The sequence below is a fragment of the Myiozetetes cayanensis genome, unplaced genomic scaffold (assembly GCF_022539395.1).
Source record: "Myiozetetes cayanensis isolate MyiCay16 unplaced genomic scaffold, myiCay2020 scf4, whole genome shotgun sequence".
Classification (NCBI taxonomy): domain Eukaryota; kingdom Metazoa; phylum Chordata; class Aves; order Passeriformes; family Tyrannidae; genus Myiozetetes; species Myiozetetes cayanensis.
The window spans coordinates 71148584-71377812 of NW_026087631.1; the positions used below are offsets into that span (position 1 = coordinate 71148584).

The window sequence follows — 229229 nt, forward strand, 5'->3', positions numbered from 1 at the left end:
TGAGAGCCACGAATAATAGTATGCAAAGCATGAAAACATTCTTGATAGCTGTTAGTCCTTGACCCAAAATGTGGAAGGGAAGATGACGAGGTGCTGAGCTTTGTCTCCAAAAGTCTCTCCTTCAGCACTTGATCTTTCATGAGAATAAAACCATTTTCTGTCTCTCAGAGTGCCCTCACTTTGGGGTGAACTGCTCCGTTGAGTTTGCTCTACTGTGGTCTGCTGGTGAGGACAAATTTTGCTGCGTTGACTCTCCTCTGCTTTATCATTTTGTGTGCATCTCTCCCATTTCTCCTTGCAGCCATCCTTGCTGCTGCTTGGCAGCAACGGAGTGAGATTGTGGCAGTTATCACTGGCTGAGTTTTTGCCTGCAGGTCTGTGCAAAGCAGCAAGAAAACCCTCCTGGACAGTATTTAATTTCGTGTTCCTGCTGCTCGAGTGAGTCTTTGGGGTCCTGTGTATTTGTGAGGAGCTATAGCTGAAAGTATAGCAAGACCTTGTGGTTTCTATGGAAGCTGGGGCAGCAGATGAGCTTTTTCAGGAGCTGTTTGGGACACATTTAACATTCTTCCTGCCTATTTTGATGGAGCCATAAAATATTGTTAGTGATTTCATTGTTCTTCAGTTTGGCAGAAGTGTTAGAAGACATTTATGTTACACTGTTGTTAAGTTTCAGAGTTAACAGTTTGATGCCCTGTTTGGGGTAGCTCCTGGTCTCCATCAGTCTGGGGAAAGGACAGGGAAAATCTTGGAAGTGTTGAGGCTTCTGGACAAATAATTTCCATAAATGCCTTGGGATGTTGTTGTGAAACTCCTCAAAGAAGGGGCAGTTCTGCTACCTGAGTATAATTAAAAGATTACTGAGTCATCTGAAATGAAGGGCTACTGTAGCTAGCCAATCATTTTCTGTTTGTTTGAGACCCTGGCAATTTTATTTTCATTTATTTGTATACATATGTATGCGCGTATTTATGTACACCCATTTACAACACAGACTTCTTGCTGGTGATCCTAAGAGAAATAAGTCTTCTGCTCAGTTCAGAATGAAATGGGAACAGCAATGCATGTTCTTAAAACTTTTGTGTGTTGGAACGTCAACTTCGGTGCTGAAACGAGAGGTTTTGTTTCTCTCACGTCTTCCTTGGGGAGTGCCAAGGTGGCTCTTGGCCTGCTGGATTCTGCATTGTCATTGTCTGTCTTCTGCAATGTAGAAGCACCTCAACAGTGACCAGAAATTGGGCTGATGTCTCTAGCATGGATGGATTAAGGAAAAGTTGTTATGGAAAATAGTGGATTTGAGATCTTTGCGGTTTTGAGTTAGCTTTTGGAGACTCCTCTGAGGCAGTCCATGGACCTCTGAGGCTTTAGGCACCACAGGTTGGCTAGGAGTAGTCTTGTGCTTACTTCAGGAAGGCCACTGCTCCTACCTCCTCTCCTACAGAGACAACCCTTGGCCTCCCCGTCCCCCAGGCACGTAGCAGTTGTGGTCCAGGAGGAGAAGAACCTGGTTTCTTGGGTGGTGGGAGGACCTGTGGTGACAGCCTGTGGTGGCACAACAAAATTTCTGCCTCAGCTATCTCTGCAGGACCAAATCCTGCCACACCTGTTGGCCTGGAAGCTGCTGTGTGTGTATTTCATAACGTGCAGACACTTACTGAGGGCGTCTCCTCCGTGGCAAACCAGCACCGGCTCAGCTTCATCTTCTTCCCCGGAATGGCTGCATCCATTTGGGGTGGTGGAAGCCATCTGTGTTTCCAGCAGGATGGAAAGGGTTAGGGGTGGGGTAATATGAGCGTGGTGGGATGGGGATCAGGGCTGGGGATCAGGGATGGGCAGCTCTGTGTGTGTGTGTGTGTGGTGTGCCCCATCCCCTCGTGTCACATCGTGCCTTGGTGACATGAGGATGCACTGGGGTGCCCACAAGCTTCTTATTTCTTCACCAGTGGTTTTAGTTGGTGTGTTGGGTTTGCATGGCCAGGTTTTGGTAGCAGTGGGGCTACAGGGGTGGCTTCTTTGAGAAGCTACAAGAACCTTCCCCTGTGTCCAGCAGAATCGATTCCAACCGGCTCCAGGACAGACCAGCCGCTGGCCAGAGCCGAGCCCATCAGAGATGGCAGTGATGCCTCGGGGATAACTTACTGAAGTGGGGAAAAAAGTTGTAGTGCAGGTATAATTGTGGTCAGAGAAGAGCAGAGTGAGAACACGGGAGAGGAACAGCTCTGCAGTGCAGAAGGAGGGGCGGGGGGTGCTCCAGGCTCTGGAGCTGAGGTTCCCCTGCAGCCTGTGGTGAGGCAGCTGTGCCCCTGCAGCACGTGGAGAGCCACAGGGATGCAGAGTTCCACCTGGAGGAGCCCACACTGGAGCAGGGGGATGCCTGAGAGAAGGTTGTGACCCTGTGGGAAACCCGTGCTGGAGCAGGGCCCTGGCAGGACCTGTGGGTCCCTGGAGAGAGGAGCAGGTTTCCTGGAAGGACCTGTGAGCCAGTGGGGGAGCCACCCTGGAGCTGTGCTTGAAGGATTGACCCCCCTGGAAGAGTTATCCACATTGTAACAGTTCGTGGATAACTGTTGCCTGTGGGAAGGAATCACATTAGAGAAGTTCATGGAGAACTGTCTCCCGCAGGAACGACCCCAGGCTGGAGCAGGGGGAGGAGTCCAACTCCTCTCCCTGGCAGTCAGGAACAACGTGTGAGGAACTGCCTGTATCCCCCATTCCTGCCTCCCTGTGCTGCTTGTGAGGCTTGCCTCGCTGGGACTGGTTTGTACAGCCTGTGCCACCCTGGGAAGGCTTCACCACCACTGGAGCCTGCCCTGCACCGGAGCAGAAGCTACCGGGAGGCACGTGGCTGCCACCAGCTTCCCCAGGCACCAACGATGGGGAACCATTAACAGGGTTCATAATTAATTCTGAAAAAAAATGCTTTTGAACTCCTGAAATCCTGGAGGAGCTGTGTTGCTTGGCTGGCATTCCCTGGGATCGTGGGAGAAGCCTGGGAGGAGCTGACTGTTCGCAACCAAGGTGCTGCGGGTTGCGTTGGGTGGGGGCTGGCACAGGGCACAAGGTGGCTGGGCTGGCATGAGAAGGGTGGCTTGGGAGGCTGTGGCACAGGAGCGTGGCACAGTGCAGCAGTCTGTGTCCCTGTGATCAGCTGTGTCAGGGATGGCACCCAGTCCACCCCCAAAACACCGCTGGGAGGGTCTGCTGCGAGGGCAAACAGGAGCAGGACAAGGGGGAATGGATTTAAGCTGAAAGATGGTAGATTAAGGTTGGATGTGAGGAAGAAGTTCTTGTCTGTGAGGGTGGTGAGGCCCTGGCATGGGTTGCCCAAAGTAGCTGTGGCTGCCCCTGGAAGTGTTGAAGGCCAGGACTGGATGGGGCTTCGAACAAACCTGGTATATTGGAAGGCGTCCCTGCCCGTGGCAGGGGAATTGGAACTGAATGATCTTAAAGTCACCTCCAGTCCAAACCATTCTGTGTTTCCGTGAAATAATCAGGTGTTATCCCAAGTGTGTTATGTCGTTTGATTAAATCTCACAGGTCTGTCTTTGCTGGCACAGCTCTTTCAAGCTAGAACAGAAATGCAGTGCAGGTGTTTCAGGGGTCTGTCTTGGTTGTCACCAGCGTTGAGCATCTCCTTCATGAAGCCAAAGCTTTGCACCAACATGGAGCAAAACTCCCCTGGACTGGAGGACTCCTGGGCGCCGTGTCCAACTGCAGTGAAGCCAGAGGGGATTTTAATAACCTGTCATCAAAAAAATACCGTGTTGGATGTCTGGGCAGGAGAAGAAAAGAAAGCAGGAGAGGCTGTGGTTGTGCTGTGATTGTCAGCTGGAGGTTAATAACAGCGTTCTGTGTTTGAGGTGGTGTTTGCTTTGCACGGTGAGAGGAGAGAGGGGTGTATGCCTGCACCCATGGGAATTGTATTCCCTTAAATCAGGGCATATTGTTGATCCAAGTAATGTCTCTTCCCAGCCAGACGATCTCCTTGGAGGCATCTTTGATTGCATTTTTTTCTCTGGCTTGGGAAGCCGGGCTGGTGACCCTAAAACCTGCAGCAATAATTTCTGCATCTGGAGGCTTTGCAGCAGGACATGGAGGCTCGGGGTGGGGGGTGCTTTTGGAAGTTATTTTTTTTTTATTTATTTTATTCCTTTTGTCTTTTCTTGCCGCGTGCGCATTTCATCGTTGCGAGCGAGGAGATGAATTAGGTGGGGCTTTCAGGGTCCCTGGGGTCTCACCACGAGGGCTGCAGAGGCCCCTAAAGGAAAAGAAGGCCACGGATGTAGATGAAGAGCTGCAGGGGACCAGCTGTGATGAGGTGATGGGTGGCTTTCTCTGGCAGCTTCTCCCCCTTCTTTTGAGATCAGCAGTTTCTCGCATCCTGACGGCAGCTCTGCAATGAAACACACACACTTCTGGAAAGCTCTTCTGGTGAATGCTGAGTTTTCCATCCCTCCCTGCATCCCGGCTCTGTCCATCCCCGTGCTGGCCTGGCGCAGGGAGAGGGGTGTTTTTTCCTGCCTTTGCAGATGCCTGGAACAGCATCGGTGGTGAGCAGGACATCATAGCCCTCTGGAGTGCTTGGTTCTCGGCAGAGCTGCAGCATCCCTCCTTGCCAGGATGCTTTCAGTGCCAAGATTCACCCCAGGGTGCTGGTCCCTCCTCCCTCCCTCCTGGATTTCGGAGCATCCGCAGAGCACACATTGTTTTTTCTCAGAATTGATTCCAAGAAAGAACATTTGCCTGGCTTTTTTTTTTTTTTTTTTTAAATATATATATAAATTTTTTCATTGCATGGGGTGAGAGATTTATTTATCAACTGCAAACAGCTGCTTTGAAGCTTCTCCCTCGTTTCTGTGCCTTTTTTTTTTTTTAATTAACAGAAATGAGGCTTATGCACTCAGACTGGCTGTCACTCGCTATTCCTCTGGAAGCTTTCTTAACCCGGGGACTAATTTCAGCCAAGTTTGACAGGGGAGGGCACATCTGAGAGATAAGAACTTACAGGCTGTAAGAAAAAGGGTGGAAAAGGGAAATGCAAATTTCTTCTTGCCTCCGAGGAGAGGCTGCATCAATCGCGAGCTTAAATATTACCTGTCTGGGTGCAAGCAGGCTGGTTAACTCGTAACTACCTTTAGCAATTCACTGCATTTTCTTTAAGGAAATGAGCCAAATCATCTTGAGCATGGGGAAGGAGGAGCTGGCTGTAGGGATGCTGCCAGGGAGGGCACGTTGGGATGGCGCTAGGTGACTTTTAAAGGCCCCTTCCTACCCAAACTGTTCTGTTCTGTGCTGCCGCTCTGCTGTCCCCAGGTTTTGTGCTTGTTCATGACCACTGAGCTTGCAGTGAAAAGCTGGTGGCTGATTTCCCTCCAGGGGCTCCCGCCTGTGCAGGTATCCTGCAGTTCAAAAGGTTTTTCCAGCCCTGGTCTGGTTCTCATGGTGTACATGCTGGGATGGATAATCACGTATTACACTGTTCCTGCTTGTGATACAGATGTTTCTCGTGTAACCACAGAGAAGCTCACGCAGGATGTTTCCACGCAGAGGGGTGGGTAAAATCTGTCCCCAAAAGCTTGCCCGAGCTTTTCCCACTCTTGCTGGAGTTTCCCATCAAGACTGGGGTCACGGCTGGCACCATCACCTGGAGAAGATGAGGCAGCAGTGGTGGCTTTTCAGCATCATTCGTGGTCCGTGAACTTGCCTTGGAGCTGGACCTGCTGTTAAATGTGATTAGTGAGCCTCCAGTCCCCAAAGGAGCCAGGGATGATGCTCTGCCCCTCTCTGCTCCTGTCCCAGTGGCAGCTGCAGCATGAGGCTGCCTTTTCTGTCCCTTCCCCTGCTTGCTGTCACTACATGCACTTTGATTTATTTATTTTTATTTTTTTTTAAACTGGGGATTCTCTTCCTTTTTTGTCAGCTCGGAGAATGATTTTCCTTACGCTCTTCGCTATTTAGGGCTGTGGGGGAGGCAGTGACTCAGCCTTTCCCTTGCTCTGATTTGCACAGTCATCCCTTTGCTGGCTTTGCCGAGGTTTTCCTTGAGCACCTCCAGTTACGCTGGCTCCATTCAGCAGGAGCTGCCTCCCTCCCCGCCGCCTGTTTTGGGAGGGGAGGGCACGGTGGGGAAGGATGAGCCGCCAGCAGGAGCTTTCCCCGTGCCAGGAGGAGAGTAGAGCAGCGAGGAGAACACGCTGCCAGACCCGTGGCAGCTCCAGGTCTCCTGTCTGCTCCTCCTCCGTGCGGACATCTGTGGGGGAAGGTCCGGCCAAGTGAGAAATTGAGGGCCAGCCTGGTCATAATATAAAGAAATGATGGTGTTTGATGTCATGGACTCTCCCAGGGGAAGGGGGTGACCCTGGCCGTGCTGCTGGCACTGCTGAAGGATGCCCAGGCACTGCTGGGAGAGGTGGGTGTGGGTGATGGATGGAGGGTGATGCCGGCTCTGTGCAGGACTGCTGCCAGCTCGCCTTTCACGGCAGAGCTGAACAGGCTGCTAAATACCAGGGAGGACACACTGCTTGCTCTCCACAGGGCTTTCAGACACTGCTGCTCAGCAAGGGAGTCACTAAATCGCCTACCACTCTGATACCAGGCATTTGGTGTGCCGTGTTCTGTAATAAAAAACAAGCGCATTAGTTTTCGGGTTAATTATTCTCCTACCCTGGAAGCCAGCACAGCTGCCTGCGAGCTCTGCTTCTCCCTAAAGGGCAGAATGGAAAATAAGAAGAAGATGAAACCAGCAAGTGCCCCACAGCCTTCCATCTCCCCTCCACAATCCAGATACCCAAGCCCTGAATGCAATTTTGATCTGCTCGGGGAATTCCAGCATGTGCCACTTATCCCTTCATTTTACAAAGCTGTTGGAGTAGGAATTATCTTTTTCTCAAATTATTCTTCTCTCAAATTCTATCTTCTCTCAAGTTATCACTTTCAGGAGTAATAATTTGTATGTGATGGGGTCCCTGGTGGAAATGGATGGGATCCAATAGCACTGAGGGTTGGCACTAAGGACATGAACCTTCATCATGACCCTGCTGGGCCACAGAAGAAGAGCTGGAAAACAGGGCCTTTTTGGCATTTTGGGTAGTGGTCTCACGTCATGGAATCAGTGCCAGCAGAGGCTTTAATAGGTTGCTAGGGCTAGACCAAACTTCTGCTTGGCTGAAGCATCTCTAAGGTACCTCCAAGTGCATAGGGGCTAGCTGGGAGTCCTCATATTGAACAGCCTAATGCTGATAGCGAAGGTATCATGGTGAGTGCTCCAAAACAGGGCCTTGACTAGCCCAGAATCTTGGGGCAAGGAGCATAGAGCCCAGGAACTGGTTCTGTCTGATCTTTTTCAGGATCCCTGTTGAATCAGCCCTGTCTTCTTCAGCCAGATGTTTCTGAGAAGGTTTAGTAGTCTTGCAGGAGGGAGGTTTCACCTGCCCCTTGCATTATGTACTTTCTCAAGGAGCTGTTTGCCATGGAAAGTGCATGGAGGAGGCTTTTTCCTGGTGGTGAGAGCTATAAATACACACCAAAAAACGCTAGTTGGAAGGATGGAGGAGGCACTTTGGAAAGAAGCCACTTCCTTGGTCTGGTGTCCAACAGATACCGTGGTACACTGATGGGTATGCTGGGGTTTGAACTGTCTCTGGTAAACAAATATAAACTGAGAATTTCCAGGTATTTTTACAAGAAAACCCAACAAGCTTAGGCAATTGTTTCTTGTAATGCCCATGTCACATCACACACTCCTCTGTCCATTGGTCCTTGCCCTGGGCCAGCCCACTGTAGCAGGTGGAGTGCAGGTGCCTGGGAGCATCACTTTGTCTCTTCTGTCCAGTTCTGGCTCTTATGAGATGATACAGCCATTAAAATCAAATTTTATGCTTCAAGCTTGGGTCGTGATAGGGTGGTGGCTGATGTTAAAAAACCCCGTGTAACTGAGGAGTTGTGGAAGTTGAGCAGCCAAGATGAATATTTGTGTGGAGGTGTTGAGTGGTGCTGGGAAAACTGAAATCCATCATCACCTGGAAATACTTCAGTATCCCAACTTGGGTTTGACTTGCATGTGTTCATCTTTTTTTTCCCTCCCTTTTAAGAAATCTAAGCACATCATGAACCCTTTGAGGCCTTTAGTTAGGCAGTGTGGTGGTTGTAAAGCATCCAGTGGTGTGACTCTTGGAGCTGTCAAGAGGTGGATCTGTTGGCAAGCCCTTCCCTCCGTTCCTTAATGCTTCTGACGCTTTCCATGTGCCTGCAAGTGTTGCACTGAGACTGGCTGGGAGTGTCAGCCAGCAAAGCCTTCCTCTGCTTCTCTCCATTGGCTAACAAGCCTCAAGCTGTGTTTTGCCACTTATTTCCCTGATTCTGTCTGTTTATCCAGCAGACACATCCATTGTGTGCTTCCAGGTTCCCTCTTCTCAGGTTTCTTCCACATCATCCAGTGATGTGACTGAAAACCCATAACCTTGTCAACCCTGCAGCACCTGCGCTCGGCTCAGGCTGTGTTAGCTCTCCTCTGAGCACCTCTGTCTATTGATTAAAGCATTAGGAGGAACGTCAGCTTGGAAGCAATGGGTTTGATTAGCCGATTATTTTAACAAAAAAAGCAGTGGACTTTGATTAAAAGTACATGAGGAGCTGTAGCCTCTGTTTTCTGATGTGCTGGAGGTGGGTCAGAGTGCACCACCAAATGAGAGCATTGGTCAGGAAGCTAATGAGGGGATTTTGGAGGCTGAATGGGCACATTGTGCATCAGGTGTTCTGCATGACCTAGGACTATGCAAAAATATCTATATATTTAAGGGGGGGGGCATGGTTTTTGGCTAGTGAACTGTACAGAGTGCAGGGACTTCATGGCTACATGAAAGATGTAGAAGACAGTTGAGTCTGGAGGATGCTCTTCTTGTGTGAAAATTGAGTTCAACTTGGATCAGTCAGTCAGTAAAGTTCTTGTGTCCTGAAAGACTTCATGTATTCTTAGAATCCTGGAACAGTTTGGACTGGAAGGGACCTTAAAGACCATGTAGTTCCAATGCCCCTGGGCAGGGGCACCTTCCACTAGACCAGGTTGCTCCAGCCCGATCCAACCTAACCTTCAACACTTCCAGGGATCCAGGAGCAGCCACAGCTCCTTTGGGCAACCAGGAACTCACCACCCTCACAGGCAACACTTCCTTCCCAATATTCCATCTAACAGTGGGAAGCTGTTCCCCCTTTTCCTGTCCCTCCATCCCTTGTCCCCAGTCCCTCTCCAGCTCTCCTGGAGCCCCTTTAGGCCCTGCAAGGGGCTCTCAGGTCTCCCTGGAGCCTTCTCTTCTCCAGGTGAACCCCCCCAGTCTCCCAGCCTGGCTCCAGAGCAGAGGGGCTTCAGCCCTGGCAGCATCTCCATGGCCTCCTCTGGACTCTCTCCAGCAGCTCCACGTCCCTGTGCTGTTGTTCCCAGGGCTGGAGGCAGCTCTGCAGGGGGGTCTCACCTGAGCAGGGCAGAGTTTGGAACACTCAGCAGCTGACTGGTGGGAAAAGCTTGCTGGTATCGACACAGCTGTGTGGTCTGGAAGCACTGAGGCTTCACAAGAGCATCTCATGCTGTTTGTTGTTGTTTGGATTGCTCTGAGGATCTGTTGTGGGTTGTAGGGCAGGTGGGAGTGTTGGTGTGCTGTTCAGAAAGAAGCAGCTTACAAAAAAAATGTGGAGACTCCGGTGAGGGAGTGTCTGCCTCCTCTGTTAGGAAAAGCGTGTGTCTTTTGGAAGGTGGGGGTTTGATTCAAATCAGTGCCTGCAGGGAGACCCTAAAGCCCAAGCAGTAGGTGACTGGTTTCTATGTTTTGGGTGTATGAGGTGGAGGTCAGTATTTGATGGCCAAATCAAAGACAGGGAGATGATGGTACAGAGGTGGGGAGGAAGAGCAAGGAGGGGGGTCAGGGCATTGAGCACATCCTCCTCTTTGGTCTGCCTTTCCTGTTTGCTAATTTTGGTGTCAAACATCTGGATGTGAGCTCAGTTTGACCCCTGCTCTGGGTCTGTAGCTGAGGCTCTTTCATGTCCTTGAGCCCTGGGGGTGCCAGGATGGGCAGAACTGATGGCAAACCAGCCAGGAAGGAAGCAATGGGTAATAAAAAAGCTTCTGGCTCCCTTTATACAGGGGAAAGTGCATCCATACCCTGTCAGCACTCCCTATATAGGGACCATCCTCTTTGCCTCCTAGACAGAAGGCTTTGCCCACTGTGATTGTCATGTACTTGAGCTCACAGCATCCTATTTCCTCTCCCAAAGGTCAGCCTGGACTTCCAGGCCACTTGCTGCTGTGAAGAAGTTTCTTTTGCTTTTGATTAAGCTGGACATAAGACTTTGTAGCTTTGTCCTTTAAGGCTGGGCCAAAGGAAGATCTGCCTAGGTAAGATCCTGGAATCACTCTGGACTGAAGACCTCCCTAGAGGTCTTCTCATCCAGTCCTCTGCTCAACACAGAGCCAGGTTCTACACAGACTCTTGGGAATGGTCCTGTGCAGGGGCCAGGAGCTGGGCTCCGTGATCTTTGTGGGTCCCTTCCAACTCAACATATTCTGTGATTCTGCGAAGCCTGCCTGCTCAGGACCTCATCCAGCTGAGTCTTGATGCTGTTTCCAAGGACAGAGACTACACAAACCCTTTGGGTCACTTGCTGGGTGCTGAGCCACGGCTCAAAGTGCAGGAATTCTCTCATATTCCATCGGAGCTGCCCAAGCTGCACCCACCGACCCTCAGACCCGGGGCTGAGCAGCTGCCGCGGTTTGCTGCAGGCTTCCTGCTCCCAGTCTTTTCCATGCCCCTGGCATTTTGCTGTAGGGTTCCTCAGCTCCTCGGGGCCATCACCACTTTCTAGCAATGCAGCAGGGTGTGTGTGTGTGTGTGTGCCTGTGTGTGCTGAGAAGGCTTATCGCCAGCTGACCTAATTATTGTAATCTCGAGCTTCCCTAGATAGTGCAGGTTTCCCTGGCTCTCCGGAGGCTTCCCGGGTTTTTCCAAGCTGCTGTTTGATTTATTGTCTGTCTCTTAATAATATCATTCATTCACTCAGGGTGGGTAAAACCTGAGAATGAGTTTTGTAGCCAGACAGGGGGTAATACTTGTGAACTGACCGTCCTGCTCAGGTGGCCATCCTGCTGGGTTTGGTGGTCCCAGCCTGCTAGATTTTCCAGGCAGCACAGATTTCCTTCATCCCAACTCCTTGCTCTTCCCTCTGCCCTGATTGTCCACATGCATCCTCTTTACTGCTGAAACCCTCTGGCTGCCAAAGTTAATGGATGAAAATTGTGCAGTGACACTTTATGCCCCTGCTCATGGATGCAGTTGTTGCCTAGCCTGGTTGTTTTTTATTGCCTATCTCATTTCTTTTGTTGCCTATCCCAATTTTTTGTTGCCTATCCCATTTTTTTGTCCCCTGTTCCATTTTATTGGCATCGATCCCCATCCTATTTTTGTTGTTGTTCTCTATGCCGTTTTTTGTCTCCCTGTCCCATCTTTTTTTTGGTTCCCTATCATGCTTTTTTATTCCCTATCCCATTTTTTCCTCCTTTTGCCCTCCCTGCTGCAGATTCCCCCTTCCCTACCTGCCCCCTCTTCCTGTTCAAAATGGGTTTATTTTGCTACAGATATAGGACAGATGCCTTTCAGAGGTGCCACATTCTCTTTTTTCAGCAAGGCAGGGATTTGCAGCATGTTAGCAAGATGTAACAGGTCCTTCAACGCTGAAAAAAATAAAGCCTGGGAGAGTGAAAAAACCTGAAATCCAACACAACAACAAAACAACGCAACTCGGGGTGAGTTCCCTCCATTCTGATTTTCTCCCTGAAAATTGTAGTTGGGGTTTATCCCTGTGCTGTCTGCATGGTCCCTGTTTGGGCAGAGAATAATCTGATGTAACGTGGTGTCTCCTTGCAGGAACAGGGCTTACTGCTAAGCTTCCCAGTTAAACCACCTGATGGGATCAGCAGAGGTTATCAGCACCACGGGGGCTTGGTGGCAGAGGGCTTGGAAAACAACCAGTCAGCAGCAGCATCCAGAAAACCTGTTTTGTTTGGGGTTTTTTTGTCCCCTTGTCCTGTGCGAGATCCAGTTCGACCTGAAAGGGAGTGGAAGGCATCACTGGAGGAGCAGCTTTGCCTCAGCTGGGGTTTCTGCAGCCCTGGGTGTTATCTTGTGCAGGGCCTGATAGTCTCTGGAAAGTGAATATTTTCTCCTGGGGCAGAGCAGCCCATGGGGGTGTTGGGAACAAGCCAAAGCAGAGGTAGTGCTGGGGGGATAAAGCCAGAAAGGGCTGGCACTGGGGTTATGCCTCGTGCAGAATTGAGGCTGCAGCAGTGCCCCTTCTGTCTGGGGGAATGGGGTGTCCCATTTTCCTTATTTCCTTCTTTTGTTTTTCTTTTTTTTTTTTTTTTAATTACATATATATAATCTCCTGAGGTTCCTATAACTTTCTAACATGGAAGTGAATTACAGTAAGACTTTAAATTACATTTTTTTCCTGAAGCACTGCTGCATCCTTTGGGTGGGCACCCCAAGTTATCCTTAGATATTCTAAATACTCCTCAACGTCAAGCCATGAACCATAAAACAAATAATTAATGCTAAATAGATTGGGTTTGGTTTGGGTGGGGTTTTTTTTACTTAATTAGCCTGTAGAAAAATCATGGTGCTAAGGACAGCTGTGGAGGATAAGACGAGTTTTAGCTGAGTTGAATGAGAATAGACATTTTTATTCTGTTAAAACGGGAAACAAATGAATGTAAAGTCCCATTTGAATCCAAAATGAAATCTGTCTTTAATTATTTTGCACCATAATGAAGAGCTGTGGAAATGTAGTGTACGTCACCATGACATAAAAGTAAAAATCCTTTGTTCAAAAATACCAAACCCCCCCCACACAAAAAAAAAGGTGAAAGCTTTTTTTCAGTGTTTTCGTCCCAGTGTTTTGGCTGCACTGACTTGACCAAAACTATTCAAAATTCAGTGAGCCAAAGCTGGACTGCTGGCAAACAAGTGGTTCTTAAAAATATTGTTGTTATTATGTGGTGGGTTCAGCCTTTTGCTTCTGCAGGAGTGAATTCTGTTCCTCTGGTGACTATAACAGAGGAGAAATATGTCCCTTGCCCCACACTGGAGGAGGGAACTTGTGGGGCTTGAGTGCCAGTTGTCACCTCTGGTTCCTGGAAGCTGGAAGACCTCGAGCTGCCTCTGGATGCTGTGAACATGTGGGAATGCTCACCAGCAACAGGGTGTCCCCATAGGCTGTGAATCCTGAGCAAACACAAAAGTAAAACATTGGCACAGGTTGCCCAGAGAAGCTGTGGCTGCCCCTGGATCCCTGGAAGTGTCCAAGGCCAGCTTGGATGGGGCTTGGAACAACTTGGGATAGTGGAAGGTGTCCCTGCCCTTGGCAGGGGATGGAAATGGATGATCTTTAAAGGTCCCACCCTACCCAAACCGTTCCATGGTTCTATGAAAGCTCCATCAGGAGTGGGGAAAACCTGCTGAAGCCTCAGAATTCTGTGTTTGCCTTGCCATTCTTTACATTTTCCTCTGAAGTCTCCAAGTCCTACATTAACTCAGCACTAGACTCAAAGTTTTATTTTCTTTATCCTTCCTGTTGCGTAATTTATTGCAAAACTGCTTTTTCCAGTCCCTTTTTAACCTCTGCTCCTGAACTGATGGATCATAAATACACCTCAGATGGGCATCCCTGCACGGTGCAGATATCCAAGAGCTGGGAATGATGGGCTTCCACCTGCAAGGCCCTTGATGTCAGATACCAGCCGAGTATGTAGAGCTACACAGTCTTTTGATTAATCAAATCATCCCCTACCTCTTTCCTTTACTCTTTTTTTCTGTAGTTTGGGCTCTCTATTTGCAACTCTGAGGTCAAAGGTACGTGAGTAGCAGGCGTCCTGCTGTGATGTTTCGGCTGAAACTGCTGATGCTGCTCCCCTGTGCTGCAATTACAGCCCTCCCCCCACAACCTCTCTGTGATTAACTTGGGGGCTGTTAATCCCCTGGGTGTGAGCAGAGGTTGGCCAGTGCAGGGAGGTGCTGGAGGGGGCTTTCTGAGGTGCTGGTGTGGCCTTTGGTCCCTGCAGCCACGTTTGGTGGGGTTGCAGCATGGTAGAGGTCAATGTGGGAAGACCTTTGTGGTGAACACGAAGGACCCTTTAACAAAAGAGCAAAAAATAGTGTAAAACTCATTTGTGGCTGTGTTTCTGTGTTGCCCCCATGCCTACAGGTCACCCAGTCGCTGCAGGGGGATCAGTCCTAGGTGTCCCCCTGCCCATGGCAGAGGGGTTGGAGGAAAATGACCTTTAAGGTCCCTTCCCACCCAAACCATTCTGTGATTCTGTGATCCAAGACCTGGGGTTGGCAGAAGGGACTGTTGCCAAGGATGTGGACAGCAGGGTGTGTTAGGACATAGGGTTGGTGAGTCCCAAGGCTTTCTTCATCAAGGCCAGTTGTCTCTGCTGTCATTGCTTCTGGTGGAGGTAAATAGACACTCCCAAAGCTCATGTTCCTCTCCAAACAGATACTTGTCGTGCCCTGGAAGTACCTGCCTTTCTGTTTGCTTTGTGTTAAGGAACACCTCCCTGTCCTGCCCCTGCCTGCTGGGGCTCAGCTGAGCCAAGCTGCTTCATCTACCTCTTGCTGAACAGACCCTGAGGCCCCCCTGGGTGATGAACGTACCTCTGCAAGTGCCTGCGACGTCTTTACACCCTGGGGTTTGTCAGGGTGCTCTTCCCATCCCCACTGCTGGCTTCTTGTCACCCCTGCCTCACTGTGATTTAGAGGGGAATAACCCAAGGGGGAATGGGGCTGCCAGGGAACGGCTTTCTGGGAGGTGTGTGGCAACACTGCTGGTGCAGAGCACCAGACAGAGTGATAGTCTGGATGCGATTGCGAAAAAATGCACTCCAAGCCTCAAAAAGGAGGCTGTTGGCTGACCAGTAACTCTGAAAATTCCTGTCTGGGGAGGTGCTTTCCCTGGTATTTTTGGGCTGGTTCCCTTAAGGCAGGCGTTTTCCCGGTGAACTGGTTCAAGCTGTCCCATCAGCTGCTGGAAGGAGCCAAAAGCTGGGGTTGGATTTGAGGGGAGGGTTAAGCCTGTGGGCTTGGTTCGTGATGGCTGGGCAGATCACAGCTTGGGGAGGGCCTGATCCCCACCCCTCCAGGGCAGGGGTCCTGCTAGTGGGACTTTGGTCTGTGTGGTGGGGCTGGAGGCCATCCCTGACACGCAGAAACATCCCCAGGCTCGTGGGACCCCTGATGGGTGCTGTGGTGCCTGTGCTGTGTCACATCCCTTCCTGGGGCAGCTGTTGGGAGCCCAGTGCAAGACCTGGGTACATCTGGGTATCACATTTGCTCTCCTCAAGGCAGTGGAAAGCTATGTGGGAGAACGTGGCAGGAGATCCCCGGAGATTGCAAAATGGATTTAGGTCCTGCCAGGGCATCCAAGGAGAAATTCTTTTATGAAGAAGTCCTTCCCTATGAGGGTGGGGAGGCCCTGGCACAGGTTGCCCAGAGAAGCTGTGGCTGCCCCTGGATCCCTGGAAGTGTCCAAGGCCAGGTTGGAGGGGGCTTGGAGCAACCTGGGATAGTGGAAGGTGTCCCTGCCCAGGGCAGGGCAATGGATTGGGATGATCTTCAAGGTTCTCTTCCAACCCAAACCATTCCAGGATTCTATGGCCTTCCTGAGCTGTGAGAGCTGTCTTTGCTGTGGGCAAAGAGCATCATCTGTCTCAGAGAGCTAGATTCAGTGTGGTCCCTCTAGTTGAAGTTAGAGTGACTCTTCCATAATGCAGTCACTTTGCTGGATTAAAAGTGACTTTCTGGACCACATCCAGCACATGTCACTGGGAGCAGGAGCTAAAGAGAACACTGTCCAGCCCCAGGTGAAGGGAAAACTTTGATGACCAGCACAGTCTGTGGTCAAAAGTATGAGAGTCAGGTGCCCTGCTAGGGTATGTGTTGGACTCTGTCCTCTCCCAACCCTGAGGTTTAAATGAGTATATAGGACGTGGGGTGTGCTGCCTGTGGCTTTTTTCCCTGTCTTTGCAAGCAACTGTAGCTCTTATATTAAAATGTGGAGGGAGGCAGAAGCAGGGACAGCAGTCCTGGAACGTTCAGCTCTCGTGACACTGATGTCCCTTTCCTTGGCTGCCTCTGTCACAGCGGACCTGCTCATGTGGTGTTGGACACTGACCCCCACAGAATTCCCTGTCCCCCACGTGCTTCACCAGTCTTTTTTTTGCTTCACTGCCTTTTAATTTATTATTATTAGATTAGAAGTTTTATGAGGAAACATCTGCTTTTCCTTCTGCAGAAGGAAACTCTGTTCAGAATTAGCAATTTCCCTGATTCTTGTTCTTTTCCACTAGAATATTCAGAGGATCTCATCTCATGGCTGCCACCAGTATGGGAACAGTATGATAAGGTCAATGACTGATGGTCCCAGGGTGGCCATGATGTAAAAGCCAATCTGCAGCTTTTTTTGTAACTTAAACATTTGGATGCAGTGGAGTAGGGGGGATCTGGTGTCCAGAGGCAGGTTTGGGAAATCTTGTTTGTTTGTGGGTGTTGTTGAGTGGGATTTTTTAGGGTGGTGGGTTGTTTGTTTGTTTTTTTTTTAAGAACTGAAGGTAATTAAAGATTCAGCTAAAAATCTCTGAATATACTCATCTGTGCATGGAGTCTTTCAGATGAGTTTAACTAGCTCAGAGAGGACATGGTAAGTTGTTTTCCACTTCCCCCTGCAACATGGCAGAGATTTGCTGGACGATTTTTTCTTTCCAGTTCTAGTTGAGAATCTCATGCTAGGCAGAGGTACCCTGTGAGTGCTGGAGAGAGTCCAGAGGAGGCCACAGAGATGCTGTGTAGCCAGGCTGGGAGAGCTGGGGGGGTTCACCTGGAGAAGAGAAGGCTCCGGGGAGACCTTGTTGTGGTCTTTGAATATTTCAACGGGGCTTATGAGAAAGATGGGAATAGACTTTTGGCCCTGTACCAGTAGATGAAGGGGTGCTGGTTTCAAACTAAAAGAGTGAAGATTCAGTCTAGATAATGAGGATGTATTTCGCAATAAGGGTGGTGAGGCCCCAGCACAGGTTGCCCAGAGAAGCTATGGCTGCCCCATCCCTGGAAGTGTCCAAGGCCAGACTGGACGAGACTTGGAGCAACCTGGGGTAGTGGAAGGTGTCCCTGCGCATGGCAGGAGGTTGGACTAGATGGCCTTTAAGGGTTTGTTTCAACCCAAACCATTTTGTGATCGTACGAGTCCCAGGAGGAGAGGACCAGCTGGCTCCTGCTGGCATAAAATCCCATCCCGCCCCCCCCACCCTCAATCCATCCAGAGTGGCAGCTCCGGCATTTTGGCTGGTGGCCAAGGTATGTCCTCTGAATTGCTGCTGCACGCTGGTGTATGGGCACAAAAATGCTTTTTGCCAGTGAACTGTGGGCAAGATTAAATAGGGATTAAAGAACCTCCACGCCTGCCCTGCTGCTGACCGGGCTGTGCTGCTCCTGCCCCATTCCCTCCCCGGCGGGGATGGATTACTTCAGCAGGTTGACATCTCAACTTGGGAGCTGGATGTGTCTTTTAGGATTACGGAGCTTTTCACAGCCCAAGTGCCCATTATATTGCCTGGGTGCCTGGGAAGAAAAGATCTCCTTCCTGATAATGGTTTCCCTCCAGTTATTTACAAAGGACGGTGCGCGGCGCCTGGCGAAAACGAGCGCTCCCAAAGCGTGTGGATCAGCCCGTTATGGTGATGCTTTTATTTGGGATGTGGGCTGTGCTCTCTGCCTGCACAGTGCTGCCTGCACGGGGAGTTCTGCGCCGTGGCTGCTGCTCCCCTGGGATCAGGGCTCATCCCCCCGGGATTCTGGAATAGCCGGGCAAAAATCAGGTGCCGGTTGCCCGAGGATTGCTGCCTGCAGAGGTGCACTCACACCTGCGTGGTGTACATGTGTGGCAGGAGAACATCCTTGTTTCGTGTCTCCCAGCACAGTCCCTGCAGCCATCACATCCTACCCAGCGCTGCCTCCGAGGAGAGACAGAGCAGCTCCGCAGAGGAGACCCGTGGAGCGTGTGTGTGAAATCCACGTTTTTATTATCTTTTTTTTTTTTTTTCTCTTTTCTTGAAATATTAATAATAATTGTTCGGCATTTTTTGTCTGGCAACATTTTCTTTGTGAAGGTGAAAGATAGCAAGGATGAGATGTGGTATGGGCTCTTGTTCCATTAGCTTTTAGTAGAAGCAGGGGAATGTGGAAATGGATTATGTCTAACTTAAGTCACAGTTTGTAGCATCAGCCGATGTCAAATAGGTTATAAAACTCAGGCTGTTAAAACCCCTGTGATTCAGGGCTTGGTGGTTGGAGGCTTTTTATGACCTGCTTCAGATTTTATATCTAGAAAGACTGATGTATTTGCATGTATTGAATTTGTATAAAAATCTGGGAACAAGAGCGTGTCTTGCCGTTGTGCTGCAGCCAGAGTGATGCTCCAGCAGTCTCCTTGCCCTGACGTCCCGTGTAGTGGAGTGTCCCACCACAGGGAGGGCCCATAAACCCACCTCCACTTACCTCCTGCAGTTCAGGCAGTGGTTTTCTTAGTTTTATGCTGTATTTTCTTTCCTTTTACTTAATAATATCCACCACAAGCCAAAGGTAAAGTCTTTCCCCCCAGGCAGGAAAGTCCATCTGGTGGAAAACCACTCCAACCTCATGCACAGTTTTGACACACTAAAAGACTTTGTGTTTCTAAAGGTGATGTGGCTTTGCTTTTGTTTAAAAAGAAGAAAGAAAAAGATCCACTTCCCAACCACAAAGAATTGATTATTGCAGGGAAACAAGCTACATAATAAATTACTGTGGGTGAAAATGAAGGATTTCTGGCTCTCTGGTTATTCCTCTCCCTTCCTTGCTGGATCACTGTGTCAAAGGGGCTGTTTTGGATTGGTTTCTGCGGCACTTGTTTTTTCTCCTGGCTCTCTCTGGTTTTGTTTTTCCCCCATTTATTTCCATGTTTGTTTTGATGGCTCTGTTTCAATGCTCCGTGGCGTTTGCCTGCTGTGTTCCATGCCAGGCTCATGAGTGGCACTGCAACGTGGCAGCTGTTGGGCTCTTGTCCTGTCACTTGGGCTTTTCTGCATCACCAGGTACCAGAAATCAGACCTGAGACTGGAAGGATGATGAAATATATCAGATGCTCAGCCAGCCGTGGATGCATCAGTATCTGAAAAGCGCCAGCAGCAGACGCTGGACGTGGATTTCAAGGGGTGTTTACATTTTAATTGGAAAAAGGTCAGATCCGGGATATAATAATTCACATTTTCGCACTCGATGTTTTGTCGGCGTCTGGAAAGGCACCGGCTTTTGCAGCAGCAAATCCAAACCGGGCGCGTGATGCGTCGTGGAGATGCAGCAATACCTGGATGCAGGGAGTCATGGTTCATCTCCACCGCTCTCATTTTCCATAGTAACTGCTCCTGCGGGCTGCTGGATGCGGGAGCTGGCTGCCAGCAGCGAAGATAAAACGGCTCGCCTCGCTCTCAGAGATGCTCTTGCCGCTTCAGAGAGGCGCTCTGCTAATTGCTTGTTGTTGGAAACGGGCTGGGTCAGGAGGGAGAAAATGCTGGTGCGGGAGGAGCTCACTGAAAGGAGGTGCTGGGAACGGAGCAGGCTGTGGCCGTGCTGGTAGCCAGGAGTTCAAACTCCCCCACAAACACAGACGGTCAAAGGTCCTGCTGGCTGCACTGCTGCCAGAGTGTGAGCTGGTGGTTCTTTCAGGGCTTCACCTGACCTGAGGGTGCTGATAAGAAGCAGATAAGAAGCAGGAGGGTTTTCCTACACGAGCTGCTCAGCCCTGGTCGAAGTGTGGTCGAGGCATCCTTCACCTCCCAGACCTGGGGCTGAAGGGACCTCCTTGCCCTGCACGGTGTGCACTTCAGCGGTGGCTTTGGGAAGCCTGGCTTGGAGTCTTGGTGGGCAGGCAGTGTGAGGGAGGTGGTGGTGGAGGGTTTGGCCATGTGCTGTTCGTCTCAGAGAGGCACTGAGCAGAAGAGGGTGTCATCTCACCCTGGATGTCCATCACCACCTGGACAAGGTGATGTCCAACGTCACTCTAGGGAGCAGAGAACAATGGATTGGGTTTTGGAGCCTGGACAAGAGACTTGGCAGTCGGTGTTGGTTGCTCACGAGGCAGGGTGTGGTGTTTGGGGCTGGGCTGGAGCCTTTTCTGTGTCTCACTGGGGGTCTCTTCAGTTTGGTTTTACTGTCATGCCATGCAGGCGTGGACAAGTAAATCTGGGCTGCTGAGGTACTGCTTGGTTCATGTCCCACATGTCTCAGAGCAGAAGGGACCTGTCACAGCAAGATTTAAAGTTTGTTTATTATAAACTCCTGAGGGAGAACAAACACAAGAGGGATGATGGAAGTCCTGTCGCAGAACACTTTGGAAGGAGGTGTCTGCATTGGTACGTGAAGAATTTTGCACCACAACTGCCTTTTTTAGGAAGCATCTCTTGTTCCTAGAAAAACCTGGGATGGTAAATCCCATGTGGCAGGGCAAAGGCTTTCAGGGATCTGTCAGGACAGCTCTGTAGCTCCTCACAGCCTGTGTTTCCAGCAGCTGGCCTGTGATGGCATATCTGAGGGATAAATCTTCTGCAGAGAAAAGCTGTTCTGCATTCCTTCTGCCTTACTGTGGAGTCATGGAGGAACACAGGATTGGCCTGGGATTTTTTCAGTGTTTAACTGGAGGATAAGTAAGGAAGAGACATGGGTTTTCCAATTAAAGGCCTTAAGCGAGTCATTTTAGCCCATATCTAAACAGCTGAGGCCAGGTTGTTGGAAAGATGAGCTGTCACTTGCCCTGCACTGGAATTTGGTGGTGCTTAGACCTTTAGAAAATTGAAATAATAATGTAGTATTAATTGTGAAAAAGCCTGATGCATGAAGTAGTTCTGTCTGAACTCTGTATTTTAGAGATCTTTCCCAGTCACCTTGTGTGTTAGCACCAAGTATTAGCTCCTGGCAGTGTAGTTGTCAGATAAACCTGCTTCCAGCATTCACTGTTTGGGTGTGTGAGACTGTGGTACTGCTTTTTCTCGTCTTTGGAGGCCACAGCCTTCAAAGAAAACTGTCACAGGTGCAAAAGCGTTTTAGGCTTTCAGCATCCATCCAAGGGAAGAAAAGCACAGGCAAAAGCAATCCCTTTATTTAGTTTCCTCTGCTGATGATCAACCACGTTGGACCCTGGGTAGGAGCAAGGTGCCCACTTGTTGTCCAGATAGCAGGTCCTAACGTTGGTTTGTCCTGCTGAATTGGAGCAAGAGCTGGCTTGTACTTGGGTCACACCAACCCTCTGCAGCTCCAGGCTGGGAAAGAGGGGCTGGAAAACTGGGAAGGGCCCTGTGGGTGCTGGTGGCAGTGGCTGGACACAATCCAGGTGTGCCCAGGGGGGCAGGAGGGCAATGTCCCCGGGGCTGTCCCAGCCGTGGTGTGGCAGCAGGGCCAGGGCAGTGCCCGTCCCTGTGCTGGCCCTGCTGAGGCACCTCCAGTGCTGGGGCAGTTCTGGGCCCTCAGACAGGAGAGACACTGAGGGGCTGGAGCGTGTGCAGGGAAGGGAATGGAGCTGGGGAAGGGGCTGGAGCAGCAGGAGTGGCTGAGGGAGCTGGGGGGGCTCATCCTGGAGAGAAGGAGGCTCAGGGGGGACCTTCTGGCTCTGCAACTCCCTGAGAGGAGGGAGGAGCTGGAGCAGGGTCAGGCTCTGCTCCCAGGGAACAAGGGACAGGAGGAGATGAAATGGCCTCAAGTTGTGCCAGGGCAGGTTTAGATTGGATATTGGGAAAACTTCTTGACCAAAAGGATGGTCAGGCACTGGAAGGGGCTGCCCAGGGCAGTGGTGGAGTCCCCATCCCTGGAGGGATTTAAAAGCCATGTGCATGTGGCACTTGGGGACATGGGTGAGTGGTGGCCTTGGCGGTGCTGGGGAATGGTTGGACTTGATGGTCTTGGAAGGCTTTTCCAGACTAAACATTTCTGTGATTCTGTGAGAATGCCCTAAATGGGTTCCTTCTCCGTTGCTTCTCTTCACCTATCAGACTCACCACTTGGTTCCACAAGTGCAACAGGCCTGAAGCAACCTTTGGGAGAAAGGAGATGGACCTAAAATGTCATAAAAAAGTGCTTGTTCTTATTGTTTGCTGATTAAGGGTAAAGCTGTATAGTTGCCATAAAAACTGTATAATCCTTCTGGAGCAAGAACCCCATTTAGATCACTCTTAATAACAGCTATTAATAATAATCATACATTACAGTAATGCTGATAATTACTAAGTTATAATAAGCAGTTTGCACATCTATTGACTTTTTCTGCTGATGATTCCTCCTTTAATGGTCATAGTAATGAGCAGAGCATAGGCCCTGTGGAATCATAGGATCCTAGAATGGTTTGAATTGGAAGGGACCTTCAAGGTCATCTAGTTCTAACCCTCTGCCATGGGCAGGGGCGCTTTCCACTAGACCAGGTTGCTCCAAGCCCCATCCAATGGAAATTTGATGTTGATCTCTATTAATTATCTTTGAGGAATGTATATCTGGGATGTGGGAATTCTTAGCGCCGAGCCAACACAGATCCGAGGGGTCACCACTCTGTGAAGAGCTCTCAAGAACATTTATTTGTTGGTGTGGGAAGATACCAACTGCCTTGATGCTCAAACGTGGGTTTGGGTTTTTCTTTAGAAACCTCTTTTTTTTTTGTACATGTTTTGAGGATGAGGCGAGATGGGAAACCTGCTTTGGGCACAGAGGTTTCCTGACTCGTGGCACCAGAACAGGAGACCATACAGCCTTCATGTCAGGAAACTGTGGTGGAGAGGGTTGATTTTTGAAATAGGAGAGAAGGTTTAGTGTTAAATGGGAGAGTAAACCTTTGCAGGTGGACTTGAATTGGTTTGGATCTCAGTGGATGCTCCACTTCCCAAGGTACTTCCTACCAAGGAGGAAGGGCTTCCAAAGCTGTTCCTTTGGAAGGGTCAGGCTGCTCCAAAGAGGAATCATCTTGCAGGACCCAGAAAATGGGCCTCTGTAAACCTTTGATCACCTTGGTTTGGTTTTCTCAGAAGGGTTTTATAGACACACATCTCACACTTGGTAGATTTAGGCAGAGCCCAGAATTCAGTGGGTTACACCTTAAAAAGCCCTGCCTTGAGAAAGCCTCCAGAGGGTGGTGGCCAAAACAGTGCTTGTCTGAGCTCTGGGGCATCCCTGGGCAGGCTGGTGGCATTGGAGAGGGCAGTTGCATGCAAACTGGGACAAACCTACGTCTGAAATGGGTGAGTGCATATTGGCAGTGGCACGGGCACACCGGGATGTCGATCTCTGTGTCATTGAAGGATTCACAACAACTTGGTGGTGCAGACTAAACATGTAAAAATGATTATAGGCTGTGACTTATGTTTTTCTTATTATAAGGGTTAGGTGACAACCAACCTCACTGTCCATGCCTGGACAGCTGCACCAGGGATCTTTGTGTACAGTGATGATCCTGTTTCAGGTGTAGGTGGTAACTCATGACCCTTAGGCACAGGGGAGTTTTCTTCCTGATAAGTGATGGTTTTCTTTAGAGAGATGTGATGGTGTTGCAAGATGGCTTGGTTTCAGAGTTTCCTACCAGAGATCCATAAATATCTCAAATATGTGGTTTGTGCTGTTTTGTTTTACCTGGTGACTTCTGACAAACCCACTCCCTTCCAGTTCCCTGTCTCTCCTGTTGCTAGTCACAAAATGTTGGTTGGGCACAGCAGTGAGCACCCCAAAAGTGGAGGCATGTGTTAGCCCTTCCTCTGCTTTGTGGGTAGTTCAAGGGGGAGCATCCCCAGGGCTGGATTTCCTCCATTGCCACCTTCAAAAAACCATCAAAATAGGCAAAACAACTTTGGCTTTGTAATGTGTGGCCCCAGGGATAACCTCTGACCCTTCTTGGACCATCCCAAGTGATGCCACCTGTCCTCTACCTCACGTGGTCATTTCTCATGCCATCACTCATGGGAGCCTCCTGTTCTCCTCTTGCTTTAACACTTCCTATTTCATAATTAATTCTTTCCATTTGGTAATTGGCACTAATGAGCAAAAAGGGTAGAAGCATGCCCTCCTCCAGGGCTCCACACTCTCTGGGGCTCCTCCTTCTTTATTTCTTGACTTATTTCTTTTTTCTTTCTCCTTTCTAATGCGCCACATGATTTTTGTTCAGGACCTAATGTGTGATATTGATCTACATAATGAGCCTTTTTGACAGTCTGGGCACATTTGGGAATAATTCCTTGAGAAGAAGAAATCCTTAGGCCAGAACTGCTCGTTCTTGGCAGTTTCCAAATGAAGCCACAATTGTTCAGAAGTGACAGATGAGAAAATAGTTCAGGAGCTGGAAATTACATGAGCTGGGAGCAGATTTACTTTTTTTCCCCCCTTCCCTTCTGGATGGCATGTGGCTCACTCTGAATTTCTTTAGTAATATTACACTTGTCTCAAAGTAGACTGTAAATACCAGCTCCTGGTGAGGGAGAGGGTGAGGGATGAAGTTGCTGTGTCCTGCAATGTGATGGGAGCTCTGTGTCTTCTCCTTCCCCGCTGCAGGGAAGAAGGAATTTGAGTCTCACCACCAGACATTCATCCAAAGCTTAGTTCTTTCCAAACGTAGAATCACAGAATATCCTGAGTTGGAAAGGATCATCCAGTCCAACTCCTAGCCCTGCACAGACACCCCAACAATCCCACCCTGTCCTTGAGAACGTTGTCCAAACACTCCTGGAACTCTGGCAGCCTTGGGGCCATGCCCTGGGGAGCCTGTTCAGTGCCAACCACCCTCTGGGGGAAGAACCTTTTCCTAATATCCAACCTAAACCTGCCCTGACACAACTTCAGGCCATTCCCTCAGGTCCTGTCACTGGTTACAGAGAGGAGAGATCAGCACCATGCCCGGCACAGGTCCAGGAGCTGGTGGTTTCTTTTTTTTACTGTGTGATTGGCATGGAGCCCTGGAGAAATGGGAAGAGGAGAAGAGCATGATGAAGGTCCTACGTCTTCTACAGAGCCATTCTCCTGCAGTGAGAGGTTTTAAAAATAAATTCTGTTGTGCTCTCTGTTTCACCTCCCTGCTGGACCATTTATAGCCACACCACTGAGCTGGCATAATTTACTGCCACTGTCCTAGAGAAGCTTTTCAGTTATCTTCTTCTTCCTACCCCTTTTCCATCATTCCTGGCTTCTCACACTTACCCAGGATATTAAATGTGGACTTATTAAATTAAGCATTTTAGTTTTGTTTTTCTTTTGTGCGTGCGTCTGGAGGTTTTTTTTTTTTTGAGAAGGAGGGCAGGAAATAATGTCTGTCGTCCTTAAATGTGGGAATATTACAGAAATGGAACTTTTTTTTTTTTTTTTTTTCTACACCTGGAAACTCTAAACGTGACCACCTAGGATTATTATAAATGCAGATGTGCAACAAATGAAATATCCTGCCTGTGGTAACCAACAGGCTTTGGCTACTGGGGTGTTTTTAGGTGTTTTTGGTTTTTTTTTTTTAACTTGTAGTTACCGGGAAATATTTTCCTTACCCTTTTTTTTTTGTTTCGCTCTTCCAGGCCCGCTCCGTTCTTGGCGCGTCTCCTGAAGGGATGGAGAACTCGTCGGTGGCGTCGGCCTCCTCGGAGGCGGGGAGCAGCCGCTCCCAGGAGATCGAGGAGCTGGAGCGCTTCATCGACAGCTACGTCCTGGAGTACCAGGTCCAGGGGCTGCTGACGGACAAGACGGAGGGGGACGGCGAGAGCGAGAAGGCACAGTCCCATGTCTCACAGGTGGGAGAAGGACACGGGGCTGGGAGAGGGGCTGTGGGGCTGGTGGCCTGGCGTGGGGATGTGTGCCCAGCTGAAGCGGCTCTTCCGGGTTTTGCACGTGAAGGAGAACGGGATAAAACGCTGGATTTGGGGCAGCTTGCTTGTTTGGTGATATAGCTATATAGATATATAGATATATAGATATATAGATATATAGATATATAGATATATAGATACACAGATATACAGATATACAGATATAGATATACATATAGATTTGTGTGTGTATAAATATTCATACATACACATACATACTTGTGTCTATATATATATACACATATAGATAGATTTAGATATATGAATCTATATATAAATACACATATATATGTGTCTGTGTGTATATCGTTATATATATGTATATATGAGGTCTCCATCCAGTTGGTAGCGGTCTCCTGATAACTGGGTTTTGGGTTTTCAAGATCTCAAGGTGCATCATTGGAAGTTTCCAAGCCAAGGCTGTATGGGGTTGGAGCAACCTGGTCTAGTGGAAGGTGTCCCTGCCTGTGGCAGAGGGGGTGGGATGATGGTCTTCAGTGTCCCTTCCAAACCAAACCATTCCATGATTCCCATATGAAGGATCCCATCTTTATCTGGTATCAGCAGCATTTCTCTGATTTATCTGGACTGTGCAGGTTTGCTGGAGCTGAGGGTCTGACCCACAGCTCTGGGCCTGGTTTGCATCACCTCAGTGTAAAGAAACTGCCAATCAAAGGAACCTTTTCAAGAATAGATTTTGCTGAAGAGGTCTTTTACAGTTTGAGGATTGAAGCTGCTGAAAGTGTGAGAAAATAAATTTAAGAATCTAGTGATCTGAAGAACTTCATGGTGGGGGTTTTTTAACCCAAGGCTGGAAAATTTCTGTATTTGAAGTAATATTTTGGAGGGGCTTCATGTCAAACAGACAAGTGCTGCTTATTAGCATGTCAAGATTAGAAATAGTATTGAATTAGAACTAATTTAATAGAGTTTTACAATCTCTTCCAGCCTGTCCACAGCTCTGCCAATAAGCCTGGTCTCCCTCTGCATCTTGAGGACAAAAATTGCTAATTCTTGTGGCAGCCCATGTGCAATTTTTGCATTAAGATCCTCGATTGCAACAACCAAATCCATCTTCCAGTTGTGGAAATGGGATTTTAGCTTTCCTTCCTGACCTGCACTGAAAAAAAGGAGGTGCTACGCTTCTGATGTCAGTTCTGAGAGTGTTCCCTTTCAAGATGGCTAGGTTTTACTTTAAAAGAAAAAAAACTTAATCATGAAAGATCTGAACATGGAACCTTTTAATTAAACCACTTTTAGAGGCACTCAAATGAAGCAGCTAAATTTGGTTGTACCCCAGACCATTGGTGTAGAAGTTTAATTAAGATTTACGTGTGAAACTTCATCAGAACGTGGTATTTCATATTTCTGGGGCTGTATATGGGACAGGAAGTGAGGATGGACTTTTACATAGGTCACCTGCATTTATCAACCCGTGTCTTAATGGATGCATTAAGAAGGAATTATCTCTTGTCTCTCAAAGATTTTCATTTTTTTACCACCTTGTATCCCAAGTTTGTGTAGGAAATAATCAGGTATTTTTATTTCTGATTTTCTCTCCCTGATCACTACTTAGCAAAGCAAGGGATAAACCCACACATATCCTGCAGCTGCATGGAGCAATCCTAGTGGAAGCTGTCCTGATAGAAGGTGGCATGTTCCCTCTTAATGAGAGCTAGAGGAAGAAGGATGGGTTTAGGGGAAAGGCACTGGACTGAGACCAAGAAATTTGGTTTTAACTGCAAGGATCTGCCAGCAACTAAATCTTTAATGGTGGGCAAGTTATTTAATCTCTCTGTTGTTTGTTTCCTTATGGCTGCAATAACGTTTTCCCTGCCTGAGAGAGGATAAATCCACTCACCCGTGCGTGTGAGTTGCTAGGATGGTACCACGTCCATGGACAACTGCTCTCTGTGCTGGGGGAGGGAAGGAGAGGCACATTGTGCTCTGCTTCATCCTTCACACCACTCCCAGGGGAGCTGAACCCATCACCAGTTTAGAGAATCACAAAGTGTGGGTGTCTTCAATCTCGCTCCCACTGGGGAAGAGAGGAGAGTCGGAGAGAAAATACAAGTTTATTTTGTTTGTGGACATAATAATGAGCGAGCAGTGCCTAGAGAGAGCTTTGCAGGCATGTGGTGGCACGCAAAATTGTTGAAGGAGATGGGCAGGAGGTTCTCATGAGCCTCTCCAGCAGAGGTGGCAGCAGACTGATCGGCACCTCTATAGTAAGGGGAGACTGAGGTCCCCCCATCTGTGAGCTAGAACAGACCCTCTGATAAGGGCAGGAATCATGGGCAGATCTGGTGGTGATTTATTTTGTGACCTCATCCATAGCTGTCAAGGAGCTCTCAGGTTGTTGCTGTTTGTGTGGAATTGACTTCCATTTTCTTGGAGCGTTGTCCTTGGTGATGGTGCCAAGCACTGAGTGTCTTATGGAGCAGCCAAGTGGTTCCAAGAAGAAGGACCTCAGAAATGGGGCTGGCCAGTTTCAATTTTGTTGGGGTAGTGACAAAATGTCTTTAGGATTAAGCAGCATCTCTCTTGTTTGTCCAGTGAAAGTTTCTTTTTTTTTTTTAAATTTTTTTTCCCCAGTATGAAATGCTGCCTTTCATTTCTTTAGGGGGAAAAAAAAATAACCAAAACCTAACAAATGACCCCAAATTTGATTATTTTGTTGGAGGCACCTTGCTGTCAAACTGTGGGGGAAGCTGGCCTAAGCAGCTGGCGATCCTCTATGGCCACTCATGGCAACAGCCAAACCTACAACTTTGATCCTCATTTTCTGTTCTATTTAAAACAAAAACACAGGGGTTTGACAGCTCAGCACTCGTGTCTGCCCCTGAAGCAAACAGAGTTAGGAAAAGCAGAAATTTCCCAACTTCCCATGGAAGAACTCCATGGGAAAGAGCGATTAAGTCAAGCCTCCCTGAGATTCCCAAACACCGTCAGAATCCACAAGGAAGTGTCAGGGAGGGGTTTTATTGCAGAGCGCCATTCCAGGTGCCTTCCCTACAATTTTTTCCTGTATCTTCCCTCTGTTTTGCTGGTGGCAGGTGAAGCGTTTCCAAGCCAAAGCCTTTGGGATCATCCTCGGAGAGGAGGGGGTGCCACACGCGCGCAGCGGTGCCCGCGGCTGCACCGTGTTTTCTGTGCGCTCCGGACTGACGCAGCAGTTTTTCCCCAGCCCGGGCTATTATTTTACACAATCCCCTTTTTTATCCCTCTTGCAGTGGACGGCGGATTGCAGCGAGCAGCTCGATGGCAGCTGTTCCCCATCCCGAGGGAAGGGCTCGTCGTCTCACGAACACAACCAGGTAGGGCTTGTCTTTAGTTCTTCCCTCCCCAGACCTTTGCTTTCGTTCCTGCGCTGCCTCGTCGCGCAGCACGGAGCCTGCCCGTGCTGCCAGCTTTCCCTCTCCCTTGGAAGGGGAGACGTGTCCCTCTGCTTGGCATCCAAAAGCTCATTCCTGCCAAAACCGTGGGAAGTGGGCGACATCCTGATGTGTGGATGGATGCTTTGGCCAGGAGCTTATTGCTCTGCCGTAAAGAGGAAAAAATACGGGGCGTCCCATTTATTCCTGAGGAGCTTCTTATTGCCGCCTGTGTGAGGGACGGATTTGGAGCATCAGAGCTGACTTGGAATTACGAGATGTAGCTGGAAGGAGGGATCCTCTGTGTAGCTGGGCATCTTGGTTATGTGCTGCAGCACAAGGGTGGTGTTACAGGGAAGAGGATTAAATAGCTGAGAGGGTGAACTGGGAGAAGAAACAGAACTGCATGTGCTGAGAGGCTGTGTTGGGTGTGCAGTAGCAGAAGTCAGGCACGAGTCGGTTTTGGTGGTTGGACGTGATGTAAACACCAGTGAAGAGTATCTACCAAGCACAGCTGGAGGTGACTGTCCCTCCTCTACATGAGCACCCATGTGGGAAAGGGTTGGGAGGGGTAGAGGCTTGGGTTTGACCACTGTCACCTGGCCGAGGAGCTGCTGTGTCACCACGAGACCCTCAGCTCTGTGAGAGCAGCCTTTGCCCAAGGAGATATGAGACCCAGATATCTGAGGAAGGGCAAAATAGCATTTCCACTTGCCCTGGTTGGTGGATGTCCCACCCGGAGAAGGGGCTTCAAGCTGGTGGGTTTTGTGTTCTTGCCCTGCTTGATGGTCCTCCAGGTTCGTCCCCATAGGTGGGATCCGTGAGAAGGAACCTGGGAGCCCCTTGCAGGGTGTACAAGAGGCTGTGCCTGTCTGAGCAGTGAGAGTCACAACTCTCAGTTTGGGCACAATTTCTTCCCATGTTGAGCCATGCTGGAAATCCCTGGATTTGGGATGGGGGCTCATGCATCCCCTCCCTGCCACAGGCCTGGATGCAGGGATGCTGGGAGCACCTATACCAACACCTGCACCCAACAAAGACAGGATCTAGTGTAGGAAGGTTGTACTTAATGGGGACACTGCTTCAGATGAGCCTCTGAAGGTGCCAGACGGAACTGTGGATTTAATTCACTATAGCTTTGATCTGCTCCGAAATGTTCAGCAGCAAAACCTCATCCAGGCTCCCTCCCAGCATTGCAGACAGATGCCTGGTACTCAGCTGGGAGGCTGGCCTTGTCCATCGAGCCTCATTGTGTGGCTCAGGGTGTTGGCAGGAGCAGGTGCTTTCCCTGGGGAAGAATCCAGTCCTGGTTCTTCACCCATGGGTTCTGTTAGTGTGGGTACCACAGGAGGATGCAGGAGTCGTGCACAAGTGATACTTCTCTGGCATTCTTCCATCTGCCTGGTGCTATGGGCTCTTTTGTTTCAACTTAGTGGGTTTTGGGGGGTTTTCGTGCTAGATTTCAATTTTTTTTTTTTTCCCCTGGGAATTAAACCTATTTGATCTGCTCCAACACGGAGCTTCTTTTCCACACGCAAATACCATTTGCTGATGCCGAAGCTGCTTACCCGGTGTTTGGGCTGCCTCCCAGCCTGCAGCAGAGCTGGTAATTATCTCTCTCTGTGTTTGGCTTCCTTTAACTGTGAGTAACAAATTTTCCTTGGCACCAAAGAGGAGCTGGAAGCTATTGTTCCTCTGTCCAGGCAAGCATTTCTCTTGGTGTTACTGATATATGAGTGAAACGCTGCTGGTGAGGACCAGGTGCAGTTTATTACCATTTCTGGCTGTTGAGTTTTTACTATTAGCTTTCAACATTAAAAAAAAAAAATCATTAATAAGATGCTTGTCTTGGATGAAAATTATCAATCACTCTTCAAACCTCCTAAGGAAGAAGCTGACTAATTATTTCCCAATGGATGTAGGGGGTGGGGGGTTTTTTTTGTTACCTTTTTTTATGGATTTCGAGGGGTTTGGGCAGAAAATTGAATTCCTAATTTTCCTATTGTGTTTCCAGCTGATATTTCTGCATTGCTGGTCTTAGTTGAAAAATACTTGGATGTGAGATTTCTGCTGGCTTCAGCTGCTGTGGAAATGTGGGTTATGTGTCGGTGACCGTGATATGCCTCACGTGGTTCTAACCTGGCCATCAGAAAGGGCATTTATATGGAAATCTGGGTTAGTCCTGGAAATATATTCAGCATCTGGTTCATTTTCTGTGAAGGCAGAGTAGTCCAGGGCTGCATTTTCTAAAGTAATTGGCTTCCTAAAGGTTATAGGGGAGCCTAAAGAGAAGCAGACTTTCCCGTGCCTGAAAATCCTCCTATACATGCCTAAGTACCTGAGGCCTTTGAAATTCTCTTCTGTAGGATCCAGCAAGGTTATGACAAATAAAAGAAGATTTTTTTTTTTTTTAGTGTGTGTAGTTGTGTTATGTGCTTGTATAGACATTTATATTTAGAATGTGTGTGTATATAAGCATCTACTGGTTATTGTACAAATGTGGGGCTGAGAGCAATTTATGAATAACATTCAATTTAGGGATAAAAATTAGGTGTCTTGATTCAACCTGCAGTCCAGGATATTCCTAAATTGCTGGTTTTCTGATGTCATTGGGTATCTCTGGGAAAGAGCATCCCAGACTTATCCTGCTCTTGCACTACTTGGTGAGGCATCTATTAGCAGCTGTGGGAGACTATATGCATGTCAGTTCCCATAGTCTGGCAACGAAGCAGTGGCTTAAAAATGGGGAAAATCCACCCCAGGGAAACCTTTTACTCTGGTCTTTCCAGTCCTCTGGGTGGGTGGCTGCGAGAAGATGGTCTGCTCGTGGGGGAATGCCCTGAGATTTATTTTGTGGACTCCTGGTGTGCTGAGAACATCCTGGTCTCACAATGTGAAATACCCCCCCTGAAGCTCTGCTGGGTCTCACTCTGTGTGAGCCTGTGGGGTGGAGACCACTCCATCAAGCTACTTCAGATGTTATCTGAGCACCTCTAAAAATGAGGAAAGTTTAGGTAATGGAACCATTTTAAATCCTTTTATGTTTGGATTCTTTTTTTTTTTTTCTTTTCCCCCAAAAAGACCCAGTGGGAAGATTTTATATAATACTTTATTTGCATTCCCCTTGTGAGGCTGTGGCAAGTAGGAAGCTCTTTGATATATTTCTGAGAGCAATTCATTAAGTAAAAGACTTCTGGTATGGTACGTATTTAGGGAGCCAGCAGAGCTCTTGGTACATGAAAGGCCTGGCAGCAGCTCCATCCCAGGCTCCCCTTGTGTAAAGGTCATTAACAAAAAACAGGACAACTCTGCGGGTTTGTCCCATTTCTCCAGGCGGCGGGAGAGGGAGGGCTGCAAATCCTCCTTCCTGGCCAAGTCCATCCCTTCCCCCACGGTGGCTGTCACCCACCATCACCGAGAAAAAAACCTTTTTCATTGGCAGTAAAGGGGACTGGCTTTTATTCTGCTGCTTGCTTGCCTTTGTGTCCGTGTCCCACCAAGGGCAGCAGGGATTTAGTGCATGAGTGGGGACCTCAGAGGCTTCTCCAGTTGGTGGTCGTGTTGCCAAGCCCGCTGAGCAGTGGAGGAGCAGGCTGGGTGTGTGGATCACATCTGGATTGTCCTACACCTCGCTTGTAGCGCACTTCTCCTGTCCTCTCTGAGGAGATGGTGGCGGAGGAGATGACTTGGTTTGCCATTTAGTAGGAATATTAAACCAGTAGAAACAGAAGCATTCTGGTGGCAGGGTGAGGTTGTGGGTTTCTGCTCTTGGGCCTTGGTTGGAGTTGATTAGCTGGCTGGAGTCAAGAGCATCCCAAGGGCTGTGCTGTCATAAGACTTCTGACAAGGGCCTGGAGTAACAGGACAAGGGGGCTTGGCTTCACACTGAGAGAAGGAGGGGTTAGGTTGGGTATTAGGAAGAAAATCTTGGCTGTGAGGGTGGTGAGGCCCTGGCACAGGTTGCCCAGAGAAGCTGTGGCTGCCCCTGGATCCCTGGAAGTGTCCAAGGCCAGGTTGGATGAGGGTTGGAGCAACCTGGGGTAGTGGAAGGTGTCGCTGCCTGTGGAAGGGATTGCAATGAGATATCTTGAAGGTCCTGTCTCTCCATGCCCTAGCCATGTAGTCATGGCTACATGAAAAAGCTGCTCTGTTGCCAAAGCAAAGGCACTAGGAGGTGTGGGGGGGGAGATGTGTGAAGGTTGTCTCTTGGGAAACAGCAGTTTTCAATGCACAGTGGAACTTAGTTTTATGGAGAGTGAAAAAACCAAATTATCAGTGCAGATTTCTCTCACAATTCCAGAGAATTTTTTTTTTTTTTTTTTCTTGCAGGCATTAGTGCTGCTTAGCTTCCTGGATTCAAACACCAGGAAATCCTCCCTGATGGATGCTGCAGAGGCAGGTGGCAAGGAATCATGGTCTTGGATAGGTGCCACGTTGCTAGGTCCAGAGTTGGACTGAGGCTCCTGTGATGAGCTCTGCTGTCACATAAACTTCTGAAGTCAGCAGGGAAGTTGTCTTGCTGGCTTAAATCCACTGACATCAGCAGGCAGGACGTAATGCCCCACATCCTTGCCTAACCTAGACCAGCCCTGGAAAGTGAGTAGGTTGGCAGGACCTCTATGAACAAAGATGTAATTCATTTCGCCCTGCTGGTAGACAACCTGTGTCTGACTTGAGTTGCCCATCCTTGGGCCTAGATCAGAAACAAAAATCGAGGTGGGATGATCCTGGGGGCAGTTTGGGGTTCTCCATCACATTGACATGCTCATATCACAGCCCAGAGCCAGTTTGTACAATGAATTTGCTTGAGGTTGGCCACCACACTGAAGACCTGTTGGGACAGGCGGGTGCTGGGAGATGCTGCAGCTGCTGTTGACTTGTTTTCAAAAGAAAAAGAGAAAGCAAAAGACATACACTGGCTTTGTCAGACAATGCATGTTGGTGTATCCCTGCCTGAAGGAGGAAGAAATTAAAGCCCTGAGTGGGGTGACCTGCTCATGATCAAAGGGCAGCTCTGAGAAAACCAGTTGCTTAATGGTTTTCTGCCTGTAATTGCTGGGTGGTGTTCCCTCCCTGTACTGAATGGAGCCCTGCTCAATTACAGTTGGAGAGGACTCCTGAGAAAGAAACCAAGTCCTTCAGCTGATGTGTAGGTTTAACTTTCTCTGGGACTTCTGTTCGGGATACACCTCATGAAGCAGCACCACCCCACAGGCAGCTCCCACCTGCTTGGGTGTCTGAAGGTCTGGGAGAGGAGAGCATCCCTGCTTTGCTGACTGGGTTAGGAGATGTGCTGCTGCTTTCTGAGGATGGAGGAAGGTGTCTTCTGGGCCTGGTGTCACCAGATTTGGATGAGGTCAGGAAGTGCTGAAGCTCTTGGCAGGGAAGGGGTGATGTGAGCCGTTTCCTTTGAGGCTCAGGCAGATGGGTTTCCATAGGACAGCTGGAGTTCTCAGTGCCATTCTGAGTGCCTTGGTGTTCCTCATCTTTTTGCTTGTGTGTAAATGAGCTACCTAGCACATCCTTGGCTAGCCCAACATCTCTGATGTTGTCTGACAAGAACACAACCACACTTGGCTTGGCACTTCCCTGATCTTGCAGGCTTAACCTCCCACTTCCAAACCTATCAGGTCCTTTGGTCCTGTATAGTGCAACAGTTATAGATAAAACCTTATTTCAGTAAAAAGGTGAGCTTCAAGTGATGTTTGCTGTCCCTTCTGATGTGTCTTGACCAAAGCAGTGATCAGGAACTGTACCAGACTGGAGAGAGCTGGGGAAGGTGAGCACAGACTTGGGGAGGGAAGGAGCAGAGCCAAAATTTTCTGCGTATTTTTATAAGAGTAAGCTTTCTAGTGTTCTTATAGCTTTATGCAATGCACTGCGAAGAAAGAAGCCGGAATTTTTTTCCCTGCTAAAATGTTTAAAGTAACCTTAGTGGTTTTTTTTCTTAAAAGGTGCATTTTAAATTATTTAAATAATTAAATAATTGATTTCCTGTAGAAAAATTAAAGTGGTTCTTCTTGAGTAAGTCTAGAAGAGCAGGGAGGTGCTTGGAGTCTGGTGTAAAAATTCTGCATAACTGGAAGATTTGGCGGAAGCACAAAGTGGGTGTGTGAAAACCTCTGCTGCAGAAAAGCCCCAAAAAAGAACCTTTTACATGATAGCTGTCTTCTACTCTGACCAGGGTTCAGACCAAAGTTTAAGAGTCATTTGAAGGACACCCCACAACTTGATCTGGGGAGATCCTTGTAGGTGCAGTGGTGAGGCTGTTGTTAGGCTGGGTCCTGAGAAGTCCTTTAGCTTTCTGTTGTTTTTTCTCTTTCCCACCTTCAGCTGTGAATGCTGTACATTGAATATCGAATTTTTTACATGCGATTGAACTTGAATCCCATCCAGAATCCGCTGATATCTTTGGGACACTTAAAGCTTGTGATATTGCCAGGATTGATCTACATCTCTACCAGCACAGCCCACTTCACCCATACTTATCATCACTGAGAGCAACCACGTAGGTGATCGCTGTGTTTCCATTTATTGCTTGTGCACTGGGGAAAGTTATCTTCTTTTTTCTGCAAATAGGATTTTCGAACTTGCACTGAAGCAGTAGCAAGTATTAACTCTTGAGCTGGCGAAGGCAGAGGGATTAATTAGTTCATGCCTCAAAGAGCTCGCTGCGAAGGTGAAAATTGCAGTGTAAGTGAAACATATGATTATGGCTAATTAAAATGCAAATGTTAGGTTTGACAGCTAGTTTCCAAAGGAGAGTGGCTGGCAGTGTTTATGTGCATGAGCCTCCCTGTTCCCAAGAAGATGCAGAGCTTGGCCAGAAGGACTGGCATGGATGAGAGCAGCTGCTGGGAATCCATCTCTGGAGAGGGTGATGTTTTCCCTCCAGGTACCAAAGTGTGGCTGGGAGGTCCCATCTCCTGATGGTGAGTGTAGAACACGAATGGCAGGTAAAGGAGCCCAAATGAAAGCTGAGAGCAAGACTTCAAGGGTTGTTTGGGGTCTTGGAAGAGACTGGGAGAGTCTTAGTCTTTTGAGGGCAGGGCAGAGAGTGAAAGGGCCAGGTGATGGGGGATTGGGTTGGCAAAAGGCAAGGGATGGAGAGCTTTGTGACATTACAGCTGTTTCTTCAGCTTCTGTCAGCTTTGGCAAACAATCCTGTTCCTGCAACATGTTGGATTTATTTAGCAAGAGCACTGTGTGGGAGACACATCCCATTCTTTGGGATGGTGGAAGAGCAGTGCCACGTCTCACCGTTGCCCAGCACTGGCTTTCTACTGAAGTCCAGCTGCCCGTATGGGTTTGGGAATGAGTTTTTATGGGCTTTGCAATGGTGCTGGTGAAGGGGTTTTTGTTGCTTGGTTGTGTTTTTTAAGGAATGATTGTTACTTGAATACTCTCACCTACTCCTTGAGCATCACCCATGAGGTTGGTGTGAGCTTCCATCTCCAGAGATGGCCCACTGTAGTGTGAAATGGCTTTATTAAAGTACACAAAGCCACCAGAAATGTCTGGCAGAGTTTCTGGTGGACATTTTTTTTTTTTCCTGGAGTTTTGAATCCCTGTCAGTATGGTATCAGTGAAATGTAGTTCATCTATAGCATGTAGTCAGAAATTCAGGGGAAATATTGAGTGCAGCTGTGCTGGTGAGTTTGAACGTGAGTGTATCTAGGCCATACTCATTTGGACTTGAACAGAAATGTCAACAACTTTTAGCTTAAAAATTTTTATTTGAAAAATCATTTTTCAACATAGATATTAATAGTGCATGATAAAAATAAGAAGCATGAACAGGAAAAAAAGCCCCAGGCCAGGAGTTAGAGCGAGGAAACAAACTGATTTAGTAAAAGGATACCTGTGATTGTGATCTCACTGGTTTGTGCTGTATCCACTGGCTTTCTTGGTGGATGTTGATGCAGGGGGGTACCAATCTCCCCGTTTCTCACACGGGTTTTGTCACAGTAAAGTGCCAGCCGCGTTTCTGGAATTTGCAAAACCTCAGGCTGCCTGCAGAAAGCCATGACTGAAAGTTGGGTAAACTGAATATAACCGGTATAAGTGTTGATTTTCAGTGTGACCTGGTCCCACTGCAGCATTTGGCACCGAAATTTTGTACATGTGGATGAACGGGGTGTTACAGAGCGTAGGATACACAGTAGTGGTAACTATTCCTTCAGACATCTAGGCAGTGAAGGTGCCTTTCTCTCTCGACCACCTTTTAGGTTGGTGCATCTCTTTTTCCCTCATCAGATGAGATATTTCTCACTTCTCAGGAAGTCTGCAAGCTTGGCTCTTCCCCAGGCCTTCCCAAAGTGGCCTCCTGCCCGTGTCTCACAAGCAACATTGGTCCAGTGGTTTTTCCCTCCGTGCCAATTTAACAAAACTCTCTCAGCTTTATGCCATTTGGTATTTCTCAGCCATTGGGAGGTTCGGGTCAGGGTGTGCTCAGAAGGGAAGAAGGTGCTTTCAGCTGTTGTAACATCTGGTGGGAATGGCCACAACCTTTCAGATCGCATTTATATGCAACTTGAAAACCAGTTGGTGTCCTCTTTTGAAGTCAGTACTGATTTTAGGCTGTGGCAACCACAATGTGGTATTTGGGTGTGCTTGAAACTTAATAGGTTTGAGGATGAAGAAGGTGCAGCTGGAACAAAGCAGAAACCAGCACTAGTGTGTTTTGCTTCCAATGCCCTGTGTTGGGTAAATACTTACATGTTTCCTGTGCATGAAAGTCCTTGTTGGACCACTGGGTAGCATCACCCTGGGTAGTTTAGGGTCTGTTGTGCAGCTGTCTCCATGCTCCATCCAACCCAGGTGGCACTGGTGGAGCTGGGACCTGATCTGTGCCTTTAGTGGCCTGGACTTGGCTGTTGTGTTCAACAGGAGTTGAATTGTGAATCCTTTTGGCTTTTGAAGGCCAAGGTGGCCCTGCCCTTGCCTTAGCCCATGGCAGTGTCTGCAGGATCTCATGTAGCCCCACGAGGATGTCTGAGACATGAGAAACCCTCTTTAAAGTGTCAGTTCTCACACCAGTCCTAAAACATATGCTTCCCTTTGTATTTCCCAGATTTTCAGAGAACTTGAAAGAGTTTAATATTCTGCACTCTGTGGTTTCATGGGTTTCTGATCATTTTAGGTCACTTCAAAAGTCTTTCCCAAGCCTCTGAGCAAAGCTTTTGGAGCAATTACCCTGACAATATCCACCTTTCTCCCCAAGCACCTTGTGGGATGTTTGTATAGGGCTGATCAGGTGAGTTATTCTGGTTTTCAGATGAGTCATTATGCCCTCAGGGCTGAACAAGAAACCTGCAGGTTGCTTGACAGCCCAGCAAGTAAGAGAATAAAGGAGATCATTAGGCACGGCTCCCTAACAGGCAAAAGTAGTTATTTTTGTAGTGTGTCTTCTGGTGAACTACAAGTGTTTTCAGGTATGTGAGCAACTGGATTCCAACACCGGGCTAAGCAGTGGGAAAAATTATTGAAGTGTTGATTTGGGCCTGTGAGGGGAATTAAGGAAGTAGGATGGAATGGAATGGAATGGAATGGAATGGAATAGAATAGAGTAGAGTAGAGTAGAAAATAGAATAGAATAGAATAGAATAGAATAGAATAGAATAGAATAGAATAGAATAGAATAGAATAGAATAGAATAGAATAGAATAGAATAGAATAGAATAGAATAGAATAGAATAGAATAATATTAGTTGGGAAGGACCTACAACCATCATCCACTCCAACTGCCTGTTCAATTCAGGGCTGACCCAAAGTTAAGGCCTGTTGTTAGGGAGACTGTCCAAATGCCTTAAGCAGCTTCAGAGGATGTGGGGTTGCTGAACAAGCATAATTAATTCTCCTGAAGATAGAGAAGGTAAGTATTATTTTTCCCCAGGCGTGCACTGGAGCCAAGTCTTATCTTCATCGAAGCCTCCCACAGTGTCACCCCTTTGCAATGTGTAAACAGAACATGCTAAAGGATTCATGAGAAAGCCCCAAAATCAGGGTGTTGGGCATGGGGCATAGTTTTGTAGGTGCTGGCAGGTGTGGTCTGGGAGCTGGAGCTCCCCTGTCGGGCCAGGCCGGTGGTTTTTGAGTGTGCAGGATGGAGCTGCCCTTGACTAAAGCAACCTGTTTGTTGTTTCCAGGAAGAGTGGGATCACAGCAGCAGTGGGAGCACAGGATCCCAGCCGGGGTCGGGCTCCAGGCAGGGGTCTGGATCCAGGTCTGGCAGCCACAGGAGAAGCAGCCAGTTCAGGCAATCGACCAAGGTATATCTGGTAGTGCTGTGCTGAAGCTGTGTCCTTTGCTTGCTGCTTGTTGGAGGCATCCTCCCCACGACATGTTTGCTGTGTGTGTCACACCTAGGTGTGGGTGCATGTCACTTCTGAAGGGCACTACAAAGACCTAATTAATTCAGTCATCATGTGTGACCTGCTGAGGTGTGCTGAGTGCCTCAGTATTGGGAAGGAAGTTTCTTGGTCAGCTGGTTTAGTGCAAAGGAAGGCAGGGGTTTCTTTCTTTATTTGAAGTCTTGGAGTATTTAAATTTTGAGAAATTAAGAGATGTCTGTAATTATTTGCTGGCAAGTCTCCCTTAGAAGTTGATAGATGAGTGGATACCACATAGATGGTGTTAAATGGTGACCTTGAGTGCAGCTGCTTTCTGCATGAGCTGTCTGCAGGGCTAGATGGGGAGTTACCTCCCTACTTACCCTGCAAAAGGCTGTAAAAATTCACTTTTATGGTTTTAGGCTCATCCTTGAACTCATACCCTGACCAGTCCTGTTTGCTTCAGTCAGCCTCTGTCCTTTTCTCTCTTGGAGTTGCTCTACTTACGCACTGGTTGTGCCAGAAGTGAAGGGCAGCCTCTGGGAGGTTTGGAACCGGTGGTCAAAGTCCTGGTCTGTTCATCCATTTCATCCTCCCGGAGAGGTTAAGGAAAACAGCCTGTCTTCCTGATGCTGTGGTGGTAGAGGACCCACAGAACCAGATTGCTGCTGGAAAGCGGTGGTCCTTTCTGGCGGCAAGGAGCGAGACTCAGCATATCCTTCCTTCTTTGAGCAGGAATAATACTGTCTTCCTCAAAATGCCTGTGGTTTTCATCTGTATTTTTCTTACGAAAGCTTGAAGTTTTCAACAAGGAAACCTTTCACTGGAGCTTTTTCAAGACGGTTCAGTATCTATCCATCTTTTTTTTTTTTGTTTCCTACCGAAGTCCATAGTTTGTAGTCCGTAGTTTGTAGTCCGTAGTTTGTAGTCCATAGTTTTTAGGCAGCAGAAAAAGCAGGAAGGGTGGGGGGAAGCTCCTCAAACTTAGAACTGAAAAACGCTTAAGAAGCAACACACGGCACAGGATAATCCCTTGGTTTATACCCAAGGGCTCAGGCGACCACCTGACGCTGCTGTGCAGCCATGAGCTAACTCAACCATGCAGCGAAGGGCAGGGTTCTGTGTTTGTTTCCTGGAGGACGGCGATGAGGAGCGGCGGGGAGGTGGGACGCCGAGCTGGGCTGCGGAAAGCTGCTGCGTGCGTGCAAATGCTGACTCTGTGGGGAATTTGCTGAAGCTGCATGCCTGGTTAAACAGGCCAGGGTCCACGTGGGTCAGTCCCTGTTTGTGTGGGCAGCTGGGCGGCGGTGGGTGGAGGTGACGTTGAGCTCGCAGGGGCTGGAGGGCGGAGGCTGTGGACGGGCATTTAGACCTCACTGCCTGTAGGGTCTGCTTCGGGGGATCTCTCATCCCTCTGAGCAGTATTGGTGTTATTCTTTGTCGGTGTGTCTCTCATTCATCGTTCCTGGTTAATTAATTTTCGGTGGCACTAACTCCTCCGGGGTGAAAACGATGATCTAAAGCTGAGCTTTGGGTCATGGGGAGCTTCACGTTAAAACTGCTGATGGTTGTAATTGCAGTCCTGGGGGGACTGACAGCAAGTCACTTCTTTTTGTAAAGGCATGCAGGGTTTTTTTTTCTCTTTTTTTTGTACCTGGACGTGAGAATTGGCTTTTAGAAGTCTTATTATTATTAAGCCTTGGCACTGCTGTGAGCATTTTAGTAAATGCCCTGCAGCAGAGGATGCTTGCTGCCCATCCTGTGAGTCGAGACAGGAACTGGTTCTAGAGACAGGTTGTCGAAGACCTAAGGGGTGTCTCGAAATGGCCATAGTGACTCAGGACTTAATGACAAGGTACGTTATTGTTGGGCCCCGGCGCCGTCTTTGTGGAGTCTGGCTAATGCTTGGAGTGCTTGTGAGAGGTCATGGGGACATCTTCCAGGAGGAAGGTTTGGGTGAGAGCACCAACTGCTGCCCTGGAAGCTTGGACCTTGTCTGACCTCCTCATCACCTGAGACGGATTTGTCTGCAAGAAGAGGTATCTCTTCTTTGTGTGACAGCTAGGAAGGCCTGCACACGTGTATTTTCATTCTACTGCATTGGGACGCTTGTAAGGGATTTAGAAAACTAATTTCTCTCCTCGGTGGGAGAAAATCGTGCTTGCATTTGCCTAAAATAAAAAGCTAAGCTTCCGTAACCGATCACGAGAGTTCGGTGTATTTCTGGCGGTTTGTTTCTGAGCAGAGACGTGTCAACCTGCAGATCCACAGAGGTTAAAATCGTAATCCATAAAGCCCTTGGAGGAGACTAAAAAAGGGAGAAGTCTGGCTGCGTTTGGAGTATCTGGTGCCTAAATTGGTTGTTGTGCTGGGAATGGCTGCAAAGTGTGACCATCTGTAGTGTTCCCTGAGGATGTGTGTCCTGACACTGGCTGGGAAATTGTTGCTCGTTTCATGGGTAGATTGAGGTCTGGGGCTTTATTAAGAAATTACCAAATTTTTGTGAGGTTTTAGTGTCTTGGTTATTACTAATAATGTTTGAAAATTACAGAAATTATACAGTGGGGAATATATGGAATCCATCTTCCCTAACATGTGGGGTTTTTTTACCAGAGTGGGACCATTTGGGCTGAAATACTTAAACAATCTTAATATGTGCCTGTTCTTAGAGCAAAGAGAACCATGTCACCACAAATCCCTAAAGAAGAAGGATGGCTTTCCCAATCGTTACTGGTGACAGCAGGCTCTGGTAGAGCTCCTACTGACGAGTATCTCCATCCTTGGAGACCTTGAGGGGCTGGAGCGTGTGCAGGGAAGGGAATGGAGCTGGGAAAGGGTCTGGAGCAGCAGGAGCGGCTGAGGGAGCTGAGGGGGGCTCATCCTGGAGAAAAAGAGGCTCAGGGGGGACCTTCTGGCTCTGCAACTCCCTGACAGGAGGGGGGAGCCAGGGGGGGAATCAGGCTCTGTTCCCGGGGAACAATGGAAAGGTCAAGGAGAAATGGCCTCAAGCTGTGCCAGGGGAGGTTGTACATGAGGAAGAATTTCTTCATGGAAAGGGCTGTCAGGCCTTGGAAGGAGCTGCCCAGGGCAGTGGTGGAGTCCCCATCCCTGGAGGTGTCCAAGGAACGACTGGACGTGGCACTCAGTGCTCTGGGCTGGGGGACAAGGTGGGGGGCAGGCACTGGTTGGACTTGATGGTTTTGGAGGTCTTTTCCAACCTAATTGATTCTGTGGATCTCAACGTGCCCAGGGGACATTGGTGGGTCGTGGTGGTCGTGGGCAGTGGGGCAGGAGGACAGGGCTGGCGTCAGAGCTGAGCCTGCGTGTTGTCTGCTGTCTTGTCCACAGCTTTGTGTTCCCAAGGCTGAAACAGTTTCACTCCCTGCCTTCACGGTGCACTTTTGCAGTGTGTGAGGGATCTCTGTGTTGAAGTGAGCGTGGATTCACCCAGAAGCATGGGAGCCCCTGTGCAGAGCCAGGACACCTCTGTGGCTGGTGTTGGGAGAGGCTGTGCTGGGCTGTGCCGTGGTCCAGATAGCTCCATGTGCCTTCCAGTGAGTAACCACCTTTCCCTCTCTCCTAGAATGGCAACAAGGAGAGCAACCTTGACATGCTGGGCACAGACATCTGGGCTGCCAACACCTTTGAGTCCTTCAGGTAAGCTGGTGTTCAGATGCTTTAAGAGAGAGATGATCCAACTCTTAAATGGACTGTGCCTTCTTTTAGCCTTTACCCACAGGCCCCTCCTGCTGGTACCCAGACACCAGTGAGTACCCTGTTAGTACTCACATTGCTGCTGCTCCTCCACCCCATCCCCATTCAGCCCGTGGCTGAATGAGCTTGTTTGAGCATGGGGAAAGTGGTGAAATATGCTTTCTGACCAGTTTTATGCATCTCCCTGTACCTGGAGCACTGCAGGAATCTCCAGAGGCTGAGTTATCACCTGCCTGCTCCAGGCCACTGGAGCAGGCAGTTTGTGCAGGGCCAGAGAGAACATCTCCAATGCATGGACCAGACCACTACCTGTTGTGGTACCCCCTTGATAGAGAGCAAGTATAGCTTGCAAGGTGTGTGCTGTATCAAAATTAGGGGTTTAGATCAAGCAACAGGAGCTCAGCATATCCAAAAAAATGAGAAAAAAATGAAAAGAAAGGAGGTGCAGCAGTGTGGAGGTCGGAGGCCCCCATCCATGTGCTCTGCAGCAGGGAGTGGTGCTTCCAGAAGTACCAACTCTCCTCGTCTGCAGGCTTCAGTGAACCTTCTGCTCTTCAGCTCGGTGGTGTTTAACCAATTCTGGACTTTTCTTTCTTTGTTTCTCCCTGTTTTTCTCACCTAGTGGTGCGACGTGGGACCTGCAGCCTGAAAAACTAGATTTCACCCAATTTCACAGGAAGCTGAGAAACACCTCCAAACACCCGTTGCCTCACATAGACAGAGAAGGGTGAGTGCCCTGTGTGCAGTACTGTGCTCTCCAGGAAGGTCTCCTAACTTCTCCCTTACTGTAGGAACGCTGGCTTGGTGGCAGGCCTCATGTGGAGGACATGGGGAAAAGGTGCTGGAAAGACAGTCGGGGTTTGAGGATGCCACAGTCAGTCTGTCTGGCTCCTCTGTCATCCAGTGCTGGGCTGGAGTGGACCTGTTCTCTGTATTTTTGCACTGCTTGGTTGATTCCAGTCTTTAAATAACTCTGGGTCCAAGTGTTCTAGGTGCAGGTCTCCTAGATTTAAACATCTCTGGATACTGGGAGAAAGATCCTGGTTTTGTGCTGATCCTGGTTTACAGTTACGGTTCTCTCCAGCAAGAATTCCAGTGAAGAAATGAGCACCAATGTGATTCATGTAGATCCAAAGTGCTCATCCCCCTTCTGCTAGACGTGGACCTGTGGAAACATTCAACGGCTCCTGTTGCTGGTAGCAGCCTCCATGGACTGCCGTGGTATTGCTGGGATTCCTTGCCAGTTGCTGGTTGGTCAAGCCAAATAAATGTGTACCGGCACCAAGTGGGTCACCAGGGTTCCTTCAGTGGGCATCACTTTTTCTCTGGGGATTCTCTGCAGATGGAGAAACAATCACTGCCTGTTAGGAGATTGCGGCCAGGCAGGGGTCAGTCCCTTCTCCCACGTAACAAGTGGCAGGACAAGAGGAAAAGGCCTCAAGTTGCACCAGGGGAGGTTTAGATTGGAAATTAGGAATAGTTTCTTCACAGAAAGGGTTGTCCAGCCCTGGCACAGCTACCCAGGGCAGTGGTGGAGTCCCCATCCCAAGAGGGATTTAAAAGCTTTGCCATATGTAGGGATGGAAATCCTCTCTTGGACAAGTTTTCCTGTTGGTAAGTTGGCTTTGCCAAAGTACTGGCCAATGCCGTATGCCTGATCTGCACACCTTGTTTAGAAGACAAGATTAGAATTATTGTTAGAATAGTTGATTAGAGACAATCAGAAACATCTTGTTGTTCCCGACCAGGCCAGCAATCCCACCCCAGCACAGGCTCAGCATCTGCAGGAGGCCCTTGTACTGCAGAGTGACAGGAAGAGTCACACAGCTCAGGTTTTTTTCTGCAGTGTAAGGTAGAATGCAGGTATATAAAGAGCAATTTTCAGAACATTTGGAACAATGGAACACTAAATTTCTAAGTCACTGAGTGCCTTAGTCATGTTTACTCCCATTTCTTCTGACGTGTTTGAAAAACGAGACAGAGGGGCCCTCCATAAAATGAGATCCAGTATGCCCCATGGATCATGGCACTTGCCAGATGATCCTGTCAGTGACATCTACTACGTACAGGGAGGATGCAGCAGGGTCTGCATTGTGGTTTTCCTCCATTCCCAGTGTAGTGCAAATGCCCAGGATGCAGATGGGTAGAGAAGGCAGTTGTGGAGGTGAGATATTTAATCACTCCTACATATTACAGCCGTAAAACTTGGATAAGAATTAGTGTATCTGCAGGAAAGTTAAACAGATGCTGTCAGCACAAGCAGTGCATCTCCCAAAAATGCAGGTCATATAAGTAACTTGGCTAAAATAGAGGAAGCACAGACAAAATTGGTTTTATGTTTTAGCTCTTAGTTGGCTGTCTTGTGCATTCATCAGCACTCTGTGCCAAATCTGTGCTGTGATTCAGCTTGCTGAACCTCCAAGAATCTCCACCTGCTAGCTAGGCATTTTCTCTCTGGCTTGAATGGGAAGCTTTTTTAACAATGTAGCTGTGCAATGAAAAAAATAACAGGGAAAAAAAAAAAGGCATGTGCTGTTCAGCTGTGTTTTCAACACTGTAAGTACCAAAAGGACCATTTTATTCCCTAGCCTGATCTCTTACCCAAGGCTGGCCATGTAGTTGCATCCAGTTATTTGACCTCAATGGACTTTTGCTTGGATGAAGTGTTTTCCTCCAGAAAGACATTGATTTTACTGGAAGATTCTGTTTGGTAGTCTGCTGAATAATCAAAGTGGAGTGGTTAAGCGAAACTGGGGAACTGCACTGACCCGACTTGTTTCTGACCTGAAATTGTCTGGCTTTAATTTCCAGTGTTAGCTCTTCCTCTGCTTTTACTCTTCCAGATCAAGCAACCTTTTGTAGATGGCATTTTCTCTTCATTCCAGGTATTCTCTTCATTCCAAGCACATGTATCACTTTAGTTTTTCTGGTACTCTAAGAAATTCCTTTACCACCTCTTTGAAATGTGACTGCCAGTGCTTCCTGTGGTTTTGTGGATCAGGCTCAGCCGTGCTGTCTGTAGAGGAAAGCTGCCTTCATTCCCCTAAGCCCTGCCTCCTCCTCATCCCCTGCCTTTATGCCACAGAATATCAGAAATGCAGCCTGGAACAGTCCCCACCCTTTTCAGATAACCTTTTCCTGTAATACCCTTGCCCATTCTATACCTGCAACTGGCATTACTTGCTTGACATTTTCTCTTATATATAAATATATATATATATCTCTTAATACTTACTCATGTATGTGTAGGCACACTATATTTTTCCCTTTGTAACTCAGAGCCAGGATTTCATCTATGGTGGAAAGTCAGTTGTTGAACAGCTCTGATTTCCTATAACTATGGAATCATTGAAGGGTTTAGGTTGGAAGGGACCTTCAAGATCACCCAGTCCAACCCCTCTGCCATAGGCAGGAACACCTTCAGTTAGACCAAGTTGCTCAAATCAGTCAAGGTTAATTAAATTCTTTGCCTTCAGCTTGCTGTTTCTTGAGCCTGGCACTTCAGCATATGCCCAATTTTTTTTTTTCATTTTTTTCCCCCTTTGCTCCAAGTCCACCAAGATTTGTTTTTCTCTCGCTTCTAAGCACTGATTACCTGCATCTGCTGCTACCAAAGTTCCTATTGTACCTTATTCAATGATACCTTGTCACTAATTGACAAAAAAATGCATTATCATTCTTGCATAACAAAAGAGATCTTCTCAGTTGTTTATAAATGTAGAAGGATAATATTTACCATTTTTTCTTCTTCTATATCATCTCTCTGCATCCGGCTAGTAATTATCTTTGGATTGTTTTTTTTTTTTCCTTTCTTGGTACAAGAAAGTCCTTCAGCTGCCAGCTCTGTGTTTAGTGTATGAGTACTTGGCTTCTCACCCCAATTTTTTTGTCTTTCAAATTGTCTGTTTATGTTTATATCGATTGCTGTTTGCTCTCTGAGATGTATGTTTGTGCTTGCTCTCTGACACCTTTCTCAGCAGGGGAACTGGAGCTCCTGTGGAGACCAGCAAATGAGCAGTGCTTCAAAGGAAACATCTTTCATTACCTTTTTGTGTCCTCATTTTTTCTGTCCAGGTGGGCTGTGCTTTCTATTTTACTTGATCTGGGAATCGAGTAACCCAACGCCACCACTCAGGACTGCCTTTGGTTTTCTCACTGCTGCCACTACCAAGAGTGCTTGAGTGCTGTGGCAGATGGTGCAGGTGGAGAGGACTGGGAAAAGCATTTAATTTTGTATTAACAGCTTTACGCCCGCGTGGGAGTGTTTCGGAGGCGCAGCACAGTCGCCTCAGAGAGCCTCTTTGTTTCCACGAGGGTCCTTTTGCAGTAAGAACTGATCTTCCCCGTGCACCGTAATAGAAAACTAGCTGTGTCTCCAGCGAGTTTTCACGTGGTTTTGTTTGTTTTCCTCTTGCCACAGGCTTGGAAAAGGGAAGTACGAGGATGGCGACAGCATCAACTTGAACGACATAGAGAAAGTCCTCCCAGTGTGGCAGGTAGGTGACAAGGACATCTGCCCGTGCTACAGTGGAGACCAGCAGCCCCTTCCCTGCCTTGTGTTTCCTTAGGAAACCCTCCTGAGGAGAGGGAAAGCTGCTGAGCTATGGTCCTTAGCTATGGGATGGAGATTGGTGCCTGTGGTTTCGGGTGTTGGTGCTGGGCAAGGGCAGTTGCCACGCAGACTTTGTCAGGAGGTGATACACTGAGGGCAGTATTTATAAATACATATATATATATATATGTACCTGCACACAGGACTCATGTGCTTTAGAAAGGGAGATTCTGAAAAGCATCAACCCTCCCAGCAGCTCCAAAATAAACTGCTGCCAGCAGGAAGCCAGCAGCGCTGGAGTGCTGGCCCAGGTGTTTCCCTTTTGGAGCGTGTCTGTGTTTACATGCAGTGATAATCCATGTGTGTGTTTTCTCCAGCCTACTCCTTCTCCAGATCTCTCTTCATGCTTGGATGCCTGGATGTTGGGGAATGGCAGGATGAGACCCTCAGTTAAAAAGTCAGATTGAATAAGTCCGTTTGTCAGCATCGTGTAATTTTTCATTTTACGGAGCCCTAGTCCTCAAAGAGTGTCCTGGGCTAGGCGAGTTCTGAGGATGTTCAGTGTGCTTTTGCTGAAATCTCTGCCTCCAGAGGCAAGGACAGAGACATCTCGTGTGCTGTGGTAGCATTACCCTTTTCAGTGCTGAGCCACGGGCTCGCCAGGCTTCTTGCTCATGCATCATGTGAGGAATGGCTTTGCTCATCCTGCAAACCATGTGATGATCTGCCTTACTGTTTCTTTTGGGTGAGCTATTTGGCACTGAATACCCGAAGCAGTGGAAGGAGTGGAGAAGTGCTGCTGACTTTGGCAGGGAGGAGCACTCCCTGCAGCTGCTTCCTGCTCAGTCTCTTCCATGTTTGGTATGTCTGGACTTTAGGTCACAGGGAGAAAACATCAGGTCCAGCTGGTGCAAACCCCAGCAATTCTGCAAAATAAGGTTAGTTTTCCCCAGGGAATAATTGGGAAATGAGGAATCAAACGACCTTTAGTGTGAGGAGCTGGTTTTCTTCAAGAGAGTTTTATCAACAGCTATTAAATAAGCCAAGTCCTCCTGTTATGGTTATCATCTCATCGTGCCTTAACACCAGGTTGAGTCCATCGGCTCCAATGAATTAATTGCAAAATGTACCTTAACATTTAGCTTAACTGCTAGTGTGACATTTCTAAGCTGGAAGACCTAGTGGGAATGCTGGATCTGGTGGGTTTTTTTGTGCCTCTGACCAGGCTTGTGCAATGCTGCATTGTTTTGGGGACGTGCTTACCTTGGCATGTGCATCTGTGGGAACTGGGAGCCAGGTAGTTCTGGGTGAGGATTTGTCTTTTTTAGTGCCGACAAGTGAAATACTTGCAGACAGCTGGTCTAATCCTCACATGTCATTGTTAACTGGATTTGAATGCAACCGTGCAGTGCTGACAGTGATTTTTCTGGTCTTTTATCTGCTGTTTTAAATGGCTCTGTGGAGCAGCGTGTGGGGGGCATAAGGGAAACTATTTGTGTGAGACTATGGAAGGAAAATGGTTAACCTTCCATGGGGTTGTCCCATGATGGGGCTTTGTTTGTTACGTGTCCTGAAGAAGAGGCTTTTCAGGTTGGAGATATGTGAGCTCTTATTTTGCCTGTGTTTAAGAGCTCCTGGCTTGCTTACAGCAGCCATGCACAGACAGGAGGGCTAGTCTGAACATCCTCCAGTGCCACTGGGGTGGTCTGAGAACCCTCCAGTGCAACTGAACCAGTCCAAGCATCCTCCATCATGACTGGGGTGGTCCAAGCATCCCCCAGCACAACTCAGATGCAAATGTTTTGCTGCTGAGTGTACTTCAGCAGCCGTAGAAGGGTTAGAAGCAGCATATTTGAGAGAGGTAGCAGGTCTTGCTTGCAGGCTGCTTGGAGGTTTGGGTGCCTTTGATGTTAATGTATGATAGACATAGGATGTGAATCTTGAACTAATCTCAGGTATACATCCAGGTGTGTATGTGTATCTCTACAGAGAGATGCAGTGACATCCCTAATGGGTTTAACAGAATATTCTGGGTATCTAGCAGGCCATTCTGGGTATCTGGATGTTAGTATGTCTATACATGAGTTTTGCTGCTTGAATCTATCAGTAGTATTTCAACAAAATATTGCAAGGAAAGCCTCTGACCATTTGGCAGTTAAAGGGTGAAAAAATAAACAAAAAACCCCCACAACAACGTCCCCAAAATCCTCTTCTTTTGTTTGGAAATTGGAGAATGCTCCTCGGGGTTGCTCTCACAGCACAGCCCACTCTGCCATCTCGTGGACATGCACAGGCAGGTGAATCCTGCTCCACAATTCCTTCACCACAGCTGGTATTTTGAAGCTTTCTCCTGCTTTTCCATCCATCCTTTCAAAACTCATCTGACATGCTGAATTTTGCTGGTAAATAGGTTTTATGTTTGAAAGCTTCACCACTAGGAGCTCATGAGGTCACTGCTTTGGCTCAGCTCCTGAGCCATAACCTCTTCATCTCTCCTTACTCGTAAAAGTCTGTAGTTGGATTTGGGCACTAATTCACCAAAGTGCTGCCAAAAGGCTACTCTTTTGAAGATAAGTGTTCCCCATTCATAAGAACTGCTCTTTACTGCACGCCAGGGAGGATCAATTTGCTGCATTAGAGGGGCACAGCTCAGGTGCAGAGCTGCCCGTCATCATCTTCTCCATTTTCACCTCAGCTGGTTTGTTGAAGAAGACCACATAACCACCTTGACGTCATGAAGACGTCACAGGGAGGGCTGAGTCAGTGCCTTTTGCTTTTGCTCCCCTTTGGCAAACGCTTGGAAAGGCTTTCAGGCTTGGATGTGTCACAGCCGAGTGCTCCAGTCCTACATACAGGCTTTGGACTGAAAGCCCTGGGCAGACTCTGTACTTACCAGAAAAAACAACCTAAGGGGTCATGTCCTGCGAGATCACAGAGTCATGGAATGGCTTGAGTTGAAAGGGACCTTAAAGCTCATCTCATTCCACCCCCTGACACGGGCAGGGACACCTTCCACTAGACCAGGTTGATCCAAGCCCCATCCAACCTGGCCTTGGACACTTCCAGGGATCCAGGGGCAGCCACAGCTTCTCTGGGCAAGGTCCAACACCCTCCTTCCTGTAAAACTCATGAAGGGTACAGGAGGCTGCATGTCACAGCTCCAAATGCTGCTAGACACGAGCAGAGAGTTTTGGGACATATCCCAGGTGGTTTCTGGACTGGCGTCTCGCAGTGTTTGGCTTTCAGTTTGCTGGACTGCTGCCTTCAGGATGGGCTTGCCCTCCTCAGAACACTGGGGATGTGCCTTCACTGCCCAGCTGCTCCTCTTGCCTTGTGCTTTAGGAGGTAGAAACTGTGTGGCACTTTTGAAAGGCCTGTTGGGCTTTGCTGTTGTAATGGGATAAACTTGGAAGGCAGCATTGATATCATTTGGTTTGGCATCTTACTGCCTTGCAGCTCATCTCCTTCCATTTCCTTACTGATTTTTGACCCTTTTTGTCATATGCTTGCAGTTACAATAAACTGCTTGTTTCTCTTCTGGCTGCGGTCGTCATCCAGCTTCCTTGTTGGATGAGAACCAAGAGAGCAACTCCTTAGGAGAAAGGCAGACTCTGTAAGCTGTTCGTGTTCCTCTTAGCACCACTGTATTCCTGATTTTGTCCAAACAGGCTTAGAAACACCACAATTCCCGGTTGTGCTGCGATCCCACCTGAATTTAGGCACCTGCAGGCATCACTGCCCACTTTCCTTGGGACCCCTCCTCACTGACAAGTATTTTCAAGTCAAACCCTAAAATTCGGGGAGGGCCAAGATCCTGTGTGTCAAGATGGGACCTCTGCATGGGGTGGTCACTTGGGGTTTCTGCCCATGCTGAGGTGTGGGCACATTGGGATGGGATTTGTGGCACCTCAGCGTAGAGGTCTAGGAAAGTCTGGATGATTCCCCTCTGAGGGTCCCCATGTCCTTTCCCTGTCAGCTCTGCAGCATGCCTAGATGGACCAGCTCACACATGTGAGACTTGGTCAGATATGGATATTTCTTCCTAAGAGAGATGAAGCCAATGCAGTTATCTGGGGAGAGGAGGGTTGGATCCTCTCTGCTGTCACTCTGCATGTGAGGAGGTGAGATCAGTGTCCAACACTGGTGTGAGGGCTTGCTCCTGGAGCCTGCAGACCCCTGTACCTCCCAGGGTGGTGGTGGCAGGGCAACAGGTCTCTCTGGAGCTCGGGGACAGCTCTTTGGTGGGGTGGTGTTATTTACTGTCACCATATGGAGTCATCCTCTCCACGTCGTCTCCTCCCTGCTCTTTCTGCACTACAAGGTTGGGCAGCTCTCATTTTACCCAGTATGTTGGGCAGCTCAGATCCTTCCTCTCCTGGTAGGCTGTTCTGCACTGGTGGAGCTGGGTTGGGCTCATCCCTCTGGCATCCCCTCCCACTGGGAATGACCTGGTCCATGCGGTGTGTGCCCCTTGTGCTCTGTGTCTCTGCTGTCACTCATCAGGTCTAACCCTGATGTCCTTTATGTGTGCATCAAAGCCCCATGAAGAAGTTGGGGTTCCTCCCTTGGAGCCCCAAAATGGGGATTTCTTCTCCCCACCCCCAGTTCTTGCTGGACTCTGTCCAGAACATGTGGGCATGGCATTGCTTTCAGAGAAGGTTTCTTGCCTGAAAAGCCCGTATCCCAAGGGTCTTTCCAATACTGTAACGGCTAAAACCACTGTGGAAAGTCCCTGTCAAAGAGCCAGGGTTTACTTGAGTATAGGCCACAACATATTGGGAGTCAGAGTTCTACTGCTAAATAAAAAGCTTTTGGTTTGCCATGACTTCCAGTAAGCCATGGTCTTTCTGTGGCCTGTTATTTGTTGTTTTGAACCCAGCTGGCAGTGACCATCGCCTTGGCTTTCAGTTTGGAGAGGGAAAACTGCCGTGGTCACCTGTAACCCCTTCAGCCCTCCCTCCCATGTCAGAGTTAAGGCCACCATTAGCCAAGCATGGCAGGTGAGGCCATTGGCATCCCCAAAGCACTGGAGAGGAGAGGTCTGGGCCAAGGCTGGCTTATCTCCCACGCAGTTCATCACCTTGCAGGTGCCAGCAACATCCAAGCCTGGACTGTGGCAGAACAGCACAGTCTCTGTGAGCCCTGATGAACCAGGTTATAAACCCCGTGGGTTTTATTGGACATGCAGGAAAGGGAAGGTCTTCCAGTGGCTGTATCACCTTATGGTCATCTTCCATATCACAGAGTCGCTGAAACATTTAGGTTTGAAAAGACCCTTAAGTCCATCAAGTCCAGCCATTTCCCAGCACTACCAAGGCCATTAACCCATGTCCCCAAGTGCCACATCCACACAGCTTTTAAATCCCTCCAGGGATGGGGACTCCACCACTGCCCTGGGCAGCCTCTGCCAGGGTTTGAGAGCCCTTTCCATGAAGGAATTTTTCCTAATATCCAGTTTCCTGATACCATACGATAGCCTTATTCAGTGCACAAAGGAAACACGAGAGAAATGGCCAAGATCTTTGTTGTTTCCATCATCATTATTATTATAGTTATTGTTACTACTATTACTATGACTATTATGGTTCAGAGCTGGTTTGTGATTTTAAGAAATGAAATGGGGTCTCCCTTCTCAGGACTGGTGTTATTTTTCTGGCTGTCATTCAAGTCAGGCAGACTTGGCAATACTGACTTAATTCCTGGGGGTGTCTTCCCAGCCTAGTGGGCAGGGAGATGCCTGTTTTATAGGTTCCTGGAGCTGGCACTGGTCAGCTAGGCAGGGTTTAGGGCCAGGTTGCCATGCCTGCAGGATTGGTATGCTGTCACACCCTGGCTGGATCAGCTGGTGAGGGACATGGGTTTGGAATAAGCAAGGGGGGGACCGTGGAAGGGGCAAGGGTGGCTTATGCTGCAGCTCTGATGGTTGGCTGGGTGTTTGGTGGCCGAGGGGACAGGGCTGGTGGCAGAGGGGAGCCCTACAGCACTAGAGGGCACTGCAGCCTCGCTGCATGGCCCCGAAACACAGCTCTGTACAGAGGAAACCAGGCTTTTTCCAAAGGCTTTTTCCAAGCAGAAACCTCACTCTGCAGAGGCTGTGCCTCTCGCCCTCCGGTTGTCAGGTCATGCTGCTCTCCATCCCCCTGTGCCCACCTGGGGCCCGAGGTGCATGTCCAGCGTGGGGGAACCTGGGGCTAGCAGAGGGGGAGGGTGTTTCTCTGTACCTGGGGCTGAATTTGGGCAGTACTGTGCATCTTTGTGAGCCTCATGGCGTCCCTGAGCAGAGCAGGGCTAAAACTGAAGGTGTGTTGAACCTCCCTGAGGGGAGCTGATACGGGGGCATCAGATATACCCCACAGCCCACGTTGCCCTTGCTGGCGTCGTGACACCTCCCCAATTTCTGTTGGAAATCCCTCCTTTTCAAGTGTAATCCTCAACTCTGTGTATTTCCTGTGGGGTGCTCTGGCAGGGCTCAGTCTGAAGCCATGCTTCTCGCATACCAAGGTGTGCTGAGGGACCCTCCCTTCCTCTGGAAGTGCTGCTGTCCCATTCAAGTGTAGGATGTTCCCCTGAACACCCACATTCCCACTCGTCCATCTGTCCCTGTCCCCCATCTCCTCTGGATTGTACCCAACCCCCTTTGAAGGACACGACGGCCTCAGGAGGAGGGAGGTGTCCACTGCTGGGCCATCTCTGTTCCTTAGATCCCAGTTTCTGGGGCCAGAAACCAGATCAGGCACTGGTTTCTGCTACAAACTAAGATTAATAATGGGATTTTGTCTGCTTCGCAGCTTTTCCTTGGGCCAGGCTGAGGGAAGGGTAGACACGAAGAGATGGCAGGATTAGGCTGGGCTTACCAATAGGGGCTGGTAGGTTTTGGGTTCATGGCCCAGGACCACAAGGAGATAGGGAGATGGGAGAGCTGGGTGGGTAAGTCTGTTCTTGGGAGGATGATGAAGAAAGATCCTCTGTTTTGCTTTTAAGGAGCTCACAAGTGGTTTTAGACTTGGGAACTGCAGTTTTCTGGGGAATTAGCTGGTTTGGGTAAGGGAAGTTGTACAGAGGTATAAATAGATATAAATAGGCATTTAAGGCTCAAAAATGGCACCACATTATGTTCTGTCTTACACACAACAGAGAGCAACACGGATTTTTCCCAGCCCTACTGATGACTTCCCTTTCAGAAAGGTTTTTAGCTTTTGTGCAGCTGTAATATCGAAAGCAAGCCTCAAAGGTTTTGTTTTGGTTTTTCGCAGTCCTTTTTATAGACTCCAAAACACACCCCCCACCAAATCCAGTCTGAATTTTAAGTTCTCAATAATGTTACATCTTTTTCTCCTTTGTTTTCCCAGAGGATTCATTAGAAATCTGAGAGGGTTTTTGCTGCACTCCCTTGAATTTGCTGAATATTTTCCTGAAATGTGGAAGTAATATGGAGTAATGATTAAGTTAAAGGTTATTAAAAGTAGCAGAGGAAAAAAAAAATCCAGATTTCTAAGGATCTCAAATAAAACCTCAGTGTCTCTTTGGTCAAGCAGCTATTTCTGCTGGCTTGGCTATTTCCACATCCTAATCCCCTTCCCCGCTCTCCGTGAAAGACCTGAATTTTTAATAAAATAAAGGAAAGGAAGGAATTTTCTCTCTAAAAAAAGCAGGCATGCCACAGGACCAGAGAAGAGAGACGTGCACACATCCCCGTTGGTGGAAGGACCTGCAGAGCCTAGAAACACACCGCTCTCTAAAAATCCTGCTAATGGGGGTTGTCCTGGTCCCTTGTCCGACAAAATAGGAGGTTAATGTTTCCTGTCACATTTATAAATTTCTTCTTAACCAGAAGATGCTCCCCCACCCTTTTCTGCTGCCTTTCCTCTGATGTTGTGGGAATAGAAACCAATACAATAAATGAGACCAGAAGTTCTTAAAATGTGAATTTCCTGCCCGGAGGCAGCAGGTAAGTGAATCCCATCCAGCTTGGGGAGATGTATATATAGCTATGGGTGTAAATATGGGTATTTAGTGGCTGGATAAGTGTTTATTGCAATCCAAGGTGGTTTGGTCAAAGATTGTCATTTAAGTGGGAAATTTATTGCTGCACATGACGCCTGAATGTCTCTTCCATGGGGAAAATAGAGACTGTTTATGAAGGGATTAAATGATGTCCTTGCTGTGGTAGCAGGCCAAACTCTGTAACTCAGAGGTCCTTTCTTAGTCTTACATTCATACCGTCCCTCATTTTATGCTTTTAAAAATACTTTTGGGAGTTGGGAATCATAAAATGTTTTGGGCTGGAAGGGACCTTAAAGATAATCTTGTCCCAAGTCCTCTGCCGTGGGCAGGGACACCTTCCACTGAGCCCCATCCAGCCTGGCCTTGAACACTTCCAGGGATACTCCATGAACTTCTCTGCTGACTCCAGGCATGGCTCCAATGCACGTGTGCTGGCATGGTCAGTGAAAGAAAACTCTATGGCATCTCCCCAAAATGCCTTTGCTGGATGGTGGGTTTGAAGGATTTCGCTGGGGCTAATAGGAACAGTGAGTGGAGTGTGGTCTGCACACCTTTGATCAAACTGGTGCTGCTCCAGTGCCCATGTCTCCCAGGGTTATTCCTCTTTTGCCCTTCACCTGCTTGTACTGCTGTGGAGAAACTCCTCATTGTTGGCTTGCTTTCTTTTTAATTCTTTTTCCTTTATAATTCCTGTAATGTATGAGCAGAGAAACCACTGGAGAATGATAAAGCTTCATTTCTTCCTGCTTTTGTGACCCACTTCATTATTTCGTTTCTCATTGTATATTCTTCTGGGGCATCCAAACGGAAAGAAAATATGTGTGCTTGTAGGAGCTGTTTGTTTCCCTTTGGCTGGGAAAAATAGGACCCTTTGGCTGGGCAGAATAAGCAGGTATCACAGAAGATATGGATTGCTTTTGCTTGTTAGTTCTGGGGAGGGCACTGCTGACATTTGCTGCATCACGCATCTGTGAGCAACATTATTCCTTCAAGTTGGTGGGCTGTGTACACCTTCACTTGGCCAGGCTTCCTCTAAGGGCTATGCACAAATACAATAGAAAAATATATATTCCTTACGTTTAGGTTGCTGCATGATTTCTGGGTAAGAATGAGAAGATTTGGGGTCGGTAGTTGCATGGGCTTGGTCTTGAAGGAGCAGCAGAAATTATTCATTGCTGTTCCACAACAATAATCCAGACCAAAGCCAGCTTGTAACATTGAAATGTGAAGCACAGGTTTGCCTTTGTGGTAACTCAAAAGGAAACACAAGTTCAGGATGATGTCCAGGTTTCCAGCCGGATGGAAACGATCCCACTGCTGCTGCTGGACTCACTGGGCACACCACAGAGTGATGGCCATGGCTGGTCTGCTCTAGCCACTGGGCCTGTGGTCAGTGAAAGCTTGGGTTTCCAAAAGCAGCCGGCTAGGGTGGGCTTTTTAAAAGTTTTTTTCTTGTTGAAGTGTTGTTCCCATCCCTGTTTTCCACGGAGCTTGTTCAGCCCTGGAGCTGGGATCTTACACCTGCCTGACAGGAGAGTTTAGCCACGATGGGTTGGTCTGTTCTCCCAGCTAACAGGCAACAGGACAAGAGGAAATGGCCTCAAGTTCCACCAAGGGAAGTTTAGATTGGATATTAGGGAACAATTTCTTCACAGAAAGGGTTGTCAGATGTTGGGATGGTGGAGTCCTCATCCCTGGAGAGATTTAAAAGCTGTGTGAATGTGGCACTTGGAGACATGGGTTAGAGATGGGCTTGGCAGTGCTGGGGAGTAGGTGGGCTCGATGATCTTAGAGGGCTTTTCGAACCTAAATGATTTTGTGATTGTATGATTCAGTCTCTGGTTTACACAGCACTGGGAGACATGAAAGATGAAGGAGCTTCAGGATAGCCTGTGGCTGTACAAGCAACTCAGCCTCACAGCTGTGGATAACCTGGGGACTAGGCAGGCGACTGTGGATCATGGCTGGACTTGTAGGTGCAACCAAGGCGCTGAAAAATCATTTCCTTGTGTGCAAATGTTGATTTGGAAACAGAACAATGGGTTCTGATACCTGGGTTGTTGCAGTAGGATTTCCACTCGTGGTTGGTTCTGCTGTGAGTGCAAAGCCAACCCTGTGTGTCTTAAGGCTTCAGGAGCTGGTGCAGTCCCTGTGTTCCCTGTGGCATCGCTGCCTGGCACCAGCAGTGTCCCTGCAAAACAGGTCACCACCCCTACAAGTAGAAAGGCGAGGAGTCGGACACACACTGAAATGGTATTTCAGCCAGAAAGAGCCAAAGCAGTAAAAAAAAAAATACCCTGGCCATTAATATACGAGCGTCCACCTTGTCGTGCGATCACAATATCGGTTTTCTGTTTTATTTTATTTTTTTTATGGTTGGCTTAGCAATTCAAAGGCTACACTGCGCTTTGGTTTTTCCAGTCTGCTGCATCGTGTGACCCCGGTGACTCCGAGTTAAGCCTCATTATATAATGGTGGGGAGTTTTTTTGGAAAACCTCCATTTAATCCTTTCGGAGCAGAATTTGCTGGTTTTTGTTTTCTTTCATATCGTCGTCTTGTTTCCCCCCCCTCCGCCTACCCCTTCCCCGGCGGGCGCGCGCTGGAGGCGTCAGTCTGGGAGCAGGGTCCTTTCTTCCCTTCTTTTTTTTTTTTTTTTTTCAAATCTGCAGAGAAAGGAAAAAAAAAAAAAAAAAGGTTTATTTTCGTTTGCTTGGGTTACAGCGCCTTTCCCCACCGTCGGGGGGAAGGACTACGTGATGTGCAGCAGGTATTTTGTGAATGGAGCACAACCCTGTGACTCCCCATCGCTTGGCCGAAGGGGGAGGCAGGGGAAGGAGAAAGAAAAAAAAAAATAATAAAAACCACCACCCAGTGACTCCATCTGACTCGTTTTGGCTGGAAAACTTTTTCAGCGCCGTGGTTCTTAAGCCAGGAGGAAGCTTTCTTCTGGCCCAAGAACAATAAAGGGGTCAGCAGCCTGATCCTCCCTCCTACACCCTCTTCCTTCCATTGTGAGGGGTCTGTGCAAATATCCCAGGCTGCTTCTGCTGGGGCCTGAGGGACCTGAGCCACACATGTGACATTAAAGAGAGAGTCCGTGAACTTAGGAATCCTGCAAAGAGGAAAAAAAAAAAAAAAAAAAGGAAGAAAGAGAGAACAAAATGAAGTCTCTGAGGGGCTCTATTTCTGGTGCGCTGTTACACTTGGAGAAGGTACCGATGGGTGTTTCTCATGGTGGGGGGAAATCCGTCCCCTTACCATGTCTAGGTGGCTCCTTCATGATGCCGCGTCAGCATCTTCCCCACCGTCTGCTCCACAAGTGGCCAGATCCCCACCGAGGGAGCTGAACCTTTGCGTGCCACCAGCCCTTCAGCTCCTCCATTTCTCTGCTCGTCCAAGATGGGGAGTTTCTGCTGCTCCCACAGGGCTGGTGTGCAGCCTGTGTGCTGCAGGTGTAAGGTCTCCAGCAAGGGAGGAGAAGGAGGCACGGCTGCCTGACACGCTGTGCTCATTCCAGGGATTCACCACCACCTGGCAGCACCCAGTTTCTCAAGCCAGCACCATTAATGACATGCCTGCTACTCCTCAGATGCACATCACAGACCAGGAAGGTCTCAGCCAGCAATCCCCGGAGTAAAAGGTCTTTGAGAAGTGCTGTGTGGCCTCAGCAATGTGCCCACCAGTCCCGTCTGTCATTAGGGCCACCTGCATCTCTCTGGGGAGGAGGCTGTGCACGGATCAGAGGGCTGCTGTGGATTCTGTGGTATTTCTGATGAATCCAGAGCAGTCCCAGTGGTGATACTCTTTCCAGGTGGTACCTACCAAGCTAGCTGCCACCTGCCCTCCCAAAGGAGAAGCCGAGTTCAACGCAATAATCCACATCACGCGCTGGAGATCTGATGCATTCCCCAGAGGGAGAGTGTATGATGCTCCTCAAGTTGTGGGAACCCACCTTTTTCTTTTCCTAACACGATAAACCAGCTAATGGCATGTGTGAACCTCCTGCCGCCGTGTCCCAGCTCGCTGGACTTTGGCACCAGGCAGTCGCATGAATCATGGTGGTGATTTCTCCGCGAGGCGGTTCCTGTCGTTATTATCTCCTTGCTGTGTCGATAACGCTCTGGTGGCGATGGCCAGGATTTCCTCGCGCTGCAGAGCTTTCCTGAAGATCAGCCCTGAGAGCAGTGGAGGAAGTAGCCGTTACAAGATTGCTCCTGGCCGCTGAGAACTGGGTGGCCAACTTCAAACGTACGTGCGACCTGACATGATCCAAAGAGCACGGCGGCAGCTCCTCTTTCCCCTCGTCTGCATCGTCAGTGTGGGTGGGTGGAAACTCCTTCTTCAGCAAGTGCTCCGGGAGTTGAAGCGAGACCCACACGTGGTTATGGAAAACTGTCAGACAGAGCAGCACCCCTGGAAATGGAGATGGGGGGAGAGGTGTCCCATGTCCTGCCCGAAATCCTAAGGGAATGGTGTGGTTATGTCACTAGAGGTTTAGGTTGGATATTAGAAATGGGTTCTTCCCCCTCAGAGTGTGGCTGGGCACTGAACAGGCTCCCCAGGGCAGAGGGCACAGCACCAAGGCTGCCAGAGCTCCAGGAGTGTTTGGATGGTGCTCTCAGGCACAGGGTGTGGGGATGGGCCTGTGCAGGGCTGAGGGCTGTGCTTGATGATCCTTGCGGGTCTCTTCCAGCTCAGCATATTCAGTGACTCTGTAATTGTCGTGGCCAGGGAGGAATTCAGGGTCTCACCTCCACCCCTCTTGCAGCGCCACAGTTTTGAGAGTACACACACTACAAAGTTTTTTAGCTGAAAGGAAGGCTACTTCGTGGTTCAATTTGTAAGTGCTTAGGCAAACAGATTGTTTTTACCTAAACTCTTTTTTTTTTCCTTCGCAAGTGCCCCTGTTTGAAGGTAAAAGCAAGTGAGCTGTGGGTTCTTCTTTCAGCCTTGGCATTATGCTGCTTTTGTCCTGGTGCTCTCTGATCCCTGCACACAATGTCTAGCTTCAGGATTATGGCGGTGCTAGAGTAATAAATGATTATAACATGGGCTATGCTGACCTTGGTGGAGGGCAGGTGAAGTGTGACAGGTTTCCAATACACAGCTCCTTTGCTGCTGTTCCAAAGACCTAGTGCCCAGCTGCCCATGGCCAGTGAGGCCGAAAAAACAGAGTGCAAGTAGCTCTGAGCGTTGCAAATGCACCTGAGACTGGGACCCTGCTGTGTCAGAGGTGGAGCTCTGTGACTGCTTGACCATCCTGACATTCCTGTCTGAAGGAGAAGAAAACTGCCCTGTTTGGCTTCTCCTTGCCATGCCTTTTCATGGTGCAATTTGCATACAAGGCAGGACTTGAATTTATTCTGCCAGTCCTCAACTTCTGAGAGTTGTTGATTCAGGAAGGGCAAGGCTGCAGAGCAGCAGCTGGTGGCTGTGCTCTTCTGGGAGGTCTAAGGTAGCTTCCCTGAGATGAGGCCCAAAAGGGTCGAAATGAAGGCGTTGTGGCAATGCAGAGGTGTTTCTGCATGTGTTGCATTGAAAATTGATCATTTAGTGATCACCTAGAGTGGTTTGCAGTTTGGATGGAGTAATCCAGGCATCTTTCACAGGTGCTTTGCTGAAGGTGCTTGGTCATTTGCTACGTTTAACACTGGTGAGTCAGTCATTAAGGCCCTGGTGGAAAGGACTGACTGTTCAGGAGCAGAGGGTAAGTGGAGCAGAGGATTGTTAGAAGTGAATTGGATGGAGACTGGTAAAGAATGGGAGTGGGACTTTGTGATGTTCCATTAGCCCACTGTCAAGTCTAGGCAAGTTGCTGCTCCTTGTTGAGAGGAGTCCTGGATCTGAAGAAATGAACAGAACATCTCCATCTTTCTGTCCAGGTTTCTAATCTTCTGCTTGTCTGTTTTGTCCATGTCTTCCAAGACTTGCCTGTGATACCTGTTTGGAGGAATTACATCTGTGCCAAGAGGGCTTTCACTCTGCCAGCCCTGCCCAGGTACCCACAGCCACCAAGGTCTCTAGCCGTGGGTAGATGCAATTGAAATAAAGTTTAAAAGCCCATAAAAGGGCATAGAAAAACAATAAGAAAACCCTACCAAACCAACCAAACAAACCAAACCAAAACAAGAACATAAAACAAACAAAACCCAAACAAAAATCAAAACAAAACAAAACAAAACAAACAGCAAAAACAGTTCTGTAGGTTTCCTTCTTCTTCCATCAGAAGTGTCCACCGAATGACTTTTCAGATCTTAACACGTGCAGAGAGACACATCCAGGGGACAGGTTCAAGTCCAGGGGGTCTCCTGCCCTGGGAGATGAGGTCTGGGGTAGCTGGGAGTTTCTGCTGGAGCTGTAAGGAGTGCCTCCAGGCTGGGAGTTGTGTACAGTAGGAGCAGTCATCAGCCTCATCTTACGTGCGCCTTGTCTCACTGGTTCGGATCGCTTCCCCCCGTGGAAACCATCAAGAATTTCCGTTATTTCCTTTCCTGAGGCTTTGTTTGGGTGGGGATTTCTGGAAGGTATTTCACAGGCAGGTATAATTAAAGAAAGACATGCTTTGCCTGGAGGCTTGACAAGGCTTCTTTAAAGCCAGGCCTTCAGCGTGGTGGCAAAACAGAAACCGTTTGTTGCCTGGCCCGATGGAGGGGAGGTCGGGGAAAAGGGGGAGCTAATCAGCTGGGAATCATCCCAGTTAAACGCTGCACACCAGGGTTAAGGCCCTTATCCAGCAAATCCTTGAAATATGTGCTTAATTTTAAGTCCCCCTGACTTCAATCTGTTTACTCTTGTGCTTAACTTTAAGCATGTGCCTAAGTGCTTGGCTGGCTGCGGTCCAAGGCAAATAGTAGACTTAGGAGCAGATTCCCATAAAGTAAATGCTTTGCTGGACTGAAGTTCCGTGGGACAGCGGGTGTCCTAGCAGGTCTGGGGTGGTGGAGGGGGACAGTGCTGTGTATTCCAGCTTGGTCAAGTTATTCAGCACTGGGTACCACGGACCTGGTGCTGTGTGCATCCAAATGGTGTAGTCTCTGAACAGGCACCTGAATTTCAGCGTCTGTATTTCTCCATTCTGAAGACACCAGCCTCACCTGTAGCCTTCTGTACACCACAAACAGACTCTAGGAAAAATACACAATTTTTTTTCCCTCTTAATTGAGAGAAAGGAACATGTTAGTGGAGGAAAATAATCTTGATTTTATCATCAGAAAAGGAAGGAGAACAGATTTTATGACCTGACTAATAAATCTTCATAGGAATTTGTTCGGCTGCATTAACACAACAAAAAGGACTCCTGTATTAGCCCAAGCTTTTATAATGGCTTTATCTTCTTCTTTCCTGTTCCAAGCTAATTCCTGAAAGCCTTCTTTTAATCCCCAGTTTTGCTCATCCAGCCTGGACTTCTTAGAATGGCAATGTTTTTTTTTTTTCTTTATTTTTAATCTACAAATGACAGCGCTTAGAGCTAATAACTCTAGATGCGGCACGCACGAAAATGAAAAGCCACCATCAGAAAAGAAGATCTGTGTTTTCTGAAAACACCAGTACCAGGGGTTAAGGGAAATCTGCAGCTGGAACAAATACAGCACTCGTCTAACTTCCTCAATAACTCTGCCGGGGGAACGGGCAGTTGCCAGACGAAGGAAGCGTGGTTAGCCATCGAGTCTTTGAATGCAGCTCCGTTTCCCCCCTCAAACCCATGGAATTTATATTAACCTCCAGCTTTTCTTAGCTGGTGGGAATTTTTTTTTTCCTTTTTTTTTTTTTTTTTCATGCTTGAGGAAGAGCCTTGCTTTTGTTGCTTTGGTTTGCAGGAGGAGCGGAGGAGACGGTTCTGCTCCTCGTGCCGCGCTCCTGCTGGCGTAAGGCCATGGATGTTAAGTGAATAATTTCTGGCAGTGATAAGGAGAGAAAGGCTGAGGCTGCCAAGCACAGAGTCGCAGACATTTGATGACTTATTTTTGGTAAGGGCAGGCTTGAGAGATCCCGGCCTGCTGGATTGTCTCTGGTCCCAGCAGAGATGCACGGAGGAGGAAGGATCCCATGTGCTTTTAGCATCTCATGCATGGGTGTCTATGAAATGGGCAAAGAGCAATATCACAGAATCATAGAGTGGTTTGGGTTGGAAGGAACCTTAAAGTTCATCTTGTTTCAGCTCCCTACCGTGGGCAGGGACACCTTCCACTATAGCAGGTTGATCCAAGCCCCATCCAACCTGGCCTTGGACACTTCCAGGGATGGGACAGCCACAGCCTGTGCCAGGGCCTCCCCACCCTCACAGGGAAGAATTTCTTTCTAATCTAATCTAATCTTAATCTACCCTCTTTCATCTGTATGAGAATGCCATCGAGGATATCTAAAACCACTTCCAGTGAGATACTTGTCTGCCTAATTTAAGGCCACAGGAGAGCTATCCAGATGAGTGTGTAGTGTATCTTTTGCAACCTGGGTCTGCTGTAGGGTCCCTGTGTGACTTCAGAGCCATTGGGAAGGCACAGTGCCTGTGGGATGTTTATGGGTGTGGTGCTGATCGTGATGGGCAGGAGTCCTAGGCAGAGAAGGGAGCCAGCTGAACGGACATAGGGGATGTGCTGGTTGCCAAAATTACCATCTCTCTGGTAAGAAGCAGTCTGATGTCCACTTCCAAGTTGCTCATCACACAGGACATCTCCAGTTTTCCTGTTGTGCCCCTTTCTGCTCATTGCCCATACTGGTCTTGATGGCCACTATCTCAGACCCTCTCCAGCTTCTGGAGCTAAGCCTGTCATACAAGCCCAATCCTGCCAGTTAGGAGGGCATCAAGTAGATTAGAAAGCAGCTGAAAAAGCTGTGATGAGGAGGGGCATCATGACTCAAGACAACCCAGTAAGCAAGGTCTCTGGTGTTGGTCAGTTAACACATGAAAATATATCCGGGAGCTGTGTTGGTTTGTTAAGTTTTGATGCTGATTCTTAGGGAATTGTAGAATTGTTTAGGTTGGAAAAGACTTCTAAGATGATCAGATCTTACTGTTAGCCCGTGTTTGCCAAGCCTACCACTAAACTATGTCCCCAGGTGCCACATCTACAAATCTTTTAAATCTCTCTAGGGATGGTGACTCCACCACTGCCCTGGGAGCCTGTGCCAGGTCTTGACAACCTTCTTCTGTGAAGAAATTTTTCCTGATATCCAATCTCAGTCTAATCTTTCTTGTCCCTGCTTGGTTCTGATGAAACACCTGAAGGTGTGTCCTCATAACCAACGTGACATTAATGGAAGAGGCTTCACCCAGCACCTGGCAATCAGTACAAAAGCAGCTGTAACTTAGCTTTCTGTGGCAGGAAAGCTGATGTTCGAATGATGCCAGTGTCTTTGGAGTTGTCATGGCTGAGGTTCAGCCTTTTTCAAGGTGCAGGAGAACGGTCATGGCCATCTTGCTGCCTGTCCCGTAGCAACTTTGAATAGAAAAGAGTTTTTCAGGACTTTATTTTTGTGTGTGTGTGTGGTGGAGATGCCAGATCCATTTCCACATTTGTAAAGCAGCTACAAACATGCTTTTCTTACTCCTCCTCGTTTTACTGTTCAAAGTAGCCTGTGGCTCTCAGAGGTCTGCAAAATATCAGTGATAATTAATTAATTATATTAATTAATTATATTTATTAATATATGATGTGGTATTATTGATACTCTGTGGCAAGTGCATCATGTTTTCTCTGCTTTTCCCTGCATTGGAACCCATTACAGCAGCAGGGATCTTAGATCCTGGAAGCATAAAAGGAAAATCCTGGGAGGGATCAGAAGGTGCAGTTTCTTCTACCCAGGTGCAAACTGGCAAGGAGAAAGTCAAACCCTTGTGTTGCACAGCCCACACTCCCATGAAGGAATGGGGTTTTTCAAAGGGAAGAAGAAGGCTTTTATAGGATTTGCATGTTGGGGTGTTTTCCAAGCTGGGGTGGCTGAGATATGGGATCCTTGCTTGCTCTCTCTGGGCTGAGCTAGACTAAGCAGTGATTTCAGAGAGGGGAAAAGACATCTCTTTGTGGTGTAATCCTGGGGAAAGTGCATTGGCTCTGTCTTCAGCCAACTGCAAACAGGAATATCTGTTGTGGGGAAATGTTTCCAGCACAATAAAGAGACTTGGAGAAGGAAAGGACCATGCTTCAGCCACGGAGGCCTCTGAGAAGGGTCCACTGGTGGCACCAATGGTGCCATCACCATGACCCTGTTCAAGCTGATGCCAAAATTCCTGTTTGCTTTGGTAGAGCAGTGCATGGATCACAGCGTTATGGATAATGGCAGAAAATGCTCATTGAATTATTAACTATTGCCTGAGATCTTAGGGTGTTGGAAAAGTTCACGCACTTGGAAGGCGCCCAACGGGAAGTGCCAAGGGCTGAGCAGTGAGCAGGTTCTCTGGATCTACCAGATGTTGAAAAAAAAAGGCAAGCCACCTCTCGTGTGTAAAGCTGTGAAGTTGTCACTCTGTAAATAAAGGGGGTTTTGTTGCTGCTGCACCGCTGTCCCAGATCCTGGGAGCTTGGATGATCTGAAGTTCCTTCAGGCTGAAACCCCAGTCCACCCACAAGAAGATTTTTGAAGGCCTGGTTCTGGGGCATTGCACAGATGGACATGGAAAACACAGTATTTTGTTAACAGCAAGGGTTAAATGAAAATATATTTGGGTACAGCCCTTACCACCTGCCAGGAGTGATGCTGAGGTTCGAGCACAGCTGGCCAGAGGAGGCTGTGCCAACACACTGGGGGTTGCACAGAGATTCAGCAGCTTAGAGGTGACCTGGGCTCTGGTCCCAAACTCCCTGATGTTCTGTGGGGTCTGTTTGTAGGTCACCTTAAAAATTGATCAAGGAGGTCCCTGTTCTACCTGCAGGTCTTTTCCTCACGACACCATCCACCATGATGGAACAGTGGGGTGGTGCTGAGGGTGGGTGGGGATTGAATGAACCTCTTGCCATCCCACCTGCCTGCTTCATCCCTGCTGGAGAGCCATGGTCACACAGCACATCCAGCTGCACAAGTGAGGGTGGTAGGTTTTGAAGGGGACAAGGTACCAGGAAGAAACAGACTTGGGGAGGGTGGAAAATATAGAGGAAAAGCGTATTTTAAAGAAATGTGAGGTCCCAGGGGGACTGAAATAGCTCTAGTTATAAATATTCCCATAGCAACCTCATAACACTTTTAAGTCCCCACTAAAGCAGTTCCTCTCTCACCCCCAAACCAGAGCAAGCCAAGGAAAATGTAGGAAAAGCTTTTCAGAGTAGAGCAGCCCTTTCTCAGGATGAGCTTGGGCTACCTGGACAAACTGCAAACCAAACAGCCTGTCTGGTGCCTCTTGGCCTCAAGTGATGTAGGCAGTATTTATTCCCAATAGTAGTTGAAAAAGGCTCCCTTTTGCAGGGAAAAGCAAACTCAGGTCATCAACGTGATTTATTTTAGTGATTCTTTAAATATTCTGCATTTAGGGACTCCCAGCAATGGTGTGGTTATATCTATACTTACTGGATAAATGTATTTATTTATGGATGGGATGCTTCACTGCTGACAGTACGGTTTGTTTTTAAGCCTGACCAGGGTAGAGGAAACACATACAAATAAACAATAAACCTAAACAACACTAAAATAACATCAGTTAAAACAATTAAGAGTTACTTCCACTTCGCAAAGTATTGTTCCCATTTTGCTATAACATGGGAAAAAACTCCATTTCCTAAGTCAGCTTGTAGCTGATTTGGGATTTGCGGATTCTGGTAACAAAGGGGGATTTCTTTTGTCTGTTATTTATACTCTTCCTATGGCACCGTGTGTCCGTGTTGGAGTGTCTGGAGCACCCTGTCTCAATGCAGCAGTGTCTCCAGCCTGTCCCCCTCTCCGTGGCTTAGCTGGGCCTTGGTGGCACTGGCTGGGCTTTTCCTCCTGCCCGTCCTGCTTGTGCTGATGTGTGTACGTGTGTGCTTGCAGAGGTAGTTCCTCCTAGGAGACTTTGCCCTGCTTTTTAAAGTTTTATTATCTCTGAGTTATGTATAATTCAGGAGCTTGGGGGCCGAGAGTTAAAAATAGGCCCCGGAAAACTCGCTGTGAGTAATCAGCAGAAGGCGTTGAGGAGGGTTCAGGTTATGTTTCACTTGGGATGCTTTGCCTAATTATTCTAATGCTTTAATTGCATTTGCATCCTTCACCCCGCACAGGGAGTTTCATGCTGGGTTGTTCTGCCGTTCTCTGAGCCTTCTGTGTCATCCCAGAGCTGGCTGCAGAGGGACGAGGTGGGACAGCTTAGCTGCTGTGAAGTGTTTAGTGCCATTTTCAATGCTTCCTTCTCTCTAGCTGCGTGTCTGCTCTCTGCCAGGAGCCAGTAAAAACACCAAGGAGAGGTGATGGGAAAACAAGGATCTAAATGATACTTTTTTTGGGTCTGGGACTGCTTGTGTAGAGTCTGAAATTCATGAGAACACCCGTCGTTCTGTGATGAGAGGGACTGTGTACACCAGCATTAACACTCAGCATTAACACTGAGCAAGTGGGAATCCCAAGAGGTTGTGTCCTTGGGGCACCATGGGTGGGGGGGAGCCCTCTAGGGAATAGGGGGCATGTTTTTAGTGATAACTAAAGAGTGATGTTTAGCTGTGACAATCCTGATCACAGCCACAGCTGTCTCTTCTCTGTGCTCCCACCTTTTTTTTTTGGGGGGGATGGGTAGAAAGTCCCCTTCAAGGTGCTCAGGTGTGAGGCAGGTGTGCTGCAGCTACGTGCTCAGCCTTTGCTGCCAGTCTGTGATTTACGGGGTACTCCCCAAAGATGCAGCTAATCAGGAAATCCTCCAAACCAGGACATCTCCCATGGAATGACTTAGACTCACAGAATGTCCTGAGTTGGAAGGGACCCAGAATGATCACTGGCCCTGCACAGGACACCCCAACAATCCCACCCTGTTCCTGAAAACATTGTCCAAAATGGTCCTTGAACTCCTCTTTGAGGAATGTGGCATGATTCATCAGGCAAGCACATCCTACTGTCGAGGTCCCTTCTCCACCACAGGACTTGTTGGATCAGTGGTGGCAAAGCTGGGAGAGTTTTGCTCATTTTCCTGCTCCTGGGTGGCTGGAAACTAATTCCTCCTCTTTGTCATCTCTATAGTTTAATTTAGCCCTGGCTCCAGTGACTGAGAATAAAGTGTCCTCAAAGGTTGTGGGACCCATGTGTGCTGTGTTCTGGGTGAGGAAGGATGGGAGAGCCACAACCATCAAGTGTTGTAAGGATTTACCTGCCCTCTATCTTGTGTGGGAAGTATTTTGTAAAATCATTGTTTTTTCTATTCCATGGATGTTGAGCACCGACTGCTTCCTTATTCAGAAGCAACTCTTATTGTAAGCACCTTCCAGGAAAAAATGAATAGCTTGCAATTTGAAGGAACAGATTTATCACTTAACATTTTTGCAGAGAGGAAATAATTTCCATGTGGCTTCCTGACAGTGTTTGGTGTCCTTCCATGGCCTCCAGACCAGGTCAAGGCTTTGGTTTGTGCCTCAGCTCCCTCCTTTCAAGAGGTAAAAAATTCCCCTTGTGTGAGAGAGGAGAGTCCCCTCGTGTGACAGACCAGAGCCGTGGGAATTCCTGGAAGGGGAAGAGGCAAGCGGCCTCTGAGGAGATAGCTCTGCTGGAAGTGCCCACAGGACTTACAGATGTTGATATATCATTGAATCACAGAATTACAGAAAGATTTGGTTTAGAAGGGACCTTAAAACTCATCGCTTTCCACATCTTCCTCTAGAATCACTCCCACTGGAAATGCTGGCCTTGGGTGGGTAGAGGTGATGGGGATGCTACTGGTGTGGAGGTGTAATTCATGTGCAATGGCATACCTGGGATGGTTGTAATGAATATTGGCACATTCAATCCCATAGGCACCAGGATTATGGGACTGGCACACACATTTAACTTTAATGAAAGTTAAATATATCTGCAGCTCTGTGCTCTCCCAGACTTTCCTGCTATGGATAATCCATCCTAGAGGCAGATGAAAGCCTTATCATGGGGTGTTGGGTTTCACTGGGCTGGTTTCTGCTGATCATTGTCTGGAATTACAGTATATTTATCTTTTTATGCTCCCTCCAACCTTGGTGTTGCTGTTGTTGCCTTTGCAGAGGCAGATGGGGCGTCTTCTGGGCTGCCGTGATCCCAGCCCCACCTCACCCTTCCCACTCCCCCAGAAAAATAAATCCCACCCTGAACTTTGTGTGCCATAAAACCCAGCGAAACTCCCAGCTCCTACCTCAGGCCTAATAACCTGTTTGTTCAGTTCAGGCCTTCTGCAACCATTTGTTTAAGATAAGCAAAGGGCGGATGTTTCTTGAGGGCACAAAAGGCTCTTCAGATAAGCCTCCTGTGGTATGGTCGGATCATTTCTCTTCCTTTTCTCCTGAGCAGAGCATTGTTTTTTCCCATCAGTCCAGTTGTTTTTCTCAGCCTTTCATTCACACTCGGGGTTTTAGTGTTGGTGTTTCCAATTGAGGCATCTTCACCTGCTTGACCATCACAGCCTAGGAATGTTTATGCCAGGGACTGAATAAGTTGGTGTGAGTGAAGGCAGTTGCTTTCTGGGGTGTTTCACATGTGAAAGTCAGGCTGTGTTAGACATGAAGACCATGGGGATGAAGCAATGACCCTAAACCTCTAGTGGCCTCTCGAGTCTTTGTGAAACACCCACAAGTTCGGCCACCTCAGGCAACTGTTAGACTTCAGAAGTGGAGAAGGAGGGAGGGTGCAGATTGGTCCCAGATGGGACCCTCCCTTTTGAAAGGCAGTTGTTGTCAGACGCCAAAGGAGTTGCTGTGGTTTGCTGCCTCAGGGTGGTCACAGAAGAACCAGGGGCAGAAACCCCCCCCTGCCTCATTCCTGCTTATCTCCCTGTGTCTTGGGAATGTTCGTGGATGAGAGGCTTGATGTGCCCCAGCCATGTGTGCTGTCACTGAGACCTCCCGTGCCCAGGGCTGATCCCACAGCGTGGGCAGCAGGGGAAGGGGGGATTCTGCCCCTCTACCCCCTCAGGTGAGACCCCCCTGCAGAGCTGCCTCCAGCCCTGGGAACAACAGCACAGGGACGTGGAGCTGCTGGAGAGAGCCCAGAGGAGGCCACGGAGATGCTGCCAGGGCTGGAGCCCCTCTGCTCTGGAGACAGGCTGGGAGAGCTGGGGGGGTTCACCTGGAGAAGAGAAGGCTCCAGGGAGACCTGAGAGCCCCTTGTAGGGCCTAAAGGGGCTCCAGGAGAGCTGGAGAGGGACTGGGGACAAGGGATGGAGGGACAGCACAGGGGGAATGGCTTCCCAGTGCCAGAGGGCAGGGTTAGATGGGATATTGGGAAGGAATTCCTATCTGTGAGGGTGGGGAGGCCCTGGCACATGCTGTCCAGAGAAGCTGTGGATGACCATCCGTGGCAGGGACAGTGGAACTAGATGGTCTTTAAGGTCCCTTCCAACCTAAATCATTCTAGAATTCTACCAATTTACCATCACCAGTAAAAGAGGCAAAGCTGGTGCCTTGCTCCATCTTCAGATGATGCTGCTGCAAAGGAGGCATGAGAAGAATGATAGCAAAGCTCTTTCTTTTAGCAGGGTAGCACTAAAGCCAACCATTTTCCTCCTTTGTTCCTGCCCCTCTTCCTCGTGTCACTCCCAAACCAGTATCCTGCAGGTTACTGGGCTGAGATGTGGGGTGGGATCAGCAGAGAGATGTTGCTGGGGAGGAGCAGGTATCCATGGAGGAAGAGGTGGAGGTTCTTGGGTTGGTGCAGATTGCCAGCAAGATCTTGAAAGCTTTTTTTATTTGTTCTTTCGTTAAAATTTGATGTAAGTGGGTCTGGGGCAGCAGAGCCAGCTTTCTGGATTCCCACAGACGGGTGGGCAGGGATGAAGGTTGGACAGACACCTTCATGAGGAAGGTAAAGCACAAAAACCATGCACGTGGGCTTCAGATCTGCTCCCTCTGACCTCTGTTTGCAGCAACTCCAGTAGGTGACAGAGCTCCCTTGGTGTGTGCCAGCTGGCCAAATGACACTCACCTAAGCTTGCCAGATACCACCTTCTCCAAGAGTTGCTTCCCCCAGAAGATCTAACAGTGTGTATGCACATCACAACGTAGCTGTCTCTTGAGAACAGGCCCGGGGAGCACACCATTCCTGAACAACCCTTCTTTTCCAGAGCTTTTGGCCTTTCTTGTTGGAGCATGTATGTTTATGATTTAAATTGGAACCTACATGCATTAGAAGTCCCATGGGCTTCTCGGGTTCTGCTCCAAGCTTCCCACCGTGTAAACCACAGAGTGTTTAGCTCCAAAGCTGAAAATTACCCCGGTTAGCAATCCTTCCTGTGACCATGGGCTGCTTGCGCTCTGCTTTTCCCACACCCCTCGCTTCCAGAACAAGCAGCTCTGAAATAACTGTTCTATTACCTTCTCCAGCCACCTGCAAATAAATACCAAAGCAAAACCCATGTGACAAAGAGACCAAATGTGACTTTGCTGCACACTGAGGAGCTGAAAACCTGCCTGTGAAAACCCTGAGCACCTTGAGTTTGATGGTTCCTGTTACCCAAGCAGGAGCAAAAACCGTCCGTCTTGTGTGAGTCTTCTCACAGGCCCATTGCAGAGCAGAGGGTGGTTTTCTCCCTTGAGAGGCATTTCCTTTTGGGAATGTTCAGAGGTTTTGGCTTCATAAGGAATATGTCTGCTGAAAGGTGCGTTTCAGACCCACGGTGTCCTCAGAGAGCTGGCTCTACTGAAGGCACTTCCACTGCTGTCCTGCACAACCCATGGTGGGGAGCAGCCTCGAGACGAGAGCCAAAGCTCTCACCATTCCCTTGGGATCCGGGCCTGTCCCCACCCACCCATCACCTTTGGTCTTCTCTGGCCGCTCCGCCCTCCTTACAAGTTGCTGATATTTCCTTTTACATCAGCTCGCTGCACAAAAAAAAAAGTCAACTTTTCTGCCTTCCAAATTTAGCTCTGTTTAGGCACCAAAATAGACAAGAGTAGGGATTGGTGACTGTTTTTTTCCAAAACATTGTCTCATGACTAGGACTAAGGAAGGGAACTGCTCGGCCAGAGAAGGGAGATGTTTGATTTTCCTAACGGGACACGAAGTTCTCCTGTGTTCAGGCACAGGCAGTGTCCAGGAGTGCTCCTTGGATTAGGAGCTTTATTCCCATGTAACTAATTCGTCTTTCATCCCGTTGACGTCAGCTGCTGGTGGGTAGAGGTCTGAGGAAGCACGGGGATTCTCTGCAAAGGAGGACATGTGGGAATGCACCACTGTACACACGGCCTCTGGTTGGAAAGAGCAGGGACTTTAATGAGGGCTTCGGAAATTGGTCCTTATGTTCTGCGGAGATAGTTTCATTTTTCCAAGGTAATTGTATTTGCACGTGTGTCTGCAATGAACCTTAAATTCTTAAAAACACCCCAAGCTTCAGCCTCCTGTGGTAATACAGCATTAGAAACAGCCTCGATGATTATTGTACTATTTTTAGCCTCATTTCCTAAACTATGTGGCTGATGTGATTGGGCTGTGTGTGTCTACCCCTCCCCTTCCTTTTCTCCTTGACTTTGGTATCCACTGGCCAATTCCAAGTAATTTTTCACGGGAACAGAGGTCTTGGTGATATTAAGCCCCTCCTGTGCATTCAGTGAAACTGAATGATTGGGAAAATAGGTGATGATGAAGGAAGACTCAAACCACACCCCTCAGTAATAAATATGAGCAACCTGGTTGAGTGGAAGTTCTCCTTGCCCATGGTGGGGGAGTTTGGGACTGCATGATGTCTGATGTTCCTTCCAACCCAAACCATTCTAGGATTCTGTGATTCTAAGCTATTACAGAATCCTAGAATATCCTGAGTTGGAAGGGACCCACAAGGATCATCAGGTCCAACTCCTGGCCCTGCACAGGGCAGCCTCAACAATCCCACCATGTGCTTCACCGCTAGACCCTTCACCATTGTCACAGCCCTGCTTCAGACATTTCCTCATAGCTTTGTATTTCGGCTTGGTGAGTTCTGTATTGCTTGAAGTCTTGAGGAGCAAAGGCACTCCAAAGGGGAAGGCTCCAGCTGCCATGGGAGCTGTAGGGTTGCTGCAATGGCAGTTTCTCCAGGCTTTGTGCAGATGGTCAGGGCGGATGGTCACAATAAACCCTGATGGTCTTTGACTCAGTGGTGCCTCTCAGGCCTGCATGCCTAAACTCATTATCATCCCCATCAACCTTTCTCCTTAAATTACATCTCCCACCAGAGAAACTCAAAATATTATTATCTCAGTAACCACTACAAAAATGAACTGTAATTTTTAAAGGCTCTTCATGCGAAAGAGAAAGGGACTTTTTTTTGAGGTCGGTGTGTTGTGTTGTCATGCCAATGTCACAAAGCTGCTGCTCAATGAGACACATCCCCACCCAGCCCTTGCCTTTGCCCAGGCTGTTCCCTCAAGGCCCCTCATGTGTGGTGATTCACCAGCAGCGGCTGGAGCCCCAGGCTGAGATAGATTGCGATGGAAATAAAAGGAGCGACTTTTACGGGGTTTTACTGCCAGCTGGGGAAGTACAATACTGCATAAATAAAATTCATTGTGGTTATGACAGCTCTGTGGTCCCTGGAAGATAAATAATACTTTGCACTTATGCAGGGCCTTTCATCCAGGAACCTCAGAGCTCTTTGCGAGCATTAACAAAGCCTTGTCATGCCCATAGTAGGACGGCAAACACAGCATCCCCCTTATCAGATGAACGTAGCACGTCAGAGTCGGCACCTTCAGTGGAAAGAGGACACTGGAAAGACAGCAGCTGGAGTTACACACAGCTCTTCCACTGCCTTGGCTTAGAATCAGAATCCTAGGATGGCCTGTATTGGAAGGGTCCTTAAAGACCATCTCATTCCAACCCCCCTGCCATGGGCAGGGACACCTTCCACTAGACCAGGTTATTCAGAGCCCCCTCTAGTCTTGCCTTGAACACTTCCAAGGATAGGGAGTCCACAGCCACTCTGGGCAACCTGTGCCAGGGCCTCACCACCCTTATAGTAAAGAATTTCTTCCTAATTCCTAGTAAAGAATATCTTCCTAATTCCTAGTAAAGAATTTCTTCCTATTAGCTAATCCAAATCTGCCTTCCTTCGGCTTGGTCTCGGGCACATCACTTAGCATCCTTGTCATTTCAGTTTTTTCCAGTAAGGTGGATGCCTCCTGTCCTTTCCCACAGGGTTGACTCCTTCATGGTGGGCAGGCTCAGGAGGGTGCTCATGTCGTGGTTGTTCCCTTCCTAATGGCTCAAGAGCACAGACCTGCCAGCTGTGGCTCCTCTGGGCTTCAAACCCAAAAGGATACCGAGACACAAATTTTTACGGCTGGGTTTTGGATAAATATACAAAGGAAACAGCCCAGGAAAAGTGGGTGGTTTGGGTGGACCAGAGTTGTGTGTACAGTAGGTGAATTCCCTGCCAATGGTGTATACTTGGATTTGTACATACATGATCTAGTTATTTGCCCCATGTTTGCCCCATGTGGTTTCTCCCATACAGAAACTGCAGATGACTTCATTCGCTTCTCCTTGAGGGCCCTGAGAGGGTGCAACAAGCCTGGGTTTTCCAGACCTGCTTTTGTATGGTCTGGGGTGTTGTAAGGATGTTTGGATGGGAACCGTTCCTTTTACCACGCTCACAGCTGGGTGCACAGCTCTGTCCCGCTCTGACCACTTCCATGTCAGTGCCTCCTGTGTCTTGGAGCTGACTGCTGCTTTCCCTTCTGTTTTACAGGGATACCATCCATTGCCTCATGAAGCTGAAATCGCACACACCAAAAAGCTCTTCAGAAGGAGGAGAAACGACCGGAGGTAGGTGAAACCTCTTTAATGTTTTTTTTTTAATCTTTTCTTCCTCGCACACCCTCCTGCACTGTTTCATGGACTGTCTTGGGACTGGGCTGCTGTTGAGCAGCTGTCAGCACTGGATTAATATATAAACCCTTGTTTGAGCACTGACATCCCAAAAATACAGTCTGTCCATCCCTCTGATTCGTCTTTTAAATCTGGAATATGTCCTGTGTTGCTCCAGGAGCATCTTAAGGACCTTCTCTTCCCCCTTGTAGTTATTCCAACACAGCCAAATCTCCCCACTTGTAAGAGGCATCTGGCAAGCTATTATCTGTTAAACCTTGAGTTCTTGGGCTTTGCTTCTTCTTTTTTTCTATTGAAAAGCAAAATCTGCTGAGTTTCAGGGTTGCCTGAAAAGTGGGTATGGTTTTAAGAGGGGGTTGCGATGAGCCTCAGGTATCTGTCTGTGGGAAGGAGGGGATGTGCTAAACAGGCAGCTGAATTCCTGTGGCATTGGTAATTTCAATCCATGGAGTTAATTTAATTGGATATTTAATTGTGTAAAATGCATATTTAATTATTTAAGGGCATCTAGAGTCCTTGATAGGAATCATGACTATGGTTAAATGTGAAAATAATAAGCAAGGAACGAGGGAGGTAGTTACTACATGCAGCTTAATTTCTGCTGACTTTTTCTGCTGTGACTGAGACAACACATCCAGGCTAATAAAGCATTGCTAAAACCATGAGTTTGCAAGGTGATTCAACAGGAGGAGAAGTGGCCAGTGTTTTCTCTGAGAATGAGCTGCAATCTGTGCCTGAGATGTCACAGGGAGGGATTTTCAGTGAAGTCCTAAAGGTACCTAATAGCAGTTGGAGTGTGTCCTCAGGTCGCCCTATTGCATCTCAGGGCAGCCATGGTGCAGTTAACTCTATGCATGGTTTGGTTTTCCAAAATTTTACCAAGTGACTGAAAAAAACCCAGCTGAATAGAGTTTTCTTAGGCATACTAGAAACATTCTTCTGTGGGGCAGGGCGGTTCCCGGGCAGCAAACTGTGTTTCCTCTTCTCTTTGGGGCTCCCTCCTTTTCTCTTGTACACAATTTAAAAAACAATTCAGTCTTGTGATTTGGGGAGGGGGTGGGGGGAAGGTCTCATTTCATCTGGGTTGCAGCCCTGTGACCACCAAAACGTGGTTAAAATCAAGCTGAAGTCTGCTGTGTTGCGAGAGTGGGTTTACTTGAAGCACTGGGCTGGGCTCCCTGAAAATCACAGTGGAGGTTGGAGCATCCTGCCATCCAAAGAGTGCATGATACTCTGGGAGAGGAGGCCTTCAGAGCCACGTGGTCTCCTGCCTGAAGTCCCATGGCCAAAGCTGCAGTGAACCACAGAACTGCGTGTTGGTTCTTCCCTCCCATCCGAAAAACCAGCCGCTTGTAGGGGTGACTCCAGGTGTGCCCGTCTATTTCTCTTTCTTTCTGGTCCCTTCAGGTAAAAACCATCAGCAGACAAAAGCATTCAGCCCCCCAGCGCACCCCTGCCTCTTGCACAGATGTCAATGAGGGATAGCAAAAGAAACTGCCTTGGGCTGGGGTTGGAAGATCACGGGGTGAGATACAGCCCAGACCGGGTAGCACTGGGATAATACCCCAGGATGCGAGGAAAAAGGCCTTAAAACCCAACTGATCCACCATTGTCTGGAGGAGACATGGGGTCATTTCAGCCCTAAGCAGTCAAAAAATGAAACAAAATGGAAAGAACATGCAGTAATCAATGCTTAGACAGAAAAACATATTTATTTTAATTCCAAAAAGTAAGAAGCCTGTGAAGAGGAAGCTGGAGGGAAAAAGCAGTCTTTTAAATAAGACACAGTCGAGGTGTCAACCCCCAGTTTGACCCCTGCTCAGTGCACAGGACCAGCTGGCCTCGCCTGGCTGTAGCTGGGCTTCAAGTTGGCTGTATCTTCATACAGGACAGCTATTGTAAAAAAGCTGATAAAGCACATTAGTACCCATAAATCTGCCTATTTTCTTTCCAGCTGGTCTTATAAATGATACCAATTCCCTCCCAGAGCGTGTTGAGGCCTTCCCTCTCCTCTCTGACAGTGACATTCAGAAGGGGACACATCTTGGACCAGCGTAGCACCTTTTGTTCCTCATGTTGATGTCCGGCCCTGCTATAAATAACCCCTGTCCCTGCTTCCTTCGCGTCACCTTTCCTCGGGAAATGCTGTCACTGCGCCGTGGAGGAGTACAGCTCACCTACCCTGAGGTCTCTGTCGTGCAAGGTGTCCCTGCTTATGGCAGGGAATGGAACTGGATGGTCTTAAAAGGTCCCTTCCAGCCCAGACCAGCCTGGGATTCAATGATTTTTCCATAGGTGCCTGCTTCAGGTGTTGCATAAGACTGGGGTGAAGAGGGAATTAGGTGTTATTTAAAAAACCTGGATGCATTTTCCATGAGAGCAGTCAGCATCGGAGCCCCGTCTGATGGAGAGTTTGGTTGCACAGGGTGTTGTAAAAGCTTGCAGGAGACGGTGAGATCCTTGCTGCGAAGAGCTTATAGTCAGGGCAGGAGATCAGGGAGAGGTGCTGCCCTCCCCACCTCTCCTGGCAGAAATCCCACACCTGGTGTGTTCTCTGTTGGCTTAGAGTCACAAGGTGTGACTGCCATCTCCTGATAAGGGTGATGGAGGGCGTCACCACTTGCTGGGATCATGGAAAGAGAGCAGCAGGGGCATACATGTCCAAAGGCCACTTGGTTTGACCTCCCATAGGCAACCACCTCTAGGGGAAGGAGGGAGTTTTCCTGGGTGGTGGCAGGACCTATCCTGCAAGAAAAAATGTAATCTAGGATATGGGGCACAACAGACCCATTTCTCAGGTCCTCTCCTCTGACCTTTCCCAGCCCAACACCTCCTCTGCTAGCAGAGCACAAGCTGTGCTGGGATGTGGTCTCCTTGGGCCACTTAGGGCTTAGTTTGGCTCCTCTTTTCTCAAAAAGTTCCCAAAACCACTATTTCTTGATTATCTGTTGAAGCATTGCAAGTCAACTTTGTGTTGCACAGGGTTCCTCCAGTTCCTGGTATGATGTATTTTGGAATGGAGGGTCCACTGGGTGTATCCTTTGGCTTGGAAATGAACAAACAGATGAAAAACATTGCCCAATTTAGGTGGGATTTACAGGGAATACATGGAGTTGAAACAGGTTAAGACAGGGGAGTTTGCACCTACATCTTGGGCTTCTGATAAAAGGTAGTGAAATGGTCCTGTGTCACCTGAGAAAGGGGAACAGTTTTCCTGAGGACCAGGAAAAGGTTGCTAGGGAAGTCCTAAAAAGTTTGTGCCATCGTAATCACATCTTGTGGGACCCAAAAGTCAAATCAGGCTGAATACCTTATGAAAAGGAGTTCCTCAGCAGTGCATGCATGCTCTCTGCTACCTCACAGGCCTCTTGGTGGTTCTTGCCTATGGACAAGGATAGGAGAGGATGGCAGAGGGAAACACAGAGCCATGTCTTGGAGAGGATGGAGTAAAAGCCTAAGAGTTAATCAATCCCCTCTCTGCAAGGGGTATGTGAGTTCCTCTTTTCAGTTGAAAAAGTGGGAATCCCTTGTGTTTCTGCTGTGCAGCTGATGTGTCTGCAGGCTTTGGGGTGATCAGAGCCAATGAGGGGCTGCTCTACCTGTCCCAGCCAGCCAGGTCATTTTCGGGACTGTGACCACCTCAGGTAAAGGACTGTGACTTGAAGTCACCCTTAACTGTGACTGAGTTTCATGTCATCTCCTCCTTCTCCTGTTGGATGGGATTTTGAGAGGGATGTTTCTTCACCTGGGAAATCCATCCTTCATAAAGCCCTTGCATGGGGATCTGAACTCTGTGTAGGGTCCTCCTGGCTCATGCGTGGGGAGAAGGGTTGGGAGCGAAGAGGCTCATGAGCTCACCCCATCTCCCTTCAGCGTGTGCCAAATGCTTACAGCTTTCGACAACAGGATTACAGAAACGTCCCCCAGTTTCCTCTTGCACTGACTGAATTTATTTACTTCCTACCGTCAACTTGGCCTTACACTCAAACGATCAGGAAAAAACAGTCTGCATTACTATTTTTTTTGTGTGTGTTGCTTTCTGGACTTAATTAGATTCAGAGCTGGGGGGAGGCAGAAATATCCTCCTTCCCTGGAGAGCCCCGGGTGGCAGTCGGGGACGGTTTCCTCTTCCTGAAGCGGGAGGGTTGTGTAAGCACCGCTGACCCTCCCGCTCACGCCCACGCTGAAAACTGGGTTATCTGGGGTGAGCATATGGGGTGGGCATCCCTGCCCTGACTGCCCAGTCGGAGTCTGAGCTGCTGAGAAACCTCCTGGGGCTCATCCCAGCCGAGCCATGTGGCCCTGGCCTGGGTCTTGCACAGAGGTGAGCGTGGTTCTGCATAGAGACAGCCCAAAGGACGGTCATGGCGGGCTCGGGGCCAGGCAGGGAACGTCCCATATCCGCTGGCGGCTCCACTGAGGAGCGTAGGCAAGCTGTGATATATTTCTTTTCCCATTATATTTAATTTTACAGACCCTCAGGGACACTCAACCACCTACAGTGATTAGTTCGACTGATTAAGCTGCTTTTCCTCTTGTGGCAAAGTCCTTTTGTGAAGGGTTTTCAATAGCCACGCTGCTCGGGACATTGTTCCTGTACAATTTCCTTTCAAAACACCATAAAGGGCACTCTACCACTTCACCCTGTTGTAAAACATCACAGGAATCAGCTTGGCCCAGCTTGCTCCTTCGAGGGCAAGATCTCCTCATTCAGGGAGAAGATACAGGGTCAGGTGGGAGCTGCAGCACCGCATAATGCTGGAGGGAGGTGGAGCCATGAGCAAGGGGGATTTAAGATGAAATGAGATGGACAGCAAAAGTTTACTGCCTTTTTTTTTTTTTCCTTTATATTTGTTAGTCACCCAGGGAAGTTAAGGATAAATAAAATTGAAGGCTCAGAGAAGGAAATGCTGCTTCACACACATGGGCTGGTTCAGGCAGAGGCTGAGGATGCTCTTGAGATACCTGGGGGTGAAAGGAGCAGGGGGAGAAGGGCTGTTTCTGCTGAAGAAACACCCTGCTGTGAGCAGCAAGCAGATAAAACTGGCCATTTAATTGAGACTGGAAGTCAGAGGAAGGTCTGCCTTGATTGCCACCAAGGGAGAAACAGATGTAGGGAACTGAAGGGAGTTGCAGTGACACAAAGTCCTTCCTCCCTGTGTTTGTAGTTACTCAGATGCCCTCTCATGAGGCCATTGGGTAGGTCTCTGTGAAGACCTGGTGTCATTTGGATCTAATTAGTCAATCAGCTGCTCTTTGATTAAGGTGATGATGGAGCAGGGCAGAGATGGCATCAGGAGGGGTCAAAGCAGGAGCCCTTCCGACCCACAGAGCCACGCTGGCCAGACGTGCTGGCATCGCCCTGCCCCGCTGCCCTTCCTTCCAGGCATCGAGGAGAGGGCTCTGCCAGGGGTCACAGCACTGGGGCTGCACTCCTGGGAGGAGGTTGCTCAGAACAAAGCCTGCAACAGGCTCCCCACTGAAGGAGCAGTCCTCAAATAATAAAAAGCCACCTCCTGACACCCCGTGGGCACGCGGCTGGTGGAGCCGCTGGGCAGCACTGCGGCTTCTCGCCAAGAGGGAACCCTTGGAGATGAGGTCTGGAGGTTCTTTGGCTCCATCAGCACCTTCTGCTGCCTTGGAACTGTGGCTCAGTGAACAGGACACAGCATGGCAATGGGTAATGGCTTTAAGCTGACAGAGGGCAGGTTTAAATTAGGTATTAGGAAGAAATTCCTGGCTGTGAGGGGGTGAGGCCCTGGCACAGGTTGCCCAGAGAAGCTGTGGCTGCCCCTGGATCCCTGGAAGTGTCCAAGGCCAGGTTGGATGGGGCTTGGAGCAACCTGGGATAGTGGAAGGTGTCCCTGCCCATGGCAGGGGGGGTGGAACAAGCAGTCCAGTAGCAGTGAGGTGGAGCAGTTGGTATTTATCATCTGTGTTTTGCCTGTCACTCGTGTCTCAAGCTGTGGCGGGGTGAATAGAGGTTTTCCACCCAGCTGCTCTTGTTTCTGCCATTGTGAGCAGCACTAAGGCCTTACAGGCTTGAGGGTGTCAGTGAAAATATGCCCAGCCATGAGTCACCCCTGAAGGCAGATGGTGCAGCTCCGATCCTGCTGGCAAAACACACCGTGGAAGGCAATGACGTATTTCCAGCTCCTTTCCTGATGCTAGAAACACCTAAAAGGGTTTTACATTTTATGTAATGCAGGGAAAACATACTTCTGTAAATATCAGAGGCCTCTGTGGCTCAACACTCATGTAAAGAGAGACATAAACTTTTGTGAGTTCAACAGGACATGCTCCACATGAGCAGGACTTGAGGACGTGCGTGTCTATTACCATTCTCCATATCTGCTCGGCCTTCCCTGTGTGCCCAGCTAAAGACAGGGTGCAGAAGGGTTAAAAGATACTCATCTAAGCAAATTTAATCCTTTCCTTTCATTGTTCCTTCTTTTCTAATGCCAGGAGGCAGTGGCAGGAGCGAGCCGGGTGCATTTCCCAGCTGCAGGGTTGCCACCTCTCTATTGAGAGTGGCTTTGTCATTGCATAAAAACTCTACAGCACAAGACTTTTTATTCCCTATTTTTTCACAATCTTGGTGACCTCAGTGACCCCTGTCCTGCAGACTAAATTTAACCTGAATTGCCAAGCTGCCAGTAGACTTTATGGCATCAGGAGGCTTTTGCAGGTTGTTTTTCTCCGTCTCTGCAGCTGACTGAAAGACTTTATGTACCACCGGCAAAACATGTTACTGTTATGAAACCTAATAGAAATGTAATGGCCTGCTGGATAAGCCCAGGGTCTTGTGATGTTGCTTCACAGAAAGCAGAATAATTGGTCCAGCAAAAAAAAAAAAAAAACGAGGAGAACTTCAGCGTTCCCTTGTGGAGTGATACCTGATTTCATCAGAACTCTGTATTTTTAGGTAACTTGTTCCTGTGTGGCACTGAGGGCTGATCTGTGAGTTGTTGTCACCAACGGCTCTTCACAAGTGTCCAGGGCCAGGTTGGGTGGGTCTTGGAGCAACCTGGTCTAGTGGAAGGTGTCCCTGCCCATGGCAAGGGGCTTGGAACAAGATGATCTTGAAGGTCCCTTCCAACCCAAAACGTTATGGAATTCTGTGATTTTTGTGAGCATTAAGGAATGGGGAACAGGAGCTCATATTGCCCGTACAAGTAGAGAAGCTTGGGAGAGTTGCCTACTCTGAAGTCACAGGCTTTGGGGGAGAACATGGGAGGTCTCATTTCAGCTCTCACCTTTATCAGGGACTGCTGGGCTTCACCTCTGTGATCACAGTTGCTGTATCAGGTGCCCTAGCACATCTTGAAATCCGTGCAGGGAGCTGGCAAACACCAGGCCTTATGAAAGCAGCACCAGAATGGGCTGGAAGCGGAACGGGATGCTATAAGGCATCTCCAGTGTCACTACCATCTGGATCCCACCACATGGGTCCATAGCTATGTTGACCATATATGAACTGGAGGCCAAAGTTCCTGTTATGCTCAGAGGGGATGTGTTCAGTGAAGTTTGGAGGATGCTTCACCCCCACATTAGTCTGGCCATCTTATAGAGAACAGATTTCCTTGCTTTATTTTACCTTCCCATGTTGACGAGAACCAAGGAAGTCTGAAAAACAAAGAGCTGTGGGAGGAGTTGAGCTGAAACACCTCACACTGGAGGAAGCGCCGGGACAGGGATTTGTTTCTGGGCTCTCTTCAGCAGGAACAAAAACTTCATACTGGGGATTCTGATTTCAACTGACATGGAGACTTTCATTACAGGGACATGGAGTGACAGGACAAGGGGGAATGGCTTCACACTGACAGAGGGCAGGGTTAGATTAGATATTAGAAATTCTTGGCTGTGAGGGTGGTGAGGCCCTGGTGGGTTGCCCAGAGAGGTTGTGGACTGTATCTTGGCCCAGGTTGCCCAGAGAGGTTGTGGACTCCCCATCCCTGGAATTGTTCAAGGCCTGGTTGGATGGGGCTTGGAGCAACCTGGTCTAGTGGAAGGTATTCCTGCCTTTGGTAGGAGGTAGAACCAAGTGGTATTTGAAGATCACTTTCAGCCCAAGACATTCTATCATTCTACAGTTCTGTGATCCCATTCTCTCCTGTCTCCTGGAAAGGAAAACCTGTCCCAGCCAAGGAAAACAAGAGTGTCCACCAAGACATTTTCATGTTTGCAGAGAGTACTTTCTTGGCCCTTCATGAGAAGCTGTAGGGCAGCAGTCTCCACTTCAGACTTTTTTTGCCATTCTGATGCCTGCAGAAAATGTGCTTGTGTTTGTACCTGGGAGACACATATGACTGATGAGATCCCTCAGCCCTGGTTAGCTGAACCCCTTGCTGAGGCTGCCAGAACAAGCCCCTCTTACCCTCCCACCTTGCTGGGGAGGCTGACCCCAACAAGGTCTGCCAGCCAAGCTGACTTGGTGCTGCTGATGAGGAGGAGTTAACAGCAGTCACTGGTGTTTCAGCAGCCTGGGTGAGGTGTGTAGCAGCCTCTTTTTGCCCTTATTTTTTTCATAAACAGCTGTCAACAGAACTGTTGTGATCACAGGTGGGAGGGTTTAGCCCTGAGCCCCTTAAAGGCTACTGATATTTTCATTTCACTTAACAGTTTGCACCTCCTAAGAGGTTTCTTCCAGAAGAGAGCTGGTGGGTGGATGTCCAGTTGATGCATCTGGTACATCCTAAGGCAGGAGCTGGCTGAACTGGAGGGGTCTGAGGAGATGCTGGTAGCAGGAGGTGTGTGGGTGCAATGCTTTTGGCCCTTCCATTTCAGAGAGAACATGAACTGACCAAACTCTTGGGATTTAGTGGGATTTGGGGAAGTTGGTTGATGAGCTGTACTCAGTTGTGCCTAAGCTGTGTTTTGGATGTGTATATGCAGAAATATAAATGCCTTGATGTGTTGTTGGGACATGAAGTCATGAGAGGATCAGGAGTGGACCCTAAAGCCTCTGTGGGTTGTAGTCCTATGTGTGAATTTCTTTCTAGCTTATTCTAGTGTATTTAAGGGACAGTTAAGTTCTCAGGCATCACCTTCTTGTCCACTGCTTCATGTCTTATCAAAAAAAAAAATGGGTTTGCCTCTTATTTACCTCTCTTAATCTTCTACTGTGTGGTTAAAGTTGCCCATATACACACACGTGAAACCAGGATATACACACATATAACCAACCTGTCCCAGCATCATTTTGTCTCACAAAAAGTTTCCTCAGGGGGACTTCACAAAAGGAAATCTCCACACTTCTTCCCGCAAGCATCCCATTGGCAAGTCAAGAGGTTGGGGTCACCCTCTTCGGGGCCGGGTATTTTTTGTGCTGGAAAGGGCGTTAAGGGAATCCCAGCCATCACTCAGGAGCACGCCGTGCAAGGCGTTTATTTCAAAACTCTCTGCAAGGAGCTGACAGCCCATATTCATGCGATTTTCGTGCTGCCTCGGAGGGGTCTGCACTCTTTCCAGAGCCGCTCCCTTGCTGATCTATTCGTGGCCAGCGCTAGGGCTCGCTCCTTTCACAAATAAAAATAGTCACAGGAACGGCCCTCACCCTGGGCTCGAAGATTGCAAGTTATTTTGGGTGAAGGCGAAGGTGAACGTGTTTCACGACTGGCATGAGCATGTCGGTTTTAAGGCTGTGAAATTTTGGAAGAGCCTTAGAAACCCGTTCCCAGAGGTCAACAGGACAAAGCTCTCCCGCTGAGCGAGTGAATAGAAATGAGTTCATAATTACAGAGTATAGTAGCAACACGTTTGCTTTCTCGCCGTTTTAATTGAGGTTTTTCAGAAAGGAAGAGAACTTAAAACAATACAGAAATGTCTTTTGTTCTTTCAGGGCCATTTACTGAGGGCTTTGCAGTGAGAGGAGAGGATGTTTATTAAAGAAAGCAACAATATTAAGACGTTATTTTAGGGCCAAAGGGCCATTCCTAGCTGGAACAAAACGAAATGTTTGACATGGACTGGGTACTCACTGACAATTAGCATTGAGCTAAATGATTTGCAGTGTATTTACTGAACTTCTGTTGGAACAGAGGAAAGAGAGGGGAAGGGAAGGAATCGAAGAAGTTGAAACACCCCTTTCCTTCTCAGTAGGATTTCCAAATCAAATTAATTAGATTTAACAGCACATGGTTCTGAACCCTTGAAGCAGCATCTGGAAGTCAGGGGTTTATCCTCCTCCTTATGCTCCTGTCTTGTCCATGCCCTCCTGGGGGCTGATGGGGTTTACTGGAGCCACCACAGGGACTGTCTTTGTGGTTGCAGAGGGAACACCCCAAACTCAGTGGGGATGTCACAGCCACCCATGCTGAGCAGGTTGCAGAGGAGTTGAGCCAGCTTAGTGGTCGCTGTGAAAATCTGCCTCTTCTCCTGAGCAGACTCAGGACCAATAGTGTTTTTCTTTTTAAGGACAGAAGTAAGTCTGGTGGTGCACTTGCCTGCAATGATGATCAGCAATACTAGCATCTGGATAAGTCATAGTGTTTAGAGTGTAATGATCCAAAAAACTCTTTTAGGCAGCTGAAAGCACCTAAGCAAAGATGATAAAATAATAGTTGCGGTTCTGCTTAAGATCCAGAAACTGGTAATGAAGGACAGGTCATGTTTTCAGGAACAACTGCACTAAAGGTGCATCTCAGAAAGGAATCATAGAATGATTTGGGTTGGGAGGGACCTTGAAAATCATCTCATTCCAAACCCCTGCCATGGGAAGGGATACCTCCCACTAGATCAGGTTGATCCAAGCCCTGGCCAACCTGGCTTCGGACACTTCCAGGGATGGGGCAGCCACAACTTCTTCAGGCAACCTGTGCCAGGGCCTCCTCACCCTCACAGCCAATAATTTCTCCCTATTATCTAATCTAAATATGTCCTCCCATGGTTTAAAACCATTCCCCACTGTCCCAATCATAGAATATCTCAAAATGGAAGGATCCCCTAAGGATCAAGTCCAGCTCCCTGCTCCTCATGGGACTACCTAAAACTAAACCACGTGACTAAGAAAGCTGTGCCAGGCGAAGCTGAGCATCCTCGAGAGCAAGGTGAAGATCTCCTTGTTGGAATGCCGGTCCTTTAGGGCGAGTCTCCTCACGGATTAAGTGTTCACAGTCATGAAAGAAGCAGCAGCTGGTGCTTGATGCGCCCGCCCGAGCAGAGCCGACGGTCTCAGGGCTCAGCCGAGGGGTTTGTTACCAGCCACTGAGAGACAGATCATCATTTTGGTTTGATTGTCTGTAACATCGCCAGGAGTCATTACACCACGTTAATTCTCCGGGCTGCAGGTCCCCGGAGGACAATACCACCTCGGCGGTTTTGCTCCCAGAAGGGCTCAGCTCAGGGTGGATGAATTACGGCGCGTGGAGCTGAGCGGCGCTGATTGCCCCTGTGTGCGCCACTGGCTGTGCACGGCGCCCCTCTGCCCCACAGGGAGATAACCTGACTTGCCTTGAGGTTTCCATGCTGCCCTGCATCAGCAGAGGGGGCAGGAGTCTTTAATCAGCACACTGGGTGTGCTGGGGCTGCTCGGGAGGTCCGTGAGAGCAAGAGGAGAGGTGTGATGCCTTGCACAAGACCAGGTGATGCCAGGAGAAGTGTGAGAAGAGCAGGGTATGCATGCAGTGCTACTTCCCAGAAGTGCTATCCTCTTCTTAATGGTTGGACTCAGTGATCCTAACATTTCTTTCCCCTTTAAGTACTGAAACACTGCAATTAGGTCTCTATAGAGCCTTCCCCAGGCTGAAGAACCCCAGGTCTCTCAGCCTTTCCTCACAGGAGCAGTGCTTCAGCTCTCTGATCAGTTTCTTTTTGGCCCTCCACCCAGGTTTGTCATCTTTATAAAATCTGACCTTTGTTAAACTTGACCTTTGACATCTTTATAAAATCACAGAATTACACAATGGTTTGTGTTGAAAGGGACCCTTATGCTCTCATCTCCTTCCACCCCCTGCCACACCTTCTACTATCCCAGGTTGCTCCAAGCCCCATCCAACCAGACCTTGGACATTCCCAGGGATGAGGCAGCCGCAGCTTCTCTGGGCGGCCTGTGCCAGGGCCTCACCACACTCACAGGAAGAATTTCTTGCTGACATTTAATCTAAATCTCTCCTTTTTAATTTTAGAACCATTTCCCCTTGTCCTATCACTATCTGCCTGTGTAAAAATCACTTTCCCTCTTTTTTCACAAGCCCTCTCTGGAAGGAAAAACTGGAACGCTGCAGTAGGGTATCTCTGGGTCACTTGGGTGTAGGGTGGGCCAGAGGGAAGAAGTGCAAGAGCTATCCCCAGGGCAGACAGCCAGAGATGAACAGTAGAACACCAGAGCAGCGGTTTATCCACCTCAGTGTGCTTTTTGGCAGGGGACTGCTCTCAGCATCTCCCCTTTGCCTGCGAGGAAACCGAGGCAGAAGGGAGGAAAGGGGCTGTGTTTGGACCTTCCCCCTCTGCAAGACCTTGCAGTGAACCTTGTGGCCACCAGATATGTGTGAAACCCCGACACCCACGAGACTGCCCCCTCAGGGCTGCTCTCTCGGCGTCACACAGTGCAAAACACAACTGACTACGTGATGCTGTTTCAGCCGGCCAGAATTGAGGGAAGGAAATATAGCGGCAGGTTCCTCTGCACTAGGAAACCGATCTGTTATTGAAATGGCTTTCTCTTTGGTGGAGTGTTTCCGGAGGGGCTCCTCAGCGCTGGAAATGGGCTTGTCCATCTACACCTTGTTTTCCAGCACGGGTCCGTGGAGGTGTTGTTAGGAGTTGATTGCTGGAGCGAATGTAAAGTGAAATAATAGTGTTTCTTTCTCACGCTTTCAGTCCTCAAATGTAAATGTGCCTTTGCTGGTGATGCCTTGGAATGAGCACCCAGGGCTTCCCGCTGCCAAATTGCTCCCCAGAGTGCCTGGCAACTGAACTCTAAGAGCAAGCACAGGTTGATGCTTTCGATGGATATAGGAAAAAGGCTTTATGGCATCCTCTGTGTCACATGAAGTCTCTTCACAAGACCTGACCCTGTCGAAGAAGTCCAGCAGCACTTCAGTGGTGAGGATGCACCGTTTGAGTGGTGATTTCCAGTTTTTGGCCATGACAAGTAACCACTCTCTCAGCAAAGAGTAACCACTCTCTCTCCCTCCAAGTTTAACTGGGGGACGTTGGCCCCAGAGACCTGGGAGGGAGCAACGTGCTGAAGCTCTGCAGGGCCTCCTGGCATGGTCAGTGTGTGAAGAAGTTGCCAGCTCAAGTTGTTTGGGCTCTTGTTGCAGAAACAATATTTCTGTCTGACCCCAGTTAGCAACTGATGTTTGCAAAATAAAGAAGTCAAGGCACTGGAAATACTTTCCATTCCGGCTCTTGTCTCAGCCCAAAATATTAGTATTAAAAATATTGCATTTATTATATGCAGCTAATGTCTTTGCTGGCCCATAAATCACCCAGGGATTTTTCATCTCCGTATTAAAAAAAAAAAAAAAAAAAAAAAAAAAGAAAAGCTAACTATGCTCTATTTTTGGGTATCTGTTAACTGTTTTGTTTCCATTTATTCCTGCCAAAGCCACAGCAGTCTGTCTCCAAGGGACCATCTGTGGGAAAGAGAGTCCCTAGATTGATTTGGAAGGTGTCGGGGTCATTGACAGGCATGAAGGCGCTGAGTCTCTGCTCTTTCTCTGATAATGTCTTTATTTAGCGTGACAGCCTCCGGGGCACGAGTGGACAACAGGCTCCTTTCTTTCATTTAAACCAACATTGCTCCAGCCATTCCCAGCATTGTGCAGATGCTATGGATCATCCCAATTTCCTGATTAAAGCTGGGGGTGCCGGTCCCCAAGCAGCAAGGACCAATGTCTACGTGACACTGGAGCTGCAGAAGGTGACCCAGCTCTGTGTCTACCCCCCCAAGCAGTGTGTTCCCATGAAAACTAGTGAGTGGAAGCTTATCCAACACAAAGTAAATTCTGTGAATGAATCAGACCCTGACACAGCTCAGCAAACCCATGAGAGTGTTAGGGATAGCATAAGGGAGGAGGCAGGAATGGGGTCAGGAGCAGACAACTCCTCTTCTTGAATATGATTCTGTTCATTGCCAGGAGCTAAAAGACCTGCAAAAGGTCCCTTCCAACTCAAACCGTCTATTATTCTGTGAACTCTTCTTCTGACAATGGGACAGAGCACTTGGGAAACAGCTTAGAATTGTCACTGGGTTGCAGTAAATCAATTTCCAGATCAATCCTCCCTCCCAAAGCTCCACACTAAATAGCCTGCCACAGCATTTTTAAAGAATTTTATTCAATGTGTCTGACAAAGGCTTCTGAAACACCTAAGTCCAAAGCATCTCTGCAGCTTGGGTTGGTGTTTTACTGGACCCCTACGTCGGAAGTAATTGCTTGCCATTGACTTTGGATCATCTCATATGTCTGGACAGCTGTTAGGAGATCCTGTCAAATCTTGCCTTAGCTCCTACGGGAAAGACATTTATTTCTTCACTAGAAAGCACTGGTATAAATAGGACATGGAAAAAAAAAAAAAAAACAAACTAGGATGTCTCCTTGCTGCAGGTCAAAGAGTCACAGAGGTCTAAAAGAGGACAGCTGAACACAAAAGGCAGCAGGTGGGGGCTCATGGTACTATTTAGGATGTGTCTTGAGGGGCAGGACCATGGAGGGGTGGTGGTGGTCTGTGTCTGTGCATCTTGGCATGGGTTTGAAGTTTATATCTCTTGGAGGATTATCAGATCTCGGGACAACTGATCAGCGTGGGTGTATTTTTAAAGGAGGCAGCCTGGAGTCTGAAGTATAAGCTCTTTTATTGCAAAGTAGTAAAAGATGAATCTATATTCATTCAAGTCACATTCTTACCGGTAGTCCAGGATCCATTTGTGTTTGGGAAATGCTGTATACTGTGGTTGTGTCTTAGTTTAAACTATTTCATCTGAACTGGATTCAGTTCCTTGTCACTGTATTTTCCAATGGATTTCATGTAGTTTTTGCAGTCGTGTTTACAGTACGCTAAGAAAATCCAACAACATTATTCCAAGTAATGTAGTTTATGAAGAGAACCATTTCCAAACAATTTCTATGTGAAATCGTTGCAGTGATTTCTACACCAGTCTGGGCAGTCAGCCTTGAAGTCCAGGGGGTGCCTTCCTAGCTGGTTGCCCGCTCTGTGCAACAAGGGCTTCCATCTGGACATCCCTGATGATTTGTGGGAGATCCAGCAACGCATTAAAAGAGCTGGTTTGGAGCTATCTCGCATGCCATCTGTACTTGGGATGTCTTTCCCAAGCTGGTGTTGCGAAACAACCACTTAAATTCCTCCTGAAGATTCATTTCCATGAAGCTTAGAAGAAAATAGCTGACTCAGGCAGCCTGTGCAGCCAAGCATTGCAGGGTGTGAGGGCTTTCCACTGGGCTTCAGCAGTGGACACAAGTTTGTTCTTCTTTTGAGTCTGTTCTGAGGGATGTTGTGCCACGTCCTTCAGTCCAGCAGTGCTGTCTCTGCTCCTGCAGCACAGCCTGGACTGGGTGTTCGTGTTCTGGTCCTGTGAATGTCCCACCCCTCACTGTGGTGGGAGAAGTTCTTCATTTATTCATTTGCTTCAGAGTCAATGGGAATTTTGGATGTACAAGACATAGAAACATACTAATAGAACAGTTTGGGTTTGGGTTTGGAGAGACCTTTAGAGCTCATCTAGTCCAACCCCCTTCTGTGGGGAGGGTCACCTTCCACTAGACCAGGGTTGCTCAGAGCCCTTTTCAACCTGACCTTGAATGTTCCAGGGATGGGGTATCCACCACCTCCCTGAGCAACCCGTGCCAGTGTTTTACAACCCTCATTGTAAAAATCAATGCTGTTGCTTTATAGTGACTCTAATTACGCTGTAAAGGCCAAACGAAATCATCTCTAACAAACAAAGGCAGATGTGATGTCCAGGCACCAAGGGAGAGCTGCCAGCAGTGGCTGAACCCCAGGACCCAGGTGGTGACAAGAGAAGTTGTGCCCGTGTAGGCAGCTCACACGAAGGTTTCGTAATGCTTTTCCCAGCAGCCAGAGGCTGTGAGCCTCATCAAAAACATCTCTACCCCCATAGCATTGTTTTTGTTGGCTGTGCTTGTCTTCTGGAGTTCACTGTATGTTTTCAAAGATGCACACATGTAAGACTTAAAGCATGCACTTCATCTCAGCTGTTCGAAGGTGGTTCTAAATCTTGATCACCACCATTTTGACAGGTGGATTTTCCACACTTCCAAAATGCTGTGTCTGTCCAGACGGCGTGGGCTTGGTCTAGCATTTGGGGTGGCCTTTAACCCAAGTGACAGAAAGGCATGAAAGAAGTGTGAATAATTTCATTTTTGTTCTCAGGAGTGGACATGACATCTTGTTCCCTTCTCATCTGAGAAAAATGCAAACAAAAATGAAACTGGAGCCAAGTGAAACCGGTTTGAGAGAGAAAGCCAAGGGGAGAACACACACAAATCCTGTGATCTTCATCCTTGGAGCTGGTGGTTGTTGCTTTCTGTGGGGTTTTGAGGTTTTTGATTAAATTGTGTGGAACTGTCAAGCTTATTTGAGTGTTTCCCACCCTCAGCCACAGCAAGGATAGAAAATGGCCAGAGCTGGGCTGTGATGCACTGAAGCAACACTGAGTTGTTATTATTATACATGCACGTGAAGCATCAGAGCACCTCTGATGGAGGTAGATGGAGGTAGGCTTGGTGAAGAATACCTTTGGGGGAAGTCAGGGCTTTTTCCTTGTTGTATTAGCAACAGTATTCCCCAGAGCTCCAGGACCAGTTTTAGATGTTATAAAATTCCACCAGCTCCTCACTGAGATCCTTTAGGCCATCCAGTTTGGACCACAACATCCCTTAGGTGCCCAAAGCCAGTGATGATGGGTGTTTCTGACCACAGCAGTACTGCCGTGCCCAAACCTCTCCAGCAGCACCTGCCTGGGGGTGCCAGTGCAGTTCTTTATGGAGCTACATTGCACAAAGTGAAGCAGCTGGTCTGGCTGGAATACACTTAGTTCAGAAAGGCTGGGCCTGGAGAAATTGGTTTGTTCAGGGAATGTTTCAAAGGACTTTGCTTCTTCCTGCCCTTTCCCTGGGCAGCTAGCTGGTACAGGTGGGAAGAACCCACTTGCTAAATTGTGAATGTGGCTCAGTGGTGACTCTAAGAGGTTTTGTTTCTTTAATTTCCCTCCCTCAATGGAAAGTTGTGGTGGCATTTTCAGAAGGGAGGTAGAGAGCGGTGGCCTGTCATCCCACGGATCCAGCCCCACCAGTTCTCCCTTTTCAGGTGCAGTTGCTGAGCTCCTTGGGGATGCTCTGCTACCCCAGGTTTGATGGGTGTCATGAATAAGTGGGATCTGGTGTCCTCATGAGAGTGGAAGATCCCAGAGAGTCCATTTCTGCAGCAGATCCTGGAAGTGTTCAAGGCCAGGTTGGACGGGGTTTGGAGCAACCTGGTATAGGGTAAGGGGTGCCTGCCCATGGCAGGGGAATGGAGCTGAATGATCTTTAAGATCTCTTCCAAATCGAACTATTCTGTGACACTGTGATCTTAATCTGTCCCTTACAACAGCAATTGCTAATCAGTGTCAGACAAGTCAATAGCAAAGCTGATCATGAGACACTTCCAACCCCCTCCTGTCTGGGAGTCGCAGAGAGTCAGAAGGTCCCCCCTGAGCCTCCTTTTCTCCAGGCTGAGCCCCCCCAGCTCCCTCAGACACTCCTCATCAGACCAGTGCTCTAATGTAACTCCTTACCTCTCAGTGTTTGCAAGAATTGCCAAACCAAATCTCCGTGCAACCGCCAGGAGAATGTAACCCCGTGTTGTCCTCCAGCTCTCCACATGCCAGACAAATGGTGGGAGCTCTTGGAGGACTTGACTCGCTCGGGGGGATACAGGCAGGGCTGACAGGACAGAGCAACTGTGTTTTAGACCACAGCTGTCCACGTGTCTGGAGTTATTTTCCCCAGCCTTGTGCCTTCCAGCTCCTTTCCTTGGGAGCAAACGATGTACTAAAAACTTGCAGGAATCCTGTATTTTCTGAGCACGTAGGCTGGTAATCACTGAGACAGCTGAAGCCTTAGATTCGTTTGCGTAGGCTTCTACAACGGAGCAGACATTTGTCAGACCTAAATTCTGTTGAAAGGTATCTTGTTTAGTTAATTTAATAAAAAAAATGGGTGGAGAAACAATAGCAGAAGCAATACCATCCTATTTCCAGCTTGGCAACCCTGAGTACTCAAAACGCCTTGGGTTTTTTTTTCCAGTTTCTTTGTGTCTCCCGGTTTCTACAATGACTGATGGCCAAATCCCCAATCCCACTGAAGTCAGGGGGAGTTCTGAACTGAGTTGGAATTCGGCCTTTGAAGTGAAAATAGTTATTTAACGTTAAATGGAGTCAAGAGATAAGAGACCTAGATTGTCTAGATACTTTTTCTCATAGCTGAAGTAGAGCCCCCTGTGAGGCATGCACAGCTAAGGATGATCAGAGGACAGGGGAAGGATTTCCCACTAACTGTGGCATTTTTCTGGAGTGAATTCTTGCTTTTCTTGGAGATGTTGCTGTGTTATTCAGGCTTCAGCAGTTCCTCCCTTCAGCATCTCGGACCTAAAAGCCTGGGTTGGGAAGTGCCTTTGTGTTCCTTCCTGGTCTGGTTCCCTAAGCTTGGCACATCACTCCAAGGCACCATCTTGGGACAGCACCTCAAGCTGCCATCTGTGCACCTGCATTCCTGCCCTTGGGCAAGCATGAGGTTCTTTCCATCAGCCGCCCACGGTGTGTGAATGGTGGAGTGCCCAGGTCCCCCTCTTTCCCCTTCCTGGGGCTCTGTATGTCCCCAGCTCCTTGGTCACACCTGAGAGCAGGGATGGGTCATCCCAAGCTCCCAAGCTTCGAGATGCTCTGCAGTCAAGAAACTCTTGAGGTCTGGGCCCCGTTCTCCCTGCTTTGGCTCTTCTTCCCCACAGATCCTATTTCTTCTTGGCTTTTCTTCTTCACTGGGGTGTTGGGAAGATAAAAGCACAGAACAAGTCTTTGCCTGAATGCTGGATGATCATCTACACCCCTGCCTGCTGCCAAGTCACGGACATTGCTCCTTGTTTGCCATTCTCCTTCCTCTTATTTCTTGCAGTTTGTTTTTTTTTTTTCCCAGAGTTTGTTTAACTCTGATGTTTTCCATCCTGTGGTCAGTGACTGCAGAGCTTTGGTCTGTGTTTACTCTGCCCCTTGCCATGGGGGTATCACCTTTTATCTGTTCTGTACAGTGATGGAGCTGCCTGTCCTCCCCTGTCCTATTGTAGCAGCCCCATACTGAACAATCTTGCACATGCCTCACTGGCTTAACTGGTTTGGTTTTTTTTTTTTTAATCTTAAACCTTTTTTTCATTCACAACCCTTAAATACAAAGGGTTTGGCTTATAATATTGTTATGTCTTTAGGAAAAGAACTGTCCCTGCATGCATTTCTTGTAGGAATTTACAACAGAGTTTTAGTTCCCAGCTCATTTTCCAGGCATTTTCCCTTACTTCTGTTGAAATTGAAGCCGTGTCTGTGTGTAACTTCTATAATTTCTATGCAGTATTTACAAATTAAATACAGTAGCAGACTGTCTGTCTTATAACCCAAGACCTGCAGTGCAACCAAAGAGTTAAACTCAGATGTTTTGAGAGACGAGCAAAACCACAGAAAACAAAATTCTTGCACACTTAAGCTTGTGAGGGCTTAGTACCAGATAAGGGTTTTAACTAACTTTTATTTTGACATTCCCTTTTAATAAGCGTTGCTCTTTACAGAGTGGTTTATGTGATTGCGTTACTGAGAGGAAACAAAGAAATGCCAGGAAAACTTGATGTGGAGGATCTGTACTCATAAAATGCTTGTAAGCTCCAGAAAACAGGAAAGCTTTTCCCATCTCTTTTTTCTTTTTTTTTTTTTTTTTTTTTTTTTTTTTTAATTCCCTGCCATTCAGCTTGCAAAAAAAAAAAAAAAAAAATCTGAAAAACCACACACTGAATATCTCAGAAAACCGGATCTGGTGGTCTGAGACTAAACACAAATTCCTTCCACTGCCACGAACAAGCCTCTTCGTCCCGTGTTTGCCAAACATGAGCCCTCGCTCTTTATGGTTAAAAGCCAGTTGGCCTCAGAAAATAGGTTTTAACTCCTGGGGATGCCAAGGAATACAGATTCCATGGGCAGATGGCTTTGGCAGGCGGGGTTGGAGGCTGTTGAGCCGCTGACCATTGAAATGTATTTGTGAATGGCTGCTTCCTTCGTCCAAGCGCCCTGAGCTGAGCGGTGCCAGTGATGAAAACAAAGTTAATTGCTGTGGGACGTGTTTAAAATAAAAGCTGCTATTTATCCGAATGGAGGTGAGGGTTTGGGGTAAGGGCTGAGGCTAAGCAGGGGTTTTATGGCTACCAAACCAGTACAGATGCAGACTGCTGTGGTCACCGCAGCGCTCACAGTTGTTTTCCCGTTTCTGGGGACGATCCTGGGGACGTGTCCTGTGCCACCCTCAAACACTGCTCCCAGCAGCCTTGTAAGGAGCCAGGCATTAAAACATCCCACGTGCTCTCAGAGCCAAGACTGAGTGTTAAAAAAGCAGCAGGCAGGCAGGGAGCTGGGGGTGTGCTTAGGGTAACCCTGCACTGTCCTGGGTGAAGGCAGCCAGTGCCAGGACCATCTCCATCTTAGCTGCATCCTTGATGATGGCATTCCAGCTCTGCCTTCTCCACTGGGGACAGCCACGCTGCAGCCTGTTTGGAAATCTGAGATGTCTGAGGCTGCCAAAGCATTTCTTCCATTTGACTGTTGTTTTTTTGGAGGCCTGCCATCTCGGCTACCGGTTACAGCCAGCACACAGGGGCTTGCTCACTCCTTCTGAGACATTGTAGTCTCTCGAGTAAGCCGTTTTTTGGGCAATTCCTCCTCTTTGTGGTTGTTGAACTTCCATGTCATCCCTTTGGAGCTCTGTGCATGCAGCCCTCCATCTGGAGGTTGTGGTCCTGGCTCCCCATGCTGCCAGAGCCAAGCATGGCCCTCAGCTTCTTCATCCATCCGTGTTCCCTGTCCCATTGTAGCAATGATGGAGGACATCCATAAAGTAAGGCCAAACAAAACCATTTGGTGTGGGCAAATTACCAGTTTACTTGACAATTTGCTTTTTAGTTTATTTTTTCCCACCTAGGGATTCCTGGTACACTCAAAATGGTTCACTGCAAACCCGTGCAGCAGCGTGCCGTGTTGGCAGGCAAGAGGAGCAAGTGATGCTGGTGTATCCCAGGTGTACCAGGAGCTCCTTAAGACTTCAGAAAAAAATAATTCCTGGTATTTCTAGCCTACCTGACTTCCTGCTACTCAGCTGGGCTAACCAGGTTTTCCCTGTTTAGTGTGGAAGTAACACAGAAAACACAGAAGCCTGGGGGAGTTTGTCCTGGGAAGCAAAGTCATGTTATTCCACTTAAGAAAAACTTCCAGCTGAAATATGACTGTTACTGAAAGAGATTTAGAAGCACGAGTTGGTAGGAGATTGTTAGATGCCAAGAAATTGGCTCCTTTTTTGTGGTCCCCTGCCAAGGGCCGGGCTGCCTGGTGGGACAGATGTGTTGACCAAGCAGAACCGTGGAGGAGTAGATGAACTTAAGACTTTCTTTGACTTTCCAGGCGACAGCAGAGACTTCCCAGTGGGAACAAGTCTCAGCAGCACACGGATCATCAGCAAGGTGGCACCAAACATAACAGGGACCACCAGAAGGTCTACCAAGGAGGCCAGGCCCCCCACTCCTCAGGCAGGACGGGCCACCACGGCTACAGCCAGAACCGGAGATGGCACCACAACCAGAAGCACTCGCCCAACGACAAAGAAACGCACAGAAACGCCAAAGAGACTGAGAATCTGAAAATCGAGGACACCTCGGCGTGCACGGTGCACGCCCCCGTGGAGGCGCCCCGAGGCCCGGAGGCTGTGGAGAAGCAGCCCCAGCAGTACCCCCCGGAGTCGGAGACCAAGCGGAAGGACAGCGTTCACGAGCGCGTCGGGGAAAGGCCCAAGATCAATCTGCTTCAGTCTTCCAAAGACAGGCTGCGGAGGAGACTAAAAGAAAAGGTATTATTTCTTAGGGGAACCTTGAGTTTCTGGGGTTTTTGTAAGAGTCTGGCTGTTGGCCATCCTCCACACAAAGAGTGAGGTGGGCTCAAGGGACCTTTCCATCCATGCACCTGACTTATCTTAAGCTCCTGGTGTCAGCACTTCTCATGAAGTGTCCTTGTGCTTCTTCAGGAGGCTTTTTATTGACACAGTTAAGGCTCCAAACTTGACTTCTTGGTTGAGGTTGCTGCCAGCCTGAGTTCTCCAAGGACTGGGAACTCTCTCCCTATCCATGGGGGAAGGCTTCCCCCTACCCTTGGGGAAGGCTGGTACACACACGAGCTCCCTCTTGGTCTGCAGAGCTCATCCACTTTGCAAAAAAACATCCGAAAAAGGCAATTTGTCTCTCTGCAGTTACAGAGCTAAATCCCAAGCTTTGCCTTTTGAGTGCTGAATAGTTGGACTCCGGTACTTTAAAGCTGATATCCATTTATCTCTGCAATGAATTGAAATGCCCTTATCTTTTCCCCCTTCCTTCCAACAACCCAACAATAACAAAACTATTGCATGCAAGTGACGGAGGAGAAATCCTTTTTGGAAACAATATTCAGCCACAGATTTCTGAGGAATTTGGAGATGATATCTCCATTTGCCCCCTGTGAAACTCAGATTCTTGAGATTCTTTTGTCAGACTGGAAAACGCATCCGAGAGGGTATCTCTAATGAGATTTCCAAAATACAGAGCAAAAATAACATGAACACATACAATTCCATGGGAGTGCATGCTGGAAATTTATACCTTTGAATGCATGAGGATTTACTATTTCTGTATGGGGCATGGAGGGGGGAGGAAGAGATTTTGTTAGTTATTTTTATGTTCTTTAAAGCAATGGGAATATAGCAAAGACCTTCAGTGTATTTGTATTAATGCTCTTCTTGAAAATTTAGAGTCTTATAAGGAACACATACATAAGCACCCACTCTTGGGTGGGTGCTGTGAACACACCAACTGCTGGTTGGTGTTGTCCAGAAAACTGCTACAGATTTATATTGCATAGTGCATTGTAAGATTGAGGTGGATGTGCAGAAGGGAGCAGACCAGAACATCCCAGCACGCCTTACACTGGGGAGAAGGGGCAATGCATGATAAAATGTTGAAAAGGAGCAATAATTTCTATGGTAATGATGTGAAGTGAAAAGTGTAACAGCCAAGAGACGGAAAAGCTGAGGATCTTTCTAATGCTGGGATTGTGTGACATCTTTGATCTCAATTTACATTCTTAAATGTGTATATTAAAAAGTAGGTATTTTTGTAGGATTGTTGTCTGAGAATTTTGCGAACATCAGTGTGCTTTCTAAACAGAGACACCAAAAATGTCCATTATCACGATGCAGAACCAGAAACTGGTCCAGGATGCCAAAGCCAGTCAGGGATGGTCAGACTTTGGTGTCCTGGCTCAGGACCTTCAAGGACATCTTCCTGAGCTGAGGGGGAGGACTGTGGGATGGAGTGCTGTGGGAAATGGAGAAAGAGAACATTTCTAGAGCAGGATTCGTTTGCTTGTAGCTTTCAATGCTGAGTTTGTACCATTGTGCTGCTAAAAGATGCTTTGTCTTTTCTCTTTTCTCTGTCTGTTTATATGTCTCCCCTATCCCCTTCCCCCTTTGCTGCTTCTGCAAGGACAAGGGCTGATATGTCTGTTTTTTCCTTGTGTAACAGACGCCTTGTCTTTCCCTTTTCACGGACCAGGACGAAGTTACGGTGGAAACCACCGACCCTGAAAAGAATAAAATGGACAAACTAATTGAAATTCTCAACAGCATGAGGAACAACAGCAGTGATGTTGACTCCAAGCTCACCACATTCATGGAGGAGGCCCAGAACTCCACCAACTCTGAGGAGATGCTGGGCGAGATAGTCAAGACCATCTACCAGAAAGCGGTGACGGACCGCAGCTTTGCTTCCACAGCAGCCAAGCTCTGTGACAAAATGGCCCTTTTCATGGTGGAAGGAACCAAGTTCCGGAGTCTGCTCCTCAATATGTTGCAGGTAAAGAGAAAAAACTAGTTGGTTAGATGCCTGCAGCATCGCCTCACCTGGTCCTGCCATCTGTTTGGAGCTGAGCTGCTTCCAAATTCCTTTTGAACCCAAGTGAGGAGAGGATGGAAGTGTACCTGCCATTTTTTCTGTGCACGGCTTTAGTGGCTACCACAGAAAATGTGGCACTGAGGGCATTGTCAAGTTACTCTTCATTCCTATTTCATGAGTTCTACGTGGAATTACAGAATCTCACACCAGGGCCTGTCTGTGAAATGAGTCAGTTGCTTGAGGCAGCATCCCCATGGCGTGAAGAGAAGTGAACTGGGAGGGTCTTACAGTGTGGGCTGCTAGAGTGGAGGGTCCATCTCAGCACCAGCAACACTAAGTGGGCTGTTGGTTGCATCACCCGGCTGAAGGGCTCACTCCTGGTTTCTGGTTGCAAACAAAACTGAAGTAATTTGTGTCTTCGCTCACTATTCTATGTGCCTTGTTTGCTGACGTAGTAACTGGTTGGTTGGTCTGCTCCAAAACCATCAGGGACAGCGAAGTTGCAGGAGGGCAGGAAAAAGCAGTGGCTGTGATAACTGGTCCTTGAGGTTAATGGCTGGACTTGGGTGTTCTTGGAGGTCTTTTCCAACCTAGATGATTCTCTGGTAGTGGTGGATGATGGGGAAAAAAGGCTGTCCTTGACTGCCCATGGTCTGCTGAGAAGAGCGTTTTTTACTGTAGCACCCATCAAAGTGGGAGTTGCTTTCTGCCTCTGGAGACAGAGTTGAAGCCATGAATTTCCATCCCTAATTTAATGTGCATCTCCACTGACCGTTCCCTCACACACACACATCTCATCTGGGGGACATACAGAGCTCCAGTTTTTTGTCTGATCTTCTGGAGATCCTCTCTTGGATGCTGTGCCTGGCTTTCTGTATGCTGAGTTGGCTTTTGGGCATCACAGCAAGAAGGGAAATAAGGAATAAAATTAAGAAAATCGATATTTAATGTAACCTAAGATAATTCTGCAAAGTTTCTGCTCCAGTTTTGCTTCAGTCATGGCTCTGGGTCAGTATCACTCCCTAACCCATTCTTTCTCTTCTCTGCCCTGCAAAGCCCTTGGGCAGCACACAAACCTGCCCGTTGCCTGTGGTAGCAGGTGGTGGCTTTTTTCCAGATCACTTTGTTTCCAAAGCTATTATAAATCAGAATGAGACAAATTGCAGTCAGAATCAGTCCCAGATTTAGCAGCAAGGGCTGGAGGGAGCTCTAAACCCTCTATACATCCCACTCGTCCCATTTCAAGTCACTCTTGTGTCTCTTTCTGTGTGGCCTAAGAAATACAAAATAAAGTCCAGGAAAGATGGCCAGGGGCAGCAAGGATGTTAGCAAAAAATCAAGGCTGACGGGAGTCCTAGGTTAGGGAGGACTCTTTCAATTTACTTTATTGTCTTGTCACAGCATTTCCACCCACGCCAACAGAGCCAGCAAACTGATTTATACTGCGGCATCATGGGCAAGAATGAGTGCACTGGCATTCAGCTCTTCACGGGATGAATGTAGGAGGATAAATAATATATCTCCTGTCTCCAGAGAGTTTCAAAGTGCTTCTCGGGAACATGTAGCCAGTCACAGTGTGATTTGGAGCATGGTGTCCACTGGGGAGAGATGGGGAGAAATGAAGTGCAAAGACTGAGCAGGGTGATCAAGTTCATGTGCTGAAGCAAGGAGAGATACGCAAAAGGGATTTGTTCAGCCCCAAACTGCACATCTTTTATAAATGTATTCATGGGGCAAAAGGTGACAGATCACCACAGGTCAAAAGCAAAGTGCAATGTGAAATTAAATAATTTAACATTTCCTTTCTGATAGTAAAGGGTTTTGACTTTCTCCAAGCACAGTTTCTCCTTCCAACCAAAACAATTGGATGCACTGACACGGATTCATTAAATACTTTGGTTAAGCCCTAAACCAGGAATTGTTTTATGTATTCAATCTTGATAGCTCTGGCTGGAGATAGGTATGAGGCATAAAAGTCAGTCCAAGTGCCTTGGTGTAAAATAAGGGGGTAGATTATCAATGTCAATATGGTATATTGGAATTGGTATATTATGTATTATCCATATCAGTAAGGCATATTGGATATTATACCATATTATGGAGCAATGTGACCATCCTGTTGATATAATAATACATTGATATCAATTATTATATACCCATATTTTATTTATTTGTATATAAAAATAAATATCGATTTTTACATATATATGTTTATATATATATATATATTATGATAGGTAGATAGGTAGATAGATAGATGTGGGAATGAGGATTTAACATTACCCAGCTCCAGTCTTGAATCCTCCAGCACATCAGATATTTTCCATCAGCCATTTCTAGATAATTTACCATTAATTGGAAAAAAAACCAAACCAAACCAAACCAAAACACCAAAATAAAAACCCAACCCAAAAAAACACCCCTTTAATAAAACGCCTGGTCCAGAGCAGGATTTGTGTCTCTCTAGCACCTTTCAGACTAATCTGATCCCCGGACGTAAGGAGCTCGGCTCGCTGGGCACCGGCGAGCTGGGGAATTACTCTGCCGGGGTGTGATAAATCGGGATCAACGTGATCCCCTCCCCGTGCTGCTGGCGCCTGGGGCTGGAGCACTCGCCCCCCCATCTGCTGCCGGCAGATGCTCCTGTTTTGTAGGGGCTTGTTTGTCCCTTTCCCTCGGAACTGTGATGGCAACAGCTCTGCCCCACCAGAGGATCTCAGAAATTATTGCATTAAGCTGCTGAGGTGCCCTACAGCATCCTGGTACCTATAGGCAGCGTCCCTGTACCTATAGACAGCGTCCCTGTGCCCCACTGGACCTTAACACGAGCAACAAGGCTTTTTGCTGCAGAACTGGCAGGAAACTCTCTTTTTAACCTGGCTCCTCTTATATTTTCACCTGTTGAGCTCATGCTTAAGGGTTGCACATGTCCACAGCTCATCTCAGGGGACTTGTTTTGATCCCAAAAGAGATGCCAGTGCTGCAGCACTGGAATGTTGTCGTATCATCCCCCTTCCTGCCAGCAGCTCCTCTAAAAGCTTCTCCCCCCAGTCAGCATTGGTACATTTCATGATCTAAGGGCATCAATCAGGAAAACTCTGGTTTGAATTTATCCCTCAGTTTGTGTTTTGGTCCAAAATCCTGGCTGAGTCTTGAGTTTGGGTGCTGTGAACCTTTCAGAAAAAGAGATGTGGAAAGGGGAGTCGTGGACTGGACAGCTGGTAGAGCTTGGGGAGATGCTGCCCTGAGGGAGCTGAGCACTGGAGGGGTCATTTGGCATCTGGATTGCCCAGCCTTGGCACAGACTGCCTAGGCAAGTGTGGAGGTGCTATTCCTAGAAGGATTTAAAAGCTTGTGTGGATGTGGCACTTGGGAACGTGGGTCAGTGGTGGACTTGGCAGTGCTGGAGGAATGGTTGTATCTGATGATCTTGGAGGGCTTTTCCAGCCTAAACAATTCAGCGATTCTGTGATTTGGGTTTGATTTTCTCCTCGCTGAGTTTGGTTTAGTGTTTTGGTGGCAGGAGTGATTTTGAGCTGTGTGAGCCCCTGGGATGGACCTGAGTGAGTTGGGCCTGGGGAGCTTGAATGGCTGGGGACGTGCAAGAACATCTTAGTGGACACGTATACAGTTTCTTCACGCCTCTAGAAATACATCCTTAATTAATACATTAAAAGTAAGTCTCCTGTGAGAGGTTTTTGCTTGTCAGTTTCACTCACTGGCATGTCCAGGCTCTTTTTTTTTTTTTTTTTTTTTTCAGTGGAGGGGTGTTAAGCAATGTGCCACAAACCCTTCACATGTAACATAAGTTGGAGTACTCCTCTGCTGGAACAACCGTGCTCTTTATAGCAGAGCTGTGTCTGCATCTGAGCTATGCAGAGCCAAGTGTATTATTAGAGCGGACATCACTGGGGCTGTAATTGTACACTGCTCCCCTTAGCAACCACAGCCAACAGCACATCAAACAGAAGGCTGATACCTTCTTTTAATAATAATAAAAAAAAAAAAGGCAAAAAAACCCACCCATCATGAAGTGAACATCCCAACACAGAGCAGCAGAGCCTGCCGCAGAGAGCCAGGGCCCGGTGGAAATGCCTTGGTGCCAGTGGAGAAGGGCTGGTTCTGTTGCATACCCTGTGGCACATCCTGCTGCATGCCCTGTTGGATACCCTGTGGCATACCCTAGGGCCTACCCTAACGTGCACCAAATTGCACATCCCGGTGCATATCCTACTGGATGCCCTAAGACATGCTGCGTGTGGTACATTATGGAATACCCTATGGCATACCCTACTGCACACCCTAATGTATACCAAAATTCCTACCCTGGCGCATACTCAGTGGTGCACCCTCGTGCATATCCTGTTGGATGCCCTATGGCACATCCTAACGAATCCCTTATGATATATCCTAATGCATTCCCTATGAAGTACGCTGTGGTATACCCTAATACATACCCTAATGCATACCCTATTACATACCCTAATACACATCCTATTGCACACCCTATTACCTACCCTATTGCACACCCAAATGCATACCCTGTGGCTTACCTTACTGCCTACCCTACTGCATATCCTGTTGGATACCCTATGGCACACCCTAATGCCTTCCCAATGGTATATCCTAATTCTTTCCTAATGCATACTCTATTACATACCCTAATGCCTACCCTATGGTATATCCTAATGCATGCCCTATTATATGCCCTAATATACATCCTATTGCACATCCTAATACCTCCCCTGTTGCACATCCAAATGCAAACCCTATGGCTTGCCTTACTGCCTACCCTACTGCACCCCTATTGCACACACTGTTGCACATCCTGCCACATTCTCGGTGGCATACCCTGCTGCACACCCACACGGGGTTTCTTCATCATCTTTCTTTAACCTCTTGGTGACCCAGAAATGGTCCTTACTTGGTTCACTGCTTTGCTTGGTTCTGGTTGTAGAAACATAGAATATCCCGAGTGGGAAGGGACCCTCAGGGATTATCAAGCCCAGCTCCTGGCCCTGCTCAGACACCCCAGCAATCCCACCCACCCTTTCCCTGAGAGAGTTGTCCAAATTCTCCTTCAGCTCTGGCAGCCTTGGAGCTGTGATCACTGCCCTGCAGAGCCTGTCCGGGCCCAACCACCCTCTGGGGGAAGAACCTTTCCCTCATATCCAGACTGTACATTCCCTGATGCAGGTCCATGCTGTTCCCTCAGGTCTTGTTGCTGGTCACCAGAGAGATCAGTGTCTCACCCTCCACCGCTCATGAGGGAGCTGCAGACCTTGGTAAGGTCTGACCTCAGTCACCTCTCCTACATGCTGAACAAGCCAAGTGGCCTCAGCTGCTTCTTGTTCTGCTTCCCCTCTAGACCCGTGAGACGAACTTAAATCCTGTGGGGTTTGGCAGAGGTTGCACTTAGGTTTTGGTGAACTCACCTGGGTTTGAGGTGGCGAGTGTGAGCATTTCTGGAGAGGCTCCACCAGGAAGATGGTCAAAAGTCCGTGGTTGTCATCCCAGGAGGAGGATGGACGAGGAGCGTTTAGGTTGAATCATTTCTTGGGATCTAGACATTGTGGCACGAGGTACTGGAGAATTCATGGATTCCCTTTAGGAAATGAATGTGCAAAGTGAAGCGTTTACCATGCTAAGCATGAGGATTTGGGAGGAACGAGCTGAAATCCTTCCTATCCTGTAGGCTTCCTCTTCCTCTTGGAGCAAACAACCTCAAGTGAAAGCAGCCCTTTCTGCATCAAAGGGGTTCTAAGTTGTAACAATAGACACTGTGGGAATTGAGACATGGAAGTTGGTTGGACTTGATGGTCTTAGAAGTCTTTTCCAACCTTAATGATTCTATGATATTCGATGTTATTCTAAGTAATACACTAATGGTTAATGCTGAAAGGCAGATTTTTTTCCCCTCCTTCAACATAATTAAGGTCTTTGGTGAGGAACAGTTTGTGGTTTGGCAGAGCTGGAGGCATGAGGATCCAAGCATGGCTGGAGAGCGTCCGACCTGTACACCATGTCCAGCACTGACTGCAAAAACCCATCGACCCCCCTTTTCCTGCGTGGTTTTAATGTAATTTGATAACAGATGGTCCAGTCTGTGCACATAAAACAGAGTGGTACTCCTTTTCTCTGGAAAGACATTGCCCAGCAGACACCAGAGAGGTTGGTTCACTGAAAGACAGGGAGGAATAAAAGGTCCCAAGGTCCCTGGAGCAAATCCTGAAGACATGAAGGTGTCACATGCCACAGGGTCCACTCACCCAGCTCCACAGAGCAGCACCACATCCATCTCTTTAATCAGTGTGTAAACCCAGTGTTGCAGCCTTTGATTACTTTCCAGAAGAGTTTGATGAGCTCTTCCCATGGTGAAGGGGTGATTCAATGGGGAAAGCCTCCCCAGCTCGAGCTGCTCCCCACAGCTCTTCAAGGGCAGTGAGGAACATCTCGGTGGTGAACCTCAGGGTTGATGTGTGCCTGGGCTCTGCCAGCCCCTCAAGAGCCCAGCACAAGCAGAGAAATGGCAAGTGGTGTTGCCCTTGCGTAAACACCTTCGTTTGGGGCTTTGCAGAAACTTGCAGAGCTTGGAAACCTTTTTGCCTCGCATGCCTCATACAGACAGCGCTGTCCTGCTTTTGTAAGCCACTGTGGGACTCTGCCTGCTAAGTGCAGCTTTGCAGAGATTTGTTTTGTACATGCTCAGGGAATTCAAAGGCAATTCTAAATTCATGCACACACATATATACATAGTGCTTGGAGGGGGACAGGGGTTGATGGGAAGCCCCTGTGGGTGGCTCTGAGGAGCATCCCGGGCTGCTGCATCCTCCTGCTCTCAAGCACGGAGAAAAAGAGTGGGAAGGAGAGTTGTTCGCCCACGCTTGTGTCTCTGAGGGTGTTCTGTAGTTCTGTAACAGGGTATTTATTATTTTATTTATAGAATCATAGAATAGAAACCTGAGCTGGAAAAGACCCACAGGGATCATCAGTCCAACTCCTGGCCCTTCACAGGAGACCCCAGAAATCCACCCTGTCCCTAAGAGCATTGTCCAAACATTCCTTGAGCTCTGGAGGCTTTGGTCCGTGACCACCACGCCGGGGAGCCTGTTCAAGGCCCCACCACCCTCTGGGGGAAGAACCTTTTCTTCATATCCAACCTAAACCTCCCCTGACATACCTTAATAAAGAGCCCCTTATTAAACTCCCAAATAATTTAAGAGTAAACTCATAAAAATGCCAGAGTACTTCTGAGCTCTTTTGAAGTCAATCTGGACATCTTTCCTTGTGGCATGACCTACGTGCATGAAATTCTACCAGCTTCGTGAAAACACACCTTGCTTGCATCAAGCTTAGACAGTCACATTTTGATATCAGCAATCTCTCCCCTTCACTGATCGCCTTCCTCCCTAAAAACACTATTCTCGGTACTTCATTTTAAATGTTGTTTATTGTTTTATCATTTTATTTTTTTTTTAAATCCGATCGTTCCTCATTTCGCTTATATGTTAGCGTATGCTTGCTTTTTGCATGTATTAGCATCATCTAACTTATAAGGTTAACGTTTGGTTTGTGTGGTTTTGTTTTTTTTTTTAATTCTTCTCTTTTTGTTTTGTTTTGTTTGTTTGTTTGTTTGTTTTGGTTTTTTTGGTTTTTGTTTTTTATTTTTTATTTTTTATTTCTTTTTTTTTTATTTTTCTCTTCTTCTGCGTAGTCATCCGGGGCCGAACCCGTGCAAGTGTCAGCATCAGGCAGGAGAGGGAGCCAGGGGAGCGGGCTGGCTGCCTGCCTGCGCCGGCAGGTGAAGGGCAGAGCCGGGCATCACTCAGAGCTGCCCCTGCCGTCACCCCCCACCCGGGTCTGGCCAAGCCGCCGCTGTCTGCCCGTAGTAAGAACGCCGGGCTGTGCCGGGGAGGTTACGGGAGCCGCTGGCAGGCGGGTCCCGTGCGGGCCCGGGGGTTACTGGAGAGCCCTGGATTAAATGTCGAGCTGCCTGCTTTCAACTCGCCGCTTTTCCCCCCGGCGGAACGGCGGCTGCAGGAGCCCTCCGTAGCCTTTCCATGACGCAGGATCGCGGTGGTGCCGGGGCAGCACCTCCTCGGAGGCTGCTGGCCAGAGGAGAGGGGGTTAAAGGAGCGCAGAAAGGGATGTAGCCCAACACCGAGGGGTTTAATGAAGGGGAGGGCAGGAGGGGAAGACAATTTTCCACTGGTAGGATGGAGGGAATGTGGGCAGGAGCTGTGCCCCACAAGCACTAGGTGGTCTCTGAGCTGGGAATAGTTGAGCCAGACCTCAAATTAAACGAGCAGTGAGGTCGTGCTGCATGTCAGCCTGAGCTCAGGGACAGGTTGTGGGGATCACGGCCCTTTTGAGAAGGAGAGTTGCAGCTGGAGGTGGTCACAGGGCCAGTGATGTAGCAGTGAGTGTCACAGGGGGGATGCCAAGGGAGTTGACCCCGCTACCCTGCAGGTCTCTGGGGTCAGGAGTCCATCTGATGCAGCTACAGTCATGGCTCTGCACAAAAAAGTTGTTCAGTTTGGGGTAGCAGTGCATCATGCAGTTGAGAGATTGATGGCAAGCAGGCCTAAGATTCTAAAAAAAAAAAAACCTTTAGAGTGTAAAGATTGGTGTATTTGACTTTAATTCCGTGTCCTGGTAAGGTTTTATATTGCAATGCTCAGGTGTGTTGTGGAAAGTAGCTATTAGCTGTACTCTGTAAATAAAGTTGTGTGTGATTTCTCATGGATCCTTCACACCTTGGAGGGGCCAAGATTTCAGGGCCATTGTGGGGAACCATCCCCTGCTCCAGCACACAGTGTGACCTCAGGGATGGTACCTGTTGTCTGTCATCTCTGCTGGGCAGTGGATGCCCTATATGAGCATCTTCCAGTGGTGGTAGGACTCAGCAAAGGCTCCCCCTTGTCCTGTAGGCTGGTGGTGAGGAATGTCAGGAGCATCCCTGACTGAGCTGCTGCTGCCTGCTAAAAGCACAGCCAAGTTCAGATGGGGGGGCTTAGGGTGGTGGGAGCTGTGCACAGCCTGTGTGTGGGGCTGCAGTGCAGAGCAGAGGCTCTGCTGGGCTCTAGGTGGAGACTGCAGACTGCTCAGCCTGCCTGCATCCTGCCTGCACCCTGCCTGCAGCGCTGGGACAAAGCCAGGCAGCAGTCTACCACTGGGTGGGCTCCTAGCTGCCCCCAGCCATTGCTGGTGGGTGAGGATGCTGGGGGTCCTGCTAGGAGAGGCAGGGTTAAAAAAAAAACCCTGAACTTCAGAGTCCGTTTATGCCTTGACTGAGAGGTGAGGAAAGGCAGGGGGGCTTTCAGTGTTGAGACCCACCCAGCTCAGGCTGACCTGGCATCAGCTCCCACTCTCAGTTTGCTCCTGAAAGGCTCATATCCAACCCCGGGATGTGGGAGCATGTTCCTGCCAGCCCAGGGACTCAGCTGGCCTAAGGCACCCTCCTGACAGACCATCTGCTCCTGCCTGCACCGACACAAATCCGGCTCAGGCTGCTGCAGGCACCCCAAGGTGGGGATTTCAGGATGCTGCAGGGTTGGAAAACCCCTGCTGCCCATACCCATGGCCACCTTGGGATCCCCAGCCCTGGTGTCAGGTGGTTCCCTTTACCTCACCTGAGGACAGGGTTTTTGGAGGCTCAATGGGGACCCTGTGGTGCATCACCCTGACTGGGACCCCTCCTGAAAACCCCCACATCCCCCAGAGGCTTTGACAGGAAATGGAGCATCATCCTTCTGACACAGAAGCACACTGGAGAAGCAGGTGCCAGGGACATCACCTCTGGAGCCAAGGCCAGAGCAGACACATGTGCCAGCATCAGCCCAAGGATGGGGTTTGGGTAGGAGGATATTGGAGAGGGCAGAGCTCTTTTTGCCTCCTGGGAAAGGGGGAAAATGAGATAACTTGTGCTTTGTCCACTCCTGGCATCACTTGGACACAGGCCCGTGACATACAGGGGGTGCTCCTGTGCTCACCAGGAGGAAATCTCTTGGTTTAAGGTTTTCAGGTTTTCTTGGTTTAAGGAATCATAAGAATTTGTACAAGTTTCAGTTGCCAACCAAATGGACCTTATAGCTGTGGTGGCACCCAAAGGGATGGTACTATGTGACCTGCAGCATGGGCACCCTCCTCATCCCCCAGCCAGGCTTAGCCTCAGGGTTTTTTTCACTGGTGGGTATTTTTGTGTGTTGCTCTCTGTCAAAATCTGAGTTTAGAGAATCAATGCTTCCATGAAGTCCGCGTCCCTTTTACCTCCCCTGAGGGGGATCGTTTTGCACAGCCTCATCTCTTCCTGCTGCTGACATTTGAACAAGCAAATCCAAAATGAGGCTTTGGTGGGGTAAGTCCCGGGAGCAGAGGAGCCAGAGGATACTTGGGGTGTGAGGAATGAGGTGTCAGTGAATTGTTTCAAGTCCCTGTCCCGCAGCTTGCCGGGCCTGATACTGATGCAAAACACAGCATCCAAGTCCTGGGGACAGGAGCAAAGAACGTGAGGCTGGATGATGCTGCCCCATCTTGGCACATCCTCTGGTCTCCTCAGCTGTGCTGCCACCCATGGGGTTCCCCCCATGCTCTCTCCCCTCACTGAGCAGCCAAAACCAGTGCTTCCTTTTCCCCTCCTAGTGATAAATTCCTCCACTGTTCTTTCCTCTTTTTCTTTTTTAATAGCTATTGCTCTACATATTTATTCTTTATTAAAGAGGGACTAAGAGGGCATCTCTCACAGCACTGGGAGTCCAAACCCAGCGATAAGGTTGGACAGGTCCTCAAGCAACCTGGTCTAGTGGAAGGTGTCCCTGCCAATCCAGTGGGGTTGGAACAGGATGATCTTTAAGATCCCTTCCAACACCAACTATTCTGGTTCTAGGATAACACTTCCAGTCCAGGAGCAGCAGGAACTGAAAGTGAGGACAATGAGGGTGAAGTGCCCACAAACTAAGGAAATAGTGTTAGGCTGGAAAAACAAAACTTTTCCATTTCTGCTTGGTTAATAAGAGTAAGGTGTGTTTCCTTGCATCTCTTTAGTATTCCAACCCATACCGTTGGTGCTGTTACAGTGATGCTCAAAGTCTGCTGATATGCTGCAAAATGAGTCATGGTAATCATGAGCATCCCTTTAGAGATACAAGGTAGGAAGGGATCAAAGAGATGCAAAACACGGAGGGGTAGAAGGCTTTTGCCAGTTGATGTTGCTTTCTGCAAGTCTTTTCTGTAATCTCAGCTTTCCCAGCATGGACAGGCAATTTCAGGGGCGTTGTAGGGTGCTCCATGCCTACGTGCTTCAAGGGATGAGCAGAAAACATTAATGCATCTTTTACCTCCCTAAAAAAAAAAGAAGACAACAACATTTCTTATAGCAAAAGCTCCCCTGGCTGCATAGAATTTGTAAATGTTAGCCCCCGAGGAAGATTTTTCTGAGCTCCTCTGTGTAAATGACATTTTTTAACAGACTGGTACTTCACCTCCAGGTCTTGATTTTCAGTGGTCTTTTCTTTTCCCCCATCCCAGAGCTGGGTTTCCAGCAAGGGGATCCAGCACCGGTGCCCGATGGCCATCGGATGCCCGGCCATGGTGGTGGGAGGGACATGGTGAAAAGCAGACGGAGGAGATAAGAGGGGTTTTCAGCCTTTTTTGCTTTCCAGCGTGTTTGCTCAGCGATGTTGAGTGCTGGGCCAGAGCCACCACCTCCCTGCAGACTAAACAGTTGCAGTGTTTTCTCCCATGACCGAAAGAATTTAGTAAAGGGTCCCGGTATGAAACTTTACGCGAACTCTGGGTGCCACAAATATCTCTGGCTGGGAGTCTGTTAACTCCTCCAGTTCCTTGATCATCTGTGTGGTTCATTCTCTGGGCAGATGAAAGGGAAGCCCATCCCACAACAAATCTGGCCGGCTGCCTGCCGGACCCCCGTGCTCTCCCACCCACCAAGTTTTTGTGCATCCATCTTTCTGGGTTTTTTGCTTTTTTGTAGAGAAGAGATGCCAAGAATTCTGGCCATAATTGGGCACTGGAGCCCTCAGTTCAGGAAAGACCTGTTATAGTGGGTCCAGGGGAGGATGCTCCAAGGGCTGGAGCACCTCTGCTCTGGAGACAGAGTGGGAGAGCTGAGGTTGTTCACCTGGAGAAGGGAAGGCTCCAGGGAGACCTGAGAGCCCCTTACAAGGCCTAAAGGGCTCCAGGAGAGCTGGAGAGGGACTTGGGACAAGGGATGGAGGCACAGGATGAGAGGGAATGGCTTTTCACTGCCAGAGGGCAGGATTAGATGGGATATTGGGAAGCACTTCTTCCCTGTGAGGATGATGAGCCTCTGTCCCAGGTTGCCCAGAGAAGCTGTGGCTGCCCCTGGATCCCTGCAAGTGTTGAAGGACAGGTTGCATGGGGCTTGGAGCAATCTGGAATAGTGGAAGGTGTCCCTGCCCATGGCAGGGAGTTGGAACGAGATGGTCTTTAGAAGTCCTTTCCAACCCTGGTTCTGTAATGCCTCATACCTCTTGGACCTGTTTGTAACCTCCTCTGTGCACTGATATCCATCCAAAAGTCGTCAGCTTCCCTGCATGGCAGGGTTCAGGGGCTTCCACTTCAGGGGCAGGTTTTGGGGATGGGGAAAGCCCTGGGGGCTTCATTCATCCATTGGTGCTGACTTGAGGAGAGGCAGAGGCCAAGCCTCAGTGCCTTGCACTCCAGAGCCAGCTGAGCAGATTGATGGTCCCAGTCCCATCTCGTGGTGAACACCACCAAGCATGTACTTCCTGGGAAGGTCTCAGCATCCCACAGGAGAAGATTCTGCTGCCAGGCACACAGGAAAATCCCTCCTCGGACTGAGGCAGTGTAAGCTAGGAGTGCCTGTGCAAAAGGGATTAGCTGCCTGCTTTTCCCTGCCTGGTTTCATTCATCCACAGGCAGGCTGACCTTTCAATGGACACAGCCTCTGTTCGAGTGCAGGTGGAATTCCTCCAGCCCTGGTGCCTGGACCAAGCAGCACCTCCTCTTGTATCCCCCTTTCCAAACTTGGCCTGTCCCCACAGATCCCTTGTCACCTCTGCCTTATAAAGAGGACGCACTGCATGTGCAGAGCTTAGAATAAGAATGCATCCTGCTGGCAAAATCCAGCTGGTCCCTCCTGCATCCTCCCGAGCTGCAAGGCCGGGCACACATCTCGAGATGTGGCTTTTGCAAGCAGGATCCATCTGTCAGCCACAATTGGGGTTCCCAGTCATCACCCCAAGTTGGTGTTGGGAGTGGGATGGGCATTTTTTTGGGCCCAAAAGTGACCTCTGAACAGACGTGGGGATGGTGTTGAGGCTCAGACCCTGCCCTGATGCGGAGAAGGGTTTGCAAACTGCCCACCAAACCATCCCCACCCACATAAAGTAGCCTCCTAATATTTTTTTTTCTGGTATTTCTTCAAAGCTTTATGGTTTTACACTGAGGCCCTGCTGTGGTGAACGCAGCCCATGGCCTGAGAGATTTATATATTTTTCAAGAAGCTGGGGTATTGATGCTGCTGCAGATGCTGCGATGAGCTGTGTGTCTTGATCCCCTCTCTTCCCACCACCTCCATGGTAGTGGAGGACAGGATTGCTGGCCTAGGGTTGGGATGCTCTAAGGGACATGGATGCTTTGTCCCAGCAAGGAAATTAATTTGCATTTCCTCGTGGTCCCTTCTCTCCTCTCCAGTCCCTCTCCACAGGAGAGAGAGATCAGCTTCTGGTTCTCAAACACATCATTAGTTCCCTATCTGTGTGTCCTGCAGATTGCAGATCTGTCTGTGTCCCTCTGCTCGCTGTAAGATCCAGCTGAGGCTGGTAATGATGTTTTGCTGTGTCTGGGTTTGTGGGATAACAAGCCTTTAAAGTGGTGATAAACTGCTGTTACCCAGCTGAGCTGACACCCTGGCACGTGTTTGGGAATCCGGAAAGGTGTGAGATAGGAAGGGTGGCAATAAAAATTAAGTGACAAGGAAGACAACTCCGTCACCTGGGTAGCACTGGAGGAGGTGCTGGCAAACACCCAGGGCAAAATGGTGTTTGTTGTTGGTAGTGCACAGACTGTGCTACTGAATTCACCCTCCTGGCCCTCTCAGAGCTTCCACCCAGACAGTCCTCCAGGATCTCTAGCAAATGCGAGGTTACCTGCAACATTTTTGTTTGCACATCCATCATTATGTCCCCACCAGGGTGATTTGAGCCTGAGATAAATCAATAATTAACTGCTTGCACCTCCAAAGCCCCCAGGGACCTCACAGACATCGCTAGCTCAAGCCATGAGACGCCCACACTGGGTGGGTAATTGCTCGCTGATCCCAGATTTGGAACCAGATATAGTGAGGTCGTGGTGAGACCAGGGGGCAGGAGGTTCAAGTGACCACTCGCTTGGTCACCTCAGGGTGTTTGTAGACACAGGATGTGCCCACAGGTCCTGTTGGCTCTGATCATCAGCTGCCTCAGTTACCCAGACCTCGGAATTTAAAATTCATTACATTCTTAATCCTGGGAGTTTGCCTATGCTTTAGAAGAACCCAGAGTTTTCTGACTTATTTTCCCCTTCCTGCCCAAATTCTTCTGAGAGAAATAAGCACTGTTTGTGTCTTTCTGGTGGCTGCTGGATCTTTGACGAGTTGTTCTTGTGGAACTGGAAGAATTCCACATTCCTGGAAGTGTTCGAGGCCAGGTTGGACAGAGCTTGGAGCAACCTGGTCTAGTGGAAAGTGTCCCTGCCCATGGCAGGGAACGGGGACAAGATGAGCCTTAAGGTCCCTTCCAACCCAAACATTCTGTGATTCTGTGAATTGGTCAGTGACATCTAATGTATGGAGGTTGGCTGAGGGGTGGTAGGTGTCCGTGGGGTGGTGGTCACAGTCCTGGTAACCTGGACCTTCACCATGCAAGGCATTTTTGAGACCTCTCTGATTAAAATCGTTCACGGACCTGTGGCCATCATGAAATCAGGCCCACACTGAAGGCCACCAACAGGGTTTCCTGCTCTTCCCAAAATGGCCAAAACACCCCGAGAAGAAGCTGGTGCACGCCGATGTGGTGCAGATCCAGCCTGGAGGAAAGGACGTGATGAAAGTCTGTGGGAGTGAAATTCCTTCGTGGCTGGGTGAAGCCGGGACCTTCGCAAGGCTGGGCACAGGGTGTCATCTGTAATTTAAAAGCTTTATCTGCTTTAAATGTCAATGGCTCCTTTCTTGGGAGTCATGATAATTGCCGTGATTTGCATGTCTCAATCACACGCCCCAGAGCACTTTGCAGAGGGAGATGAGTAAACCATTCCCCTTTGCCGGATGGGAAATCAGGGTACAGTGGTGATGGGAGCAACACAGGGCTGGAAATAAACCTCAGACTCCTGTACTGCTCTTTTCCAGGTCCTGCATGGAAGCTGCAGGCTCAAAGCAGGTTTTCTAGCATCATCTTATAATCATAGAATCATAGAATCAGCCGGGTTGGAAAAGACCTCTGAGATCGTCAAGTGCAACCTTTGATCCACTACCACCATGGTTCCCAGACCATGGCACTCAGTGCCACATCCAGTCTCATCTTCAAAAAACCTCCAGGGGCGGAGAATCCACCACCTCCCTGGGCAGCCCATCCCAATGCCTCTGCTTTGTCCTGTTGTCTGTACTGGCAGTGTGGGAGGGAATGGCGTGTTGGGATCTCAGTGTGGTTCTGTCCCTGGGTCAGACAGAGAGGCCTGGAGTGTTGCTGCAGGAGGATGAAGGGAGAGAAGAGCCCGTGGAAGAGTTGATGGTCCCACCATGTCCCACCATCTCCAGCAAAGGAGGTTGTGTAGTGGTGTCCGTGGAGTGAAATATTCCCAGTGAAGCTCTGAGTGGTACAGAGGAGCTCGTTGAGACCCTGACCATCCATGGGCAGAGCTGTCACAGGTTCCTTCATCACCTCCTGAGCTTCTTCTGAATGCCAGTGCTACAAACTACTCATCTCACTGGGTTATACTCCTCAGAAAGCAAAGCTACACTCCAGAATCTCCTTCTGGCCAGGACCCAAACACAAGTAGAATTTGAATTATAAGCAAGGAGCAATGCAGTGATGTTAACTGTGCAGAATATCTCTTATGGAGTCTAGGAAGGTCTGGGGAGGGAGTGGGTGGAGGGTGTGCTTCTCCAGAACAGCAGCAAAGGATGTCTCAACCTCTACCCAGCATCACCCTCCTCCAGCCCATTTGATTTGTCTCAGACCCCTTCCAAAGAGCCATTTAGGGCTTTTGCAACACATTGCCAGTAAGATCAACTATTTAGCACAGCCTCTCTCAGCTTTTTATATAGCTCCTAGCACGGATATCTAAGCATTATATATTTCTTTTTGTGCAGTATTTCTGACTCAGTATTTCCTGCCTCCTTGACAATGACTGAGTAAACAGCAGAGCTGCCAGAGGAAGAGCCCTGTGTTTACAGAGCAACAAGCCCAAATGTGTCTTTTTTTTTTCCATCAGAAGGTGGCGATGCTTAAATTAACCCTCATTTTTATCCCGCACTAAACTTTTGCCCTCGGTTGCTGCTGACAGAGTCAGCCATGAGTCGGTGGGCCCAGATCTGGGGAAAAGTTATTTGGAACTCGTCTTAAAAAAAGTGTGGCAAACTCCCAAGGGATGAGTTTTCAGCTGCAGCTGTCTGGGCTGGAGCGCGGGCTTAGATCTGATGGCAAAATGCTGCTTCTCATCCCACTTTGCTGCCCACCAAAAATGTTAGAGGATGGATCTACCTCCTCTCCCATGGAGTGGCCATTCCTCTTGGCTCTTCTAGCTTGGTCCTAGGGTTGGGGAGGTCTCAGGGGCCAGAAAAGGATAGTGTTGCATGCCCTGCACCTGCACTGGGATGAGGAGTGGGCTCTCACTGGGGTGCAAGAGTGGAGATGCCCAAGATAAAGGCATTTTGAATTTCCATTGCTGGCAGGAACTTCAGCCAAGCTTACAAAGGGTCCAATAAGGGATGTCAGAAGATGGGCTGAACCACAGGCCATCTCTGTGATGTGTGAATACAGGCCACCCTCATCTACCCATCACATATGGTGAGGCCCAACATGAGGAACATGCTCAGCCTTCAGGTTTATGCTCCAAACTTGTCCTGTATGAGACCTCTTTAGAGGTCCCCTGGGCATCCTCCCACTTGACACATGGTTTCCCCATGAATTCTTCTCCCAAACCGGGCAGAGAGGGGAGGTCAACTCTGCTACCTGGTATAAATACATTTTATTTTAAACTATAGGCACTGAATGAAGGTCATCCAGTAAACACACCCAGATTATCTACAGGCCAGAGCACCCCCAAATTAGTAATACAATTCGTGTTTAAAAATACAGCCAAACTGATGAAAGATAATTTGCTTGCTGCCCTGACATCACCACCTAGGCATGGGGCAAGCCAATCCACAGGTTATTTTTATATAACTCCGTGAGGCATTTCCAGAGCAAATAAAGTTCACTGGGCAGGGCAGTGACCCGGCAGTCTGGTTTCAGAGCTTTTCAGCCCCCTCAAGGCTTGTCACTTGGCGTGTGGAGGTCTGCAGGTCAGGGCAGGGCTTCATCGGAAGTGCCCCGGGCACGCAGGACACACATGGGGGTTGTTCCCTGATGAGCCACTCTTCCCTGCTGGCCAGCTCCTCACCTTTCCCTGTGGTTGCTCTGGCTCATCCCTTTTGGTTGCACACCCTTTGGTCCCCATGTTCTCCACAGGTCTCAGGTCCTGCTGGCAGCACGGCTGGCCTGCAGCCAGGTGAATTCCACGTGTAAAATCCACAGATCAAACAACCTAGAAGGTCTCCTCAAACACGGACACCCCAAGGGAGGTGGGACACCTCTGCATGGGTGGCATTCAGGTTGGCTTGCCCACCTGTACACGCTGTGGTAGTGGTCAGACCTGCTGTCTGGAAGCCAAATTTAAGGACAGAGCTCCCTGGACCACCCTCCTCGTGCACCCCTCATACCAGAGCTGAAGCAGATGGGTGTGTCAGGATGCTTTGGGATAGCCCTGGTGCTGCAAGTCCAGCTGCCATGGAGGTTCCTTGCCAAGCCCAGCTCTGGCCTGTAGGCAGGTGTGGTCTAGAAAACCTCTAGGAAGGTTCTTTTCCTACTTTTGCAGAGCGCATGCAAATCATCTCCTTTTGCAAAATTTGGCCCAACCTGAGTCTGCAGGTGGAGCAAAATTACTCCCACTGCGGCATCACATTCTGGGTGAAAGTGATCTTGGTGACTCCTGCGTCCATCCCACATTCCATCCCCCTCTCCCATCCTTCATGGGGGTCCGTCAATGTCTGCACAAGCTTTTTTGTGACTGAAGGAGACGGGGGACCCCAGTCCCTTTTCTTTTACAAGGGTCTTCTTCAGCTGCAAAGCTGGGGGCAGTGTCCCTGCTGAGTGGCATCACACACAGGCTGCCACAGCATAAACAAAAAAAAAGAGGGTGATGAGTGGTGACTTCCCTTCTTGCCTGGCTCACATCCCAGGCCTGATGAGTTTGGTTTGGTTTGCTGGTTGTTTTATGGAATTTTTAGGGGGTTGGTTGGTTTGATTGTTTGGGGTTTTTTTACAGAAAATATTTTTTAATGAGAAAATGTTGAAGAGTCAGTTTTCTCTCTTGCAAGGTCGCAGAGCAGGGCACTGTGTTTGAAGTAGAAACAGGAAGGGGGAGAATTTCCTGCAGTGGTTTTTATTCTTTCCCAATAATCCAGGACCACAGACCCCATGCAGTTATCCCAAGCTGCTAGGAATTTCCCAGCATGCCCCAAGGATCCCAAAATACAGTGCAGCTCCCCAGGTACATCAGTGTGGACTTTCCCAGGCAGAACAGGGAGTGTTGGGGGGCAGGATGGGTTGGGGGCTGGAGGTGGGTGGGATGCTGCATGAGATGCAGGAGACAGTGCCGAGGGACAGAGAGGTCTCAGGGTATCAAGGAAATGCTTTGGGGTTCAAAGGGAGCTTTTTCCCTCCACTCTGTGGGTGGACAAGGCAGACAAGGGGCATGGGATGCTCTCACTTGCTTTTTTAATTTCTCAGTAATTCAGAACATCATTTCTCTTTGACTTTTTTCGCATTAAAATTCAAGTGAAAGCTCCAAAATGAGTAATTTGGTAACTCTGGGATGATAACTTGAGCTGGCAAATAACTCCTCCATCACTGCCCAGGGACTGGCTGGATAATGAAAGGATGAACTCTGTAAACTCCCCCAGAGAGTCTGGGAAGACCCAACAGGATTTGGCTGCAGGTTGACGCTGGAGTCGCAGACACAGTTGGGCAACTCACTTATGGAAATGGGTGTAGAGAGAAATTAGTCATCACTGTTTGGTTAATAAGTGCCTTGGTTATTTTACAAGTCTTTTTCCTGCATATGCAAATACATATTTTATTTTTCCTTTTGTAATGAAACATATAAATAGCTCCTGCCTTGGATTTTCTGTGCATGCAGTTGTGTCATGAAAATAATCATTGTGCTTTTGCCTGGCTTTCTTTAGTAGCTTCTTCACTTAGCTTTGTTCTAAATGAAAGATCTCCTGTGCCTTGTCCAGGGCACGAGGGCAAACTTCGGTGTGGTGGCTTTTACATCTCCCTGGCTTTGCAGAGAGCAGCCAAAAGGCCCTTTGTCTCAGGCAGGAGGAACAAACTCAGATGAAAAAGATAGGGGACAATTTATTTAGCTGCTGGATTTCAAATGTTGTGCAACCCACCCTGGGAACACACGGTGTGGAGAACGAACTTGTCCTCTGCTTTCATAGTCCCCTGCTCAGTGTCTACTGATTTTTAGTGCCAGGGAAAGGTCACTATGGAGACAGACAAGCAAAGTCACTTGGGATGTCATGCAAGAAGCTCTGCAGCATCACTTAGAGCCCAGGGAAACCTCCTTGACTCTGAGCACGGTGCACTCCCTTGTGCCATCCTCAAGAAAGGTTTTTATTTGCTTTTCTGTGTTGTCCCGTGCTCCTTGCCACACACTCCCAACACAAACATCCCTTGTCGCATCCTGCCTTTGGACAAACCCCCGGTTTTCTCCCTAGCTGGAGGACTGATGGGGAGGCATCTATCCCCCTGCATGCTTCCTCCTGATGTTGATCCATAAATCACGTCACTGGGATAATCCTTAGTCATAGCAACCATCAGCTCAGGAGCAGGGTGACCTTTTAATGCCAAGCCCAGGCTGCCCTGATCTTCTGGTCGGGCAGGGAGCCAGTCTCTGCCATTATTTTGTGAGACACCATCGAGCAGCCGGACCATTAGGATGTTCCTGGCCAGACACTGAGTCTGCTGAAGATATTGGAATGAATGGGCTGTGTAGGTCCACCTGGACCACCGAGCCCTGCACGGCCACCAGCATTTCCCCTGCATTTTATTTAAGGTCTTGGCTGTGCATACAGAAAAGAGTCCCTGTGTCTGTCCTAGAGGGACAGCAGGGCACAGGGGACGCCGTCTCTAGTGCAAGCCATGGCAGTTATTGCAGGAGCTGGTGATATTTCTACAGTACCTGCCTTCTGGAGGCTTTGCTGTGTTGAAACCCCAGCCACTCCGCGTGCGTTGAGTAATCTCCCCACTGTTACTAAAGAGTCAGTCAGTCTGTCTTCCTCCCCCACACCCCGAGTTTCAATTTCCTCCTAATTCTCTCTCTGGGCAGCCGTTGCCTCTCCGTGGCGATGCGGTTTTGCTGATGCCACCTCCTGTCTCTTTCCCCCCCCCTTGCAGAAGGATTTCACCATGCGGGAGGAGCTGCAGCAGCGGGACGTGGAGCGCTGGCTGGGCTTCATCACCTTCCTCTGCGAAGTCTTCGGGACCATGAGGAGCAGCACTGGAGAGCCCTTTCGAGTCCTGGTCTGCCCCATCTACACCTGCCTCAGGGAGGTAAATAAATGCCTTCTGAGTTCGTCCTTTTCCACCCAGCTGTTGGGTCGCAGTGTGGAGATGTCCCTGGTTCGTAGTGGAAAGGCTGTGGCTGCCCCATCCCTGGAAGTGTTCAAGGGCAGATTGGACTGAGCAACCTGGTCTAGTGGGAGAAGTCCCTGCCCATGGCAGGGGTTTGGATCAAGATGATCCTTAAAATCCTTTTAAACCCGAACCATTCTAGGATCCCATGTTTGCTTTATGATTCCTAGAGATTTTTGCCTTGACAGCGTTCAACACTTCTCACCTCAAAGGTACCTACGTCTGCAGGGGTGCTTGGCTCTTCCTGCCTGTTGTGTTTCTGATCTTTAAAGCACAATAATTAAAGCACATGCTCCCTTTGTCCATGGGTTTGCAAAGACCAACAGCTGGGGTGGCAAACCCAACGTTTGAGTTTGCAAACCCCAATGTTGTGAAAATCCCCACCTCCCCACCTAAGCGGCTTAAAAAGCTTCTTAAAGCAGGTGAAGCCACCTGAATGGATGAGACACACTCATGAGGGGAAGGAAAGAGGGAGAGAAATTAAGTCCCTTATGCCCTTACTCTCCACATAGTGCAGAAGAAACCCAGCCCTGTCAGCAGCGCTGGGGGAATTTCAGACCCTGAGGTCCTGATGAGCTCAGGTCAGACCCTGAGCTTCCCCATGGCTCAGGGTAGTGGTAGAAACCTCAGTGAGTATGTACAGAAGAGACAACTTGAGCGTTAATGTTCAGTAGAGGAGGAGAGGGCTTCCCCCCATACTGTTTTAAAGATGGTTTTGTCTCCTGCTGCTGCCTGTAGAAGGCTTTCTCAGAAAAACCCGCCTCGTTCCCCAGGGTTGGAGCTGTGAATCTCAAATTGTCAGTGGCTTCTGTCAGGCCATAAATAACTTGCTGTAAAATAAGTTCTCCACTAGACCCCGGGCAAGGGGAGGATAAAGAAAGTGCTGGTGATGACTTTTTTACGCGCATGGGAAGTTTTCTCTGAATGCAAACACGCCATAAACGTTTTTGTCTTGGTGGTAATATTGTGGGTAGGGTTCACAGATGGTGACTGTAGCTGCGAGGAGGAGCGCAGCCATCGTGATGAGGCACGCATATCCAGAGGAGGAGGTGGGACAGGGACACTAAGAATAGCCAAACTTCCCCAATATCTCTGCCCACAGAGGCATGTGTCACCTTACGGGGAAGATCTTGACGTCTAGCAAAGTCCCTGTTTCCCTCCGCTTCCCATCATAATGGTGACACAACCCAGCCCTGACTCCGCCAGGATTTTTTCCCTGCACAATCCTGTCTGCCCTCTTGTCACCTTTCTGGTATGTGGGGACATGGTGGTGATCTAGAGGTGAGCAGAGGGGTATGAATTTCATGTATCAGGGATATTTTTTGCTACAGGGCAGCTCCATAATAAGACTTTACTAATTATATCAACATGTCATGCATAAATTTGCACTTAAAAATACATCTCTGTTCCTTAGCAGGACAGGTCTGTCCCTGTGGTGTTGTTTTCTCAGAGAAGATGACTTTCTTAGAGGACCTTTAATAACAAGATGATCTTTAAGGTCCTTTCCAACCCAAGCCATTCTGTGATTCTAAGAGGACTCGTAGCTCAGCTGACATGGGTGAGCCTGACTCTCCCAGCTCTCCTGCCCCAAATTGGTTGATCTGTGACTGCTCACTCTGCAGTGCTCTGATCTTTACTCGTGCTATTCCTCTTCCATGGCTCTTGCCACTGTTTTTTTTGATGCTGTCAGCTAATCCTGGTGCACAGGGGCAGCCCAGGGGAACAGGATCACCTATTTATCAGCAGTGATAGGTGCCAGGCTCCAGGATGGTTGCCAGAACCAAAGCCAGGCTGTAGATGCAGCCGAGGAGGTGGTGGGCTCTTCCAGCTGCACCCGGGAGAGGAAAGGGACATCTGCATAGTCCAGCCCTTGTGGGTGCTCCATGAAAGTGTGGAAAGTCCCTAGTTGTGCAAAGTGCTCATCCCTTGGTGAGCTCCATGAACCACATGGGCTGTGTGCCAAGGGAGGAAGGGATGTCGCCATGGCCTGTAAGATCTGGGACCTCCAGGTGCCTTGAGGTGGATTCACAAGGTGTAGTAGCACTCACTGTGGGTATTTTCTCCTTCTGCTGATCAGCACATACATCCCCAAGTACAGTCTCAGCCCCTCACTGACTCCTTCCCCTTTGGGCATCCCCCAGCAAGCCCTCTCTGTGCTGCCCACAATCCTGCACAGCTCCCTCTGCCTTCATCCACCCATCCTTTGACCATAAATCATTAGCAGAGGCAAGATAACATCAATCCCTCTGCCTGTCCTTTCAGCTTCTCTTGCTTTTTAGTTTCTTTTTTTTTTTTTTTTTCCTTTTTCCCTTTTCCTTTATAGCTCTGGCAGACCCAGCCAAAGGTCAGTGAGGGAGTGAGCAAGAGGAAGGGGAAAGTTGCCTGATGACTGAGGCAGGAATGTCTCTTCCCTTGTCCCTGCAAAGCTTCCTCTCTCCATCTCCTTTCCTCTCCCCCCGAGTAAAAGTTCATTAGCACCATCATTAGCTGGGAGGGAGGGAGTGAGGGATGGCAGTGAGGACATCATGCAGGGTGAGGAGGAGCTGGGGACGTGGTTGGGGCATTGGGTGACAACACTGGTGCTATTTATTGAGTGATATAGATGGGTTAATTTTGCAGGCTGAAAAAGATCAAGAAAAAAATCAAAAGAGAAGTTCATTTGGAGTGAGGCTGGAGTGATAAATGCTGGGGTTTGCTGGTTAATGGGACCAGTGCTTGTCACTGTCCTCGGGGAAGCAGGCAGATCACTGTGTTTGGTGTCTGACACGGGAATGGGTGACTGATAACAGCAAAATAAATTTGGGTCAGAGCTGCCACCTCACCCAGGCAGTGTTTTGGAAGCCAAGGGAGTGGCTGTGCCCCTTGATACCAACATGGTCCACAGGAAGCCCCCACCCCAGGGGTCTCTTCTGTATCCTCCTTGTCACCCATCACTGCAACTGCCTGCTGGAAAACAGGGTGGGGGGAGAAGGAAGGGTCTGCCACCACATCCAACACTGTGACTGCATCTCCCGGGAGCTCAATCCCCAAAGAATGAAAAAGTTTAATTTCCAGAGCTATTCTGAGGGTTTGGGGTGAGGTTTGTACAGGTGGAGAGTGTCTTCCCAGCAACGTCTGATGGGGTCAGAATTGGGATTTTAGGCAAAGAGGTGGTTTACCTCTTTGGGAAGTAAAAGGTGGGTCCATCCAAATGGTTTGATGGAACACAGTGAATTTGAGTGATGGTTTGGATCAAAACATGTTTTTATGCTTGGAACAGTGCGTATTTTAGGTTGGAGAAGGGAAATGAATCCCCAAGGTCAGCCCAAAGATCAGAGTTGGAGACAATTGGGGAAAGGAGGAGATTCCTTTGCAGATGAGAACAAGAGGACTATAGCAGCCATCAAATCTGGGAAGCCTGTGAAAAGAATAACAAAACAGAGATGTTAAATAGAAATAAAAGAGCTTTCCTCCTATTCTTCCCTCAGAGCTTCGGGGAATCGAGGGTGAGCTGGGAGAGGGCATTGTTCCTGGGATAAAGGCTTTCCCAGGGAACGGTGGTGCTGCAGCCAGGGCACTCAGGGCACTGTGGGCCTGGCCCTTGCCTGCTTCCCAACCTGGCTCTTTTCCCTTGGGACCAGTGGTGGCATCTTCCAGGAAGATATTCCTCCATGGGTCTTTTATCTGTCTGGACAAAAACAGATTTAGCAGTTTTAGGAAGTTGTCCTGGCTCCTGTGCATGTCTCAGCAAGAGGGGAGTTTCACTGTCTCCTCCCAGCTCTCCTATAGCCCTCTCTGCTCCTGCCTCACTTTATTTCACAAAACCACTCTCAATTTGTCCCTGTACATCTCATTCTGCCCTTCCAGGATGGTGAGGAGTGAACATGCTGACATCCTTGCTGTCCCAAAGCCTCTGCCCCATGTCCAAACCCTGAGGGCCACGTTCAGCCCTGCTCCAACAATGCTTCACATTGCGTGTCCCCCAAAACCAACTAAAACCAGGAGAACAACCAAGGGACCTTAGTTCTTGCAGACTGGCCATATTTCTTCTTTTCCATGGCCTTTGGCAGAGGCAGCAAAATGTAGAAAATGGGTTAAGACAAGGGAGCAGCAAATGTCAGTCGAACGATCAGAGCCCTGTGCGTGGTGCAAGAAGTGCCCCGTGGCTACTGAAGATGTAGAGATAGTAAATAACATTGCTTGCCATCTATTGTTCACTGATTGTCACCACTTTTGCCTCCCCCTAGCTCTTTCCTAAGCAGGGTTGGAGCTGGCTGTTCTTCGTCCAGCTCTGTGCTGCCGTGGCTATGTGTGTATCAGCAGGGTGGGCATGGGCCACCCCAGATCAGTGACCTCCCTGATTCATCCCTCAGTGCTGCTGGGGAGGAGGAGAATTAGCACTGGATCCTGGGAGACCCAGCCCAGTTCTTGGTGATAGCTGAAGTCTGCAGGGAAAGAGGGCTCGCAGCCAGTGTGGAGCCACAGCCGTGCTCTGCAGGAGCCGGGACAAATGAGTGATGTTGGGAGGTTTGGCTCCTCTTGTGTCTCAGTCTCATCCTCAGTGGATGTTGATGGGACACTGACTCAGGAGGTGCCTCTGGGGCTGGGAGCTGCCACCTTCCTGCCAGCCCCCTGCCAGGGGCAGCCACTTCCAGCCAAGGTGGTTGGTGCTGGGTGCTGCTTTGGGTGCATTTGTTTATTTTTATGACGCCATTTAGCAGCCAGACCTGGCTTTACAGCCAGGTAACCTGAGCAGTTGCCTATGGCAACAAAGCGAGGAGGTGGAAAAACTGGCTTGGGGGACTTAAGCTCAAGGGGATGCCGGGTGGCAATGCCCCTGTGGTCCCCTCAGGGCACCTCTCTGGCTGGTGTCCCACAGGCAGGCAACAATAGGGTGGGTTCTGCCTGCTCTCACCTCCCATAATAATCCTATCCCACCCCCTGCCCATGTCCCTGTGCTCTAGTCCTGCACCAGCCCAATTTATTGTTGAATGTTTAAGTTTTCTCTTGACACTTTTCTCCACCCCACTGAGATGCCTCTGGGTGGCAGCTCCTTCAGCACACTCAGGACATCGCCAAATCTCAAAATCCCCAACTCCCAAATCTCCAAACTTCACAAGACAGTGCTCCTCACCTCCTCCATGCCATGGATAAGGATGCTAAATAGGGCAGGTCCCAGGATAGCGCCTCAGTACTGCTCATCCCTGGCCCTCAGACAGAGTTGGGTTGCAATCCAATAGCTACAACCCTCTGAGCCCATCTTTTTTACCCATCCTGTTGTCCACCCGTGATGTCATCTCTGGGATATAAGGGGATCGGACATCAGGGGTGACAGGAAGCAGCCTTGCTGTGGCACCATCCCCCTCTCAGCCCCCACAGGTCCATCGGCCAGGGCTGTTGGGGCAGGTTCAGGGCAAACCCCAGGAAGCAGCTCATCACAGGAAGACCAGGGAAGCTGCAGAACAGTGGCTGCAGGATCAATTCACAAGAGATCCCTCCGGCCTGAGGGGGTTATTGCTGCTGGGGCTCTGTGGGTATGCAGGGGATATCCCCAGAAGATATCTCAGGTTGGTGACCTGACCCAAGACAGACGCTTTTAGGGTCTTACTACCAACCCTGGGGACCGAGGGCAGCTCCCAGGAGCCGTGAATTAGCAGGGATCAGAGCCGGCAGGCTGGCAGCAGGCAGGACAGTTGCTTCTCTGCAGGAGTTGTCTCCTACCTCCAGTCTGGTTGGCAGAGACAGTCCCATTTCAGCATCGTTTAAAATCTTGGCACACTCCCATCGTTTCCCTGGCTGGGTACATGCTGCTAACTGAAAGCCTCGGGGTGGTGGTGCAGGGAGGATAAATACTCCCCGTCTAATTGCCTTCCCCCCACGTCTGAGTCTGCGGTGCAGCATGTAGACGGGTATCCACTCCCCTCCCTTCTCGTAGTGCCTGTTATCTCCTGAGGCCATGCTGTGTAATTTAGCAAAATATTCTAACACAGTAATTAACGTCTGAACTTCAAGAGGGCACTGCCTTTTCACTGTCTCCTTCAGAGGAAGAGAAAGGAAAACCTTCCTGGCTGCAGTCATGAGCGAGGAGGGTGGTGCTGTTTGGAAAAGAAAATTGTATCTTTTAACGTGGGTTGTGTTGAATTTTTTTAATCACTCTCACTTTTTAAAAAGCATCAGCCCTTCGAGTCAAAAAATGGTCTTTGATAGTATAATGAGATGCTAGGATTTTTAGTATTGATTTCCTAGTCAGAGAATGAAGCAGAATTTTTGCTTTATCAAATGAGCAAAGACACCAAGGGGGTCAGATCTTGACCCCAGACCACCATCCACCCAGGTAGCTCCATGAGGCCAGATCTGAAGAGAAAATAAGTCCTCTATGAAGAAGGGGACTTAATTGCTCATAGAAGTGCTCTTCTGGTACCCCCAGTCTGGTTCTGCAAAAATCAACTGTTCAGTCTCCAGTCCAGTGGGACTAGGACAAACTGGGAAGTGGTTTGTATGGGGAAAGGATGGAGGAGGGTGAGGGCTTTGGGCATGGGAGGGAAGGGGTTTCAGGGAGGGACAGAAATAAAGGAGACTGGGGGTCGGGAAGATGTGAAGGAAGGAGAAATGAGGAAAGCAACAAGTGGGGAAATGTCTTGGGAATCCAGAAGATGAGGGTTGGAGATGTGGAAGAGCTTGGAGAAAAGTCTGGGATTTGGAGCAAATGGGGCATGCTGATGTGTGGGTTGATGTGAACCTTCACAGCCATGACAGGAGCTAGAGTGCAGGAGCAGAGGTCTGCAAAGAGCAGAGATGGGTGACTGTCTGTAGGGTTGTGCTCCAGACAAGGCTGGATGTCCCTGTACCTCTGCACCTGCCATGCCATAAGTACATAACTAAATAACCACGTTAAAAGCTCCCACAGCCTCAGACCCCCATAGCTGTGCTGGCAAAAACGCTCCTGTGAATGCAGCTTATTTGAGGGAAAACCAAATTTCCTTTAATCCTGGTCATTTTGGTCAAAGGGCAGGGTTAAGCTGAAGGAGATCAGGTGTTTTTTTGGGAGCAGATGAGGGCAGGCCAAACCAAGGAGGGCTGCCCAAGGCCTTCGAGCCCAGCTGCCCTGTTGAGTACTTTATGTGCAGGAACATATTCTTGGAAAGCCACAGGACTTGTCTGGTCCCAGCGTTAAAAACCGTGGTGGCGTATTTCAAACAGGGGAGGGGAAATGCCACCCTTTTCTCTCTGGGACCCACGGAGAAGGCAGCGGAAGCAATTTGGGCAGATAAAGAAACGGAGCTAGATACCATCTCACAGGATGGTCCCTCCTCCTCGCGTGGCTTTGTTTTTCTCCCTCGCCCTCCGTACCAGGCATTGTTAGTTCCCAAAAACCCTTTCAATGGGATGTAAACACAACTATTTGCGTCTGCCGCCATGCGCTCTCTCCCTCTGCAGAGCCAGGAAAGCAGAGAGCCTCCGGCCAGCCAGGGTGGAGCCCGCTGCAATCAAGCACGATGGTCTCGCCACTGTTTCTTTCCATGTTTTGTGTTTCCCCGGGACCCTTGGGATGAGATCACATCCTCCTCTCCCAGGGTTATTATGTCTTCGGCCGGGCAGGATGAAGCCGGTCGTCTGGGTGGCTCGAACTCCCCGTGCACCCAGACTGGGTGGCTCTGCTCGTCTGCCTCACTCACCTTCGGGTCCTGGAGGTCCACCTCCAGCCAGGGGATGTGTAACCACCAGGCTACTGTTGGATTGCAGTGTCTGGGTTGATGAGTGACCAGATTTTCTTCATCATTGTCTCCACTAATTGCCTCTTAATGGTTTCCATCTTCGCTGGAATCCCTTCTGCCCGTTCCAGATCCGGGGAGAGAGAGTCATGTTTCATGGTTTCCCTTGTCTACAGTGGAAAGGAGTAGGAGGAGTTTCCCACGACTGGGTACAGGATTTTGTTCCTCTGGCCTTAATTCAATTTGCTGTTAAGTATCTCTGAGTTCCTCAGGAGCCTGACAAGGAGGATAACCAGCATTTTGGTTTACTCGATGCAATAAACAAACTAATCTCTTCTTACCCTCCTCCCAGAGAGTCCTGGTTGTGTAATAGGAGAACAGAAGTCTCCTCCTCAGCTGAGAGGAGCACATCACCGTAGAAGGAGTTGGTGCCACCCAAACTCCTTTAAGTTTTCCAAAATATGTAAGGGAAAGTGCCTGCTATGGACACAGCTCTGAGGCAGCCATGCAGGCACAAGCAGCTCCAGCACAGAGGTCCTTCCCTCCTGTGCCACCTCATTTGGGCAGCTGCTTAAGGGATCAGCAGTGACCTCTTCCTAATGGAGCAGCAAGAGTTGCTGTCAGTGTGGTCTCACCCAGTGAGACCACAACACCTCAGTCAGGCAGCTGGGAAGAGGGATCCCTCCATGAGGTGCCTGGGCTGGTGGCACCTTGTGAATCTTCCATAGGCTCGAAGACTACCAAGATCCCCAGAGAGGCATAAGCAGAAGGGTGTGGGGAGAGAAGCACCACTGCTAGTGGAAGCAGCTGGACACAGACTGCCTCTCCCAGCTCAGCTGGGATTTCAAATCCCAACAAGTCATGTTTTGGAGCACAGCAGAGCCTGTGCCTTGTGCAGGGACCGGCACAGACAGCTTCATAATGGGAAGATTTTATCCAAAACTCTCTATTAGGGCCACGTCAGAATCAAGTGGATGAGCAGAGATGTGACCTGTGCCCGTGGACTTCTAAAGGCCTGTTTCAGGTACTCACTTGTTTCTTCTCTAGAAAAAAATTCCATCTGACTCTTTCTCCCAGAGAGGGACTTGGTACCCCTTTCAAGAGGGTAGCACTGGCACCGCTTTTTGATTGACACAGGATCAGCTCAGCTGACCTTCTGATGTCCTGGGTCAAGGAGCTGATATCCTGATGGGAGCAAATGGTAGAAATCCTGAAGCTGGCCTTTTGGTGGAGTGTTTTGTAATTACTCATCCCCCGCACCCATGTTTGTGCTTGGTGTTTTCCTCAGTCCTGGCTGCTTTCACCACCCCCTGCCTTGTGACAGTAAGAAAAGTGGAGCTGTAGCATTGCCTGTAGCTCAGAGAAGTGCGTGACTCTCCCCATGCAGAGCCATTTAGTCCCGTGGCTCTTATCTCAGGCATCTTCCTTAAAGACTTGCGACAGTAGGTCGATAAGGGGCTGCTGGAAAAGCAGTAAATTGCTATTGATGTCTGTCTGCAGAGAACCCGTCAGGCACAGCAGAACTGGCTTGTGCTCCCAGGAGGACCCACCCAGCAGACTGTGGGGATTCCAGGAGGTTTTGGGGGCAGGAGTTCCCCAGCTGAGGTCCATTAGAGCACTAAGAGTGCCTGCAGAGCTGTGTTAGCAGCACAGCACACCCTGCACCTTAACCATGCTGCTGGTTATAGGGGATGATCGTAGAACCATAGAACTGTTTGGGCTGGAAGGAACCTTTACAGCCCATTTAATTCCAAACCCCTGCAATAGGCAGGGACACTTTCTACTAGACCAGGTTACTCCAACCCCCATTCAGCCTGGCCACAGACACTTCCAGGGATGGGACAGCCACAGGTTCTTTGGGCAACCTGTGCCAGGCTCACCCTCATTGCAATTTCTTCTGTCTGTTTAGTCTGAATCTCCCGTCTTTGAGTTTAAAACCATCACCCCTTGTCCTTTCACTATGGGCTGCACTAAAAACTCTATCCCCATCTTTCCTGTAAGCCCTCTTAAAAGGTGGTCTCCATGATGATCCCAACCACAGAGCTGGAACAAATCCGTCTTGCTGAGGACAAAGTCCATCACTGCCCTTAACCAAGGGCCCTTCTGTTTAAAAGCAGGATGGGGAAGCACCATCTCTCCTGCACTTCCAATACAGTTTGACCGCTCTGCTTAACCTCCAAGTGGCACAAATAGCTGATTTTTTTTCTTTTTTCCCCCCTCCTAATCAAAACATGTCTCCATTTTCACCCCTTTCCTCGTTTCACACCTGCAAGCTGGTTACTACACCCGAGCGATGCGTTCGCGGCATGCTGGTTGGCTCCCCTGTGGCCGTGGCCCACGCTCCCAGGGGGAATACTGGCAGGCACCTCCTTGTGACCTGGGTGCAGATGAAAAGCATTCCTGTGGGCAGGTTGGGAGGCTGGAGCTCCTTGCCTGGGGCCGTCTGGATGTCCGTGCGTGTTGCCACCTGGATGGATGAACCCCGGGGAGCCGGGGCGAGCGGCGCATGGGCTGTGGTCAGCCCGGCGTTCCCTGAGTCTCTCCCCGGCCTCTCCATGGCTCTCAGTGGATATTCCCAAGGTTTCCATGCTCTCACGCTGGAGGCATCACCGAAGCATCAGAAAACGCTGCGTTCTGCGGGGTGGTTAGTGGCGAGCGTCACTTATGTGTCATTTTGCAAGCGATATCATCCGCAGTAATTAGTGCTGTGCCGTGCAGGAGAAGTATCATTGCAGCTGGAAAGGGTAATGTATGCGTTGGGCTGCTCCCACCCCGTCTCCTTGGGGGGAATTGCTGAAGAACACAATTGAACCTGTGTGGTTTGGTGATAAGGGGTGGCGGGGCAGGTTCTCCTGTCCTCCTTGTGGTGTGGGCACCCCTGAGAATACCAAGTAAGCACTTCAGTTTCTCTGCAGCCCAGATGATCTCAGAAAGCAGATAATAAACCCAAATATTTGGGGTGAGTTCCATTGTTGCTCAGGGGGATCAAACTGATTCTGTCTGTGATGAGACACAGCTGAAGTTTTGGGATTTCTTTGGTCCTTCAACTACCACTGCATGCCCACCCCATGTGGCTTACGATGCGTACCTCTGCAAAGGTGTAAAAGTAGGTTTTGAGTCCATGGAGGCCAGGGAAGGTGGGTCCCAGTAGCATGTCATGGAAACCAGTTGCGCTCAAGAGCCACCCTGCAAGGCACTGCAACTCCCCCACCACACAAAGCACTTCTAGGAGAAGACCCTAACATTTATTTGGGGTTGCTTATGCAAATAGTTAGTACCCTAAGCCTGCCACACTGACCCTGCAGAGGACCTTGCCCGTTGCTCATCTCTCAGCATGACCCAGAAATTCAGAAGGGAAGGCGCCCGATATCTTCCACCAGTCTGCAGAGCAGCCAGTCCAGCACCAAAAACAGAAGTGAGAAGCCTTTCGCAACCAAGGCTGGGTATTATATGACTGGCCGGGCAGATTCTGGCATGCAGCCTCTTCTCTTAGGAAATCAAGCAGACTCTTTGTCTGCTTTCCAGCAGGAACTGCTGCTTTCATTGCCCGGCTTCGCCTCGTACGGGGGAAACCGGCTGGAGAGCAAAGGGAAGTTTTTCTCTCAGACAGCCCCAGCCCCCGGGGGGATGATTACAGGTTAAACCGAGAAGCGTGTGAGTCTCAGCTCACCTGCCCTGTTGTCTGCCTCATGCTGCTTTTTCAAATCCCTTGTCCACCTTCGCTGGCCGGTTTGAACCTGGTGGAGAGGGAAGGGATGGTGCCCGTGGTGGGAGCTGGGCAGAGGCATGCAGCAGGGAGGAGCAGCTATAAATGATTAAATAAATAATAATTCCAATGTGGGAGTGCTAATTTAATGGCTGGAGCGGGTTTACCTTAAAATATTGTAAGTAAATATGAATTAGGTTGCGAACAATGGATGCAGTTGGCTGGGTGGTCACACAAGTGCTAGTACTTCAGGGCTGTGATTTCCCTGGAGCTCCCGAACCATTTGAACCATTTTTTTCTTGCAGTCCCCATCAGGGCTGACTCAGGGGTCAGAGAGCTTTGGGAAGTGCTGTGCTCTTGCTGGAGCAGCCTCCCAGGTGCTTTGGGGTGGCTTGCTGCTCCCATAGGGCACCGTGGATGGGGATGGAACAGCCTTAGAGGAATATATGGAAGTCATCAACTCCAGGCAGCACGGTCCTTGCAGTCAGCAAGCTTCAGTGCCAGTGCCAGGCTTCCTCCTGCCCCATCATGCAAGAATCAGCAGCAGATTGTTAGTGCCTGCACCCCAGCATGCTACAAACATGACCAGGAACAGGCAGAGAAACAGGGACACCTTTCTGATCCTCCGGTCTTCAGTCTGTTGCACTGATGCAGGTGGTTGACAACCATCTGGGGTTTGGACTCTTGTTCCCCAGAGCACCACCAGGTCTGACTGGTGGGCCCTGCTCTGCTGCACAGGGGCTGTGCCTGGGCTTGGTGGGCAGGTTGTCAGCCTCCCCAGCTTCGTGTCAGAGGCAGAGGCTCACCTGTGGCTCTTGGGAGACTGGTATCTCTTGGTGCCTGGGTGGAGCAGTGAAGCACATGGTGCCTTGGATGAATGAGCTGGGGCACACAGTGCCTGAATGGAGCCATGGATCATGTGGTGCCTGGATGGGGCAGTGGAGGGCATCCTGGATGGACAAGGTGGTGCACGTGGTGTCTCCATGGACAAGGCAGAGTAAGTGGTGTCCTGGTGGATGAGATGGAGCGCGTGCATTCTCCCTGTTCAGCCAGGTCACGTCAGGTGAGGTCCAGGAGGGCAAGCATGAGGTTAGAGGGTGCCTGCCCAAGGCTGGGGGTAGGATATGTTCTGTTTCATCACAGGTAGGTAGGACTGTTGCTCACTAGCCAAATATCTGAATGCTTGACAGTGACATATTCATCCTCACAAACACCTTTTGAGGTAGGGAAGTGTGTCCCAACCCCTGCAGGTGGGAAGCTGGGGCAAGAAAAGCCCAAGTGAAGTTGCAGCTTTTCCACATATCCTGGGCTGAGAGCAGGACCACTGAGGAGACCACAGCAGAGGAAGGGCTGGAGCTGGACCTTCTTAATCAAACCCCAGTCCATTTTCATGCTCGAGTTTTCATGTTATGTTCTTTACTAAAGAACAGCAAGAATAAGAAAGGTGAATATGTATTTTATTTGTGGCCATAATTCATGCCACATACATGAGCTAAATACCCCAGGAGGGAATTTCTGAACTATTCGTGTTTATATTTTTCCCTAATTTATTTGTCTTCCTCTTTTTTCTTTTTTTTTTTTCTCCCTTGATAGTGCTGGGTTTAAAGTAATCTCATGGGTGGTTTTTTGTGAAGAATCTGTGAACTGTTTGTGAGAACTTATCTCAGAGCACGCGGCTTGGGCTTAACTAACATTTTCCAAACAACTCAGCAGAAAGATAAACTGGGGCAGGGGAGGGGGAGGAGGGGGAAAAACACTGTTGCACGACTCGAAAACCCTGGCTGAACCTTTGGCTAGTGCGAGATAAAACCAATGGACAACGTGCTCATGGAGATGCTGTAAACATCGTCTTCAAAGTGAACCAACTGCTCTCTGCCGAATGCAGACGAGGCTGAAGACAAAACTCTTGAGAGCAATGATAATTCCTTGCATTACCTCTTTTTTTCCCTAGCTGTTTTCCAGCCTTTGTGGAGCTGGTAAACAAACAGGCGCTTATTTGTAAAGGAAAGGAAACACAGAAAAAACAAGAGTGGGAAGGAGAGATGATAAGACTGAGAAGGCGCAGTTGTCAAGGCACAATTCTGATTTTAGCTAAAGGATGTGACTTTGGAGCGCGTTCAGTTATGCTGAGCGATTTTTATAAGGGCAGTTTTAATCAGTTCAACTCCTTTTCCAAAGTTTGCCTTTCCCTAATGAATGTCAGATACTAATGAAGCCAGTTTTCCCTTTTTTTTTTTTTCTCCTTTTTTCTCAGTGCTTAGTTCATGCACTCAACTCCCCACTGCGTGTGGGGATTAGCTTGGATCTATCAGGCATTGCTCATCCCAAAGTGATGGGATGGAAGTGGCCATGGCCTTTGAGTGTTGCCAGTACTTGTAATTGTCATAAAGATGAAAACAAAGGAAAAAGTGTACTTTTGCTCCTGTTTCAAGGGTCCTTGCTCACGGTTTCAGGGTTTGTGGGGTGAGACACGCTGAGCTCCCACACTTTGCCACTGTCAGGTAGAGACACTGACCCTCACTGCACGTCCTGAGTCTGAACCAAGTGGGATGAGCATCTCCCTGCACCGTCCCATGCCACGCCCAGAAACATTTTGGGTCTTTCTTGAAAGTTGCTCCTGCTTGTGAGCTCGTGCTTGTGACACAGAGTTTGTGGAGAGCAGGGTTGGAGTTGGTGCGCCTGGGACTCCGTAGTTTCGTTGGCACCCATTGCACCTGCACCCCTGTATAATCAGCCTAGAAGAAGCCTTATTAATTAGGGTGTACTGGATGTAACACCTTCCCATCAGGTAATTTTGTGGCTCTCCAAAGTGTCCCCACGGGGATGGGGAGGTTTGGTGGTGGGTGGCTGCCTCTTGGGCAGAGCCCTTCCCTTCCAAAAAGCTGCTCCCAGGTCTGTACAGCTCCAGTGTTGTTGGCTGATGGTTGCATTTAGTCATCTGTCTGCAAAATGAGTGTGCTTTCTCATTACCAGCCATGGGATAAAACAAAGCATTGTAACCTGAAAAAAATTCATTATGAGAGTTGTTAATCTAAATTTTACCCCATGTTTTGTCGCTCTTCATCTGAAACTTTTGCGTGGACAATCTCTTTGCTTCCCTCTTTTTGATTTTCTGTCCTTTCCTCCTGGAGGTGTCAAAAGCCAAGCTGGATGAGGAGATGCAAGGAAGATCATAAGGGAGTAGGAGGAAGAGGAAGAGGAGGAAGAGAAGGACGAGGTCATGGATTTCTCACTGCTTCTCTCTTCTCTCTTTTGCAGTTGTTGCAATCTCAGGATGTGAAAGAAGACGCCGTGCTCTGCTGCTCCATGGAGGTAGGGAGGCACCTGCACATCTGCCCTAATCCTCGTTGCTTTGCCCCTTCTGTCCTTGGCCATGCGTGTGTGAAGCATCTGTTAGATGTTTACAGACCCAAACAGCTGGGTTGCTTCTTTGCATTATGGAATGACAGGATGGTTTGGGTTGGAAGATATCTTTAAGGGTCATTTACTCCAACACCCCTCTGGAAAGAGCAGGGACAAAGAGGTCCAGCAGGTCCGTGTCCCTCCTGTGCCAAGGACTCCGGGACTGGATTCAGGACTCCCACTGGGGTGTCACAAAAACAAGAGTAGGTAAAAGACATCATGGTGAGATAAGAGATGGCCCTTGAGACTCTGTCACTGGACTCCTGGCGCATGTAAATGAACTCAAGAAATTTGGTAGCTGGGGTCCCATTACAAAATGTCAAAATCACCAAATTTGAAGTTCCTTCAAATCTCACCACTGATTTTTTCAGCACAGAAACACCTGTATTGGAGAAAAAGGTGTTCTGTGGCTCACATGAGAGGTTTGTGCTGCTCAGCAGCAGTTTCTCAGCGAAATGCTGGTACAAATACAGCTGAGTTTCATTAGTTACTTTTTTGGGAAGTGATTGGCCCACGGGGATAGATGCTTTCCTTGTAGAGAGCAGTTGAAATTGCAGCCTGAATGGTTAAAATTCAGCAAAGCAACAGATGTCCTGGGAGAAGGGTTTGACTTTTTAAGGTGAAGACCTTGGGGAGCTCTGCTTTGGGGAGCCTTCCATGCTGGGGGACTCGCCACTGTCCCCCCCAAGCTTGGACCTTCTCTGTGGATCCCCCTAAGGCTTATGCTGCTTCATGGAGGCTCTTCAAGGAGTAGTTGTTTCAGGAAAAGCCCTTGGCTGTCCTCAGCAAAGCTGCACAACAGGTATAAATGCAGATCTTGGCGGAGCAGGATTTGTTATGCACACAGGAGTGTTCTGCTTATTCCAGCTAATGACTGGGAGTCACTGGGAGCTGTGAATCAGCGAGTAAATGAAGGGCCAGGTAGAAGGCAGGAATACCACATCACAGCCTGCACTTTGTTTTGACAATAGCGTGATTTTTAGGTGGGATTTTTTTTTTTTTTTTTTTTTTTTTTCCAAAAGAGATCCAGCGTTGCCGCCTTTGAAGTCAGTGGGAGCTGAACCATACGCTCCTCCAGCAGCCCGGCGCTGATGCTTTTGAAAACCTCGCCCTTCGTGGTCAGCTCTTGGAGCCTGCTGCTGCTGGGGTGGTTTTTTGGTTTTCAAAAGCCACGACACCTTTAACCTTGCCCGCACCACGCGGGGGAGAACTGGAGGGACGGGAGGCGTCTGTAAAAGGCAGTGGGGGTGTTTCAGTGTGACAGAGGGATAGAAATCACTGACTGCCTCGAGTTGGAAGGGATGTCACAGGGATCAATAATCCACGAGTGACCCCTTCTTCTCCCAACAGCTGCAGAGCACTGGCCGGCTGCTGGAGGAGCAGCTGCCCGAGATGATGACGGAGCTCCTGGCGATCGCACGCGACAAGATGCTGTGCCCCTCCGAGTCCATGCTGACGAGGTCCCTGCTGCTGGAGGTCATCGAGCTGCACGCCAACAACTGGAACCCCCTGACGCCCACCATCACGCAGTACTACAACAAGACCATCCAAAAACTGACGGCTTGAGGGGCAGGGCGAGGTGGGGTGGGAAGGGACGAGGAGAAGACACGCGCCTCGACGGGATCCGGCAAGAGCTTTTCCGATTTAAATCCCCCCAGCAGACCAAACCCAAGCATGCTCGAGAATACGTTTGTGGGGCAGGGAGGGAGAAGCATGTTTCTTTTGCAGCCGCGCCGCCAAGTGCCACCCCCTCCTCCCTGCCGTGGTTTTGTTTTAGGGGTTTCTTTTCTGAACTCATTGCTCAAGCGGCAGCAGCGCATCCCGCCGGGTTATTGTTTGGCTTTCGAAAAGAAGACACGGAATTTGGGAAAGGAAAAAAAAAAAAAATATATAATCCAAGTGGGGGCTAGCATTGTTTTCACGCCGTCCTCCTGCCTTGCCCTGGCCAACTGGCAGGAGACAGCAAGCAGCAGATGTCTCGGGAGGACAAAGCCAGACACACACTACACCAGACGCTCATAATTGATGGCTTTTGTCGAGCGGGGCTTGCGTTAGGTTCCCCCCCTCCTTCTCTTGTTTTCGACTTTCTGTGTGTCCCCCCACCCACCCGCCACCCCTTTGAGAGCAGATCGGAGAGCGGGACGACTTTCTAATTTGCACTGGCTTTTCTTTCTCTCGAGCATTTGTAATTTCTTCTTATTTTATTGTGTCGTCGGACGGACAATTGCGAGCAGCTCGGAGGCGCGTGGAGCAATGCCTTCCCACGAGCTGGCTAATGGTTTATGTGAAGATGCTGAAGCAGAAGGAGTGTTTTAAACGAGTCCAAAAGCCACTGCAGAAGTTACATAGCCACTGTCATCTTGCCAGTAACCTCTTTGGTGGATTGAGAAATGTGTTCTCTGAGCTGGGGGCTCTAAAAAAAGGGGATTCTGCGGCTCTTGCTGTTCAAGTTGCCGTTATTCCTCAGCCACTATAACCCTTTTTCTTTTGTAATACTTTTTTTTGTTTCCATTGAAGGAGTGCTTTATTGTAATTACTGTCATGGTTGTAATTATGCATTTAAATCCAGGCCTGTTATAGTTGGGCCTAATAATGTACAGGGCGAGGGAGAAATGAAGGTTTGATGTTCTTCTTTGGAGACTGGTAAAAGAGAAGACAAACAATGTATGGCAAAACAAAAGAGTGAAAAAAGAAGAGGAAAGCAAATAGGTTAAGCCAAAAATAGAGGTTTTGAGCCTGGCTTCTAACTAGCTGAATATGCTATCCAGTGTTTCTAGGTGTGCAGTGTGCAGGAGAAGCTGTGTCCCGTGGTCAGTGTAAGTGGCACCATGTCATTGAGGGATGGGTGACATTTTCAAAGAGGCAGAGTTTGCTCGGGGATCCCCAGGTTGCTCCAGGATCCCCTCACTGCTCCGTGCTGGAGCATCCCAAGGGAGAGGGTGGCTGCAGGGGACGATGTTGAGATGCCACCTGGGTGAGGGAATGCCCAGGGGGTGAGGAGGCTGGTCCGGAGGAACACCACGCCGCTGCATCGCTCCCCGAAATGTGAAGAAGATTTGGTTGTCTCCTTATTTTCTCATCTGTCAACACTTTGACTTACTAAATCCCTCCAGGTGCTTATTTTAGTGAAGCCTAATGAGGGTGCAAGCTGCCCCGTCCCATCTGCACAGCAGATGAGGAGCCAAGGAAGGCACGATGCCGGCAGCCCATCCTGTTTTTTCCCATTATTCAATTTACTTTCCTTTACTGTGATAAGAGAACTTCTACTGCGATGACGGCGCGCTTGGACCCCGGACCAGGCGGGCTGGGTCTGAACACAGCAGCTCAAACCCATTTTTCCGAGGAAGACGTTGAATTTCTGGTGGCTTGTAGAGAAGACAGATTTCACCCCGACCTCTTTGGATGTGCAGTATGTTCTTGGGTGCCTTATGAATGTGTTGGTCTGTCCGTGATGGGGAGGAAGCTTTTGCTGCAAAATTTAAAGGGCAGAAGTTTTCAGCAGAAAATGCATTTCAGGAGGCGGGAGTCGTGATGCTGGAGTTCAATGTTATTTGGATTCTCATCTGGTTGTCTGCTGATCCAGTTTTTATTCCGCACATGGAGCAAGAGAAGCAAGCTGAAAACGGGGAGCTTCAGCTTTCCTCTCTACTCAGAAAGCAGCAAAATGATTTCTGAGTGCACTGGAAGTATCTGGAAAAACGAAGTTTTACTTCATGGATTTGAGCCCAGGAACTTTGCGTGGTGACGACGCCTTGCGTTGGGTCAGCTTCATTAGTAGCAATGGGGTTTGAGAGTATTAATGAGCAGATGAACTTCATTAAGGCAGCAAAGCCCATCAGTATTACAAGGCTCAGGGTTGTGCCCATTGCTCTTTGTTTATTTCTGCTCCCTGAGTTCTCAGGGAGTGGAGTAGAAGGGGATATAACACCCATCGCAGTGCGCTCAGGCACAGCATCAGTCTTCTGGGAGAAGACCTAAAAACCAGTTTTGTCTTCATTTTTTTTTTATTTTTTACCGAGGAGAAAAGTCCCGTAACAGGGACGCAGCCTGATGGGTCGGGGTGCCAGGGATCCTGCCAGCAGTGATCCAGACCACCACTCCGGCCCCTGCAGCTTCTCACATCCCCCAGAATTTTTTCTCGGGATGTAGTGAAAGAAGAAAAAAAAAAAAAAAAAAAAAAAAAAAAAATCCAGAGACTTGGGGATTTTGTTTCTAAAAACTTGAATTTTCATCAGTGCATCGGGAGGCATTCAGAGTCAAAGTGTAAGCCACGAGGCAGTATTTCTGCTAAAGCATTTCCCTACCCCTGCCTGCTGTGAGGGTTTATTCAATTTTCCCACTGCAGGGCAATCCTGCAACCCCCACTGACCAGGCTTGGCCCGTGACTTTCCCTTCCAACACTGGGATTTTTCCCAACGAAGAACTTTTATGTGGAGTCTGTTTGGTTTTAGTGTCCTGCCATTCATCTCTGCTATTAACATGGGTTCGTCCAGCCATTAACTGCTTTGGTACATCAGTCACTCTGTGGATATCCGAGAGTAAAAATGTTGACCAAAAAAATGGTGTTTTTTTTCCCCAAAATTACATGCTGCCAATGGTTTCTTTCTGAAGGCCATCTGTAGGAAGCTGGCAGGCACGTGGCATCATTCACCAGGGTACCGTGTTGGGAGAAGAGGCACCACGAGGACATTTGATGAGGAGCAACGCTGGGGAATTTTTTGGGATGTCTGGTGAGCACCTGGGGATCCTAGAGTGTTTTCTTCTCTTTTTTTTCCTTTTTTTTTTGTCTTTCTGTAGAAACGGTCGCCAAAGAGCGTAATTCTCTCTTATGTGTATTTTTAGGTGCAAAGCCACCAGCCACACATCTTCCCCAGATTAGCCAGATTCCATCTTTGCTGCTCAGTAAAAAGTGTCTGCGTGGGGGTTTGCTGCGTTGTCCCCATATGGCTACATCACCAAAGGGGGGAAATAACCTCCTCAGGCCAAATATGTGCGGGGCCAAACCTCGGGCTGGTGCAGAAGCGAGGGGCTGAAGCCTCTGCGGGGAGTGATGCTCCACACCACGGCCATGCCCCTTTCCCTCGGATGCCGAGCAGGTTTTCTGACTCCCTGCCAGATTCCCCAGCATCTAGTTCACCTCATTCCTGGTGAAATTCTTTCCAAACTGACGGTTTTTGCTACCCACGAAGTGACTTGCTTGGTTTCCCCATGAGGGCTTTCGCCCTTGTTTGGAGAAGTCTCGTGTATAGGGAGGTGAAACAGAAGTGGGGGAAAAGAAAGGAAAAGTAAGTGATTTGCTTGGTTCCCCTCTTCCCTCGAAGGAGATTAATTAGTATCTATTCTTAGCATGATTGATGGCTTTGAAAGAAAACTTGTCAGAATAACTTATGATTTATTTTCATGCTTATTTTTATAACATCCCTCACTTGGAAATCTCTCAAAATCTTAAATATGATTTTTTTTTGTTTTGTTTTTTAATTTCCCCGCTGGGTATTTTATGGCTTTACACTAATTTTACTCTTCTTGGCGTTAGCTATTAGACAGTCATGGTGATATTTTCAGTATTCTTTCAGGAGAAACTATACTAAGGGTTGCAAAGTCCACTGTCAATAGCCAAGGGAGCTGCGGTGTCCTGCAGAACACGGAGTTAACGCTAGCAATTCTTTTTTTTTTTTTTTTTAATGTATTTATTTGCATTTGAAAAAGCAACATTTTTAATTTAATCATATTTGTTAAACTAAGCGCTTTAAGAAAAAAAAAATTTAAAAAATTTAAAAAAAAAAAGCAAAAAGGTTTTGGGGAGAATAAAGACTAGATATTCATACTAGAGAAATCACAAACTCATCGTTTTCAGCATTTCAGAGACTGTTAAAACAAGGGAGCTAATAACTCTTTGTGGCAATTCAGTCTTTGTTTATAGAACATCCAGACCCACTGTATGCTATAAAATGCATCATCTGAGTAATAAATGTTTAAAGCTTGACATTTCCCCATCTCTTTGTGGGTACACGCTATCGCTGCTGCTGGTCTGGGAGGGAACGTCCTTTTGTTCGGGATGGAGGAAAAGGAATGTGGAGGGTGGAAGGGGGAGGGGAGAAGGTTATCCCTCATGGTGTCTGCTTGGAAACACAGCTTGGAAGTGCTCTGTGGGGATGGGTCAGCCTGTGCTCCTGCGGCTGGGTCACATCCTGCTGCACCTCTGGGTGGAGTTGGCCCCTCTTGCTCCCCACCGCTTCTCACGGGGGTGAGGATAAAGCCCACGTGAGCAAAGGGCTCAGAGATCCACGGGTGATGGATTGGGCCACTCTCCTGGCTTTGCCTCCCATCTATTTGTGCCCTACCTCAGCTGAGCCTGCAGGTCTCTGCAGGACCAGCCCCACCAATTTATCACGTCTGTTTCACCCAATGCTACGGCAATGAGGGCTTGCAAGCCACGGCTGCCTGTGAAAAACAATCTTTTTAAAAGGTTTTATTCAGAGGTCCCCCCTGGAAAACCCTTGTCTAGCCCAAGCCAGTTAATTTTTGGCTAACTGAAATGCATGTATTGGCCTGCAATTTGTCCTGGTTAGAGGATGGGAGAAAGAGGGGGAAAAAGTGGTGGAAAGTGAAACAAGGAGTGATATCGACACCAGGATCCTGCAGGGAAATTCATGTTCTTCCTCAGCACTCTAATCCCCATGCTCTCTCTTGAGAGCAATTTCCCTAGTGCCAGAGCATCTTCTCACTCAAATAATGGGCTCACAGGACACAGCTAAGCATCTCAGATGTCCAAACTCCCCTGGGGGCCAGGCCCTCCCTGATCCTATATATTTACTCCAGAGCAGGGCTATGGGAGAAATTCCCATCATTAGCCAAGTTGTCTGGACTCCAGCATGGTGTCCATTCCCTGGAACCCTCACCTGCTCCCACCTCTTTAAGGAATAGTGGATTAAAACTGAGCCTCAGAAAGCTGAATTCGGGATCGTTCAGAACTTAGATGGGATATTGACTGTGAGCGTGGTGAGGCCCTGGCACAGGTTGCCCAGAGAAGCTGCGGATTCCCCATCCCTGGAAGTGTTGAAAGCCGGGTTGGACAGGACTTGAATCACCCTGGGATAGTGGAAGATGTCCCTGCCCATGGCAGGGGGTGGAATTGGTTGAGCTTTGAGGTGCCTTCCAACCCTGACCATTCTATGACTCTAGGACAAACTATACATGACCATGTGCCACCCTTTCCAAGGAGCCATCCCTAAACCTCCCTATCATGAACCCCCTTCTACAGCCAGACCCTACAGCTCCAGGTTTTGCTAGAGCTGGAGTTTGGCCTGTTCAACCAAATTAGGGTTTTGAGCATCTGGACCAGCTCTGGGAGGAGTTTATCAGCAATGGAGTTGAGCTGGAAGCAGTGAAGCCAAGAGCAGAGATGATCCCTGGGCCCCTGGGACCACCAAGACACATTAAATGAGAAAATAACCTGCAGTAACAGAAAATTTGGAGCAGATGGATGGGCACCGCTACAGAGCTGAAGCTTTCAAGATGCAGGAATATTTCTGTGAATTCCTCATGACTGCCAAAAACCCAGACAGCAGCAAATAAAGAAACCCTGTGGATCACAGTAAGTTTGCTTGGCTTTCCTAGAACATGGCAGACCTGCAAATAGCCAGGATGCAGGATGTTCTCCTCTTACAGCAGTTCCACTCCTGCACTGGATATTAAGGGGAGCTTTTAAATGCTTGTGCTGGTGGCAGAATGGGTAACAAAGATAAATAACCTTAATGCAACAGCACTGCTGCTGTGTTTGCCAGCTGAACTGTAGCTTCAATGATTATTGCATGGGATCCGAGAAAAACATTGATATAAAACAATAATGCACATTACAGGAATATAAGGCCTCTTCCTTTTGGGTCCTGTGTTGTGATTCTTAACTATGAAACTGGAGACGTGTGTGGCTACATAGATATGACTACTGAGCTTAGCTTGATGTCTGTCCTACTCCTCAGGACTTCTCTGAATTCCTGGAGACAGATTTCTGCAAAAAAAAAAAAAAAAAAAAAAAAAAAAAAAAAAAAAAAAATGTCACATACTTGGATACCAGGGCTATATTTTATTGATTTAGGAGCCCCTGGTGGTCTAGGGGGTAAAGGCGCCGCGCTATCACCGCGGAGACCCGGGTTCGATTCCCGGTCAGGGCCACTCCCGGGCAGGTGGGGCTCGTTAGCCCTTAAAGGCAACCCACCTACGTCCTAAGGACCTCGCTGCCACCGTCCAAGCTCGCTTGGCCCCGGCAGATGAACCTTAGGATTAAAGGGTGGGCTCAGTTCCGCGCACACTGTGTCTCACCTAAAAAATCCAATGCGCAGGCTGGAAGGTGGAAAGACCTTCCCCGGATCTTCGCTCGCGAAGACTGGCCATTATATTATTATTATTATTATTTTATTGATTTAAACACTTATAGGATGCCTACACTGCCTGTACCTCTTGGAGAGTCCTGTGGTTATCCTTGCTGTCACAGATGAGCATGGGGTCTTGAGGACAGAAGTGGAGCCTTTATAGGGAAGTTTGGCTCTCCTTCCCTTGCCAAGGCACTGCTCCCCTCAGAGCTGCAGCCTTTGAGGGGGCTAAAGTGCTGTTGCAAAGGGCAAAGCCTTAGTGGATGGGATGCTCAGCTGATGCCTCATCCCGTGCCAGATCAAAGCCATTTCCCACCAGTCATGGCTGTGCCACAGAGTTAATGAGAAAAAAAAACGCAAAGTCCCTCTCAAGAGAAATAGTGAGACTTCAGAATTCCATTCTGTCCTAAATCGTGCCAGTTTTTTCACCAAACAAAGCGTTTTGTTTCGATGTATGCTACGTTGCTGTAGCAATAACATTTAAACAAATTGTTTGGATTTTATTAGCTCAGACCTTCTCAATAGCTTCCCGTAGAGCTTTCCCATCAGAAGTTTCCACTCTGGGGAAAGTGATGCCAGGAGATGGCGAAGGTCTGACGGGAGAAATCACCTCTGCCATGCACTGCATGGTCCTGGCCTGGCTTCAGCCTCCGCTCCTCTTGTTCCAGCCCTGCCAGAGGGAAATGCATCAGCATTTCTGGCCCCACACGTGCCATTCTTGATGTCCAAATACATAGCAACAAGTGAAGCCAAGACTTCAGCTGAACATCAGGAGGAATTTCTCGCTGGAGAGGGTCCTTAGGCATTGGAAGGGGCTGCCCAGGGAGGTGGTGGAGTCCCCATCCCCGGCGGTGTCCAAGGAACGACTGGATGTGGCACCGACTGCTCTGGGGCAAGGTGGGGGTTGGGCACAGGTTGGCCTCCATGATCTTGGAGGGCTTTTTCAGCTTAAATGATTCTGTGATTGTGTGAAGCTGTGGCTGGGCAGACAGGCCCTGCTGGTGCTGGTGGTGACCCCAAGTCAGTCACTGGTGACAGAGCTGTGAGAAGAAAACAGCTCTTGGAACAGCTTCCTGCCTCTGCAGCTGATGGAGGAGTGGTGGATACAGCTGTCCAAGGAACTGGGGCTGCAGTGAGGGTCTCCATGAGTGTGAGAGGTTATAGAATCATGTCATCCCAGAATGGTTTGGGTTGGAAGGGACCTTAAAGATAATCTGCTTCTGTCCGCCTGCCACAGGCAGGCCAAGAAAATAGTCCATGGGGTTCTGTGGCACCAAGGACCAGTGCAAAGTCCAAATGGGTGATTATGGAAACCATTTCCACACATCTACCAGCAGCACCAAGCCTGGATTTTATTTGGGGGGTGCTTGAAGATATAGGTGGAGGCCACAGGTTTACCAATCTAATGGACGAATCCTATCTGCTCTTGCTTCATGTGCACACCAGGAATGATTTCCTTCAGGCTGCTGTCCTGAGGGTGGAGATGGGGAACAAGTTGTGCCCTCTTACCTTTAAAAATAATAATTGTGAGCTCTGGAGGAGCCTTGGTTTTTTTGGCACAGAGTCCTATGCTCTGGCATCAGCTGTGCAGGAGCTGGAGCCACTCACCTGCTGTGCACAGGGGAGTTGAGAGCAGCATCAGCTGCTGGTCGGGTATCAGCTGAGCTGGGGGTTCCCTAGGGCCCTTCTGTCAACCACAACCAAATTATCTGTCCCTCGCACTTCATTTTGTCCATGTGGTAAAACCCAAAATAAATCCTGATCAGCATTTACTACCCCCTGCCTTGATCATAAAATCATGGAATACCTGAATGGTTTAAGTTTGAAGGGACCTTAAAGTTCATCATATTCCACCCCCTCTTCCACTAGACCAGGTTTCTCCAAGCACCATCCAACCTGACCTTGAACAATTCCAAGGATTAGCACCCTTCAAGCTCAGAAAAAAAATTTAAACTGACTTTTTTTTTTTTGAAATTTAAAATTTTTGAGGTCCAAAAGAGGTCAAATTCAGCTTTCAAAGCTCCCAAAGTCTGGAAGGGGCCAGACTGGGTAGGTTAGCGGCTGTGCAGCGTGAGGGTGGGAGGAAAAACTGCACCAGGGGATGGGTTATCCAAAACCTGTCTGGTGGTAATTACACACGTCGACTGATGAAAAACTGGTTTGAGGGCAAACACTGTAAAAATATTGCTGTGGGGAGAGAAAGACGACAAAGATTGTGAAATCCAGTCGGTGGATTGTTTTACAGCGAAGGTAACTTCTATCCCCAGGGCTGGATTTTACAACTCGTGGAAGAAACTAACCCCCAGTTTGCACGGTTGCTCTGGTCTTCTTTTCAAGCAGAAAAAACAAAATGCTGTGTATTTGTCAGAAAACATGGTTTTGTGCTGACTTCCTAAAGATAAATGCAGTCTTGTTTTTTGGGGGGCGATGAAGCGTTTTGGGAGAGGGATGGTGTTCTATGTAGTGATTGCAATTTGCTTTACAATCACTGTGTTTTTACAGTCATATCCTCCTGTATGTATTCTATAAAAGTCGCACTTCTACTGCTTTTCTGAGCACTTAAGGGTGGTGCTGTGGGGGATCACTGCTCTCACAGGGGTTCTAAACCCAAATAACACAGTGATGCTGCTTGGGTTCTGTTTTTCAGCCCATTCCACCCATTTTTCCCCCCATTTGCTCTCTGTCCTGTAATTTATATTTCCCTTTGCTCCCTTTGCGTTTGCAGGGAGGGCTCCTTCCCCTCTCCAGCTCTGTGCTGTCACGTTTGGCCACCTCAACTCCGTTTCCACAGCTGAGGTTGCTGGGGATGATGAGTTGTCCTTGTGCCAGTCTCCACCTGCACTCACCTTTTTGGGCACAGAGTCCTTGGTCCCTGCAGCTCACATGTAGGTCCTCAGAACCTTGCACAAGGGTTTTCTCCTTTTGTTAACACTTTTTCTACTACACTTCAGATTTGTAAAATCATAGAATCAGAGAACAGTTTGAAATGGAAGGGACCTTAAAGCTCATCTAGTCCCACCCCCTGCCATGGGCAGGAACACCTTCCACTAGGTCAGGTTGCTCCAAGCCCCGCCCAACCTAGCCCTGGACAGTTTCAGGGATGGGGAGTCCACAACCTCTACTTTTCCAGGGTTGTGCTGTGTTTGCATCCCAAAATCCCCCCCAGGAATCGCCACAACCCCTGTACCCATGTGTATGCTACAAGGATGTTGCAGGGAGCCTCATCTCCCCTGCTCCTCCCACCCCTCTGTGCACAACCCTTTGCCTCCCAATTCCCCCCCTAATTACCCTCCCCTCCACTTCTAATTGCTCCCATGGTGCTGGATCAAAGTGCCACTGGATAAAAGTGACACTCCTAAGGGAAGCAATGGGGGAAAAAAAAAAATCAAAACAGATCCAACAAGCGGTTGTCCCTTGGAGATCTGTCCCAGCCGGGCGTGGTCCTGGCTGGACACGGATGGGGACAACCAGCCCCGTGGGATGAGGATGCACCGTGGCCACCCTCGGCAGAAGGTCCCATGGAGTGTCTGGGAGATGTGACCTTGTGCTCATTGTCCCATGGGAGGTGGGCAGGAGGTTTTGGGGACACCCAGGGGGGCTGGAGGAGGGGTGGGAGTCAGGGCTGGATTACCCCCAGGGCGCTGTGCCGGAGCCTGTTTTCTGGTGGGAACTGTCAGGATAAAATTAGAAGTAGGTTGAACTTTATCTACAACTTGAACTGAGGCTGAACTCAGCCCTGTTTTGTTTTGGTTTTTGCAAGTTCAGTGGAGTTCATAGGGAGGGAGGCAAGTGGGGGGCGCTGGATTATTTTATTTTAACTTGCTCTTTCCGTGATTCCACTGGAGTTTGAGTGCCTCATCAGCTTGCAAAACCTCTCCTTGTGGTGTTCCCAGTTCAAGATGGTGATGTGGTGGCTCAAATACTGCCACAGGCATTTTTACCATGCCAGATATTTGGGTAGTGCAGGGCTGATCAAACCTTCCCCTAGCTCAGCCCTGGGTCTGCCGCAGCCCAGCCCAGGATGGGAAGACAAAGGGGAAAACTGGGAGTGAGTTTGGAAGGTGACACTGTGCAGAAGGACCACAGTAGTTTGAAATGGAGTTTCTTCAAGGGGTTTTTGGCACAGTTTTGTCCCATGACAACTAGCTGGGCCTCCAGACAACCTTCCAGCATTGCCAGCACTACACTCAGTCCTCAGTTTTGTTGTGGCCACCCTACAGTGATGAATTTGCTTGCCTGGACACGCACCAAGGGACCTGAGAGCCAGAGCCATGCTCCACGTCCCTGACCCCCTGGGTTGTGCAAGCTGCTGGCACCCGTGCAGAGGTGTGTGGGTGGTGCAGAGAGCACGTATGGCACCGTGCACCTCGTTCTGGGGGTGTGACAGTCCCCTCTGGGCCACAGGAGCTGGTGCAAGCAGCAGCACAAGGACGTGGCTGTGGAGGTTTCACGTAGCAGAGCTGCAAAGGGACAAGTGGTGCTGCATCACTCCAGGGCCAGTTGTGCTTCCCAGTGAGCCAACCATCTCTTCCCAGAATAGATGGGAGGCTTTTACCACATGGTTATTTCACCTCCTAGATTACTCAAGATTTTGTAGAAACTTTACCTAATTTTTAACAGAGATGCCTCCTAGATCGCTGACAACTTTAGGGAATGCACAGGGCAGACTCATTTCCTGGAATAGGACCTACTGGAGGAAAAGTCCCTCCAGGCTGGCTCCTAACTATGACACATTTGATAGCCATTCAAGGACTACTGGGAAACGTGTGTCATTTGTCTCCGCAAGGCTTCAGACAGTTTCATCATCAGCTCTGACTGCTCTGTGAAATAAAACCAGCTAACATCTACTAGCAGCCACACAACCTCTGGGGCTTGTGTAGGATGTGTCACAAGAGTGTGGTTTTTTTTTTTTTTTTATCCCCCGTGGTTTTACACCCGAGTGCAAAGCGGCTTTGTCCCTGTTGCACCTTGTTTTCCTCCCTGCCGTCTGGGTGACCTGCGCTGTCCCACGGAGGGTGGCACAGGCTGTGGGTGTGCCCGCGCCACCGCCACCACTGTCAATGAACTTTGGCTCCTTAAACCATGGAAAACCCGACGTGCCGGAGGGAGGGATAGGTGCCCGGCGTCCCGGAGATCGGATTGCCCCAGGGGATTTGCTGGGAGTCCCATGACGGGCCTGGAAGGGAGCCCAGACCGCCGGGCACCGCCGTGCTTTCCACCCAGGGCGCTCAGCCGGGGTCTCCGGAGGACAGCTGGTGGCCTTTGTCCCTTACTGTCACCCCAGTGCATGCAAACCCCAACCCGGCACCAGCCCAAAGTCTTGCCAGGGGGTGAGTTGAACCCACCACATGGGACCACCTCTGCGTGGGATGGTGGCACACGGCAGTGGGGCAGCCCTGGTGTGAATCCCTCCCGTGCCTGCATCCCTGGTCCCAAGGGGCCACACCCGTGCCTGCCTAGGGGAGGTGTTTACCATGGTTCACCCCATGGGCAGCTACCTGAATTTGCACCTCAGGGTGTTTTTTAGGACAAGTCTGGATCTCCAGCCACGAACCACTTCCCTGTGCTGCTTCAGGTGAGCAGGATGCTCTGTTCACTACCAGTTCACAGGAGCTGTAGCTTGAGCACCAGCATCATCCATCCTCCTCAGCCTTGTGGGGTCACCCCACGTCCTCAGGGGCTCTCACCACTCTGTTTCACCTCCGGGGTGCCCCACAGGATCTCAGCACCAGCTGTTTTTGCAGGCAGATGAGGAATCCAGCACGGCAGAGGGGTTTTTTAATGTCACCCACCTCAGCCTCCCCGTCCCTATGAGCTGTTCCTAGGAGTCCAAGAGATCAGCCTCCAGGAAATGCCGTTATCAGCTGCCTCCATCGGCTGCTCCACTTGGAGCTCCCCGCCTTGCTCCCGGGGCGCCCGATCCCAATCCAATTTCTACTGGAAGGAGATAAGACAGAGAAAGGAGATAAGGGCCAGCCAGCAGCCTGGTCACCCTGACTCACAGGGGACAGATGTCAGCACAGGGGAGACATTGTCCCTTTGGGACAGCTTGGTGGCACAGGGACTGAACCACTTGGGGTAGATTTGGGGGACGAATCAACGCTCCTTCTGGGGTGTGCACAACTAAAACTGGGCATTCCTGGTCATATATGGGGAGAGGGTTTAAGTTCAGGCAGAACTAAGGGGTCAGGACTAAGATGCTCAGTTCTCATCCCTGTACACAATGCAGGGTAAAAGTTTTCCACCCTTTCCTCCCCACAGGCTCCAGCACAGTTCCCACGCTTCTTTTCCTAAGCAACCCCTTTGCACCCATCTCATCCCCTTCCCTGCAATACCAAAAATAGCCAGGTTAGTGGCAAACATAGGGCAACGTGATGGTTAAGGACCACCCATTTATCCTGCCAGCTGGTCAGTGACATGCTCACCACGCAGTGCCTTCAGTTAAAACTAAATGGTTAATAGGAAGCTGAGCAAAGGTCTCCCTTCTGGCTCCTGGCACAGGTGCCAGTGGAAATCGTGCCGGGGGCTGAAGTGCTCAGTGTCGTAACACTCCCTGTCTCCACCTTGTCTCTTTGCCAGGGCACTAACGTCACCACAAAATCCTGCTCCCAAATAGTGCTGCCCTGGTGCAGATTAACCTGTGCCTCTCAGAGGGGGGACAACCCCACAGGCATCCCTCTACCCATGGGCTCCTTCCCAAAAGGGTCTCTTGTCTCTGACCTGAAGTTTTGGTAGGGAATGGTTTTCCTTTTAAGCCTGGGGCAAGTTGTATTTTGGCTGTTGCCCATTTGAGGGGAGGGTATTAAAAAAAAAAAAAAAAAGGGGAAAAAAAAAAAAAAGGAATTACCCAATACGGAGCAGTTTCCCAAGGTTGAGAAGCAGGAGGATGGAACTAATAATTAATCAGCAGTGGCTGGAGGGGGCTTTGCTCACCTCAAACAACCCGGTTTAAGGGTCAATTCACACAGGTACCTGCAACATATAAAAGAAAAGATCATGGCCTGGCCTGAGGATGGGAGAAAAAGGGGGAAAACAGAGGCGGAAGGTGAAACAAGAAGTGACAACAACACCAGGATCCTGCAGGGAAGTTCATGTCCCTCCCCAGCACTCTGATCACCATGTTCCCTCTCCATCTCCTCATCTTCTACCCCTCAATAAAAGGGCTGAAGGACTAAACATCTCAGATGTCCAAACTCCCAGGGGGCCAGCCCCTCCCAGATCCAACGTGTTTGCTCCAGAGGGCAGGGTTTTGGGGGAACTCACTACCCTGCCCCTCGTTAGCCGAGGTGTCCTGACTCCAGCATGGTGTCCATTCCCTGGAACCCTCACCTACTCCCACCTCTTTAAAGAGCAGTGGGCTTGAAACCAGGTTTGAGCCTCAGAAAGTTGGTTTCAGGATCATTTAGAATTTAGATCAGATATTAGGAAGAACTTCTTGGCTGCAAGTGTGGTGAGGGCCTGGCACAGGTTGTCCAGAGAAGCTGTGGTTGCCCCATCCCTGGAAGTGTTGGATGGGGCTTGGAGGAACCTGATCTAGTGGTCTAGTATCCCTGTCCATGGCAGGGGGTGACACTGGATGATCTTTAAGGTCCCTTCCAACTCAAACCACTCTGTGTTTCTACTGATCATCACCCTTGATGGAGCAGACATCATTGAACACGCGTGAAGGTGCAGTTAGATGTATTTTAGTGCATATTTCATTCTCAAGTGGCCTGAATCAAAATATGCAGGAGAGTAAATGGAGCTCTTTAACCAAAACCTCTGCAACATGTGCAGGCTTTTCAAGCAGAAAATAAGTCCGCTGCTTCATTCTTGCATTTAAAACACCTTTCAGTAGGCATGCAGTTCATGCACAGCAACTCACTGCTTTGCCATACAGATCCCAGATAACATTTTCCTAGCTGTGTGTACTTATGTAGGATTGGTAGGTTTTACTCTAATTGGGGGTCTGATGTCCTCTGTCTCAAATGGAAACCCACTGTGCACTGGTGGCTGCTGCTTAACTCACTGGTGATCCTGTTCCTGCAATTCCAAGGTCCTCCTTATCTTCAGCAGAGTCAGCTGTATCCTCAGAGCTAATTGCAATAAATAACACAAAATACTGTTCCTTATCAAAACATCTTTGTGCAGAAAAACATAATTTCAGAATGGATAAAAATGTGGTGCTCTTGACCCATTTTCATTTAGCACCTGGCTGGGCTGCTCCCTGCCCAGCACAAATCCGGAGACTTCACCCTGAATTTCTTCGGGATCCTGCGAGTTGGACCACTCCAGGGGTTCCCAAAATTATGTAGACCTCAGAGGACCTCCACATTTCTGGTGGGTGTTTCACACCTCTGTGGGAACAGGGTCCCCAAACACATCTGATCGATGTGCTGGGAAGTTGGGAACCAGTGAGCTGGTCCTTATTAAACCCCTCCCAGCTCCCCTATGGTCTCGTTGCAATTTGGTGCTGAAAATAACTGCTCTTACACACCCATCCCTCACCTCTGCAAAGCTATAAAGAGCTGGCAGATGGTTGGATGACAGCTATTATAGTCCATAATAACGAGAAGAACAAGGATATTATAATAAATAGCATTTACCCAAATAAGTGATGTCTAAAGAATCCTGGGTAATGATTTAGTAATAAAGGTGGTAAACTAGTAACAGAGGGAGTCTGGAGGATGGTGTGTAAAGTGCTCAGAAAATTAAAAGATATCCCAAAAAAGGAAGCTGGAAGGACCTGGGGCTGTTTAGTCTAGAGAAGGAAAAAAAAGAAGATGAGAGTATATTTTAAATCATAAAATATGGCTGTTGAGAGAAAGGAAATAAACTCTTCATTATCACAAAAGAAGGGCTGAAAAGTCATGGGCTTAACCTGCAGGAAGGAAGATGCAGCGTGGGTGACAGAGGCCTGGAAAAAGTTGCCTGAAAAAACACTGTAGAGCCATGCTAGAGATTTTCAAGAACATGCTGGAAGGTGGTTTAAGGATGTCTGGATTGCCCTTGGGATTAGCAGGAGGGTAGCTGATTTTCACTGCTCTCTTCCAGCACCATTTTCTGTTATTCAGTTCATTTTGCTTCCTTGATTGGGTTGTGTTTTGAAATTAAAAAAAAATATCTCACTTTAACATTTCTGTCGTTGTCTGCAGACCAGTCTTCCAGAGGGAAGACGTCTTCTCCTCCAGCAAGGACAACAAATCCCTAAAGGTGGCCAAAAAAACTACAGCAGGGATTGCTAACAGCAAACCCCAGGGATACAGTAGACATTACTCCAGATACTGAAGGTCCAATGCTGAACAGATGGGAGCTCAGTTCCTAAAATGTCGACTTCCAGAGAGATGTACCAACCTTGAGAAGATCTGTTTCCGTGAGATGCTGTGTATCTGTCGACAGCACTCCTGGCAAAAACACCGGCATTAGCACGATAAATCCTTTTCATGTTCCTCAAGCTCGAAGTCCAAGGACAGACAAAATAATAGGAAGATGGAGATGAAGAAAAGGCAGACAGGGCTTTACATCTCAGAGCTTATTTGCAGAGGAGGGCTGTGGCATGGAGAAACACTCCAAATAAAGCTGGGTCTGGAGAGCCTCTGTTTGGGAAGGTCCCAGAAATGAATGAGGTTTTAAGGAGGGGTTACAAGAGGAGGCCGAGCAGGGAGCGGTTAGGAGGAATTTTAATTAACATCAGCATTTGCAATGTTATTTAATAGGGTCCAAAAAAACATCTGAGAGCAATGAAAGCTGAAACCAGCATTTTCGGAGCAAACAGAGGCAAGTGTGGGGCTGAGAGAGCTGGAGGGCTGGCTTCCTGGAGGGTGAGGCACACTTGAGGAGCTGGAAGCTCCTGGGGAGAGACAAGTTTGGAGAGGTGTATTCGGGGGAGCTGCTGGGTCAAACACCCCTGGTGGAGGAAGGACTGAGCATCCCTGGGACAGGAGATGCCCTGGCTTCTAGGGCTGTGCGTGGTACAAGGGAGGCACCAGCCGTCTGTGATGGCATTTAGGGAGGTAGGAAGCAGCAGCATCAGAGATTGGGGCCCTTTTGGGACACAGAGACCCCCCAGCCAAGGTGATGGGTGCTTTGAGGGGCTACTGTCTAGAATAAGCACCCTGCAGAGGCAGCTGAGCCCTGCAATCCCAAAGGGATGTCCGTTTGGGCTTGAAATGGAAGAATCTGGCGTTGGTGAAGGCACTGAGCACGGGCACCCAGATCTGTGGCACGAGGGTGGGGACAGCCGTGGAACTCCAGCAGCAGTGCAGGGGGACAGTGACCACAGTGACCACACAGCTCCATCACAAGCAGCTTTGCTCGCCCAGGACCCCGCCAGGCATTTTGTCCCCGCTGGAGAGGACACCAGGGCCCAGAGTGGGATTTGCCAGCCCGGATAACCCCACAGTGGGTGCGGGAGAGGCTGCCAGGCCGGGCTGTGCACGGCACACCAGCCTCGGCAGCTCAGGCTCGTCCTGTGCCCGAACTTGTCGATGGGGCTGTTCAGAGCGATGACATAATTACAGTTTCAATCGCAGATTAATAAGAAGTGGGGTTTTTTTAGCAAACTGTGGGGCATGCCTGAACTGGAAGGGCATTTCAGCTCCCCGCTGCCTGGGAGCTGAGGGTGCCATGCCCTCTTTGATGTCTCCTGGCTCTTACAAATAGCAGCAGCGGCAGCAGCACTCATGTCCCAGCTGAAAACACCCTTCCAGTGGTGTGCTCTCCGTCAGGAAGGATCACAGCCTTCATCTCCAGCACTCTGTTGGGCAACAGGTCTATAAATAGACTGGGGAGAAGCCATCCCCAGCCTCTAAAATAAACAAATTCTGCTGGTGGAGGAAAGTCATCTCAGATGCCACCCAAGGCACAGGGGCTGATAACTGAGAGGGAGGGGAAACTAAGGCAGAAGCCCTTTGCCCGAGGTCAGTCAGAGTGTTTCTGTGACGTGACAAGCTCAGGGATGCATCTGGAAGGCTTGCAGCAGCAGGGGAAACTGGCAGAGTGAGGCCAGCATGGACTATGAACCACTGTGTAACTGTGAGATGCGGAAGAGAGATCACACCCATGGGCCAGACACCAAAAGCCAAGCTTAAAGTCCAGGTTTTAGGGTTCTGGGTCAGACTCTGAGATACAACCACTCAAAGCAAAGCCACAGAGGAGCAGAAATTTGCTTCAGGGAAGGATGGATATGGAAGGATATATCCGTTTCCATCATGATTTCTTTTCCCTGTGCAAGGTCTCCCATTTTTCCCTCTTCCCCCATCATTCAATCCAGCACAGCTTACTTGGAGTAAATGAATCTCTCACATCATTCAGGTTTGCAGGTCCCAGTGCCTTATGGAGGAGCATTTGCACACCCCTGGGCATGCCAAACCTGGGGCTGTCCCTCAGCTGCTCCCAGTGAGAGTCCCAGAGCCCATTCAAGACCTGCTAATCTAATTATTTAAAAAAAAAAAAAAAAAAAAAAAACAAGAAAAAAACAAAAACAAAAAACAAAAAACCACACACACACACAAAAAAAAAACCAACAAAAAATCCTCAGACCTATTTAAAAGTCAGGATAGCCATTTTTTTTCCCCCTTCTGAGTCTTCATCCTGCACTCCTCAAATTCCTCCTGCATTTGGAGGAGCGGAGAGTTGGGCTTTCCACTTTTTCATGCCTACATGGCTCCTGGAGCTCACAGGGCGCTTGTCAGCCTTTTGCAGCCAAGCAGAGTCCACAGGTGGGAACCTTGCATGGAGCTTCAAAAAGCAGATGAGACTTTAGCACAGAAATGTATAACCAAGATCTGCTGTACCTTGTGCTTTCCTGCTCTTCATGTCGACCACCTCCACTTTCAGGTCCAGTTTAGACGTTCATCATATTCTGCTTTATTATTATTCTGTGCCACTTATTGCTCCCCCTGAGGTTGTTTAGTGGACCATGCATCTCTGCTAGGAGGAGAAGGCTGTATTAGAAGCTGCTGAGCTCTGAACACGAAAATCACCCTGGCTCCATCTTCCTGGAGCTTCCCAAGTTACAAGCAGGTCTGTATCTGGAGATAGGTTTCCTCTAACAAAGCAGGTCGCTATCTAGAGATCTGTTTTCCTGCAAAAAAAATATGCCCCAGGTGAGAAATTTGCCTCCTGAACTCAGCGTGACCTCCAAGAGCTGAAAGGTTTTGGATTAGGAACATCGGGGTTGACTGTGCTGAAAATCAATCCAGCCCTGGAGCCACACTGCTGCCAGGTGTGGTGATGCATCCTTGCGAAAAAAAAGTCCCAAAAAATGTTTTTTTAATAGTATACACACTAAAACATCAGTGTTGGCCCAGTCCAGCAGTCCCTCTCAGGCTAGAGGTCTCCAGGGGATAATCCCAGTTGTGGGTTTGGGTGCCACTGTCCTTCTCTCCAGGGACAAGAGCTGGCAGCACCTCCAACTTGGGAAGTGGCTGCATGGGCTTAATGCTTCAACTGCAGCCTTTTGTCCCAAAACAAAATCCCTTAAGAAAAAAAAAAAAAAAGAGCGTGAAGGGTTAAAGTAACAATGAAAGTTTTACGAGTCCAGGCTGCAGATGTTGCAGGCAGGGAGATGAAAGCAAATCCCTCCGCCTGGTTGTGGAGGCTCTAAGCCCTGAACAGCCTGTCCGATGGAGGCAATTCCCTCCATTCCTGCTCCACTCTCTCCTCTGGCTGGAAGTGTTTCTGTCGGTGAGCCCACAAGCATCACATCCCTGCACGAGGCCTTTCCGTCCCCACTGCTCGCTCTTGATCAATTATTAAAAACAGAAAATTCTCCAACCATGAAATTCATCCCAGCTTCCCCACGGCGTGCTGGGCTGGAAGAAACAAGCCACAGGGCCTGAGCTCTCAGGAAGGGAGTAAATACCACTTCCAGCAGGGCCTTTTTGGGGTGCAGGGGCATCTCCAGGGGTTTGGTTTTGTTTGCACCAGTGTTGCCCCTTGGCTCCTGCAGCCAACTCAGGTGAGCACACTGCCCACCCACTGCTCTGCGGGATCCCACCACCCAGCTCCCATCAAGATCAGGAAGACTGGTTTCCCTTCTGTCATCTCCATCAGGTCTGGTTTCCACTTTTTTTTCACTGAACCCCTTTTGCATCCTCTTTATTTTCTAGTTTCTGCCCTTTGCGAGCTCTTGGCCTTGGCTTACCTTGCTGATGAGGGGCAAAATTTGTTTCCTGACTCATTTTCCACTGGTGCTTGGCTCTAAACTGAGCTGACAAGCTTTGGTAGGTGTGATACTGGGGCTGAAAATTGGGACCCCGAGCTGTCCTACTCCTTCCTTTGCAGGGTGCTTTGTGCAAAACAGATAGTTTTGGGTTCAGAATGTGATTTTTTTTCTATTTTAAGCATATTCAGATTGACATTCTCATCTGGGCAGCTGCAGGGAATAAAAGGAGTCCCCCTCAGCTCTCACGCAGCAACTCCCTGGAGGTCTCTGGTGGTCCAGCTCCAGACTTGGGTACACACATGCCTGGGAATAACTTGCATATTTTCTACAGGGCAGGGGATATAAATACATCCATGGTAATGCCAGCCCTCTGCATCACCACAACAGCAAAATTAGTAGTTAGTGCCTTGCAATATGTGGGATTTTTCTTCCCTTTTTCCCATGCGTGTTGTAACCCTGGTAACCGACAGCACCCGCACCGCCGTCTGACTCGCGCTGCTTTGTTCCCGTCTGGTACAAAAAAAGCCTGCAAACACTTCACCACACTGAAAGCTAATGAAACCACCCAGAGTTGACTCTCTCAGAGCTGATCTAACACCCAGTGGGCTTCCACCTCCCTCCCTTTAGCCCTAACCTTGCTCGATTGCCAGAGATGGAGGCTCAGCTTTGTTCAAAGGGGTTCAACACCTCTTGTCTGAAGGAATTCAGAACACCCCCAGCCTCTCCATGGTCTGTCCTACAGACTGAACTTTCTGTGGAGGGTACAAGGGCACCCTTAATCTCTCGTTTCAGCCCAAATGGGCTGAAGTAAATAAGTCAGGTGGCATGAGGCATACTCCGGGGCCGGGGACAGGGACACCAACATTCCTCTGCACAGGGTGTCTTAGCTACTGAACAAGAGTTGTGCTCCTGATCAGCACTGCTTTTCCTTGCTCACAAATCCAATGAGCATCCCAAAAACTCAGACCATTGCTCCAGCCCAGACAGCAAAGCAGACCCTTGTTCCCACCACAGGGTCCCCCCAGAAGGACAAGTCACAGCACAGCTCGACCTGCTTGGAGTACAGCTGCTAAATCAGGTCTTCTCCCTCTCCCCAAACTTTATCATTCCTGGAAGCGGGAGACGAATTCACCCTCAGATTTCCAGCACTTTCAGACTTCATGAGCCTTGTCACAAGGTTCAGGAGTTATTCAGAATCACAGAACCATAAAATCGTCAAGGTTGGAAAAGACCTCCAAGATCATCAAGTCCAACCATGTGTGCAGCTGACAGCCAGATGGATGTGTGAACATCTGAACCTCTTGGCTTTCAGAAACCAGAGTGTCTAAAAAAACCCAAGAGGATGGTCAGATTCATCATCAGGAGCAATTTGGCAGTTTATAAGGGTGATCCAGTAGCATGACGAAGGGGAAACATCCTGGGCTTTTCCACCGAAGCTGATGACAGGGACCTTGGCTGGTAAACATTACACAGCAGTGACTTCCCTGTTAACCACAAGAACCTCCCAGGCCTCTCAAGTGTTTCGTTTTTTGTTTCATTTCATCTTGAAGCCACACAAAAATTTGTATAGTGACTTGCTGGAGAGTCTGGGGATGTTCCTCTGGCTCCTCTGTGCAAGGCTGAGCAGGGACTCCTCCTGCCAAAGCCTGGTGACACAGTGGGGTCACAGGGGATGGATCTCTCCAAACAGCACTGGGTGTTCAACCGTGGGTGTTCAGCTCCAATCCTGGCCTTGCTGGCACCCCCAGCACGTCCCTTCTCATTGCTGCCTGCTCACAGGCTGCTTTGGACAAGGCCTTTGTAATGCCTGTCCCAAAAAAGCCCAGGACTCACCATGTGAGTCCATGATACTGTATGGCATGGGAGAAGCTCCATCCGTCACTTATTGCCGTGAATATTTTTCCCAATTAGCTGTCCCAGCCCATTTTCATCTCCTCGCTTAAACCACCAGACATTTGTCCCCACCTTGATATGTCTCCACTGTGTGCCCAGCAACACAGGATGAATTTCAAGATGCACGTAGACAACACAAAGGAAGTGCTTTTTCCATGTATGGGTGGGTTTTACTAACTCCTCCTAAGACAATTTTTCAACATTTTGCCTCCAGAAGGCCTTTCAGACCAGGGACATGAGCAGAAGGACCCATTCACCTCAAGGGCTGGAAGACAACCTGCAAGACAAGAGCCCACACATACCTTGGAGAGTCTGGGGAGTGAGTCAGATGTTGAGCATTGCCTGAGACTGGGGTCATGGCTCTGCACCACTTGAAAATGGTTTTCCTATGTGAAAAACCATGATCTCAAAAGGGTGGAATTTTACCACCTTCCCTTGCAGTACGTCAACATTCGACATTTTGACAATATTTTACGTATGATTTAGCACAATAATTGCACCGTTTGACCCCTCTTTATTGCACTCCTCAATTACTGCTTGGCAACATTGGGAAAAAAGGGCCCAACAGTGCTGTAATTTACTTTGTTGCAGTATGTCATTAGGAGATTTAGCACTGATGATCCTGGAACCGTGGTCCAAAGCAAGGGCACAGTTAACTGGGACAGACTGATGTCAGACACCCCAAATTTCCAGAGAAATCCTTTTCTGAGGAAGAGAGGAGGGAGACATGTCCTGCCGTCCACTGGAAAATCTGGACTTCAGACTGTCTCAACCACCTGATGTCTGAGCCTCTTAAGTGGATGAGATTTCCCTAAGGTGATTTCCAAGGAGGGAAGAGTGGAATCCACAGCTAAGCTGTACAGAGCAGGGGGATAGGTGAGGTCCCAGGGCCTCCACTGTTCTGCTGGAAGATATTCATGGAGATGGGGAGGGCCTGAATTTAGGTGCTGAGGGCATGAAGCAAGAAGGACATCATGTTGCTGTCCAGGAGCGACCTGCCAGCTGCACATCAGCATTTTCACTTGGGAAGGAGCTGGCTCTGCTCTTGCCTGTGGATCCTCCACCCAAGGGCAGGTCGGGGCTGTGGTTCTGCTCAGACCAGGTTTATTCCAGGTCAGCACTTTGCTTCCTGTGGCCGCAGCTTTTCTGAGCCCTAAAGGTGGATTTACAGCACTGGCAAACCCCAGGCAAGGGGAAATTCTTCCTTGCTTAACCTCCTGTCTCTATTTTAACCTCCAGACTACCTCCCACTCACGCCAAATCTACCAGTTCTAGAGCTGAGCGAGCTCTGGGTGAATGGGGACACATATGAGCTGGTGCTCAGCATCCTTCTGTCGCATTCTTTTTTCTTTTTTTTCTTTCTTTTCTTTCTTTTTTGTTGCATTGAATGAGGGCTAAAATTAGCTCAGCAGGAGGTGAAGGCTGGAACATTTCAGCTAAAGCTGTCATAGCATTGAAAAGCCATAGTTTTGCTGATTATTTCTCAGCTTTCTTACTGCGAACAGCATTGCCTGGCCGTTTATTTTGACAGATGAATGCAAGCAAAGATCTCATAAAATAAAGTGATCCATGAGGCTTTTCAGGTCATTCTCCAGATGATTTAACATCTGACCTAGAAAGGCATGTCCAGCTGAAGGTCCAGACAGTTCAATGTGTCATAGCCACGGCCAGGGGCAGTCACATAAGGAGTGTGGAGGATGTCCCAGACTCTCACTGCACCCTGCAAAAACAGTCCACTGCACCACACCATCATGGGGGCACCTCCACAGCCAAACTTTGGGCTTAGCTGTATCATTTTTCCTCTTTGCACTGTCATAGAACAATAGAATAGTTTAAAGATCATCTTGTTCCCCCCACTGCCATGGGCAGGAACACCTTCCATCACCCCAGGTTGCTCCAAGCCTCGTCCAACCTGGCCTTGGACACTTCCAGGGATCCAGGGGCAGCCACAGCTTCTCTGGGCAACCTGTGCCAGGGCCTCCCCACCCTCACAGCTAGGGATTTCTTTCTAATACTTTTAAGCCATTCCCCCTTGTTCTGTCCCTCCAGGCCCTTCTCCAAAGTCCCTCTTCAGCTCTCCTGGAGTCCCTTTTTAGGCAGTGGAATGGGTTTTAATGTCTCCCTGGAGCCTTCTCCAGGCTGAGCGCTCCTGGCTCTCCCAGTCATGTCATCTCTGCCTCCATGACAGAGTTGCTTCATCCTCTGAGCATTATTGTGACCCTATATATTTTGGAAAGCTGCTGTGAAGAGTTCCTTTAGGGGTACAGTATTTTTATCCTCTGCTTTCAGCTTTCAGGATGAGCAACTTTGTGTAGTCTCTGTACCTCACAATGGGAAATCCTGAAAGATAGGGAGGTTAAATTATTTGGTCACATCTCATGGGTCGATGAGTGAGGACAACAACCAGATCTCAGTTCAAGGGACAAAGCCATCTATGCTACAATTTGACTTCAGGGCTTTAACCACCAGGATACAGTACATACCTCATGCAACAAGGTGAAAACATCTGCAAAACATCTCTGCAGTGCAGAATTCTCTGGTGTGTCCACGTGGCTCGATGCTACTTTGGTGCCACACATCAGGGACAAAACTATCATCTCATCTCTTCAGGCTTAAGGCCCACGAGCAGTTTTCGGAATGGTTGCACAGTTTGGAGGCGGGAAAAGTAAAAGTTAACCAAATATTCCCCATCTTTTGGTTAATCTAGGGTAAAAGACATCCAGCTGGGGCAGCCCCATCCCTGGAAGTGTCCAAGGACAAGTTGGATGAGGCTTAGAGCCTCCTGGTCTAGTGGAAGGTGTCCCTGACCATGGCAGAGAAGTGGAATGAGACGATCTTTAAATTCCCTTCCAACCCAAACCATTCTGGGATTTTTCAGATTTCTGTGCTTCTCAGACAGCTGACTATAACCCCAGAGTGGTCACTGGCGTGGTGGCTCCTAGATTTGGAATGACCTAACCCCAGGTCACTACTGCCCACGCAGACCTGCTCACACAGATCAGTGCTACAAAACCTCACATATAAGGAGTCAACAGTTGGCTTTGAAACGAAGTTGTCTGCTTCACCCTTCACCTGCACAACCTCTGATAGTGTTTCCTGAGTTCCTGACATGTCATCACTGCCAGCTTGGTTGTTGGACTACAGAGGTGTCAAGTGATTATTGGATATTTCAGGTTTGCTGCTCGAAGTCAAATTGTAGTGACGACAGCATTGTTTCAAGACTTGTTCTACCAGGTGCCTCTCAGTGCACATCAAGCCAGACAGAATGGCTGCATCCATCATGCCCTCAGCTTTTTCCATGCTGATTCCCACCTGAAGGACAAGGCCAGAGCCTGGAAACTCCCATGCAAACCCTGCACACCATCAAAAGCCATTCTGAAGTTGGTTCATGGGTTAAGTAACGTGAATCCAACTGAAGGCACAGTCCTTTCAGAGACAACCAAATGCTGTATCTCAGTAAATCCCTCTGGGATGGGCACCTCTGCACTGAACAGAAGGCACAGCATTGAGCTGATGCTAAGTCTGATCTGCTGCTACGTCTCCATTCACCACCTGAAGGACAGGAGACGCTGAAGTCACACTCCTGGGGTCCAGTCATTTTGGTAGGGTAGGAATACAAACCTTTTACTTCTCCACATCCTCCAGGCTCCTGGACTCTGGCAGTTCCACTCAAGGATCCTCTAGACAAAAGGCAGGAACCAGCCATAGGGACCTTCTCCCTGGCAGAGCACATGTGCAAGGGGGATGTGGGGCAGTGAATGCCTAAAGGAAGAGTGAAGGGGGCAAAAAGAATAAAAACCTTTACTTCCAGAGGGGTGGGAGATAAAAGGGGCGGGAAATAATTGAGGAAGACCCACCAAGGCTTCCTCCTTTGCTCAAATATTCCTCCTCACCTGGTGACAGACACCTGTGTCCCAGCCCAGAGGAGAAGCTCAGCCTCCCCAGATACTTCCGGGACAGGGAGCTGTGTCTTTAGCACTGGGGTTCTTCCAAGCTGAAGTTATGAAAAACAGGAACAATAACCCAGCAGATTTTAGGCAGCCAGCCCCTCCAGTCTTGGGCTGAGGGGGTGCACTCAACCTGGGGAGCCCAAAGTCACGTGTACCAAATCACCCCAACAGAGCCCAAAGCTCAGGATGATCCCACCCAGGTGCCACCCACGCCAGAGAAGTCCCACACAGGGCTGGGATGGGCACTCTCACCACTGACCCCACGTAGTGCCCACTTAGAGCAGCATCTCTCCTGCCTGCCTCCCCCCACCACCACTAAAAAAGCCACTTGGCACAGCCTGGGATCAAGTGTACATTTTTATTTTTTAACAGAACATAAACTCCTTTAGAAAAAAAAAACAACATTCAGCTGGATGATAACACCCATAGAAAAAACACCAATCTCGTGTTCTTTTTTTTTTTCTTTTTTTTTTTTAATTTGGCATTTGTTATTTGCATTTATATTAAAGCAAAGTGCATCTTTCTTATTTTTTCTCGTTTATACACATTGCACAATACATAAATAATGATGCTTATAAAAGTCTTTATATTTACAAGTAATAATATATTTATATATAACATAAAATACACTTTTTTCTTTAATAAATCTCAGGGTTTTTTAAGGAGTCCTTTTTTTCTGTGTGTGTGTGTATTTCGAAAGCACTACAATGCTAAAGATCCAATGAGAATGCTCTCTTGTTCAATTAAACCTTTATATTTAGAAAAATAGCTTATGTTAAGGTCTAAACATGCTCATTGAGCTAAGAACAGTGTAAAAGTATCATACTCGTGTATGAATTCAAGAAGAAATGAAAGCACAACTGCATTTCCAGATAAGGTGGTACCTGGATAACCTGATCTGAGCAGGTTACAACAGACCAACTACGGTGAACACTTTGTCTTTTGTTTTCCCCATTTGTATTTTTCTTTTGTTTTGTTTTATGGTTGGTTTTTTTTTTTAGGCTTAGGCTTCTGTCGCTTCACATCTCAGCTGAAATTACCAAGCACGGGCCATGGGCGAAGCTCCTCCGCTGTTGCTTTCTCCCCTTGCGTCAAATCCATGGCCGTAAAACACACGGAAAAAGCAGTGGAAGGATGAACACAGTGACAAGACACGAACCCAGCAACGAGAAAACTACAATAAAAATTCAAAAGGGTCGGTAAAAGACCCGGTTGGGAAAGTTTTGCACCATCCTCCGGCGGCAACGCAGGGTTAGCACCGCTGGGGAAGGGGTCTCGGTGTCACCGTCACCAGGGTTGGGAAGGTGGTGCGTAAAAAATACAGGTATCTTGTTGATTTGTCCAAGAGAAGGAGTTGTAACATAGAGCAAGTGGCTTTCAAATCCGTCGATCCCCTTCAGATGTGTGAAATAATTATCATATATGATTCTAGATATCCCCCTTGCACCCTTCTCTCACCCTTCTGAGTCATTGGTCATTCACACTTCTAAAAAATAGATATATTTATCAAAATACCCCCAAGGCGAGGAAAAAAAAAAAAAAATATCTTTCCATAAGCTATTTCTCAAAACGAAGAGAGAGGGGTAACAAACAAAAAAAAACAAAAACAAAACAAAACCAAAAAAAGTTTGCATGAAAAGCAAGCACTCAGAAGGAAATAGTAGCAGCAAAGTAGTATAAATGTCATGAGTCCACACTGTCTCGAGTCATCGGTTATTAAAAATAACCTCCAACCAGCACGGGCAACTGCTGATGAACTGTCTCGTGTAGCACTGGCCCCAGCCTTTCACAAAGCTGATCTGAACGGTAAATCCGGTCCACGGCTGCTGCATGAACTCGTGGTCGTTGGGTCTCTGCAAGCTGTACGCCTTCTCGTAGTCAAAAGCCTTGATGGAAAAACCCGGGAACACCTTGTGAACCAGCAACGTCCTGGAGTCGGGGTTGTCCAGTGTGGCCGACTTGATGAAGATGGGGTAACTGCTGCGGTTGTACACCCACACGCCGTCCACTTCCTTGGTGAGCTGGATGCCGTAGCCGATCTTGCTGCGGACCTTCTGCACCAGTTGGCTTTTGTTGTCTGAGTTGAGCTGTCCGAGGCAGAAACCATTCCCCTGAGGTAGATCATAGAAGATATCCAGGGAGGGCTCTTGGACAGAGTACAGCCGACCCACGCGTGTCTTCTCTTCCCAGTATGCCACCACACACCAGTGTGACCTATCCCCTGGCTCCTGAAGAACTTGAGAATCTACAGGACAACAGAGAAAAGGGGGAAAAAAAAAAAAAAAAGGAGAAATTTAGCACCAGTGGAGTCAATATGAACCAAAAGTGATGCAGAAACAGCAGGACCTTGCCCTGCCCATGTCTTCACGATGTTCTCCGTGTGCACACCAACATCCACAGCATACCCTCTGTTTCCAAAAGTCACGTCATCAAGAACATTTCCAGGTTTGGGGGACTCCTGTGCTGTTCCAGTGCCTAATTTTAGCTGGATTTTATGAGTCCTAAATCACCAGGTCCACCTTTAAAGGTGGCTTCAGACACACCATCAGCCCCTGAGGCACAGTCACCCTCACCCAAACCAACACCAGGGCCACCTTCAGTGCCAACAGGAGGGGAGATGCTCCAGCCAGCAGCATCCACCAAGACCAAATACTCTAAGCCCCCTTATTTTCACCCACCAAATGATGGATTAATTTCCATTAAAAATGATCTACTGTGCACAGACACAGAAAAAACATGAGGTGCTGTTAAGAAAACCACACTGAAGTTCACCCCATGGGACCAGAGAGGATGGGAACTTGCCCCCAGTTCAGGGGGCTTTTTCCTGCCCATATGTAGAGCCTGGGTGATGGAGAGAATGGACATGTCAGATGAAAGCCCTAACTCACGGGAAGCACCAAGAGACAGACGGAATCAAAAAAAATCTCACACTTATTAACAAAAATGACTTAAAAAAAACTTTTAAAAAAAAAATCCAGAATAAAATTCCCTTAGCCCTTCTTTCAACTTCCTTCCCCATAGCTACCCTGTGCGTGCAGCGAGGATATGACGTAGGAAGAAAAAGCAAGGGAGGAGGAGGAGGGAAAAAATGTGAGAAAGCCCCTTTTCCTTACGGAGGATCCCTAGCAGGCTGGCGCTGCTCAGCGGGTAATTCCTTCCAGCCTCAGTAGGCATGTTAAGACCTGGGAACTATTCATCTCTATAATTGTATTTCAAAAAAAAAAAAAAAAAAAAAGTACAAAAAACCCAACCACAAACCAAAATCAAAAAAAACCCTAGCTGGGAATGCAAGTTAGTGAGCACTACCAAAATAATTCCCTGCACCATGGGAGAGGGGATGGTGGGTGACCCAGCAACTCAAAGCCCTCCCTGCAGCTCCTCAACTCCCCCCTCCCCATGGCAACATGCTGGTTTCCCTGTTTTCTCTATTTTTTGCTATTAATAACCCATTTCCTCAGCGCAGGCGTTTTTCTCCCATCTCAGAGCTGTGTTTGAAGCCCTGCACTGTGCTTTTAAGAGAGAAAGAAAGAAAGAGAGAAAAAAAAAAAAAAAAAAAGCCCAACCACACACTTTTAATTTCCTCATTTCTATGCCAGCAAGGAAAATATTTCTCCAGTCGCTGGAGGCAGCTACTAAAAATGGGCCTGGCTGTGTATGCCCCAAAATAGGGACCCTCACTCCCAGGTTAAACCAGGGTGGGGTGGCCCCTGGAACAACATCCGTCAAGGTGCACCCCAGTTTGTCCTCCCACCTCCCTCTTTTGGTGCCTCACAAGGCTTTGTTGCAGGTAACTTTATGTCCTGCTGGAACTGGGGACAGAGGAGGGGGGACAGGGTGGGCAGTTTGGGTTTCCTCCCCACTAACCCAAACAGGGTGCCCCCCACTCAAGGGTGCACCCGGAGGGGCAGGAAATACCCCCAAAGGTGGAGTGTCCACCACCCCCCTGGGAGGTGGAGGAACTGGGGTGCAGGATGCCTGGGAGACAGAGGAATTTCAGGAGGATGACGCTGGATCCAGGGGAAGGATGTTTCTAGACCCATGAGGAGGATGGTCCTGGATTCGGAGGATCTCCACTGACCACCCACCACCCTCCTCCCCGCTGACTGCCTGCCAGTGATGTTCAGAGCCTCCTGGGTTTTGTTTTACAGCAGCTGAGGGAATTCTGGAGCAACAGCCATTAAATCCCTGTTGAAATTCCTACAGGTTTTTATCTATTTGAACATAAAAGCATCCCTATCAGGAGGGAGCCGTGGTTGGAAAAGCGATTTTTGCGCTTGGCATTTATGCTTGCATTAGTGAAGACCACTTAACAACCAGCCTGTTGCCAATTACAAAGAGTTAGTTAATTGCCAGAGCATTTAAGGAAAAAAAAAAAAAAAAAAAAAAAAAGTGAAAAAAAAAAAAAAAGAAAACTGCCTTGGCGATGAATGAAGAGACCTTTATGGAGGGCTGGAAGTTCATGAATGAATCCCACTAGGTTTTTCAATGACATGGGGTGACCAGACCTCAAGGACAAATCTTAGGTAATCCGGGATATATTTTTTTTTTTAAGGAGTTGATGCCAGCACGCAGTATAAATATGCCAGAGCCTCTTCCGTTTGCGGGCTTCGGCTGTTGACTGGATGTCTAGTCAAAAAGCCATGAGAATATAAGGGTTGAGCTCGGATAAACAGGCTCAGGCCTCCTTGCCAGCCGCCGCCAAAGCTGCTTTTCACAGTTGTCGGGACCCCATCAGAGCCCCCTCACTCCCACCCACCTCCCCAGTTCTGGCATCCGCCAGGAAAAGGGGTGGGAAAAGCCAGTGGCATCACCCAGGCAGGAGAGGAGGTGGCAGGAGAGAAGGAAAAAATGACTCAGAGATGCTTCCTACAGTGACAGACTTTCCTTTTTTTTCCCCTAAAAGGCTTTTTTTGGTGGCAATGATCTGTGCAAACGAAGCAAATAGAAGGATTTTGCCCAAAAACGCAGTTCACCCCGTGCAACCTGGGGTCATGGCAGGGACCCGCCATCCAACTCCCATCTCTGCTTTCTTCAAACTCACACAAAACCCCAGATCCCAGGAAATTCACAGCCACATCATCCTCAAGACACCCTCGTGTGCGACAGCCCACAAACGGCTGCAAGCACTTTGGGATCCCTGTTTTGAGTTAAAAGCATCGTTTTTACGAGCTCCTCGGAGCAAACACGTCCCTTTCTAAATGCCTGGAAAACTCCCAGCAAACTGGGAGCGTTCCCATATTCCAGCAAACAATGATAATGTTTAATGCTATAAACATCCGCGCTATTATTTCGTTATTAAGCACCCCCTCCGTTTGCTGCTATCACTGGGTTTATTAGGATTTTCCATGGTTCCCCCCCAGACTCACCCCCTCTCCCTGGAGCATTGTGCAAGTTCATTGTGCAAAAATAATAGTATAGAAATAACTGAAAATAAAGTGACTCTGCCCTCAGGAATTTAGGGAATTAGTTGTATTGATCAGCTCGTAGTCGGGTTGACGGAGAACAACCACCCGCAACAGTTCCTCACAGAGGGGGGAAATCAAGGCAGTAACTTGATACCCCAAAGTCCTTAGGGTGACACCAATGATGCCCCAGAACAACCATATTATACCGTATTCCACTCCCACTGGAAAACTCTTTTCTTTCCGTATTTTTTACACCTTCCTGAATTTTCTTGAGGGGCTGCCCTGACTTTGCCAACACAACCCTTGTCCTTCACAAAAGCATCATCCCCGCTGCTTCCCAACACACCAATCAGCACAGCAGGCTGTGAGGTTCCCCACCACTTGCCTTGACTCTCAGGAACGCCAAATCCTGCCCAAAATCGCCCAATAAAAGACCACAGTCAGGATGCCTCTACACTGGGGGGTGCACATGCCATCTGTGGGCTCAGGGTATCATCCTACTCCAGGCAGGGATGCTGCTGAAAATGCTTTATCCATACAGAAATCCTGGAGGATGGAAGACCAAACCAATAACCCCAAAACATTAACAGCTGCTGAAACAAATGAGGTCCAGAGGACAGTGAGTATGGGAGATTCACACCATGGAAACACCCAAGTGTAACAGAAAGGCCCCACACTTGGTTCTTCCAAGCTGTGGCAGGAGGACTCACATGTCCCACCACTTGCAAGTGGTAGGAAATTTCTGGTGTGGCTTTTCTGCCCATCACATGAACACTTTTAAGATGATGAAACCATGTCATCCGTACTTTTTCTTTCCGAGCTCCAGTAGTTTTATTAGGCATTTGGGAAGAAAAAGTGTGTGCGGTTTTTTTGTTGGTTTTGGTTTTTTGTTGTTTTTTGGTTTTTTTTTAATTCACAAAGAACCAAAGCATTTCAGCAAAAATGAATTTAAAAAATAATAGCAATAAACTAAAATAACGTTGCTCCCGTCCAGCTTTCAGATCTCAGCCTTGCACCAGGGCCACGTTCATGGACACAGAGGGAAGGTGGGCTGGGGATCTTTTGTTTGTGTTTTGTTTTGTTTTGACATAGCTAAAGGTTTTCCTGTAATCAACTGACTTTGAAAGAAAACAGCAAGTTTAGCACACACTGAGCTATCTCACCCGCCGGGACCGCTCCCAGCAGATCACATCAAGAGCTGTCGAAATCGTCACCAGTATCTGCAATAATAACAATTCACTGCTGAAAATGGGAATAAAATGGTGTTCCTGATGAGGTTTTTAAATGCCTGTAACTGGATCTTTATCAATGATATTTAGGATTATAGGCAAATAAAATTATCCAACTGTAGGGTTGTTTAAAACTACATAAGAGTGTTTTTTCTAATATATGTACTTATATATTTATTTTTGAAAGGACAGTTTTGATTCCAAGCATCTTACCATGCTCTTCCTAAACTACTCACCACCTCACTGCCTCCTCTTCCTCATTCCTCTATGATCCCTGTGTCTGGCTTCCCCATCAAACATCAGCCCTCACACAACACTCACCACGCTACCCTGAACTAAGAAAAGTCTCCTCATTTTCACAGAATGACAGGATGGTCTGGGTTTAAAGGGACTTTTCGAGACCATCATGTTCCAACCCCCTGCCATGGGCAGGGACACTTTCCATTAGACCAGGTTGCTCCAAGCCACATCCAACCTGGACTTCGACACTTCCACAGCTTCTCTGGGAAACCTGGGTCAGGGCCTCACCACCCTCACAGACAGCAATTCCTTCCCAATATGCCATCTAACCCTGTCCTCTGGCACTGGGAAGCCATTCTTTCTCATCCTGTCCCTCCATCCCTTGTCCCCAGTCCCTCTCCAGCTCTCCTGGAGCCCCTTTAGGCCCTGCAAGGGGCTCTCAGGTCTCCCTGGAGCCTTCTCTTCTCCAGGTGAACCCCCCAGCTCTCCCAGCCTGGCTCCAGAGCAGAGGGGCTCCAGCCCTCGAACCATCTCCAGGGCCTCCTCTGGACTTGCCCCAGCAGGTCCACATCCTTACAATGTTGAGGACCCCAGAGACCTGGAGGGATCCCTGCCAGGCTTTCCAGGAGGCAGCTTTCTGCTGGAAAACAAGTGCTGTGGGCACCTGCCGAGGAGCAGATGAACACATTACGGTCCTTCCCCCCCCTTTATCCACCTGCACACACGGAGGGAGATCTGTGCTTAATAAAAAACAAAAAACAAAAAACAACAGGCTGGACTGGTGTCAGCACAACGTGTCGTCTGGCTGGGCCAAGGCTGAGACCAAGCTCAGCGCGTCTCGCACCCGGTAATCTCTCTTGGCTGACCTTAAGTGGCATTTGTGTGCCCGGGGCAGAGACGTGATCACTGTCTTCTCCTACTCCTCGAGATGGAAGAGACGGAGACACAAAACCTGGGATTTTTTATGGGTTTTTGGGTTTTTTTTCATGCCCTTCCCGAGGGTCTTCAGCACTGCTCGGGGCACCCCAGTTGCCGCTTTGCCCTTCCTGTTATTGGTTAAGTCCTGATTCTGTAGGATATCAGGAAAAACACCCACCGAGTCCTAACTCAAGAAGTGAAGAGGCATAACATTAAGGTGAGGATGACCTGCTCATCAACACAAATTAAAATCGGCACTCAAAAGTTAAATCTCAGGTGATTAACAGGGTAGGGGGACAAAACAAAACAAAACAAAATGAAAAGCCCAAACCAACAAAAACAAACAAAACAACAAAAACAACAAACAAAAAACCAAAACAAAACAAAAGGAAAAAAAAAAAGAAAACCCAAGAGAAATACTTAAAGTCAGATTTCCAGGTATGTTATGCAAAAGCAAAGGGAAAAAAGAATCCAAATTAAACGATATATCCTGCTGCAGAAAAGGGTCTTTGTGCCTTTAACGGAGTTTGTGGGCAGCCTGGAGACACCACCCACGGCAATGTTTGCCCCAAACCTTTTATATCTCCCTGCACACAAGGGCTAGACAGCTTCACTTTCCTCACCACCCCCTGATTTTGATGGCTGGGGTGGTTTCTGAAAGCCTAATTTAGGGGATGGTCATGTGTTAAGCTCCTGTTGTTTACAGAGAAAATAAACCCTTACCTACTGCAGGGATGCCACCGCCCAAGGTGGCCTGTGGGGTCCCTCCATCTCACCAACAGGAGAGCCCCCAAAGAGCTGAGACAGTCAGTCACGTCAACACATACTTAGGGAGCCATACTTAGGGAGCCTTTAATCTGTGGATTATTGACACGATAGACCATAACATCTCTTTAGGAGCCATTACAGCCCATCGTGTCAGTAGGTACTTATGCAGTCCTTAATCCGCGGATTGACAGGCTAGACCATAAATTTGTGTCTATGCCTAATTAGGCAGCTCTTATTACTCAGCATATACAGTAGTCAGGCAGGCTAAAGAGCCTTGAGATTATTTCTTTAATTTATTAACAAGTTGCCCACCCAATCACTCAAATGGCTCCTTGCTCCTTGCAAAATCAGTCAACCTGGCATGAAAATAAACGCCCATCTGAGTTTCCCCACAAGACTGCAGTTTGCTGATTTTGTCTAAGGGCAAGTCCAGTGAGGACAAAGAGGATAAAATATGGCAGAAGCCACCAGGGGAAGGAGTCTCTTATTTCCCAGTATTTCTGGGGCTTTGGCTCAGCTTTGACTCAGTGGCCACCTACAAGTTTGGGAGTGCTCTGCTCAGTCCCCAGGTGACCCAACCAAGAACTTCCATCACCTTCATTCACCACAGCTGGGAAACCCCCTTGCGAAATCAGGACAAAAAGGAGGCCAGGTGAGATGGTGGGTAGAGATGACTCACCTCTGAGGACATCCCCTCAGGTTCCCACCCCAGCTTGGTGGCACCTTGAGCCAACTTTCTCCCAGCCTGGAGCCCAGGCCTGACCTTTTGAGGGTTAATTCAGGGATGGGACAATAAAATCAAGAAAGTAAAGTGAGAAAAGAGCCCTCTAAGAACACTGCTGCAGGCCTACAGAGACTCCAGAGCAGACACTAGCAGAGCAGACACCAAGGCTGAATAAGGAGGGACGTCCAAGCTTGAAAAATATGGGGTGATCAATGTCCCCTGCATTGCAGGACGGCAAAGAAAGAACCCAAGTGAAACTGCTGAGTTCATGGAGTCCACCAAACCAGAAATTTGATTCATAAACATCCCATTAGTCACTGCTCCTGTCTAATTACAGTGATTAATCAATTACCACGGCTAAAAACGACTCAAGAAGAGAAGAACCCTTTTTTTGTGACCATTCTCTTTAAAAGCCAAGCAAGGTTGGAGCTACAAGGAGGTGGGGCAGAGGGGAGGAGGGGGAAATACACAGGCACACACCAAAAATGCCTGTCTGCCTGTCTCCAGTGGTTAGAGGAGCCAGCTGACTCCAGTTTCCTCCGTACCAGGCTTCAGGCCTCATCAGCCATGCAAATTATAGAGTATCGTGCTGTCTGAAGGCCGAATTTCGACTCAGCTCAGAGAAAAGCCTTAGAGGAAGGGTGGGGATGAAGAAGCCAGCCAAATCCATTCATAATATTTACAGTAAATGGGCCTCTTTGCTGTTGTTTAGTATACAGTCAGCCTAATTATTTTTGAAGTTTTAATTTAAAGAACCGTCTTTATCTGCCTCTCCTTCTGCACCCCTCAAAGGTGTGGGAAAACTTTTCCCTTGTTTCAAAAAAGCAGTAGGACGGGAATCCCTTCCCCCAAGCTCCAGCCCAACAGTTGGGTGGGTGGGTGGGATACAGGGATTCTTCGAGAGGGGAGACCCTTCCAGAGTGGTCCTGCCAACATCCATGGGGTTTTTAAGGCACCCAGGCCATCCAAATAGCCACAAGGGTATGCAGAACCTTGTGGAAAACCCCCAGAAATCCTATTTTTTGCTGTGTGTGTCCCTGTTGCTGTTCTCCCATGCTGGTGGGAGGACTTGCTGGCTTGGGAGGTGCTTCACAGTGCTCCACTGCCCTGTGCACCCTCCAACCTCCTCCCCTTCCTTGAGAGAAACCTGGAATAACCGCATTTTCATAACAAATCAGCCAGGAGGCTCCTCCGGAAAATACAGGAAGCCCAAGCCAGTGCTCATGAGATGCGGCCATGGGAGCCCCGAGTGACTCAGGGCTGGTACCAGCCCCAGCTCCCAGAGAGGAGCAGCCACCTCCATGCTTCAGCCTCAGCAGCTACCAAAGACACACCCCTTCTCCACCCATACCCAACCCAGATCTCAACCAGAAAACTTCTGAGAAAGAGAAACCGGCACACAAAGGGCTCCTGACTTACAGCGATGCAAATCAGACGCGAGGATGCATCTTGCCAAAATATCTTTCCCGGCCTGGGTTGTGCTGGAGGCTCCTGTGGCAGCATCCTGCCCATCACCTTTCCTGGATGAATCAGGCCACAGGCGCTGAAGCCATCAGAGGCCACCAGTCCACGCCAGCCGTGGCATCACAGGCCCCCTCGAAGCAGCCACTGAGCTGGGGTTTAGAGGATCGCTTTAAAAAGCTTTGGCAATTTAAAAATAAAGCTGCACTGTTGCGAGTGGGGTCACTCTGTATCTGGTGATGCCCTGGGGAGGGCAGGGATATGGTCTCCACCAAAGCCACAACCCTCCACTGACAGCGTGTAGCTATGTGGCTTACACGTTAAAAACCTTGTAAAGACCTTAATAAAAACTGAAGTAGAGCAGTCTAGGATTTCCAAATGGGATACCTAATACACAGATGTGTGTTGGGATTTTTTCTTTTCCCCCCTCAACTGCATTCCATACGCACACAGACACTACATCGCTGCCGTTCTCATTTCAATACTGGAAAAAAAGCTTCTCCCTGCAGCACACACCGACCCAGAATTCTCACCAAAGACTGAAAACAGACGTAAATATATGTTTCTCACCCCACCAAAAAAAAAAAAAAAAAAGACCACCTCCCTCAGATCCTTTTCCCAGAGCAGCATCTCCCTCACAGGGATGTAAACCCATGGAAAAAGCAGGGCAGGAACAAAAGTCCTTTTCACGCTCGTCGTGCCCTGCTCCGTAACAATTATGAAAACTGTTTAGCTGGGCTGGCATTTGGAGCATTTACTGCATTCCTGCCAATAAATTCCAGTCCCGGATCCGATGGAAAAGGCTCCCTCCCTCCCCTTTCCCCTCCCTCGCTTGCCTTCATTCCTCCTGGCTTTCTTTACAACCTAATACCCTGTCGACGCGGGGCCAGGGCCTACTTAGGGGGAAAAAAAAACACCCAGCGCCAGACTGGAGACAGCAGGCAGACTGAAAAAGTTAATCATTACTTCTGTCTGCCTTCATAATCTAATCACGCCTATTCCTAAGAGCAGGCGGCGAAGCACGCTGGAGTACAGGCAGGGTCACCACCCAGGGATGGACAGACGGACAGACGGACAGCACCAGCCCCGACCCGCTCCGGGGGGCAAGCGTGGGACGGATGTGCGGGATGGACAGACGGGACGGACGGCGTTGGGACGGAGTTCACAAGCCTGGCCACGCACACACCCCTCCCCTCGCCTCTCACTTTGCTCTGGATTAATAACGCGTAGCAATTATAGAGAATATTATATTCATTAAGTAATTAACCCTCCCGGCGCTCTGGCGGAGCTGGCACCCCCTTCTCGCAGACGGAGGCCGGCAGAGGTTTGCCCCGGGCTATAAAACGGGGCAGGTCGGCAGCACTCAGATTAAAAAAAACCAAAAAAACACCAAAAAGCTCCTTGTGGCTCATCTCACCCAAGTTTTGGTAGCAACAGCAGAGCGGAGTCCCAGGAGGGGACCATGTCATCACTGGGGTGCCACCACCAAGACCCAGAACGATCCTCCCATGGGGACAAAGCTCAGAGGATTTGGGGTGTCACCAGCACCCAGCAGCATCCACCCATGGGGACAAAGCCCAGGGAAGCTGGGCATCACCAACAACCAGCAGTATCCACCCATGGGGACAAAGCCCAAGGGATTTGGTGTGTCACCAGCATTCTGCCATGGAGAAAAAACCCAAGGGATTTGGGCAGCATAGAGACCCAGGAAGCATCCTCCCAGGGGAACAAAACCCAAGGGATTCGGGCATCACTGAGACCCAGCAGCAGCTTCCCGCAGGGATAAAGCCCAGGGGATCTGGGGCTCGGCAAACCCAGCACCACACCATCTTCCCCAGAAAGTAACTGCAGTGCAACATCTCAGGTGAGCCAAGGCTTCTTGCTCTTGACACCCAGGATACATTTTCGATGCTTGGCTGTGACAAAGAACAGGAAAACTACAGGCCTCTGCCTATGATTTATGGGTTTGTTCCTTATCGTGAGCTAAGAAGTCTCAGCCTGGCTTCCAAAGCAAATGAATTCATCACTTCAAATGCAGTGATGTAACTTCAGGCTCCCAGCTCCTTTTCCAAATAAAACTCCTGTTATTTGATTCCTGCTCGAAGAATGATTTTATGGAGTTATTTACTCCGTCCGCTCTGCCTGGGAAGGTGCTGTCGGAGCCCAGCCACAGGGTCACTGACAGCCATCCCGCGTGGGCGAGCAGGACCTCATCTCAGGGTTTAGTTTCTCGACTACTTTGCCATTTTCCCTGCTTTTCCACTCAAAACACCACCTTGCACACCGGCGTGTGAACAGACACATAACTCCTCCGGTATTATTTCGTATCAACCGCCATGGAGGGTCCTCCTCCTCCTCTCCAGTGATGCCTGGTATTTTTTTGTCATCCCTAAATTCAACCCATAGGTTACCACCACCAAAAATCGTTGGATCCAGAGCCAACCTCACCACTTGCAAAAGCCACAGACGTTTGAGCTTCCACCACTTCCCCAACCCATTTCTCCAACGCAAGGCCAGCTCTTACTGATGCAGGTCTGGTTCTAACACACAAAATCTATTTAACCTATATATGTTTCATATAGAATTCTACAGAGATATGGAATCTGTCCAATATACAGTGAATATATTGAATATATTCATTATATACAGAATATACCCTATATAATTATACATATAATATATTGGATATATTATCTCCATTTACATTAACCTATACAAATCGGTTGAATAGATTTTGCTGAATATTTAACCACCTACAGTCTCACTACGTATATCTATGGCTACATATTTGCAACAAGGGTTAAAGAGCCCCCAGCTGTTCTGAATTATTCATGATGGCAAAATTTGCCTTTCCACCTGCCCAGGTATTCAAGGAAAAGCCAGAAAAGCCCATGGGAGCCAGAACTTCACCCTAGAGGTGGCTTGCCAAACCTCAGCACCCCACCAGGGATCTCCCTTCGTCCCTGAGGGAGGATGAGGAAGGACCACAGAGCCAGGTACCTGCCATCACACACAGAGGAGCATCACAAGAGCATCACCAGGACCTCCTGCAAACACCCCACAGTGCCTCGGCACTGCCAGCACAACCCAGCCAGGGAGGCTGAAGCCAGTAGGGTTTTTTTATTCAGAGAGGTTAAAAGGGTAGAGAAGGGCTGAGCCAGCTCTTACAGGGTGGTTTTTTTTTTTGTTGTTTTTTTTTGTTGTTTTTTTTTTTCTCCTTGCAAGTTAAAACCAAGATAATGACACTGGGTGGGGACCAATTTGAAGGGCTGAGCAGCCAAACCAAAATTAGTCTCCCGGCCAAGAGCTTCCTAGGCCTCACAGTTTGGGGAAGGAAGCTGAGAAAAAGCATGAAAATAAAAAAAAAAAAAAAAAAGATTCCTCGGGAAGCCAGAGTGTCGCACTCAAGCAAAGGTGACCCTGCTAGTCAAATATTTTTCAATATAATAAAAATAAAATCAAGTGCTGGAGCAGCCTCCCTCGGAAAAGCAGGGCCCATGGGATGGTGTTTTTTCCTCCCTTTTTTTTCTCCTTCTTTCTCCTCCTCCCCTGGCACTTTCTTTCCTTTCACTAATAACTATGTTTTCTTGCATTTTTTTTTTTCTTGGCTCTTTCCTCATAAAAGACTGATGTAATTTCCTGTCTTGTCCCAATGTTTCCTGTTAATTAACAGGGTGAAAGTTATCATCACGCATCTGAATGGTAACCCAAAAGAGGGAGAGGAAAAAAAACCAAGGGAAAAATCAATAAAAAAGAAAAGAAAAAAGAGAGTAGGGCTGTCTGTTAGCAAACACCCCATCACATCCCCAGCAGCACAAAACCCCCTGGAAAAAGCTTTTTGGAACCAATGACCTGAGCCCATGGGCAAAGATCCCCCCCAAGGGTGGCTCTTGCAGCAGGTTTGTGCCCAGGGGATCCAAGCCCCCACCCTTCCCTGGACAGGGATGGAAAATTCCTGCAATGCCTGCCCAGAAAAGTTTTTTTCTTGCATTAGAAAGGAAAATATAAGAAGAAGGAAAACGAGAAGAAGAGGAAAAACAGGAAGAAGAAGGAAAACAAGTATAAGAAGAAAAAGAAGAAGGAAGAAGGAAAAAAGAAAGAGTAGGAGAAAAAGAAGGAGAAAGAGAAGCAAAGAGAAGGAAAGAGAAGGAAAAAGAAGAAAAAAGAAGAAAGAGAAGAAGGAAAAAGAAAAAGCAACAAAATAATAAAAGAGAAAAGAAAACAAGTCAAATAACCTGCAGAGGAAGAAGCAGATGGCAACACCCAAGACGTTGCCTTTATTAAAAGAAGAAGTTGAAGAATAATAAAAAAAAAAAAAAAAGAAATGAAAGGGAGAGAGAGAGAGAGAGAAAAAAAAAAACCCGGGGGCTAATCCAAAGACAGCAGGCGGAAATCCTGCGAGCCGCCGAGAGCTCCTTCCCTCGCCCGACCTCAGCCCCGAGCAGGATCAGGCCTCCTGCTCCTCCGTGCCCTCTGTTCCTCAACAGCAGCCGTGACGCAGCCGGTACCCCGGCGGCACCGGGGCCACGCCGGCGGCCCCGGCACGCCGAGACGGGGGGCTGAAAACAAAGCGATTTAGGCAAAAAGCAAGGGTGGCTGGAGCGGAGAGACCGTGCCTCGGCGGTTAATAATATCTCGGCGCTGAAAATAAACTGGAAAGGAAGCTCCTTTGTGACAGTAGGCAGGCGGCCAGGCTGCGGCGTGGGTCATTCACGCCGGCGGGGGGACGGCAGTGGGGCTGGCACCCACCCACCTGCCCAGCCTGTCGCTCTGCTGGAGCGCAGCTAGGGCTGGGGAGCGGGTCCTCGCACACAGTTCTCTTCCTGTGCGCCCTAAAACGGGGTGTAAAACCCCCGTTTTAAGCACAGCATGGAGGTTTACGGTCTTGGCCGCCGCGGTTCGAAATAGGCATCCCCCCCCATGCCGGTGGCGGGGAAATGCATGTGGATAATGTTACTGGTTCCTCTAGTGTAAGTGATACCCACTGGCAGACAGCAGGGATGGAAACGATGCAGCCCCGAGTCCCTGCCAGCCCGGGGCTGCTCCTCTACGAGTGTTTTTGTCCCATCGAGTTTTAAATGTCCCCAGTGATCAAGTTGCCGGCGCTCATGGGGGCGGCCACTGCGAGCAGGGCACGGTTTGGATCGACACGCCTAACTTCCAAAATTCGCCCCTGTGCCCTCGTTACTCCCTAAAAAGTGCCACGTTGCGGGATTAAAACGGGATTGTTCCCCTCACACTCCCCATCACTGGTCCACACCATCATCCCCCACCACGGTGGATTTGCTGGTTGCGGGGTCTTCCTCTGCATTTTATCATCAGCTGTTTCAAAGGTTGGGAAAATCAATTGGCATCTGGAAAAATGGATTTAACGGAGCTGCACAGGTATGGATTGAAACACCCAGTACCTAATGGGGGGAGTACCCCTGCCACCATTTCTTTATAAAATGCATCATAGAAGAGTATCTAGGAAAGGCTCAAGAGGCTCTAGAGCACTTAAAAGTAATTATTAAATGGATTCTATTTGCTTTGGAAGGATTTTGTTCGGCGAAACGCCTGGAGCTGCAAGGAGGATGCCCCCTGCATCCCTGCGGTAGCACAAGGACTATCCTGGCCGTGTCCCAGGGGGGTCCCCATAGGGTGAGAACCCCCTTAAAAAAAAGAAAAAAAAAAAAGAGCCCTCACAGGGCTCAAGGAACCAGAGCGGGTGGCCAAGCCAAGAGCCCGGGGCTGGTGCCAAGCGCCGGCTCCCTCCTCCCAGTCGGCCACGGTCAGATGATGTGCGAGGCGAGCCGGGAGGCTCCTAGTCTGGCAGGCAGCCTGCTCTGCTCCAGAGGCTCCAGTGCTGTCATCCTGGCGTTAACCCCTGATAACCTTGTCCTTTCCAGGACAGGATGGTGGTTTTTAGGTAGGCAAGGGGGTGGGGGGAGGTGGAGGGGAGAGTCACGTCTCCAGCGAGGCTGGGAAGGAAAGGGTGCAACGTCCCGTGAAGCTCAAAGCAAATTAAAAAAAAAAAAAAAAAAAAAAAAAAATTAAAAGGACACAAGCTCAAAAATAAACCAAAAATAAGTGACTTAAAGAAAAAAAATTCCCAAGCAATTGTTTATCCCTGGGACAAATATACAATCCTAGTTCCACAGGAAGAAGTCTCAATTTCAGATTATAATAGGATGCCAATTTGTAAATAAAGGCATTTCACAGGAGGTTATAAACTCTGTAGGAGAGGGAGGTGGAAGTAGGGGGAACGGGAAAACACAGGCAGGACTCTGGCAGAGGAACAGCTCAGGATCCTGTTTACATGGGCGGGGGGAGAGCAGTGGGGAGCCACTTCGGGGAGCAAATAGCTCCGGATTTGGACAAGGTGCTTCTTCCCTGGTGAGCAGATACCAGCAGGGATCAGAGGCATAGTGAAACATTCCCGGCCTGTCCGCAATTTTGGAATGAAATGTCAATCAGCCAAGAGGTCCCTTAAACCAGACAAGGTCCCACAGCAGGGAGCAATGTTGATGCTTTTCCAGTCTCTGGAGGTCTTTTCCCCATCTTTTTAGTGTGGAGTTGGGAGGGAGAAGCTGAGTCTGTGCCTGCTGCAGAAGTGCCTTGCAGGTCTCCCAGACTCAACCCCTGCAGAGCCTTGATCCAGCGCTCACCAAGCATCATCACTCAATGTACACTGGCTCTTGGAAACCCTGGGGCAGTTCCAGAGTCTGGGTAAGTGAACAGGATTGGGCCAAAATCTGGGTAAACTCTGGGGTTTGGTATTTTAGGAACAACCTCTATAAATAAAAGAGCAGTGGAGCTCATCTTGCTTCCCCTCTCTGATGACAAGCTCTGAGCTTCTTGGAGAGCTTTGCTTTGCCAGCAGATCCAGCACTATTCACCTGTCCTGCTGGAGAGTCACCTTCTCACCCACCACGGACACCCCAACCTCCCATCATCCAAGAGCCACCAGTCCCATGCCACACATGGGTCAAGACAGAGATGTCCAGGGCTGGGGGGATCACACTCCGTGGAAACCCCAGCCCCAACACCACCAAACACCATCTGCTCACTTCTACCCTTGGAACAGAGCTTCTCCATGGGTCACACAGGAATTTCACTCCCACCAATCCAATGCCACTGGACCACGGGCCGGCCACCTCCAGGCTCTCCAAGCGTGGCTTAGCTTGTTTGAAAGAAGTCATAACCAAACACATCTGCTGAGTACAAGTCAGCTCAAAATACAGGAAAACCACCCTCTGTCTCCCATTTACGGGAATTATTTTTGTCTCCGATGGGATATTTTCGCCCTTTAACCACACTGAGGGCAGAAAGGATCTGGCTGGCAATACCTGAGCACAGCCATGTCAGTGGGAGATAACGTGAGCGAGGAGTCCTGCCCTACCCACAGACTGACCACCGACAAAAATACAGATGATATAAGAAAATAAATAAAGGCAAGAATACGTAAGTGAGATTCAGTGCCTCAGGGAAAGCGTGGGGTCCATCGGCTGGAGAACGGGATGGCTGGGGGAGAGAGAGCAGAGGTGGGATGAGAAGAGGGCACCAAGCACAGTGTGAAGGACTGACCAACACTGCATTCCTGGGTCAGGAAACAGAACAGAGAGAAGAAGGAGGGAGGAAAGGAGCAGCTCAGATCAGTTATCACAAGGGGGAAACACTCCCCGTACATCTCCCCGGCTGCGCCGCTCCCCCCGCCACATCCCCCAGCGCCTCTGGTATCCATCAACAAAACTGCCTTCAGCCTCCAGAAGGAGACAGACCCCGGCGGGGGCTGGATCTGAGACTCCTCATCATCAAAGGATCCTCATGGAGAGCTGCAAGGGGCACTTACTTTGAGCCCCTTTAATGCTCCTCTTGCCACCACCCTCTCAACCCCCCCACACGGTTTCCCTGACAGAGGGGCTGCGAACCTTTGGCAGTCCCAATTCCCAAATTCTCAGTGCTGAGAGCCATCTTCCTTGCTATATCCTGCTCTTCCAACTTCAGGACATCAGAGCAGGTCTACTGACCATGACCTCCACCGCTACAGCAGCACCCACAGCCCGTCACTGGTGGCCAAAGCCTGCAGTGCTACAGGAACCCACCACCACCCACCATGACGTCTTTCTCCTCAGCCACCCAGTCCAGTTTCCAAACTACCAAAAATGTTCGGGGTTTATCTTTTCTTAAGCCATCCTTTCATCAAAGAGCTGCAAATCCAACCTGTACAGGTCTGCAAGGGGATGAGGGATGCTGGATTCTCCACCCGGCATCACTCTCATCCCCATCTGCCCAAAGGTAGGTAAGACCGAGCCCAAGAGCGGGCTGAGTAGCCTGCCAATAACTCATTAAAGCTCCCTTCAAACACACTCTCCTGCTAACTAAAATATGCAGGAGGGGGGAGGGAAAAAAAAAAGAAGGAGAAAGTGAGCTTTGGAGGATTGCTGCAAAGTGCGTTTATTTTCCTTTCTTGACTGGGTCCCTCCAGTTGGGAATTTTCAGCGCTGCACTTCTGCACGCGGAAGGGAGATGCCAGTAAATCAGAGCAAATTCAAAACAAATGCTCTTTCATGTGGAGGCATTCGGCTTTGTTTCAGGGCTTGGGTAGCTAACCGTATCCCTTCATGAGCCAACTCTCCTATCAGCTCCTCATTAAACTAAATGGCTACAATTACATTTGGGGAGGAAAAAAAGAGCGGTTAATGATCGTAAAAGGTTCTGTTTCCAGGCTTGGGGAGGGGGGGAACCTTTGATAAGGGAGACATAAAACAAAAATAAAATCCAGTGAAATAATAACAATATAATAAAGTAAGTAAAAAATGTATTTTCAGGTGGAAATGTGCTTTCATTTGGGGAAGAAGCTCAATTAAGGAGCTAGAGGTCTCCTTCCATGGCCCTTCAGGAGGCACCAGGAACGAGCCATGTTATTTCCTGCAGTCCAAGCCCCCACCTCCCGCCTTCCCTTCGGGAGCAGAGCAGCCAGACGAGATGTTATCAAAAGGCTGAACCTTACAGAAAGCCCCCTTTTAAAAGCGAGTACTTCCTCTGCTTATTTCATGTGGTATCCTGTGGAACTGAACTCTCTCCTCCCCTCTGCAATGGGTGTATTTCAGGAGGAAAAAGGAAAAAAAGAAAGATCTAACAACATCCTTATTTATTGTGTTGTTTTGCTTCTTGTCTTTTCTTTCCACAGTCTCTATTTTTTTTTTTAATTCCCTGAAGCTATAGGCTCCAATAGCAAAAAAAAAAAAAACCCCAAAGTCTTCTGAATTAAAAAACCAAAAAAAACCAACAACAACAACAAAAAAACCAGCTACAAGCTTCTCTGTTCCCTCTCCCCCTTCGTTTGATTAATTCTCATTAGGGCCTTTGAACAAACAATATGCTCCCCTCTCAAATAACAGACAGGGTATATATTACACCCAAAGAAAAACAAACAAGGCTCACTTAAAGACATCCACACCAAACGCAGTTCCTGGAGAGAGGCAGGGGCAGATGCACGCGCGCGTGCGGCCGCCGCCGACCTACTTCTGAATTCCAGTTTCAGGGCGATGAATAAATCATAAATCAAGGAGACATCCCCACAAAGGGAAGCACCTTCAAACATCAGCAAGTACCTGCAGGTACACCGTTTCAGACACTTTAATGCTGGTAGAGACAGAGCTCAGCCACCAAGCTGTCCAGTCCGGAATGGGACATGTGGCGCCTGAGACATCACACCTTGGAAAAGCGGTTGGGAGTTGGACTAGATGACCTTCAAAAAAGGTCCTTTCCAACCCAAACCATTCTCAATTTCTATTTCTGTATTTCTATGAAAAGCCCAAGAAGGGTGAGCAAAGAGGGGTGTCTTCCAGCCCCCTACTGTGTAACAGCACCTGAAGGCTGAAGGAGATGGCAAACGGGTAATCGTAGAGTATCTCAAGTTGGAAGGGATCCATAAGGATCACCAACTCTGTCTGCAACAACCTCTGCATAAAACGGGGCCACCTTTCCTCCCAGGGCACTATGACCCTTGCACATCAGATGCAAGATGCTGGTGACCTTACCAGGAGCAAAGTCCAAGCACAGTTCTCATCCCAGGGACAAGAGATGTCACTGCCACCACCACCAAGTCTAGGACACCTTGACATTGAATCCTTCCCAGAAGTACAAGTATACCTACTTCCATAATCCACACATCCAAATGAACAGTCAGCCAACATCACTTAGCCTTCCCCAACACACCTCCTCCTGCCTCAGTCTGAAAATGAATGGAGCCATAATATGGCTGGAATTCAAAGGAGAAGCTCGCCTGGGATTTCAACACATCCTCTGCACAAGAGGTGCACAGATGCCACTGAAGTGAAACCCAACTTCCCCTTCGAGCACACCTTCCTCAGTGACAGGCATTCCCAAACTCCCCCAGCATCCCTTAACCTCCCCTTGGGACCCCAAGTCAATGCAACCCGCGGCCAAGATCAAGGACAACAAGAGATGTCTTACCTGAAAGCCCCCCAGGGGCTAGACAATTAGTTCCCCCTGTTTCAGTGGAGGAAGGCACAGAGTCTGGACAATCTGCTGGGGCAGAGGAAGAGGAAAAAAAAAAGAAAAAAGAAAAAAAGAATAATCAGTATATATAGGTGGTTCTTTGAAGGCTCCCAGCATCGCCGCAAGCAGAACACACATTCCAAAGGGCTTAGCAGGAAGCGATTACTAATTGTCCGCGCAGAGACGGTAGTTCATCAAGAAGCATCCACCCTAACTCGTTGTCTCAGTCAAGGCTGCGCTTCATCACCAGCCAACACTGATTATAGACCGGCAGAAATTACAGGCTGGCTGCCACCTCTCCGGCCCAGTCACCGGGTAAGGAGATCAAGGTTGTCACCGTCCTGATGCAAGCGAGCTTCCAAAAATGCTTAAATCATGGCTTTATGCACCCAATTTAGTCGACACCTGTAACTCGACAAAACGGGAACCGAAAGGGAAATGTCTCATCGCCGCCTTTTTGCGGCAGAAGGGCTAAGTTTGCGTTCCCATGCTCAGATTTTGTCACCGCCAGCTCTGGCAGATCTTACTGTCACCTCCCGGGACAGGTGGGCAACTGGACCTACTCCACACAGAGGGCAGGGTAAGATTGTCTGCTCCATTAGAGGTTTCTCCTGATGCGTGGAGGTGTTGGAGCTCAAGGGCGTTGGAGCCCAGGCTTTCCACCCCAAGCCTGCTCCTCCAGGTGACAAGTCAGAAGCCAACACTGGTCTCCTGGTCTTACATGGAAACTCCAGCTTTTTGGTCACTACCATGCAGGACTACAAGCTCAGGGACAAGCCTGAGACCTGTAAAGTTCATGCAACTTTCTGGTCCTCAGGGGCTTTGGGTTTCACCAAATTTGGGCTCCCTAATGACATCATTTTGCTCACATCTGTATCTCAAAGCGAGGGCCACCACCAGGAGAGCCGAGATGATTTTTCTCCCTACTGATAAAGCAGTTCTTCCAGATCCCATCCCTGAAATCCCAGTGAATAAGAAATTCCTGTCTGCATAACCTCATTTTATCAGAGTGAAGTAGAAGCCCTAACAGGAATATACAGTTTAACAGGATATACTTAATCAAACCGAAAACAATAGGGGAGACAGGAAATAGACTTACTTGTGAAACACTGTATACCATACGATCTCTAAATGCCTTGGCTCCCTAAATGCCTTGTCCTGCTTTCTGTGCTTTAAAGAAACAAGTTTTCCACTTTTTTTAACCCTTTCTAGTCTAGACAGAAGATTCCCCCCACCATAACCTTGGGATGGCTTCAACCTGTTTGGACTACGGATGTTTTCTTAAATGCAGGCTGGACCACCCTGCCCTGCCCTGGGCTCCCTCTGCCCCCAGCTACAGCTCCCCGAGGAGTTCCTGCGGATAAGGAACATAATTGGCCCTTTCCACATTGTCTTGCTGTAGGGATCAGACACGACCAGGTCCTCTGCTAGCACATCAGACAGGACCGCAGGACAGAATCCCATCCCAACTTAAAATGCACAACACTAGCAGTAGGTGCATGTGCTTTCATGACTTCCTCAGCTCCCTTCCTGTGTCCCACCATCCAACAGACAGTTCCCCTCATCCATGAACTACCCTCTGAAGTCTCTTTACAAGATGCAGAGTTGGTGCACCTTAACTCTAGACCAACCACGACAGTCAGGTATGGGATAAGCCCAAAGGCAGGACTCTCATGGCTGGATTCATCCTGGCACTCTTCCCATGACCCTCTGAGCTGCCCAGGACTCTTGTTAGTAAGGGGTACTAGGGTTCATTTTATCCTCAGCACCATACAGGTCATAGGATCAGAAGTTTATCCCAGCCTGCTGCACATCAGTCTCCTCCTGACGCTGCCTTCCCACAGTATGAAACCATTGCAGAGACATACAATTACTCCTGGTGGCCACCAGCCCAACCTTGCAAGGTCTCAAATAGCTCCTGGACTCTGCCAAACCTCCAACTCCCATGAAAGTTGATGCCTCAGGAGGGCTTTTGGCTCTGCAAAGACATCTCAGCGAGTCTCCTGCACTCTCATACTCCAGCACCACCATGACCAGTCACTCAGGGGCACAGTGGAACCACTTGCAGGCCCTTGTCTCACCTAAGGATGAACCAGCAACCCACCTGAATTATTTGAGGGCACTACTACCCATCTCCCTTTCAACACAGCTGCAAGTGGCAGCCCCTCTAGGGACGTCGGGAATGCTGAGCAGCCCCACACCTCCAGAGCAAGCCAGCATCATCCATCCCTGCAAATATCCTCTGTAACGGAGAGGAAAAATCCTCTCCTTGATGAATGAAAGTCCTCTCCGCTCCCTGGCAAGTCCAAGGCCAGGTTGGATGGGGCTTGGAGCAACCTGGGATGGTGGAAGGTGTCCATACCTGGAACAAGGTGAGCTTTCAGGTTCCTTCCAACCCAAACCATTCTGGGACTCTATGGCCAAGTAAGTCAGCCCAACTTTCAGCCTTCCCACAGGTAACTCGACCATCAACTACGACAGTAAGCTCCCTGTCCATCCCTGCTTTCCTCCAGTCTGCAACACAGCCCATCTCAACCTCTGCACCCAAAAAACCCCTAATTTAATCCTGCCATCATAAGGGTTTTAAACTAAAAGGGGAGAGATTTAGACAAGACAGAAGGAAGAAACTGTTTATGATGATGGTGGTGAGGCACTGGCACAGGTTACCCAGAAAGGTGGTGGATCCTCCATCTCTGGAAACCTTCAAGGTCAGGCTGGATAGGACTGTGAGCAACCTGGTCTAGTTGAAGATGTCCCTGATCACTGCAGGAGGGCTGGACCAGACGGCTTTTAGGGTCTCTCACAAAAATAAACTATTCTTTGAGTCTCTGATCATCAGTGCAGGTATCACCTGCCTGCCCGCACACGTGAAACACAAGATGTAGCACCAAACATTTAAAAACTTTTATCACTCTTGGTGGAAATGCATAAGTTTCCTGCTGAGTGAGCATCCCCAGCCCCACCGCCAGAGTCTTAAATGCAGGGGCTGTTCCCACACAAGATCCCAGGGGAGAAGACGGATGATGTGCATCAGCCGGGCAAAAATCTTCATGCCTTCCCGTGGTCACCTACTGTTCCCCATCCCATCTAACTGGCCCATGACAAGCAATCCTCAACAGCAGCTGGGAAACTGTCGCAGGGGATGGCACCAATGCTGGGAAGGGAAACCCTCCGCAGAGGAAACACCGAGAAACCCTGAGCTTGCAAAACCCACCTGCCACAACAGACTTCCAGGCTCCGCTTGTGCCTGTCACAGCCCCGTTAGTCAGACCTCAGCTGCCAAAGGGATTTTTCTTTCAAAAGGGAAAAAAAAAGGACTTTTTGGTGAGTAACCCAGTTGTTTCTGTGCTTCCGATGGGCAGCGTTAATCACTTCCTATTGGCCGATAGGAATAACTTTTCCTTTCGAAATGGCACATTCATGTTCTGCGGCTTTTCTGTTTACACACATTTTGCTACCTTATGTCAACACTTGCTAATGAATAAATATATCATTCGGCTAACTGAAAATAAGATCCTGGCAGAGGCAGATTGGATGTTTAAATGCTGCTAATAGATTTAACCTAACATCTTCACAGGAAACCAAAACCAAGCTTTAACCCTTTAACCACTGCAACTCCAAACCCCTTTGCACCCCATGCCAGCATCATCAGTGGGTGGAAAGAAGGGCCATGAAGGTAGAAATAAGGAACTTCTGGGGGAGCACTGCAGGGATGCAGTCAAAATGATGCCAACTCCTACAAAACTTTGTGACCCAGCAGACCCTCAGAGTCTCTTACAGAACAACCCTACTGCATCCTGGCGCAAGCCCGGAGTGCTGAACCTATTCCTAATATCCCTCTTTCATTCATAAGCTTTTATCTCCTGGTTTTTCACACCAAGGCGAAACAGCTCATGCCTTGTAATCGGACTGTTTGTTAAACAGCTCTGCTTATTTCCAGGAGGAACAGTAACACTTAACTAACACTTAACTTACAACAACTAACGCAGTAACTTACTTGGGTAATACTTAAGAACACTTCTCAGTGTTCTTAAAGAGTTTGCAGAGGGAGAAAAACAACAGTGCAGCCTCCAAGGGAGCAGTGGGCAGGATGGGACCCCACAACGGTACCACACCAGCTTCAAGGCTGAGGTTTCTTTTAGTCACAAAGAAACTGAAGAGAGGTAATTTTACAAAAGCCGTTCCTCTGGCCCCCAAAAAAACCCCCATCAAACAACCTGATATTGGTCTTCAGAAATACCTCTACTTTTGCCTCCCTGCACCGCCGTGCCACTCCTGTCTGCCATGACCACAGAGACCACCGTGCTCCAGCCAGCACTCCAGATCCACTAATCCTCAGGGAGCCAGGAGCTGCTCCTCCCGAGCTCCCCCCCCTCCCCGTTTCCGATTCTCCCCACCTCTCCTCCTTCTTCCAGCCTGATTTATCTCACACCCGGCGAGCTCGCTGCCAACCAAGAGTTTATGCAGACAACCGCAAAAGAGCTGGTGCCAGCCTCAAATGGGCTTCTCCCCTGGCACCCTGACATTCAATTACAAGCAACAGGCATGCAGAGTGGTGCTAAAAATTAAAAAAAAAAAAAAAAAAAGAAAGAAAAAAGGAAGAAAAATAAAAACAACAAAACAAACAAACAAACAAACCCAAACAAAAACTCAAAAAAAGCCCAAAAAACTTTTCAACCTCTTTTCCTGTTTTTTGTTGTTTGTTTTGTTGGGGTTTTTTTGGGTTTTTTTTTAAGCCTGATGAGGCAGGATTAGGCTTCTACAAAACTCAGAAAGATTTCTAACAAGTCTGTCAAGGTTCATTGAGATTCCCAGGCATCAGAGAGATGCTGTGCTGGATCCCAACCTAAATCCCTAAAAATTCACCCAGGGATGTGGGAGCATTGCCATTTCCAACTGGAGCCCACAGTTTTCCTGGCTGACTCAAGCAGCACAGGCCTGTGCTGCACTGCAATCCCTCTTGGAGTTTCCTGCCAGAGTTTTAAAATCCTACTTTGTGCACAGGGTGGTTTAGATAAATTATATGTTAATTCTTCCAGGGGTAGCAAGAGGCACAGAAGCACTAAAGCAGCCAAAAACGAAATGCATGACAAAGGCAGGACACTGTTTTCCCTGAGAAAGGGTCTGTTTTCCCTTTTTTTATCTCTTTTTTATCTGCATTGAAAAAAGTCCACTTACCAGTTGGTTTGAGAAAATCCATTGGGTATCTGGAGTAGGGTGGAGGGGGAGACTCTGGAATTAGAAAAGCACAGAGAAAATAAAGGCAGAGCCATGAGAAAGAAAAAAAAAAAAAAAAGGAAAAAAGATAGGAACTTATGATAACAGTGGCATTCTTTTAGCAAAACTGTTTGTCTTAGCTCTGGGGGTTGGAGGCAGGGCAGCGAGGCGGTGATTGCCTTGATATTTAGCTGTCAGATAAACAAAAGGGTCCGTCTGGCGCCAGTCTCCCTGCTATCTGCCGCTCGGGCTGTCTGATCGGGGCCTCCTTGGCTCGGTGGAGCCGCGGCAGCGCCGGGGCCGCCCGGCCCCTAATCCCCCGGCACCGCGCGGGGACGGCGGGGAGGCAGCGCCGGGGCCCCCGGGAGGGGAGGGGGGCGCCGCTGGGGGATGGGGGTCACCCTCCCCTAAATACAGGGGAAAAACACACACACAACACATAAACCACGGCAACGGAAAAGTTTTTTGTGCGTGCGCGACGGGCTTTGTTGTTTGTTGTGGGATGTTTTGGGGGTTTTGGTTGTTTTTTGTTTTTTTTTTTTCCGGGAGGGAAAAAAAAATTGTTTAGTGGGCTGGGGGAGGTGAGTGGGGCTGCATCCATGCGTCCCTGTGTCCCCTTCACACATGCACCCTCTGCACCCCCTCCATCTCCTGCACACCTCCAGCCTCTGCACCCCTGTATCCCCCTCCGTACCCTGTATCCCTGCATCCCCTGCACCCCATGTATCCCTCCATTCCCTCCCTCCCCTGAACCCCTGTACGCCTATATCCCTGCATCCCCTCCAAGCCCTGCACTCTTATATCCCTGCATCACCTCCATCCCCTTGCAGCCCTGTGTCCCCTATATCCCTGCATTTCCTGCACCCCTGTATCCCCTACATTCCCGCAACCCCTCCATCACCTGCACACCTCTAGCCCCTGCACCCCTGCATTCTCTCCATCCCCTGCACCCTTATCCCCTCCATCCCTTGCACCCCCTATATTCCTGCATACTCTCTATCCCTTACACCCCTCTTAACTCCTCCATCCCCTGGCACCGCTGCAGCCCCTCCATCTTCCCCCCTGGCATCCCCAGAACACCCCAAAGACCCCGTACCCCCCCCCAGCCATCCCTCCCCGCCGCCCATACCTAGCTCGCAGAGCCGGCTGAGGTGGTGCGGGTTGCAGCAGACGAGCTCGGGGTGAGCCTTGCCGTAGGATTCACAGCAACATAACCGCTTCACTTCTGAGCAGTGGCGGAGGTCGGGCCAGCGGAACACCTTGCAGAGCAGCACCGGCAGCGGGTACCAGTGCTGCCCCAGCCGCGAGTCGGCCTTGGCGGGCAGCAGCAGGCAGGGGGTCCGCGCCCCGCCGCGGGACTCCACGGCGTGCAGCAGCCCCTCCAGCTGCCGCTCCTTCAGCCGCTTCAGCACGGCGTGGGTCAGCGCCTTCAGTTCCGCCTCCGCGCCCGCCGCCGCCCGCCCGCCGCGGGCCGCCTTGCCCGGGCAGCACCCGCGACCCCCGCCCAGGTGCGCCTGGGCTCGGCTCTCCGCCGCTCGCCGCGCCGGGCTCGCCCGCCGCCGCCTCCTCCTCCTCCTCGCCGCCGGGCGCGCGGCTCCGCCAGAGCCGCCGGACGAGCACCGAGCGTTTGGTCCTGAACATGCGGGACGAGAGGAGGGGCCCCTGGCTACAAAACGGGCATGTCGTCCGCCGAGCATGAAGGGGCCGGCAGCCGGGGTGCGGCGGCGGCGGAGCGGCGGGGGCAGCGGGCCGAGGCGGGTCGTGGCATGCGCCAGTCTCCGCGCTGGGGCCGTAGGTCCCGCCGCCTCCCGCGGGGATGCGCCGGCCGCGCCTCCGCCCGCTGCAGAGAAAATTAAAATTAAAAAGGTCGCACCCCAAGGAAAAAAAAAAAAAAATCAAAGGATGGGGAGGAAGGAAAAAGAGAAAAAATAAAGGGAGGAGGTGGCGGCGGGGGAGGGGGAGGGGAGGATAGAGCCGCCGCTCGCTCCGGCTTTGCCCAAAAAGCGAAGAAAAATACATAATTAAAAAAAAAAAAAATCCCTGTCTAGAGCCCGCGGCGCTCGGCGCGGGGGGAGGCGGGCGGGGGCTGCCGGCGCCGCGCCGCCCTGCGCGGGTGCGGAGCGCGGCCCGAGACGCGGGGGAGCCTCGGGCGCCCGGGGGCCGCGGCGCCCATCAACCCGCCACGCCGGGGAAGCGGCGCGGGGGCAGGGATGCGGCGCACGGCAGAACCGGGAGGCGAAAATGAAAAACGCGAGCCAAACCGGCGTCTTATTTATATATATATATACACATTAAAAAAAAAAATTTAAAAAAAAAATAATAAATTTTAAAAACCAACCCTAAGGTCTGGACGTCGGTTTAAGCATCTGTCACAAAAGAGGCGGACGAGCGCATCCAGAGTGTTGTATCCCTTTTTTAAAGCCCAGGTCGTCCTGATGCGGGGTTTCAGGGTTGTTTTTTTTGTATTTTTTTTTTGGTTTGGTTGGTTTTGTGTGGGTTTTTTTTTTTTTCCTCCTTCTTCCCAAAGGTTTTAATCCACACGGAGTCTTGATCCGGCTGCTACGAAAAGAAAGAAAGGAAATAAAAAAAAAAAAAAAAAAAAAAAAAAAGAGAGGAGAAGAAGAAGAAGAAGGCGAAAAGTGGGGCTGCGTCCCTCTTCTTCCTGCCTGCCTTGCCCAGCAGCCGCGCCAGGCCGAGCCAGGCCCGCCGCTCCCGGCAGTGCTTACATGGGTGCGGGGGTGCCCGCCGGCCGCCGACCCTTCTCCGCGCTGCCGGCGCCTCTGCCGCGGTGCCTTTTTTTCCCCTCCTCTCTCCTCCTTCCTGCCTTCCCCTCCTCCTCCTCCTCCTCCTTTCTCCTCCTCCTCCACCTCCCCCTCCTTTCTCGGCTTGGCTTTTTTTTTTTTTTTCTCCCACCTCCCCCTCTCTTTCCCCTCTCTTCCCTCTCCTTTCCCCCCTCCCCTCTCTCCGCAGCCTCCTCCTCCCTCTCTCGCCGCCCGCACCGGTGTGTGCCGTGCTGCGGGCGCGTATGGAGCGGAGCCCAGCGCGGTGCCTGCCCTCTGAGTCCCCCCGCCCCGGCGGCGGCTTGCAGGTGCAGCGTCCCGGCCCGGCCCGGCCCCGGCCCCGATCACGTGGGCGTCTAGACACCGTGTCGCTCCGGGGAGAAAAAAAAAATAAATAAATATATCTATATATTATATTTATCTCCAACCGCCCTTTTGCGCAAGAGGCGGCTTCGGGTTGCGGGGAGGTTGTGGGTCCGTGACCCCACACACACACACCCCGCCTCATCCTCCCCGGTACCTACCCCCCCCTCCCCCCGATACCTACTCCCCCCGGCCAGCTTCATCCCTGCCCGTGGATGGGGGTGCAGAGATGTTGGGGGGTGTGTTCCCCCCACCACCCCAACCCCGCACCCGGTGGGGAGCCCCCGGGGCAGGGGAGGGTGCCGGTGCTCGGTCTTTAAGTATTGAAATATTAACCTAAATCAACCGTAAAAAAAAAAAAAAAAAGAAAACATATTAAAAATATTGATATGGTTCTGCGTTTCGAAGAAAGGCATGGCACTAAAAGTAATAATAATAATAATAATAACGATAATAGTAATTTGCGCTTTCGCAGCACCTGTCACCAAAGGACGGGAAAATATCCCGGGGAGGGGGGCTCGTTACACCCCGATTTTCACCGAACGCGAGGCAGAACTGATGAGCACGCATCGCTTTGATACAGAGTTACTAGTGGTAACTAGTTACTCTGATACAGTTACTAGTGGTAACGATCCCTGGCACCCTGCGTGCTCCACAGATCCCCCATTCCAATTCTGGACCTGCAGAGGACTGGGAAACTGAGCCACCAAGAGGCTGCGCTCTTGGGCCAGCCCCGCGGCGCTCTGTGGCCGAGCTGGGAAGTCCGGCCAGACTTCCTAGCGCCAGGCTTGGCAGGGCAGGAGAACTCCCCAGGGGTCCCCATCCCGCACGCACTCCCACGGAGGAGTAGCTCCTTTTTCACAGAATAGCTGCGGGCGGGTAAGTTGCCTTAAGGTCACTCTCTAAGTCAGTTATCGCGTCGGAAGGAAGAGCCAAGGCTCTTAAATCATGGCTGCTACAAGCAAATACAATTCCAATCCAAACCCGAAACGAATGCACCCAGCTAAGCACCACACCAACCATAAGCCACATAAAACAGGGGATGTCCTGTGCCGTGCAGGCAGGGCATCCCCGGGGGTGCCTGTCCTGGACCCCTGCCTTTAGTGTAGGAAGGAGGGCAGGGATAATTTTAGTGCTCAGTTGTGCAGATATTCACGTGAGTTGGTCAGGGATGCTCCAAAAAAGCCTGGTATTTGCAGAATCTGGGTCTAAATTTGCTAGAAAGGGGCTAGTTTTGAAGGCAGCCCTGTCAAATCTTCATGAGACTAAACCCACCCAGGCACAGATCTGCTCAAAATCTTGATAAATAGTAGGGAAAAAATTGATGAGGGGAAGAACATTATTTTTTCGTATCAGAAAGAACAATTTAGGAAGGCTTGTTATGCAGCTGGAGTCTGAGGAAGGGGATGGACTCCTCACTGCACCTCCAAATAATTAAAGGCGAAAGTAAAAGATGCTCATTAGGCAACCCCTTGAATTCTGCAGTAGCTGATGCTGCAGCCAAGGCGGAGTAAGAGCAGGAATGAGCTGTGGGGAGCCCAGGGCAGAGCCCTCAGGCTGTGGGGTGACAGCAGGGACCAAATCAGAACGGCATCAGTGTCTGGGTCTGCTGTACGTGCAAAAAAAAAAAAAAAAAAAAAAAGGTCACTTCTGCATCCTGAAAAATGGAATTTGGGTAATGCTTTTAGTTCAACATCTTGTTCAGGAGCCTCCGGAGTGACCTCATGTACACCAAGGCTGATTTCCTCACTTCCTCAGAGAACCTCAACCCCTTTTCCCTGTGATGCATATGGTGAATTGAGAGGGGAGGTGGGGGAAAAGACCTCATTCCCGTGTTCACTGGTGAAAGACACACTGGACATGTCCATTAATCCATGCATTATGCTTCTTAATTTTTTTAAAACTTCCCAGGCTTTTATAAAAAGATCAAAATTTGCCTTTTTTTTTTTTTTTTCCCCCTTGCGGTTCCTCTTGCCTCACCACTGAGGGCTACAATGACTTTCTTGTCATGAAGGAAGTGACAAAATGCATAACATGGTGTATACTGAGAAGAGATAGAGAACAAGAACGGGGTCCAGCAGGTAATACAATTTTTTGGCCCTGCCATAGGTTCTCCGGGGTGATCTTGGGCACATCCCTTTCCCTGTGAGTAGGGACCTGGGTTTTGGCACCTCTGTTTGCCCATTGGTGCTCCTGGGCCATCAGTGCTTTCCCTGGTTTTGTGATCTCTGCAAGTGAAAATTACCCCAGAAGTGCTAAATATTAAATAAGTGATAAAGAACTGCTTGCTAATTAACCCTGCAAGCTTGTTTAAATAGACCATATGTATGTGCCCATATGGAAAATACAGAAATAAGCATAATGAAGCTGATAAGTATGGGCATGGCTTGGGGGGACGCTTGGAAAGGAGGTTATACCCACAGCCTGCACTGCTCTGGCTGTATTGCTCAAATGTCAGCGTGGGCCAGAAACCTGTTCCAAAATGTACAAGGGACACTATTAATCCCTGAGAAGGAAAAAAATCTGTTTGAGTCATAGAATACTAGAATCCTTTGGTCTGGAAGGGATTTTACAAGCTCATCTCGTTCCAACCCGCCCCGTGCCGGGGCAGGGACATCTTCCACTAGACCAGGTTGCTCTGGCCCCGTACAAGGTGGCCTTGGACACTTCCAAGGGATGAGGCAACCACAGCTTCTCTGGGCAACCTGTGCCAGGGCCCCACAGACAAGAATTTCTCCTTCCTATATAGCCCGAATGTCCCCTCTTTTAGTTTAAAACCATCACCCCTAGTCCTGTCATTCCAAAGCCGACTAAAAAGTCTGTCCCCATCTTTCTTCTAAGTCCCTTTCAAGTACTGAAAGGATTTATATGACTTAACTGCATTTGTATAACGTGTTTGTACAACGTACTGCATCCCTCCTGCCAAACACATTAGGTCCTGGATGTAAAATCCCACCGAGCCCACCCTCCCCAGCCCTAAACCTCCATTCTCACGGGGGTTTCTGGGGACCTTTCCTGAACCCAGCTGGCTTTGAAGAGCTAAAGCCGAGTTAATTTGCATTGCAATTCAGCCTTTGACAGACAGTTGGAGCCAAGGCACTGTTAACCTAATTGTTTTGCTAACAGCACCAGGGTGTGAGACTCACCAAAGGCACTTCCAACAAAGGGGATAAAACCAGACTTGGGAAAAAAAAAAAAAAAAAAAAAAAAAAGCTTTTCCTGACATCATTACCGGGTACAAACAAACAGAGCTGATCCCTCTTCATACACTTTCCAGGCGAGGGTCAATAACAAACACACTTTGCTCTTTTGGGGGTATGTCTCTGCTTTTCACAGCACTGAAAAGCCATTCAGGGGAGGTAGGAGAGAACAAGCCAGGCTGAAGGCAGGGCAGGCTGGCTCCTGGCACTCTCCCATCCTTTTGTGCACATTAGGAATAGCTAAGCTTGTGGCCCTGCTTCTATTTTTGTGCATTATTTTGAGAGCAGAGCTCTCAAGCAATGTTCAAAGTCTGGGTTATGATGCCATTTTGACTGAAGCCAAAGTCTCCTTCCACTCCAGCAGCTCATGTCGAGACAGCAAATTCAAGCTACAAGAACTTCAGGTCTGCAAAGAAAAGTATTCTCCAGGCAACTTTTCTCTGTGCTCAGTGGCAGATCACAGGGAGGCAGGGACCTCATGCTCTTGCTCTTGTCAACCAGCACTGCAGGCTAAAATCATTCATTCCAGTGCAGGTGCTCCTGGGTGTAAGCTGCCATTCCAAGGCTGGCATTTTGGAAAAGGATTCAGTGCAAGTGTGTGCAAGAGGAGATGCACTGCTTCCAGCTCTGGGGTCTCCAGCACAAGAAGAACGTGGAGATACTGGAGCAAGACCAGAGGAGACCACAGGGATGCTCCAAGGGCTGGAGCCCCTCTGCTCTGGAGCCAGGCTGGGAGAGCTGGGGGGGTTCACCTGGAGAAGAGGAGGCTCCAGGGAGACCTGAGAGCCCCTTGCAGGGCCTAAAGGGGCTCCAGGAGAGCTGGAGAGGGACTGGGTACAAGGGTTGGAGGGACAGGACACAGGGAATGGCTTCCCACTGCCAGTGGTCAAGGTTAGATGGAATATTGGGAAGGAATTGCTGTCTGTGAGGGTGGTGAGGCCCTGGCACAGGTTGGCCAGAGAAGCTGTGGCTGCCCCTGGATCCCTGGAAGTGTCCAAGGCCAGGTTGGACAGGGCTTGGAGCAAACTGGTCTAACAGAAGGTGTCCCTGCCCATGGCAGCGTGTGGAGGAAGGTGCACATTAATGTCCCTTCCCACCCAAACTGTTCTGTGAGTCTAAAAATGAGAAGAAAAAGCCTGTTGAGATGGACCCTTGCCTGTGCTTACTGGGCATGTGGAAAACCACTCCTTTCTCAAGTCCTGGGAATTGATCCCTCCAAATCAAATACCCACCAGTAGCTATGGCAGGCACCGGTGCTGGCTCTGGGGGGCTCACATGGACACGGTAATACTTTGACTCCTCAGAGCACTCACACATGCCTGACTTTGGGTATGTGCTTTGTTAGCTGAAATTTTGTTAGCTTCGTGGTTCAACTGCACGAATGTTGTGTTGCTCAGAGGAGTTAAACACAAGGCACTCTCCTTACCAGGACTCCCTTACGGCAACATGAAGGAAATTATATATATAAAAATACTTGTGCAATCTATATAATGTCTCCCTAATCCCAGTAGAAGAATTTGCTGTTTGGAATGTAAGATGCTGGTATAACGATGTCCCTCACAGTGGAATGTGCGTGGTTTAGGGGTCAGGCTGGGCCCAGTGTGCTGGAGGGAAAGGAAGAGCTGACTTGGGCTGGTGTCAGAGGGCGAGTGTTGCCACTGCCAAGGGGGATCTGCTGTCCCACAGCCACGACACAAACCAAACAGGAGCAGTGCCTGCCCTTCCTGGCCTCTCCGGTGGCCACGCAGTGTCCACTGAGCTGTGTCACCCCCCTGTCCCTCGAAGGACTCGTGGCAGCAGTGCCGTGTCTCCAGTGGGGCCGAGGTTCAGCCCAGCCCCTGGCGAATGTCACCAGTGAGATTTAGGGCCAGGAGGTGAGAGGGATTTAGGTCAGACAGTCTGGGAGGGGATGATGCTGGGGCTGGGCGCTGCAGCGCAGGAGAACGCGGTGTCATTTGGGAGCCACCGGTCAGGCAGAGGAGACACAGGGCTGTTGAAGGGGACATGTAAAGGGCACAATTGGAGGCAGGTGGAATATTTTACTTTAGAGGTAGAGGAAAGCCTTCAAAAACCTTTAGCAGGGACATGCTACGCTGAGAAAGAGGGTGACTTCTTCATCCAGCAGTCCAGCCTAGAGATCCTAAGGTCTTGGAGCTCCTTAGGATCTAGTAGGGTGGGAATCTCATTATTATTATAAAAATACAACCTCAGTGCACCACCTTATGTGTAACTCTTCATTTGTATTGTTACCTGCACTTCTGTGTTTCAGATGTCTGAAACAGTAAATACATTCGTTCAGATTTGTTTTGGTGTCTAAGCTCTCGAAAAGGGATTTTTTTTCTCTCTCTCTTTTTCTGTATGGAAACAGCAAAGTGGCTCTGCTGAAGCATTTTGAAGGTAAGCGCATGTGGATGGTATAGCTGGCATCCTCCTTTCAGCATTTCAGTTTCAGTGATGTAAATCAAAATCCTCTTTGTTTCAAGTAAGTACATTTGCCAGGTGCATGAACTGCCTGCATGTTTTATTTGTAGTTACCTACAGTTGCCTGTGGCAAGCTGTGTACCAGATAAGGGGGTGTATGGAAAGAGTTGGGGCTGACATGAAAACTAGGGGTGTTTGCAACCCTGTGATTCCTTCTCCTGACACCTCTGGAGCCCAGAGGAGATGGAGACTTTTTGTTTTCAATGGGATTTGCCTATATACCTACCCATGGCAGGGGGGTTGAAACTAGATGATCTTTAATATCCTTCCAACCCAAACCACGGTGTGCTTCCAGGATGCCAGGGTACGTCCCATGTGAGGATCCACTGCCTCCTGGACTCTGAATACATGGCATACATGACATTGCAACACCCATGCCCAGGGGCACTGGGGAAGGGTGGGGTGTCCATCACTTAAAAGCAGCATTTTAGCCCTAACCTTATCAAGCCAACCTCTGAATTCTGGCTTTAGGGAGATTTATCAGATCCTGAAAGATGAGATTCTCAGATGCAGCCACAAGGCAGGGATGTGCCCTTCTTCTTACCCAGAAGAGGGGACTGAGGTGCCACTGCTCTGCAGATCAGTTTGCCAGCGGGAGGAGCCCACAATCCCCTTCTTAAATACAAACAAAACCACGCCAAACCCTTTTTTGTCGGAAGGGAATAGCTGTAAAATGGATGGCAGAGTAGCAGGCAAAGCAAGAGGAAAAACTCCAGCTTCTGTATTTCCTATTGCTGGCAGGTAGGGGTGTAATTTCGGAGTTCCTTCCTTTTTAATGGGATAGGTCGTAACCTTACCATCATTTATGTGTCTTTCTGTATTTATTGCAGTGGCCTGGCCAGATGCACTGTGCAGCTGATTTCTCTCCCTCAAACATTAGTCATGTCCTCATGGATGGCAATATACCAGCCTGTGCTTTCTACAGACTTTTCCAAGGAAAATTCCCTCTGATGCTCTCAGGAATTTTGTCCAGTCAGAGGCAGGGATCAGCCTGGCTGCAAAAAGAGAATTCTCATGTTTGTGGCGGGGTTGTTTGGGATCAGTGTTCCTCACCCTGACCTACAGCTTGACACAAAAAAATAATCCAATGTTCAGACATCCGCGATCAAGGACTTTATAAAGCACTGACCTTTTCCGTGCGGAGTATTGCAGTTACACCGCCCAAATCTGCTTCAAGGAGCATGGTTTGGATTTCTCGTCCTCAAATCCAACACAAATTCTTGCTTAAAATAACAAGTTGCTGGATGCTTCTCTGTATTCTGGCTCTCTGGGAGCATTTTAGCTCTAGGTGACAGTATTTTGGACTTGGGTATGATACACCTCTGTGATGTGCACAGGAGAGACTGGAGAAGTGCATGCAAATAATTATGAGGTGCTCCAAAACCCTAACAACTGAGACACATTATGCCTTTTATCTGCAAGGACTTAGTCAAGAAATACCTGCATAGGAAAAAAACAACCAACCAACCAGCAAAAGGAGCAAACAAAAAAAAGGTTTTGATAACTTCGAGTCTCTCAAAGACAGAGGAGGACCCAAACAAGGAGATGCTCTATTAGGAGGATACGAGTGAGAAGTGAAGCATCGTTTTTCAATGGTAATGATCCAGGTGGAGCAAACCACTGGTTGTGGTGGATGCTTCGTCAATAGTAATTGTGAAGTGAGGTTTTGGTGGTATTCAGGCGAGGAGCTACAGCTGGTCCAAACCTGCACGGGTGCAGGGAGCCTTTCTGCCCCGAGTTACTCAGGTGGGTCGTCTAGACAGCAGGAGTAACCCTTCGTACCCGATAATTTATGAATTAGCAGAGCCAGTGTATTAAAACAGATAATTGAAAAGTCCTCATTTGTCTAAATGTAGGGCTGGGATTCTTTAATAGCTTTTTACAAATATTAAACCCAACTGAAATGCTTTCATGACAGTCTTGCACATGGCTCGGTTCCAGGAAAAGCAACCTGCTGGGAATTGATTTTTTTTTTTTTTCTCTCTAAAATATCCAAGTGATGGAAATTGCTTGAGAACTGGAGAGTGGCACTGAAATAAAACTGGAACTCTGCCTGATAGTCACTACCACCAGGATGAGGAAATTCCTTTCAACTTGAAATAAGGGAGTTTCAGGTAAACAAGAAATATAGGATTGGACGGGAACTGACTGCCCTGATTTCACAATCCAAATTGCATAAACTGGAGAAAAAAAGAAGTATTAGTAGTGAAGTGTAATTTAAAGATTGGATTTTCAAAAGCACATTACCCAAACCTGCACGTTCATTTCATCTGGAGGGAGGAAGGCACGCCATCTGATACCAATGATTAATCCAAAGGAGGCCCAGACATGTTCTCCTCATTTAAGAGGAAGAAATTACCTGTGAGAAGGTAAAAGCAGCTGTACTGACTGAGATACCTGTGGGTCCTCCAGAGACTGCAGAACACAGCCCACCTTTTCCCACATGTATTAATACTTGGGTTTTTTTCAAAGACATAAAAGTAGCTTCTGGGTCTGAAATATACAAAGTATATTAGAGGCACTCTTTTTTTTTTTTTTCCTTTCCTCTCCATTTTATGGTTTTTTGGACATTTGCTGCCAAAATTTAATGACACAAGGTTGAACCACCTAGCACCACATATGGAACAGAGTAGAAAACTGAATTAAAGAAAAGAGAGAAAGTGCACTCTAATGAATCCTGTGCTAACAGTGCCTTCAAGTTCTGAGAAAGACCTTAGATATGGGAGAGTATCAACTACAAACAGCAAAATTAAGAAGTATTTTTTTTTTGTTTACTAGCCCTGGTGATGATATTTAGCTGTAACCTCCACCCACTGCTTTCCAACATTCAACCCCTCAAATCACTGACAAGGTGAAGAGCACTTCACAAAGAATTAAAGGATGAGTTTGTAGCCATTGTTTAAAAACATAATTAACACGGTGTTTAAAGCAAAAGTGAGACAATTACCACCTCCTAAAGCCCTTAAGAAATCTGAGCACCCGACCTCCTGCCAGACTGCGTGATATCACCGGCACCATAAACAGAGCTGTGCAAGAACCATCCCATTCACAGCCCCAACAGATATTGTCCTTACGTGCTAAGTATTATAATTATTATTACTATTATTCCCTTTGTTTATGGTGATGTGCTAGGAAGTCTGCAGCTCAGGTTTCTCAAGGTCACACTGACTCCTACAGGGAGTGGCCTTAACCCCCAAAGGGTGTCAGTTGGAGTTCAGGGCTCTCGGGGCTTCTCCACCAGCACTTGGTCCCTTGGGGAGGTCACAGAATCCTGGAGTGGTTTGGGTCAGAAGAGGCCTTAAAGACCATCTCATTCCAACACCCTGCCATGGGAAGGAACACCTTCCATCAGAACAGGTTGTTCCAAGCCCTGTCCAACCTGGCCTTAAATACTTCCCAGGACAGAAAGAAGGGACACCAAAATTTCTTCTTCTCGAGTCAAAGCTAGAAACACCATGACACATTGTCCTGGTACCTCTGGGGAGTCCTAAGGTGAGTCTAAGTGCATCATCTTCCTCCCTCTCACGTCTGTTTGCAGAACACCAGGTGACCTAAACTGGCACTGCTCTGAAGGTTCGTCTCATTTGGACTAGCTAAACTATTTTGCAACATATTCATTACGGAAAAATGTGATAAATTAGATTAAGTAAACCCAGAAAGCCCTCTTAATTTGCTCTGAACAGAGAACAGCTCAGAGTCTCAGAAGCAAGGATTTGTTGGTTTTTTTTCTATACACCTGAACTATTTTAAGCACCCCCTCCCTCACTGCAGAGTGCTGCTGCAACACACACACCCTGTCCCCACCAAGGCTCTCACGCAGCACCAGCTGGGATGCAGCCCTGGGATAAAGGATGTCAGATGTGTCACAGCTTCTGAGCATCTCTCAGCTGAATGAATGGGAGATATTTGGTAAGAGTAAAATTTTAAAATTATGTGTAGAATCATGGAAGCGTGTAGATTGGAAAAGCCCTCCAAGATTATCAAGTCCAATCGTTCCCCCAGCATTGTCAAAGTCACCACTAACCCATGTCCCCAAGTGCCACATCCACAAAGCTTTTAAATCCTGCCAGGGATGGGGAGCTGTGCCAGGGCTGGACAACCCTTTCCATGAAGAAAATTTCCCTAATATCCAAGCTAAACCTCCCATGGTACCACTTGAGGCTGTTTCCTCTCCTCCTGTCCCTTGGTCCCTGGGAGCAGAGCCCAGTCTTCCCTCACCTCCCCCCTCCTGTCAGGGAGTTGCAGAGCCAGAAGGTCCCCCCTGAGCCTCCTTTTCTCCAGGATGAGCCCCCCCAGCTCCCTCAGCCGCTCCTGCTGCTCCAGCCCCTTCCCCAGCTCCGTTCCCTTCCCTGCACACACTCCAGACCCTCAGTGTCCCTCCTGTCTGAGGGCCCAGAACTGCCCCAGCACTGGAGGAGCCTCAGCAGGGCCAGCACAGGGGACATTACAGAACACACAATTACACCTCAGCCCATGGAGCTGCCCTGCTCAACCACCACCAGTCTCAGCCTCAATGGGATCCCTGGGGCTGGGGATTCCCTGCCATCTTCTCTTCTTTCTGATTCTCTTCTTCCTTCTCCTCCTCCCACCACTCTTCGCCCTCAGGGGCCCCGCCTGATGCCACCACTCCTCTTTGCCAGATGCTGTGCCCACCCTGTTCCACGATTCCATGACACCCTTTTCCACCAGGGCCACCCCCCTGCCTCAGTCTAGCCAGCATGACTGTGCTTACTAACAGGTTACTCACTGAGTAATTACTCCAGGGCAAATCAACTACTCACAGTCAGAAGGTGCACAGTTACTCCCCTTCCAGACTCCAAAGGGCGAAGTTCTGCTTTGCAGAACTTATTTTATTTTTTTTTATTTTTTTTTTTTATTCACAGCGAACATGTATTCCACGGTCTGTCTGGAAACTAAACCGAGAAGCAGCAGAGGGAAGAAACCGTAAAACAAACCTAATTCTCTATCCCTTCCCCCACCCCCCCCAAAAAAAAAAGAAGAGAAGAAAGTCTGTCATTAGATGACATGGTGTTAAAGGAATGCTGTAACGTACAGAAATCCCATGCCATTATATGCGCCCCTGAGGGCAGTGTGGATTTCTGTTCCAGCATCTGCCAAGGCACTTCATCTCTGCTCACTAGACTGGATAGGAAAAACTCAATTAGCTCTTACGTCGTTTGACATTGATTGAAATAATTAATGTCACTATCGGTACTTACCTGGCTGGGCCATTTGTAAGATGGTGTTCATCTTGCTTAAATTCAGATAGAAGAAAGTTAAATTCCCTGTGTAATACTGTTTAGGATCTCCTCAGGATCTCTGGGAAGAGACAAATCCCTCCAGATTGCAATTCCTCTCTCTCCTCCTCGACACCCATCGCAGTGTGGGTGTGACACTCTTGTGTTTGCTCCCAGAAGATGCCCAGAGAGCTGTGTGGTCCAGATGAGACACAGATAGGTGAGTGATGTGCTGCAACACAGACAGGTTTCATTTGGGGGCTGCTGCCTCGTGTCCCAGCAAATGATTGCATCCCAGGAAGTCTGCATTGGTGTGTGTGGGGGAGATGGTGTCACTGCCCAGCTGGGAGCAACTGGCCTCATAGAATCATGGAAGGGTTTGGATTGGAAGGGACATTAAAGCTCACCTCATTTCAACCCCCCTACCATGGGCAGGGACACCTTCCACTAGACCAGGTTGCTTTGACCTCTATCCAACCTGGACTTGGACACTTCCAGGGATCCAGGGGCAGCCACAGCTCCTCTGGGCAACCTGAACCAGGGCCTCACCACCCTCACAGCCAGCAATTCCTTCCCAATATTCCATCTAACCTTGCCCACTGGCAGTGGGAAGCCATTCCTCCTTGTCCTGTCCTTTCATCCCTTGTCTCAAGTCCCTCTCCAGCTCTCCTGGAGCCCCTTTAGGCCCTGCAAGGGACTCTCAGGTCTCCCTGGAGCCTTCTCTTCTCCAGGTGAACCCCCCCCCTCTCTCCCAGCCTGGTTCCAGAGCAGAGAGGCTCCAGCCCTGGCAGCATCTCCGTGGTCTACTCTGGACTTGCTCCAATATTTCCATGTCCTTCTGTGGTTGGTGTCCCAGCAGTGTGGAGGCAGCTCTGCAGGTGGGGTCTTACCTGAGTGAAGCAGAGGGGCAGAATCCCCTCCTCACCTGCTGCCCACAGTCTGGGCTGTACCCAGCCCACATTCCTGGCCACAGCTGCCACTGAGTGTCTGCAGGCAGTCAGAAAACAGCAATTTCCTTAAAATAGTGAGGGCATGACCCTGTTTGATAGAAGGAAAGCAACAATGTGGCATTTCACCACGTAATCCTTCTGAACTCAGGGCCCCTGAGTGCTGGAGAAGTAGGGCTGTCCCCTTGCAAAAGCCTGTGCCCAATTGCTGTCTCCCTCTGTGTAGGTGCAATTCCCAGGAATCCTAACTCCTGTCCTCCCTGCCAACTTATTTTTGTGCAATGGCAGAGGTATTGCCAAAAGCCTGCATTTTTCATCCTTTCCAGTTCAGGAGTTTTATCAGTAGGAATAAGGGAGGCGGTGAGTGTGTGGAGGTTGAGGGGACTGAGCTGCTGAAGGGAGGCAAAGAAGAAGGGTAGAAATAAAATGACAGGCAATGCTCAAACACCAGAAGCTCTGAGAGACCTGTTCCCTTTTTTTTCCCCAGATTTGGGTGCCCAAGTTTCCTGCCTGCGAGCGATTCCCCGTGCCCCGCTCCCTTTCGTGTCTGCCTGTTCCCTCTTTACCACCATCTCCATGATTTGTCAGGAGATAAATCTTTCAGTGGCACTCAGGTGTCTGGGTGAGCCGTGGTGGTGTCACGCTGACAGGTGTCAGTGGGAGTCACCAGCCTCGTGTCTGATCCGCAGACGATTACAAAGGCATTTGAAACCATTTTTGCTTCCCCATTGCTTCCTCTTCCCGATTTCTACTTCCCTCTCCCTGCAGTTTTGCTCACCGAGAGCTGAACTTTCCAAACCGACCCATCCTTAATATTGAAATGACTGCATTGCAGGTAGCAAGCAGGCGGCTCCAGATGGCTCTGAGAAACATCCCCTTCTCGACCCACGGCACAGCCTGACATTGCAGGTGGAGAGGTGAGTCTGGAGAGGCACGGCGTGCCAGAGACACGGAGGGAGGATTGCCCTTGAGAGCAAAATAACTTGCGTCAGCCAGAACGCCCAGTGCTTGGGGCTCAGCGATACAGGGTCATTAATAAACACAGGAGGGAGAGGTAGGGTATGGAAGGATCCTACAGCTGCGTTATAGCCCTCCATCATATTGCACAAACTCTTACATGAAACAGTCCCCTGAGAGCCTCCAATAAATAGTGTTGCCCACCAACACGAAAACACTCGAGAAAAAGGTCATTTTTGTGAATGAAGCTTCGGAAACAGAAAAGCACTCTTCCATCCTCAGTACGGTTCATTGAAGAACGCACACATGTGACTATAAAAGCCAAAATAAATTCCTTTGGTGCGCACTTGATAACAGCGTAGGGTCACGTTTGCACTTCTGTATGCGCATACTCAAGTGAGGTGTCCCTTCTTTGTAATTCCCCAACATCTCTTCTTGAGCCAGCGTTTGTAAAATGATATTTCTATATTTACTTAAGCATCTATTTAAAGAGGAACCCCTCACAATTACTCACCACACAGATAGATGACACTGTTTGGCTGTGTTTATTTAGTTTCTATTAGTGATTGGCAAAAAGTCTATTGTGGCTTCAAAGCAGATATAGATGAGTGACCCGCTGATCATAAAATAAAGTATGATGATGCCTTCAAGGCGTTGTGGGAAATGGCATGTGGAGAGACACATATCACTATCTCATCCTGCCACTTTGTGATATAATATGAAATCCAGTCATTCTGGTAGGGTTGGCTCAAGATAAGGTGTCCATAAAATAATGGCAGCCTGTGGTGTAGAAGAGTAAGAGGAATTCAAGGGAAGCTGTTAACTTCAAAACATGAGTTCATTTGTCACTGCAGGCGAGACATCTGTCTCCAAGTCCTCTGTCAGCGATGATGGACAAAATATGAGCCACCAGAATGTTAATCCCACATTGCTGACTTGCTGTTACCTGCTGGTACATGGTTCATCCTCGGGATCCCAAGCACAGGCCGTCCTTTGCTCAGCTTCACTCACCCAGAGCTTGGTCATGGAGTGATGTGGATGACACAGACAGAACAGCATCTGGACTGAGATCAAAGGACGTACAAAAATTTACTGTTTGTCATCGTGTGTTTCACTGCCCTGAGCAGCTCTGCTCATGGAGAACTTGCAGAGTGCCTAGTCTGCCCTTTATTTGGGTTGGTCAGTGGTGCAAACACTTACCAAGTCTGGCTCTGGGTGAATAGTTCTTAATTAATACCTTTTCAGCAGACTTGGCCTTAGCAGCAGAAATGTACCATTGCACCCAGGTATTCCTTGCTCAAGAAATACACCTCCTACCAACTTCTAAACCCTTCCTGTAAGGTGTTGCATAAACTCCTCTCCCAAATGGCATGAGCTAGAAGAGCAGGAGGACCTGTCTGTGTTGAGCATCAAAGTCTACACTTCTGGGAGGATATTTCTGCTGATACTCATTGAGTCAAACCTCAGGGCTGGCCATTTTCTTTCTTTTCACTTTCAGGGTGTTGGTTTGTGGCTCTCTGTTAACCTGTCCACCCACTTGGATGCTGAGCCATCTATGGAGCAGGAGCTGCTGCCTCTTGAGAAAGAAGAAATCTTCCAGGGCTGTGAGGGTGCTGGCACTGACAAATAGTAAATAACACAAATTATGGTTTTATTGCAAATTTTCAAATCGTTATGGGTGAGATAAAGATAGAAGCAGAGGACTGAGCTGTTCAGTTCTCATGCTGTGGCCCCATGCCTTGTGGAATGCTGGGCAAACACAGTCAATGCAAACAAGTCAATGCAAGAGCCCAGTGGGGTTTATTTAGAATGAGACCCCAAAATAACCTGAAGAAATGTTAATACACCTGGAAGCAAAACTTGCTCCCGTGGAAGGCAGAGCATCCTCAATTACTGCTGATACCAGGGAGAGCTTGCAAGCAGTCACAACTTTTGCTGGGGGTAGAATACCTTTAAAGGTGGAGAGGTGTCTCTGTCTGGAAAGCTGGGTTTGATCAACACACAAGCACCTTATTTTAGTGATGTTGACCTTACTGGCAGATGGGCAACCATGGGCAAGCCATAAATGAAATGAGCAACAAAGGTGAGAGATCCAATGAAGAAGGTCCTGGGAAGAAAGAGAGACGTGTCTACAGCCCAGTTTCTGTCCCGGTGCACACCTCATGCCTAGCACTTGGACTTAAGGGCTTTAATAAAAGACTAACCTATCAAAAACCTTTTCAGGTGGCTGCATGTGACTGTAGGATATGCACAACAAACAGACCATTTCTGAGGGGAGAGCTTGTCTCTCCTGGACAAAGCGAACCCAGAGTTTTTTGGCCCAAGACTCACAGTCTAGACTGTAGGATATTTCTATTTTAAATTGGGAAATAGGCTTCTGTGTCATCCTGGCACCTTTTGTTAATTTTACCCCAGGTCTGTGGTTTCATTTCTCTGAAGTGTTGTATGCTGTTTCAGATCTATATATATATGCACACATATATATACATATACATAAATATATTTATATATATACTACTGCTGTCAACCTAAAATCTGCCAAACTTTCCTTATACTCACTAAGACAGCACCTTGTAGACCTGGCTTTGCTGAAGGCAATTCGTCTCCAGCTGGAACTTATTGACTTTAAACAGTTAGAGGTTGGATGAATTTTGTCATTTATCCTTGCCTTTTGATGATGCTGCTGTCTGAAGGTTATCTACTGCAGTGATTTCATAATCCTTTTGGGTCTCTTTCATATCTTCAAAAGGCAGGAAATATTTTTCCTTAGCTGTTCAAGAGCCACTTCTGCAGGTAAGGAATTTAACAGCTTGTGGGAGTGCTACTTACTGCCAGCAATAATGTGATTGATCTTTCCTGGAACTGGAAAAATGCTTCTTAGAAGTGACATTGTGAGAGGCAAAAATTGAGATATTTTCTTTCACTTGTCTACTAGGAACACTTAATACAAGAAAGTAAATACCTAGTATTGAAAGGGGACATATCTTCTTGGACTTCTGCGGCAAAATTCAGTTGTTAACTTTTCTTGGGGAGGGGGGAGGTTGCTGGTTTTATTTTTTTTTAAGATTTGGAATAGAAAAGGAACAATCTGATCAAGGATTTTCCAATTAAGATGTTTGTGGTAGAAAAAAAGCCCCCCAACAATGTGTTTAAAGTTAGCTTCATTTTCTTTTTCTTTCCCTTTTTTTTTTTTTTTATTTTGTGACAGCAGGATTTAGGAGAAAAAACCCAAATTGCATAAGCTATTGCATGACATATGTATCCAGATGGTTACGCTGTGTTATCTTTATTTTGGAATTTGTATGCACTGAACCCCAGTACGTCATTTTGGCATGTATCTCACTATTTAAGGGTTTTAAAGGGTTGGACCTGATGATCTCAGAGGTCTCTTCCAACCCAGTTAATTCTATGATTCTGTTTTTTCAATCAGATTTACCTGACAGACTCTTCCTTGCATAAGCAGCAACAGCTATTTCTCTCGTGCTTCAGGAGCTGTACTGTTTCATCTCAAGGCCACGGTGCTGCCTTCCCACCTCAGGCCCAAAAAAGCAGGCAGAAACACAGGGCCAAAATGTTGCAAAATATTCAAAAGAAACACCAGCCATAGTCTTCACTGAGTAGAAACACAGCTTTGAGCGACCTGGTCTAGTGAAAGGTGTCCCTGCCCATGGCAGTGTGTTGGAAGTAGATGATATTTAAGGTCCCTTTCAACCCAAACCATTCTGGAATTCTAATTATCACCTAAGAACACTTGAATAAGTTGCTTAACTGGATTCTGGCCTCCCACTGTAGAAGGTTTTGCATTCTGGAGTTGATTTTGTCTGGCAAATGACTACTTGATGTCCCATCTTCCCACACCACAGAAAAATAAATAAATGCCTTTCTGTAAGTCAGAAACCTTTTTATGGCTGAACATGTCTACTTACCATAGATGGAATAGGGACTTCCTCTCAAGAGGAAATACAAAGGGTCGGGAGCACACTGGGATGGTGGTTTTTATCTCAGGGCTGGCTTATGCAGAGCTTTCTAGCACACTGTCCCTGACGGAAAGGACTCCTCCAGAATTCGTGTGTGCTGTGGGTAACCCTCTCCTGGAGCTGGGTGACAGATTAGCTGACTTCATGAGCTTCTTTCCAAGCCTCATTTCTCAGTTAGTTTCCTAAGAGGAAACGACACGCCTGTTGTCTTGGTCTGATGCTCTCACTGGCATGAAAATTATGATGTGAAAATATCGACTAAAGCTTTTCCTCTACTTGAAACAAATAATAAAAGAAATTACATAGAGTCACAGAGCAGTTTGGGTTGGACCTTAAAGCTCATCAGGTTCCAAACCCCCTACTGCCATGGGCAGGGACACCTTCCACTAGAACAGGTTGCTCCAAGCCCTGTCCAGCCTGGCCTTAACACTTCCACGGATCCAGGGACAGCCACAGCTTCCCTGGGAAACCTGGGTCAGAGCCTCCCCACCCTCACAGCCAAACATTTCTTCCCAATATTTAACCCAACACTGCTCTCTGTGATTTTGAAGCTATTCTCCATGTCTTGTCACTCCAGACCCTTGTCCCCAGTCCCTCTCCAGCTCTCCTGGAGCCCCTTTAGGCCCTGCAAGGGGCTCTCAGGTCTCCCTGGAGCCTTCTCTGCTCCAGGTGAAACCCCCCAGCTCTCCCAACTTGTCACCAGAGCAGAGGGGCTCCAGCCCTCAGAGCATCTTCATGGCCCTTTGTCACTGTTGTTGTATTTTGTTTGTTTTGGGACATGCAGCCTGCATTTCCTTCCACTTGCTGATGTGTCCCAACTCCTGTCAGTGATCTGGACATGGTTCCAGAAAAGAACCTCTGACAGGCCAGTTGCAGGTACACACTGGCTGGCACAGCTTTTCCTAAGAGTTATCCACCACCCATTGGTGTACACATCAAAGCTTGGGGATTGCCTGTGCATATAAATGTTTATTTTAGCAAGTGATATTTTTAGTAGACATAACAGTAGTATTTTCATGCAAAAGCCTGTGTGGTTCATCATCCTTTTCTGCCACTTATCTTATCTCTGCCATGTAATGGTCTGCGGAGGGATATTGTGTACAATGTAGCCTTCCTTGTGCACCACTTAATCTACACACGATTTATTTGCTTTAGAAAATAGAGGAAGCAAATAACCCCCTGGTGTCTCGCTTCAAAGAACTCCACTTAATGCTCTTTGACAGTATCACTCTGTTTAGGATGCTTTTTATCCTTCTGAAAAACCTCCGAAACATAAAAAAAAAACCCCAGCACAGAAGTAAAAATGCACAGCCCCAGGCAGTGCACTAAGTGAGGCTGTCTGGCCTGGCTTATCCAGGTACCTGGCAGGGTGGAGGGCAGTCAGAAAGCTCTTCAGCAACCAAAGAGAAAATGCCAAAGTCCTTACTAAAACATCTTCTTCCAAATCACTAGCACTGCTTGCTTTATACAGGGAAACTGGAGAGATGTTCCCCACTTCAGTGTTTATTTTTGCTGGCATAATTAACTGATTTTTTTAACTAGTAACAGTGCTTAGAAGTGGCTTCCTTTAAAAAATTGTTTTAAGCTGTGCAGATCTTCTTGGCTTTGTGTGTGTACAATGCCTCGAACTGGTAGGACCCCAATGTACTAAGGCAGTGCTGCTAATTAATTCTTGGCTGCAGAAGTCCTGATAAGAGTAAACAAAGAGTGAAATTAGCTCAGGAGAAGACACAGGAATTTGCAGGCAAACCCACATCCTTCCATGATATCATTGGGAATCCACCCATACTCCACCCATACGTTCAGCTGAGCCCTGGCTGAAGGCAAGAGAGCTGATTTTCGGGAGGGTGAGTTTGTAGATCCCGGAGAGACTCAGTGTAATTTACAGCCTGTAAGGATTTTATTCCCATTAGCTTGGAGAGCAAGGCAATTTACATTTACTCTCAAAGGGTGAAGCCAAAAGCCTGAGCCCCCACACCCACGCTGGTCGTCACTGCACCACCCAGCAAAGCCCCTTGAAGCCCTTGGTCGTGTGAGATGGCTGCAGAGGTGCACAAAACGTTGGTCCTGTGCTCTTTCAGAGGCTGCTCTGCTGAAAAGCCCCGTGCATGCCTGGGGGAGGATTCTCACAGCAGACAGGGAGGTGCTGTCGAACGCCTGCCGATGGTAATCCTGGGCTGGGCAGAGGCAGCTGCCTGAAGGATGCTCAAAAATGGGACCGGTGGAGATGTTCCCCAAATCCATCAGGCGTGTTAGAATGGGTAATGCATGCCCAGGAAACCTCAGTGCTAAACTGCTGCCAAAAAAGACGATTTTTTTTTTCCCCTCCCTCCCAAGGGAGGACTGCAAAGAGGAGACGTGTAGAGCCTCACAGTGCTGCCATGTGTTGCCATGACATTGAAGTAATTGCTGTTACTTTCTCTCAGTCTTTCAGAATCAAGTGACCAATTTTGCCCACGTTCATCTGCAGGAGGAAAGGAATTTTCTGTAATTCAGTAAATAGATACATTATACCTACGCTTTCACAACAGCAGTGAAGTGTTTTTACTGTTTCTACTGTTTGCTAACACGTTGCAGTTTGTGTGAGCAAATTGTGGTGCTGATGGTGGAACATAATGAAATGCAGTCTCAGAATTTTCCCCAAGGGGCAATAAGAGGAGAGAGGAACAAGAGGAGAATACAAAGGTGGAAGGTGGTAAAATTATGTCTAGACCAGCTACCTTGAAAAACAAATCCAGTTCCCTCTGGATGGCTGCCTTTGTGTTTTTAGTCGCAGCTCCTTGGCTTGGCGGACACTGTGGATGCTCAGATTTACCTTTTTTTTTTTTTTTTTTACAACATTCTTGACCACACTCTTGGCAGGGCCACCTAAGTACCAAACTGCATGACCCAGGTTCCATCTCTCGTGCTTTTCATCTCGGCAAGAGCTGTTACACAAAAACTTTGTTGTAGGTAATCCAAGGTGAAAAACAATTAACTAAAAACCAGATTGGATCGGGAAAGACTATACTCTTTAATAAAGAGATGGAGTGAGCCCTGGCTTAGTGAGTGCTGGGAAACTCGATCGGGTCTAATAAGCATCCTGAAGTCTGTCTGCCCCTTTCAGGTCATGGTGTTCCTGTAGCAAAGCCTGGATATCCAAGGTGGGACGAGATGTTTTCAGACAGTTCCTGGCAGTCACCTTTCTGTAGGCAGCAGTTTATCAGTCTGCTGATGGAAGGAAGGCTTCTGCCTCACTTCTCCAGCCTAGAAGGAATCCCATTCAGGATCCAGCAGTTTTTGTCCACCTCCTCTCATGGATCCCAGCTATCTTAGAAAACTCTCTGTTATAACTAAGGCTAAAAGGACTCCTGACCCAAGGAGCTTTGGCCTTTGCCATGTAACAAATAACAGCAGCAACTCAGACTTGTCCAGCACTTGTTAATTGTCTTACATTTATTTTGGAGTCTGACATTTTATTAAAGGGGATAAGGGAATATATGATTTTCCTTCCCATCTTGCAGATACAGAAACTGAGGTTAAAGAGCTTTAACTCACAGCAAGACCACCCAGCCAGCCCGTGAGGGAACTGGCAGATGAACAAAGACCTCTTGATTTATTAGGAAGCATTCATCCTAGAATATATTTCTCTTTCCTCCCAATGGACTCAGCACCATCCTCGCAGTGTTCCTCTGCCTCCAGCACTTCCCAGTGCCGATGCACTCGGAGCCTTCCCGTGTGAAACAGGGAGTCATTTTGCTGAGGCATGTTTTAAAACCAGGCCTGGATGCGACCAAATGAGCACCTCAAATGTTTCCTTGAAATCCCTTCACATCCGAGTCATCAGGACGACTTTGGAAAGCAACCAGAGCAAACAATCCCCATTCTCTCAGAGAAATGGCAGTCCTGGCTCCCTGCTGGGTGGCATCAGCCTGTCGTGCCTCCACCCTGTTTCCGGACATAAGCCCTTGTCCATTTGCCAAATCCAGAACTGGGTTATTATTTCCACTGCTGCATCTCCAGGGGTCACTCATTTTCCTTGAAGCCTGTCCCAGATGTGCAAGACTTTGGATGAAGGCAGGATCTCCGTGAAGTGTAGCTGGGAGTGAGAAAATCCCCCAAAATATGGACCTTTGCATTAGGGCTGGAGCCCCTCTGTTCTGGAGACAGGATGGGAGAGCTGGGGGGGTTCACCTGGATAAGAGAAGGCTCCAGGGAGACCTGAGAGCCCCTTGCAGGGCCTAAAGGGGAGCCAGGAGAGCTGGAGAGGGACTGGGGACAAGGGATTGGATCCCTGGAAGTGTCCAAGGCCAGACTTGGAGCAACCTGGGCTAGTGGAAGGTGTCCCTGCCCATGGCAGGAGGTGGAACTGGATGAGCTTTAAGGTCCCTTCCAACCCAAAGCAGTCTGATTCCATGATTACATGATATACCCACGCGCTTAGATTCCCCCTTCCTGAGAGAAAAGCTGCGTGGCTTCTCAGCATCCCAGAAAACCCCAGTGTAAGCGCGGTGGCTGCTCAGTGAACCACAGATAAGGAGAAAATGGGGACTGGTGCCCTGAGGGTGAGGACATCTCTGCTGCTCAGAGTGGCTCGACCAGGACATGTGTCTGCTTTACTGGATGGTGAGCGGTTAAGGCACTTTTCAGCTTTTATGAAAATACAAGCATCAATGCATGAGGGCAGCAGATGGAGTACCAAAATGGATCTCACAATTAGACAGCAAAATATTATACAGAGCTTTTCCTTTCCCAAGGATGGCTGACAAATAAGATCAGGCCAACCAGTGTGTGTTACTAAAACAGTCACAGCCTTTTCCGAGTGTAACAATTGTGACTTAAGAGCAAGAGAAGGATCTTGATATTTGGTCCATACTGGGTAACCCATAAGATAACGGGTTAGAATTGCAATTGAATCAGAATTCTGATTATTGTCACAAATTATTTGCACTAAAATACCCTATGAATTAGCTTCTGAGCCAGGTCAGCAGGCAAAGAAGCAGAAAGGATCTGTCTGTGACTATATGCAACTGGAGAAACAGTGCTGTGCCAAAAACACTGGGTCCGTTCCTTTGGGGTTACATTTTGAGTGCCCATGGCTGTTTGCGAAGTGGAATTATTCTGCTTTGCACAGTGAAAAATCCCTGACCTTCCCTAACATCACAGAATTCGCTGTTCTCATTCAAAAAAAGAAACTGGAAATAGTTCTTAAATTAAACGTCAGGGAACAAGGCACATGGTAGGGCTTGTTTTTAAGGGGAAATTGACTGGCACAGCCTGTATAGTCATTTTAATCATTATGGCATAACTCCTCCATCTTCCAGCATGTTACTGATTTTTTTGTGCCTCCGAAGAAGGCAAGAATGTCGCTGATGTCCACACGTGGCTGGTTGTGGTTGAGCAATGAAGATACAGACCCCTTAACCTACAAAAATTCAAACCCCAGTCCATGCACCATGTACATCACTTGGCTTTCAGAAACATCAATACCCATCTCTGCCATTGGCTTGCATCATTTCAAAGTACAGCAAAATCAATTTTAAAAGAGCCTGTCAGCGTGCTGAAGGTGTCCTTGCTCACTGCAGGAGGGTTGGACTGGATGTCCTTTAAAGGACCCTTCCAACCCAAACCATCCCACGATGCTGTGATTCTAATGTGTCCACGTGTTCTTGCTTTTTCCTTAGCTGGTTGGATTTGCAAAGGTGAGTAAAACCAGCACATGAAGAATGATGTGACTGTGGTAACCCTTAAGTGGAACTGCAAACTCCTCCTCTTTGTTGTCTGCAGAACCCACCTTTCACCTTCTCCTCCCTCCATCAGCGTCCACCAAACGCTGCCCGAAGTCTGACACAGCCATCAAGTGACCAGAGGTGGTGGTTTTCCACGGGGCTTGGCATGGGAGGGATGACGAAGGCGGGCTGAGCCTGGGCCCCTGGACGTCACAAGGGCATGTGTGTGCTTCTCCCCTGCCTCGGGGCACCGTCTCCTGGCATGAACTTTGGATGAGAGACATTGCCAGTTCCACCTGGTGGTGCACACTGGGAGTGGCTGTCGTGTTGTAGGGCCGGCTCTGGATGTCCTGCCGAGCCACAGACCAGAGTACGAGTTATACTTAATTAGCATTTACTCATCAGTGCCTCAGCTACTCCTTTGGCCCCAAATCCTGCCGTGGCCAGCAAGACCTGCAGCACCCCGTGAAGAGCCCGGTTGCCCTTAGATCTGTACACAGAGGAGGGACTCATACAGGGTGACATGAGCCACAGCAGGCAGCACCATCCCAGTGCTGCTGAGGACCTGGCATGGAAATGCAGGCTCTGACTGGAGATGAGCCAATCCATTCTATGAGGGGAGTAGTGATGGAAGGATGCTGAGGATGCTCCCTGCTCGACTCCCCAACAAAATATTAACTCCCTGTCACCTGATGCTGCTGCTAATAATGTTCTTCTCACAGGAGAACAGACCCTCTGATTGTCGGAGCACACTTGAATACCTTCCAAATATATGATCACTTGACCCCACCAATTATTCTTGTTCATACATCATAGAATCAGAGATGGTTTGGGTTGCAAGAGACCTTCAAGGTCATCTCATTCCACCCACCTGCCATGGGCAGGGATGCTGTCCACTATCCCAGGTTGCTCCAAGCCCCATCCAACCCAGTCTTCAACACTTCCAGGGATCCAGGGACAGCCACAGCTTCTCTGGACAGCCTGTGTCAGGGCCTCACCACTCTCATAGCCAGGAATTTCTTTCTATCTAACCCTATCCTGTGGCAGTGGGAAGCCATTCCCACTTGTCCTGACCCTTGTAAATAGTCTCCATCTTTTTGGTCAGCTCCCTTCAAATACTGGAAGGCTGCAATTAGGTCACCCCACAGCCTTTTCTTCTCCAGGCTGAACAATCCCAGCTGTCTCAGCCTTTCCTCTTACCAGAGCTGCTCCATCCCTCTGATCATCTTGGTGCCTCCTCTGGACTCGCTCCATGTGCTGTTTGTTCCCCAGGGCTGGAGGCAACTCTGCAGGGGGGGTCTCACCTGAGGGGCAGAGGGGCAGAATCACCTCAGAGAACCTGGACAGGTGAATGGGGCCAGACAAGTCCCTTCCCTGGGAGGCTTCAGGTTTAAAGGGAACACAAGTTCAACAGCTCCGGTGTCCGACCAACTGGTTTGAATAAGTTATGGGCTGGAAATCTGGAACATTTGTTCTTGTGAATATGAACGGCGATCCCTGGGTGCTGATGTTTATCTGACCAGGCCATCTGAATCACTGGAAAGTACATGCATGAGTTCAAAGCTGTCAGCTAAGCTGCCTTGCCTCCGTCCGTCCTCAGTGTCAAGCGAGGCAATCTCCGTCAGCCCGATGTTTTGCGTTTGGGCGGCTTCAAAGACCCCTGTGAATGGATGCAAGGTGCTGTGCTCCCTGCCCACAGAAATGTGCAGGAAATAATTGTATAAAGCTGTTCTCTTTTGTTTGGTTGGTTGGTTTTTGTTTGGTTTTTTTTTTGTTTTGTTTTTTGTTTTTTTGGTTTTTTTTTTTTTTTTTGTTTTCTTTTGTTTTTTTAAGAAAAGAATTGCCTAACGAGCGCTGATGGGCCCCATGCAAATCCTGCCTTCCCTTTTTATTCCCTGCAGCCGTGTGGCTGCTGCAACAGTACTGATAATTTAAACATCTCACACTTCAGACAGGTCCCCGATGGCAAAAAAAAAAAAAAAAAAAAAATTAATATTTTAATTAAAGTGGTTCAGACAGAGTCTCTCTCACTTGCTCCTTGGATGCTGGTTTTTACAAAGGACATTTGTTTATGAGGCTCAGCTGGATTTTTCTTAAGAAGTTCCCTAAGCATTCCAGTTGCCATCTGTGCACCTTTGTTGTTCGAGTGCATTAGCAGAACCTCCCCAGTTCCATCTAAACTGGTAAATTCATCCAGTCTCCATTTGATATCACCAGAGAGCAGCTGCTTGTGGGGTTGCTTAATCTCCATTAGGACACCGTGGTTAAAATCCGAGCTGGCATCCATATGAACGCATGACACAAGCAGGACCCTCTGCCTCTGCAGGGCTCTCCAGGCCAGAGGTGTCTGAGGCCGTGCAGAGCTGGATATTTAACAGTTCCCTGAAAACCAGGCTGGCTGTAGGTCTCCCTGGAGACCTTGTGCTGCCTAAGCAGAAGGTCCTCTTGCCTTGGTGTGCTTCTCACCCCACAGTTTGTTTTTTTCCCCCACCCAAAATTCATTCTGGGAGATGCTGAGATCACTGTGGTGGGGTATCTGGGGCCAAAGCTGGCAAGAAGGCTGCTGTTTATTCAAGGAAATATGTTCTGTGAAAGCCTTTCCCTTAATCATCTCTTAATCATGTGAAGGGATCAATGTTACAGCGTGTTTTGTCTGCAGGCAATGAGATGTGGATGGTTAGGCTCTCTTTAAATTACATCTGATAGAGGAATAGAATCTACATTATTTTTAAATCTCCTTATTTTCCTTCTACATCTCCTCATGCATCTTTCCCAGCTGACAGCTGGGGTGAAATGTCTGTCACAGAAATTTCTCCCCAAGGTTTATTACAGGGAAGAGAGATTATTTTCTCTAACATTTACATAGTGGAGAAAATAAGAACTACTTTTCCCGTTCATGCCCTGATAATTTTTCATCAAACAAATAAACTAGACATGAAGTATCAAGCTTCCTTGGTATTAGTGTCTCAGTTCTCTCTCTGAGTGCACTACTGTTGGGATCACAGCCAGAAATCACTCTTCTAAGTGACCTGCTGCTTTAGCTCCCTGTAGCACAGCTGGGCTTGTCTTTCTGCTCTGGCCCTCCTGGAAACAACTGCAGTTTTATAATCAATCTTGAAGGATTCAAGCCTCCAGCTCCTGTATTTCCATCCTCATAAGGTTTTTGTTCCTAAGAGCCCTTAAATGTAAAGAACTCAGTTTTAGCCACCCACTAGAATTGTCTCACCTTGAGAAACTCCGTCCTCACTCAGCAACGTGTCCCATGAAGAAAGGGCAAGGAAGCAGCCCACGGCTTCAGGATGTTGTCGTGCAGACAAGGACAAGGCCAGCACAGCCTTGGGCATCCACATTCAGGACCATGCCCTCAGCCAACATCACATTCCTCTCCACATCCCTGCCGTGGGTGCAGGAAGGGACTCCCCAGACAGCCCAGCAAGCGCAGCAGGGGCAGATGTGGCTGTGCTCTCCTGCCTCCTCCACCTCCTCTGCAGGGAGCAGTCAACATTAAAACCCTTTGACAAGCAAAGGGCAGCAACCCAGAATAATTTGGTCCAGGCTGTAAAACATCAGCCTCCCTCCTGCCACCCTGCCTGGGAGCAGGTTCTGTGCCTGGGCGTCCCCATCGGCACCAGCATATTTGTCCTCCTTCCACTGGGCAGCTGCTCTGTGTGCCTGGAACCTTCTATCCTGATTGAGGCACTTGATGTTGGAATGACAGAATGGTTTGGGCTGGAAGGGACCTTAAAGGTCATCTCATTCCACTCAACCTGCCATAGGCAGGGACACCTTCCACTAGAACGGGTTCCTCCAAGCCCCATTCAACCTGGCCTTGGACACTTCCAGGGATCCAGGGGCAGCCACAGCTTCTCTGGGCAACCTGAGCCAGGGCCTCACCACCCTCACAGACAGCAATTCCTTCCCAATTTCTCATCTAACCCTGCCCACTGGCAGTGGGAAGCCATTCCCTGTGTCCTGTCCTTCCATCCCCCAAGTCCCTCTCCAGCTCTCCTGGAGCCCCTTTAGGCCCTGCAAGGGGCTCTCAGGTCTCCCTGGAGCCTTCTCTTCTCCAGGCTAACCAACCCAGCTCTCTGGCTGCAGAGCAGAGGGGCTCCAGCCCTCAGAGCATCTCTGTGGCCTCGTCTGGACCTGCTCCAACAGGTCCATGTCTTTCCCACGCTGAGTTATTTCTCACGTAAACTCTCCATAATTCTCTGGGACCCAGTGCTGGGATGGCCCATCCTCACTCAAACCCCACAGCACCCCAGCAGCTGCACGGAGGGAGGACGGGAAGGACCTTCCTCTGTTGCCTCCTTTAAGGTGTTCTTGATTTCTTTCCCCCCACAGGTGACTTCCTGAGTGCACTGCCCACATTAAGAGTCTCCCCCCGCCTCAAACCGCACACTGCCGCGCCCAGCCCTGCGTCACAGAGCACCCTGAGAACCAGCAGGAGCCCGGAGCAAGTGGGAAGCCATCCATACGATCCCACAGGCTGGCCTCCAAGCATTAATGTTATCAAATTACAGCCAAGGGAAGCAGATTAATGCAGAGCGTGCCCCGCGCTGCTGGGGGAATTACAATGCAGGAGAGAGCGGCCCCGGCTCCCCCAAACGCTGCAGGCTGGGGGCTGTCAGAGGAGAAAAGCATGGACACAGCTGTGGGATCGGTTGTTGTGACCTGAGGGATGCAACAAAAACGTTGTGGAGTGTGGTGCCTTCTACCCCCTCACCCCCTGCCACCCCCAACAAATGGGCGAAACAAAATGGAAACACAACATCAAAAAAAAACTTTTGTTGTCCCAGTGCTGGGTTTCCAGCAAAAAATCAGCGTCACCCTTGCCAACAGGCTTCATGAAGGGTGAAACACAGGAAAATGGAGCAGCTCAGAGGGAAAAGAGAGAGAGGTGAATTGAAGAGGGAGAATGAGGAAGAAAGGAAGGAAGGGAGAAGGAGAGATCACCAGTCCAGGTTCTAGAGTTGGTCCAGCTGATGGGGTGTCCAGGATCCTTGCAGTGCCACATGGGCTTTATGGGGGTACCTCTATAGGTGAGTTTTCACCACCCTGGAGAGAAGTTTCTCGTTTTCCATGCAAATTAGTTCTCACATGTAGTCCTTTCTTCCAGACCCTTCTGGAAATGATTCAGAGGTTTCAGAGGTCTCAGGTGGTCTTGATGCCCCTCTACAGTCACAGAATCACAGAATCCTTTAAGTTGGAAAAACCCTCCAAGGTCATCGAGTCCACCCTGTGCCCGACCCCCACCTTGTCCCCCCGCCCAGAGCTCTGAGTGCCACATCCAGTCATTCCTTGGGCACCTCCAGGGATGGGGACTCCACCACCTCCCTGGGCAGTCCCTTCCATCCCTTTCTGTGAAGAAATTCCTCCTCATGTCCAACCTGGATGTCTTCTGCTGCCACTTGAGGCTGTTTCCTCTCCTTCTGTCCCTTGTTCCCTGGGAGCAGACCCCAGCCCCTCCCTTGCTACCCCTTCCTGTCAGGGAGTTGCAGAGCCAGAAGGTCCCCCCTGAGTCTCCTTTTCTCTGCCCTTCCTCTGCATAGACCCCTCTTCAGCCACATCCTGGTCTTTCTCAGGCATGACATCACCATCGAGGTTTGTCCGTTATTCCCAAAAATCCTTGGTTGGCCCCACGACCACCCAGCTATCGGTGTTTGAGACACGCACATCAACCTCTTATCTTTCTTCCGGGACTCCACAAGCAACTGCAGGCAGGGAGTCAGCAATGGGCAGAAATGTGAGCTTTGCAGTGAGAAATTATGGGGGACACCCAAAAACTGGGGCTGTCCCCAGCTGGCCGGGCACCATCGTGGGTGCTCTGTACGTCAGGGCAGGAGATGGGATTGTTCAAATGTCATGAGAGGATGTTTGCTTCGCTTGCAGTGAGCATTTGTCAGGCTTAAGGGCATTGCTCAAGGGGAGTGTTGACAACAAAAATATGACTATTCAGCATTTCCGTGTCGTTTTACATTTTCAAGATGCCTTTCAGGCTCTAACCAAGACATTAAACACGAGCTAATCTTTTGTTATAGATCCTCCACAGCCGTTAAAATGGGATTAGGGCTCAAATTGGGTGGGTATTAATAAAAAAAAGGGGGAATAAATTAAAAATATTCAAGTTTGTTTAATGAATTTAAAAGGGTTCATACCATGGTCCATTTTTAATGGACAATAATGAGCACTCACACATTTCATATCAGGCTTGTAAAGAACATCTTGGGCAACGCTGAGTCAGTGCAATTCCCAACTAGACAAAACGGTGACAAAAATCACAGGATCCCAGAATGGTCTGGGCTGAAAGAGAAATTAAAGCGCATCTCATTCCAGACTCCTGAGATCTTGGTTCGCCATCTGCAGTGTGTGGATGAAAGGACTTCCACAGCACACAGAGATGCTGGAAAACACCCAGATTCAGTGATGAGGATTATACACAGGGCCTAGCTGAGGAGTGGTGAGGTTAATTGCCATGGCTTTGGTTGAAGACTGGGTTTTTGTGGTGTCCTTAGTGGGTTCCCATTTAAATGGCACTGGGCAGCTGAGCGGTCTCGCCCGTGGGTGATCCTGGAGGTGACAGCTGCAGGGTGGCCACTCTACAGGGCAGCTTTCCCACGAGATAATTCCCATTGTTCATGGGAATTAGGCAGTTACAGTGTCTCTCTGGACCACGTGCCGGCCTGGATGCTCCCCAAGCACCTCCAATAAGGAGGGGAAGGTTGTCCCCTCCCCGAGCAGCCCCGGGAAGGCTCTCAGCAGCTTTGGGAAGACGCTGCTTCTTCGATGACTAATGGTTCAAGGAACTTCACTTTTAGGCTCAGTGTTTTCAAAACCAGGAGAAGTCAAAGGCCCTGAGTAACTTCCCCCAAGACAGAGTATGACCCCGTGTTGCCACACAGCTGGACCACAGAAGGGCTTTATGAGGTTGGAGCTGGAGACACCAAGGGCAAGGTCGAGGTGACATGGAGATTGGTGACACGCTGGGAGCTGACTCTGGAGATCTGGGCACAGAGTCCAGCATGGAATGGGGATCCTCAGCACCCACAGGGCTGCCCAGTGTCCTCAGACCCACAGCAGACCTTGCCAGAGGTTGGGACATCACTTCCAAGGGTTTTCCACCGACCAACAAGGTCCCTCACGTGCATTACAGGCATCCCAGCACACACATCTCTCCGTGGCCCTGCTTGGCTGGTCCCCCCGGTGCTGGTGATGAAGTGGATGGAGGGGAGAGCTGCACACTCAATAATTCCCAGCCAGAAGACTGCCAAGAGGAAATGCACTTCCCGTAAAGCAGGCGCTGTTACCGACTTGTTTGCTGGAACTGCTTGAGTGGTAATTACGCTCCCTTAATATTGACTTATTTAAATAGTTTCCAAGCACAATAAAAGTCCTACCCCGGTCCTGCTGCCTCCTTTCCCAAATTTCTCTGGCGAGCTCTCACTTTGAACAACGGATTATCTGGAGGGGGGCGTGACTTGCCCACGTCTTGTTTACTGGGTGGCAGTCCAGATGTTCAGCTCTCACTCGGATGTGTCTGATGGAGCACTGCCCCACGAAGGAGCCACGGACATCCCTCAGGATGGAAAACGCATCTCTGTGCCCCGTGGGCTGCTCTGTGCGTGTGTGTGTGCATTTGTGTTTCGTTCACTACTTGTCACAAGTCCCGAGACGTTCTGTCCCCAGCACCAAAAAAAAACCCAAAAAACCATCCCCTCTTACGTTGTTTCGTGCGCGGGCCGCTCTCGTGAATGCTGCAAAAGAAGGTTTAACCTTCCCAAAGAGAAAAAAAAAAACAAAACCAAAACCAACAAACCATCTCACGCTAAAAACGCAGCAGGAATCCGGGTTGCTCAATGCCCCGAGGGTCCCCCCGGCTTCCTCTGTCTGCAGGGGCACCCCGTGCCCAAAACTGCCTTGGGCAGACCCCCAGGTTTGGTACCTTTGCCCTGAAAAAATAAATTCCCTTTTCTCCTGGACTGCACTGCTGCAGTTGTTGGTCCCTCTGAGCACCCACACAGAAAAAATGCCCAGGCACGGCTTATACAGACTCCTGCTCCCCCCAGTCCTGGGCAGCCTTTGGGTGGTCTGGTCTTGGCAAACACCTCCTTGTGTTTTCCTCTCCACCCCAGTGTGGGGTTTTTCACAGAATCAGAAAAATCACAGAATGGTTTGGCTGGGAAGGGACCTTAAAGATCATCTTGTTCCACCCTCCTGCCATAGGCAGGGACACCTTCCACTAGACCAGGTTGCTCCAAGCCCTATCCCACCTGCCCTTGGTCTCTTCCAGGAATGGGGAGTCCACAATCTCTCTGGGAAACAATTTTTTACTGTCCCTGAGTAGGCCAATTTGCTACATTGCCTTGGGAATAAAGGAAGGAAGACATTCTCACCCTTGTGTGGTGAAAGTCAAAACAGGAAAAACTCTCACGGAGGCCACGAACCACCATGGAAATTGCTCAGAATCACTCAAAACCGAGAAATTTCCCTGGGATTCTCCACAAAGGATGGAGGGGAGACTGCTCATCCTCCCAGGGCACTGGTTGGGTGTCAGCTGCTTGCACAGAAGGGAGTGTGTGTGTGTGTGTATTTTAAGTGTGCCAGAGGGATGAGAAAGCAAAGGAAAAGCCAGCAAAGTGCCAGGGAGGTTCCAAAGAGGGAGCTGGGGAAATGCAGTGTGAGGAGGGGGAGCAGGGAGGCACACGGGGTGTGCAGGAGTGGCTCCAGGCAGGCTCGGGCTTGGGCTCAGGGCTGTTGCAGCCTCCTCGGTCCCGTGGTGTTCGGGGAAACGGGACTCCACGTACTTTCCTCATTAATACACGGAGTTGCAGCAAAGAAATACCTGACTGTCATCATCGGTGTATCCTCCCAGAGAAAAACGATGTTGGCAGGACCTCGAGCAGGCCCAGCGTCGCAGGCCTGGAGCCAACAATGTGTTCGGTGCAAGTTCCTGCGTCTCCCCGTCTTTCATCATCTCCCACACGCACCCCACCAACCTGCCATCCCAAGGGTTACTGTCGAGGTAGGGGAAAGCTGCTGAGCGAAGACGCTCTTGAAACTTGAAGGGGCAGTACTGCAAAGGCACCAGTAAAAATCCCAACCCCTCTCCGCCTGCCCCGAGCCCAACCCCTCTCCATCTGGCCTCAAACTGGGAGCGCAGGGTGCCAAATCCTCTTCCAAGTCTCTTAAATCAAGAGGACTCAATGGACAACTTCTGGTCCTTATGGCCCATCACAGGGCTGGGGGCACTGACTGGGAAGAAGGTGTAGCAGGCCACTGTTCCCAACTTCCCAAGCCCCAGATCTGAGCTCCAGACTTGAAGAAAAAAGCCCTGGGTCCCTCAGCCAGGTCTATGGAAAAAGCCCTGGGTCCCTCAGCCAGGTCTCTGCAGGCTGTGATCTGGAATGTTTCTGAGATGCTCTCCATCCTGCTCTATCTTTTTTTTGAGGGACAAGGGAGGATAAGGGTCTGCCATGGTGGGAACAGCTGCTGCCCTTGCCGGTATCTGCTGGGGGTGCACATCAGAGAGGTGAATCAAAGGCTTGCCAGGACCAGGTCCTAAATTCTTTTGACCTGAAGGTGGTTGTCAGTCCTTGAAGCCTATCAGAGACAGATGTGACGCTGGAACTCATCGGTACAAACAGGGGTTTTGCTTTCTGTTGACTGCAGATCAGCCCAAGGCCGTGAGCTAGACACAGGATTTCAGGTGTGGGCTGGAGGGAAGGCCTTGGGACTTGATACTGATGGTTAGGGGATAAGCTGCCCTGCCAGCTTGGGCGTGAGATACCAGGGAAGGAGGGGATTTCTTCCCCGCTCTTGGTTTCCTCAGGAGCAGAGGGTTATACAACAGCGAGGCAGATGGAAATGTCACAACAGCGAGCTTGGCAGCTGCACAAACACAACTGATCTGCCCTCGCTTAATGCTCGTAGCCACAACATAAACACACGTGGGGCAGAAGGTAATGGATGAGGTAAATCCATCACCGGCAGCCTTGGTGCACGGGGCGCGCTGCCCTGCGCCCTCCCAGAGCCCTCCCAGAGCCCCAGCTCCCCTGGCATGGCTGAAACCAGCCTGGGAAAAGCCTGGTGCCTCCTGAAGCCCTGCCCCAAGTGCAGCTGAGACGTCACCTGTAGCCACCGTGCTCATCCATCGCCTCTTGGAAGATGAGGAGTTCCACAGGGCACCCACCTGAACCCAACCAGGGCTGTGATTCCACTCGTGGCCCTTCCTCAGACAGGGTGGTGCTGAGAAAAGGAGTCACTTCGTGGGTAATGACAGAATTATATTTAATAATGATGTGCCATTTTGACATATATATATATATATGTAAATGCTATATATATGTATATATACACACATATACATACCATAGATACACACGTACACACTATACACACACATCCAAGCTACCTGTCTGGGCTCAGTCTCTTCCCAATCACTTTATTTCCTTACTAATTATTCATTCTTTGGGTCAGGACCACAGTTTCTGGCTTGTTCTCTAGCACTGCTCACCTGGGGACTCCATGGACTTTCATTCGGCTGCACACTCACTGACAACGAGCAGGAAGGCATCGACTGAAAATGGATGTTTCTTCCCCAAAATAATCAGGAATGGCCTCTGCCATCTGTCTCCAGTGCACACCAGTGGGGAAGCTGGTAGGAGGGAAGGAAGGCAGGAAAGCAGGGAAGGAAGGGAGGGGAGGAAAGAAGGAAGGAGGGAAAGAAGGAGAGAATGAGGGAAGGAAGGAGGGAAGGAAGGCAGGAAGGAAGGAAGGAAGAAAGGAAGGAAGGAAGAAAGGAAGGAAGGAAGGAAGGAAGGAAGGATGGATTCCTCTGGCCCTGCTGTGGAGGTGCAGTTTTATGAGCTCTCTCCATCTCACCTTTGTCAGGAGCTCCCACTTCTCTGGCCCAAACGTGCTCTATCAGGAAGGAGGAGAAGGGAGGAGACGAAGGGAGCCTGAAGTTTATGGCTATTGTTTAGGTCAATAATGTATCGATTACAATTTTGTGGGCTAAAAGCTTGACCTTTTAAAGGGCAATTGGCGCCTGCGAGATTTGATTTAGGAGAAAGAAAAGAATTTAAATTTAATTTTCACTTCGTATTTCAGTTGGGAGAAACTTGCAAGACAGGAGACGCCAAAGCCAGGGTTTTTTTTGGGGGGGAGGGGGGAAGAGGGTGAGGGTTTTTTTTTTCTGGAGCCATCATAAAGAGCTGCATGCCAGGGTGAAAGTGGCTCTGTTGCTTCTCCACTCCACAGCTCAGCACTGCAGAGGCACAGACAAGACACAAGGCACGAAGCAGAACATTTAATCTGAAGGTCAGACAAGTAAACACTGGATACTGAATATCCCACATCAAGGAAGGACAGTGGGCTTTCCCCCTGTAGGAAGCAGCCTGAGGAACAAAACAACACCCATGGCTGTTTCAGGAAAAAAACCCACATTTTTAGGTCCTTAAGCACCTGTTATGGAAGAGGTTTTGAATTTCCAGATATGGTTTTGCCCCTGTATGGTTTATTCCCATTATTCTCTAGTTGATACAGCCCTTAAATAGTGACAGGCAGCTCTGCTGGGGCTGAGCACCTCGGGTTCCCTGTGCCCCAAGCACCCACACCCAGCAGGATTCATGGAGGCGGGAGGCACTGCAGACTGGGATGCAGGAGCTGTGCTGGGAGAAGGGACGGACCCTGACAACGGCTTCGGGGACAAAAATAGAAGCAGCAGGGCGAGGACAGCTGTTCCCAGTTTAAATTGCCAGTTTTTAATAAGCTGTTTTGCTCTTTGAAAAGCATTTGTTTCATCATTTCATAAACAGGAGGAGGGGCCGGGGCAGCATCATCGAGGACGTCACCTACTTTGTCACTGCTCCTCTGCAGATCCTCAAAGGCCTCCAATTTTCTCCCCAGTGCCATCAGATTCAGGGCTTTCAGCAGCACAAAGTGACTGCAAGGAAGACTGAAGTCTGCCATTTAGTTTGCCAAGACATCTGGCAAAAGCATTATGTACAGCTGAACATTTCATCACGTCTGCCAAGACGTATTCATTTTGGATTAATTTTAAGACAGTTTTTAAAGTGATGATGAAGGATTACGCCGTGCGCTTCAGCAGCATTTAAAAAAAAAAAATTAAAAAAAAAAATTAAAAAAAAAGCCAAACCCAACCTCTCTCTTCTTTAAACCTCTCATTCGAATTGCCCCAGTTTGGCAGCTCCGAGGTGCATTTGATTCATGATTTGGAGGGATTCACTGACTGTGACACTCTCATTTATCCGGGCTCGTGCAAGTGCTGGCACAGCCCATGGGTGGTAGCAGCGCCTTCAACATCAAACATGGCCACTTGGAGCAGTTCATTTGCAAACAGGCAGCACAGCCTGCAACATCCGAAATGCATCCACCCAGCAATAACCAGCATCCATGATTAAATGCTTACAAGCTGTAATCTCAGCTGGAGCCTTGCAGTTTGGGGTTAACTACCCTCCGAGAGCAAAAGCATTTACAACGCTGTCACTCCAGAGCGGCCCTCGGTGTTCCCACTGAAGGGGTGCCAAAATCTGTAGTCAGGGACATGCAAAGGAGTGATGTAGCTCATGGGTTGCTGCTTTTAAGATCCCAGCTCATGTAACCCTGCAGCCATTGATCCATGGCCATATCAACTTCCCTGGGCAACCTGTGCCGGGGCCTCACCACCCTCACAGACAGCAATTCCTTCCCACTAACCCATATATCCCAGTATCCCACCCTGCTCTCTGGCAATGGGAAGCCATTCCCTGTGTCCTGTCCCTCCATCCCTTGTCCCCAGTCCCTCTCCAGCTCTCCTGGAGCCCCTTTAGGTCCTGCAAGGGGCTCTCAGGTCTCCCTGAAGCCTTCTCTTCTCCAGGTGAACCCCCCCAGCTCTCCCAGCCTGGCTCCAGAGCAGAGGGGCTCCAGCCCTCAGATCTTTGTGGCCCCTTCCAGCCCAAATCATTTCATGATTACCTTAAATCCTCAAATCCACAGCCCACAGCACCTCCCTGTCCTGCTTCCCAGTGAGTCGCTGTTCCCGGAGCCATAGCAGGAAGCGCAGCTCTGCTGTCCAGGTCAGTGGAGGTTGCAAGAGTTGCCCTTTTGTCTTTGAAACACCACTGTCTCCCTTTATCAGAACCGTTATCAGCGTTGGTGATGTGTGTTGGTGTCTCATGCAGAAGAAGGATGGCCCCGGAGCACTCTCCTGGTGATGGCACAGCCCGGGGATGTCCTGCCAACCAGGATCCTTTCCTGAGAGGGGAAAAAAAACCCCAGGCAAACTCCCTGTGTGCATGACCCTTCCCCCGATCCCTTCACACACATCTGAATGTCATGAATGAACTGTGAGTGACCACGAGTGAATAATCCTCGGAGTTTTTAGCCAAGCCCAAAGTAATTCCCAGCCACCTCCATCCTAACCCAGACGACCAACCCTGTGACACCCAGCACATCATTCCCCACAGAATTCAGTCTCAAGGGAACATCTGCACCATACTGAGAGCCCACAGCCACCAAAGCTGCTGCCAGAAGCTGATGCTTCATCCTCCAGGTGCTCAGGATGGGGCTGTTGTGCGCTCCCATCAGATGTGCAGCTGTTACCTTAAACTGCTTAATTGTGAGGTAGTAGAGTCTGTTATAATAACAGATAATAAATATTACAATAACTCCCCCCAAAACCCCCAAGTTCAGAGCAGACCAAAGACAAAAGCAGTTGCGACCCTGAATTTTATGGTGTTGCTGGTGCCAATGGTACCCATTTTTAGGTGAGGTGGCCAAAGCCCTGCTAATGGGAAGAAATGGGAAAGGTTTTACAGGGGTCAGGTGATTCTAGAAGTGCAATTGTATAGAAAACTCCTGCTCTTCCAGCACAGAAGCCTGGGATTTACACACACTGAGCCCAATCCACCAGGAGAGACCCCGGGGTGGACTAAATGTAAGATGGCATTTAACCTTTAGTTTGCTGAATTAAAACATACGAGAA

The 229229-nt window shown here is 48.8% G+C and overlaps 2 protein-coding genes across 5 annotated transcripts; one reads left to right on the top strand and one right to left on the bottom strand.

The window, feature by feature from the left end:
* Positions 1-25659: 25659 nt before the first annotated feature.
* Positions 25660-141751, top strand: CTIF (cap binding complex dependent translation initiation factor). Of its 4 annotated transcripts, none has more exons than XM_050329934.1 (12): positions 25660-25867; positions 29176-29259; positions 39465-39587; positions 43231-43304; positions 43984-44088; positions 47782-47857; positions 75708-75784; positions 97518-97959; positions 99662-99991; positions 120733-120888; positions 135625-135678; positions 137119-141751. In XM_050329934.1, the coding sequence occupies exons 1-12, from the start codon at positions 25688-25690 to the stop codon at positions 137332-137334; spliced, it is 1917 nt and encodes a 638-aa protein (XP_050185891.1). In that variant the 5' UTR covers positions 25660-25687; the 3' UTR covers positions 137335-141751. The 4 variants fall into 4 exon arrangements, with proteins under 4 accessions (XP_050185891.1, XP_050185892.1, XP_050185893.1 ...); XM_050329935.1 differs by having other exon boundaries at positions 99692-99991; XM_050329936.1 differs by lacking the exon at positions 39465-39587.
* A 21852-nt stretch (positions 141752-163603) lies between these two features.
* SMAD7 (SMAD family member 7) lies at positions 163604-191236 on the bottom strand. The gene is given in 5 exon segments (XM_050329940.1): positions 163604-165372; positions 184334-184408; positions 189557-189610; positions 190725-191130; positions 191132-191236. Coding segments are annotated over 5 exon segments (1179 nt in total). The 3' UTR covers positions 163604-164833.
* Positions 191237-229229: the final 37993 nt, after the last annotated feature.

Excerpts from the sequence above, each read along its gene's own strand:
- CTIF (XM_050329934.1), top strand. The coding sequence starts at position 25,688 with ATGGAGAACTCGTCGGTGGCGTCGGCCTCCTCGGAGGCGGGGAGCAGC. Across the intron at positions 25,868-29,175 it reads CACAGTCCCATGTCTCACAG|TGGACGGCGGATTGCAGCGA; the intron begins GTGGGAGAAGGA and ends TCCCTCTTGCAG. Across the intron at positions 99,992-120,732 it reads TGCTCCTCAATATGTTGCAG|AAGGATTTCACCATGCGGGA; the intron begins GTAAAGAGAAAA and ends CCCCCCTTGCAG.